Source organism: Toxotes jaculatrix, chromosome 9, assembly GCF_017976425.1.
Source record: "Toxotes jaculatrix isolate fToxJac2 chromosome 9, fToxJac2.pri, whole genome shotgun sequence".
NCBI classification, from domain to species: Eukaryota; Metazoa; Chordata; class Actinopteri; family Toxotidae; genus Toxotes; species Toxotes jaculatrix.
This window is the reverse complement of record NC_054402.1, coordinates 5,475,570-5,720,135: the sequence shown is the minus strand read 5'-3', so window position 1 is coordinate 5,720,135 and position 244,566 is coordinate 5,475,570. Positions and strand designations below refer to the sequence as shown.

General features: G+C 40.1%; 37 protein-coding genes and 1 pseudogene across 43 annotated transcripts; 31 read left to right on the top strand and 7 right to left on the bottom strand.

Moving 5' to 3' along the window:
- Positions 1–16,533: 16,533 nt before the first annotated feature.
- nectin3a (nectin cell adhesion molecule 3a) lies at positions 16,534–45,509 on the bottom strand. 2 transcript variants are annotated; one of them, XM_041047176.1, is made up of 6 exons: positions 45,340–45,509; positions 31,395–31,745; positions 26,735–27,034; positions 24,490–24,607; positions 22,988–23,139; positions 16,534–20,866 (listed from the first exon to the last, which is right to left on the bottom strand). In XM_041047176.1, exons 1-6 carry the CDS (start codon positions 45,425–45,427, stop codon positions 20,214–20,216), a joined length of 1,662 nt encoding a protein of 553 aa, XP_040903110.1. In that variant the 5' UTR covers positions 45,428–45,509; the 3' UTR covers positions 16,534–20,213. The 2 variants fall into 2 exon arrangements, with proteins under 2 accessions (XP_040903110.1, XP_040903111.1); XM_041047177.1 differs by having other exon boundaries at positions 31,395–31,742.
- Positions 45,510–50,170: 4,661 nt separating this feature from the next.
- On the bottom strand, positions 50,171–54,968 carry LOC121187822 (diablo homolog, mitochondrial-like). Of its 2 annotated transcripts, none has more exons than XM_041047270.1 (6): positions 54,865–54,968; positions 53,963–54,095; positions 53,086–53,208; positions 52,438–52,548; positions 52,176–52,272; positions 50,171–51,829 (listed from the first exon to the last, which is right to left on the bottom strand). In XM_041047270.1, the coding sequence occupies exons 1-6, from the start codon at positions 54,906–54,908 to the stop codon at positions 51,636–51,638; spliced, it is 702 nt and encodes a 233-aa protein (XP_040903204.1). In that variant the 5' UTR covers positions 54,909–54,968; the 3' UTR covers positions 50,171–51,635. The 2 variants fall into 2 exon arrangements, with proteins under 2 accessions (XP_040903204.1, XP_040903205.1); XM_041047271.1 differs by having other exon boundaries at positions 53,161–53,208.
- A 9,550-nt stretch (positions 54,969–64,518) lies between these two features.
- Positions 64,519–65,448, top strand: LOC121187313 (odorant receptor 131-2-like). Its single transcript, XM_041046496.1, has one exon. The coding sequence runs from the start codon at positions 64,519–64,521 to the stop codon at positions 65,446–65,448; it is 930 nt and encodes a 309-aa protein (XP_040902430.1).
- A 2,173-nt stretch (positions 65,449–67,621) lies between these two features.
- LOC121187311 (odorant receptor 131-2-like) lies at positions 67,622–68,554 on the top strand. Its single transcript, XM_041046494.1, has one exon. It carries the CDS (start codon positions 67,622–67,624, stop codon positions 68,552–68,554), a length of 933 nt encoding a protein of 310 aa, XP_040902428.1.
- A 1,903-nt stretch (positions 68,555–70,457) lies between these two features.
- Positions 70,458–71,402, top strand: LOC121187310 (odorant receptor 131-2-like). The gene has a single exon (XM_041046493.1). It carries the CDS (start codon positions 70,458–70,460, stop codon positions 71,400–71,402), a length of 945 nt encoding a protein of 314 aa, XP_040902427.1.
- A 1,275-nt stretch (positions 71,403–72,677) lies between these two features.
- LOC121187309 (odorant receptor 131-2-like) lies at positions 72,678–73,951 on the top strand. The gene is made up of 2 exons (XM_041046492.1): positions 72,678–72,704; positions 73,100–73,951. The coding sequence occupies exons 1-2, from the start codon at positions 72,678–72,680 to the stop codon at positions 73,949–73,951; spliced, it is 879 nt and encodes a 292-aa protein (XP_040902426.1).
- Positions 73,952–78,184: 4,233 nt separating this feature from the next.
- Positions 78,185–79,105, top strand: LOC121187305 (odorant receptor 131-2-like). Its single transcript, XM_041046489.1, has one exon. The coding sequence runs from the start codon at positions 78,185–78,187 to the stop codon at positions 79,103–79,105; it is 921 nt and encodes a 306-aa protein (XP_040902423.1).
- Positions 79,106–80,929: 1,824 nt separating this feature from the next.
- On the top strand, positions 80,930–81,841 carry LOC121187304 (odorant receptor 131-2-like). The gene has a single exon (XM_041046488.1). The coding sequence runs from the start codon at positions 80,930–80,932 to the stop codon at positions 81,839–81,841; it is 912 nt and encodes a 303-aa protein (XP_040902422.1).
- Positions 81,842–84,675: 2,834 nt separating this feature from the next.
- On the top strand, positions 84,676–85,596 carry LOC121187303 (odorant receptor 131-2-like). Its single transcript, XM_041046487.1, has one exon. It carries the CDS (start codon positions 84,676–84,678, stop codon positions 85,594–85,596), a length of 921 nt encoding a protein of 306 aa, XP_040902421.1.
- Positions 85,597–88,660: 3,064 nt separating this feature from the next.
- Positions 88,661–89,581, top strand: LOC121187302 (odorant receptor 131-2-like). Its single transcript, XM_041046486.1, has one exon. It carries the CDS (start codon positions 88,661–88,663, stop codon positions 89,579–89,581), a length of 921 nt encoding a protein of 306 aa, XP_040902420.1.
- A 1,369-nt stretch (positions 89,582–90,950) lies between these two features.
- On the top strand, positions 90,951–93,384 carry LOC121187300 (odorant receptor 131-2-like). Its single transcript, XM_041046484.1, has 2 exons — positions 90,951–91,185; positions 92,699–93,384. Exons 1-2 carry the CDS (start codon positions 90,951–90,953, stop codon positions 93,382–93,384), a joined length of 921 nt encoding a protein of 306 aa, XP_040902418.1.
- A 1,604-nt stretch (positions 93,385–94,988) lies between these two features.
- On the top strand, positions 94,989–95,909 carry LOC121187299 (odorant receptor 131-2-like). Its single transcript, XM_041046482.1, has one exon. The coding sequence runs from the start codon at positions 94,989–94,991 to the stop codon at positions 95,907–95,909; it is 921 nt and encodes a 306-aa protein (XP_040902416.1).
- Positions 95,910–97,005: 1,096 nt separating this feature from the next.
- On the top strand, positions 97,006–97,926 carry LOC121187298 (odorant receptor 131-2-like). Its single transcript, XM_041046481.1, has one exon. The coding sequence runs from the start codon at positions 97,006–97,008 to the stop codon at positions 97,924–97,926; it is 921 nt and encodes a 306-aa protein (XP_040902415.1).
- Positions 97,927–99,022: 1,096 nt separating this feature from the next.
- LOC121187297 (odorant receptor 131-2-like) lies at positions 99,023–99,943 on the top strand. Its single transcript, XM_041046480.1, has one exon. The coding sequence runs from the start codon at positions 99,023–99,025 to the stop codon at positions 99,941–99,943; it is 921 nt and encodes a 306-aa protein (XP_040902414.1).
- A 1,088-nt stretch (positions 99,944–101,031) lies between these two features.
- LOC121187295 (odorant receptor 131-2-like) lies at positions 101,032–101,952 on the top strand. Its single transcript, XM_041046479.1, has one exon. It carries the CDS (start codon positions 101,032–101,034, stop codon positions 101,950–101,952), a length of 921 nt encoding a protein of 306 aa, XP_040902413.1.
- Positions 101,953–103,407: 1,455 nt separating this feature from the next.
- Positions 103,408–104,328, top strand: LOC121187294 (odorant receptor 131-2-like). Its single transcript, XM_041046478.1, has one exon. It carries the CDS (start codon positions 103,408–103,410, stop codon positions 104,326–104,328), a length of 921 nt encoding a protein of 306 aa, XP_040902412.1.
- A 2,339-nt stretch (positions 104,329–106,667) lies between these two features.
- LOC121187293 (odorant receptor 131-2-like) lies at positions 106,668–107,588 on the top strand. Its single transcript, XM_041046477.1, has one exon. The coding sequence runs from the start codon at positions 106,668–106,670 to the stop codon at positions 107,586–107,588; it is 921 nt and encodes a 306-aa protein (XP_040902411.1).
- A 1,866-nt stretch (positions 107,589–109,454) lies between these two features.
- On the top strand, positions 109,455–110,375 carry LOC121187292 (odorant receptor 131-2-like). The gene has a single exon (XM_041046476.1). The coding sequence runs from the start codon at positions 109,455–109,457 to the stop codon at positions 110,373–110,375; it is 921 nt and encodes a 306-aa protein (XP_040902410.1).
- A 2,310-nt stretch (positions 110,376–112,685) lies between these two features.
- LOC121187539 (odorant receptor 131-2-like) lies at positions 112,686–113,603 on the top strand. The gene has a single exon (XM_041046819.1). It carries the CDS (start codon positions 112,686–112,688, stop codon positions 113,601–113,603), a length of 918 nt encoding a protein of 305 aa, XP_040902753.1.
- A 1,235-nt stretch (positions 113,604–114,838) lies between these two features.
- LOC121187535 (odorant receptor 131-2-like) lies at positions 114,839–115,756 on the top strand. The gene has a single exon (XM_041046813.1). It carries the CDS (start codon positions 114,839–114,841, stop codon positions 115,754–115,756), a length of 918 nt encoding a protein of 305 aa, XP_040902747.1.
- A 1,716-nt stretch (positions 115,757–117,472) lies between these two features.
- On the top strand, positions 117,473–118,390 carry LOC121187544 (odorant receptor 131-2-like). Its single transcript, XM_041046822.1, has one exon. The coding sequence runs from the start codon at positions 117,473–117,475 to the stop codon at positions 118,388–118,390; it is 918 nt and encodes a 305-aa protein (XP_040902756.1).
- Positions 118,391–119,282: 892 nt separating this feature from the next.
- Positions 119,283–120,206, top strand: LOC121187538 (odorant receptor 131-2-like). Its single transcript, XM_041046818.1, has one exon. It carries the CDS (start codon positions 119,283–119,285, stop codon positions 120,204–120,206), a length of 924 nt encoding a protein of 307 aa, XP_040902752.1.
- Positions 120,207–122,266: 2,060 nt separating this feature from the next.
- Positions 122,267–123,190, top strand: LOC121187545 (odorant receptor 131-2-like). The gene has a single exon (XM_041046824.1). The coding sequence runs from the start codon at positions 122,267–122,269 to the stop codon at positions 123,188–123,190; it is 924 nt and encodes a 307-aa protein (XP_040902758.1).
- Positions 123,191–125,439: 2,249 nt separating this feature from the next.
- On the top strand, positions 125,440–126,363 carry LOC121187534 (odorant receptor 131-2-like). The gene has a single exon (XM_041046811.1). It carries the CDS (start codon positions 125,440–125,442, stop codon positions 126,361–126,363), a length of 924 nt encoding a protein of 307 aa, XP_040902745.1.
- A 1,197-nt stretch (positions 126,364–127,560) lies between these two features.
- diabloa (diablo, IAP-binding mitochondrial protein a) lies at positions 127,561–129,996 on the bottom strand. 2 transcript variants are annotated; one of them, XM_041046354.1, is made up of 6 exons: positions 129,675–129,996; positions 129,265–129,397; positions 128,996–129,121; positions 128,482–128,592; positions 128,225–128,321; positions 127,561–127,925 (listed from the first exon to the last, which is right to left on the bottom strand). In XM_041046354.1, exons 1-6 carry the CDS (start codon positions 129,809–129,811, stop codon positions 127,720–127,722), a joined length of 810 nt encoding a protein of 269 aa, XP_040902288.1. In that variant the 5' UTR covers positions 129,812–129,996; the 3' UTR covers positions 127,561–127,719. The 2 variants fall into 2 exon arrangements, with proteins under 2 accessions (XP_040902288.1, XP_040902289.1); XM_041046355.1 differs by having other exon boundaries at positions 129,265–129,394.
- Positions 129,997–131,761: 1,765 nt separating this feature from the next.
- LOC121187290 lies at positions 131,762–132,710 on the top strand (annotated as a pseudogene).
- A 2,797-nt stretch (positions 132,711–135,507) lies between these two features.
- On the top strand, positions 135,508–136,482 carry or95a1 (odorant receptor, family 95, subfamily A, member 1). The gene has a single exon (XM_041046474.1). It carries the CDS (start codon positions 135,517–135,519, stop codon positions 136,480–136,482), a length of 966 nt encoding a protein of 321 aa, XP_040902408.1. The 5' UTR covers positions 135,508–135,516.
- A 1,554-nt stretch (positions 136,483–138,036) lies between these two features.
- p4ha3 (prolyl 4-hydroxylase, alpha polypeptide III) lies at positions 138,037–150,069 on the top strand. Its single transcript, XM_041046498.1, has 13 exons — positions 138,037–138,284; positions 139,595–139,749; positions 139,863–140,086; positions 141,626–141,775; positions 141,857–141,908; positions 142,047–142,204; positions 143,305–143,481; positions 145,504–145,568; positions 145,775–145,934; positions 146,067–146,129; positions 146,614–146,682; positions 147,348–147,444; positions 148,264–150,069. The coding sequence occupies exons 1-13, from the start codon at positions 138,097–138,099 to the stop codon at positions 148,332–148,334; spliced, it is 1,629 nt and encodes a 542-aa protein (XP_040902432.1). The 5' UTR covers positions 138,037–138,096; the 3' UTR covers positions 148,335–150,069.
- A 702-nt stretch (positions 150,070–150,771) lies between these two features.
- Positions 150,772–166,595, top strand: c2cd3 (C2 domain containing 3 centriole elongation regulator). Of its 2 annotated transcripts, XM_041045657.1 has the most exons (34): positions 150,772–150,960; positions 151,531–151,800; positions 151,887–152,044; positions 153,167–153,345; positions 153,478–153,638; positions 153,736–153,868; positions 153,981–154,133; positions 154,229–154,376; positions 154,498–154,607; positions 154,684–154,887; positions 154,992–155,107; positions 155,232–155,350; positions 155,564–155,695; positions 155,789–156,244; positions 156,363–156,514; positions 156,834–157,077; positions 157,558–157,741; positions 157,838–158,021; positions 158,257–158,429; positions 158,522–158,657; positions 158,926–159,194; positions 159,480–159,560; positions 159,645–160,259; positions 160,367–160,708; positions 160,787–160,925; positions 161,020–161,084; positions 161,172–161,377; positions 161,490–161,620; positions 161,709–161,858; positions 161,954–162,144; positions 162,896–163,673; positions 164,187–164,283; positions 165,591–165,727; positions 166,441–166,595. In XM_041045657.1, coding segments are annotated over exons 1-34 (6,666 nt in total). In that variant the 5' UTR covers positions 150,772–150,908; the 3' UTR covers positions 166,442–166,595. The 2 variants fall into 2 exon arrangements, with proteins under 2 accessions (XP_040901591.1, XP_040901590.1); XM_041045656.1 differs by lacking the exon at positions 166,441–166,595 and having other exon boundaries at positions 165,591–165,868.
- A 152-nt stretch (positions 166,596–166,747) lies between these two features.
- Positions 166,748–171,226, top strand: LOC121186836 (mitochondrial uncoupling protein 2-like). The gene is made up of 6 exons (XM_041045658.1): positions 166,748–167,261; positions 167,892–168,099; positions 168,972–169,175; positions 169,462–169,563; positions 169,827–170,007; positions 170,124–171,226. The coding sequence occupies exons 1-6, from the start codon at positions 167,136–167,138 to the stop codon at positions 170,245–170,247; spliced, it is 945 nt and encodes a 314-aa protein (XP_040901592.1). The 5' UTR covers positions 166,748–167,135; the 3' UTR covers positions 170,248–171,226.
- Positions 171,227–171,350: 124 nt separating this feature from the next.
- Positions 171,351–182,626, top strand: camkk1b (calcium/calmodulin-dependent protein kinase kinase 1, alpha b). The gene is made up of 18 exons (XM_041045659.1): positions 171,351–173,296; positions 174,461–175,706; positions 176,700–177,032; positions 177,121–177,168; positions 177,262–177,315; positions 177,407–177,458; positions 177,554–177,690; positions 177,948–177,984; positions 178,089–178,110; positions 178,254–178,342; positions 178,509–178,708; positions 178,910–178,963; positions 179,061–179,134; positions 179,433–179,520; positions 179,610–179,738; positions 180,220–180,323; positions 181,772–181,822; positions 182,198–182,626. Exons 3-18 carry the CDS (start codon positions 176,778–176,780, stop codon positions 182,277–182,279), a joined length of 1,476 nt encoding a protein of 491 aa, XP_040901593.1. The 5' UTR covers positions 171,351–173,296; positions 174,461–175,706; positions 176,700–176,777; the 3' UTR covers positions 182,280–182,626.
- A 7,122-nt stretch (positions 182,627–189,748) lies between these two features.
- On the bottom strand, positions 189,749–196,963 carry ywhag2 (3-monooxygenase/tryptophan 5-monooxygenase activation protein, gamma polypeptide 2). The gene is made up of 2 exons (XM_041046374.1): positions 196,721–196,963; positions 189,749–193,086 (listed from the first exon to the last, which is right to left on the bottom strand). The coding sequence occupies exons 1-2, from the start codon at positions 196,805–196,807 to the stop codon at positions 192,430–192,432; spliced, it is 744 nt and encodes a 247-aa protein (XP_040902308.1). The 5' UTR covers positions 196,808–196,963; the 3' UTR covers positions 189,749–192,429.
- Positions 196,964–200,643: 3,680 nt separating this feature from the next.
- Positions 200,644–205,454, top strand: si:ch211-105f12.2 (RIMS-binding protein 2-like). Its single transcript, XM_041045570.1, has 6 exons — positions 200,644–200,655; positions 202,036–202,217; positions 202,615–202,771; positions 204,294–204,415; positions 204,497–204,568; positions 204,673–205,454. Exons 2-6 carry the CDS (start codon positions 202,155–202,157, stop codon positions 204,736–204,738), a joined length of 480 nt encoding a protein of 159 aa, XP_040901504.1. The 5' UTR covers positions 200,644–200,655; positions 202,036–202,154; the 3' UTR covers positions 204,739–205,454.
- Positions 205,455–208,985: 3,531 nt separating this feature from the next.
- On the bottom strand, positions 208,986–212,112 carry ca4b (carbonic anhydrase IV b). Its single transcript, XM_041046804.1, has 8 exons — positions 212,022–212,112; positions 211,822–211,866; positions 211,562–211,726; positions 211,090–211,235; positions 210,876–210,968; positions 210,036–210,102; positions 209,618–209,781; positions 208,986–209,254 (listed from the first exon to the last, which is right to left on the bottom strand). The coding sequence occupies exons 1-8, from the start codon at positions 212,110–212,112 to the stop codon at positions 209,069–209,071; spliced, it is 957 nt and encodes a 318-aa protein (XP_040902738.1). The 3' UTR covers positions 208,986–209,068.
- A 1,138-nt stretch (positions 212,113–213,250) lies between these two features.
- On the top strand, positions 213,251–217,681 carry LOC121187204 (dehydrogenase/reductase SDR family member 11-like). Its single transcript, XM_041046362.1, has 7 exons — positions 213,251–213,541; positions 215,156–215,365; positions 215,572–215,666; positions 216,141–216,270; positions 217,102–217,194; positions 217,291–217,356; positions 217,472–217,681. Exons 1-7 carry the CDS (start codon positions 213,410–213,412, stop codon positions 217,511–217,513), a joined length of 768 nt encoding a protein of 255 aa, XP_040902296.1. The 5' UTR covers positions 213,251–213,409; the 3' UTR covers positions 217,514–217,681.
- A 214-nt stretch (positions 217,682–217,895) lies between these two features.
- zgc:174895 (uncharacterized protein LOC100126024 homolog) lies at positions 217,896–231,701 on the top strand. Of its 2 annotated transcripts, XM_041046896.1 has the most exons (11): positions 217,896–218,000; positions 218,345–218,581; positions 219,564–219,644; positions 219,809–219,945; positions 227,848–227,948; positions 228,737–228,998; positions 229,411–229,533; positions 229,716–229,809; positions 230,078–230,224; positions 231,376–231,471; positions 231,559–231,701. In XM_041046896.1, the coding sequence occupies exons 6-11, from the start codon at positions 228,846–228,848 to the stop codon at positions 231,699–231,701; spliced, it is 756 nt and encodes a 251-aa protein (XP_040902830.1). In that variant the 5' UTR covers positions 217,896–218,000; positions 218,345–218,581; positions 219,564–219,644; positions 219,809–219,945; positions 227,848–227,948; positions 228,737–228,845. The 2 variants fall into 2 exon arrangements, with proteins under 2 accessions (XP_040902830.1, XP_040902829.1); XM_041046895.1 differs by lacking the exon at positions 217,896–218,000 and having other exon boundaries at positions 218,323–218,581.
- A 42-nt stretch (positions 231,702–231,743) lies between these two features.
- On the bottom strand, positions 231,744–236,372 carry rab34a (RAB34, member RAS oncogene family a). Of its 2 annotated transcripts, none has more exons than XM_041046893.1 (11): positions 236,105–236,372; positions 235,323–235,437; positions 235,151–235,242; positions 234,990–235,058; positions 234,645–234,746; positions 234,500–234,564; positions 234,279–234,330; positions 234,105–234,186; positions 233,567–233,657; positions 232,727–232,834; positions 231,744–232,646 (listed from the first exon to the last, which is right to left on the bottom strand). In XM_041046893.1, the coding sequence occupies exons 2-11, from the start codon at positions 235,395–235,397 to the stop codon at positions 232,579–232,581; spliced, it is 804 nt and encodes a 267-aa protein (XP_040902827.1). In that variant the 5' UTR covers positions 235,398–235,437; positions 236,105–236,372; the 3' UTR covers positions 231,744–232,578. The 2 variants fall into 2 exon arrangements, with proteins under 2 accessions (XP_040902827.1, XP_040902828.1); XM_041046894.1 differs by having other exon boundaries at positions 234,990–235,055; positions 236,105–236,369.
- A 2,462-nt stretch (positions 236,373–238,834) lies between these two features.
- On the bottom strand, positions 238,835–244,332 carry tlcd1 (TLC domain containing 1). Its single transcript, XM_041046423.1, has 4 exons — positions 243,649–244,332; positions 242,522–242,604; positions 240,353–240,435; positions 238,835–239,373 (listed from the first exon to the last, which is right to left on the bottom strand). The coding sequence occupies exons 1-4, from the start codon at positions 243,852–243,854 to the stop codon at positions 238,969–238,971; spliced, it is 777 nt and encodes a 258-aa protein (XP_040902357.1). The 5' UTR covers positions 243,855–244,332; the 3' UTR covers positions 238,835–238,968.
- Between the last annotated feature and the right edge of the window lie 234 nt (positions 244,333–244,566).

Below are 244,566 nucleotides of genomic sequence, written 5' to 3'. Positions count from 1 at the left end.
ATGCTGTCAACACATTTTGATAGTGTGTGGTTTGTAACGGTTTTCCGTATTGTCTGTTATGAAACTGGTAGTGAGACACTTCGAAGCCTGAGAAAGTTGGTTTTACAACAAAGGAAAGATTTGTTTCATTCTCTGTATCAAACACACTCACACACTCAGCAGAATCAATCTTCAGGACGAGCTACAGGGGACAAATACTCATTAAAAGGCCTCAACTGTCTTTTTTCATCCACACACCTCCTTCAAACTGCAGAATATAAAGCCTCAATCGAGTCTTTCTTAGCATTCTAAGATGCCAGGGCTCTTAAATATACCTTAAATTCAGGAGTAAGACTCCTGAATCATTAATGAAAGAGCCCAGGAAGGAGCACAGGCAACATTCAGTGCCTACTATTGTCTGTTCAGGATCAAATTCAGATGTTTAATTCCTTAAAGTTACTTATTCCGTGCACTTTTCAGCTTAATCTTCATTTGAGAGTCCTTCAAAGAGTTTTAAGTCATTGGTATCCCAGTGTTAATCAAGCCAAAGTATCGTATCTTGGTTTCTTATTAAGTTTCTCTTGAGGTATTTAGTTTTAAAAGGCCGAGAGAAAAGCAGATGAAAGGAAAGCAATTTACGATATTTTGAATCTATTTTTACAATTCATAGAAATCAGCTTCTGAGCCGCACCAACAGATGAGAGAGGTTTTGTCTGGCTGATCTAAGCAAGATTAAAGCTCTTATTTCTTCCAGTCTTGCTCTCCGACTTGATACTGACCATGGATGATCGTATCTCCGGAAGGTAAAACACAGTTCACTCTTTTACTGAAATTACACGCAACATTTGAATGTGAGGGCAAACACTCGATACAGAGTTGATCTATCTCTTAAAACCCGGTGTAATCACATGAACATGGAGCTGGAGGTAATTTTTCCTGCTAATTAAATTACCTGAAGTGGTTATTCCCTGAAGGTAGGCGGAGATGGAGTGCAGTTTGGAATAGGAGTCTGGAATATTTCAGTCTTTTCCGGGTGTGCCCGACTGTCTGCGAGCTAATGTATTTTTCTGACGATGAATTGTTAACATTTCACAGACAAGGTAATTATAGATTTCACAGATGTACAACTGGCATCCTTTTCACTGCCCTGTCTTTCTCTTTATCACTCCATCTGTGGACATGTGGAAATTTAGCTGGAAAAAGGTAGTTGGTAATCAGCCAGTAATAATGTGTGTGCAGTGAAACACCAGCAAACCTGTCTGCGAAGGATTGTGTGTTAACCTATTTAAATCTGTGGGACCTTATCATCACTTTCTGCAAAGGAGGAAAATCACTGGTCATCTGCACCATCTCTTCCTGCTGGTATTCATTCACAGGCTAAATTATCACCAAACCCTCCAGCCCCCCCCCCCCCCACACACACGCACACACAGAAAGGCTTTGACTTGAACAGATTCCACACTATCACAAAACTTGATTGATATGCCACTATCAGTATGAGTCACATACCAGTATTGGCCTGTGACACTGCAGGCATTTGTGATTGAAGCAGAGGGGATTCCAGGATTTTTTTTTTTTTAATGGCGTGGCACAGGCCAATGGGAGATCAGAAAATTTTTACCAAGAATAAATATAGGTTTTGAAAGCACTGACCACGATTTTCAGGCTCTTGCATAGTTCCCTGTGCCCCTAGATGAGCAGTCTCGGACTCACAATATCAAATGTAAACAGTCATCATGACTGAACATGAGAAACTTGCCTTCTTACGGCAGCCAATATCTGTAGCATCAGCAGAGTTTCATTATATACATCACCGATCATATATCATATTTTATTAACTGAACAGTAAAACTTAATTTGCAAAGAAACAAGTCAGAAATATACTGGAGTAAAAAGGTAAAGGTATAAAAAAGGTTTATGAGAGGTGGTTTGCAAAGCTTTGATCAATTTATGGGCTGAAAATACTTTCTGCAAACAAACAAGAGCACACCAGTGCTGAGGAGGTGCTGACCACAGAGAAGCAGCTGCAAACTCATAACCACCAAAACAGTAAACAATAAACACATTTAATGCAGAATAAGAGCCACACTTTCAACACCACCTTCATTAGTCTATATTTTAAACATAAGTTCTACAGTGCATATAAGGGCACTCACAACTTAAATTCATTCACAATACATCCTGACCTTGCCTTTAAGAGCACACAATGGTTACTGATGCATTTTACCAGCTCCTATAAAACATTATACATCCATAATGAATCATAATCATCTCATGAATATTAATGACTTGTTGTCTGACAGCCTCCTAAAGTCACATTACTTTTAATGCCTTTCAGATCCATCATTCAACAGTGCGACATTACCCAGAAATGGACACTTGAAATTTCCCTCAGCACACACAGTGATACACACAGTGATACACACAGTGATACACACAGAAATACGTTGTGGTTCTTTATGAATCAAAGTTTTCTGTATGTGTTTTATTGTGTGTTTGTAGCGTGTAGGTGACTCATACTGAAATATTGGTTTCTTATCATGTCTTACAACTGTCTGGAAGTGTTTGAAGAAACTTAGAGTAGAGCTAAGTTTAATGCACTTTATGTGAGTAAAAATTTAATAAATGCTCCTTTTTCATGATGCAAAGCGTTCAAATGACAGAAACGACTGCTACTACAGCTTCTTTGTAAATTTTTCCATACGAGTCATAACATCTCTGATCAATCTCTTTAACCTCTAACGTTTTAACGGTTGAAGAGGCCAGGATGCTGAGTGCTTAATGGTTATTTAGTTGGAGGAAATTACTCAAACAGTGATGTGGCAGTCCTGAAGATGATGCATCTGATATTCAGGTCATGAGCCATTTATGTAGTTCAACAGTTGAGGATGTACTGCTGAGTGCTTAATGGTTATTTAGTTGATGGAAATTACTCAAACACACTCAAGAAGAGTGGAGAGGAAAATCTGGTCATTACAGTAAGTAGTGGATTGAGCATGTGGGAGGGTTTGGGATAAATGATACTGCTCTGAAAGACTTTTCAGATAAGTATAGTCCTTTGTTTTCCAAGACAAAAATCAGAAGAGTAACCATGGTGTCCTGCCAGCTGAACCCGAAACCTTGGTGGCTCATGTGTGGATGGGAGGATTAGTCTCTTTCCAGGGGTGAAAAGCGAGCTGCTGGCAGAGCATCAAGTGAAAATGTAAGTGAAATAGACAGCAGATGGTTCTGGTTCGTGCACCGGTTGTTTGGGACATGCTGAGCATGGCTGGGCCTGTGCACCCCTCCAGACCTGGCACCCGTCCTGGCTTCCACCACCACCACAGGACTCTTCAACCAGGAGGCTCTGAGTCTGTGCTAAAGCAACCTGTACATCTCCCAATAGGGGAAGAGGCGAGTTACTGTGGTTCATCTAAGGAAATGAGGCCATTTATACTGAGAAAAAAAGAAAAAAAGGTCTTCATGAAGCCCAAAATCAAGACCTCTTGTGCCTGACGTTTGGGCTCATTTTTCTGTCACACAACCAATTAAGGGAGTAACATTTGAATCTTGTGTACTTGCTTTGTTTATGTACACAAACCACAAAGAGTTGTTGTTGCAGAACCATTAGGCCACACCTCAGTAACCACTTCCAGAGGTAGCCATGACAAAAGGTTGATCAGCGGTCGCATCGCAGGGTGTTGACGGCAACTTGGACTTCAAAATCTTGAACTTTGGTTTGACATTCAAGACCTCGTTTGGTGGAACTCAGCAGCTCCATACTGACGTGTTCAGGGAAATATGAGACATTCGCAGATTTTAAAGTGAAAAATGAAAGCACACCAACGTAACTGTCCATGACAGAGAAAGGGTGGGATGTAAAGTCTTGATTCTAGATTGGACTGAGGCACAGTGCGTTAAAAACATGTCAATGAAACTATGATAGGTTCTGTAGTTTCAAAGTCACACTGGTTTAAGAGTCACACTCTGGTTTAAGACTTAGCCGCAACCTCCCTGGATCAAATCTAGCAGGAAACCTTTGTTGCATTTGATCCCTCTCTCGCAAGTTTTCTGTATGCCTCCTCTCCACTGTACATCACTGAATTAGGGCAGACATGCTCAAAATATAATCTTAACACTGTATTGATCAACATTTTATATTTGAGGACAAACAGCCATTTTTTTATCAGAGTACTTTAAACTGTCTCATGTTAAATGAGACCCTGATTTTCTGTGAGATTTGTGGGCTACAGATGTGTTCGTGACAAAGTTACACATACTCTACTGTGGAAGATGAAATATTGCCTATTGCCTTTTGGAGATGCCTACTGTAGGAGGTACTAAATGAGTTAAAGATGTTGCTTTCGTTGACAGCAAGCTCTTAATTAAAGCAGTGTGGGATAATGAGAGTTCACCTCCTCTCAAGCATGCACTGCACTAAACTCAGCTGACACAACAGAAAATTCACATGCAACCTTAGACCCAGGGGACAAATTACTCTGGCACCCGCCAGGCAGGGACTGTGCAGGAAGGCAAGCAGAGAATCAATACAGCTTTATAGACCTGAATCATACCTAAATGTACCTTCTTTGCTCTGCTACCTTCATTCATCTTTCTGTCTTATGGTTGTTCAGGAGAGGAGACAGGCGACACATACACACATATTGTGATGGGGATGATTATGTTTTCCCTCTCCATTAGTCTGATTTTATAGCTGGTATGAGTCCATTTTACATTCCACTGTGGAGTTTCAGGTAACAAATGCATAAGACAAAAAGTGCTTGATGCAAAGTTTGTGCAACAGGACTGAGTTTCGGATTCCAGCTAAACAAAATCATGGCTGCCACCTATGGGCAGAAATGATAACTGATAAGAGTTTTGATGCAAATAACAGTATGACTAGTCTAAATATGCATCTATATAAAACAGATATAAAACATTCCGAATAAATGTTTACATTCCAGTTACATAGTAAGTATATAGTGATTTCTGCATCGTGAGTACTTTTAATTTTGGCACTTACATTCTTGCTACTGATACTTTTGTACTTCTACTCAAGAAACATTCTGTCTGTACAACTTTTACTTCTAACAGAGCATTGTTGTACTGCTGTATTGGTGCTTTTACCTAAAAGAAAAACATGAATGGTTCCTCCATCAATAACTGGACAAGCTCCAGCTGCCACACGCATGTAAAGAATATTCTGGAGGGCAGTGTTACCTCGATTTTTCCCTCTCTCCAGAGTTGACATTGTTGGTGTCATTGATCAGATCAAATCAGATTAATCTCAAATTAGAAACCTAGAGGATTTAGGATTTAGACAATGTCCCCTGTAAGGTCACAGGTTCACTGTTGGTGAATGTGTAATGACAGCGAGGACCATTGTTCGATAGGTAAGCAAGCACGCACAGAGCGAGGACAGGGGCCCTCAGAAATCCCTGTGGCGCCTCTTGTGTACGCAATGACTGCTCAACCGGTGCATTCCTGCAGCACACTGTACTCTGTAGGTCTTCCCATGTTAACGCAACTTTCAACACAATGACAACAGACAACAAAAAGGGCATTCGCACACTTTTGGCTTCTAAAATGAAAAAACGGAGTTATCAACAAACACTGTATCAGGAGGTGTCCTCTGTGTCCCTGAGTGACTGCTCCCTCTGCCTCTGCCAGTAACACACGATCTGACCTTCATCCTACCTACACTGACTCAGCATTTGCTACTTAATGTTAAGTGATTATGCTGCTGGTGATGCCCAGTGGGTGTGAGAGACATTTGTCAAGGATCAGTCCAGCATCCACTTCACCACCTTTTTAAAGCTTGCAGACCGAGGCCATAAATCCCAACTGTCTGGACTCACTGATCAGAGGATAATTGATTCCTGTATTGGATCAAAGTTAATGATGAGCAATAAGTTTTGCCATATATGTTTCTTGTGAAACATCCAAATCCATTTGTATTGTTTATCCTTGGATTAATACATTTTCATTGAATTTAGCTGTTTTAAAAGTTCCTCTTCTGCTCTTTTTCACTCAGAAACAAACTTCTGAAATTTTGATTCCTGAGAAAATCAGATGGACGCACCCTGAATATGTGTCAAGCATAAAGGACATTGTTCTAAAATAAAGTAAGATTAATAACTCATTGAGATGTCACTAAAAACATGCTGTGTGCATCAGTAATAAGAAGCGGTACAATCATAGACACTAACACCTTACATGGAATCACTCTCCTCAGTTGCATAGTCTAATACATTACACCGTCAGTTTACCTCACAGGACCCTCTGTTTTTGCTTATAATTAGATTTTGTTCATGTCATGATGAGAGAGTCATTTTGAGCTCAGAAACCTACAGTGAATATGTGATACAGGAGGTAAGGTTAATACATGAGGGTTGTGTTTCAGTGACTCAGACTGCCGTGTATGAAATGGATCTGTATTGAGGACACTGAAATCATCAATAGGTTTCACATTTTCTGTATTGATGGCAGCATTGAGTTTTGAGACACTCTGTCACTGCTGCACAGATTCAAATGGGAATTCAAGTTGAGTTTTGTTTTATTAGGCTAATATGAAAAGTTATACTATTCATATACAGCTTCGTCATAATGAGAAAAAACAAGGATTTTTTTTTCCCCCATGGTAGAGGAATGGCTTCAACTTTGGCCCAAAATGAAATCTCAACTATTGGATAAATTGCAATGAAATCTTGTGCTGAAATGAAATTCATGGTACCCAGATGATGAATATGACTGGCTTTGGAGCTCCTCTGACTTTTCCTCTAGCACCACCATGAGGTCAATCTTATATCCAGCAACTGTTGGATGAATGTGGCATTGATACAGAGGCCATGAACGAGCATGTCGCCCAGTGCAACAGTGAGGCTCAGTGGGATGTGGTTTTAATAGTTTTTGGACAACAGTGGAGTTCTATGGCACAGATAAGACACACCAGGCTTTGGCTACACGGATGTTCAAAGAATAAATTCGTTGTTCTATTTTATTTATAAAATAGTGAGTTTCAACTCATTGTTTAGCTTTTCTGTCCCAGAACTTTTCTCCTTTGGTTCACACCCGAGGTTTCCCTCAGGAGGTGGTAAAGACCAGAATAGAGCTAAAAGAGAGTGAATATTTGACTTGCATTCCCCTAGGTGGCCAGAAACACAACTTTAAATGAATGATAATGCTGTTCTGTAACTGCTGGATGTGTAAGTAAGCAACTGTTTCTCAAACAAGTTCACTGTACCAGCTTAAAAGCTTAATTCTCTGTCAAGCAACACTGTGTTTTACAGCTTGCCTCTGATGCCCCAACTGACCAAAAGAATCATCTACAGCGGATTTCCAGTAGATAGTAGATGGTGGAGGACAGTACACAGGGCACTTGTTTGTTTTGAAACGTTGACCAAAACCAACTGTGAGATAATGTCTAAACCCAGAGACACACTTTCTGCACAAAGCTGCAACTCCTTCGCCAACATAAACACAGCCTGACCAGACTGCAGTGACCTCTGTCCCAGCTGGTGTCTTGCTTTGGTCGAGATGCATCCCTTCATTATGACACATTTGACTCTCTCCCTGTATATAATTACTGACTCTCTCCTGACCAATAGCTGTTTAATGACATCTCAAATTTTGGAAGAGAAAAAGGCTCTAAGCTTCTATTTTGAGATTTACATTCCACTTAATAATATTGGGGGAGGGCTGGGACATTTTTGTGAGTTAGTTGGTCTGACTGGAGCCAGACGCAGGGGCCTAGACAGTTTTATTGCATTGTGGGATTACTAGCTTGCTGAAATGAAAGTGTATTGTCACGGCTAGCAGACCCCTGATCCTCACGGCTGCTGGAGGGCCAATGCATGACCTCTAAAGGTAGTACACCCCAGGGTGAGTTCCATACAAGAACAAACATGTATCTCAGCCAAAAGAGGAATGCACTGTGACATTTGTTCTGATATCACCACAGGAGACGCCCGGATATTCAGCTAATTAGAAAAGAAAAGAGCTCTGACCGTGCAGAATGATGTGAAGCTCAAATCAGTTGAGATTTTGTTTATTTACAATGAAACTATTCTATTAAAACTGCTCTAGTAATAAATAATAATAACAAATAATAAAAAAAAAAGTTAGTGTTATTTATTTAACCTTTATGTAACCAGGACATCTCTTGAGATACATGATCTATTTTACAAGTGAGACATGGCCAAAACGGCAGCATTGAAAATTTAATACACATTCTCACAGTTCATTTTCAACATTCACATAAAATGAGACCTGAGAGCCATGAAATAGAGAAGTCTGACTATTTAAAACAGAAGCACTACTCATGAATCATTGTTTGAATGTTTGATATGCGGTGGCGTGGGAACTACTCAGATTCGTAAGAATCAGAACCAATACCATACTGTAAAAATACTCCATTACAAGTAAAACTCCAGGATTTAAAAAACAGATAAGCAAAATACATAGCAGCATTTTACCATTATAGTGCTTGGAGGTGGAGCTCATTTTAATCTACTTTATATACTGTAGGTTAGTTCAATTTTATATGATGTGCTATATTTTATGAACAGATCATATATTTTGTGTGTGAAATCTTAATTTGCAAAGTAACTATAGCTGTCAAATAAATACAGTGGAGCAAAAAGTACAACATATCACAGTGTTGACAGTATGTCAGCAGTAGCCTAAAGTTGAAATACTTCAAAATTGTACTTGAGTACAGTACTTGACTAAACATACTTTTTAGTATATAGATTTTATTGGCCCAAATATGGTTAACATTTAAATTGCTGTGTCTAAAAATAATAGAGCCCATTGTACAATATACTGTATTGTTAAAAGTAGGTTGTGTGTAAAAGAAGACAACCTCAGCATCATTATAGCTATGTCCCATGCATGTACATACACAGTGTCACTGTAATCTAAAACTGAATGTGAACTTTTTTCTTGCAGCAAAAGGTAAGAATTTCTAAGAATAACAATAAAAACCGAATTTTTTTAAGGTTGTCATCCAACAAATTCCAATATATTTAACTGACTTGACTTTTTCTTCAGTGTTTCAATAGTATCTACATTTTGTGCTGAATGGACAATAAATTCCGAAGGTTACATACCTGGTTTTAGCATTTAAGGTTAACCAGTAATAGCTTGGTTTAGACAGGGTGACAATATAGATAAGAGCATCATCTTCATAGAAATTAATATTTGCTGAATTTCCCTATATTGCTTGTAAAATAGAACCTGGTGGTACTCCTTTTATGACTTTTAGGACTTCAGACAGGAATGAAAAATAATAGTATAGAATAATAATACTTTGCTTTGTTGGCTATTATTAAATAAGATTCCGTCCAAATTTTCCGCCAAACTGTTACCTGAGGCTGAACACATCTCAGGAGGAAGGAAAGATCAGAAGTCAGGACATATCCTTATTCTCATTCACACCATCACACCTTCTTACTAAAGAAACCGGAGCTTCTCACCACCTCTGGTCCTTTTCCAAGAAACTGACCCAACCCTCCCTTCATCTGAACAGCAAGCATTAACATGTGATTGGTCAGCGGGGAGCAACTGGGGATCATTACTGCCAATAAACCGGAGTGTGCATGAAGGTTCAATCTGACAGGAGGGATAAAAGGTGAAAAAAAAGTGTTATTTGCTGGAAATCCACCTCATCCCAACACCAACTGGAGAACAGGATGAGGCCTTGCCTGCTTTTATCTAACAATCCAGAAATTAAATTTAATCAACCTTTATTTTCCCTCCTGCTGGCAGAGACAGTGGAAATGTTCTGTTTTGTCTTTAGTTCTCGGTCTTTTCTCCTTCCTCTGAAGCCACGGGGGCAGCAGCCTCCAACTCCTGACCGTCGCAGCGTGAGCTCAGCGCTGGCCAGTGTTAAGTCTCAGTAATTAAGACTTCACGCTGTTCTACTTTAAAAGCTCCTAAATGGGCGTCCCACAGGCCCCTGACCCTCCCTGGTAAAAGTAATTTATTCGATTTGACATGAGTTGTGCTTCACCTCATCCTCGCCTCTCCTGCGACACACGCCTGTGTTGTGGTGGAACAATGGAGTTCCTCTTGTCCTTTTGTCTCTATTTGCTTTTGTCATCTCTGCCTCTGTATATGATCATGGTGGTGTTTAATTAAGCCAAAAGTGCCTCCATTTAAGGGCGAGCTCAGATGATTAGGAAGTCAAGTGGTCGGGAGACTACAGTAAAGAGAGAAAACAAGACAAAGACAAAGAAAGGGAACGATACTGTCGCTGCCTTACAGTACTTTTCTCCTGTTGTCCTGATCTTTGAAGATTATTGTTTTTCAGTCCTTTATACACAAACTGACTTAAAATGTCACAAGACAATCAATAAATACACACTTATTTCACATATTACAGTGTAATGTATACTGTAAAGCTCAGTGAATAAAAAAGATTAAAGTACAATAAAATAAGATAAAAATAGAAAAGAATCTTCAAGAAGAAGAAACAATAAAATGAAGTTTATAAAAGGAAAAAAGTAATAGATATGATCAACGCATTAAAAGTAAAATGTGCTAACATGAGTCATGAAATTAACATGGCTGAACTTATTATGATGCAGGTCTCTATCTGCTTGAGATATGTGAAAGCTGTCTGCTGTAAGTCAGAGCTGTAAATCAGATATGTTAAGGTCGCGCTGATGTTGTAACAAAAAGGCACATGTCCTGACTGCAAGCCTGAGCCCTAGTTATACATCATCCAGGCAAACAGCTGAGTGTGACAGGCTCATCTGTCCCAGTCAGGAGAGGTCTCCCCGTTAGATAAAAGACTGAAGAGGAAGGCTGGAAAACAAAGGCAGCCGACACAAATCAGAGCTAAACAGATGATAAAACATTATAAAACACAAACGAGCTGACTGATTTGTAATCAGCTGGGTTTGCGGGGGGTTTAATGTGAGGTGAAGTTTTACGACCACTCATCTGCTCTAAGGAGTTGGAACTAACAACAACAGCCCTTCGGTGGTGGTCTGCTGAGCTGCTGAGCTCTGACACCGAGGCAGGCAGCAGTCACATGACAGGCACCGTCACATGCACAAATGCACACAGTTGGTGGTAGCAGAGCAGAGAGCGGACGGCCGATCCGGCTGTCAGACTGCATCCACACCAATAGGTCCAACTGTTCACAGGAAGCATGCAGAGGGAGTGCTGGGTGCCTGGTCAGTCGGATTAGATGCCACTTCTTCGGCCTTGTAGAAGTCGCAGACTGACAGATGCAGGCAGGTGAAGGAAACATAGCTTTAACTCTAAAAATAACAACAGGGGACGCAGACAACAGCAGACACGCAGACAGACAGACAGCACGCAGACGTCCCTGAAAGTGATAGATAGAGGAATCCTTAAGTCAATTTTAAGGCTTTTTCAGCCATGATAATGGCTTGGCTCTAGGGATGGCAATGCCAGCTCGTCAGTCTCCCACTTCAAATCAGACTAAAATATTTCAACAGCTATTTGATGGATTGCCATGAAATTGTGTAGAGACATTTATGTTCCCCAGAGTATGAATCCTAATGACTTTGGTGATCCCCAGACCTTTTCTGTAGCAGAAAGCTAAATTCAGTTTTCACAGTGAAATATCTCAACATCTACTAAATGGACTGGCAAATCTTGGACAGACACTCGTGGTTCCCAGATGATGCTAATGGCTTTTCGTGATCCTTTGAATTCAGCAACACTGTGTCTGCTGTGGACATGCAATATCAGCTCCATTATCAAAAAGGCTCCCCAGGGGATGTACTTTGGCCACCAAACAGGACTAGAACAGATTACACTGCACAGCGTTAGAACAAACTGTGTTACTACACCTTGTGATGCATTATTAGGACAATTCTGAAATATAGGAAGTAGGACTGTATGTGCCTCTCAGAATGGTGAGAGCAAAGACAGACAGACTGGTTGTTTAGGGGTTCACCCTCCAGCAAGATAATGACCCAAAGCATTTGAAGAAGAAAAAAAAAAACTAGGCAGTGGCTTCACCTGATGGAAAACCAGTGCATTACTGAAACATGACTTAAACCCCATTGAGGTGGTTTGGGATCAACTGGCCAGAAAGTGAAAGCAAAGCAACCAACAATTGCAACATATTCTCAGGAACTTATGCAAAAGTGTTGGGGCAAACTTTCCAAACAATGTTTCACTTCCACTGAAAGAATATCACGAGTCACGTGTGTTTGGCTGCTGATCTTTTGTTCCTTTTCTTTTGACTGGTCATGTACATTAAGAGCCACAAAGTCAAAGACCTGGTAGATGTGGCCTACACATACTTGGACAATAAAGCTGATTCTGATTCAGCTATTAAATGGAGAGAGCATGACTGTAGACTCTTAGTCTAGCAGAATGTAAACTTCCTCCACACTTTACATATTTTTCTAGCATACTATATAAAGATGCAGGTCCTGTCCAGCCTTAGCTGTGCTTTAGTCTGTTCCATTCAATTGTGAGTTGTTATTTCCTTTTATATACCCTATGGACATTTCCCAGGGAACATTGCATTGTTTTGCAGGGATTAAAATTCACTGAAGATTATATCTGCTTCAGCACTGCAGAACAATGCGGGGGGATGTGGGGGTCTCCCTGTCACGACCCAGTAAAATGGCTGCCCACCCATTCTGATCAGAGCCTGTGGCATGCCATGAGCCCAATTAGAGGCTGATCCATAAGAAAAACTCTGAGCCTCATATGTAAAACCATGTAACTGTCTACCCCATGTGTGTGATTTTGTTTTTAAAGGTGCTTGTTACAACAGTGGGCGGCAGAGCTGGTCAGTCTCTCAGCTGGTCAGTCTGCCAAAAGGAAGAATGATCCTATGGATATTTTCTTACCATCCACAGTACCCAATCTGTATGTTTATACCTTATTTATTAGGCCCCAGAGAAAACCACTCTATCATCCCAGTTTAATTTCATATTGTGCAATAAGATATGCTGCTCTCAGTACTTTTCTTTAAACTGTCTCTGGAAAACTTTCTGAGTCAGCAGAGAGAAACGCAGCCGCACAGCGCTTCAGACCAGCAAGCTTTTCCACCGCGGCAGAGCGGGCTGGGAACAGCACACGGGATCTGATCTGTGAATGGCCCTCAGTGCAATCTAGAGTAACAATGTGGCTCATCGATGAAAACCTTCATTGTCTTTGCTCTCAGTCTCAGAGGAGTTGCTGCACAAAGGGGGTTTGTCATGGTGCCCAACCTCTCTTCTTTGTCGGAAGTACACCCATTTATACTGCAAGCAAGTCAATTTTACTACTAGAAGGTGATATGATATGTGATGTTAAAGCCATTAATAAAAACCTTTTCTCTCTCTCTCTCTTTTTTTATCAGAAAAAAAAAAGTAAATTCTTTGCTTTCTGCCTGTGATGGAAAAAAAATCTACAGGAAGGGTTTTTAGAGATCAACACTGCAGCACAAAGCAGATAGCAGTAGGGACTGCTTACATTATAACTGTCATGTTGGTGATATACTGCTTCATTTAAATGCTCCATTGTACATCACAATGAAAACCTACACTTGTGGCCTGTAACTCACAAAAGGCTGAGTGAAACAGTAGAAGTCTACAAACAGACAGAGCAGAGGCCACAGGCTTTTTCCAGCTTTATGCTGCAATGTTTCTTATAAAGTACTTTTTTTCCTGTCATTTGCTTTTGTTTGTATTGTTTGGAGTTGTATTTCAAGTTAATCACTGGTTGCGTAAAGAGTTCTTTCATTTACGTCTTTACTTGCTAATTTGTTTTAGGATTCATTCGGAAAAAAATGAACAGCGAGCAAATATAATGTCCTTTTAGCTCCGTTTTGGTCTCCACTAACTCCTGAGGGATATATCTGGCTCTCTGGTTGTGAAATGCTCTACCATGTTCACCAGGTGCTAGACGCGTAGTGTAAACATGGGTTTTAGAGTGTTCTTTGCTGAAAACAGCTGCTTGCCGCAGCCAAAAACGACTCTCAGAACGTTGAGAGTGAACAAAAACAATAGAATAGCAGGCTGGAAACCAAAACGATGAGCTGAATCTCACTAAGAAGCGCAGAGTCTGGTGATAATTCTCTGTGGGTTCGTCACTACATGCGTCACCTTTCACATACAAGTAGCAATCAATCCATTGTTGGTATAGAGATATTGATTACATAGAAAATGAGAAAATGAGCTTCTTGTACTGGCATCAACAACTGCTCATGCCGAAAAGAGACAAACAGATTTTTTTTTTTTTTTTATAATCATTGTCTCAGCCACAGGTGGCTGCTGCCCTGAAGCCTCACACACTTCACACCAAGAAGAGGGCCAGAGAGACCGCAGGCCATGTGACAACATTTTTGTTGTAACTGCTCCGCACTCTCCCACCCTCTGCACCATTTCATTATTTCCAAACCCATGAGCTCAAACAATTTGTCTGTTCAGCTCAGTCAGCTGTGGCCTTTGATGTGAGCTCCCTGGTGCTGCGGTCGTGTTCATTAGCTAACAATCAGTGTTTTTGGAGAGGAGTAGGAGGGTAGGAGCACAAAATGGAAGTGGCCACCCCTGTTTTCATCAGTCTGAATTAATAAATCATGACAAACAACAAGAGGAAACAGAACTGCTGATACACTGGCACGGAGAAGAAAACAGGCATTTTTACGAGAATAGTTTCTAAAGGTTAAAGTTTGATGCTGAAATCCATCTTGATGTTAACTTCTTTGGGTGGGGTCTTTAAAGAATGCTGAAAGGAGCCGCTGCTGTTTTACGAGGTAACAAAACAAAACACATTTGCTGACGGATTCATTAAGTGTGAAAAAATGCCCCTTGCAGCCATCTGCCAAAAACTCAAGAAAGAAAAAAGGAGAGGTAACCCAAGCCCACCAACACAGAGTTATTTACCCACACCGCCTGCACAAACATGCAGATGGTAGCAGTGATGGATTAGGCTGAGGTTATCCCAGTCAGGCAACGCCGTGATAATAGAGTGAGTGCTTTTGGGCTGGGAGGACATGGACGCTGAAGTGATGAAAGTGAAGTCCAAGAAGGGAGATTTCTCTCCAACATACCACAGAGGATTAAGTATCTAGTTTCTCCTCCTGCTCTTAATCTGGACCAGAGGGGACGATTGTCCCTTTGCTAAACAACACATATTGATAGTGTTGGTGCCACCTGCAAAGCCGGGTTAACACTGGGAATTAAACACAGGCACTTAGAGTGGGAGGGGCCTGGATTAGGGATGACATTGTAAATTCCTTTGTAAATGTTTTGAGGGCACAATTTCACTTGGGGAAGTTCACAATATTTAATTAGACATCTTACTCTCTGAGGACGGACGGGTGACAGGAGGTGGTTGTGGGTGGTCAGTAACCTTCCATATCGACGCAGGTGCGACAAAAACCCAGCAGCGTCGATCGCTTCACTCTGTGAACCTGTGATGAAGAGGGTGCTGAGTTAGACGGGAAGGAGAGCTCTGTGAAATGGGTCATTTAGTTACTATCACAGGTGTGGACAGTGGAAGAGGCTGAAGGTGACAGAGACTGATGGTCATTGGCCTATATCACTTCTTTACTTCGTGTGGTGGAGAAACAGCAGTCTGTCTATCTGTCTATCTATCTATCTATCTTGTAGCTCTGTAAGTTGCCATATGTCATCTTAAAAACTGGTGAGTGCTAAACAGGCACATCACATCAACAGATTAATCATTCAGTCTATAAATGTCAAAAAGTGCCCATCTCAACTCTCCAGGTCACATGATGATGTATTTAGTTTGCTTATTATTCAAATTAGGGTAAAAAAAAAAAAAAACAATCTCACAAATTGTGGTATTATTTATCAGATAAAATAAGATTATTACAAGATATTGAAGTATGGGATCCTTTATGTGTTACTTTAAGAGGGCATTATGAAATTACTTTTTCTGTTTAGTAAGAGACTGAAAGCAAAACCCTGTGGAGGAGGACATGAAATTGAGAACAAAAAAACACTAGCAGGCCAAAATATTCTCACGCTGCCCATGTTCATGAAGGACACCTATAAAATAACATAAAGCTTTGAGGATCCTCCTTGACCTTGGAAACAGTCGTCTGACAAAAATTCTTAAATCAAACAGCGTTCTGATGGCCATCGTAATCCTGACTGTAAAATAATGTAACATTTGTTCTCAATAATCTCACCTCAGGGTCCGTCAATAGTTGTGCTGGTGCTTTCGACTGTGTCACCAGAACAGTTGGTGACTCAATTCTGTAATGCAGCAAGAGGAAATGTTTTTAAGAAAAAAACATGAGTAACAGCAAAGAGGAACATGAAGAGTCCAACGCTGACTGAAAGATAAAACAGTTTCTTCAATAACAAAGTAAAAATCTGACATTCCTCAGATAATTGTGGAATTGTGGGTATTTTCTGCAGGGGTTTTGTAGCATTCTATAAGCTGTGTTTGTACTTTTGTCATTTGCTGTAGCTACTCAGTAAGCTCTAATTGGAAATTAGAAAACCTGTGATGAACAAAGTATTTATTAACTTAAAAATACACTAATGCAATTAAAAGAACATAAAGTAAATAAAAGAAAAACTCTGAAAGCAGAATCCCAGGACTCATTTGAGTGCAATAATGGTGGTCTTTTATTGCAAACAAAGGAACAAAACACAATCTGCCGCACTTTCACCTCTGATTCCTGTGAGACGTCAATCATTCAAAGAACAACATACAAAATAATTGGTCAGAAACTCTCGAGAACAAATACAAAAACGCAGTGAAAACAGGATCGCCCTCTACGTTATCATGAGACGAGCTCCACGGACGCTCGTAAGATAAACTAATACTCTGTGAAAATTACAGACCTCATACAAAAAATAAGATTTTTTTTTTCAATAATAATAAAAAAAACAGCCAGCATATTTACAGGACGATAATATTTTCTATGAATCTGGCTTGCCTCAATTCCCAGTGAAACTATACTTATTACAATTTTCTCAGTAACCAACTTGTTACATGTGTCCTTTCAAAGTGTATAAGGCATGACAATCAACCTTTTGTCTATTCTGATATTTTGAACAGTAAATCTTAAATATCAAGACGGAAGACATTAAAGGACCAGTCAGCCCTCCTCTTTATTGATATTTATATCCTTTCTATAAATCCTTTCAGTAATTGTCATTTTTTTTAAAGTTTCTGTGCATTGCTCAGCCCTTCTAAGGCACCAACTATTCAGTAGGGGAGTCCAGAACAAACTGTACATGAACATATGAATCAAACTGAGAGAACAGGTAATCCTACGCTAACCTATTATACCATTATGTACATGTATATAAACATTACTGATGAGAAATAATGAGCATAGTTGGCAGCAAATAACTTAATTTACATGCAACCAGTTGACCAAAACTGATCCAAAAGGATACAAAAAACATTCATCACTTCAGCTCATTTTGCTTTTGTCAAACAGTCTTTAGAGATGAGGCAGAAACTTATGAAAAGATCAAAGACAGCAGTTTGTGTGGATCAACTTTACAGAATAAGAAACAAGCGGCCAGATAGGAATCAGCCGTTTAAAAAATGCGTGCATGCAGACATGGATGTGCTATTTACCGTATCGCCGAGTTCGAGCACTTCGGTTGCCAAGTGCAACGAGGAAAAAAAAAAAAAAAAGAAAGAAGAAAAAGTTAATTAAAAAGCTGATGGTTTGAGGTGAGGACTGCTCTTTGAATGTGGGCAGCAGTGGCAGATGTGTGGTGGCCGGGTGTGCGCGTGCGACGATGAGAGTGAGAGCGAGCTAAAGAGATTAAAGCAGTTTATTCTCAGACATCTAAACCTTCGACCAAAGCCCTGGCATGGGAAACCTAGGGTGGAGAAGGGTTAAAAAAAAAAAAAAGAAAAAAGAAAAAAAAAAAAACGAACGAGAAAATGTGCACCCACAATCTATAAAACCCCAATAAGAAAGAGGGAGACCTCAAAATATACCCAACCCCGCTGTCCTGATCTCACTGTGATACACATATATGGTTCCTTCTTCTAACAAACACCCTGATTGACTAAACGGGGATCTTTCCAAAAAGGGTATGTTTTCCCTTTCATGTGAGGCTTTGCAGAGGCCACTTTGATCCATGTATCATTCCTGAGGAAACAAAAAAAAAAGCAGCACTAAGTGGAAAAGTCTAAGGTCAAATCAACCAGTGAGAGATGAGATCATTGATGATGTCAACTCCTTTGTTTCATCTTAATGTCAATGGGTTTGTTGTTTGTAGGAAAAGAAAAAAATATATATAAATCCCTTGGGGAGCCATTACAGAGACAGCTCTAACCTAGATGGTTCTTAAACCAGTTTTTTTCACTTGTGGATTAAGTTTCTAGTTTCCATGATCGCTGCATATCCTCAGAGGAGCTGCTGAGGAGCCAAACCCCAACATTATAGCCTGTTCTGTGATCAGCAGTGATGTCAGACGCTCGCAATGTCTCCAAGGTATTTGAATAATCAGACTTTTAACACATGCAAACTGAAGGATCAGTTTATCTTTGCTCAGTGTCTGTTTTCTTCCCCAATGAGTGTTTTGCTTATTTACCATCATGAATCATGACTGAGGAGTGTCGACCAGGAGCAGTGAAACTGTTGGTGGTTTATGGAGCCACATAATGTCAGATGATGACAGCTGTTATAGTCACATCTGGTATTTATAACACATTGCTTTGATCCCATGTTTAAATAAAAAACTATAATGACCAATTGGTGTTAGTCTCGCAGACAGAAACCAGAGGATAAGGAGGAGGGAAAATGGCAAAGACAGCGATGAAGCCTGTTATCATGGCTAAGTGGAGAAGGCCAAGGCCCGGTTGGCTTCCTTTGATGTTTGCTGACAAACGTAATAAAAGTTGTGCTATTTCACTGCAAGAAAGTGACTGCATTAAGACATTTCAATACTGATAATAGTGTATTTGATAAAAGTGGTAAATTCATAGGATTTTCAGTAATCAATACAAATTTGATACTGTTTATGGTTGACACTTTTTCCGTAGTAGCCATTTCATGTGTTTACATTCAGTAATTATCTCTATATAGTAGTTTTTGTAGGCGGTGGTAGAGTTCGCCGTTCCTGCACTGGATTCAGCTCAGCTACCTAAGCACAAGGGATTCACAGAAAAAATGATGCATGCTCTTATTGTGAAACAGCCACAGGAAACTCATCAAACTCAGTAAGCAACTCATCAAAAGTGTGTCTACACAATGAGACAACAATAATTATTGGCATTTTTTTTCACCGGCAGACGATTTTTAATTTTTGGAAGGAAGTAACAAATCAAGAAGGAGCAGGTGACAGGCTGCACACCTCCAACTCCTTAGTGAGGTAACTGAACTTAACTTTGTCCTGCTGTCGTGTGGAAAACTACCTGTGCCTTGTGCAGCATGCAATCAGGTCACGGCTGCATTTACTTCTCAAGGAGTTATTTATCAAAACAACATGAGCTTGTCTGGTTAAGCTGAACTGAAGCTCTGAGTAAAATTTCTTCCACAGGGAGTCACCTCTTTCTCTGTCAGGTGACAGGTTGCCATTTTGTGAATAATTCACAGAAGATACTCAAAGTTTGCAAAAGCTACAGAATAACTTCTCTAAAGTTTTTACAAGGGGCAGTGTTTTTTTTTGGAACCGTATTGCTGTAGCATCAGTCAACTCTCTTTTCCCTCAGTACAATGTCTGTGTAATTCTCCCTTTTAACCATGTGACTTTCCCTTTGACGCGATGATACATTTTGTTTTTAAAAAAAATCATGCAATACAATTTGCTTTAAATACTGGTTGCAGCCATGTTAAACATATCACCTGTATGAAAATGCTGTAAGCAATCTGGGGCCACTTTCAAAATACCACAGAAGTTGTGAGGTTTTATGGGAGCAGATCTAACTTCATTAACGAGGGTCCGAACACCTGACCGGTCACCTGTTTTAAAGACAGGTGCAAACACGAAACAAGCAGAATACAAAACCTCATTCATATCATGAAAAGTCATTGTATGCCAAAGCCTCTTAAGCCTACACAGATAATATCACTGAGGCCATCCAGCGTATTTGTAGCTCCTTGAAATGCTACAAAAGTGTAGTACAATCCACAAACACGTCCTTAAGGTTAAGTGGTTACAATCAAGGCAGAGCAGTACTGTTCAAAGAGCTCACTGTGAAACTGAGCTGAGAAACTGTATTCATCCTTTAACTGAAATGACGCAACCTTTAATGATATTTATATCTGTCACTTGTTAAATTATTCTCAGTCAGTCATTTGTCTGTTTTTTCTTTCACTCTTTTCCTCAAACATACCACTCCCTGCGTGAGATCACAGATCCGTCCATGTGGGACACATAGTCGCTGTCTGTGCCATTGTCATAGCAGTCCTCTGGGAGGTAGGGGGATCCGTTGTTCACTATGGGGCTGTGCACGGGAGGCCCACAGGGGTGCATGTTTTGGGTGTTGTAGTGATCAGGGTAGTAATTTCCCTCCTTGAGGCCCCTGTGGGCGTCCCCCCTGTCGGCCCAGTCGTCCCTATCCTTGCGTTCGGGCGTGTAGTCGGGGTAAATGATGTCTCCCCCCAGTTTGGGTTTTAGGTCCTGGCTGCCTTTGCTCGTCTTGTCCCCGTAGACCTCCTGCAGCTCATGTGGCTGCAGCACGTCAAGCTGAGACTCCTTCTGCATGTCAGAGGGTCCCAGGTACTGTTTGGTGTAGTAGTCGCCCCTGAAGGTTCTCCGCTGGCGCATAAAGCACACCCCACCCAGGATCAGCAAGAGGATCAGGAAGAGAACTCCACCCACCGCCCCGCCAACTATAGTACCCAGGCTGCTGTCAGCTAAGGGAGCCAAAGTTGGGGATGTGAACAGGGATTTCGGCTGGTCCACAGTGCCAGTTCCAGAGGTGTCATGGTGAAGGGATGCAGTGGTGCTGGGGGCTGCAGTGGTGGGGGGAGGATCTACAGAGTGAACATGTGATGAAAAGATTTAAATCAGAGAGGAAAGACGAGAGGAGTAAGACTGCACTTTATGTTCTGTAACGACTGACAAAGCAAGTGTAAATGGTTTTTAGATTAATTTATAACACTGTGCAGTGTCAGGGCAGAGACATGGCTCTCCTGAGAGGAGAGGAAAGAATCTGTTGAAAGCTGTGCTGTAGAGAAAAAAGGGGGAAATGAGAGGATCAGAAAGAGGTTACGTGCTGAATGTCATTGTGTGTGTGAGCATGAGAGAGAGAGAGAGAGACAGAGAGGCATAGGAGGACAGAGGACATGCACTCATGAGCATCCGAGTGAGTGTGATTCCCCGCCCTCCCTTCTTTCTTTCTAAACCCTGCTGTGGGGAAGTCATGTGAGAAGATGAAACACTGTGTGATCGATGTGAGGTTCCTGCATCTGATTTGTCCTCCGGTGGCCGGCGTTTGTGATAGCAGCCAGAGACGGAGAGAGAAAAGAGCTCAAGGTCAGGACAAGTGTCTCCATTCTGACCTCCCGCCTCTGGGGCTAAGAGCTGCCTGATACCACTAGTCGATCTCTGCACAGGCACATCAAAGGCCTGACTACAAAGCAGTATGACTCGCATTAATAGAGGTCTGCATCTCCAGGAGGTTTTCAGGTACTAGTTATCAAAACCAGAATCCCTGTAGAGCTATAATGATTTCCACAATTTGTGTAACTGAGTAAGAATCTAATTACCTGCAATTATGCACTGTGTGTGAGCTTGAAGGATCAGGGGCAAAAAGCATGAGAGAGGATAATGGAGATAGATCAAGGTCAGTGAACTGATATACTGGTAATCGTCTCCTTCATCAGTCACCATAAATCCCACCCTGCAGCAGGGCATTTTAAACTCATGTAGCCTATGAGCATCTGCAACCACGTAGCTGATCATCTGAAAGACGCAAAGCCAAAAACCACAAGGCTGCAGAGACAACTGGGAATGTGAAACAGCTACACCAAGCAGCCATGGAGGGGGGGAGGGAACATAACTGAGCTCAACCTGGCTATCTCCACGGGGGAGGGAGGCGAGAGGCCGTGTGCCCAAGTCTTAATATTTGACAAGAGAAGCAAGATAATTGCTCAGTGCAGTGCAGTCCATCCTAGACAGGATGTCAGCTGTGCTTTCGTTTGGAGCAGGACTCCAAACCGGGCCTGTACACAGATGGAGCCTGACAGCATTTTTTGGGGCTTCTCCAGCTCTTTCCTCTCGACAGTGAGAAACCAAAAGCACTGTGTGTGTTAGCGGAGTACGTGTCCAAAAGCAGCAGTTGCTTTGTTTGGAAAATGATTAAAAGGAGCAGAGGAGAAATGAAAATAAAAAGAGATGCAGAGTTCTCAGGATCCACGCCCTGACTTTACAGTAATGAACTGTAAGTAGTAAACCATGGACAGAGAGGAGGCAGACGGGAGTAGTTTAGTATGCTGCGACTTTTCTGACAAGGATTTATGTTAATGAATCAACAGCATTTCATAAAGCCAAATGCAGGGAAACCCCTTTCGATGATTTAGGGAAGTCCCTTTTCTTGCTGTTAGTTTTAATCTATGAAGTGTTGAATTAAACTAAATCACTTGATCGCATTTCACAAAGAAGTGCTTTAAGAGTACAATACACCACTGAATAACATATTTCATGGGGTACATGCGCATTCATCTGTGTACTACAAATCTGTGAACACAGTTCATCGTGTCCCGCTGTGAAACCTGACCTTAAATAAAACAAAGAAAAAGGCTACGTGGGTGCATAGTTTGCCGAATCAGCAGGGGTAAACACCCTCTACCTTATCTGAGAAATCTAATGTTGCCAAAACCACAACAGTGGAAATGTTTGGTACCAATACTCTTTATCTGCACTTTGTGGTCCTCTGTTGCCAGGAATGTGTGAAAGTAGATCTGGGCAGGGACATGTATATGGAGGCTTAGCTCTGCTAGAAGTGTTGAACTGAGCGCTGATCAGACTGAGAGGGTAATCTTACATCAGAAGGGCAAGACGAATGTCAAAAGGCATGGATTTCTCCGTTATTAAAGGTAATTAATTTAAGTGAGCAGACAGTTAGAAAAAAAAAATCTAACTTCAAAACATACCTTGTACCCAGAGGTTTACATTCTGACTGCGGAGACCTATGTCATTCATCACTTCACAGCGATATACTCCAGAGTCATTGCGCTCCAACGGGCGAGTGAAAGCAAAGGTATTGTTTGAGATCTCAACACCCTCTGGCATCAATCCATCCAACCTGTGCAATGATGAAACATTAAACATATTTCACTGTACATAAACATGTATGGGCTTAAACTTTATACACTGTTATTACTGTATGTTTAAGAGACATCACTTTCAAACTATAATTGAAAAACCTATCCATGACTGGCCATGACATCACTGCTGTGTTGGTTCAGTTTGGCCTGCTGCAACAATTATACGATCACATGACTGCGATAATTTGAGCTGAGAGTACTTCCATCAGTCGAGGGGAAAGATTTCTACATGAACAAAAGGCTGAACAAAAAAAAGAAGGAAAAAAAGAAAATAAAGAGCTTGGCTGTCTAGACTTCACTGGTACTGTCAGCCCAAATGAGACCATATTTCTTGTTTTCAAAGCAAGATGATGACAAAGAGCTGCCAATAGACCAGTGTTGCTCTGATGCATGAACCGTTTGGAATCTTTTATTTATAGCAGGCAGTCTTCCCGATGGGTGCAGCAGTGCATCTGACAGCTCCAGTGTCCAGGCTCCAAACTTATGCTGGAAGTAATTTAGAGACAGGAGCTTCTGCACTGTTTAATTTGTTTACAGTTAAAACCTATTATCAGCTGATCTGTCATGTAGAATTTGCCATAACATTAGCTGCTTGGTTACAAACATGTCTCTTCTGCCTGTTTGCTGCTTGACTGTTGATCAACAAAACAAATATCCCAAAAATTAAAACTCATCAGCATTAATTTAAGCAACTTTCTTTCATTTTGTTTTGTCAAAATTTGTTGTTGCGGCCAACAAAAGGCTAAAAACTGCTGGTAAATTTTACCTGTTTAACTAAAACAGCTGTCTGACCCAGTCTGGCCTACATACTATAACATACTATAACATCTGGACTGATTACATCTGTTATCCTCCTTTTCTGTGTGCATGCCAGAATTGGTCAAGATGTGGAAGTAGCATCTGACAATCATGCTGTATATGCGCACCACACTCAGGCCGTGGAACTGGGCGTATACTGGGCCATAAGAAAAAAAGTATGAGGCCCAAGAATGGGCCGGAATTATTTTGCTTTCTTACAATTAAAGCAACAATAAACAAATTGGAGTGTAAAAATATGAGAAAAAGAAAATGAGTTATTTTGATTTTGGAATTAAAAAAGTGACTTTCTGTTTCCAGTGACTAGTAAGGGTTTTCTGCTTCACTTCCATACAGTGAGGTGGTTTTTTCAGAGCCAGCACTGAGTCACCATTAGAATAACTGTATTTTAAGGGAGTACTGCAATAGCCCCAGCATTTATCCATAGAGGTTGATGCTTACTCTCACCAGAGAACGAATGTATGTTTTTATATTTAGCTTTTCACGAGAAGGCATATTTTGGGGATACTGACCTGATCCATGTGAAGTGACGGGCAGGTGGGTTAGCTTTGGCACTACAGGTGAACTTCACATTCTCTTGACCCACATACCAGTTTTTGGTAAGTCCAATTACTGAAACCACTGGCGCAACTGTAAAACAGAATAAGAAAAAAGATTATGATGTTAAAAATTAGCGTTAATTACAATGAACAGAATTTTTATAATATATTTTATCCTTCAGGCTGTGGTATTTTTTTTAACATCCTACACACTAAGGTTGGTCTTGATTGCTTAAAATAGTGAGGGCCATGCAGACCAAAATGTATTTTATTTTTTTCAAAAGGTAAAAGAGTACGAGTTAATAATCAGTCATTGTGATCCCAGCAGCCTGATGACAAACGAGCTTTCCCAGAAGGAACAAAGCATGCATTATAAGCACAGTAGCGAGCAGTGACAAAAACAAAGGCTGTGCAGGACTGTAGCAGGGTACAGGACCTGCTGCTGAACACGAGCCAAGAGAACGAACAAATGACCCTGGGCTAGTGGAAAGTTAGAAAATGACAGACTCACTCAGACAGCAGATGTACTGCAGCTCATAACAAACTCTACTGCCTACCATGACAAAGAAAAAAAACAAAAAAAACAAAGGAAGGCAGGAGGATGCCTAAATGAAGCCCAGCTCATGCCACTGTAATAAAACATGGCAAACACTGACTTGGATATCCAATTGTTCATTTTGATTTCCCTGGAGGACAAATGAGGAACTCATTACAGCACACAGGAAGATGTCTCGGCTCACTGTGTCCACTGACCCTTTTCACGCAGTTCAACGTTGAAATTGTGCTTCTTTTGCACTTAAAATCCCTTGCCTCTGCATTTGACATGATTTATTGAGGTGGAAAGCCTCTTTCTTCCTGTATTAACCTTGGTTTTTCTGCGTCTTCGTCCTCTGCCCACAGCAGCCTCCTGCTACTTGCGTTCCTGCTGAGGCCTGATCAATATTTCATAAAATACCTTCATTAGCCTGCACTCACACAGTCCAAACACAGAGTAACCCTTGGTACTGCTCGCCAAGGCACTAAGCATCAATGATTATAACATTAAGATGACTCTTAAATGGCTCCTTTATGGGCAAAGAAGGAAAGGTAGTGAGCAGGCTATTCATAAATCACGCTATCAGCATGGGTTAATATCATTAAGATATACTGTACCTCTACAACTGGGTTACACAATTAGAGGTATAACAGTAATAATAATTGTTTTGTTATACATTGTGATCATGATTATTAACCATAGTTGTTTCACAAACAAGTTTATTTTGTTTTATTTTTGACTAACAGTGTACATTCGAAATGAGATTAAAATGTAATTCAATGTCAGTCACAAAATCTCAATGCACTGTACAACTCACAATTTACTGATAAACCCTTCTACTTAACCTAATTCAAAGCATTCAATTTCAAAGTAATTTAGTGCAGGGGCTAAAAGTTGAAGTTATACCACAAAACCATTCAGACAAAAATGTGATTTGATTTTTGTCTCTCTGTGGTAAGTAGTTTTTGAAGGGTTTGTTGCCATTTTTCTATCAACAAACACCATGAAATGACCAAAACCAACACTGCCTTTGTCTGATTCTCAATACTTTCCGGCTTTCCAAGCATATTTGTGGCTTTCAGCTCCAAGCCCCATTCATTCCTACTGAAGACTTAATTTTTAAAAATCGTCATGAATATATATGTTCATTGTTTTGGTTGACCTTTTCAAAAAAGATTTAATGTGCTTGTGAGTGTTTACAGCAGTAAGCTGGCGTATGCTACAGAATCCATTTTCAAAGTAACAAAGGAATATGTTAACCAGTGTAATTGTGTTTTGTTTTTGTACAATCAACACAAAAACCTTCTTGTCCAGAATCTCCCAAAAAAAAAAAAAACTAACTGTAATTTCATTAAGTGGTTGTTTCCATTTTATTACACTGGTAAAAGTATTTTTGAGCAAAACACTTTGTTCTATACCTGAAAAACAGCTAATTTGGGCTTGAAATGTACTTTAAAGACTTCACAGAGCTTCACTTGTTTTTGGTGGAGGTCTATGGCCCAGAGGAGCAAATTACATCAGGCTTTGGATACACAGTCAACACTCAGGAGAAGTAGTGTGACCAATTCATTGATCATGAGATTTGCTGGCAATAGGAAATACTTGAATATAACCAGATTTGTCATGTAAAATGTATGACAAGACAGCACAGGAATTAAGGAGGTCATATTATTCACCACTTACACTGAATATTGAGTTTGTATGGTATGCGGAACTCTGTTTGCAGGGCTGGGTGGCGCACCACACAGGTGAGCGTCTTCCCCTGGGCGTAGCTCTGCGGCTGCCACATGTATTGCACATGTATGGTGGTGGTGCTGTTGGGCTCATCATGACTTTGCTTCTCACTTCGCCCATATAGCTCCGTCTCCCAGAAAACCTCAGCAGGGGGACGGCCACGCTCTGCTATGCAGGTGGCCACCAGCGACTCGTTCCCGCCATCCAGAAGAGCTGTGGGGCCGGCTGACACATACACCTTTGGCTCCACTGTGAAGAGGAGAGTAAAGCGGACAAGGAGGGGAGGAAATGACAGAAAGGAAAAAAGATTACAAAATGAATATTGATCTTTTCGTGTGTGTGTATATGAATAAATAATGTCCATCATATGCTATATGAACAGAGGGAAGTGGCTTCAGTATACTCAGCTGCTAAAGAGCACAGATTGACTTCTTCCATTTCACATATTTGCATTAAAAAATGATGAACCACGCTATTCAATCATGTGAAGACAGCCGTCTTTATTGTTGTGTGTCACACATATTAATACACAATAGTAGCATGTAATTCATAATTTGAAAAAAAACAAAAAAAACACTAGTACCTGAAGTATGCATATGACCCATAATATTTCAGAATACGAGGCTACTGACAGTCAACACTGTAGTGTGTTTATATTTGACAGTGTAGTACTGGAAGATGAGGAGCTAACTTAATGTGTTCTCGGTGCTTTAGGGCTGGGGTAATGTTACACCAGCTTCCTGAGAATAACTAGAGGTTTAGACGTAACAAGGATTTTCGCAGAGAAGCAAAACAGATCCATGCAAGAGAGATGTGACCAGAATAACGCAATCCTCTACCTATTGTACAACAGTTTGTCTTGTGCCGCACTGGCCTAAAATAAACATATGGGGCCCTGCTTAATAATCGCAAAGTGTCAGAAATGACACTAGAGAAAGTTCAGCAAGACAAAGGAGGACAAAGGACTAAGTCCAAACACAAAAGAAAGTCTGTGGAGGGAGGGGGAGGACAAAACGGAGAGGTAGTGAAGTAAACTGGCTACACGGGTTAAAGAAGGCTACACTTTCATACACCATCACTATTACCAGTTAGATTAGTTTCTTCTTCTTTGTCCCGCAGTGCACCGCCTCCTCCATCTCTGTCCCTGTTAAAAGAGCCTCAACAGCTGTTCTGCTTACTGCAATGGTGACAGTTTTAAAGGCGGCACGTGGGGGCACACACCAGCCTAATCCATAAGACAAGGCCATCACCTTTAAGACATCTGCCACCCTCCTCCACCCCGGCCGTGCAGGAGGTCCGACAACAAATTCAAATAACTCCTGACAGCCCCCTTTTTCCAAAAATAACCTGGCGTCTCCTGTACCCAGTGCAGGGGCGGGGTTGCTGTTCTCAGTCATCCACCTCACATTCTTCACTCACTTCTCCCTGCCCCTCCTCAAAGGCCTCTGACTATAAACAGTAGTTGCTCTATGTTCGGAGGCAGGCTGAAGCTTCAGAATAACTAAATCAGAAAGACGTGTTAATTTGGACTTGCTGTCAGGAAGGGAGGGGAATGCTTTGGATGAGTGCAAATGCTTGGGGAGAAAACGATTTCCCTTCAGCAAACTGGCTGCATGGGCCGTTTCTCGCCCACGTTCCCACTGATCCACATATGCACACTGAACACTGACGTCAGAGCGGGAACCCCAATAAATAAGGATTTTAACTGGATGTTCAATGGTTATGCATCACGTCTGGACATTTTTACAGTAAGATTTAGCATCAAAAACCTATAAAACTGGCATTTTTACTATTAAAGCCAGTTAGCTTGGTATCATGATCTACAGCGGGTCTGAAATCAGCAGCTATCACTTTTGTTTTAAATTCTGCATCCTGTCATCCATAGAGAAAATCAAGCGAAAGTGAAGCCACACCTGGCAAGCAGATAAGGTCAATGAAATTATCTGCAAGAACGCTGCTGGTTGCAGCTGGCTTCATTGGCTGGTAGTTCTGAGAACAAGAGAAGACATGGGGTGTACTGAATAGCAGCATGCAAATTATAGCTTTATGACGCATACTACATAGACACTGGAGGAAGTCCAGTATTAGATTAGTATTAGTATCCAGTATAGACTGAAAGGAGAAATGAAACACTTTTCACAAGAGAGAAACTATGACACTCTTCAGATTTTTTACTCCTATCAGTAAGCAACTTTAACCGTCTCTCTGTGGGGTTGATCTCTCAGTTTTAAAACTCAGCAAAAAAAGAGGTGCATTACTGGCCACATGAATGAACAGACAACTTTAGAACAAAAAAAAAGAATGTGAATTATATTTCGCAGATAAAATTCAAATACTATGGAGCTACTCTGGAGCTTGTGTAGTTGAAGAATTATGACATCTTGCCAGCTTAATGTGAGTGAATGTCGTGTTTTTAAGAAAGTCGATTGTTGTCCAGTAGATTTCCCACTGACCCGTCAGCAGTTTAAAACAAAGGGTCATTCCAATTCATTGAATATATTTTCCTTCTCTTGTTCCTTCTTACTGCTTACTGGTGGGGACTTTTGGCTCATGTACTGCAACACAGTTCCGCTGAACTGGTCCTGAAATCCTTGAGCCTTTCCTATGAGTGGTTGTGGACACAAAGATGAATAAGAAAGTAAGACAATACTGGGCCAATACAAACACTGTGTGTTGAGTGATACTGACAGAATGCAAAACAAGGGTTGTACCAAGAGTGAGACTTTTGAAATTAAGTCAATGTCCACTGCACCTGTTAATCATTATGATATGTGTCGTGACTCTGGTCTATTATTCATGGGTTTGAGCCTTTTCACTGACACTTACTTTAGTTCATTTGAAAGGAATGAAAATGAAGTCAAGTGCTCTCTCATAAACCTCAAAGTATAAACATGAATCAAAACTGAGATCTTTGAGTTGAGTTTAAATTGAAACAAATACAACACACACTGTACAACCAATATTTTTCAGAGATGCAGTTGTTGGCCTGCAGCCACGTGGTTCCTTCTGAAAACAGTGTTGTAAAAAAGGTACAAGTCAACCCAAAACAAGGCAGCGATGAAGAAGCGACTCTTCATCGCTGCCTTGGGAACTTGAGTCTGCTGACTTTAGGGCTTGTAATTGTAATGTGCTCTTTCTAACAAAAATACCCTGTGGGATAAACTAATTCCCACATGACATATATCAAATTGCAAAGAACATATATTTCCACCATAATCACACCCTATGTGCGGCCTATGAATTGTAAAGTAGACCCTGGCATGTGTTTGTGTATGGGTACGTATGTATGTATTTGTGTGAACCGAAAAAAATGAAAATAAAAAAAACACGCCTGAGAAACTGCTCAGAGAGGAGAGCAAGGTGTAATTGAACTCTGTGAGGTCCCAGACACTGTGGCTGTCACTGCACCACTTAATGTACCATTCATTAGTCATCAGAGTCTCCTTCAGTCTCTGGAGGGAGACGAGAAACTACTGCCTACAGTGCAATATCCTACTCTCTGCTCTGCCAGAGAGCAATCCAACCACCCATTTAAGGTACCAAACATATGCTGACCACAGAGAGAGTTCAACGTTCAAGCTCCTCAGAGAGGAAGGGTTATTGTGTCCATAGGGTGTGATCATGCATGTGCACATGAGTGCAGACAAATATAGTGTATGACATACTTGGGGAGAACAAAAAAATTGAAAAGGAGAAGCCTCATTACAAATTTATATTTTTTGCATTTATATAAGTAGCAATAAATAAATAAAGAGGTATTTGTATAGTGTGTGTTAGATGCTGCTCTGTACATTTCTTATTTTTTGGTAATTCAAAAAGGTGAAAAGTCTCAACATACATAATAATATTTATCAGCAACAACAGAATAAATCAGTGAAAAGTAGAAAACAGAAAAGATTTTTACACTGCAGACTGCCAAGTTTATCATCTGCTTCTTCGGTGCCTGTGAGAGCTTCACAAATACCAATTACTCAGTCTGAGGTATGATTTCATAATTAGTGACAAAGGGTAAAGAGGGCAGAACTAACAAGAAAAATTCTCACTGGGAAACAGCTGCACATTGTAGTTTCAAGACCAGTGCTATGCTGGAAATTTTGTTCATGCAGCTTGGTTAAATGCAACTTAATATCACGAGAGCCACTCTGCATCACACCCTGCAATTAACTTGTTGTTGCATGCAACTAAGTTGCATCAAGTTGGGACAGTTTGACCTTTCAGCATTCTGTTTACTACATGAGGAGACACTCTTTGTCTTCCAAGTGTTTACACTGTATGTGTGTCTTGCACATAGTATGTAAGGGGACTGAACTTGACGTAGCACTTTTTCCACAGCAAGTGACACTGCAATGACTGAGATGAGTGGGATCACACCACTGCAGCCTCTGCACCGCAGCATATTCCTGCAGGAATATGAATGTACATTACCTCTGTCCAGGAAATCATTTAAAAAAGTTAAATGGCCTTGGGGAGAAATTTATTCCTCCAGGGCAAACATTTAGTGCTTACTAAGCTTAGCAAACAACAATTCTTTGCTTTGAAAAGTGATTTAAGAGCAGCATGAAGAAGCACTCAACACAATGAAGATGAAAATGAGAGAGATCCACTTTACCTAGTACATTGACGAAGGTTGATGCTTGTGTATTGCCCAGAGGAAATGTTGCCACTTTGCAGGTGTAGGACCCAATATCTGCAAACCCAACTTCTTTAAGGGTAACGGTCGCATCTTGTATTGAAGGGGAAACAAATGAGATACGCTGGGCATATTCTTGAGAGAAGGAGGTTCCATACTTAGGGTTGAACACTGCCAAGGTAATGGTGCCTGACGGAAGACGACGTTCCCAGGAGATCTGTGTGAGGCTGAGGTTGGAGCCCACCTCTATTCTGCAGCCCAGTGTGATGTTCTTCCCCAGCACTGCATCGACTTTCTCAGGAACAAACACGTGGTTACTGCTCACACCTGCTGAGAGAAAAGGACATTTAAGATAAGATTCAGAAAAACAGCAACACATTGTTGTTGCAGCTATAATCAATGGTCACATTAAGAGCCATCATTTGTTTCAGGCATGTTTTTCCTGGGGCTGGAAAAGATACCAGACTTCATCTGGGTTACTCTAAGCGCTCTGCTTTCCCTCTTAATAAGCAACACACTTTCACAGCAGGACACTCAGACTGTCCCTCTTGCTAATTATCAGAGCACCTTTTAAGCAGGATAGAAAAAAAAAACTCTGGAAGGAGATGAAACAAAACAAGCAATTTAATGGTCTTATTCCCTCTTTTTATGAGACAATTAATTTGAGTTGAAGCCCACCACAGTTTAAAAATGTTTTTTTTTAAACAAATGCAACATGTAAGCTTTGTTTTGAGCATTAATGGCCATTTTGAACGCTATAATTCACTGAGGTTCCACAAGTGAAGACAAGATGAGCAACAAAAAGTGTTTTTTTAAAATCATACTTTAACTTATAAAAAAGAAACTGTATGGACGGTAATCTGCATGTCACAGTTGATAGACGTGGTACTGGGCTGTAAAAAAACAAAACAAAAACAACCAGCTCAGTGGGAATGAATGCAGTATCTTGGAAAACTAACCTGAAATAAATCCTAAATTAAAGGTTATGGATACTGTTCTGAATGAAAAAAAAACTATCCTAGCCTCAGTATTTTTTCTCACAAATGAGTCACTAATAGAAACATGTATCCTTAAACATTTTTAAGAGGCTGTACAATGATTTACTTAATTGTGGAGTAGATCCACATTAAATTTTGTGAAAATGTTTGTTTTATAGATAACAAGTTAAAAGGTTGATTTCATTCAAAATATGCAAAACAGTACATCCAAGTTTTCTTGACAGTTTTCTTGACATCGTTACCTTAGAGTAAGCTATATTTGGGAGCCATAAATTTCCACTTTGTACGCAGTCTCGGATGTGTATGGAGTAAAGCTTATAAAAGTGGTCCACTGGCTGGTATTTTCAGTCTTTGGCATGAATGTGAGTGGTAAGCCACAGCAATGCTATCTTGGTTTGTGAGGAATATAGCCAAGGAGGCTGAGGCTCCCTGTGCTCCATTACGTCCCCTGTAATTTTAGTGATTACACATACACACACACACACACACACACACACAGAGTTTCTCTCTTCCAAAATAAGGAATAAGTGTGAGACCATGTGTGTAAGAGTCAGGCATTTTGTTTGAATGGCTGCTGTGTCTTAAATGTATGTTGCATTGTGTTGTGAAGTTTCATGCAGTGCTATAATACTTGGGCTTTCCTGCTTGTTTTTTTCTCTGCTGACCCACATTTTCAAAATATTTTTCTTGTGTTTCTTTCTTTGCTGTGTAAACTAATCTAGCACAGCTTTAAACTGTATTTAGGCTTTTAACCTATTAACCTAAAACATTTAAGTCAGGCTGCCTTATTTGTCATCCACTTGGAAAGACATTTGGGAAAGTCACCTTGGGTTATTTTTTCATTTCTACACAATAATTCAGAGGTCCATTTACATCTCTTTCCCACCCCTGAATCATGGCCCGGTCTAAAAAAAGCCCACACTGCTATAATGTGCTTTGCACTGCATGTGTTGCCCTGTGTTTGCATTGCGTCTGCTCGAGTCCTCTGGGTGCACTGCTGTGGGGGAGAATCAGGGTCAGAGCCGTGTGGGTTTTGCATTCTCCACTCTACGGTCATCTGAGCTGACACGACAGCTGTTTGTTGTCACCTTACTAGTGCAACTCAGTCATTTTGCTCATCACAATATAACAAAATCACACTGCACTGACAAAAGCTTGACAGTCAGATGAATACTTAAAAATATATATCTATAAATGGTACAAGAATATAGATGGCAGACTGATTAAAATCATCCTGCAGCATTGGTTGTCTAAGTAGTAAACTAACATGCTTGGCATGCGTGACATTGCGTTGATGCACGCAGACACGTGTCTCAGGCCAGGCTTCTCTCTAACATGCTCGACATACTGCAGCTACCTGACACGACACTCCAACTGCTACCGTACGTAGTTTGTCTGTCTCAGTGTGTCAGCTTTCAGGCCTGTCAAAGCATACAAAGAAACTAGACTCCATCCATACTATGTTCTGTTTGTTTTACAGTAAGCATTTGGGCGTAAGTAGGAAAGGGGGGAGAGAAAGGGGGGATGTGTTTAAAGAGGACTCCACCCTTACCATTAGGGGAGGAGACACAGATGGCCTCTGCATGGGATACCTACAGCCAGGAGGAGAGTGGGGAAACTTGGCACTGCTAGCTGCGACCATGAACAACACAGCCTGGGCTTGCAAACTAGAGCACCGTGAAATATTACCTAAAATACTGCAGGCAAATGAAATGTAAGCAGTGCGTTAAACAAAGCTGTCATGCTGTTTCATCAAGGAAACAGGCGTACTGCTGCAGAACTGAGGCACAGCTCAGGACTGTCACTAGCTTCATTGCTGGCTATCTTGTACAGTAAACAAATATGGATCAGATTTTTAACAGGATCCACGAGGAAAATTACAACTCTGATGGCCATCTTTATGCAGTGTCACTGGTTTCATGCTTTGCAACCCATTTAGTCAACTCTAAATGTGACACCCTGCCCCAGAGAACAGGAAGAACCCTGGCCTGCAAAACCGCAGAGAAATAGGCTGCACTTTTGCCCCTTTTTCCTTGAGAAACCCAAGGAAAGAATGAACTCATGGGAATGATATGCTTGCCCTTTGAAGAAATGCTTCATATTTGTTTCTTTCCCTCCTGACATCACTAATTGCGACAAGCTGCTGGAAAGACGCAATGTTAAATCAAAACCTTCCTTTTTGCCTGGTAACCGGCTCAAACATTCCACGTCAGCGATTTGATGAGCCAAAATCTCCACCTACTCAGACCTGACCTAGCTTCAGCCCTGACCTCCCCAGGGGAGGCATACGCCTGGCTAGAGAAATCCTTGCAATGAAGCCCGCAGTGTCAGAGCCACGTGAGAAAAGAGTGATCCGTGGCCAGAAACATTCAGCTGCAACAAAATAGACAATATGTCATGTTTGTGTAGACAAACTCCATGCATAGATTATCATGTCAAACAGCACTCATGAGGGACTGATCTGAAGACCTCACAGGAGAAGAATGCAGACAAGAGATCTGTGCAGGAGGGAGTGTGGTTTAGGACTAAAGCAAGAGGAAACTCAGTTGTGCAGAGGATGAATAAAGACACAGAACAAGAAATAGATGAGAAATGAGTTGGACAAAAGAAAAGATTTCAACAAGAGTGTGAAGTGTGTAAGAACATACTGTAACAGGGCTGAGCCAATACTTTTTACTAACTCACATTAGTACATGACAGGCAGTGACAGTCGACCAAAGGGGGCAAAATGTTTATGCGAACTCTATTTTAAAAAAAAAAAATGTTTACACCTGAAACTGAAGAATCCCTGTCATTCTCCTCTCCAAGATGTTATCAAGCAACCTGGGGTACATCAGACCTAATGTAGTCCTCAAACTCTTCCCTGCTTTGGGCACACGCTGAAGAGCAGTGTTTCATGCTGTTTAACGAGCACAGTAACTCATACCCCTTCCAGCCACTGAAGCCCCTTAGTCTGTTACAAGCCAATGGCAACATTAGCCGACTATTAAACTTCCATCTGATTATCAAGGTCACATTTAAAAAGCGTTCACTAACATGCATTTGAAAACTGCATTGACAAACCCTGCTAACCTCACACGAAACAGCAGCCAATGACTAAAAGATCCTGTCATAAAATAATTATTCAGTAATGTCTCCCATTCAACCATTCCCAACTCGATCCAAACCCTTTAACTGGACAAGGGGAAAAAAACGTAATACAAAGAAATAAATGGAAGAAAAGTGATTTAAAGACAATGGAAAAGACAAAGAAAATACAACTTGGGAATTTTACAGAAACTGAGAGTCATCTGTGCCTTTAAGCTGAAAACTCAGTTAAGTCAACAGGCAGCCTCTTAGTACAATACCAAAGAAGTGGCTCCCACTTCTTTGGTATTGTACTTTTTAAAGAGGTGACGAGGAAAAAAAAAAAAAACAACAATCAGACAATGCCTATATGCTTAACACAGGCCTCTAGACCTTTTCTTTATTTTTGCAAAGCCTATAACTCAGTCTCAATCAGTTAGACAGGACAGGCCAAGTGGTGAATTGCCTGTTTTATAGCATGTCTTTATCGTAAGAAATATTTGTGCAGTGTGAAGAGAACATTAGTCCCTACACCAGCTCTAATCTACCCCCTTCCTTCCTCGCATTGTATCCTGTGAGGGTGTGAGGCTTTTTCAGTGGGCTAATTCATGGTGGAAACAAACATAGGTTGACAGGCCTTTAAAAAGGGGCAGGGGGGCCTCTTTCACATGTCACTGTCCTCTTCAAAACCTTTTTCTCTTTGCTCCCCCATAGCGATGTGGACTTCTATACCCTTCTTCACCCAGTCACATTTGATTAAAGATCAGTGCTTAAAAGAAAAAGATCAATAGTGTTGACATACATAGTGTCAGGATAGGTTGCAACCTCTAATCAGAGTCAACTATAGCTATGTTGTAGGACTTGTGAAGGACAATGTCTGCCACTGTGTACCAAAGCAACACAAACATTCCTACAGTGCCCTGACTTATTGTGTGGGATTTGTTATTGTTTGTTGTGGGGGATTGTGGTATTTTAGTATGTGCACACATCTGCCCATCTGGGCTATGGACACAGATGGGCAGCGACTTTATTTTTCAGCGCAGTTAGAAACTGTATAACAAAATGTACAGTTTTAAAATGACAATCTGCAAAAGCTACGGCCACACAAGACAAGGAAAGGAATTTTTCAATCTGCTGTGTGAATAAGTAACTTGGTGTTCAAGGTTTTCTTTTTTGAGGGGAGAAAGAACAACAGGAGTCAATCAGGGTCTCAATTAGAGCTTAAGTGTATGGCATCCCTAACATGTATATGCTAACTGACTGACTGCCCTCCGCTCATCATTATTGCCAAATAGTGTTGAAAATTGCACTGGGGTAGAAATGTCATTTAAGTCACGCTCATCACGTGCAACCCTACTGATCCTGTCCTTTTTCAGACAGCTGAGAGTTCTCAAAAAAACCTTGTTTCAGAAGTTGACAGCCATATATTGTTCATACATTTACTATATAAAACTATTAGTCAGACATCACGCAAAGATGTGTCTATACTTTCAGAACAAGTGGTGTTTTGTGGTCAGCCTAGTATCGGTTTAATTGATTTCAGTAAATTATTCACAGCATCCACTAAAATCAAGCCAAACAAAGACAGCATAGACAAGCTACCCAGTGATAACTGGAAGTCCATCCCCTCCACATTAGCCTCAGTGATAATAAAAGATTAATTGTTGGGCCCATATATTAAAAACTGGCATTTGCTCAACTTTGCCTCACTGTTGTTGTATCCATGGGCTGCCATACCTACTGTAAAATCCCCAGAATGTTCAACACAACTGTGCTCCTGAACTGCTGGATGAAAAGAAGAGAAATCCTTTTTCTCATTGCAGTCTCTTTAACAATACTCAAGTGCATAACCAGTAATGAACCATAAAGACATGGATTTGGAAAGATTACACTAAAGAGCCTACCATTCAACAATTATGCATTATTTTTACACACGTTTTCACCACATTTACCTGTCACTGTCCTTTGTAAAATACTCTAATTTCCTGATGAAAAATCTATTATAACCAAGCTCGATTTTTATTCATTAGGACCGAAACAGATCAGGTCCTTGTTGGGTGATGGTGTGGGGGGTGGAGTTTTTGCAGAGAGAAGAGAATGGGTTCTCTACTAATCACAGATTCCACTGCCCTTGACTGAGTCTAAATGGGCTACTGTACTTTCATTAGGCCGATCTAACATAATAGAAACATAGTTTTCCACATGCCACAGAGTCCCAAGAGGGAATTAGACTGTTTTCTTTTAAACTTATTTCCATGTTTGTCCAATTTTAGATTTCTTGTTTGATGTCTATTTCTGCCAACAATAAGCGACAACATTTTTATAAGGGATCTACATGATGTTAGTGAATGTCACATGTAGACTACGCACACTGGGCTTGTATTATATGTGTACAAAGTTTTGTATTATGTGTTAGTGTAACAGAGAAAGAGATAATTATACTGCCCCTGGGCAGAAACAGTTCACTGCAATATTTTATATTTAACCATATTTTTATTCTGTTGGATGAATACAACAGGTAGGAAATAAGCTGTCTTTAGTTTAGTTTCTATTTAGGGCTTTCAATGAGACCTGGAAGCTGTGCAAGATTATTGGCAATTTAATAATTTAACTAATCATTAAAGTAACATATTTGTGTTTATCAAAAATTCTACACAAAATGCAGTAGTTAAAAGGGTCTTTTTTTCTGGTTCTTGACATTTTCTAAATTATTCGGGTTTGTTGTTGTTCCCCATGAGAGCTTTCCAGTTGTTCTGTTTTGTTTTTTGAGTTCACAAACCTTGTTGAAGGTGACTGCAGCCCCATTCATTAATTTTTTATTGTCTCTAGAGAAGTATGGCTGTTGATGGGGGAAGCTGCTTTGGACTATCTTGAGCAACCTGCGTCACTGCACATGTCAGCAATCACCACATCGCAACAGAGGAGGAAGTTAAAGCAGTCCAACAAAAATCTGTCTCTGTACTGTACTTTTGCATCCGGTGGTCAATAAAAACAGTAAGTAGCTTGGTCAGTGTGGCATTTCACCAGCATTATCCTGGTCAGAGGGAGTTCATTTTCCCGGCACACCCACTCTTCCCAGCATATACTCTCACCCTGTTTCTGCAACAGATTAAAGTGGTACTGATTTAGACTTACCACCCACTTTGAACAGTGAGAACAAAGAGATTTAGGAGCCTAGGTCACTTGTGACATGGGGCAAAAAAAAAAAAAAAAAAATCACAACTGACTAAATTGTATCTATAGTGACCTCACAGTGGGGCATTAAAACATATTTGACAACATGCCACGAGAAACCCTGAGCACACTCTCCCATCTACTACGCCTACAATGCCGTTTTTCTGATCTACATTCCATACACCTACCTCTAGAATTTATTCAAAGAGAAATGTTGACAAAATCCAACTTTGCAAAGTATCAGGTCCACCCCCTCATACATGTGTAAAGTTCATAGAGATTAAATTTAAAGGCTAAAAAAAGTCAGTAAGACAACATCCAAGTGTATTTTTTCCGAGACTCAGATTACATGTCTGGTTTGACATAGTCTCCCCATAATATACAGCTCACTTGGATGTAAAAGAAATATTGAGAACATAAAGGCAGTAGTACCCCGTTTGTTGCCATGCTAACAGCTCTGGGTTGTAGTGTAAGTATACTTTTCAAATGTAATGCAATATGTGGATTATATGATCTAACATTGTTTTTAAGACCTAAATAGAACTGGCCGCTTATATTGTTGTGATCACTTTCGCAACGCAAGTAGTTGCGAAAAATAGAAACCACATTGAGCACTCATGTTTGTCAGAAGTGAGCAGTGATTTATGACTTTTCGTATATTAATGAGAAGCTAAGATCATGAAAAAAAGACAGTGTACACATATGTTCCACTTTCCTTAATAAACAGTAACTAAACCTGAAGTCTATGATCCTCTTTGCTAAAGCTTAAATCAAAGAGAGGAACTGTATTCAGCTTTGCACTCTGAAAATCAACATCGGCAACAAAAATAGAAGCATGGAAACTTAAGAATAAGGGTGTAAGGTGGAAATGGGCGGTATAGCGGGGATGGCAGGGGAATACAGAGTTATTTGGCTGAATACCAGCAGGGATTCGGTTGTGCCAAATCCTATTCAAGCCATTACTGCAACATATCTGCATCAAGGACCAGGGCTGTTCAGCTGCTGAGCAAGGGTACAGGCCTTTCTTTCCCTGGGTGTGATGTTATCAGAGACACAGTGAGGGAAGAAGGTGGGTGCTGAAACCTTGGAAGTACTGATAAAATAGTAAAAACATATCTGAGTAAATTTGTCACAGGAAACGAGTCTACTTCAAATGGTGTGTGTTTTCCTGACTTAAATGCAGTAATGTTGTTACAAGAAACAATTTTGGACTGTCACTCATGGCAAGCCCATTATTGTAAATAATGCATGCAGTGAACATTTCCTGCTCACTTATGGTTTTGGACCTGTGATCCTGGGATAGTAATACAATCCAATACATTGTGTCACAGCCATATGGTTCAGATAATCAGTATTTGTTGATAAGTCATAACAGAGGCTTCACTTCACAGGTAGAGAAGAAAAGATCAGCTTTGCAGGAGGAGAACTGATACTGTTTTCTACAAAAGCCAGAACCGCGGTTGACTGATTTTGCTGAAATTGCCCAGATAACTTGAGCCAAGTGTCTATTTCCATTCTCAATGCATATCGCAGGTTTGGACACTAGATAAACACTGTGCTAAAGAGCTCAGAACTGGGAAGCAGGAGGGTGTAATACTACGTTTACAGAGGGCAGATGAGGGATCCAAGCAGCAGGTGTGGCAAAAACACTGGTGGAAAAACAAAAGATTCTTTTCATCTAGCTTCAGTATACTTTATGTCACCATTCTTTGTGTACTACCAGATGAGACAACAGTACAGACAGTTTACTCACTACAGTCAGCACGGCCCAGTATTTGACTGGTGGGTGTTAATAATCTCCCACCTGGGTGGTAGGGGGTGTGTCGGTGAATACAACTGACTGTGTGCTCATCCCAAACATTATAACCACCCGACAGCTGAATGGGTGAAACAAATAAGACTGAGCGGTGAAAAGCAGCCACACCTGTTTCCCATAACCCCAGTGCTCCTTTCCTGGGGGATTCAACTGCTGAGTGTGCACATCCTGCGTGTATACCTCTTTAATATGGACTGTGAAGGCACAGTGTATCCAAGTGACCCTAACCTCAGTCACATACTGTGATCTGCTCTTTCAGGGAAAACCCCCTGAAAACAGCAGGCAAAAAAGGGTTTAAAATGTTTCTCTCTGTTCATTCACAATAGGTAATTAACCATGGAAATATCTGGAAGCCATTTATACAGCGCAGTTTCCTATGACTCAGTGAGTGAAACAGTCGATTCCTGTCTATCCAAGATTTATTCAGTCGACAAGACATACTAGCTAAAACAAAGTGAAAAATATCCCTGCTAATATTAGCATTTTCTATGTATTTTTCTGCATTTTCCCTTTTTCCTCCCAATTTTGAATGGCTAATTACCAATGTACTGTGGTCCTAATGACTGGTAACTCCCCATGTTGGTCTGGGGGAAAAGTAGTCGCAAAACAATAAATGCCACCAGAAGAATTGTGATTGGCTCACGAAACCAGGCAGTCAGGTTAAAGGCCAATGCTATATTTGTGTCATTCGTGCCCCTGGAAAGTCCAGATTCAACAATGTGTTAGTCTCCTTCTCAATGCCTTTCAACTTCCCTACCCTGTCTGTGGCATTCAGCCCCAGGCCCATTCATTCCACAGAAGCAGTGAATGTTCAAAAGTTGGCTCACAGACATTGTTTCACAAAAAATATATACATATATTAAACAGATGGACACTATAGCTTTTAGGAAAAAGTTAGTCACTTACACATTTAGTGAGCAAGCTAAGATTTATGGCTCTAGCATTGTGTATGAGGGGCTAACTCAAAATAATTTACAATGACCATGTCCATAGAAATGTAGGTGCATGTCACCCAGTGCAATGGTGCGGCTCACTTTATGTACATTTTTGGACAACAATGGAGGAATAAGCCGTATCAGGTTTTGGCTACACAGACAATGTTTGTTTACAGGATCAGTTCATTGTTTTGTTAGAAACATACATAATATCATCAGCCTTATCTCTCTAAGCTTAAGATTATAAATGGCTATGTCGAGGTACATGGCATTATGCCAGAGATGTCCGTCTAATATCGCTGAAAGGACACATTAACTGCAAAGAGGGTCAGTCACTACTAGTATTGTGAATTTTTAAACTCTAATGGCATTTATGTTCATTTATTAATGTAAGGAACTCTTTATCACTTCACACAGACATGGTGCTTTTGTCTGCTGCTATTTTGTCACTTCAGTGAAAGCTTCAGTGGACATCGAAGTCTCATGCTTCATGTGTGTCATGACTGTTTCCATTGAACTTTGTCGCATTTTGTTTTATCAACACACCAAATGCACAAACTGAAAATGCACATAAAAACAGGTGGATGGAAACACATCTATATACAGTAGCTTTAGTCAGGCTAATTCAGGTCAGTGCTAAATGTCCATCCTATTGGAAGCAGCTGGCTTAAAGTAATCAACAACTGACTGCAGCGTCCTAGACATTGTTGTCTTTTTATTTATCCTGGTTACAGACAAGTCCGGGGGTAAGCTAAAACTGGAGGTCACAGCTCTGAATTTACTAATGGACCACCAGGGAGCAACTTGCCATTCAGAGCCTCTGACAGTCAGTCACATCTGTCGGGGGAAGAGGAAGCAAAGGGTGGAGTCAACAGAAGCTAGTGACCACAGCCTGCTCCCCGAACCCCCCACACACACAGCCTCCGTGTCCCACAATAAAGCAGCACACTCATCTGCTGATGGCCTTCCTTCAAAAAGAAAACACTGCATGCATTTAATGTGATTAGGAGTTGCCAGTCTGCTGCTTCACAACTGAGATTTAACATCAAATGAAAGGTTCAGATGGATGCAACAGCTGCGACTCACAGATGTTCATCCAAATGCTAAAACTTACTTTAAATCCCTTTCTTGCATTTATTTCCAATTGCACATAACCAGTGTGGATAATTAACAGCAGTCAACAGTGAAATTTTGGCATCTGTGGATATATTTAGTCAGTGGATCACAAGTCTGTCCACTTTACAAAGTCTATGGATGGCCAACCACCCTTTGGAGAAGACTGACTGGAAAAATGGTCAAAGTATCAAGTGAACAAGTACAATTCATTATGACTGCAGATTTTTTAGCTTGATAAAACATTATAATAGGTTCGCATGTAACTGTATCTCTGCATCTATAACCTGAATTTCCATTAAGCATCAAGTTATCCAACCACCACCCCCAAACAGAAGGTCCCAAAAAATTATGTTGTGACCTGATCTGCCCTGTGCCATATGGTGGCAAAGCTGTAGCCATGTGAATTACGTTTTCAATGACAAACCTACTTTCTTGGCCACATCTTGCTGTCATCTATTAACCAATGAAGCACATTAACATCTAAGGAGGCTGAGGACCAAATCTGCTCAGTCAGTGAACTGCTTTTTCAAATCTATTTCTGTTTTGAGTCTGTAATTTCAGTGGCTCCATTACTACATTATTTATTTAGATTGTGAATCATGCGGCTCCAAGAGGAGAAACCACAAAACTACGGTCTTCAATTACAGACCTCACAGCCTGTAGCCACGCCTTGAATGAATCCCCCCCTCACAACCCCATCAAAACTACAGGGAATCTGATAATGACACAGTCAAGGAAACTGATATCAACACTGTTTGTGTCGCAAAGTCCACCCGCACACTTGCACTTTTCTAAAAACACAACAGTATGCCTACACCACTCTGGCCCTAACCATATGTTACTGAGAGTGAAAAAGCCACTTCTGTTCCGAATACAACAACAGCACCAAAAGTAACCTTGGCTGATTTGTCCTCAGTGTTAATAATCAGCTAATTTGGCTGTCAAGATGACTAGCTAGTCTGAAAACCCACATGCACGTAGCACCAAGAAGCACATGTTTGGAGGCTAATCAGCTTAGTGTGCAGCAGAGGGTTGTTTATCAGTTCCCTGTGTTGATTTATGAACCAGTGTTTTGTGGGTACAGACAGAAAAAGTATGGTATGAAGAAGACTCTGTAAAAGTATGTGTTGCAAGAGTGTGAGTGTAAGCAAGACAGACATGACACTAGTGGCAGCAGCAGAGACACTCATACTAGAGCCTAACTGATGAATCTGCCAGACTAAGAAATCAGCCAAAATTATGTTGTCGCTGATATACCCTATCTGAAAAGGTGTTGACTGATAAGTAACAGGAAATTTCAATACATAAATGCCAAAGATAGGTTTGAGGTCATTTATAAAGTATCTCACATACTTCATCACAGTTTCAAAAAGATCTGCTCAGTGCACATTCTGATCACAGCTGATTAAAAAAAATACTTTCAGTGATGTTTATCGGTTCCGCTTTACCACATTACAAAAAAGTTTAATAAAGAGTTTCAAAGATTAGTAGATCAACATGAAGACATTACCTTTGGCTCTAGGAAACTGGAGAGGACATTTTTCCACCATTGATGTTTTATAGACCAAGCAATTAAGCCATTAATAAAGAGAATGATCTGCTGATTATAAATATAACCACTGGTTGCAGCTCTCTACAAAAGGTATTGGCTGATGACATTTGTGGAGGGACCCTGTCATGTATTACAATTTGTCATGTAGGAGCAGTTTTTCTTTCTTACGTATTTAGAAACTATTAAACATGGCATACTTGCAAAGCTTTTAATGAACTTTCATTCAGGAAAACAAACAAAAACAAATGGTGCATTCCTGTACAGTATTTACTTTGGTATCCATCTGTGTTTGCCTGCTCTTTTGTCTTTGCAGGCCATGTGTTGTAATCCCAGCTCAGGACTGGGACATAGACAAACTCTCCAGCTTCACGACACGGAACGGTATTGTGACTGGAGGGTGCTCTGTCTGGCATGGAGCCCAACTGCAGGTCAATACTTCGAGAGACTCTGCGACTGCAGTGCCTCTCTTGAAATATGTCTTCATTTCCCCTGCCACCCCTCACGCCCAGAGTGGAGGAGTCTGCGCTGCCTCTCCTCTCCAGTATCACATAACGTTTTATCCCCCCCATCTGTATCCAACCACTTGGCAAACTTTTCACAAAGGAGCTCCTCTTTACTCACCATAAGTGACACCCAGAATATTTCATTTCGTTTCTATTTTTGGATACCACGAACAACTGCTGTCTCTCAATGACTTTCTAGCCGTTAGAGTGGGAGAGAAACCAGCCGGTATTCCCTCCACATTCCCTGAGTAATGTTAGCTAAGTCATGATGTGACATACTGGAAGTAAAAATTTTTTCATACTGGAAGAACACTAACGAGAAATTATGCGCATAATTACCAACAAATACTGCGCCTAAAGTTGTCTCCTGTCCCGAGTGGAGTTATTTGGGTTGCAAATCTAATTGAATTAGCTTGTGTGTAATTAGCAGTCGTTGTGCGGTGTATAAGTTCATTGTTAGAAACGTAGTTGCACCCAAATGGGCAAAGCAAACGAGGTTTAGCTAACGGTGAACCGACGCCAGAAGCAGCTACTTTCCGACCGACGTAATGTTAGGGTGACTGTCCACAGACAAGGACCGTTAGCTTAAATAAAGCTAGCAGGCTTTGAACGGAACACAGCCCACTTCAACACAACGAGGACTAGCCGGTTTTGGCGTTTTGAATCGGCGACTAGCGACACACACTCCGGGCAGTCCCGCTGCAACTTCTTTCAATGGCCTGAAAAGTAACACGAACAATATGACAAAGAAGCTGTTAACTCACAGGTAAGTCCGTATAAGGTGAGAAGTGATGTGAAAAGTCGCAGTCTGTTAGATGGCAAAGTCCTTCTGAGCGGTGATGTTTTCTCCATGATTCCTGTGAATCTGTGCGCTCTCTGCGCTCTGGCTGCTCCGACCTCCTCCTCGCTCCTCGTTCGTCCCAGCTCGCTCTGGCTGGCTCACGCTCTTGGGGATCTGCTCTCCATAGCGACCGACCCGCGTGGGCTGTACCGTTTTCTGCAGGACAACAGGCACAAACACACGTTCCCTACGCACGCACGCACGCACGCACGCACGCATTCACGCACACGGCCCTAGTCATCCCCATTTGGTTTGATTTGTATTCAGGTTTCCTCGGATTAACATGAAAACAAATGACAACAAATGAGTGAACTACACCTGAATACAATCATCATACTTGGTAAACTTTATTTACACAAGACAAGAAAAATGAGTACGTTCATTCATCCCTAAAAGAATCATACCCCCCGACACACACCTTTTTTTTTTTTTTTTTTGCCTCTGTCTTTATTTTTATTTGTATTTAACTAATTTTACTGAACTTTTATTCAGCTCTGCCTGGTGTTTACAAATCGGTACTCTTACCATGCCATATTGGTTGTAAATGGTTATGTTCAGATAATGTAAATGGTTATATTCAAAGTAAAGCTTTAAAAAACAGACTGCATGTTTGCAGTCGTTTTGTATCTCTTTGTTGTTTTTTGTCTTTTTGTATTCATTTTGTTTTACTCTTGGTTATTTGTGTTAATTGTGGTTGTTTATATCTCATATTAGTCATTTTTCATTTATTTGTGCTTATTTTGTATCATTTTATGGACATGTTGTGTCTCTGTAGTTGTTTTGTGTCCCTGTGTAGTCATTTGTTGTCTATTTATAGTCATTGTGAGTCTCTTTGTAGGTGTTTTGTGCCACTCTGTGTGTTTTTGTGGTCATAATGTGTCTCTTTGTGGTCATTTGATTGACTTTCAGTCACCTCTATTTGATTTGTCCTCAATGGTGCAAAGTAACTAAGTACTTTTACTCAAGTACTGTACTTAAGTACAGTTTTGAGGCACTTGCACTTTACTTGAGTATTTCCTTTGTCTGCTGTTATACTTCTACTCCCCCATCATAACCAGAATAACCTCCTATGGGGCCCTGGGGCAAAAATTTGTTGTTGGGTCCCTATTGACCCCCACTGTACTTGGCAGTTATTTCCCCAGGGACCCAGAAAACAACCAGAGCTCTAAGCACTGAAATTATTAGATAATTAATCAAATAGAAAAGCTGTTGCTGGTCAAATTGAGGCTATTCATAACAATGTTACACAATTGAGAAAATTAGTAACTGTAGTTATCACATGAATTTCATGGAGTAAAACATTTTTTTTTAAATTAAGTATTTTTCTATGAATGGCAAAAGTATAAAGTTACATCAGATGGAACTCATATAAAATGCTAAAGTAAAACACGTGTAAATGTACTTAGCTACATTCAACCAGTGGTAGTGTTCGTTCCATCAGTGGTAGTAGTAAGAATAATATAGTGATAATAACAGAAGTAGGCCAGTAGTAGTAGTAGCAACAGTAGATGTTGATGTTGTTGTAGTTTTTCTTAAATCAAATTGGATGAAATAGATTTATTTGCAACCAGCCCCTCATTTACAAGACATTTTAAAAACACTTACTTGTGCTGTATGGGACAAGGTTGGATTACCTACTGGGCAAAAGGAGCAGCTGTTCTAAGGCCCCAAAACCTCATGGGGCCCGAAGGCTCACCATGTGGCAATTAGTTTTTGGAAATCTGATTAACTGAACGTTTGTTTGGTAATACCATTTGCAGCACTAAAGCACAAGATAAACTGAAACGATTACAGCGTTAAGCTGACACCTACATTGTTATATAATCTTGATGTGAGGCCCTTCTAGTAGATGGGCCTCAAATCTAGTTTTAAAGGCGTTTATTATCCCAGTTTATATTGCAGATTATGCTCATTCCTTAAAATGTGCTTAATCAAGTTACCATAAAATAATTGCTCATTTCTAAATAATGCATACACAATTCACAGAAAGTGGGAGAAACAGGGTTGGAAAGGGTGATTAGGGGGCCCTTAGAGGATTATTCTGACCCTGGATGGGACTGGATTGGAGGACATGAGTGGAAACTACAAAAAGTGGATGACTGTTTAACTTTTGCATGGGGATTTAATTTTTTCTTTTTGGACAATTTGCATCTCTGTAGTTGTTAAAAAGAATGAAATGAAAGTGAAACTGTTTAGATCAGTAGGTAAACCCCTTTCTTCCCAAGGCACACTGGGGAAAAACTGGCGTTACGCACCCTAAACTGCAGCTGAGGAAGCCAATAAATGCACAGATGACCATCTGCTTTTTATGTATAATTATCTTCTTCACATTGTCTTGTTCATTGTCTTGCTCAAGGAGACACTGTACCTTTATCTGTTTCAACAGCTCCCATGGGTGTTGTGGGGATCACACTTGCAACCATCAAGGTTCTATGTACAGGTTTCAAATTGTAAGCTGATATAAATCTTGTTTTCATTTGACACATTTGTAAGGGCTCTTGGACTCCTAAAACAGATTCAATCAATCAGTCAAAATATGGGTGACACATGTTTATACAGAATAAGCTTTCTTTACACTCGCAAAGGCCACAACTGTATTCACTATGTTCATTCTGTCTCCTAGATGAAATGAAAATATAGAGGTCTATACATTTTGAGCCCAATACGATTGTCACCTTTACCACAGTTTATTTCACATATTGTAAATTAGAAGAAACTTTTGTATCGCTAACCAGGCCTAAGTTGGCAGGAATATTGCATCTAAATGTTTAAATAGCCTCCTGACTTGATGGTAACAGTCAGTGACTGTTGTGTTGGAGGTTGCTGAGGTACATCTAAGCAATGTGTAACTAATGTTATAAAACTATTCTAAAAGTCTGGGGTAAAATGAGGAAGTGAAAAGTTAATATAAACCCCAGAAGATCATCAGCTGAAGGTCAAAGTAGGCACATGCAAATAAAGCCCTTGACTGATTCCTTTTTCTGAAGAAATGTGTTCTCACCAGCTTCAGCACAGGCACTCTGTGACTACTCTGTCCTAAAACAAAGTGGTAATGAAACACTTTCTTTCATTGTTCTTTTCTTTGAGATAATTACAGCTTTTACACATTCAGGAATCCAGCGTTGTGTGCAGCACAGTGTTATTATCATGCACTGTAGCTTGAACTGATAAACCTGCTCCCTCAGCATTTTTAGGCGGACATCATATTTATTCACTGAAGATAAGCAAAAACGCTTGCTTCAATGTGGTTCCCTTATGTTGAGGTACCAATGGCGTCTTCACGGCCTGTATTAGCTCGGAGTCCTCATCAGGGGATGTGAACTCTGCAGGGAGCCTCCATCTCCTGCAAAATTTAACCTGCTCACTCTCCCAGCGCTACAGTTCAGCTTCACTGTGATTAAAGCATGACCCATGATGTGTCACCACACTATACCCCCTGCCTTTATACCCTCTGGTGGTTTATTTATATCCTCAAAGGGCTATAAATCCCCAGGTGAAAGTATTGCCCTTTTCACCAATCAATCTCCCCTCCTGGGCCACTTTGCATTGGAACTGTAAAGTCAGTGCAGTGAGGGGGCTTGTGTCTTTAAGAGATGATAAATCACGTCTTATTTTCTTCCACAAAACATTTAATGTGTTAATGATATCACCAATTTGGGTGAAATAGTTTCAGTGAGGCTTATTTCACACCACTGGCATAACTTGTGCTGCGTAAATGCTCAAACCCTCTCAGTAGCACTAAATAGTTTATGAGCATTTATGGCCCATGACCTTTGTAATTGTGGTTACCTCATTTAGGTTTTATGCTGCAAAAATACTTTTCAGTAAGCACTATTACACTTTCTTCCAGGCAGGCAAAGCTGCACTGGCACCACCTCTCCTGTGACCAAGTGGGTGCACATCTACACAGACTGTCTGGGACATTTGGTTTTACAGTCTGTGAAAACAGCCTTTGTTAAACACAACATTCCTCACTAGTCACATTGGTGAGCCGGTCCTTGCACACCTCAAAACCTCCCACCCCAACCCCCCTCTATAGCCACACTCATGGTCCCATCCGCTGCCAAGGTTTGACCATCTAGAGCGGGGAGAGGTCACCTCACTGCTGACGCTACAGACTTGTGCTTGCAGCTCCACATAGGTGTTCCCCATAATGAGCTCCCTCTGAAATGACCCTCTACAGCACACAGTGACCTTTGGAAGGCATACGTGAAGACAATTAAGAGAGCGTACCTGTTATAGAGCATATTCACATGAGGCTTCTACAATAAGCATATTTGGTAATTAACATGCAGGTTACATGCATATTTTAAAGTGAAATTTAACTTTCACTGACATTTAAAATATATAGACATGCACATAAGTAGAGCAAATGCTGATATATGAACCACGGTATTTAGAATATTCACATTACAGCTTCTCCAACGATCTGGGGCTTCTGTTTAACCCTGTGAGCCCGTACGTATCATATATGATACCCACATTTCTGGGACTCATTGCATCACCATCAAGCATAAACTTTGCATTTAACCCTTTTAGATGAACTCTTATGCTCGTATACTGACTCCTGGTGGACCCCCCTCACTTTTCCAAATGTTTTGACATGTGTGATACAAACAAAAAATATAATTAGAATTTTTTTTTTTAATTTTTTTTTTTTTACATTTTGTCAAAGGGACAAATAAAGAGTTCATATTTGAAAAATTAGAATTTTCTGACCATTCTTTCATAGTTCAGGTCTCACAGGGTTAATGGTGAAACATGAAATGTATTACAGTGGATTTAGATCGCCATCTGCTGGAATTAAAGGATAGGTTCACTGACACGGGTTTTGCTTGCTGCAGTCATTATGCCTTTTCATGCTGGCAATTAGGAGATCCTGTCTTAATGTAAGCCTAATGTAAGTTCAGTTAATACAGGATATTGGCACAAAGTGCAGACAAGTTGCAGCCTGTGAAGTTCTGTCATTATGCAAATGAAGTCAGTCTGTGATCACCTCATTTACAAGTGTTACTACCTTCCCACAGCCTAAATCTTTTTTAGTGAACTTACATTATTAATGCTTTTCACTTTAAAAGTGCTCAGTTTTTAAATGTTGGCCTGAAGTAGGCCAGTTTGTTTTCTGTTCTGTGACAGTGTGGAAAGAGACAACGCTGTAGATGGGGTGATGACAGTGCGAAGTTGAGAAACAGTCTAAAAGCTTTACAGGAGAAAGACAGGACATGGGTAATTTGCAGTGAAGGTAGACCTGCTGAGTGAAAAAGAGAGATACAAATAACAAGTGAAGCAAAACTACCTTTAAAGAAGATGTTTTCAACGTGGGAATCAGTGGGAAATTCAATTGCACCGACAAAACTTCACATTAATGTGCAAGAAATAGGTTACTTCTCCTACTGGGTGGTGTCTCTGGGTTTTGCTGTGTTTACAAAGTGGCTTCTGTCATTTTAGAAAACACAGTATTTCCAAAGATGACCACAGGAGATCCTGTTCACATAGTTGGCAGAGACATCTCTCATGTGTAACATCCATTCACACTAACACTTAAGTCAGAACAAATCTGGCAAATGTTGTTTCAAAGCACTCCCATCCTTTCGTAACCATATGAGGTTGTTTTCCCTCCATTTTTAGCACTGGTTAAATGTTTTTCTGTCATTTGGATCAATGCAGTGTTACAAAAAGAACAAAAACAAATGCTAACTACACAATAATTAAACTAAACCACTTGTCATGTAAGTAAAAAAAAAAAAAAGAAGAATCTCTAGTAAACACGTAATGAAATGCTACACTTCATTTTCTGATGCTACTGCAGTGAAAACCAAAAATAAAGTTTTATGTTTTTATACCATGTCTTGTCTTTATTACAATGAATTCTGACAAAAAATCTGCATCAGATAAAAAATCTGATGCAGGTCAAATCACAACACAATAAAGAGTGGAGAGAAAACATTACCCCTCAATAATGCAGAAATAGGTGATAAACGCTGATCAAATACATAGGTGATAATCAAACCCTTAATGCAGAGATGTTTTTCCTCATTTTGTGTGATTCGTTTTTTCAGTTCATGAGGAAATTTGAGCAGATACATTTGAGCACAATCTATAAAGAATTAGACATTGAAAATCACAGTGCGCAATACACACTCAAAATGAAAAAAAAAAAACGTTTTACTTTGAAAGTGTATCAAACTTTCTGTTTTCTGATAGCTCTGGGTATTTATTTCAGTCTTCTCTCAGATAAGCCTCAGGCACCTCTTCCTCATCATTATTATTCTGTTGTACCATCCTTTCAATCTCCATTACTTTAGTCTCTGTCAACTTCTTATCTGCGTCCACTGACAGTTTCCGTGCCTCCTCTACCTGCGACTGGGCCATCTGAATATTTGTTCTCACCGTGATGCACGCATGCTCAGCTCCTGGAAACACACAGATCAAGGACATAACACCACCTCAAGTTCAGACATTAGGTGTGGTCATTAAGAAGGCACTCCTGTCCATCATCTCCATTCTGTTTAACACAAGGCCCTGCTGAGCGACAACAAATGATCCGCACGCTGTCCAAAGTGTAACACTGACAGCAGCTGAATAGGAACAGGCACAAACAGTCATATACAAGGCTTTAAGAAGATGATTCACAGCTTAACACATTTATTCACCACAACAAGAGCCCTCAGAAAACCTGCCTCGACATTGCAACCATAACATCCCAACCATTCAGTTACACAGCCATATAACCACCCACAGACATTTTGTTTTACACACCTGATGTGTACGCTGCCTCAGCTGCCGTTTCACACATCTTGACTGCGCTGACCCACGTTGACTCAAAACGCCTGCATTCATCTTGTCTGTCATTAACCTGTCAGGACAGAGAGAATTATAAAAACCCAAGTCGGACTCAAACAGTTTTACAACTTCCTTTTTATAGAGTTGTCTGTTGTTGTACTTACAATGTGGCTATCAATAAATGAACAGAAAAACAACAACTTTGTTTTGACATCCAGAGTGGACCACATAAACTAACCTCTGCACGCTGGCCAATGATCACCTGCCAGATTGAATCCTCTTCTGCTGGACTCAGCTTTCCCAGTGAGGCCAGATATCTTCTTTGGAGAGCAACGAGTGTGTGCACAGCCTGTTAGCAAACATAGGAAGAACATAAACAGCTTACATTTAAAATCAAAGGCCAACTATGGAGACGGAGTAGCACACAGGAAAGTTTTCAGGAGTATGGACGCTTTTCAAATTACAGCTGATAAATTCAGACAAAAACAAGTCTGTTGATTATCCCTATCAGCCAGGACAGTGTTTCTGGACAAAAATGTATTTTTATGCGTTTGAGTACCACAAATGAAATGTCTTTCACCTCTGTTATACTGGAGTGTCACAGGGATCTTGAACTCCAGATCAAACCAAAACTGTTTGCATGTTTATCACAAAGGCCGATGCGAAATTACATGATTTTGGGTGCATTTTTTACATCCATAATTGCTCAGTTTCATTGCATTACACCACACTGTGTGAGGTATAATAAAAATATAAGAAGCACAGGTTGCCAGTTGTTTCTTATTATGTACTTATGGCGACAAGTGCACTAAGACACATATATGTAAATATGAACTTGACTATCCAAGGATTGAGGAAAAATGATTACCACAAAATCAAGACTCACTTTAGAGTATTCTGTGATGGCATCTATGAGAGCCAAGGTGGTCTGTGAGAGAAAAGTGCTTGAACTATCTGTTACCAGAGACGCTGCTCGTTTGATCAGGGAGTCATGAGTGAGGTTTTCAACCTGCAGCACAGACACAGAGGGGAACATGGAGCACAGTAAGAACAAACCGGTGGTGGAAGAAGCAGTAAGATCCTGTACTTAAGTAAAAGTAGAAATACAGCTCTGTGAAAAATACTCCATTACTAGTGAAGGTCCTACATTCAATTAAAATCCCTTAAGTACTGTCAGAAAATACAGTATCAAAAAGTGCACGTTATGCAGATAAAAATGAAGATCAGTTGTTTTATTTTGTATTATATTGTACATACATGTATATTATCTCTTAAGATAAGTTTTGTAAGTAGCCTTTTAACATTGTAGCTGTTTGTGGTTGAGCAAATTTCAAGTTTTTACTTTTAAAGAAATCAATGTTTAATTATGCCCTGAAAAGAAGAGTCTCTAGCTTGACAAGAAGACAGAATGAGGGTAGAATATTCTTAATGTGTTAACAGATGATTTTTCTCACTTTTCTTGCAGAGCAAGAAGTAGATCAGGTATATTGTGTGAAAAATCTCCTACTGCAAAGTAACTAGTAACTGTAGCTGCCAAATAAATGGAGAAAAAAAGCACAATATTTCCCTCTGAAATGTAGTGAATGAGTGGATACCTCAAATGAGTGAATACCTCAAAATTCTACTTAAGTACGGTACTTCCATTACTTTTCACCACTGTAACAAACACACAAGTGCACACTGTACTGTAAGTTATATTCTTAAAATCATACTTATATACTATAGGTGACTGCTGTAATTTTTACACGCAGTGACAGACTCACCTGTTTGAAAGGTACAGCACACAGCCCAGCGCCGACAGTTAAAGATGCTATACTTGTGTAAAGAACATTTGTCCATTTCCCCAGTTTATGCACTGCAGGTTTTCTACAGCTGAGCAGGATACGAGCAGAATTCCTGAACAAAACAAACATTTTAAGTTCAAAACAGTCATGTCCCGCTAAGTCCAGAAATCTTACATATACGTTCTGATGCAGCCTGTGATTTAGAGTGTAATTTTGTTTTATGAATAAAAATACTGGGGACTTCATATGAATTCATATAAATACTGGGAACCTATGGGGCACAGTACAGTACAGGAAACAGTGTTAACAATCTTGTTCTTATTGTGTGAGAACGGCCTCACATTATACTACAACCTATGTATATTATTCTTACTGTGTAATGTTTAAAGCACATCGTTTTTTAACTACCTGCTATTCTTTCCCACAACCCAAGATGATGTCTTCAAATTGTTCGCTTTATACGTTTACGTGACTTATATCAGGACATTACACTGCACATCGCTGACTTTTATAAAATGTTTCCGGAAACACTGTCGTTTTATGATGAGCGATCCAAACTGAAGCTACTCTGAAATCATAATAACCACAATCATAATCATAACACTACGGTTATTTACTCTTTATTACTTCCGAGTGATTCTGTACACATTAAAAAACACAATAAAGCCAATTTGGGCGCCGACAAACAGGTTTAAGGTGTGAACTGACAAATTCCCGTTGACGTTGAAGGCGCTGTTATCAAACAAAACATTCTCATTTTCCCATATTAAAGCCGACAGCAGCCTTTTATTTTTAAGAGGCGGTTAGTTTAGTGTAGCGTGTAGAGAGTAAATGATAACTTTTACTTGAACAATATTATCTACCTGTGATTAACACCCTACCTGAGGAAACTGAGGTAGACTACCCCCCTTTTGAGTGCGGCCATCTTGGTCCGACACAATAAAATGTCCGTGTCGCTGAGCAAAGGTTCCCCCTGCTGTACTGATGGTAAAGCAGTCTATGTGGTAAAGACGGAGCACTGTTGCCCTCTCCTGGTGAAAACAGCAACATAATCCTGCGCTCAACAACGAGCTGGCATGTCCAGATGAGAGTTTTTACTTGTCCTGAACTGCCTGGTATGCAGTCCAGGATGAATGAGGGGCACAAACTGCTGAAACAAGAACCATTGTGATCTTGAGGCTCTGTTCTGACTGCTTATTTGAGAGCAGCTCTTCACTCATACTGGGTATTTTCCTTTATAACCATTAGAAAGGTAATTTAGCTGTTAAGAGATATCATTGCTCATATTCAGTTCCCTCTAAATATCAAAATATGGTAATTTCTGACCATTTCCTGACACTGAGCCTGACACTTGACCTTGAAAACAGCAGTTAAGTGTTTAATGTCAGTGGATATTTACGTGTCACTGAATTAAAACAAATTGCACCACACAAAAAGGTTTTTACATGGACATTTGTTGTAACTAAATACAAGTTACAGTAACTGCCAGATGTAACTAACCATTAGCTTGCTGAACGAGCGAGGAGTAAATGATAGAGACTCCCCAGCCACGCAGCCACCCTCTTGGCCCGCGGTTTCAGTTATACATGTCCAGAAATGAACAGGGATGCATGATGGGAGCTGGACCGGCTCCCCAGCCACCCAGCCACACCCTTGGCCCGCGGTTTCATTTATCCTCCTGAGACCTGGCAATTCATTTTTGTCCTCTGTGGGGGACAGGAATCTGAGACCAATCATACTGTCTTTTTAAGTGGACATCCTAGGCTTTCTTGTGATGCCTCAGTTGTGGGGTTGTGGCCAACACAGCAAATGCACTGTCTTTTCAAAGTGGCGAGAATTCCCACTCACACATTTTATGGCAACAAGAGAGATAAGTCATTGATGTTTTGCAGATATCATGTTTCTGTTGCTAAAAAACAAGCTTTTTCTTTAATATCAAATCTTGACTTGAATTTAATAAGATCTTTTTAAAGGCACAATAATTTGAACCCGTTCAAAACACATTTTTGATTCAATGTCCTTTGTAGTAGACATCAGGACTTACTAAAACCAATTTCAATACATTAGGGAGCAGAGGGCTAAGTGAGGCAGAGATGATTTTGCAAAGAATTGTGGAGTGAGATTGTGTAGAAAGGGAAATCAAAGCAGTTTTAATTCACTGTTAACATTGTTGATCAAACACACACACACACACACAGAGGCAGAGTACAAAATCATTTAAAAGTTTGATTTGGAAAACTACTTACCCCGTTGATTTACATATATCTGCTAAAAATGGATTAAACTTATGTCTCCTTGCTTTATCACTTAAGTTTTAGAACTCATCAAAATTGGAAGCCCTCTGACTACTTCCAACAGTACATCGCTGAAAGTCTATTTGAGTGTTCAGACATTCTTGGGCGTTCTGCTAAGTTTAAATTCTGGGCTTTGGCACCATGTTTAACTACCTCATTTGGACTGAATAGTTTCAATGAATTTTGTTACATAAAAAAACAAAAAACAAAAAACATGTTCTCTCCTTTGGGATTACATTGGAGCCCTGATTTACTAGCTGGCATCTTTCATCTTTGCACACAAGCCGACTCAAGGAAATCCATACAGAAATGATTTCAGTATCATAACATTACATCATTACATTATGTATCAAGCAAGACCCGATGTCCACTACAAGGGACAGCTGATAAAAAATAAATAATGTGTTTGAAAAAAAAAATTGCAAAAACAGCACCCTGAGTGAAAGGGATGTTCCTCATAAATGGTAGGGATGTTCCTCTAGTGATGGCTGATCGAGGCTTTGTGAAGCTTCAACACCTGATTCAAAACAATGATTCGTTACCTGAGGCTTCAATGACACAGTGCTCCAGTAGGACGTCTAGTGGTCAATAAAATGAAGTGCAATGAGGATATGTCATTTATTGGTTCATGGATTGTTTGGGATTTGATTCGCTATGCACATTCTTGTTCGACTACACTACAAGTCTGTATGGTTTCAAACTGACACAATAATTAAATATATATATATATATATATATATATATATATATATATATATATATATATATATATATATATATTAAATACATAGGCTATATTATTTTACACGTCTGGTTGTTGTAGGAAACAGCGATATACTTGGCCTTATATTTTGTGTTATGAATCGTAAGCTATCCTAAAACAAGTCTAAACAGTCCATAGCTTAAAAGATGATGAATACTGGCTGTTCAGTCCCCAGATGGCAAATGTGATCTCATTCCAAATGTCTAATTCATGAGCTAAATAACACGCAGCTCTGACGGGAATCGAACCCACGCTACATTGTTGCAGGACAACTAAACCAATGACAGGGTGAAGTGGTTCATACGTCATAAATCATGTGATTTTTCTTAACCAAAACACACACGTCTGACTCCATGCCGTCAGGCTACCAGGCTACCAGGCCACCATGCCCCCAGGGTCACGGGGCCGCTCTGGACAGTAATGTCCAATAGGCCACCATGCCCCCAGGGTCACGGGGCCGCTCTGGACAGTAATGTCCAATAGGCCACCATGCCCCCAGGGTCACGGGGCCGCTCTGGACAGTAATGTCCAATAGGCCACCATGCCCCCAGGGTCACGGGGCCGCTCTGGACAGTAATGTCCAATAGGCCACCATGCCCCCAGGGTCACGGGGCCGCTCTGGACAGTAATGTCCAATAGGCCACCATGCCCCCAGGGTCACGGGGCCGCTCTGGACAGTAATGTCCAATAGGCCACCATGCCCCCAGGGTCACGGGGCCGCTCTGGACAGTAATGTCCAATAGGCCACCATGCCCCCAGGGTCACGGGGCCGCTCTGGACAGTAATGTCCAATAGGCCACCATGCCCCCAGGGTCACGGGGCCGCTCTGGACAGTAATGTCCAATAGGCCACCATGCCCCCAGGGTCACGGGGCCGCTCTGGACAGTAATGTCCAATAGGCCACCATGCCCCCAGGGTCACGGGGCCGCTCTGGACAGTAATGTCCAATAGGCCACCATGCCCCCAGGGTCACGGGGCCGCTCTGGACAGTAATGTCCAATAGGCCACCATGCCCCCAGGGTCACGGGGCCGCTCTGGACAGTAATGTCCAATAGGCCACCATGCCCCCAGGGTCACGGGGCCGCTCTGGACAGTAATGTCCAATAGGCCACCATGCCCCCAGGGTCACGGGGCCGCTCTGGACAGTAATGTCCAATAGGCCACCATGCCCCCAGGGTCACGGGGCCGCTCTGGACAGTAATGTCCAATAGGCCACCATGCCCCCAGGGTCACGGGGCCGCTCTGGACAGTAATGTCCAATAGGCCACCATGCCCCCAGGGTCACGGGGCCGCTCTGGACAGTAATGTCCAATAGGCCACCATGCCCCCAGGGTCACGGGGCCGCTCTGGACAGTAATGTCCAATAGGCCACCATGCCCCCAGGGTCACGGGGCCGCTCTGGACAGTAATGTCCAATAGGCCACCATGCCCCCAGGGTCACGGGGCCGCTCTGGACAGTAATGTCCAATAGGCCACCATGCCCCCCTGTCGCGGTTAGAAATCACCAAATCACCAGACCACCCATTTTCTGCATGTATGGACTTTTGGAGAGAAGAGAAACACCTCTCTCACAGAAAAGACACAATGGAGCCTGCTGCTGGGGCATGCTGGGAGATGGGGACAGCTCCCAGCATAGGAACAGTTCCTCATAAATGGTCTTTCGTCTTTGCACACAAGCCGACTCAAGGAAATCCATATAGAAATGATTTCATCATAACATTACATCATTACGTTATGTATCAAAGCAGTTTTATTTTATTGCTCACACTGTTGATCAAACACACACAGGCACAGTACAAAATAATTTAAAAGCTTGATTTGGAAAACTACTTAGCCTGTTGATTTACATATATCAGCTAAAAATGGATTAAACTTACATGTCTCCTTGCTTTATCACTTAAGTTTTAGAACTCATGAAAATTACAAAAAACTACATCGCTGAAAGTCTATTTGAGTGTTTTGACATTCTTGGGCGTTCTGCTAAGTTTAAATTCTGGGCTTTGGCGCCATGTTTAACTACCTCATTTAGACTGAATAGTTTCAATGAATTTTGTTACATAAAAAAAAACCAAAAAGCATGTTCTCTCCTTTGGGATTACATTGGAGCATTGTGCCGCCTGTCCCTTCTGCCACGGTCTTGCTTTATACACACATATCCTGCTGGGGCATGCTGGGAGATGGGGATGGCTCCCACACTCTCCATAAAGCCAGCCACGACCCTGAGTTATGGTGCCGTCTATACATGCAAGATGGGGAGTCTGACTGTCATGGAGCTAGATAAATAGTACTTTTCTGTTTGACTGCATGAGATGATAATGTGGTTTCAAGTGGATTAATAATAATAATAATAATAATAATAATAATAATAATAATAATAATAATAATAATAATAATAATAATAATAATAATAATAGAAGACCATGTTTGTTATTTTGCTTGGCTGAAAATATAAGTGAAGATTATGTAGGGATACCTACATAATCTATCTATCTATCTATCGGCGCCAGTTTTCCCACACAGTACTACGATAGATAATAAAAAACAGCTTAGCGGCGCAGACGATTTTTTTTTCACGTGGTTGTGCCGCCCCCCATGTGATGCCGCCCCGGGCGGCTGTCCGGTTCGCCCGTGCCAAATACCGCCACTGCCGCACGGCGCACGCTCCCGCTGTCGTGGTGTTTTCTCTTATGCTGACACTGAGCTCTGCTCATCTGCTCAACAGGCGGCCATAATGGGAGGACGGTCGTGGTGGGAGGCCAGTGGTAGTTTTTTTTTTTTTTTGTAAATTCACTGTTTTCCAGCTGTTGATGTAGATGTAGTCATTAAGAGCCAACATCAAAAGAAGATTCTTTAAATAATTAATGAAGTCATTAACCATCACTCTTAATTAGTTTCACTGGAGTTTATAGTTACACACAGGAATACAAATAGCTGGCTTATTACCATCATCACTATGTAAACATTATCTGATGAAAAACAGGCCACGACTTCAGGCTATCAGTGTAACATTCCCCCATGGTATCTGAAAGTAAACTATCAGAAGTTGACTGTTGACTGAACAGGCCGCATACTTTCAGCAGTTGTGCAACTAAATGTCAACAAGCATTATGAAAACAAGAAATAAAACAAAAATACTCAGTTATCCATTTACATTATATACTTTTTCCTGATGTGTTTGTGATTGAGTACATGCTGTACACACAGGTCTGTATGCAATGTATCATGCACAAAGACACTGAATACGAGTGCATTTATCATATTTCAAGTGGTGGAGAATGAGTCACTGAATCACAGACTCACAGAACAAGACAGAGTCAGAGTCACAGGACCCAGAGTCCAACAGCTGTCACTCCTGATCCCAGGTGAGATCTGCAGGGTGTTAGAATGACCTCCCGTTGCAGATTGCTTTAACATAATGTCAAATGATTGTTCAGTGCTTTGCACAGCTAATCACATTGTCAAAAGATCCATAATGCAGATATGGCATTTTTTGGGTCTTTATATTATTTTTGTTTGTTTTGATACTAAATGATCATTCAGAGCTTTGCATCTCTAAACACAAAAAGTGCACTGCACTAGCTGGATTAAGAGCAGCTAGTGCAGTGTTTCTAGTACATTTTTTTTAGCTCTATGCCATTGTTTACAGTTTACAGGTACTGAAAAGAAACATGACGGGCAAGAAAAGTGAAAAGTGTGTGACAGGGATTTGAGAAAGGTGCCCCAAACAAACTGGGGATGTTGGAATTACATGGTATACATGTTAGATTAGATTAGATAAATTAGAAGGCCCTCAGACCACCACCGTGTTTTAATGCATGTCACATCCTGCCACTGTTTGTTGCTATAAGCACATAAAGATCATGTATTATCTTCTATCTTATTTGACAGTCAAGCAATTTTGGAAATAGTTTATAGGAAAGAGGAGTATGTTGCATGGTGTTTTAAATAAGGTGTTATTTTTGTGCTGGTTGCGCATTTAACCCTCCTGTCGTGTTCGGGTCAAATCTGACCGATTTACAACTTAAAACACTCATAAATATTGTGTTTTACATCTGATTGCCTCAAGGCCTTATGATATCCTCCACACTATGCACTTGAACATATAAAAGTGATGATCACCTCTTTCATTGAATTTTTAGTGTTTTAATCAACCTTGTTACACCTGTGGTGTTCCCGGTCAAAAGTGACCGCCATAGGAAATGAATGGGTATCCAGACTATATTCATCCATCAGACAGAAAACATCCCCATACACACTACCCCAACTCACTCACTCACTCACTCACTCACTCACACACTCACACACACACACACATTTCAGACTGAACAATGTCTTTTGCGGGTACACATCTCTTTCCCGCGCTTATGTGCCGATCCTCCCACGTGAACCAACCTCCTGATGAAACAATGGATCATATCTTCACACAGACTAGACAGGTGTCTGTTATGTGAACCGATCTCTTTCCCACGCTTTTGTGCCTATCCCCCACGTGAACCACACCTTCCGGACTAATCAATGTACTTCTTTAACTCTGAGCACAATGAGTAGGCGACTGACCAAGCAGTTCTCTGTCGAAGAGGTTCTGGTCCAGGTTTTTGGACATGATGAAGAGGGCACTGAAATTGAACCAGAGATAGAGGAGGATGCCTCGGAAGTGGAAGACAACACAGATTTTGATCCAGACTGACCAGTCAACAGATGGAAAGGTAGAGACACCTGAAGAACAGGCACCTGAGGAGACATTCCAGTCCAAGAGTGGACACTTGCTCTGGTCTTCATCCCCCCCAGGACCGAGGAAGTAGAACAAGAGTGGAAAACATCATAAAGATGATGCCGGGGCCAACACGGTATAGAATAGAAGAATAGAATAGAATGCCTTTTATTGTCATTGGACATCTTTTACATGTACAACGAGATGGATGACATCTCGTGTGGATGACATCAAGTCCAGCTTCCAACTCTTTTTCCCATTGAGGGAATTATACTGGAGTTGACAAACCTGGAGGGGAAGCGTGTGTTTGGGGACACCTGGAGAGAAATCCTTGATGTGTCTGCTTTCAACGCGTATGTGGTGTGGACAGCCATCGACTCAACCTGGAATCAGGGGAAGAGTTTCAAGAGGAGACTTTTCCTAGCAGAGCTGGGGAAAGCTTTGGTGACTCCTCTTATTCAACGGCGCCAGCACATTGTGATGCCTATGTTTGCAAGGCCCACTCTGACCTGAGTGTCACATGCCACTCATGTGCATGAATTCAGATGCACACACACACACACACACACACACACACACACACACACACACACACACACACACACACACACACACACACACACACACAAACTTCATGTTGAGTTTGGTCTTTGGTTTTCCATTTATTTTACATTACATGTTCATTTTGTAATATATTTTCAGTGCCTATTTGTATTTTTACTGCAGTTATTTTATGTCTAATTCTATAAATTCATGTTAAGCACTACTTTGAGACACCATTCACAGCTAAAGAATGTTGAACAAAAATTTGGTGGTGAAAAATGGTTTTTGTGCTAATTTAAGAGCAGTTAAAACAGACCGGTCAATTTTGACCGGGAACACTAAAGTAAGGGGCGGGAGGTGAACACGACAGGAGGGTTAAGTTTAATTTCATCTTTCAACGTCAAATAAATAATTTAATACATGCATCAACATGCAGGTCCATCCAGTTGTTAAAACTTTTGTCATCCATCTTCACTTAAAGCTAAAACCAACAGTGGATAGTTTGAATAATTAATGAACCAATTAATTTAATGAGTTTCACAGGAACTTATTTGCCATAGGAAAATAGCAATGATCAGCTCATTAACACTGCTGTTCTGTTTGGAGTCTAAATCCTCATGGAGAAAAATCATCATCAGTGCAATTCCCTCATGATACCTCTGTGTCACCCGATGCAGGTTGTTGAGAGCACAAACCAGATGATGACAACAAACAAGTTTCAAAGCAATGCCAACTCTTACTTTCAAGTACATCAGTACGTGGCTTAAAGAATTTGACTAAACTAGGAGCATGTTTACAACTGATTGGGTTCATTGTCCTGTTAAACGATGTTCGCCTCCCCGGCTAGTGATATGTGAGCATGACTTAAGGAAAAATCTCTTACACTATAAAACATATAAAGGATGTCAAAGATAATAAGATGAGTGTAAAACACAAAGCATTTCAATTACATTATCTCTCCCAAAATCGAAACCAAACGGTATTAATCCTATTTCACACGCTGGACAAGAACTAGTTTGCACAATGTGTCGTTGCAATGTGTCAGAATTGCAGAACTGCAGTTCAGAATGGCTGCATTTGAAGGTGGAGTAAAAAGCTGACCATGGAGCTGAGGAGCTGTGGAGACATACACCGTGAACACACACTGCACTGATTACGTGCAAAGTTGCAAATTTTCACTGAACTGTGGGAAAATGGTATTGTTCTCCCAATTAAAAGTCAGTGTCAAAATCAAAATGATTTGGAAGCTGTTACTTTAAGGTAAAATAGTTGAAAAATTTTGCCTTAAGTAAAGCAGTGCTGATGAGAAGGTATACCATGCTCACCATTTTCTTTAGTATTAGCACTAATTTTAGTTAGCATGCTAATACTTCTACTATACGTCTCACTAAACACTGAGGCTGGTGAACAATGCCATCAGTTTAGTAAGTATTCAGTCATGAACCAAGGTGTTGGGCCCATCGAGATTTTGACCTGCTCATGGCACTAAATGGAAACTCAAGGGTTCACCAAAATCACTGCTCATCCCGAGGGCGGCATGAATGCTAAATTTCATTGCAGTCCTTCACACTTTTAAGTCCATCAGACGTTTAACTCAAAACCACAGATTTCAACATCATGATGCAACTAAAGGAAAAATCAGTGGATCACCAGGGTCATCAGGATCCATCCTGTGGAGGGCAATGAGTGTCTGTCATGGCAGTCCATGCAATAGTTGTTGTTTACTTGTAAATCTGTCAGAAAAGTTATATGGAAGAGCCTACTATTAAGGACACACAAAAAAAATCTTTCCAACACATGATGTAATTACAATGGCATATGAAATGCATTAGCAGTAACTGGCGACACAGTGGTAAGTAAACATTCATCTGACGTTCCCCTTGTGTTGGAGTTGTCCCTATAAAGTATTCATGCACAGCCCTTGCTCAGAAGGCTGCACAGAGCTCAGCAGAGGATATTCATCAGTGTACCACCCTGTCATGTTACACCAGGGACGGTTTAGTAAAATGAAAGATTCTATAACATTTGATCTGTTGATACATTTTTGTCAATCTGTTATATGTCGTATGCTCCTGGTGCGAATTGTTTGTTTTGGTCAATGAAAATTCTAGTGGTTGCAGCTTGGAGGTCCTGCATATTGAACTTATTTCACCTAATCAAAACAGGAAAGGCAGGTGTCAGTGTCATTTAAAATCTTGTGAATTTGCTTACAACTGAGAAATATATGGCTTACAACATCTCTTTGACAGGCGGTGAACTCTTAATGCGAAGCATTAACTACCGGCTAATTTTAGTTCAGGTTTTTGTAGCAATTTTCCTTTGCATCAACATTTTCCTGATCACAACCTTTTTTAGGAAGGATTTCTTCTACACAACCATGCGTTACATATTATTTGCCATTACATTACTCTCTGATTGTCTGATTTTACTTGCAACAAATTCCTTGCTCATCTTTAGCTATTTCAGTTTGACCATGAAAATGTGGTTATGTCTCATTTTCTACATTTTGACATCTGTATACACGTTTGTAACACCAGTTACTCTGACAGCAATGACCTTGGAGCGCTATGTGGCCATTTGCATGCCCCTGCGCCATGGAGAGCTGTGCTCCACACGCAATACTATGCGCAGTATCCTCATCATTCATGGCCTCAGCTCCGTGCCCTGCATTGTTTTTCTCTGCACCTTATTGGCATCAACATCCCTTAGCTTCTACATCCAATACAAGGTGTGCTCTGTGGAGATGTTCGTCCTTCACAACTGGCAGGCTCATATTAGGTCGGCTATAAGTGAGTTCTACTTCTTGATCATGTGTTTCACCATTGTGTTCTCATATGTTAAAATTATGAAAGTGGCCAGAGCTGCATCAGGAGAGGATAAAAAGTCAACATGGAAAGGCCTCAGAACAGTTCTTCTTCATGGTTTCCAGCTGCTCCTCTGTCTCATCCAGCTGTGGTGTCCATTCATAGAAGCTGCTGTACTTCAGATTAATTTCATGTTATTCATTAATGTCAGGTACTTTAACTATGTAACTTTTATTCTTGCCCCAAGATGTCTGAGTCCTCTCATTTATGGCCTCAGGGATGAAAAGTTTTTTCTTGCACTGAAATACTATGCTCTCTGTGGCTTGTATAAGAAACATATTTTCACATGACGAGTTAGAGCCCTACTTTTGCCTCAGAAATGAAGCTACCTTCATCCACATGGTATATGGGAAATGCTGTCTTGACCTCTTTATGTAGGCCTGGTGTTACATTGTTGATTCTTTTAGTAATTTCACCATGTAATGCCTGTTTCTCTTTTTATGTTTCACTCACAAAAATTCTAATAACCTTTCACCTTTTTGAAAAAGTGTAATGTTTGTTATATCTGTCATAACTTGTATTATTTGCTTGTTGGATCTGTTACACGGTTCAGTAAAAAAAAACGTTAGATAGAGAAAAAGAGAATACTAGAAGAGATACTCTCTTTTCTTGTATTGATGCATCTCTGAGAAGACTGCATTTACAAAGTTTTTGCTTGCATCTGTACCATGTTGATTATATTTGATTTCTGTGACGTTAAAACTTAGTAACAAATCATATTGTGTCATTATAGTGTATGTCCTCCCTGACCCTCTTCAACACAGCTTCAATTGCTATCCACACTAGTTACTTCTGTCCTCATTTGTTGACTGGCTCTTGTCACTAAATGAATGGTAAATCAAATCTTCTGCTTTTAGCTGAGACGTTGTGTGTAATTATATCACTTTATCTTACACATAGGAGAATGGCCTTATTCAATTCTAAGTAGTGTTCACTTGCTGAAAATAAGAGCACTGGTTTTGGATCTGCTCATTGTATTTACCAATGTCATGGCCATAAACCTGACTATAATCAATACTTTACACTAAAACAGCCTTATAATGACCCTTAAAGGGGTCACTTGTTGTAATAACCCCACAAAGAATTACCACTTAAATCTGCAGCTCCCCACAGCTCAAAATAGCTCCATAGTGAGTTTCAGCTCATTATTTAACCATTTGGCCATTACTTTACTGTTGTGGTTCACTCTCACATCCTTTACAATTTGTTTCTGCTGTGCCCAAGAGGCCAAAAAAAAAAAAAAAAAAAATCAGCACTATTTGTAAAATTGTATGTTTTCCCACATGAAAACTACCAGGCCCCATAAAAAGATTAAAAAGTCATACATGCTGTCAGGATTCTTCAAACACGAGATGAACAAGCCTTTACGAAGCTGAATCAGGAGAGAGAAAAATGACAGAATGGAAAGGGTTCAGAGGAGTTTCTCCAGCTGCGCCTCTGTGCCATCCAGATGTGGTGTTACCATTTCTAAAGGCTGTTGTGCTGTTTAATTGCTCAGAAACAAATACTGTTATTATTAAGCGGTATTCAGTTATATACTATCATTGAGTGACAGAGTCTTATCAAATTAGTCTAAAGGCAGCAGCATACATCAATATAGTTCTTGCTCATATGTTAATGTTGGGCTTCTGTAAATAATATTATATATTACATATTATATACTTCCAAAACAATCCTACAGTCATCCCAACTTTACACAGTGATTGGCCAGGATTGTGGCAGTTGATAGGGTTTTAACTTCTCTCTCTACCTCTCTTTCTTCATTCTTTGCACACATCTTTTTGTCACTTTTGATGTGAACACTTTTCATGTGTGCAGTGCTATGAAGGTCTTCCAGCAGAGAATATGCACCGCTTTCCCCAAATATTAATTATTGCATCTCTGCCCCCTCTTGAAGGCTGGATTTTTACCCGACCTTGGTATGTGGCAGCTCAGAACATCTATTAACTCAAAGTGAGTAACTATTGTCACTGTTGCGTGTGTTAGTGATGACGACATTGTGATGGACACATTTATTTGATGTCCCCCTGGTGTTAGAATTGTCCCTATAAAGTCTTCATACCCAGCCCTTGCTCAGAAGGCTGCACAGAGCTCAGCAGAGGATTTTTCGTTAATGGAACTGAATGCCAAGTTACTCCACGGATGGTTTAGTAAACTGACTGTTACGTCCTTTGGGTTGTTGATATATTCCTAAGTTACTGTAAGTACATGCGATACTATAATGATGTTTATTGTGCTTGCTTTTGTCAACACCAATTCCTTCCATTGATTAAAATTGAAACTATTTTAGCCTTATGCCACAGAAAATCTGGGGATCTGGTTTATACAAATATTTTGGATTATATTTCCAGATGCGGTTTAGTTGCAGCTGAGTTCTTGAGTTCTTGACATCTGTCTTTAAAGGTAAATGAACTGGCGTAGTATCTAATAACTTTGTAAATTTGTTTATAACAGAAACAGTACATGGCAACCAATAACTCTTCAGTATACAAGATCAATGATCGGGTCATTTTAGTTCAGGTGCTGGTGTCACTTTTCCTGTGCATCAACTTTTTGCTAATGACAACTTTTTTAATGAGGGATTTCTTCTACACAACTATGCGTTACATTTTATTTGCTATTACACTACTGTCTGATAGTGTATTTTTACTCATGACTGATATCCTGCTCATTTTGAGCTACTTTCATTTTACAATACAAATGTGGCTGTGCCTTATTATGTATATTGTCTTGTCTCTGTACACCTTTGTAACACCAGTTACTCTGACAGCAATGACCCTGGAGCGCTACGTGGCCATTTGCATGCCACTGCGCCACGGAGAGCTGTGCTCCACACGCAGTGCTCTGCATGGCATTCTCATCATTCATGGCCTCAGCTCTGTGCCCTGCATTGTTGTTCTCTCCATCTTCTTTGCATCTGCGACCCACAGCTTCTACACCAAGAGTGGAATATGCTCTGTGGAGATGTTCATCCTTCACACTTGGCAGGGTCATATTAGGTCAGCTATAAGTGAGTTCTACTTCTTGATCATGTGTATCACCATTGTGTTCTCATATGTTAAAATTATGAAAGTGGCCAGAGCTGCATCAGGAGAGAGTAAAAAGTCAACATGGAAAGGGCTCAGAACAGTTCTTCTTCATGGTTTCCAGCTGCTCCTCTGTCTCATCCAGCTTTGGTGTCCATTCATAGAAGCTGCTGTACTTCAGACTAATTTCATGTTATTCATTAATGTCAGGTACTTTAACTATGTAACTTTTATTCTTGCTCCAAGATGTCTGAGTCCTCTCATTTATGGTCTCAGGGATGAAATCTTTTTCCATGCACTGAAATACTATGCTCTCTGTGGCTTGTATAAGAAATATCAGAGTTCTTTTCATGACAAATTTAAGTCATGATGTTACGCTACTAAAATAATATGTTTTCCATGGGCCTTACTTATCTTGTTATTATATTACAGAAAAATGCAGCTGAAATGATTCCGTTGATCCTTTTGCAATAACAACAAAACTGCTAAAATATCATAAATGTGTCTGGGGTTGTTGACATTATCTTAGAACGTGTGTGATTACATTGCACTAATGAATATCCCACCCCACTCCCTGTACATTTGTTTACAATATATTAAACTCAGTTCTCAATTCGCATTGCCAACAAACTTCATCACGTTTGTGTCAAGTCATGTGTTAAAATAGCCTTTGCTATACTAAATGTCATGTGATTGTACTAACGTTTAAAACCGCTTCCAAAAAATATCATTTATTTTGACAGTGATAACTATCTTCAAACTAAATGCTGATATGCACCATACTCTGGATTTGTGGCTGTGCAATGAAAGTTAAAGGCCAGAAAGTGCTATTACAGTTTCTCCCAGGGACTACTGCACTACTGGCACCACCTTTCAACTGACTGTGAAGGCATTTTAAAAGAACCTTTGTTACATAACATTTTTCACCCAGCCCATTACTGAGCCAATTCTTGTACACTTTAACCCCCTGATGCAACTCAGCTGTTTTTGCCATGGTCTTCTCCTGAAATGACCCTCTGCAGTGGGACCTTTGAGCAGTGTGTTAAATACAGTTTGCATAGCTGTTACACAGCACATTCTAGCTATCATTAACACGTTTTACCATTTTCTACACAATGCAGTGGCAGAGAAAGTGTAGGCACAGAAATAGAAGAGTTAAGCATGTTAACATTGTCACTGGGAGTGTGTTAGCATTAAGCTCACAGCTGTGTACAGCCTCACAGAGTTGCTGCTGTTGTATTGCTCTTAGTCTTGTTTTGACCATGCAGACCTAAAATGACTCTCAACCCAATGCAGTCTGCCTCAGTGTGCAATGAAGGTTACAGCCAAAAAATAATCACATCTGGACAAGAACATGCATAAAATCCTGAGGCAACAAAAAGTAGACTCTCCACTCTTGGCAGCTTGAGATTGTCTCTCAGTGATTCTTTATACTCTCTCTTTGCAGTGGAGCTGTGAATGTACACATGACTCCCAGCACAAAGATGCCTACTGGATTTGGGAAGCTTAGACTGTTGAAACCCTATATTAGCTGCAAATGAACTTAAAGCATGACACAAACTTTAGCAAGAAATCCTGCCACCAACACATGACTATGTATTCTATGTATACTATGTATATAAAATTATAAACCTAGAAAATTGCCACTTTATGCCAGTTTTTGGCATGAAAAGATATGGGTCTTTTTAAATTTACAAAAAAAAAAAAAAGTTAACATGCATGTCTGTGATAGGACATAAGGGTCAGAGGTGCTACATACCCATCCACCCATCTGACCTTCACACATGCATGGACAACTTAATAATAAAAACAAAACAAAACAAAAAAAAAAAACTCTTACACTTTAACTCTGTGTGAAAACGTATTTGGTAGACCTGCTGAGATCACTCTAGAGACTCCATAGGACTCACTGTATCTAACATCCAACTATAAATATTCAGCGAGGGACAAGCCCAGTTAAAGAGCAGTGACTACAATGTGGTGAGCTTGGTGGTTTCATTTGGTGTTACTCTGGGATGCTCTAGTCACACTTATAAAGACATGCACAATCCTCTCTCAGAAGGCTGCAATGAGCTCAGGAGAGCCAAATAATGTGCCACAATATGACACTACTGCAGAGTTGTAGACTGGGTAAATAGCTGTATTTGAAGTTATTATTGCTGAAAATAAGCTTGACACTGGACTTGGCTAAGACTGACATCTTACTGTGTGTTGATATTAGAAGGTATATCAGCTGACTTTTAGTAGTATCTAAAACATTTTCTATATATAGTATGGCAGATAACGACTCGGCTGCTGGTGGCGAGTCCTTGCGGTGGCAGTTCAGTGACCGGGTTCTTATAGTGCAGTTTCTGGTAATGATTTTCCTTTGCATCAACTTCTTGCTCATTGTGACCATTTTTTCAAAGGTGTATTTCTACACAACAATGCGCTACATCTTATTTGCTGTTACACTACTGTCTGATAGCCTGATACTACTCATGTCTGATAGCCTTCTCATCTTGAGCTATTTTGGTTTCACTATGCAAATTGGCTTGTGTGTCATTATCTATATTATTTTAGTTCTATTCACTTTTGTAACACCAGTTACTCTGACAGCAATGACTGTGGAGCGCTATGTGGCCATTTGCATGCCCCTGCGCCATGGAGAGCTGTGCTCCACACATAGCACTTTGCACTGTATCCTCATCATTCATGGCCTCAGCTCTGTACCAATCATTGTCATTCTCTCTGTCTTCTTTGCATCAGCCCCACAGAGCTTGTTTACCCAATACAGCATATGCTCCATGGACAAGTTTGTCTTTCTCCGATGGCAGGATAATGTTAAATTAGGTGTGTATCAGTGCTACTTCCTAATCATGTCTGCCACCATCATTTTTGCCTACATTGAAATAATGAAAGTGGCCAAAGATGCGTCAAGAGAGGATAAAAAGTCAACATGGAAAGGGCTCAGAACAGTTCTTCTTCATGGTTTCCAGTTGCTTCTCTGTCTCATCCAGCTGTGGTGTCCATTCATAGAAACTGCTGTACTTAGGATTAACTTCAGGTTATTCATTGATGTCAGGTACTTTAATTACATAATGTTTTTTCTTTCTCCAAGATGTCTGAGTCCTCTCATATATGGGCTCAGAGATGAAAAGTTTGTTCTTGCATTGAAACACAATGTCCCTTTTGGATTTCACTGCGTAAAAAATAATGTGCAGATTTCTTTTGTTTGATAAATTGGTGTCATGACCTGTTGCTCTTGTTCTTAATTAAATACTAATGTTTATTGCTGTTCTTATGTCATTCAAACATTAACGTATATTACCTTCAACCTTCATCCTTCACTTGTTACTTATTGTACATTACAATATATTTGCCTTTTTCTGAACAAGTCAGACCCAATTTACAGATTTTGATTTTGAATGTTATATAGCTATAGTGAACACCTGCTGCAGTATTCATGGGTAATATATGATCAAGAAAATCAAATTTGGGTGAAATTTTAAAGTACATACATTTTTACCCTGAGTCTTCCAACATCATCAGTGGCATCTTCACTACTGTAATTCATATGTGGGTGATTTTTAGAGAAACTGCACCATTCAACAAATCCACATGAATGGCCTTGTATTGATTATGTGAAAATATTATAAATAACGTCCTCTGTAACTATTATCCACCGGTGAGGATGTGAACTTTTTATTGTGACAACTTTAGCCTCAGTCTGTTTTATTTCATCACATGGTGGTGCACTAGCATGATATCACATACATAGCCATCAAATGCACATTTAGGACCCCTCTGCAGGCTTCTCCTTTTCAAATGTAAACATTAAATTAGGCTGAGACATGGTTTCCTATCCATACTTGGAGTTGAAGTTTATCAAATGGCTTGCTACAGATGAAAAATCTGATATCTGAAGTTTAAGTTTGAGAAAATGAGAGTCGGTCTAGAAGTTTTTGATTAAAAAATGACTTTACTTCAGAGTGGCAAATTATACAGAGTCTTGCCACCTGCGAAAGGCGGGTGGCCTACACACAATATTGTACCCAAACATATCCTCTGTAGAGGCCTGAAGCTGCTGCAGCTCTGCTAACATGCTGCTCTCACCACACAACCTTTGTAATCTTAAGGAGGCACTCTCTCAAGGCACAGCCGGAGAGAGGAGAGTGTCCAGTTTGGGGACCTCAGAATCACTGTTATTGTGCTTCTGCTGACTTCACCAGACCCTAACCTTCAGCATGAGCCAGCGCAGTTTTCAGGCAGCCAGGATGAGAATCAACACCTTTAGTTGTGGCTCTTAGCTGGAGAATGGTGGACTGCACTCTTAGGGTGAGTTCCTACAACTCTGTTCAAGTAGTTCCAGTTCATGAGTGAGGCTAAAAATGAGCGCTGTGCTCGACTGGTGTGGTGAAGATGGAGTTTAGCCTGAAGGTGAAGCTCGTGATTTACAAGTCAATACATGATCCAACCCTAACCTATGGTCATGAGCTTTGAGTAGTCAGCAAATGAATGACATCGTGGACACGAGTCAAGTGGCCATGACAGCACTGACGTGAGCAAAGTTTCATTCTGTGTTATTTTTGGATGTTATAGTCTTTAAAGTCATCATGCACAGCCCTCTCTCAGAGAGCTGCACAGAGCTCAGCAGAAGACGTTACCCTTGAAACAGCATGGAGAGTTTGGTAAACAGCTGTCTTTAAACCAGCTTCTGAGCAATTCAGAGGAACATAACTCTGATAATTTTGTCAGAATAATCTAATTTCTATTGACAATAGAAATCAGTTACAAAGTGACACCACAAAATTTTTGGCAGTGCCTTAAACGTGTGTGTTTGCTTAGAGAACCAATATCAGGACACATGGCTGCTAACAACTCCCTAGCTGATGATGATCTCTTGAACCGAAATATCAGGTTCTTTTCTCTGCAGGTCCTGGTGATGCTTTTTCTTTCCATCAACTTGTTGCTCATCGTAACGTTTTTTCAAAAGGAATATTTCTACACAACTGCTCGCTACATATTATTTGCTGTTACATTACTGTCTGATAGCTTGTTATTATTTGTGACTGATATCCTTCTCGTTTTCATCTATTTTCATGTGAACATTCAAGTTTGGTTATGTATCATTATATGTGTTGTGCCACTTTTGTCTCTTACTGTAACACCAGTTACTCTGACAGCAATGACCCTGGAGCGCTATGTGGCCATTTGCATGCCCCTGCGCCATGGAGAGCTGTGCTCCACACGCAATACTATGCACGGCATTCTCATCATTCACGGTCTCAGCTCTGTGCCCTGCATTGCAATCCTTTCCACCATCTTTGTATCAGCATCCCTTAGCTTCTACACAAAATACTGGGTGTGTTTAGTGGAGTTGGTTTTATTACAGGCATGGCAGCATCATCTTAGATCAGCTGTATATCAATTCCAGTTTTTAATTTTGTGCATAATGATTCTTTTCTCCTATATTAAAATAATGAAAGTAGCCAGAGCTGCATCAGGAGAGGATAAAAAATCAACACAGAAAGGGCTCAGAACAGTTCTTCTTCATGGTTTTCAGCTGCTGCTCTGTCTCATCCAGATGTGGTGCCCATTCATAGATGCTGCTGTGCTTCAGGTCAATTATACTTTATATGAAATTGTCAGGTACTTAAACTTTGTAGTGTTTTATCTTGCACCAAGATGTCTGAGTCTTCTCATTTATGGCCTCAGAGATGAAGTTTTTTTTCAGGCACTGAAAAACGTTGCCTACCTTGGCTTGTACAAAAGAAACATTATGTGACTAATTAGATTAACAGCTATTTACTTCCTGTGTGCAATGTTTTTTCTGTGACTGCTGTGGATGTTGAACTGGCCTTAATGTGATGGTGCTCATGGATAATGACCCAGCAGGCCTCTGGGTGGTTTTATAGAAAGCCACAGTATAACTGCTGATGAAAACCTGCATAACATTATAATGATACTGAGTGAGGTGCTTGGTAGCTGCCAGTCATAAAGTTTATGTACATAGTGCAGCACATTTGTGGCTTTGGATGGAAATTGTAGCATGTTATTACTTTCTCTTCACTGTTTATGTTGTTGAGTGCATATTGCTGATTAGACTGACAGATCATTTCACTGTCAGACAAACAGGGACACATATGTTAATAATTTGCTAGTGAAATTTAAAAAAAATGAAAGTCTCCCAAGCTGCATCAGAATAGAATAAAAAGGCAACATGATGAGAACACAGAACAGTGGTTCTGCATGCTTTCCAGCTGCTGCTCTGTCTCATCCAGCTGTGGTGGTCATTCATAGAAGCTGCTCTACTTCAGATTTATTTCAACTGATTTAATATTTATTCATTAATGTCATTCAGGTTATTAAAGTCATGTACTTAAACTCCATAATGTTAATGTTTTTGAGTTGCATCATTTATGGCCTTTTTTTCTTAAGATGAAAAGCTAGAACTTATTTCCCCTAAAGTTTAAGTAAACCTTAAAATATGCAAATAAATCAGTTTCCCACATATAAATCAATTTCTGTTCAACTTCGTTATTGACTTGAATTTATTAAAATATATCTGAAATTAGGGCGGCACGGTGGTGCAGTGGTTAGCACTGTCGCCTCATAGCAAGAGGGTTCCAGGTTCGAACCCCTTCTGTGTGGAGTTTGCATGTTCTCCTGGTATCATCATATTCTCCCATTTTAAAGTAATAAAGGAGAGCAGAGACACATCAGTACAATAATGACAGTGACCAACGTTGCATCAGGAGAGGAAAACAGTCGACATGGGATGGACTCAGAATAGTGGCTCTTCATGCTTTCCAGCTGATGATTCTGTTTCATCCAGCTGTGGTGCCCAATCATAGAAACTGCTGCATTGTAATTAGATTTAGATTAGATTAAATTCAACTTTATTGTCGTTACACATGTACAAGGGCAGATTAACGAAATGCAGTTTAGCATCTAACCAGAAGTGCAAAAGCAGCAAGTGCAGGATATACAGTATCTACAGTATGTATAACTTACAGTGGCCAAACTGTACAGTTAAATAGGTATTATGAACATACTATACAGGTGAATACTATACAGATGCATTGTGCCTCTAAATGTATGTACAGGTATACAGGTAGATAGGAAAAATGAACATACTATACAGGTAAGTTTGTAGTACTTTACACCTGGTTTGTACCCCTAAATATACAGTGGGTACGGAAAGTATTCAGACCCCCTTAAATTTTTCATTCTTTGTTATATTGCAGCCATTTGCTAAAATCATTTAAGTTCATTTTTTTCCTCATTAATATACACACAGCACCCCACATTGACAGAGAAACACAAAATTGTTGAAATTTTTTCAGATTTATTAAAAAAGAAAAACTGAAATATCACACGGCCATAAGTATTTAGACCCTTTGCTGTGACCCTCATATATTTAATTCGGGTGCTGTCCATTTCTTCTGATCATCCTTGAGATGGTTCTACACCTTCACTGGAGTCCAGCTGTGTTTGATTATACTGATTGGACTTGATTAGGAACGCCACACACCTGTCTATATAAGACCTTACAGCTCACAATGCATGTCAGAGTAAATGAGAATCATGAGGTCAAAGGACCTGCCTGAAGAGCTCAGAGACAGAATTGTGACAAGGCACAGATCTGGCCAAGGTTACAAAAAAATTTCTGCTGCACTTAAGGTTCCTAAGAGCACAGTGGCCTCCATAATCCTTAAATGGAAGACATTTGCGACGACCAGAACCCTTCCTACAGCTGGCTGTCCGGCCAAACTGAGCAAACGGGGGAGCCTCTCCTCAGTGCAAGACACATGAAAGCCCGGCACTGCTCATCACCTGTCCAATACAGTCCCAACAGTGAAGCATGGTGGTGGCAGCATCATGCTGTGAGGGTGTTTTTCAGCTGCAGGGACAGGACGACTGGTTGCAATTGAAGAAAAAATGAATGCGGCCAAGTACAGGGATATCCTGGACGAAACCTTTCCTAGAGTGCTCAGGACCTCAGACTGGGCCGAAGGTTCACCTTCCAACAAGACAATGATCCTAAGCACACAGCTAAAATAATGGAGTGGCTTCAGGACCACTCTGTGACTGTTCTTGAATGGCCCAGCCAGAGCCCTGACTTAAACCTAATTGAGCATCTCTGGAGAGACCTGAAAATGCTGTCCACCAATGTTCACCATCCAACCTGACAGAACTGGAGAGGATCTGCAACAAGGAATGGCCTTCATCCCCAAATCCAGCGGCCATTGTGATTACGAAGGGAGCAAAAGAGGAAGTAAGGTGATGTATTATACGTAGAGACTGTCATGTCTAGCCCTTGATTCAAGTTATGTCTTTTTGTTGTGTTCCTGTTTTATTTTGTAGCTCTAACCCTCTGTCTCTTTTCAGCTTTACTTCCTGCCCTCCTGTGTTTCCTGCCTGTTTGATTACCTGGCTCCACCCTAATGTGTTGCACCTGTTTCTTATTGTCTCTCCACCCCCTCATGTATTTAAGTTGTGTCTTCCCCTTTGTTCTTTGCCAGTTTGTCTTCATCCTTTGACTCAAGCGTTCCAGCAGTTTTCCTAGTGTGTTTTCCCTGTGATTATTGATCTAGCTTTTCCCTTGTGTTTTCTCGAGTTAGCCTATCAATGTGGATACCTTTGCCTGATTCTACTGACTACCGTGTAACGACCCTTGCCTGCCTATACTCATCTGAGTCTGCGTTGAGTTGTGCCTTTGAGTCCCTGGTCCGAGCCTGGCCTGATAGAGACAAAATCTGTTTTAGGAGGAGTTAGTTGGTGGATCGATGAGACATAAAAACACATGACTTTGACACAGAAGACCGCTGTTCTTTTCCTCTGTGACTCTAATAGTCAGCGCTGTGTGTTTTAGCCATGACCGTTTCATGTCCTTAATTTCATGATTATTATTGGGGCCATAATGGCAAAGGTCCTCCAACCTGAAGGAAGAACTTATTTTAACCCCAGCCATGGTCTTTTTCTAAACCTGACCAAGTAGTTCTTTGTTGCCTAAACTTAACTAAAAGTTGATTTTTAGTTTGCATGAGCTTTACGTCTCATGCTAATGAGATGCTTATGTTTATTATTGTAACCATGACAACAAAGGTCCAGTACACCTTAGGCGTGCAATTTCAGGAGATGATGCTATGTGTCTTATCAGTAGGTAGAGACAAATATAGTCATTCTGGTTGGAGGAAACACGGGTCATTGCTATGAGCCATCCGGTCTGTATAAGACCAGAATAAGAGCTCTGTCTGTATCCTCAAACTGAAATCAACATGTTTTCAGTGAGTCTTGGCCTCCGCCAAGATTGTACCTTGTCACCAGTTGTGATTATCATGGAAACAAGGTACAGGTGGGTGGAGGGGAGTGTCCATTTTGGGGACCTCAGAATCGCAGTTCATGTGGTTCTACTGACTTTACCAGGCCAGGCAACCTCAGCAGTAATATTGGACATTGTGCTGAACTGATTTACTAGTCAATCCATGTTCCAACACTAACCTATGGTCATGAGCTTTGAATAGTTACCAAATGAATGACACTGTGAATACAAGTGACCAAAATGAGTGTCCTCTGTGTGGTGGCTGGGCTCTGGCTTAGAGATAGGATAAGATGAATTCATAGTTCCTTCCTGTCGAAAGGAGCCACTTGAGGTCATTTGGGGATCTGATTAGGTGACATCAGCCATTGATAGGATGAGTCAAGTGGCCATGACAGCACTGACGTGAGCAAAGTTTCATTCTGTTATTTTTGGATGTTATAGTCTTTAAAGTCATCATGCACAGCCCTCTCTCAGAGAGCTGCACAGAGCTCAGCAGAAGACGTTACCCTTGAAACAGCATGGAGAGTTTGGTAAACAGCTGTCTTTAAACCAGCATCTGAACGTAACTCTGATCATTTTGTCAGAATAATCTCATTTTCTATTGACAGAGACATAACATAATGACAGTTTACAGAATTTTTGGCAGTGCCTCAAACATATGTGTGTTTTCTTAGAAAAGAGATATCAGGTAACATGGCTGCTAACAATTCACTGATTGATTATGATCGCTTAAGCCGACATATCAGATTTGTTCTTCTGCAGGTCCTGGTGATGCTTTTTCTTTCCATCAACTCATTGCTCATGATAACCTTTTTTCAAAAGGAATATTTCTACACATCTGCTCGCTACATCTTATTTGCTGTTACATTATTGTCTGATAGTTTGATGTTAATTGTGACAAATATCCTTCTCATCTTCGTCCATTTTAAAATTGACATTCAAGGTTGGTTATGTATCATTGTATGCTTTGTGCCACTTCTGTATCTTACTGTAACACCAGTTACTCTGACAGCAATGACCTTGGAGCGCTATGTGGCCATCTGCATGCCCCTGCGCCATGGAGACCTGTGCTCCACACGCAATACTATGCACGGCATTCTCATCATTCATGGTCTCAGCTCTGTTCCCTGCCTTATTATCCTCTCTACCATCTTTGTATCAGCATCCCTTAGCTTCTACACAAAATATTGGCGGTGCTTAATAGAGTTGATTTTATTTCAGGCATGGCAACATCATCTTAGATCAGCTGTATATCAATTCCAGTTTTTAATTTTGTGCATAATCATTGTTTTCTCCTACATTAAAATAATGAAAGTGGCAAAAGCTGCATCAGGAGAGGATAAAAAATCAACACAGAAAGGGCTCAGAACAGTTCTTCTTCATGGCTTTCAGCTGCTGCTCTGTCTTATCCAGATGTGGTGTCCATTCATAGATGCTGCTGTGCTTCAGGTCAATTATAGTTTATATGAAATTGTCAGGTACTTAAACTTTGTAGTGTTTTATCTTGCACCAAGATGTCTAAGTCCTCTCATTTATGGCCTCAGAGATGAAGTTTTCTATCATGCACTGAAAAACGTTGCCTACCTTGGCTTGTACAAAAGAAACATTATGTGACTAATTAGATTAACAGCTATTCACTTCCTGTGTGAAATGTTTTTTCTGTAACAGCTGTGGATGTTGAACTGGCCTTAATGTGATGGTGCTCATGGATAATGACCCAGCAGGCCTCTGGGTGGTTTTATACAAGGCCACAGTATCATTGCTCAGGAATACGTATCAGGTCCTGCTTAACATTATAATGATATTGAGTGATGTGCTTGGTAGCTGTCAGTCATAAAGTTTATGTACACAGTTCAGCACATTTATGGCTTTGGATGGAAATTGTAGCATGTTATTACTTTCTCTAGTACACGTCACTGTGTTCATGTTGCTGATAAGACTGAGAAGCTCGATCATTTCACTGTCAGTCAAACAGTGACACATATGTTCATAATATGGATATTTGCTTGTGAACTTTTAAAATAATGAAAGTCTCCCAAGCTACAGCAGAAAAGAATAAAAAGGCAACATGAAGAGAACACAGAACAGTGGTTCTGCATGCTTTCCAGCTGCTGCTCCGTCTCACCCAGCTGTGGCGGTCAGTCATAGAAGCTGCTCTACTTCAGATTAATTTCTGCTGATTTCATGTTATTTGTTAATGTCATTCAGGTTATTAAAATAATGTACTTAAACTCTGTAATGTCAAGCCTCTGTCTGAGAGTTCTGAGTTGCATCATTTTTGGCCTCAATGATGATTTTTTTTTCTTGAGATGAAAAGCTAGAACTTATTTCCCTTATTCACAAATAAAGTTAAAGTAAACCTTAAAATATGCAAATAAATCAGATTCCCACATATAAATCAATTTCCGTTCAACTTTGTTATTGACTTGAATTTATTAAAATATATCTAAAATATATCTGAAATTAATGTTATATATTTTAACGTGAATTCAATTTATTACTTCACAGCATGCCCTGTCTGAGAGTGGTGAAAGACTGTGGCCAAGGCTTTCACAAAATACAACTTAGACTTAAGACCAGAATGAGAGCTGTCTGTATCCTCAACAGGAAATCAACATGTTTTCAGAGAGTCTTGACCTCCGCCAAGACTGTACCTTGTCACCATCACAGAAAGGATCTCAAGGCACAGGTGGGCGGAGGGGAGTGTCCACTTTGGGGACCTAGTAATCACAGTTAATGTGGTTCTACTGACTTCACCAGACCACAGCCTTCAGCATGAACCAGGGGGGTTTGCAGTCAAGTGTGAAGCAGCTGGGATAAAAAATTAGCAACTGTAAGTCTGAGGCCATTGTTCTTAATTAGAAAATGGTGGACTGCTTTGTTATGCTGGCGAAGTTCAAGTCGCTGTAGTTCAAGAGAAAGTGTAAAATGGAGTGTAAGATAAATACTTGGATTAGTACAACCTCACTAGTATAATGCAGACACTGTGCTGAACTGATTTACTAGTCAATCCATGTTCCAACCCTAACCTATGGTCATGACTTTGAGTAGTCTCTGGTAGGCTCTGGCTTAGAGATAGGATAAGATGAGGAGCTCACAGTTCCTTCCTGTTGAAAGGAGCCAGTTGAGGTCATGTGGGGATCTGTTTAGATGACATCAGCCATTGATAGGATGAGTAAGTTATAGTCTTTAAAGTCATCATGCACAGCCCTCTGTCAGAGAGCTGCACAGAGCTCAGCAGAAGACTTTACCCTTGAAACAGCATGGAGAGTTTGGTAAACAGCTGTCTTTAAACCAGCATCTGAACTTAACTCTGATCATTTTGTAAGAATAATCTGATTTCTATTGACAATAGAAATCAATCACAAAGTGATACCACAAAATTTTTGCCCGTGCCTTAAACGCATGTGTTTGCTTAGAAAACAGAAATCAAGATATATGGCTGCTAACAATTCGCTGGCTGGTGATGATTTCTTAAACCGAAATATCAGGTTCTTTTCTCTGCAGTTCCTGGTGATGCTTTTTCTTTCCATCAACTTGTTGCTCATCGTAACCTTTTTCCAAAAGGAATATTTCTATACAACTGCTCGCTACATATTATTTGGTGTTACGTTACTGTCTGATAGCTTGTTATTATTTGTGACCGATATCCTTCTCGTTTTCATATATTTTCATATAAACATTCAAGTTTGGTTATGTATCATTATCTGTGTTGTGCCATTTCTGTATCTTACTGTAACACCAGTTACTCTGACAGCAATGACCCTGGAGCGCTATGTGGCCATTTGCATGCCCCTGCGCCATGGAGACCTGTGCTCCACACGCAATACTATGCACGGCATTCTCATCATTCATGGTCTCAGCTCTGTGCCCTGCATTGTGATTCTTTCCACCATCTTTGTATCAGCATCCCTTAGCTTCTACACAAAATACTGGGTGTGTTTAGTGGAGTTAGTTTTATTACAGGCATGGCAGCATCATCTTAGATCAGCTGTATATCAATTCCAGTTTCTAATTTTGTGCATAATGATTGTTTTCTCCTACATTAAAATAATGAAAGTGGCAAAAGCTGCATCAGGAGAGGATAAAAAATCATCAAGGAAAGGGCTCAGAACCGTTCTTCTTCATGGTTTTCAGCTGCTGCTCTGTTTCATCCAGATGTGGTGTCCATTCATAGATGCTGCTGTGCTTCAGGTCAATTATAGTTTATATGAAATTGTAAGGTACTTAAACTTTGTAGTGTTTTATCTTGCACCAAGATGTCTAAGTCCTCTCATTTATGGCCTCAGAGATGAAGTTTTTTATCATGCACTGAAAAACGTTGCCTTGTACAAAAGAAACAATATGTGACTAATTAGATTAACAGTTACTCACTTTCTGTGTGCAATGTTTTTTCTGTGAAAGCTGTGGATGTTGAACTGACCTTGATGTGACAGTGCTTACGGATAATGACCCAGCAGGCCTCTGGGTGTTTTTCTACAAAATCACAGTATAACTACTGATGAATACGTATCAGGTCCTGCATAACATTATAATGATACTGAGTGAGGTGCTTGGTAGCTGTCAGTCATAAAGTTTATGTACATAGTGCAGCACATTTATGGCTTTGGATGGAAATTGTAGCATGTTATTAATTTCTCTAGTACACGTCACTGTGTTCACGCTGCATATTAGACTGAGAAGCTAGATCATTTCACTGTCAAACAGTGACACATATGTTCATAATATGGATATTTGCTAATGAACTTTTAAAATTATTAAAGTCTCCCAAGCTACAGCAGAAAAGAATAAAAAGGCAACAGAACAATGGTTCTTCATGGTTTCCAGCTGCTGCTCTGTCTCATCCAGCTGTGGTGGCCAGTCATAGAAGCTGCTCTACTTCAGATTCATTTCAACTATATTCATTAATGTCATTCACATTATTAAAGTCATTTACTTAAACTCCATAATGTTGAGCCTCTGCCTGAGAGTTTTGAGTTGTATCATTTGTGGCCTCAATGATGTTTTTTTTTTCTTGAGATGAAAAGCTAGCACTTATTTTCCTTGTTCACAAATAAAGTTAAAGTAAACCGTAAAAAATGCAAGTAAATCAGTTTCCCACATATAAATCAATTTCTGTTCAACTTCGTTATTGACTTGAATTTATTAATATATATCTGAAATGACAGAGCATGTCTGCAGCACTGTCACTTTGTAATGAATATTTTAATATAAATTCATATTGTAACTTCACAACATGCCCCACCTCAGAGTGTTTGGTGAAAGACTGTGGCCAAGGTTTACACAAAATGCAACGTAAAAGCAAATAAAACAAATGCTTTCTATAGAATAATACATTAACTGTTCTCCAGATTAAAAATAGGGTTGGAGATTATTATCAGCAATATGTGGCTGTCATGTTTGGTCAAATATGAATCAGTTGTAGTTTTACTTCTTAATTTTGTTTGGCATCATAATATTCTCCCATTTTAAAGTAATAAAGGAGAGCAAAGACACATCAGTAAAATAATGAAAGTGACCAACATTGCATCAGGAGAGGACAGTCGACATGGGAAGGACTCAGAATACTGGTTCTTCATGCTTTCCAGTTGATGATCTGTCTCATCCAGCTGTGGTGCCCATTCATGGAGACTGCTGTATTGCAATGCAACTGCCCTCCTGTAGAACACAAGCACATAGGTTGTGTGAGCAGCTTATTGTAACCCCTAAATGCATTTTTTTGTTAGGTGACCTCTAGCGGCCATAGTGATTACAATGGGAGCAAAAGAGGAAGTAAGGTGATGTATTATAAAGAGAGACAAAATCTGTGTTAGGAGGAGTTAGTTGGTGGATGGATCAGACATCAAAACACATGACATTGACACAGAAGACCGCTGTTTTTTTTCCTCTGTGACTCTAATAGTCAGCGTTGTGTGTTTTAGCCATGACCGTTCCACGTCCTTAATTGCGTGATTATTATTGGGCCTTAAGGGCAAAGGTCCTCCAACCTGAAGGAAGAAGTTATGTCAACCCCAACCATGGTCTTTTTCTAAACCTGACCAAACAGTCTTTGTTGCCTAAACTTAACTAAAATGTGATTGTAGCATGAGCTTTATGCCATCTTTATTATTTCAACCATGACAACAAAGGTCCAGTACCCCTACCACCTTAGGCGTGCTATTTCAGGAGATGGTGCTATGTGACATGTCAGTAGGTAGAGACAAATGACTAATATAGTCATTCTGGTTGGAGGAAACACAGGTCATTGCTATGAGCCATCCGGTCTGTATAAGACCAGAATGAGAGCTCTGTCTTTTTCCTCAACAGGAAATCAACATGTTTTCAGTGAGTCTTGGCCTCCACCAAGATTGTACCTTGTCACCAATTGTGATTTTCATTGAAAGATTCTCAAGGCACAGGTGGGTGGAGGGGAGTGTCCATTTTGGGGACCTAGGAATTGCAGTTGATGTGGTTCTGCTGATTTCACCAGACCATCACCTTCAGCATGTACAGGGGGGTTTGCAGTCAAATGTGAAGCAGCTGGGATGAAAATTAGCACCTGTTAGTCTGAGGCCATTGTTCTTAATTAGAAAATGATGGACTACTCTGCTGAATAAGTTCAAGTCACTGTAGTTCAAGAGAAAGTGCAAAATGGAGTGTAACATCAGCATTTGGATTTGTACAACCTCACTAGAACAATGCAGACATTGTGCTGAACTGATCTAATAGTTAATCCATGTTCCAAACCTAACCTATGGTCATGAGCTTTGAGTAGTCACCAAATTAGAGATAGGATAAGATGAGGAGCTCAAAGTTCCTTCCTGTTGAAAGGAGCCAGGTGAGGTCATTTGGGGATCTGATTAGATGACATCAGCCACTGATAGGACGAGTCAAGTGGCCATGACAGCACTGACGTGAGCAAAGTTTCATTCTGTGTTATTTTTGGATGTTATAGTCTTTAAAGTCATCATGCACAGCCCTCTCTCAGAGAGCTGCACAGAGCTCAGCAGAAGACTTTACCCTTGAAACAGCATGGAGAGTTTGGTAAACAGCTGTCTTTAAACCAGCATCTGAGCTTAACTCTGATCATTTTGTAAGAATAATCTCATTTTCTGTTGAGACGCATAACATAATGACAGTTTACAGAATTTTTGGCAGTGCCTCAAACACATGTGTGTTTGCTTAGAAAACAGATATCAGGTAATATGGCTGCTAACAACTCACTGGCTGATGATGATCTCTTAAAGCGAAATATCAGGTTCCTTGTTCTGCAGGTCCTGGTGATGCTTTTTCTTTTCATCAACTTATTGCTCATCGTAACCTTTTTTCAAAAGGAATATTTCTACACATCTGCTCGCTATATCTTATTTGCTATTACATTATTGTCTGATAGTTTGATGTTAATCGTGTCTAACATCCTTCTCATCTTCACCCATTTTCGAATTGACATTCAAGGTTGGTTATGTATCATTATCTGTGTTGTGCCACTTTGGTATCTTACTGTAACACCAGTTACTCTGACAGCAATGACCTTGGAGCGCTATGTGGCCATCTGCATGCCCCTGCGCCATGGAGACCTGTGCTCCACACGCAATACTATGCACGGCATTCTCATCATTCATGGTCTCAGCTCTGTGCCCTGCCTTATTATCCTCACTACCATCTTTGTATCAGCATCCCTTAGCTTCTACACAACATATTGGCGGTGTTTAATAGAGTTGGTTTTATTACAGGCATGGCAGCATCATCTTAGATCAGCTGTATATCAATTCCAGTTTTTGATTTTGTGCATAGTGATTCTTTTCTCCTACATTAAAATAATGAAAGTGGCAAAAGCTGCATCAGGAGAGGATAAAAAATCAACACAAAAAGGGCTCAGAACAGTTCTTCTTCATGGCTTTCAGCTGCTGCTCTGTTTCATCCAGATGTGGTGTCCATTCATAGATGCTGCTGTGCTTCAGATCAATTATGGTTTATATGAAATTGTCAGGTACTTAAACTTTGTAGTGTTTTATCTTGCACCAAGATGTCTTAGTCCTCTCATTTATGGCCTCAGAGATGAAGTTTTTTATCATGCACTGAAAAACGTTGCCTACCTTGGCTTGTACAAAAGAAACATTATGTGACTAATTAGATTAACAGCTATTCACTTCCTGTGTGCAATATTTTTTCTGTAACAGCTGTGGATGTTGAACTGGCCTTAATGTGATGGTGCTCACAGATAATGACCCAGCAGGCCTCTGGGTGGTTTTCTACAAAGCCACAGTATCATTGCTCAGGAATACGTATCAGGTTCTGCATAACATTATAATGATATTGAGTGATGTTCTTGGTAGCTGTCAGTCATAAAGTTTATGTACATAGTGCAGCACATTCATGGCTTTGGATGGAAATTGTAGCATGTCATTAATTTCTCTAGTACGCGTCACTGTGTTCATGTTGCTGACTAGACTGTCAAACTGGATCATTTCACTGTCAGTCAAACAGTGACACATATGTTCATAATATGGATATTTGCTTGTGAACTTTTAAAATAATGAAAGTTTCCCAAGCTACAGCAGAAAACATGAAGAGAACACAGACCAGTGGTTCTGCATGGTTTCCAGCTGCTGTTCTGTCTCATTCAGCTGGTGGCCAGCCATATAATCTGCTCTACTTCAGAATTTTTTTCAACTATATTCATTAATGTCATTCAGGTTATTAAAGTCATGTACTTAAACTGCATAATGTTGAGCCTCTGTCTGGTTTTCCTTCCTTTTGTGATTGTCTGCCCCGCCCTAATTGGTGTTACCTGTTACTCATTGCCTTGTGTATTCAAGTCTCGTTATTTCCCTGTGTTATTGTCAGTTTGTCTGTGTCCATACCTGAGTCTGCCTGTGTCTTCACCTGTGTTCGTTCCCCGTGTTGATTCCCGTGCGTGCTTCTGCCTTGCCTCCCCTACCTTGTCAAGTCCCTGTGCTTGTTCTTGCACCTATACACTTGCGTCTCCCCGCTCATGGACTTACCTTGGTTGCCTTTTGTTTTCTGGTAAGGACTTTTGGAGGTTTTTTTTTGTGTTCTATGTTTCCAGCCTTTTTTCTTCCTGTGTGTTTTTAGTTGTTTAAGTTTTGTTCTCTGGCCCTGGACAGAGTTCCTGTGATTTTGAGTTAATTAAAAGACTTTTTAGTCACTAATCTGCCTGTCTTGGGGATTTTTGGGTCCTCTCTTCCCTGAACTTCCCCGCCAGTATCCCCCGCCAGCATCTCTGGCCTCCTGGTCCAGCGTCTTCGATAGGGCTGATCGAAAGTGCCCACTACAGTACAAAACCAGTGTTCCCTGTTCATGACACTGACCAGACAAAATGACCAGATATGCACCCAGCAGACTCCATTTGTGAGGCTAACTTTGAGCTCAAGCGCTCGCTCCTTTTCCAAGACCAAGTAGACATGCAAGCTCTCACGAAGGAGCTTTCTAAAGTCACTCCTATGGAAATATATCCACAGCTAGCTGTACCGGTGGGTTTTATGAAGAAACTAAGCACACTCTCTAAGAAGCCATTGTTTGCAGTTCCCTTCCCAAAGGGCTCAAGTGCTTTGAGGATAATGCTAGCCTCCAGCTAGCCTCCCAGTCTGCTAGCATCCGGCCTGCTAGCCTCCAGCCAGTCTCCCATGTCCCAGCATCGGGGATCCTGGCCGACGTTCTGCCTGCTCCTGAGCCTCCTGCCTCATCCTGGCTGATGCTCCACGTCTACAGTCGGCGGTCTGGCCAACACCTGCCCCTCGTGTCCAGTCCGAGGCCCGGCCGACACCAATTCCTGCTCTTCAGTCAGCGGTCTGGCCGACACCTACCCTTCATGTCCAGTAGCCGGTCCGGCTGACACCTGCCCCGCTCCTCCAGTCGGCACCTTAGCCAACATCTGCCCCTCACGTCCAGTCGGCGGTCCGTCTGACACCAGCCCTTCGTCTCCAGTCGGTGCCTCGGGCGACACCTGCTCCATGTCTCCGTTCACTGGGCCATCCGACACCTGCCCTTCGTCTCCAGGCGGCAGTCTGGCCGACACCTGATCCTGCCCCTCCATCGGCAGCCTCCTCATCTCTGGGCTCGTCTTTACCCCTGTCGCCCTCCAGCTTCGACTCCAGTAGTGGCTCGCCTTCTACTGTCGCCCTACTGGTTGGCTATCTGACCATTTCCATCTGTCTGGTAAGGCCCCTAAGTGTCTTCACCAGTCTTGTTGGTCTCCCAAGCGCCTTCACCTGTCTGGTCGGCCTCCCAAGCTGCTCTGTCTGCCTAGTCGGCCCCCTGAACTTAACCGCCAGTATCTCTGGCCTCCTGGTCCAGCGTCTTTGACAGGGCTGATCCAAACAAAGTGTCCAAACCAGTCCAAAACAAGTTCAAAAGACATCATAAGATACAGGCTATAAAGAATGTGTTCGAAAACATTCCAAAAGAGTTCACAATAGCTCCCGTTAGGGGCTGATCATAACAAGTGTCCACTTTGGGGACCTCAGAATTGCATTTTATGTGATTATGCTCACTTCTACAGACAATATCCTTCAGCATGAACCATGGTGGTTTACACTCAAGTGGGAAGCAGCTGGATTAAAAATCAACAACTGTAAGTCTGAGGCCATGACGAGTCGCTGTAGTTCAAGAGAAAGTGTAAAATGGAGTGTAAAATCAACACTTGGGTTAGTACAACCTCACTAGTAATGCGGACATTGTACTGAACTGATTTACTTGTCAATCCATGTTCCAACCCTAATCTATGGTCATGAGCTCGAAATGAATGACATTGGGAATACAAGTCACATAAATGAGTGTCCTCTGTGTGGTGGCTGGGCTTTGGCTTAGAGATAGGATAAGATGAGGAGCTCACAGTTCCTTCCTGTCGAAAGGAGCCAGTTGAGGTCATTTGGGGATCTGATTAGATGACATCAGCCATAGATAGGACGAGTCAAGTGGCCATGACAGCACTGACGTGAGCAAAGTTTCATTCTGTGTTATTTTTGGATGTTATAGTCTTTAAAGTCATCATGCACAGCCCTCTCTCAGAGAGCTGCACAGAGCCAGCATCTGAACTTAACTCTGATCATTTTGTCAGAATAATCTCATTTTCTGTTGACAATAGAATTGTCAATTAAAAAGTGACACCATAGAATTTTTGCCAGTCCCTCAAACACGTGATTGCTTAGAAAATAGATATCAGGATATATGGCTGCTAATAACTCACTGGCTGGTGATGATTTCTTAGATCGAAAGATCAAGTTCTTTATTCTGCAGGTCCTGGTGATGCCTTTCCTTTCCGTCAACTTGTTGCTCATCGTAACCTTTTTTCAAAAGGAATATTTCTACACAACTGCTCGCTACATATTATTTGCTGTTACGTTACTGTCTGATAGCTTGTTGTTAATCGTTTCTAACATCCTTCTCATCTTCACCCATTTTCGTATTAACATTCAAGGTTGGTTATGTATCATTATCTGTGCTGTGCCACTTCTGTATCTTACTGTAACACCAGTTACTCTGACAGCAATGACCTTGGAGCGCTATGTGGCCATTTGCATGCCCCTGCGTCATGGAGAGCTGTGCTCCACACGCAATACTATGCACGCCATTCTCATCATTCATGGTCTCAGCTCTGTGCCCTGCATTGCAATCCTTTCCACCATCTTTGTATCAGCATCCCTTAGCTTCTACACAAAATATTGGATGTGTTTAATAGAGCTAGTTTTATTACAGGCATGGCAGCATCATCTTAGATCAGCTGTATATCAATTCCAGTTTTTAATTTTGTGCATAATGATTATTTTCTCCTACACTAAAATAATGAAAGTGGCAAAAGCTGCATCAGGAGAGGATAAAAAATCAACACAAAAAGGGCTCAGAACAGTTCTTCTTCATGGTTTTCAGCTGCTGCTCTGTTTCATCCAGATGTGGTGTCCATTCATAGATGCTGCTGTGCTTCATGTCAATTATAGTTTATATGAAATTGTAAGGTACTTAAACTTTGTAGTGTTTTATCTTGCACCAAGATGTCTGAGTCCTCTCATTTATGGCCTCAGAGATGAAGTTTTCTTTCATGCACTGAAAAACGTTGCCTGCTTTGCCTTGTACAAAAGAAACATTATGTGACTAATTAGATTAACAGCTATTCACTTCCTGTGTGCAATATTTTTTCTGTGACAGCTGTGGATGTTGAACTGGCCTTAGTATGATGGTGCTCATAGAGAATGAGCTAGCAGGCATCTGGGTTGTTTTATAAAAATAACACAGGCTTCTAACAACTCACTGGCTGGTGATGATTTCTTAGACCGAAACATCAAGTTCTTTATTCTGCAGGTCCTGGTGATGCGTTTTCTTTCCGTCAACTTGTTGCTCATCGTAACCTTTTTTAAAAAGTGTACGGCTTTCCTTTCCTGTATTTTATTTTACATATGTAGAAATTGACAGTTTTTTTGGAAAACTTTCCAAATAAATTCAATCCACCTGTTTTGTGTTGTTTCTTGTATGGTTTACTAAAACTCTGCACATATGACACAGAGGAGCAGAGCAGTACACTGGTCCCCAACTGCTGGTGAGTTGGACCAGGTGTTCAACTAAGCTGATCCTATCCGTGAGGCATGATTTTATTTCTGCATCATCAGGTATAATGGGACATGGAGTCTCAGTGTGCAACTCAAAGCCTCCATTGCTGAGGCGATTGCAAAGAACTGTGGCCTAAAAGTCATTGGTTACTGCTGTGGCAGCTTATGGTGAAATCATCTAAGATCATCTGTATATCAATTGCGATTCTTGATTATGTGCATCAACACTGTTTTCTTCTATGTTCAAAAAATGAAAGTCTCCCAAGCTGCATCAGAAAAGAATAAAAAGTCAACATGGAGAGAACACAGAACAGTGGTTCTGCATGGTTTTCAGTTGCTGCTCTGTCTCATCCAGATGTGGTGCCCAGTCATAGAAGCTGCCCTGTTTCAGATTAATTTCAAGTGATTTCATGTTATACATCATTAATGTCATTAATGTCATTAATACATTAATGTCATCCATTGTCATGCATTGTCATGTATGACATTGTGGATAAAAGTGACCAAAAAAGGACAGGACAGGGTGAGGAGCTCACAGTTCCTTCCTGTCGAAACGAGCCAGTTGAGGTCATTTGGGGATCTGATTAGATGACATCAGCCATTGATAGGACGAGTCAAGTGGCCATGACAGCACTCACGTGAGCAAAGTTTCATTCTGTGTTATTTTTGGATGTTATAGTCTTTAAAGTCATCATGCACAGCCCTCTCTCAGAGAGCTGCACAGAGCTCAGCAGAAGACATTTCCCTTGAAACAGCATGGAGAGTTTGGTAAACAGCTGTCTTTAATCCAGCATCTGAACTTAACTCTGATCATTTTGTAAAAATAATCTGATTTCTATTGACAGATAAATTACAAAGTGACACCACAGAATTTCTGTCAGTGCCTCAAGCACTTTTGAAAACAGATATCAGGATATATGGCTGCTATCAACTCACTGGCTGGTGATAATTTCTTAGACCGAAAGATCAGGTTCATTACTCTGCAGGTCCTGATGATGCTTTTTCTTTCCATCAACTTTTTGCTCATCGTAACCTTTTTTCAAAAGGAGTATTTCCACACAACTGCTCGCTATATCTTATTCGGTGTTACATTACTGTCTGATAGTTTTATGCTATTCATGACTAACATCCTTCTCATTTTCATCCATTTTGATATTAACATTCAATAAGATAAGATAAGATAAAAATACTTTATTGATCCCAAACTGGGAAATTCAACTGTTATAGCAGCCGTGTACAGGTAATAAACACAATAGTACAATGGTAACAAGTACAAAAAATAAGGAGATTTGCCCTACATAAATCTGCAGTAAAAAAGCTAAATAAAGCTAAGTATAAGTAACAGTCAGCGGTAACAATAAGTTAAGTTTGTGAAACCAGAGTACAAATGTACAAAGTAGTACAATGAATTCTCCAGAATGTGCATAGTAGCAAGTCAGTGCACCAAAACAGTCGAGTAGTATGGATGTGCAAATATAAGAAGAATAAGAGTGCAGGATGAATAAGTATATAAACAACAATGAAACAATAAAAACTATACCACTGTAATATGAATGTGCAATATGAGAGGAATAAGAGTGCAGAATGAAATATTCTTATAAACAGCTATGGAACTATAAGAACTGTAAAAACTATAGAACAGTAATATGAATGTGCAAAATAAGATGAATAGGAGTGCAAGATAAAAAATTGTTATAAATAACTATGAAAACTATTAAGACTGTAAAACTGTAGGACAGTAATATGAATGTGCAAGAATAAAAATGAATAAGAGTGCAGGATGAAATACAGTTGTAAACAAGGTTAAGGTGCATAATCATCATAACAGCAATAACACAGGTTATCTCTGGCACAGGGGTGATGAGTTATACAGTCCTATAGCATGTGGCAGGAATGATTTCCTGTAGCGGTTCCTATGACAGCGAAGCTGTCTGAGCCTTTTGGAGAAGGCGCTCCGCTGTCCGTCCAGTACAAGATGGAGAGGGTGGTCAGGGTTATCCATGATGGATAACAGTTTGTTCAGAGTCCTCCTCTCCATCACTGCTTCAAAAGAGTCCTGTTTGCAGCCAATGACAGAGCCAGCCTTCCTGATCAGTTTGTTCAGTCTGTTGGTGTCATTGGCTGAGATGCTGCCCCCCCAGCAGACCACAGAGGAGAACAGAGTACTGGCCACAACAGACTGGTAAAAGATTTCCAGCATCTTGCTGCACACGTTGAACGACCTCAGCTTCCTCAGGAAGTAGAGTCTGCTGCAGGCCTTCTTGTACACAGCTGTGCTGTTGGTCTTCCAGTTCAGTCCGTTGTCGATGGTCACTCCCAGGTACTTGTACTCCTCCACAGCAGCTACGTCTCTGCCCTGGATGCTGAGGGGCTGAGGAGCTGATCCCTTCCTTCTGAAGTCTATCACCATCTCCTTGGTCTTGTCCACATTCAGCAGCAGGTGATTCACTCCCGCCCACTCTACAAATCCGTCCACCAGCCGCCTGTACTCCCCCTCCTGTCCGTCCCTTATACACCCGACAACAGCAGAGTCATCAGAGAATTTCTGAAGATGGCACGACTCTGAGTTGTACTGAAAGTCACTGGTGTATAAGGTGAACAGGAAAGGAGAGAGCACAGTGCCCTGAGGGGCTCCCACACCACTCACCACCACATCAGACAGGACACTGCCCAGCCCAAGGTTGGTTATGTATCATTATCTGTGTTGTGATACTTCTGTATGTTACTGTAACACCTGTTACTCTGACAGCAATGACGCTGGAGCGCTATGTGGCTGTTTGCATGCCCCTGCGTCATGGAGAGCTGTGCTCCACACGCAATACTATGCACGGCATTCTCATCATTCATGGTCTCAGCTCTGTGCCCTGCATTGCAATCTTTTCCGCTATCTTTGTATCAGCATCCCTTAGCTTCTACACAAAATACTGGGTGTGTTTACTGGAGTTAATTTTATTACAGGCATGGCAGCATCATCTTAGATCAGCTGTATATCAATTCTTGTTTTTAATTATGTGCATAGTGATTCTTTTCTCCTACACTAAAGTAATGAAAGTGGCCAGAGCTGCATCAGGAGAGGATAAAAAATCAACACAAAAAGGGCTCAGAACAGTTCTTCTTCATGGTTTTCAGCTGCTGCTCTGTTTCATCCAGATGTGGTGTCCATTCATAGATGCTGCTGTGCTTCATGTCAATTATAGTTTATATGAAATTGTCAGGTTCTTAAACTTTGTACTGTTTATTCTTGCACCAAGATGTTTGAGTCCTCTCATTTATGGCCTCAGAGATGAAGTTTTTTTTCATGCACTGAAAAATGTTGCCTACTTTGCCTTGTACAAAAGAAACATCATGTGACTATTTAGAGTAACAGTTACTCACTTCCTGTATGCAATGTTTTTCCTGTGAAAGCAGTGGAAGTTGAACCATCCTTAGTATGATGGTGCTTACTGTCATACCTTGTGAAATTATGTCAAGTTATGCCTTTGTCTCGCGTCTATGTTGTCACGTGGTTTCCTGTTTTATTTTGAAATCATTGCCCTTGTGTTTCTTGTCTCATTTTACTTCCTGCCTTTGTGATTGTCTTCCCTGCCCTAATTGTTTCCACCTGTTTCCCCTTACCTGTTGTGTATATACAGTCTGCGTCTCCCCTTTTTTGTTGAGTGAACCAGCGCCTATTCCTTGTGATTAATCTCCATGTCAGGTTTTTGTGTTCTTTTGTACTTTGGTCGTTCTCTTTATTGCCTTGTTGCGTTGCCTTGCCTTTCCTTTGATTGGAGTTTGTGTTTTTTCCTCGTAAGAGTGATTTTGTGTTCTTTTTTGATACTTTGTTTCCTTGCATTTTTTCCCCTATTGGGTGATTATTATTTGTTACTTTGTTAAATAAAGACATTATTTTTGATCTTACTCGTTTGAGTTGTGCTTTTGGGTTCAACCCTGTTCAGTTGTGACACTTACAGATAATGAGCAAATGGGCATTTTATCCAAAGCCACATTATCATTGTTCATGGATAAGTATCAGGTCCTGCTTAACATTATAATGATATTGAGTGAGGTGATTGGTAGCTGTCAGTCATAACATTTATGTACATAGTGCAGCACATGTACGGCTTTCTTTTCCTCTGTATTATATTTTACATATGTAGAAATTGATATTTTTTTGGAAAACTTTCCAAATAAATTCAATCCACCTGTTTTGTATTGTTTCTTGTATGGTTTACTAAAACTCTGCACATATGACACAGAGGAGCAGAGCAGTACACTGGTCACCAACTGCTGGTGAGTTGGACCAGGTGTTTAACTAAGCTGATCCTATCCGTGAGGCATGATTTTATTTCTGCATCATCAGGTATGGTGGGGACATGGAGTCTCAGTGTGCAACTCAAAGCCTCCATTGCTGAGGCGACTGCAAACTGGTGCCTGGTGCCCAGTCATAGAAGCTGCCCTGTTTCAGATTAATTTCAAGTGACTTCATGTTAGACATCATTAATGTCATTAAAACATTAATGTCATGCATTGGCATGTATGACATTGTGGATAAAAGTGACCAAAAGAGGATAGGACGGGGTGAGGAGCTCACAGTTCCTTCCTGTCGAAAGGAGCCAGTTGAGGTCATTTGGGGATCTGATTAGATGACATCAGCCATAGATAGGACGAGTCAAGTGGCCATGACAGCACTGACGTGAGCAAAGTTTCATTCTGTGTTATTTTTGGATGTTATAGTCTTTAAAGTCATCATGCACAGCCCTCTCTCAGAGAGCTGCACAGAGCTCAGCAGAAGACGTTACCTTTGGAACAGCATGGAGAGTTTGGTAAACAGCTGTCTTTTAACCAGCATCTGAACATAACTCTGTTCATTTTGTAAAAATAATCTGATTTCCTATTGACAGATAAATTACAAAGTGACACCACAGAATTTCTGTCAGTGCCTCAAGCACTTTTGAAAACAGATATCAGGATATATGGCTGCTAACAACTCACTGGCTGGTGATAATTTCTTAGACCGAAAGATCAGGTTCATTATTCTGCAGGTCCTGGTGATGCTTTTTCTTTCCATCAACTTTTTGCTCATCATAACCTTTTTTCAAAAGGAATATTTCTACACAACTGCTCGCTATATCTTATTTGCTGTTACATTACTGTCTGATAGTTTGATGTTATTCATGACTAACATCCTTCTCATTTTCCTCCATTTTGATATTAACATTCAAGGGTGGTTATGCATCACTATCTGTTCTGTGCCACTTTTGTATCTTACTGTAACACCAGTTACTCTGACAGCAATGACCTTGGAGCGCTATGTGGCCGTTTGCATGCCCCTGCGCCATGGAGAGCTGTGCTCCACACGCAATACTATGCACGGCATTCTCATCATTCACGGTCTCAGCTCTGTGCCCTGCATTGCAATCCTTTCCACCATCTTTGTATCAGCATCCCTTAGCTTCTACACAAAATACTGGGTGTGTTTAGTGGAGTTAGTTTTATTACAGGCATGGCAGCATCATCTTAGATCAGCTGTATATCAATTCCAGTTTTTAATTTCGTGCATAGTGATTCTTTTCTCCTATATTAAAATAATGAAAGTAGCCAGAGCTGCATCAGGAGAGGATAAAAAATCAACACAAAAAGGGCTCAGAACAGTTCTTCTTCATGGTTTTCAGCTGCTGCTCTGTCTCATCCAGATGTGGTGTCCATTCATAGATGCTGCTGTGCTTCAGGTCAATTATAGTTTATATGAAATTGTCAGGTTCTTAAACTTTGTAGTGTTTTATCTTGCACCAAGATGTTTGAGTCCTCTCATTTATGGCCTCAGAGATGAATTTTTTTTTCATGCACTGAAAAATGTTGCCTACTTTGCCTTGTACAAAAGAAACATCATGTGACTATTTAGAGTAACAGTTACTCACTTCCTGTATGCAATGTATTTCCTGTGAAAGCAGTGGAAGTTGAACCATCCTTAGTATGATGGTGCTTACAGATAATGAGCGAGTGGGCATTTTATCCAAAACCACAGTATCATTGCTTATGGATAAGTATCAGGTCCTGTATAACATTATAATGATATTGAGTGAGGTGCTTGGTAGCTGTCAGTCATAACATTTATGTACATAGTGCAGCACATGTACGGCTTTCTTTTCCTCTGTATTATATTTTACAAATGTAGAAATTGATTTTTTTGGGAAAACTTTCCAAATAAATTCAATTCACCTGCTTTGTGTTGTTTCTTGTATGGTTTACTAAAACTCTGCACATATGACACAGAGGAGCAGAGCAGTACACTGGTCACCAACTGCTTGTGAGTTGGACCAGGTGTTTAACTAAGCTGATCCTATCCGTGAGGCATGATTTTATTTCTGCATCATCAGGTATGGTGGGGACATGGAGTCTCAGTGTGCAACTCAAAGCCTCCATTGCTGAGGCGACTGCAAACTGGTGCCTGGTGCCCAGTCATAGAAGCTGCCCTGTTTCAGATTAATTTCAAGTGACTTCATGTTAGACATCATTAATGTCATTAAAACATTAATGTCATGCATTGGCATGTATGACATTGTGGATAAAAGTGACCAAAAGAGGATAGGACAGGGTGAGGAGCTCACAGTTCCTTCCTGTCGAAAGGAGCCAGTTGAGGTCATTTGGGGATCTGATTAGATGACATCAGCCATAGATAGGACGAGTCAAGTGGCCATGACAGCACTGACGTGAGCAAAGTTTCATTCTGTGTTATTTTTGGATGTTATAGTCTTTAAAGTCATCATGCACAGCCCTCTCTCAGAGAGCTGCACAGAGCTCAGCAGAAGACGTTACCTTTGGAACAGCATGGAGAGTTTGGTAAACAGCTGTCTTTAAACCAGCATCTGAACATAACTCTGTTCATTTTGTAAAAATAATCTGATTTCCTATTGACAGATAAATTACAAAGTGACACCACAGAATTTCTGTCAGTGCCTCAAGCACTTTTGAAAACAGATATCAGGATATATGGCTGCTAACAACTCACTGGCTGTTGATAATTTCTTAGATCGAAAGATCAGGTTCATTATTCTGCAGGTCCTGGTGATGCTTTTTCTTTCCATCAACTTTTTGCTCATCATAACCTTTTTTCAAAAGGAATATTTCTACACAACTGCTCGCTATATCTTATTTGCTGTTACATTACTGTCTGATAGTTTGATGTTATTCATGACTAACATCCTTCTCATTTTCCTCCATTTTGATATTAACATTCAAGGGTGGTTATGCATCACTATCTGTTCTGTGCCACTTTTGTATCTTACTGTAACACCAGTTACTCTGACAGCAATGACCTTGGAGCGCTATGTGGCCGTTTGCATGCCCCTGCGCCATGGAGAGCTGTGCTCCACACGCAATACTATGCACGGCATTCTCATCATTCACGGTCTCAGCTCTGTGCCCTGCATTGCAATCCTTTCCACCATCTTTGTATCAGCATCCCTTAGCTTCTACACAAAATACTGGGTGTGTTTAGTGGAGTTAGTTTTATTACAGGCATGGCAGCATCATCTTAGATCAGCTGTATATCAATTCCAGTTTTTAATTTCGTGCATAGTGATTCTTTTCTCCTATATTAAAATAATGAAAGTAGCCAGAGCTGCATCAGGAGAGGATAAAAAATCAACACAAAAAGGGCTCAGAACAGTTCTTCTTCATGGTTTTCAGCTGCTGCTCTGTCTCATCCAGATGTGGTGTCCATTCATAGATGCTGCTGTGCTTCAGGTCAATTATAGTTTATATGAAATTGTCAGGTTCTTAAACTTTGTAGTGTTTTATCTTGCACCAAGATGTTTGAGTCCTCTCATTTATGGCCTCAGAGATGAATTTTTTTTTCATGCACTGAAAAATGTTGCCTACTTTGCCTTGTACAAAAGAAACATCATGTGACTATTTAGAGTAACAGTTACTCACTTCCTGTATGCAATGTATTTCCTGTGAAAGCAGTGGAAGTTGAACCATCCTTAGTATGATGGTGCTTACAGATAATGAGCGAGTGGGCATTTTATCCAAAACCACAGTATCATTGCTTATGGATAAGTATCAGGTCCTGTATAACATTATAATGATATTGAGTGAGGTGCTTGGTAGCTGTCAGTCATAACATTTATGTACATAGTGCAGCACATGTACGGCTTTCTTTTCCTCTGTATTATATTTTACAAATGTAGAAATTGATTTTTTTGGGAAAACTTTCCAAATAAATTCAATTCACCTGCTTTGTGTTGTTTCTTGTATGGTTTACTAAAACTCTGCACATATGACACAGAGGAGCAGAGCAGTACACTGGTCACCAACTGCTTGTGAGTTGGACCAGGTGTTTAACTAAGCTGATCCTATCCGTGAGGCATGATTTTATTTCTGCATCATCAGGTATGGTGGGGACATGGAGTCTCAGTGTGCAACTCAAAGCCTCCATTGCTGAGGCGACTGCAAACTGGTGCCTGGTGCCCAGTCATAGAAGCTGCCCTGTTTCAGATTAATTTCAAGTGACTTCATGTTAGACATCATTAATGTCATTAAAACATTAATGTCATGCATTGGCATGTATGACATTGTGGATAAAAGTGACCAAAAGAGGATAGGACAGGGTGAGGAGCTCACAGTTCCTTCCTGTCGAAAGGAGCCAGTTGAGGTCATTTGGGGATCTGATTAGATGACATCAGCCATAGATAGGACGAGTCAAGTGGCCATGACAGCACTGACGTGAGCAAAGTTTCATTCTGTGTTATTTTTGGATGTTATAGTCTTTAAAGTCATCATGCACAGCCCTCTCTCAGAGAGCTGCACAGAGCTCAGCAGAAGACGTTACCTTTGGAACAGCATGGAGAGTTTGGTAAACAGCTGTCTTTAAACCAGCATCTGAACATAACTCTGTTCATTTTGTAAAAATAATCTGATTTCCTATTGACAGATAAATTACAAAGTGACACCACAGAATTTCTGTCAGTGCCTCAAGCACTTTTGAAAACAGATATCAGGATATATGGCTGCTAACAACTCACTGGCTGTTGATAATTTCTTAGATCGAAAGATCAGGTTCATTATTCTGCAGGTCCTGGTGATGCTTTTTCTTTCCATCAACTTTTTGCTCATCATAACCTTTTTTCAAAAGGAATATTTCTACACAACTGCTCGCTATATCTTATTTGCTGTTACATTACTGTCTGATAGTTTGATGTTATTCATGACTAACATCCTTCTCATTTTCCTCCATTTTGATATTAACATTCAAGGGTGGTTATGCATCACTATCTGTTCTGTGCCACTTTTGTATCTTACTGTAACACCAGTTACTCTGACAGCAATGACCTTGGAGCGCTATGTGGCCGTTTGCATGCCCCTGCGCCATGGAGAGCTGTGCTCCACACGCAATACTATGCACGGCATTCTCATCATTCACGGTCTCAGCTCTGTGCCCTGCATTGCAATCCTTTCCACCATCTTTGTATCAGCATCCCTTAGCTTCTACACAAAATACTGGGTGTGTTTAGTGGAGTTAGTTTTATTACAGGCATGGCAGCATCATCTTAGATCAGCTGTATATCAATTCCAGTTTTTAATTTCGTGCATAGTGATTCTTTTCTCCTATATTAAAATAATGAAAGTAGCCAGAGCTGCATCAGGAGAGGATAAAAAATCAACACAAAAAGGGCTCAGAACAGTTCTTCTTCATGGTTTTCAGCTGCTGCTCTGTCTCATCCAGATGTGGTGTCCATTCATAGATGCTGCTGTGCTTCAGGTCAATTATAGTTTATATGAAATTGTCAGGTTCTTAAACTTTGTAGTGTTTTATCTTGCACCAAGATGTTTGAGTCCTCTCATTTATGGCCTCAGAGATGAATTTTTTTTTCATGCACTGAAAAATGTTGCCTACTTTGCCTTGTACAAAAGAAACATCATGTGACTATTTAGAGTAACAGTTACTCACTTCCTGTATGCAATGTATTTCCTGTGAAAGCAGTGGAAGTTGAACCATCCTTAGTATGATGGTGCTTACAGATAATGAGCGAGTGGGCATTTTATCCAAAACCACAGTATCATTGCTTATGGATAAGTATCAGGTCCTGTATAACATTATAATGATATTGAGTGAGGTGCTTGGTAGCTGTCAGTCATAACATTTATGTACATAGTGCAGCACATGTACGGCTTTCTTTTCCTCTGTATTATATTTTACAAATGTAGAAATTGATTTTTTTTGGAAAACTTTCCAAATAAATTCAATTCACCTGCTTTGTGTTGTTTCTTGTATGGTTTACTAAAACTCTGCACATATGATACAGAGGAGCAGAGCAGTACACTGGTCACCAACTGCTTGTGAGTTGGACCAGGTGTTTAACTAAGCTGATCCTATCCGTGAGGCATGATTTTATTTCTGCATCATCAGGTATGGTGGGGACATGGAGTCTCAGTGTGCAACTCAAAGCCTCCATTGCTGAGGCGACTGCAAACTGGTGCCTGGTGCCCAGTCATAGAAGCTGCCCTGTTTCAGATTAATTTCAAGTGATTTCATGTTAGACATCATTAATGTCATTAATGTCATGCATTGTCATGTATGACATTGTGGATAAAAGTGACCAAAAGAGGATAGGACAGGGTGAGGAGCTCACAGTTCCTTCCTGTCAAAAGGAGCCAGTCGAGGTCATTTGGGGATCTGATTAGATGACATCAGCCATAGATAGGACGAGTCAAGTGGCCATGACAGCACTGACGTGAGCAAAGTTTCATTCTGTGTTATTTTTGGATGTTATAGTCTTTAAAGTCAACATGCACAGCCCTCTCTCAGAGAGCTGCACAGAGCTCAGCAGAAGACATTTCCCTTGAAACAGCATGGAGAGATTGGTAAGCAGTTGTCTTTAATCCAGCATCTGAACTTAACTCTGATCATTTTGTAAAAATAATCTGATTTCCTATTGACAGATAAATTACAAAGTGACACCACAGAATTTCTGTCAGTGCCTCAAGCACTTTTGAAAACAGATATCAGGACATATGGCTGCTAACAACTCACTGGCTGGTGATAATTTCTTAGACCGAAAGATCAGGTTCATTACTCTGCAGGTCCTGATGATGCTTTTTCTTTCCATCAACTTTTTGCTCATCATAACCTTTTTTCAAAAGGAGTATTTCCACACAACTGCTCGCTATATCTTATTCGGTGTTACATTACTGTCTGATAGTTTTATGCTATTCATGACTAACATCCTTCTCATTTTCATCCATTTTGATATTAACATTCAAGGTTGGTTATGTATCATTATCTGTGTTGTGACACTTCTGTATGTTACTGTAACACCAATTACTCTGACAGCAATGACGCTGGAGCGCTATGTGGCCGTTTGCATGCCCCTGCGCCATGGAGAGCTGTGCTCCACACGCAATACTATGCACGGCATTCTCATCATTCATGGTCTCAGCTCTGTGCCCTGCATTGCAATCCTTTCCGCCATCTTTGTATCAGCATCCCTTAGCTTCTACACAAAATACTGGGTGTGTTTAGTGGAGTTAATTTTATTACAGGCATGGCAGCATCATCTTAGATCAGCTGTATATCAATTCCTGTTTTTAATTTTGTGCATAGTGATTCTTTTCGCCTACACTAAAATAATGCAAGTGGCCAGAGCTGCATCAGGAGAGGATAAAAAATCAACACAAAAAGGGCTCAGAACAGTTCTTCTTCATGGTTTTCAGCTGCTGCTCTGTTTCATCCAGATGTGGTGTCCATTCATAGATGCTGCTGTGCTTCATGTCAATTATGGTTTATATGAAATTGTCAGGTTCTTAAACTTTGTACTGTTTATTCTTGCACCAAGATGTTTGAGTCCTCTCATTTATGGCCTCAGAGATGAATTTTTTTTTCATGCACTGAAAAATGTTGCCTACTTTGCCTTGTACAAAAGAAACATCATGTGACTATTTAGAGTAACAGTTACTCACTTCCTGTATGCAATGTATTTCCTGTGAAAGCAGTGGAAGTTGAACCATCCTTAGTATGATGGTGCTTACAGATAATGAGCGAGTGGGCATTTTATCCAAAACCACAGTATCATTGCTCATGGATAAGTATCAGGTCCTGTATAACATTATAATGATATTGAGTGAGGTGATTGGTAGCTGTCAGTCATAACATTTATGTACATAGTGTAGCACATGTACGGCTTTCTTTTCCTCTGTATTATATTTTACATATGTAGAAATTGATATTTTTTTGGAAAACTTTCCAAATAAATTCAATCCACCTGCTTTGTATTGTTTCTTGTATGGTTTACTAAAACTCTGCACATATGACACAGAGGAGCAGAGCAGTACACTGGTCATCAAATGCTGGTGAGTTGGACCAGGTGTTTAACTAAGCTGATCCTATCCGTGAGGCATGATTTTATTTCTGCATCATCAGGTATGGTGGGGACATGGAGTCTCAGTGTGCAACTCAAAGCCTCCATTGCCGAGGCAAAGAACTGTGGCCTAAAGGTCATTGGTCACTGCTGTGGCAGTTTAAAAACATGTTTTGGTCAATCAAGCTGCCAAACTACACAAGACCTGCAGTTTCTTCTCCATAAAACTAAATCTTAGTTGTAGGAGGACTTTACTGCAACTTTACTATCATCATTTACATTCATTCATGGCCTCACTGTTTTAGGGCATCAGCATCCTCCTTTAGTTTCTACAAACAACATCAGAAATTTTCAGTGGAGAATTATACTTAGGTGTTTTTATTTCACTTATGGTAAGATTATCTGAATCAATTCCAGCTCTTGATAATGTTCATCAAGACTATTTTCTTCTATGTTAAAATAATGAAAGTCTCTCAAGCTGCATCAGAAAAGGATAAAAAGTCAACATGGAGAGAACACAGAACAGTGGTTCTGCGTGGTTTCCAGCTGCTGCTCTGTCTCATCCAGATGTGGTGCCCAGTCATAGAAGCTGCTCTACTTCAGATTAATTTCAAGTGATTTCATGTTATACATTAATGTCATGCATTGTCATTCATGACATTGTGCATACAAGTGACCAAAAAAGGACAGGACAGGGTGAGGAGCTCACAGTTCCTTCCTGTCGAAAGGAGCCAGTTGAGGTCATTTGGGGATCTGATTAGATGACATCAGCCATAGATAGGACAAATCAGGTGGCCATGACAGCACTGACGTGAGCAAAGTTTCATTCTGTGTTATTTTTGGATGTTATAGTCTTTAAAGTCATCATGCACAGCCCTCTCTCAGAGAGCTGCACAGAGCTCAGCAGAAGACGTTACCCTTGAAACAGCATGGAGAGTTTGGTAAACAGCTGTCTTTAAACCAGCATCTGAACTTAACTCTGTTCATTTTGTAAAAACACGTGTGTTTGCTTAGAAAACAGATATCAGGATATATGGCTGTGAACAACTCACTGGCTGGTGATGATTTCTTAGATCGAAAGATGAAGTTCTTTATTCTGCAGGTCCTGGTGATGCTTTTTCTTTCAATCAACTTTTTGCTCATTGTAACCTTTTTTCAAAAGGAATATTTCTACACATCTGCTCGCTACATATTATTTGCTGTCACATTACTTTCTGATAGCTTGTTATTATTCATGACTAACATCCTTCTCATTTTCATCCATTTTCATATTAACATTCAAGTTTGGTTATGTATCATTATCTGTGTTGTGGTACTTCTGTATATTACTGTAACACCAGTTACTCTGACAGCAATGACCTTGGAGCGCTATGTGGCCATTTGCATGCCCCTGCGCCATGGAGACCTGTGCTCCACACGCAATACTATGCACGGCATTCTCATCATTCACGGCCTCAGCTCTGTGCCCTGCATTCTTATCCTTTCCACCATCTTTGTATCAGCATCCCTTAGCTTCTACACAAAATACTGGGTGTGTTTAGTGGAGATGATTTTATTACACACATGGCAGCATCATCTTAGATCAGCTGTATATCAATTCCAGTTTTTAATCATGTGCATTGTTATTTTTTTCTCCTACATTAAAATAATGAAAGTGGCAAAAGCTGCATCAGGAGACGATAAAAAATCAACACAAAAAGGGCTCAGAACCGTTCTTCTTCATGGTTTTCAGCTGCTGCTCTGTCTCATCCAGATGTGGTGCCCATTCATAGATGCTGCTGTGCTTCAGGTCAATTATAGTTTATATGAAACTGTCAGGTACTTAAACTTTGTACTGTTTTATGTTGCACCAAGATGTCTGAGTCCTCTCGTTTATGGCCTCAGAGATGAAGTTTTTTTTCATGCACTGAAAAACGTTGCCTACCTTGGCTTGTACAAAAGAAACATTATGTGAAACATTATGAGGCCTTTGGGTGTTTTTCTACAAAACCACAGTATAACTGCTGATGAATACGTATCAGGTCCTGCATAACATTATAATGATATTGAGTGAGGTGCTTTGTAGCTGTCAGTCATAAAGTTTATGTATATAGTGCAGCACATTTATGGCTTTGGATGGAAAGTTCCGCATGTTATTACTTTTTCTAGTACATATCACTGTGTTTATGTTGTTGAGTGCATATTGCTGATTAGACTGTCAAACTGGACAATTTAACTGTCAGTCAAACAGTGACACATATGTTTATAATATGGATATTTGTTTGTGAACGTTTTCTTTGTGCACAGCGCTCAGAAATCTTCAAGCAAGAATCTAATTACGCTGGAGGTATTAAGGGTCCTCTGTGTTTGCTTTTACTCAGTGGTGTGCTTATTTGCTTCATGGTGTAAATGGTCAGCTCTGAGAAATCAGATGCTGTCCAGTTTTTTTCCTCTGTATTATATTTTACATATGTAGAAATTGAGACTTTTTTGGTAAACTTTCCAAATAAATTCAGTCCACCTGTTTTGTGTTGTTTCTTGTATGGTTTACTAAAAATCTGCACATATGACACAGAGGAGCAGAGCAGTACACTAGTCACCAACTGCTGCTGAGTTGGACCAGGTGTTAAACTAAACTGTGAGGCACGATTTTATTTCTGCATCATCAGGTATGGTGGGGTCATGGAGTCTCAGTGTGCAACTCAAAGCCTCCATTGCTGAGGCGACTGCAAAGAATTGTGGCCTAAAGGTCATTCGTCACTGTGTGGCAGTTTAAAAACATGATGTTGTGGTGAATCAAGCTACTCAAGACCTGCAGTTTCTTCTCCATAAAACAAAATCATTGTTGTGGGAGGACTTTACTGAACCTTTACTATCATCATGTACATTCATTCATGGCCTCACTGTGTTAGGGCATCAGCATCCCTTAGTTTCAACAAACAATATCAGAAATGTTTAGTGGAGAATTATATTTATGAGAGTAGTGGTTCTTCATGCTTTCCAGATGATGATCTGTCTCATCCCATTCATAGAAACTAATATATTTTAATCCAACTGTCCTCCTGTGGAAAAGAAGCACATAGGTTGTGCAAGCAGCTTCTTGTGACCCCTAAATGCGTTTTATTGTTAGGTGACCTCTAGTGGCCATAGTGATTATGACAGGAGCAAAGGACAAAGTAAGGTGATGTATTATGAAGAGAGACAAAATCTGTTAGGAGGAGTTAGTTGGTGGATGGATGAGACCACATGAAAACATGTGATTTTGCCAAAGAAGACTGCTGTTCTTTTCCTCTGTGACTAGTCTGTAGTCAGCATTGTGTGTTTTAGCCATGACTGTTCCATGTCTTTAATTGATTGTTATTGGAGCCATAATAGCAAAGGTCCTCCAACCAGAAGGAAGAACTTATTTTAACCCCACCGATGGTTTTATCCTAAACCTAACCAAGCAGTCTTTGTTCCCCAAACTTAACCAGAACACGACTGTAACATGAGCTTAACCTCATGTTTATTGTTGTAACCATGACAGAAAGAGGGGCCATTGCTATGAGCCATCCAGTCTGTATAAGACCAGAATGAGAGCTCTGTCTGTTTCCTCAACAGGAAATCAACATGTTTTCAGTGAGTCTTGGCCTCCACCAAGATTGTGCCATGTCACCAGTTGTGATTTTCATGGAGAGGATCTCAAGGCACAGGTGGGCGGAGGGGAGTGTCCACTTTGTGGATCTCAGAATCACAGTTGATGTGTTTCTGCTGACTTCACCAGGCCACAACCTTCAGCATGAACCAGGGTGGTTTGCATGGTCATGAGCTTTGAGTAGTCACCAAATGAATGACACTGTGAATACAAGTGACCAAAATGAGTGTCCTCTGTCTGGTGGCTGGGCTCTGGCTTAGAGATAGGACAGGGTGAGGAGCTCACAGTTCCTTCCTGTTGAAAGGAGCCAGTTGAGGTCATTTGGGGATCTGATTCGATGACATCAGCCATAGATAGGACAAATCAGGTGGCCATGACAGCACTGACGTGAGCAAAGTTTCATTCTGTGTTATTTTTGGATGTTATAGTCTTTAAAGTCATCATGCACAGCCCTCTCTCAGAGAGCTGCACAGAGCTCAGCAGAAGACGTTACCCTTGAAACAGCATGGAGAGTTTGGTAAACAGCTGTCTTTAAACCAGCATCTGAACTTAACTCTGTTCATTTTGTCGGAATAATATCATTTTCTATTGACAGACACATAACATAGTGACAGTTTACAGAATTTTTGGCAGTGCCTCAAACATATGTGTGTTTTCTTAGAAAACAGATATCAGGATATATGGCTGCTAACAACTCACTGGCTGATGATGATCTCTTAAACCGACATATCAGGTTCTTTTCTCTGCAGTTCCTGGTGACGATTTTTCTTTCCGTCAACTTGTTGCTCATCGTAACCTTTTTTCAAAAGGAATATTTCTACACAACTGCCCGCTACATATTATTTGCTGTTATGTTACTGTCTGATAGCTTGTTGTTAATCGTTTCTAACATCCTTCTCATCTTCACCCATTTTCGTATTAACATTCAAGTTTGGTTATGTATCATTATCTGTGTTGTGCCACTTCTGTATCTTACTGTAACACCAGTTACTCTGACAGCAATGACCCTGGAGCGCTATGTGGCCATCTGCATGCCCCTGCGCCATGGAGAGCTGTGCTCCACACGCAATACTATGCACGGCATTCTCATCATTCACGGTCTCAGCTCTGTGCCCTGCATTGCAATCCTTTCCACCATCTTTGTATCAGCATCCCTTAGCTTCTACACAAAATATTGGATGTGTTTAGTGGAGTTAGTTTTATTACAGGCATGGCAGCATCATCTTAGATCAGCTGTATATCAATTCCAGTTTTTAGTTTTGTGCATAATGATTGTTTTCTCCTACATTAAAATAATGAAAGTAGCCAGAGCTGCATCAGGAGAGGATAAAAAATCAACAAAAAAAGGGCTCAGAACAGTTCTTCTTCATGGTTTTCAGCTGCTGCTCTGTTTCATCCAGATGTGGTGTCCATTCATAGATGCTGCTGTACTTCAGGTCAATTATGGTTTATATGAAATTGTCAGGTACTTAAACTTTGTATTTTTTTATCTTGCACCAAGATGTCTGAGTCCTCTCATTTATGGCCTCAGAGATGAAGTTTTTTATCATGCACTGAAAAACGTTGCCTACCTTGGCTTGTACAAAAGAAACAATATGTGACAAATTAGATTAACAGTTACTCACTTTCTGCTCGCAATGTTTTTTCTGTGACAGCTGTGGATGTTGAACTGGCTTTAATGTGACGGCGCTTACAGATAATGACCCTTTGGGTGTTTTTCTACAAAACCACAGTATCATAGCTGATGGATACGTATCAGGTCCTGCATAACATTATAATGATATTGAGTGAGGTGCTTGGTAGCATCCCTTAGATTCAACAAACAATATCAGAAATGTTTAGTGGAGAATTATACTTAGGTGTGTTTATTTCACTTATGGTAAAATCATCTAAGATTAGAACTGTAGCCAAAAGGTCATTGGTCACTGGTGTGGCAGCTTATGGTAAGATCATCTAAGATCATCTGTATATCAATTGCAATTCTTGATTATGTGCATCAACACTGTTTTCTTCTATGTTCAAATAATGAAAGTCCCCCAAGCTGCATCAGAAAAGAATAAAAAGTCAACATGGAGAGAACACAGAACAGTGGTTCTTCACAGTTTCCAACTGCTGCTCTGTCTCATCCAGATGTGGTTTCCCATTCATAGAAGCTGCTCTACTTCAGATTAATTTCAGGTAATTGATTAAGGTCATTCAGATTATTAAAGTCATGTATGTAATGTTGAACCTTTGTCTGAGATTTCACGTTGCATCATTTATGGCCTCAGTGTTAAAAGCTACAACTTGTTTACTTCGTTCACAAATAAAGTTAAAGTAAACCTTAAATATGAAAATAAATCAGTGAAAAAATGTGATCTGAACTCATTTTATTACTTCACAGCATTCCTTGTCTGAGAGTGCTCAGTGAAAAACTGGTGCCGAGGTTTACACAAAATGCAACTTACAAGAAATAAAACAGATTGAACCAAATGTGATCGTAGCATGACCTTAACCTCATGTTTACAGTTGGGACCATGACGAAAGTCCAGTACTCCTGCCACCTTAAGTGTGCTATTTCAGGAGATGCTGCTATGTGTATCAATGGGTAGAGACAAATGACCAATACGGTCATTCAGGTTGAAAGAAAAAGGGGTCACTGCTTCAAGCCATCTGGTATGTATATGACCAGAATGAGAGCTCTGTCTGTATCCTCAACAAGAAAATCAACATGTTTTCAGTGGGTCTTGGCCTCCACCAAGATTGTACCTTGTCACCAATTGTGATTTTCATGGAAAGATTCTCAAGGCACAGGTGGATGGAGGGGAGTGTCCAGTTTGGGGACCTCAGAATAGCGGTTGATGTGGCTCTACTGACTTAACCAGACCACAACCTTCAGCATGAACCAGGGTGGTTTGGAGTCAGGTGTGAAGCAGCTGGGATAAAAATTAGCACCTGTAAGTCTGAGGCCATGGTTCTTAATTAGAAAATGGTGGACTGCTCTGTTATGCTCTTTTATGCCCCAAATGGTGTGTAAGATCAAGACTTGGATAAGTGCAACCTCAGCAGTAATGCAGACATTGTGCTAAGCTGATTTACAGGTTAATCCATGTTCCAACCCTAATCTATGGTCATGACCTTAGTAGTGAATGACATCAGCCACTGATAGGACGAGTCAAGTGGCCATGACAGCACTGACGTGAGCAAAGTTTCATTCTGTGTTATTTTTGGATGTTATAGTCTTTAAAGTCATCATGCACAGCCCTCTGTCAGAGAGCTGCACAGAGCTCAGCAGAAGACGTTACCCTTGAAACAGCATGGAGAGTTTGGTAAACAGCTGTCTTTAAACCAGCATCTGAGCTTAACTCTGTTCATTTTGTCAGAATAATCTCATTTTCTATTGACAGATTACACAATGACAGTTTACAGAATTTTTGGCAGTGCCTTAAACACATGTGTGTTTGCTTAGAAAACAGAAATCAAGATATATGGCTGCTAACAACTCACTGGCTGGTGATGATCTCTTAAACCGAAAGATCGGGTTCCTTACTCTGCAGGTCCTGGTGATGCTTTTTCTTTCCATCAACTTGTTGCTCATCATAACCTTTTTTCAAAAGGAATATTTCTACACATCTGCTCGCTACATATTATTTGCTGTTACATTACTGTCTGATAGCTTGTTATTATTCATGACTGATTTCCTTCTCGTTTTCGCCCATTTTCATATAAACATTCAAGGTTGGTTATGTATCATTATATGTGCTGTGATATTTTTGTATCTTACTGTAACACCAGTTACTCTGACAGCAATGACCCTGGAGCGCTATGTGGCCATCTGCATGCCCCTGCGCCATGGAGAGCTGTGCTCCACACGCAGCATTATGCACAGCATTCTCATCATTCATGTCCTCAGCTCTGTGCCCTGCATTGTTGTTCTCTCCACCTTCTTTGTTTTGGCATCCCTTAGCTTCTACAAAGAGCAACATATATGTTTAGTGGAGGTCTTTTTGTTTCACATATGGCAGCATCATCTTAGATCAGCTGTATATCAATTCCAGTTTTTAATTTTGTGCATCATCATTGTTTTCTCCTATGTTAAAATAATGAAAGTGGCCAGAGCTGCATCAGGAGACGATAAAAAATCAACACAAAAAGGGCTCAGAACAGTTCTTCTTCATGGTTTTCAGCTGCTCCTCTGTTTCATCCAGATGTGGTGTCCATTCATAGAATCTTCATTATTTCAGATTAATTTTACTTTATTCGAAAGTATCAGGTACTTTAACTTCCTAATGTTTTATCTTGCACCAAGATGTCTGAGTCCTCTCATTTATGGCCTCAGAGATGAAGTCTTTTTTCATGCACTGAAAAACATTGTCTACCTTGGTTTGAATAAAAGAAATATCACTTGACTAACTAGATTTGAACACATTTTTTCTTTGGCAGCTGTGGGTGTTGAACTGGTCTACATAGGCTAGATATGTTTCAAAAAAATCTCTGTATCATTGCTGGTGGATATATATCAGGTCCTTCATTTTAATAATAGTCAAATGAGCTGATGTCCATTTTTTTTCTTCCACTTGGTGTTTCTAACAAATGCCCTAGCACTTGACCACGCATACAATGACTGAGAAGAAAGGAAATATAATGGATAGATCCATGTTATGTTTCCCAGTATCTACATTTTGTCCTGATTATATCTTTTATGACTTCTTAATGATTAACAAATATTAAATGCTTAGGGTTTTACATTTTGTAAATAGAAACTAAATAGATTGCCCTAAATGAAAAAAGTAAATCTGTGTTAACATGCAAATGTTTGTACAAATGTGCTAGTTGCATTTTTTGGAATACTTGTAAACTTTCCAGAAGAAAGTAATTCACCCATTTTCTATTGTTATCTCTGCCAGTGAGGGATGAACCCATCAAATGTTGGTGCAGATATGATTAAAGGGGCGGATCCAGGCCTTTTTGTACAGCTTTCCCTAAGACTTCGAGATACTGAGTGACATTCTAGTTTTTTGTATGTTGTTGTAAGGGGCAATGTGTAAGAACGTGAAGTAAAGAATTGCTGTCAGATCAGGCGTCAGATCAGGCATCAGGTGTTTTAGTGGAGATTGGCAGTACACCTTGGGTGTGACTGTCTGTTATCTTGGACCTCAGAATAACTGTCGCAAATTTCCCTCTCAAAGTCGAAGCTTCACAGTGATTTCACATGTACATACATTTGCAACAAAATCCCATCTTTCCATGACCAGCCCCTAAGGGGGCTGTTTTCGGAACCCTTGTTTTGTTTTGAACTCCTTTGTGGACATTTGGACCATTTTGGACTCTTGTTTAGTTTCTTACGTTTTGTTAGTAGTTCCTGTTTTATTTTGAATTCACAGCCCTTGTATATCTTATCTTGTTCTACTTCCTCTCTTTGTCTGGTTTTCCCTCCTTTTGTGATTATCTGCCCCGCCCTAATTGGTGTCACCTGTTGCCCATTGCCTTGTTTATTTAAGTCTTGTTGTTTCCCCGACCTGTGTTGTTCTGGGTGTGTGCTTCTGCCTTGCCTCCCCTGCCTTGTCAAGTCCACGTGTTCCAGTACCAGTGCCTTTGCATTTTTCTTCACCTCATGGACTTACCTTGGTTACCTGTTGATTTCAAGTAAGGACTTTTCACTTTTGTGTTTTATGTTTCCAGCCTTTTTCCCTCCTGTGTGGATGATTTTTAATTGTTTTAGTTTTGTTCTCTGGCTCTGGACTCCAAGTGATTTTGAGTTAATTAAAAGACTTTTTAGTTTACTCATCTGCTTGTCTTGGGGGTTTTTGCATTTGAGTCCTCTCTTCCCTCGTGTTCCCGGTTGCCTCGGTTCCCTTCATGTGTTCAGATGGACAGTGTAATCAGCTAAAAAGACTAGGTTGGCCAACAATTCAGAGGTCTCCAGTTGAATAAGGCTATGACTGTTTCAGACAATTTCAAATCTCAGAAAATGGGGGGTTGTCTGACAGCTAAGCCAACATTTGAGTGTTATATTATGTCCCTATACTGCACATCGATTTCCAACAGAAACACCAGAAATCCTGGTGATTAGGTTTCTTGCCAAATGAGACTAATAATTTTCACATCACCAGCTCACAGGCTGTGCCCTGTGACCTCTATGCCTGTGACTAATATTTCCATATTGTGATAGTGATGCCCAGTGTTGACAACAGGAACTGCATTTTAATAGTAGTGGGCTAAAAATATAGTTTTTAAATAAATTATGGGCCATTACAAATAAAGCTACTGGCCCCACATGGCCTGCGAGCTGGGCACCTCATGGTCTGTACACTTTGGATAAACAGGACCTGTGGAATAACAATATGTTATTGGAATCAAATTTGAAAGAACAAAACTTATGCGGTCACTTTCGAGTCTCTCCAGCTGTTCATGTATCTTGCTATGACACTGATGAGCAAAGATTCACTCAGTGTTATTTTTAGATGTTATGCTAATTAGTCATCATGCACAGCCCTCCCTCAGAAGGCTGCACAGAGCAGAGGACACCACTCTTTAAACAATGTGGAGGTCTTGGTAAACAGCTGTTTTTAAACCAGCGTCTGAGCAATTCAGGGCAGGCTGACACTGGACTTGAGCTTTTATCATTTTGTCATTTTGACACACATAATGACACTTATGGATTTTTGGCTGTGCCTCAAACATTTGTGTGTTTCTTGAGAAAACAGATTTAAAGACAAATGGCCTCAAACAGCTCACTGGTTGGCAGTGATCTCATGCAGCAACAGATTAAGGCCATTATTGTGCAGATGCTGGTGATGATTTTTCTTTGCATCAACTTGCTGCTCATCATAACCTTTTATACTAAGGAGTGCTTTTACACCACTCCACGCTACATCTTATTTGCAGTAACCTTACTATCTGATAGCTTGTTGTTATTCATGTCTGATGTCCTTCTCATGTTTACCTATTTTTATTTAACCATGCAAGTGTGGCTGTGTATCATCATCTCCTTTCCTGTCCTTCTGTACCTTGTAGTCACACCAGTTACTCTGACAGCAATGACCCTGGAGCGCTATGTGGCCATTTTCATGCCCCTGCGCCATGGAGAGCTGTGCTCCACACGCAATACTATGTACTGTATCCTCATCATTCATGGCCTCAGCTCTGTGCCCTGCATTGTTGTTCTCTGCACCTTGTTTGCATCAGCATCTCTTAGTTTTTACAACCAGTACAGGTTATGCTCTGTGGAGATATTCATTTTGCACAGGTGGCAGGATCACGTCAGGTCAGCTGTGCATCAGTTTTACTTTTTGATTATGTGTATCATCATTATTTTCTCCTATGTTAAAATCATGAAAGTGGCCAGAGCTGCAGCAGGAGAGGATAAAAAGTCAACGTGGAAAGGGCTCAGAACAGTTCTTCTTCATGGTTTCCAGCTGCTGCTCTGTCTCATCCAGCTGTGGTGTCCATTCATAGAAGCTGCTGTACTTCAGATTAATTTCAGGATATTTCTTGATGTCAGGTACTTTAACTACATAATGTTTAGTCTTGCTCCAAGATGTCTGAGTCCTCTCATTTATGGCCTCAGAGATGAAGCATTTTTTCATGCATTGAAAAACTATGTATCCTTTGGCCGGTATAAAAGAAATATTTGAAGAGGAGGATGTCTGCATTTCACTTTTACATAAAAATGTTTTAAGAATGTTTTTAACTAGTTTAAAGTAACTAGTTTGTTATAAGCATGACTGTGATTAAATTATTTAAGCTGCAATTCAATCTCAACACTGTTTTTGAGTTTGTGCATCATTGTTCATTTAAGGTGACTGCATATTTTTAGGTTTTTGCCTCCATGTTAAGTTATACTGTATTACATTCATTATAGACTCTTTGGTATTTAAACATATTTATGATAATATGACTTAAAAGGGGACTAAAGATTATCATTATTAGTCTGAACCACGTTTATTCAACTACCTTACTCAAACTTTTATAAACTGTATCATATATGACAGTTTCTTCATCCTCTCTTGATATAGTATCAACTATGTTTTTACTGAAAGTAATCTTTTGGCCTCTTTTTGCTTTTTGTTTTTAACAGGTCCTTTTCAAATGGCTGTGTCCCTAATTGTTTTGAAACTGCTTGTGTGAGCCTATCATGAATAAAATCTGGGCATGGTCCCTTCTTCCCTCAAAGCTAAAGACCAATTTCCATGTTGCTTTTTAGATCAACATTTTGGAAATGACAGTGTCCAAACAAATTCTATCCGCACTGGAAAACTTTTTAAAAATAGTTTCAATCTGGTTTTGCAGAAGTATCACAGCTCTGAGTTTTCACCTCACCTGTCAAATAGGAGATTTTGTGTCACTGTGAAAAATTATATCAAGATAGTGTTAAACATATAGGCAGGCCCTCTGTAATGCCAGAGCAGCCTATTACTCATCATTACTGGAGGGGGGAAAAAAGACCTGAACTGGTTAATAACCTGACCCATTACTATCACTCCCTGTGATGACTGACTTTGGAAAAACAATACCTATGGAATAGTAATATGTTGCTAGGCACAACTAATGAGGAGGATGAACAGAAGTTGTAATGATGACGCTGTGATGACTAAGCAAAATTTCATTCTGGGTTATTTTTGGATGTTATAGTCCTTAAAGTCATCATGCACAGCCGTCTCTCAGAGAGCTGCACAGAGCTCAGCAGAAGACACTACACTTAAACAGCATGGAGGGCTGTCTTTAACCAGCATCTGAATAATTCAAGGAAGGCTGACACTGGACTTGAACTTTTATCATTTTGGCGTAAATCTTACATAATGACACATTAATGGATTTTTGGCTGTGCCTCAAACATTTGTGTTTCTTTAGAAAACAGATTTAAAGACAAATGGCCTCAAACAGCTCACTGGTTGGCAGTGATCTCATGCAGCAACAGATTAAGGCCATTATTGTGCAGATCCTGGTGATGATTTTTCTTTGCATCAACTTGCTGCTCATCATAACCTTTTATACTAAGGAGTGCTTTTACACCACTCCACGCTACATCTTATTTGCAGTAACCTTACTATCTGATAGTTTGTTGTTATTCATGTCTGATGTCCTTCTCATCTTTACCTATTTTTATGTAACCATGCAAGTGTGGCTGTGTATCATCATCTCCTTTCCTGTCCATCTGTGCCTTGTAGTCACACCAGTTACTCTGACAGCAATGACCCTGGAGCGCTATGTGGCCATTTTCATGCCCCTGCGCCATGGAGAGCTGTGCTCCACACGCAATACTATGTACTGTATCCTCATCATTCATGGCCTCAGCTCTGTGCCCTTCATTGTTATTCTCTCCACCTTGTTTGCATCAGCATCTCTTAGATTTTACAACCAGTACAGGTTATGCTCTGTGGAGATATTAATTTTGCACAGGTGGCAGGATCACGTCAGGTCAGCTGTGCATCAGTTTTACTTTTTGATTATGTGTATCATCATTGTTTACTCCTATGTTAAAATCATGAAAGTGGCCAGAGCTGCATCAGGAGAGGATAAAAAGTCAACAAGGAAAGGGCTCAGAACAGTTCTTCTTCATGGTTTCCAGCTGCTGCTCTGTCTCATCCAGCTGTGGTGTCCATTCATAGAAGCTGCTGTACTTCAGATTGATTTCAGGATATTTCTTGATGTCAGGTACTTTAACTACATAATGTTTCGTCTTGCTCCAAGATGTCTGAGTCCTCTCATTTATGGCCTCAGAGATGAAACATTTTTTCATGCATTAAAAACCTATGTATCCTTTAGAAGGTATAAAAGAAATATTTGAAGAGGAGGATGTCTGCATTTCACTTTTACATAAAAATGTTTTAAGTATGTTTTTAACTAGTTTAAAGTAATTAGTTTATTGCTATAAGAATGACTGTGATTAAATTATTTATGCTGCAATTCAATCTCAACACTGTTTTTGTGCATCATTGATCTTTTAAGGTGACTGCATATTGTAGCTTTTTACCTCCATGATAAGTTATATTACATTCATCATAGACCCTTTGGCATTTAAACATACTTATGCTAATAATACTTAAAAAAGGGACTAAAGATTATTATTATTATTATTATTATTATCATTATTATTTAGTTATTATTGTCTTTCTGAGAAATCATTTCTTCCCATCAACACAAACCTAGATTTTTATTTAATACTGTTGATCACCTGGTGAACCTTGCCCCTGTTAAAAGTGATGCTGACTGTGAAATAGTTTTATCCTATTTTACTGATGAAGTGGAGTCAAGTAGACTCTCTGTCACCTACAGTTCTAATTACAGTAATGTGTCACCTACAACAAGAGAGTCTGAACCACGTTTATCCAACTACCTTACTCAAACTTTTATAAACCTTATCATATATGAGAGTTTCTTCATCCTCTCTTAATATATTATCAACAATGTTTTTACTAAAAGTAAAGTAATCTTTTGGCCTCTTTTTGCTTTTTGTTTTTAACAGGTCCTTTTCAAATGGCTGTGTCCCTAATTATTTTAAAACTGCTTGTGTGAGCCTATCATGAATAAAATCTGGGCATGGTCCCTTCTTCCCTCAAAGCTAAAGACCAATTTCCAGTTGCTTTTTATATCAACATTTTAGAAATGATGGTGTCCAAACAAATTCTATCCGCACTGGAAAACTTTTTTAAAAAGTTTCAATCTGGTTTTGCAGAAGTATCACAGCTCTGAGTCTGCCCTGCTCATGGTTACCAGTGACATTTCAGTGACTGCTAATGATAGCATATGCTTAGTCCTTGTAATCTTGGACCTTAGTGCAGCCTTTAACAAGATCAATCCCAGCATCTTGTTAGACTGAGGCCCTGGGTCAGGACATCTGGTACAGCCTTGGGATGGTTTTCACCTCACCTGTCAAATAGGAGATTTTGTGTCACTGTGAAAAATTATAACAAGATAGTGTTAAACATATAGGCAGGCCCTCTGTAATGCCAGAGCAGCCTATTACTCATCATTACTGGAGGGGGGAAAAAAAGACCTGAACTGGTTAATAACCTGACCCATTACTATCATTCCCTGTGGTGACTGACTTTGGAAAAACAATACCTATGGAATAGGTTACTGGCCCAACCTATGAGATCACTTTCAAGTCTCTGCAGTACTTCATCTGTCCAGCTAGGGACAACTAATGAGGAGGATGAACAGAAGTTGTAATGATGACGCTGTGATGACTAAGCAAAATTTCATTCTGGGTTATTTTTGGATGTTATAGTCCTTAAAGTCATCATGCACAGCCGTCTCTCAGAGAGCTGCACAGAGCTCAGCAGAAGACACTACACGTAACAGCATGGAGGTCTTGGCAAACGGCTGTCCTTAACCAGCATCTGAATAATTCAAGAAAGGCTGACACTGGACTTGAACTTTTATCATTTTGTCATTTTGGCGTAAATCTTACATAATGACACTTTAATGGATTTTTGGCTGTGCCTCAAACATTTGTGTGTTTCTTCAGAAAATAGATATGACCTCAAATGACAAATGACAAATGACCTCAAACAGCTCACTGGTTGGCAGTGATCTCATGCAGCAACAGATTAAGGCCATTATTGTGCAGATCCTGGTGATGATTTTTCTTTGCATCAACTTGCTGCTCATCATAACCTTTTATACTAAGGAGTGCTTTTACACCACTCCACGCTACATCTTATTTGCTGTAACCTTACTATCTGATAGCTTGTTGTTATTCATGTCTGATGTCCTTCTCATCTTTACCTATTTTTATTTAACCATGCAAGTGTGGCTGTGTATCATTATCTCCATTCCTATTCTTCTGTACCTTGTAGTCACACCAGTTACTCTGACAGCAATGACCCTGGAGCGCTATGTGGCCATTTGCGTGCCCCTGCGCCATGGAGAGCTGTGCTCCACACGCAATACAATGCGCAGTATCCTCATTATTCATGGTCTCAGCTCTGTGCCCTGCATTGTTGTTCTCTGCACCTTATTTGCATCAGCATCTCTTAGTTTTTACAAGCAGCACAGTTTATGCTTTGTTGAGATATTCTTTTTGTACAGGTGGCAGGATCACGTCAGGTCAGCCATGTATCAGTTTTACTTTTTGATAATGTGCATCATCATTGTTTTCTCCTATGTTACGATAATGAAAGTGGCCAGAGCTGCATCAGGAGAGGATAAAAAGTCAACAAGGAAAGGGCTCAGAACAGTTCTTCTTCATGGTTTCCAGCTGCTGCTCTGTCTCATCCAGCTGTGGTGTCCATTCATAGAAACTGCTGTACTTCAGATTGATTTCAGGTTATTTATAAATGTCAGGTACTTTAACTACATAATGTTTCGTCTTGCTCCCAGATGTCTGAGTCCTCTTATTTATGGTCTCAGAGATGAAACATTTTTTCATGCGCTGAAAAACAATGTCTTCTTTTGCTTCTTTAAAAGAAACGTGTGACAAAGAAAATTCATAAGTTTCTAACAGAAAAACTGCAAAATACAAAAATAAAAAAACTGAAATATTTTTTAAAACTGGTTTATTATTATAAGCATGTTGCTATTAAAGTGACAATGCATACTCAACATTGTTTTTTGTATTTGTGCATCTCTGTTCAGTTGCGGAGACTATGTTTTTCAGGCTGTTAATGCCCTTCATGTTACATTACACATAATATTGATTATAGACCGTTGTAGCATTTACATGTATCAATAAATAGTTGCTCCAAAGCCAAACTAAATTAAGGCTGTAGAAGACTGCTCTCTACAGAAAGACAGAGGCAATAAGCTTTTTCTTGGTCTTGTAGGTTTATATAGAAGCCTCTTCCCCTCATTTGGAAGAAAAAAACAAAAACAAAAAATGCAGCTCCCCTACCTGCCCTAACTGGTAGAATCAAGAAAAAGCTCCTGTCAGGGATTTTTTCGAAAACTGAAAGCTGAAATTTCTTGGAAACAGGGCTTAAAACGTGAAATCCTTCACAAATCCTTATGGTGTTTACATCCGCTTTCAAACTGTAGTCATCTACAGATAGCTCCTGGGGGAGACAAGCAGAAAATAGCAATAACAAACAGGTGAAGTGTGGTGAGCAAAGTTTCATTGCTGTTACTCTCCTTGTATTTCAGTCACTCCTATAAAGTCTCCATGCACAGCCCTCTCTCAGAGCACTACGAAGATCTCCACAGACAACAGCTAGATAATCTGCCACAATGTTTTGCCAATGCAGGGAGGGTTTAGTCAACTTCTGTACATAAACAATTTTCTTAGCACCACCTTAACTTTTATCATTTTGTGAAAAGAATCTCATTTTTCTCTGACAGACACATTTAATGATGATAATGGAATGTTTGATGTGATGGCAAACAACAGCTCATTGGTTGGTGGTGGGTTCTTGCCGCGACAGATCAATGACAGGGTCATTATTGTGCAGATTCTGGTGATGATTTTTCTTTCAATCAACTTGTTGCTGGTCATGACCTTTTTTAAAAAGGAGTGCTTCTACACAAGTGCTCGCTACATCTTATTTGCTGTTACTCTACTGTCTGATAGCTTGTTGTTGTTCATGTCTGATATCCTGCTCATCTTTACCTATTTTGAGTTTACCCTGCAAGTTTGGTTGTGTGTCATTGTCTGTGTTGTGCCACTTCTGTACATTGTAGTCACACCAGTTACTCTGACAGCAATGACCCTGGAGCGCTATGTGGCCATCTGCATGCCCCTGCGCCATGGAGAGCTGTGCTCCACACGCAATACTATGCACAGTATCCTCATCATTCATGGCCTCAGCTCTGTGCCCTGCATTGTTGTTCTCTGCACCTTGTTTGCATCAGCATCTCTTAGTTTTTACAAGCAGCACAATGTATGCTCTGTGGAGATATTCTCTTTGTACAGGTGGCAGGATCACATCAGGTCAGCTGTGCATCAGCTTTACTTTTTGATTATGTGCATCATCATTGTTTTCTCCTATGTTAAAATCATGAAAGTGGCCAGAGCTGCATCAGGAGAGGATAAAAATTCAACATGGAAAGGGCTCAGAACAGTTCTTCTTCATGGTTTCCAGCTGCTGCTCTGTCTCATCCAGCTGTGGTGTCCATTCATAGAAGCTGCTGTACGTCAGATTGATTTCATGTTGTTCGTTCAAGTTAAGTACTTTAACTACATAATGTTTAGTCTTGCTCCAAGATGTCTGAGTCCTCTCATTTATGGCCTCAGAGATGAAACATTTTTTCATGCATTGAAAAACTATGTATCCTTTGGCTGGTATAAAAGAAATATTTGACAGGAAAGATACAGAACTTTCCAACAGAAAGGACTTAATGGAAAGAGCATATAAAAATGATTGTTATTAATATAATTTATTATTATAATTATCAAATCAATAATAATCTGAAATTATTTAGAATTATAAGCTTGAATGTGATTATATTGCTATTTAAGCGACAATTCAAATTGAACACTCTTTTGTGTATTTTTTCCACAGTGTTCATTTAAAGTGACTGTTTATCAGGCTGTTATTGCTCTTCATGTTACATTATATCTAATATTAATTACTGACCATTGTAGCATTTCCATGTATCAACAAATACTTCAACAAATATTTCATACTTGTTAAAAGATGGACTGTAATAGGATTAATGTACAATAGTAACTCCTATGCCATACCTTTCACCAACAAGAATGATTTTTATTTTGCAAGTGAGCTAAGATTAAAGAAGCTAGAGGTGATAGCTGCAGCTGATTTATGTATCAATTTTTAAACCAGATGCAAGATTTCTTGCATGTGAGTTAACATTCAATGAAAGAGGCCCAGAGGTACTGATAAGGTAGTGGATTAGTCTCTAGGGTTGAAGGTTTGGATCTCAGACTTATTCTTGTTTTTATTAAAGATTATAGACAGAATAAGTTGTCGTCTACTTTTTCAGTAACAGACATCTTGTAAAGGAGGCAGGATCAGGAAAGGTGAGATCTGGAACACACAGTGATAGCAAGGCCTTTTAATAAGGCCCTCTGACGAAGCCAGGCTCTATGTCTGTCCCAAATAGTGTTTTGTTATTGAAGTTCTGTGCTATTTGTGGATTGTTCAGAATGATTAGGCTGTGCATTGTGCATTCCTTTTTTTCTGTAATTACACAGCATGTCATTAATTATGCTTTATGCAAAATCAAATATCTATCAACCTGATTGATTTTAGGTTATTTATAAATGTCAGGTACTTTAACTACATAATGTTTCGTCTTGCTCCCAGATTTCTGAGTCCTCTCATTTATGGCCTCAGAGATGAAACATTTTGTCATGCACTGAAAAACAATGTCTTCTTTTGCTTGTTTAAAAGAAATACGTAACAGGGAAGATTCATAAGTTTCTAACAGAAAAACTGCAAAATACAAAAATAAACAACTGAAATACTTTTTAAAAAACTGGTTTATTATTATAAGCATGAATGTGATTACGTTGCTATTGAAGTGATAATGCAGACTCAACACTGTTTTGTGTATTTGTTCAAAGATTCAAAGATTCTTTATTGTCAGTTCACTATATGTGCAGAACATACAAGCAAATCGAAATACTGTTTCTCCTTCACCAAGTGAGAGCTGCATGCATCTCTGTTCAATTGTGGTGACTATGTTTTTCAGGCTGTTAATGCCCTTCATGTTACATTACACATAATATTGATTATAGAACATTGTGGTATTTACATGTATCAACAAATAGTTGCTCCAAAGCCAAACTAAATTAAGGCTGTAGAAGACTGCCCTCTACAGAAAGACAGAGGCATTAAGCTTTTCTTAGGCTTGTAGGTTTTTATAGAAGCCTCATCCCCTCGTTTGGGAAAAAAAAAACAAAAAATGCAGCTCCCCTACCTGCCCTAACTGGTAGAATCAAGAAAAAGCTCCTGTCAGGGATTTTTTCGAAAACTGAAAGCTGAAATTTCTTGGTAAACTGGCTTAAAACGTGAAATCCTTCACAAATCCTTATGGTGTTTACATCCGCTTTCAACCTGTAGTCATCTACAGATAGCTCCTGGGGGAGACAAGCAGAAAATAGCAATAACAAACAGGTGAACTGTGGTGAGCAAAGTTTCATTGATGTTACTCCCCCTGTATTTCAGTCACTCCTATAAAGTCTCCATGCACAGCCCTCTCTCAGAGCACTACGAAGATCTCCACAGACAACAGCTAGAAAATCTGCCACAATGTTTTGCCAATGCAGGGAGGGTTTAGTCAACTTCTGTACATAAACTATTTTCTTAGCACCACCTTAACTTTTATCATTTTGTGAAAAGAATCTCATTTTTCTCTGGCAGACACATTTAATGATGATAATGGAATGTTTGATGTGATGGCAAACAACAGCTCATTGGTTGGTAGAGGGTTCTTGCCGCGACAGATCAATGACAGGGTCATTATTGTGCAGATTCTGGTGATGATTTTTCTTTCAATCAACTTGTTGCTGGTCATGACCTTTTTTAAAAAGGAGTGCTTCTACACAAGTGCTCGCTACATCTTATTTGCTGTTACTCTACTGTCTGATAGCTTGTTGTTGTTCATGTCTGATATCCTGCTCATCTTTACCTATTTTGAGTTTACCCTGCAAGTTTGGTTGTGTGTCATTGTCTGTGTTGTGCCACTTCTGTACCTTGTAGTCACACCAGTTACTCTGACAGCAATGACCCTGGAGCGCTATGTGGCCATCTGCATGCCCCTGCGCCATGGAGAGCTGTGCTCCACACGCAATACTATGCACGGTATCCTCATCATTCATGGCCTCAGCTCTGTGCCCTGCATTGTTGTTCTATGCACCTTTTTTGCATCAGCATCTCTTAGTTTTTACAAGCAGCACAATGTATGCTCTGTGGAGATATTCTCTTTGTACAGGTGGCAGGATCACATCAGGTCAGCTGTGTATCAGTTTTACTTTTTGATTATGTGCATCATCATTGTTTTCTCCTATGTTAAAATCATGAAAGTGGCCAGAGCTGCATCAGGAGAGAATAAAAAGTCAACAAGGAAAGGGCTCAGAACAGTTCTTCTTCATGGTTTCCAGCTGCTGCTCTGTCTCATCCAGCTGTGGTGTCCATTCATAGAAACTGCTGTACTTCAAATTAATTTCAGGTTATTTATAAATGTTAGGTACTTTAACTACATAATGTTTCGTCTCGCGCCAAGATGTCTGAGTCCTCTCATTTATGGCCTCAGAGATGAAACATTTTTTCATGCATTGAAAAACTATGTATCCTTTGGCTGGTATAAAAGAAATATTTGACAGGGAAGATACAAAACTTTCCAACAGAAAGGACTGAATGGAAAGAGCATATAAAAATGATTGTTATTAATATAATTTATTATTATAATTATCAAATCAATAATAATCTGAAATTATTTAGAATTATAAGCTTGAATGTGATTATATTGCTATTTAAGCAACAATTCAAATTGAACACTCTTTTGTGTATTTTTTCCACAGTGTTCATTTGAAGTGACTGTTTATCAGGCTGTTATTGCTCTTCATGTTACATTATATCTAATATTAATTACTGACCATTGTAGCATTTCCATGTATCAACAAATACTTCAACAAATATTTCATACTTGTTAAAAGATGGACTGTAATAGGATTAATGTACAATAGTAACTCCTAACCAACTAACCAACTAATCGACTAACCAACTAATCGACTAACCAACTATCCCTGGAACATTCACTCAATGTCGTTTGTCACTGAGTGATATGTGCCTACACTTTATATTGATATTATATATCATAAATATTTGTATCACCATGCAATATTTGTATCAGTTTGCACTACTCATGCACATATTATAATTATCGTTGCTATTACTCTTACTGTGTTTATTATCTATTATCATAATTATAATATACCATTGCCACAATGTGTGCTAGACATAGAATGCTATACTATAATTATTACAATAATTATCGTAATGTATATTATATTATTATTATTATTATTATTACTGCTCCTACTATATCCTACTATATATATACTACTTGCACTATATACTGTTATTATGTTATTATATTATGTTATTGCACTATATACTGTTATTATGTCATTACATTGTGCTATTTTCAGTAACATTACACTACCATCAGCCTTAAACACCATCCTTCCACTGCACCTTACTCACAGCACCTTCCTATGTATATACCATATGTTCTAACACCTCGTTATTTCTATTGTATTAGATTTTTATTTTTCATTTTTATTTCTTGTTATTTCTATTTATCTCTATTTTTATCTATACATATTTTTAGTACTGGAGTTCTTGTTTGTATATCTCATATTGTTTTATCCTATTTTATCTACTCTTCACGGTCTACTGGAACAACCTAATTTCCCTTTGGGGATTAATAAAGTTTTCTGTCTGTCTGTCTGTCTGTCTGTCTATGCCATACCTTTCATCAACAAGAATGATTTTTATTTTGCAAGTGAGCTAAGATTAAAGAAGCTAGAGGTGATAGCTGCAGCTGATTTATATATCAATTTTTATACCAGATGCAAGATTTCTTGCATGTGAGTTAACATTCAATGAAAGAGGCCCAGAGGTACTGATAAGGTAGTGGAGTAGCCTCTAGGGTTGAAGGTTTGGATCTCAGACTTATTCTTGTTTTTATTAAAGATTATAGACAGAATAAGTTGTCGTCTACTTTTTCAGTAACAGACATCTTATAAAGGAGGCAGGATCAGGAAAGGTGAGATCTGGAACACACAGTGATAGCAAGGCCTTTTAATAAGGCCCTCTGACGAAGCCAGGCTCTATGTCTGTCCCAAATAGTGTTTTGTTATTGAAGTTCTGTGCTATTTGTGGATTGTTCAGAATGATTAGGCTGTGTATTGTGCATTCTTTTTTTCTGTAATTACACAGCATGTCATTAATTATGCTTTATGCAAAATCAAATATCTATCAACCTGATTGATTTTAGGTTATTTATAAATGTTAGGTACTTTAACTACATAATGTTTCGTCTTGCTCCCAGATTTCTGAATCCTCTTATTTATGACCTCAGAGATGAAACATTTTGTCATGCACTGAAAAACAATGTCTTCTTTTGCTTGTTTAAAAGAAATATGTAACAGGGAAGATTCATAAGTTTCTAACAGAAAAACTGCAAAATACAAAAATAAACAACTGAAATACTTTTTAAAAAACTGGTTTATTATTATAAGCATGAATGTGATTACGTTGCTGAAAATAGCAATAACAAACAGGTGAAGTGTGGTGAACAAAGTTTCATTGCTGTTACTCTCCTTGTATTTCAGTCACTCCTATAAAGTCTCCATGCACAGCCCTCTCTCAGAGCACTACGAAGATCTCCACAGACAACAGCTAGATAATCTGCCACAATGTTTTGCCAATGCAGGGAGGGTTTGGTCAACTTCTGTACATAAACAATTTTCTTAGCACCACCTTAACTTTTATCATTTTGTGAAAAGAATCTCATTTTTCTCTGACAGACACATTTAATGATGATAATGGAATGTTTGATGTGATGGCAAACAACAGCTCATTGGTTGGTGGTGGGTTCTTGCCGCGACAGATCAATGACAGCGTCATTATTGTGCAGATTCTGGTGATGGTTTTTCTTTCAATCAACTTGTTGCTGGTCATGACCTTTTTTAAAAAGGAGTGCTTCTACACAAGTGCTCGCTACATCTTATTTGCTGTTACTCTACTGTCTGATAGCTTGTTGTTGTTCATGTCTGATATCCTGCTCATCTTTACCTATTTTGAGTTTACCCTGCAAGTTTGGTTGTGTGTCATTGTCTGTGTTGTGCCACTTCTGTACATTGTAGTCACACCAGTTACTCTGACAGCAATGACCCTGGAGCGCTATGTGGCCATCTGCATGCCCCTGCGCCATGGAGAGCTGTGCTCCACACGCAATACTATGCACAGTATCCTCATCATTCATGGCCTCAGCTCTGTGCCCTGCATTGTTGTTCTCTGCACCTTGTTTGCATCAGCATCTCTTAGTTTTTACAAGCAGCACAATGTATGCTCTGTGGAGATATTCTCTTTGTACAGGTGGCAGGATCACATCAGGTCAGCTGTGCATCAGCTTTACTTTTTGATTATGTGCATCATCATTATTTTCTCCTATGTTAAAATCATGAAAGTGGCCAGAGCTGCATCAGGAGAGGATAAAAAGTCAACATGGAAAGGGCTCAGAACAGTTCTTCTTCATGGTTTCCAGCTGCTGCTCTGTCTCATCCAGCTGTGGTGTCCATTCATAGAAACCGCTGTACTTCAGATTGATTTCATGTTGTTCGTTCAAGTTAGGTACTTTAACTACATAATGTTTAGTCTTGCTCCAAGATGTCTGAGTCCTCTCATTTATGGCCTCAGAGATGAAGCATTTTTTCATGCATTGAAAAACTATGTATCCTTTGGCTGGTATAAAAGAAATATTTGACAGGGAAGATACAGAACTTTCCAACAGAAAGAACTGAATGGAAAGAGCATATAAAAATGATTATTAATAATATACTTTTTATTATTATAATTATCAAATCAATAATAATCTGAAATTATAATTAGAATTATAAGCATGAATGTGATTATATTGCTATTTAAGTGACAATTCAAACTGAACACTCTTTTGTGTATTTGTTCCACAGTGTTCATTTGAACATTTCAAATGTTTTTCAGGCTATAATAGGATTAATGTACAATAAGTAACTCCTATGCCATACCTTTCACCAACAAGAATGATTTTTATTTTATAAGTGAGCTAAGATTAAAGAAGCTAGGGGTGATAGCTGCAGCTGATTTATAGATCAATTTTTAAACCAGATGCAAGATTTCTTGCATGTGAGTTAACATTCAATGAAAGAGTCCCAGAGGTATTGACTGTGGTAGTGGACTAGTCTCTAGGGTTGAAAATTTGGGCCTCAAACTTATTCTTGTTTTTATTAAAGATTACAGACAGAATAAGTTGTCGTCTACTTTTTCAGTAACAGACATCTTGTAAAGGAGGCAGGATGAGGAAAGGTGAGATCTGGAACACACAGTGATTGCAAGGCCTTTTAATAAGGCCCTCTGACGAAACCAGGCTCTATGTCCGTCACAAATAGTGTTTTGTTATTGAAGTTCTGTGCTATTTGTGGATTGTTCAGAATGATTAGGCTGTGCATTGTGCATTCCTTTTTTTCTGTAATTGCACAGCTTGTCATTAATTATGCTTTATGCAAAATCAAATATCAATCTATAAATCAATTGATGCCACTTTCACACAAGTTATTCATCTTTAGGAGTGAGTCATGTCACAGTAATTTTGGATTAAATGATATGTCAACAAATAAAGACCCATCAGCATATTTATTACATTAAAAACATATAGATTCACTTTATTTTTTATTACATGAACAGTGAAAAAACATTGATGCAAACAATATTTTTATAAAAAAGAATGTCTTTGTTACAGCAAAATATTAAATAAACATTTTGTTCCAATGTTGGATAAGCCCCACTACCTTACAATATATACTGAAGATTTCATAATCATTCTCCAGAAGCTACAAAACCACCTAACACTCATTAATCAAATAAATAGTCTTAAATAATGATTTATTCAGTGGTAACGAATGACTTGTTTTCAGTTTATTTTTTTCCCTACTTAAAATTTGATTTTCTTTGTCAACAACATCTTATGGGCTCAAAAAAGTATAGAGAGATAATAGGATACTGAAATGTAGAAAGATCAAAGCTTTTGAAGTCGCAGTATGAAATTAACATATTTTTCCTGTTTTCCAACATCTGCCTATTTCTCTTAGTCCTCTCGTAGATAAGCTTCATGCACCTCATGCTCCTCACTATCATCTAAGGAGGCGGCATATTCGGCCATCCTTTGGATCTCTTCTACTTTAGTCTCGGCCAACTTCTTATCTGCATCCACTGACAGTTTCTGTGCCTCTGCCACCTGCGACTGGGCCACCTGAATGTTCGTCCTCACTGTGATGGACGCCTGTTCAGCTCCTGGAAAGACACAGATGCAAACATGCATTTTGTCAAACTGCTGAGAAAGTTCAGAGGTTGTCATGGCACCAGCCTAATTTAAAGAATTAGATGTGGATCTTAAGAAGGAACTCCTGTCCTCTAGCTCAGTTTTGTTTAAAATAAAGCTCTGCAGAGTGACAATATCTGATCTGGGCACTTTCTGAAGTGCAAAGCGGACATAAGATTAATACGATTTTAAATCCTTTCATTATTCCACCATTATAAATACAGCAGTATTCAACATTGCATCAGGCCTTAAGAAATCCGGCTGTACTCACCTGAAGTGTATGCTGCCTCCGCTGCCATTTTGCACAAGTTGACAGCATTGATCCAGGATGACTCAAAACGTTTGCATTCATCTAGTCTGATGCTAACCTGTCAGGTGAAAGAGATGAGACAAACTCAATATCAGAGATGTATCTGATTTTGTTGTTGTCCTAAGGACTAATAATTCTGGTATGAAAAACTGAGTATTTTAAGTACATTTAGTTTTGTTTTCAGCAATGTTTCTCTAAAGAGGACAACACAAGCTAACCTCTGCACGCTGGCCATTGATCGCCTGCAGGAGCGAATCCTCCTCTGCTGGGGTCAGTTTTCCCAGTGAGGCCAAATACCTTCTTTGGAGAGCAATGCGTGTGTGCACAGCCTGTTAGCAAACAGAGGTGGGGCAGACAGTCAGGAACAACACAGAGTAAGTTTTAAAATAATGACTTTACAGTATTTTTGTCTATCTGACACAATGTCATTGAAACACGGTTCATGTCATGTCATCAGACAAAGGTTATACATGTTACAGCACTGAGCAGATTTAGTTTTTTACTCCTAAGACTGAAACTCAAGGTCTTAATTTGTAAACACATACGCCTCTTATCAAATGCGAAAAGATCCTTACTATAAAATTATGTATGGATGTTTAAATCACAATGATTGCACCAGGTCTATGCCCATGTGATGTTTTTTTTTCTTTCCCAATGATGAATTAAACTCTCAGATTGAGGCCAGCAGTCATATGATGTGCATAAAATGTTTAACATATGATGAAAACCTACCTTTGAATAATCTGTAAGGGCATCTATGAGAGCCAAGGTGGTCTGGGAGAGGAAAGTACATGAACCGTCTGTAATCACTGATGCTGCTCTTCTGATCAGGGAGTCATGAGAAAGGTTTTCCACTTGCTACAAACACAAGGTAGAAATAGGGGGTGAATTCAGTATATTAACTCCTTCCTTCATTTTCTGCATGTACCAAATATGAAAAAACATTTTCCAAAGGGACACAAGTCATGTACTATGTTATCTCTGGTAGGAGACTCACCCACCTGTGTAAAAGGAACAGCACAAAGCCCACGTGCAACACTTAAAGATGCTACACTCATGTGTGCAGTGTTTGTCCATTCCCCTGACACTTGGACTCCTGGCTTCCTGCTGCTTAACAGGACATTCTCACAGCTGCTGCGGGGAAATTAGGAAATGATATAAAGGGGGTTTTTCACAGTCATGACCAGGGTTATTTCAGCCAAAGTTTTGTGCTGTGAGTTATAATCTTAAGCCCAAATCTTCGGGCGACATTTAAGAAGTTAAATCTAAAAAATGCATCTTTAAACACAAAGGGAAAAAGATCAGTATCTAAGCTGTTGAACCTTAATCTTCAACAGGAAGCACTTGTCAGCAAAGATCTAGACTGTGTTCTTACTGCATACAGTGACATTGTCTATTATTCATAACCAACCTTAGGACGCGGATGCAGGATGCTCCTCTTCTGAGCACACTCTTGTTGGTCTGCAGCAATGAAATGTCTGTGTGATTTCGCAGAAATCCTCCAGCAGCACGGCGGGCACACACTGAACACTGATGAACAGCTTGCATTTTTGCAGGTTAATGAAATCTCCTGCACTTGAAGAACGTCTCTGATATGATCTCTGTAAAAGGAGTTGCTGACTACAGGCTTTCTACTTTCTGCAGTTCAAACTAATCTGCTGTCAACTCACCGTTGTCTTGACTTTGTAAAATCAGAGTAATAAATTTAGCTTGCTGCTAGAAATCGTTCGGTCTGCTCGATGACAACTGTCATGTGCAGTGGGTATTTGTAAGGCCCCAGTGCTATTCCATTGCGTAAAAGGCATTGATCTGTTGACCCTGCCAGCAAATGTGCGTATTTGGTGTTATCTGCAAAAGCTCACAGAGACAGATATTACGTGCAGGTTGCAGAACCTGATGTGTTAGTTACTCTCTCTCTCCCTCTCAATTGTGTGTGTGTGTGTGTGTGTGAGAGAGAGAGAGAGAGAGAGAGAGAGAGAGAGAGAGAGAGAGAGAGAGAGAGAGAGAGAAAGAGGACCGGCTGGAAGTCAGGAAAGAAGAAAACTTGGAGTAATTTATACTATTTTTTTAGACCTTAATCAGAAATACAATATTAGAAAATAATAAAAAATAATAATAATCCAAGATGATAATGGTATAATTGTGACTATGCCAATTTTATTTTCTTCACTGCATGGACTAAAAATGGCCATAACCATTTTGTGGCATAAAAACTAACACTTGCCACCCGAGGGTACATTGAATGCACAAAATGCCACATTCCACTTATTCTTCAGTCAAAAATCAGACGCATGTTAAATGCGTCAGGGCTGATGATGCAAATAACATGTAAAACAGCTGAAGAACTGCAGCAGACAACATGGGTGTGCAGTATTTGATTACAGTATAGTCTCAATTTTTAAGTTTACAGGTGTTTACCTCCATATAAAATGAACCACGTGGGAACTGTGGCACTTGTTCAGCATAGTTACCCAATTTTAGTGACCCAAAATGGATTTGACTAAGTAATGTAAACTTAAATATAGCCATCACATTTCATATTGGGCTGCAGATTTGTTGCAGTCTGAAGTCTATAACACTTGTGCTCTTCCCTAATGCTACTCTGCCAGGCCTGTGCTGCAGCTATTGACACTTCTTTCTTGTCCTGGAGCATTTTTGTCTTCAGCCTGGTCTTACACTGGGGAGAGCACATGGCCCTTTGCATTAAAGACAGTGAAGTCAAGAATGAGTTGCTGTTTAGCCCTGAACAAGACTAAAAGTCTTGAAAACACATATTCCATGTTTGAATAGTTGCTTCAAATGAATAAAACACATTTGCACTTCGCAGATTTTCAAAAATTATTTTGATTTTTAGTTTATTCTGATTGCCATGATTCCAATATTGTTGAGTATTTTGGCTTTACACCTGTTCTTTGTAAGTATGAACTATTAAGACACAAGAAGCAAGTAAACAGCTATTTTTTTCTGAGTAAATTGATTAATAACTAAAATGACACAATGATGATCAGCATAGTAATTATTACTCATCTAACAGTTTCTTTTCTGGAACGTTTGCATTTTTAAGAAGCAGTACTCTTCTTTTTTTTATAACAACACAATACAACACTAGGCCTTTAGTAAAGACTTGACATGACCTGATATGACATACCCTGAAATTGTCACTAACATGGCACATACATGGCCTATGAGGGGGACAAGCAGTAAGAGGAAATGACGACAGTGTAGCGAGCAAGGTTTTATTTGGTGTTATTATGGGATGTTCTAGTCTTTAAAGTCTTCATGCACAGCTCTCTCTCAGAAGGCTGCACAGAGCTCAGCTGAAGACACAGCTCTTTGGAATAACATGGAGGGTTTGGTGAACGGCTGCATTTACCACAGAATCTTAGCTCTTCAGAGAAGCTTCATGTTGGACTTAATTTTCATCATTTTGTAACAATAATCTAATTTTCTTTTGAGAGGTGCATCACTGAATGATACTTGTGTCTGCTTAGAAAATATATGGCCGCTAACAACTCAGTGGTTGGTGCTGAGTCTTTGCATCGACAGATCAATGACCGGGTCATTATAGTGCAGCTCCTGGTGATGATTTTTCTTTGCATCAACTTGTTGCTCATCATGACCTTTTTCAAAAGGGAGTGCTTCTACACAACAACACGTTACATCTTGTTTGCCGTTATGTTAGTGTCTGACAGCATAATATTGTTAGTGACTGATATTCTGCTCGTCTTGAGCTTTCTCTTCACAATGAGAGTAGGGATCTGTATCATTTTGTGTTTCACCTCATATCTTTTCTGTACAGTCACACCAGTTACTCTGACAGCAATGACCCTGGAGCGCTACGTGGCCATTTGCATGCCCCTGCGCCATGGAGAGCTGTGCTCTACACGCAATACTATGCACGGTATCCTCATCATTCATGGTCTGAGCTTTATAGCCCTGTATTATTATTTTCTCCATTTTTCTTGCCTCAGTCTCCCTTAACGTATACACACAATACAAAATATGCTCTGTGGAGATATTCTTGGTTCACCAATGGCAGGATCATCTTAGGTCAGCTATAAACCAATTTTACTTCTTGATCATGTGTTTCACCATTGTGTTCTCCTATGTTAAAATCATGAAAGTGGCCAGAGCTGCATCAGGAGAGGATAAAAAGTCAACATGGAAAGGGCTCAGAACAGTTCTTCTTCATGGTTTCCAGCTGCTGCTCTGTCTCATCCAGCTGTGGTGTCCATTCATAGAAACTGCTGTACTTCAGACTGATTTGAGATTATTTATAAATGTTAGGTACTTTAACTACATAATTTTTAACCTTGCTCCAAGATGTCTGAGTCCTCTCATTTATGGTCTAAGGGATGAAAAATTTTTTCTTGAACTGAAAAGCTATTCTTTCTTCCATTTGTTTAAAAAAAAATCACTGAGGATGGCCTCACTTAATAAGAGTTAAGATTTGGAGGCATGTTTTAACTATGTTCTGCTTCTGCTTATATTTCTGTTTTTCTATATTTTCACATTTCTGAGCATGTAAGCATAACAGTGATTACATCACAATGTAAACTACTAACCCCAAATGCAATATAAAGTCTGATAGACTGGATTTAACCAGTCTTTGCCACTTAAATGCTCCTAATCTATGCAGCAAATAACAGAGTTACAAAGTAATGTAAAGCATGTGATGAAACAATAAATACTTATAGTTCATATTTGTTATCTTAGCGTACGCTATTAAAGTGGCGCCTCACTCATTGAATCCCCTTTACAGTTACTCAGTTTCTCACATTTTGATTTGTGTGACTCCTTCTGTGAGTTTTTCTAAACATGTACAAAAATAACCATGCTTGGTCTGTTCTTCCTCTCCATCATGTTTCCCACCAATTGAAATTAAACAGTCTTATGTTTTATGTATATTTATCCATCCATGCATGTCCCGTTCAAGGCTGTAGGGGGTTTCTATGAGTGGAGCCAGCCATTTTTCTGACTACAAGTTTAGTACCTGGGTTAACCCAAGCTGGAACACTCACAAGTTGGATTAACAGTTTTTTTTCTTCTTCCCAATCTACCAGTATTGCATGAATGCTGCATTGCATTATATCCATACTTTTTTCATTTCACTTAAAATAGCCAAAATTCTTTGACATATCTACATGTAGTTTGTTTAATATTTCACTAAAACTCTTGTTGCCAAAAGTTTGGCAATGCCATTCATCCAGAAAATAAGTTATTTGCTGAGGTAGCATCCGCTGGGGTTCAGAAGCAGAGAGTTTGTTTTGGACACAGATTTTGGTCCAATCCTCTGCAGTCCTGATTACTGACGCAAAACTTGCGTAAAGAGCTGACAAGCCCCAGCGGGCTGCTCCCAGTAGAGTCAACTTGTTTGCCAAACAAATGAAAACTTCAGGTTGCACAATTAGACTCAGGAGCTGTATGTTAATAATCAGCTAGTCTGTTAATTACTAAACAGGGGACATGGGACATGCTCTCTAATCGTGCCCTGGAGATACAGTGCAGTACAGTATCTCACTTCGGTGCTGCGCCTGAAAGTCATTCAAACTATGGAAACATCTCTTTAAGTGTTTCATCATCTTCTTGAAAAACAATACTGATATTATATCACTATGATGTGACGATGTTTTCACTGTGATTACTGACATCAATAATGTTGTGTAAGAGTGTGACATTGGAACATTGTCAAAAAAAGGATTAAATAGCGCATGTTGTTTGTGCAAAATGCCACCAGGATTGTGACAGATCAGTGTTTTTCGGGGGGTCTGTTTATCTTTTGCGCTACAGTTCACAAACACAGGAGCAGCCTTACAAGTAGTTTACAGTATGTAAACCTGAAACCCATGGCTGCAGTATTACATTGATGGCAAATAGTAAAAGCATTATCTACTGTATTATACTATGTATAGCACACAGTTTTCCTCTTTTTTCTTGTTGTTTTGTGTGTTTTGTGGGACTTGGCCAAACTTGGCAGTTCCGTAATTAGGCCCCTCTTTTGGTAATACTGCAGTGATGAACTCATCTCGAAAGCGACTTAACTTTACTAACAGCGACATCTACAGCTCACAAATCCCAAATGACTTCTACAATGTAAACTGAAGTGAAAAGCACTGAGGGTTGCTGCCAAAACACTTTGCTCAACAGTTCACAAACTGCATTAGACAAGTTTCAAGCGGAGCGACTGACCCAGCTCACTTAAAAGTGTCCGCTCAGCAGAATCATCTTAGTGCCAACAATCAATATGAGAGCTCCCCCCTCCAACTGGAAAAGGCCCAGATGCCAGGTGCCAGCAGTACATAAGAAAAAAAAATCTTAAAAGGAAAATTTTTGAGACCTTTTAAATAGCACACTTCTTGTTGTTCCACTTTCAGCAGTTCCCCGTCAGGGACTTGCCGCAGCGAATCATCTGAGCGTGATAATTCTCATATTTGTCACGTTAATTATGCCTGATGATCTTCCTGACATGGGGAGAACACACAAACTCCACACAGAATTGCCTTGGCTGGGGCTTGAACCCATAACCCTCTTGCCATGAGGTGCCAGTGCCAACCACTGTGCTTCCCCCTTTTAAAAACAGTAGGAATGACCCTACAATGATTTAACAAGTGAAAGTTCAGTGAAACATCACTTGTGACTTCTTTGTTAGGATTTTTGTGACATTAAGGGAGGATTTGCTAAACAGTTATGTGTCACATTAACGGATATAGAGCTTCCTTCCACAAATCCCATCATACAAGACTATCAGCCCGTCAGCCTGCCTCCCCACTGAAATCTATTGATTATGAGAAACACAATGCTTATTGGTGATAACATGACAGTAATGTATCCCTGGAGGAATCAGGAGTGAGTCAAACATATCTGAGGGAGGCCAAACGCACAAGATAAGGGACAGTATGCCTCAGAGATGTTGTTCATTGAACACACGTTTTATGATACGAAGCATGGAAATCTGAACACCTCTGACTGACAAAGATATTCTTAGGTGAGTGAAATGCTCTTTTATTCTGAATGTTGAATGTGTATTCAGTTACAGTACAAATGTGTTTTTGTTAGTTTGTTTTAAAGACAAAGCAGCTTTTATTTTTCTTACAATGTTGGGACAATTGGCATGCAGCTACAATTTTGTTCTAATCCTAATTCCACTTAGATATTTAATATGCATGTTTTATGTATTTATTTTATTTCTCAGTATGTACATGGGCCTTTAATGCATGTTTTCCTTTCACAGGTGAGCAGTGTACAGCTGCAAAATGCAGAATCTGACTGAACTTACAGCCAATGCAACATCCCACAAAAGCCTGTCTGTGATCATCAAGGTGTGTGTGGTTATCCCCTTCTTCTGTGTCTTCCTGTGCTGCATTGCTGTCATGCTGCACATCTTTGCGTCTCACAGGCAGTTTCTGGACACATCTCGTTACATCCTGTTTGCCTACATGCTGATCAATGACACCCTCCAGCTCTTGTCCTCTGTGCTGCTCTTCCTCTTTGTCATGGGTCAGGTGAAATTTGCTGTTGTATACTGTGTTCCTCTGCTTTTCATATCCACTGCCACTTTCCAGAACACACCCTTAATCCTGGCCACCATGTCACTGGAGCGTTATGTTGCCATCTTCTATCCCCTGCAGCGCCCGGCCACCTGGCGCTCAGACCGTATCTGGATCATCATTCTGTCTCTCTGGGTCATCAGCTGTATCTTCCCTATCATTGACTACTCCATCGGGAAACATGACCCTGCTGTGGATGCCCTCTCTACCCCTGTGCTTTGCAAAACTGTCATTATCAACTCATCTCCAATCCAGACATTGTTCAGAGCTGCTATAAGCGTGCTGTTCTTCGCAGTAGTGGCTGTGATCATCCTCTTCACATATGTGAGAATCCTGCTGGAAACCAGAAAGCTGAGACAGGACAGAGCATCTGTGAGCAAAGCCATGCACACTGTGCTGCTACACGGCTTTCAGCTGTTGCTGTGCATGCTGGCTTTCACTCACCCCATCACTGAAACTCTGATAGTGCTGCATGCTAACTGGCTACCAGAAGACATTGCCTTTTTCAATTACTTCTGTTTCATCCTAATCCCACGCTTTCTCAGCCCCCTCATCTATGGCTTTAGAGATCAGAGTCTCAGGGGCTACATCGGGAAAAGATTCCTCTGCTGCTCAAACAAAATCAGACCACGACTCAGAGGCAAACTGCAAGACATCTTGTTCGCTTCTTGAACAGGCTGATTTAGTTTTGACCAACCTCTCATACATAACGCACAAATGTCATAAGATGTATTTGTGAGGGTACAGATCTTAAAAAGTCTTAAAGGGTAGGGTTTCAATTTTTCATTGTGCTGCAGGAGGCTGGTTCAATCTATAATTTTTCCTTGTTTAATTCATCCGTCCATTTTATTCTGCTTATCTGGATCCAGTTCAAATTAATTGTATCAGTAGAAACTGGTGTTATGTAATGATGGGAGGCACTGAAATAAATGTTATATAATCATAAGTTACTTCAGGTCATATCTTCCCATCATACTGTCATACTTAGTGGAAACTAATATTATATTGTTCTAATTCAAAGATGTACAGACTATTAAAACATTTGTGATACTAAGAGAACAGCCATATCTGAGTTCAGAACAAGAATCAATCAGAAACTGATTAAACCTCCTGTGCCCTCCAATGCCCTATGAAAGCTTTCACGGCACCGCTTTTTGGGTCAACACCTTTATAGATCCACCGCTGTTAAATATAAACCAAGCAGTGCCAGTAAATATGTGCCAGCAGCATCAATAAAGGTTACTCAGCTGTGTGAGTGAGCTTCAGGTGTCATACGTTTAGTCTGGCAATTGCTCTGGGATTCACCCTCTCATTCTCACATTGAGCATACAGTGTTCTAAAACCTAAAATGACAAAATATTACTTGTATAGGATACTTGTATAGTTGCAACAACATACATCTTCAAATAAACAGTAATACAGAACGCAACCCTTCAAGCCACTGTCTCCTTCAGGGACCCAGAATTAGAAGTATGTGTAAAAGGAAAATCAGTTTTTGTACTGGTTTAATATTTGCACTATCAATAAGAGGACCACGTAAATGACTTACGCTTTTCTTTCTTTGCTGATTTGTGTGAACTCCTATCAGAAAGTTCTTTATAAAAGTTTTTGGGGGAAATATTAAAGTTACTACCTAAAAAATCCCTTGTATACAGATTGTTTTTGTTACTCTACAGCACAAAGCAGCATGATGCAACGAGTGGTTTCATCTTACATGAAATAATACTCTTCAGTTTAAAAGTCTTCACTGTGGAGCTTCTTTATTAAAACTTGATTGTTGTACTTGCTGTCGCCTGCGGGTGTCGCTGTGACTCCAAATTCAATACCCGTCTTCACAATGACCTACCCTCAGAGCATTAAAATTAAATAAAGATATATAATAAAGGTAGTAAACAAATAATATCCCACCATGGCATAATTTATTTGCATGCAACCAGGCTCAAACTGAATGGGCAGTTTATTTAACCAGAAACAGAAATTGTTGACGCTGGATCCAAAATCCATTAGGTTTTGTAAATTGATGTTGTTATTATAGAGCAAATAAATCTTCCAGATGAATGCAGCGATGACAGAGATGAGCTCGCCCTGATTGAGTTCAGGCGGCAGGCCTGAAAGCTGATCCCAGATCTGAGGGTGATCACAGTGCGGACTGTAGAGGCACGTTTGATTCCCAGAGAGAAAGAGCCAGGAGAGAGTCCTGGAGATCCTCAGTGCTGTTCAGGAAAAGTGTGGAGCTGCTACAGAAGAAAGGGAACAATTCAAAGCCGATGTTTTGTTCAACTGGAGATGAATTATCGTACATGTGTTTACTTGAGTTGGGGTCTCCTGACTGTAGCTGTGATCCCCGTGTCTTTAGGAGAAATGTACACATCGCTGCTGAACGTAAAGCAGGCGATCAGTGTTGAGCGGAAGCTGATCGATTACTTGAGGACTTACATTGACCACGAGTTGGAGAGGCTGACGGACATTAAACGGTGAGTGACATGCATGGTGGTGACTCACATGCTTCAGAGAGATGAGCACTTTTCCATTGGCATGTTAGAAATGAAATAATTCATTGATACATTCAGAGTTCAGAGGCTGCAAAAAGTCTGGGAGGCAGGACAACACCTCTAATGTTTGTTTGTGGAGAATTAATTCACAGCTCTGTTTTAGTTTGACTGTGGTGATGATATCATCCTGGAACTGCTCCACACAGTGAATAGTAATGGATCGAGTCTTTGGACATGATGATGAGAGCACATGTGTAGAGGTTTTACTGGGATATGGTGGTAATTTCAGATACACAGTTGGGAATCATCCTGCGTTTAAACTTAATTTCTTGGTGACCTGTTTTTCAACTCAAAATATCTGACTTCAGTGTTCTGGGAAAGCACGGTGAAATTCCTGTTTTAGGGTTTTTCTTTACCAGAAAACAATTACATCAATAACCTGAATCCATAAATTGTGAAGGGAAAAGGGAGGGAAAGAGGATGACTGATGGGGAACAGGACTTATTAAGTCACTTCCCACTAATGTACGTTTATGATTTAATAGTTTCTCTGTGGAACTGACTGCCACAAATTTTATGGAGGTGCCATTTTGACCATGAAACCTAAACTAGTCGCTTAAATTGTGGTGGCTTTTTTGTGGCGTGGGGTTGGAAAATCAGCCATGTCATGCAACAGCTTCATTGATCTGTTGTGGCATGATGATAATGGAAATGTGACCAAGATTCAAATTTCGCTTTTATTAGTCATTCTTCTGTACTTTCATCAGAACAAAATTCTGTTTCCTCCTAGTCCCACAGTGCACATGCAGATATTAGATAGATAGATAGAGATACTTTATTAATCCCCGTCGGGAAATTTGTTTATTTCGTTTAATTCGTTATTAATAAGGTTGCTATGATTATAAGAGAATAACGTAAGGATATAAAAACAAATAAAGTGATTAAAAAACAAATAAAGAAATAGTTATGAGTAGTTTAATTAATATATATATGTGTGAGTAGATGCAGGTTTCAATCATTCCGGTCTGAAAATCCAGATACTGAACAGTCCATCTGACTTGGTGGCCCTTTGAAAAAAACAGCTGCAAAGGGAAACCTATTGTATTTTTAATTTAATTTAAATTTAATTCCTCCTTCTTAATTGTGCTAATCTTGGGGACTGCAGCATACTGTCATATGATTTCTGACATTTTTCAAGAGCATGGTAAGGTTCCCAGGGCTTACTTGTAAAACTCACTTGGTGCTTTGCCTCTTCTTTCTTTTTGTAACCACAGTCTGTGATGTTTCACACAGCTTTTATGCCAGAGTGTCTGACCTGCACGCAAAACTTTACGAAGGCCCAGGGACTGCGATGGCAAACCCACTGGTAGCATTCACCCTGATCAAGAGGCTGCATTCAGAGTGGCTGAATGTCGTCTACAGCAACGAAGCCTTGGAGAACGCACAAGGTTGGCTCGCTGCCTTCTTCACAGACACATCTGGTGGTGATAACTAAACTCCCTCCTCTTCCATGTGTCACCACCCAACCCCCCAGTTCACCTTTTGCCCTTCTGCTGTCCAGCCCTCAGGTCCAGTTACGAGGAGGAAGAGGCCGATCTGCCCAAACTGGAAGACCTACAGGGGGCCGCTAAAGGACTGATGAGGCTGCAGGATGTGTATGCTCTCCAAGTTGCGAGCCTCGTAAGGGGTCGTTTCCAGAGAATCACTAATGGCAAGCCAGCTGATATCTACATGCCTGCAGTTTCTGTCCCACTGTCTGGCGATGACTGCTTTCTGGTTGGAAAGGTATACAATCCATTATTTTCCATTATGGCTTCCTCCCATTGTTTTTAACCTATTTGTAATGATATCTATCTAAACTATGTAAAAATACTCCATTTGAAGTAAAGTTCCTGCATTCAAATGTAAAGAACAAAAGTATTATCAGCAAAATGTACTTATAGTATCAAAGGTACAAGTATAAACTGTAAACTTTAAAATATGTATTATATACACAGTATATATTACATTATTAGATTTGTACTGATGCATCAATCTACTGCTGTCACCTCTGCATTTCCTAAATATAGCAAAAGACATATGTGCTGGAACATATGCCATCCTTGTGGGTCACATTTCTGAGTTAAATAAGCTCCAAATGCTCGTGTAAGCTAATGAAAAGAAGAGAGATGTTGGAAGATGTTGCTGTGAAAATTTCCTCTCCCTGATTAACACCCCTTTCCAAAAGGCCTGTCCGTTATTGAGTGGTGGGAATCCACACTGTCAGGCTGGAAAAAGTGGAATTCTTCCCATTGCGTGTCTGGGAATCCATTTCATGTGAAGATGAATGTACTATTCTACAAGTATGAAGGGGAAAAAAATGGTTTCCGCACAGTAGATTCCACTGTTTATGTACAGTGCTGATGTGTAAGGGCAGGGCACTGTGTGGGAGAAACATCCTCTTGTATGGAAAAGACATTATCTCACACAGCAGACGTTAAGAAGTGTTTGGACTGAGGAGCAGAGCTTGCCTTCACTTGCACTGAGGCTGAGATTATCTGAGACAATCTTTAAACAGAGATGCTTAGCTTTAGGGTGTTGTCTGTAAAAGAGCTCCCTGCTTTTATATGGCTGTTCAACTGCTCTTTAAAACCAGCAGAGTGTGTTAACTGAAACTTGTAGCTTGTCTGTTTCATTGGGAAAAATTTAAAACAGATTGAAGCTTCACTCAGACAATGAGAAGATATGCAGAATATGAAGTGTTTTTAAAAAATTCACTAGTTCTTTGCTGTAGAGACCAACAGCTCCCAAATTAAGGGGTGTGTAATGTTGTGAAATGGCAGGGTGGATAAGTCTGTGTATTTGATTAGTTGACTGGTGAGTTTGTGTGTGTGTTTGGGGGGTTAAATGCTACACTGGAATTTTTGTTTGTGTGCTGTCTGGAGGTGTTGTGGATATAATCTGTGATGGGAGGAGCCACGCGCCACCCTTTCTGTGTGGGGGCTGTCAGGCCTTTATTCAGCACCTACTTAATAAAGTCAAGTCAGCGCCAAATGGGATGTGAAACCCATAAAAAGCAGACTGCTGCCAGTGTTCCTGAATTTAGAGAAGTAAAAACACTGCTTAAGGTGTTCCTTGATCAGACAGACACGTATCTTCATCCACAGTGTATCTGTCTGATGAGCCAACTGTGCCTCACCAATTTAGTACTGTACTCTTACATCATTGTGTCTCTTATAATATAAAAAAGATAAACGGTGATACAGCAAAACCACAGATGCTTGAATGAATTCTTCCTTCTGGTACCTGCCATGTGATGCACTTTACTTACGCTACTGCACACAGGTGGCCTATGAGCAGGAAGACTACTACCACTCAGTGCAGTGGTTGGAGGAGTCGGTGCGTCTCTTCAGAGGAACAGGAGGCGAGTGGAGCCCTGAGAATGAAGGGACTTTAGAGGATGCTCTGGATCACCTGGCCTTCTCTCACTTTAAAGTAGGTAGAAGGACGCTTAAAATGCACATTTGTTAGATGATTGATGAATTGAACTGTTCTGAATTCCTATTGTTGTTCCAGACTGGAAATGTCTCCTACGCGTTGAGTCTATCTCAGGAGTTACTGCATTATGGTAAATCTTCTTTGCTCTGTCCTTTGCTCTTAATCCTTCCTGTGCTGCATATACAGTCCCCGAGAAATCATCTGTACAGGTTGTAGCTTTGCCTCAGAGAACAGCGTGGCCTGTCACTCTACATGTGTTTCTTTTCAGATCCCATGAATGGAAGAGTTTTGCAGAATGTTGAGAAATATGAGAAGCTGCTGGTTGCTGCTAGTCCACCCAGAGGCAATGGGCTGAGGAGACCCCCATCCAATCATTTAAGAACCAGAGACACTTATGAGAGACTCTGCCAGACCCAAGGCTCTCAGGTATTTATCACAGTTAAACATTCTGGACACATACTGTGTATTAGAAAAATATATGGAAGAGAACAGGGTTAAGTTAATACCACAACCAGTGGGCATGCAGTTGTATGCAAGAGTTTGGGCACAGCTGATTCCCATAGTCCTAATGGACTATTATTATTTGTTTCATGAACTTAAAAAAATAGAAGAAAATTAAACAGGATTTGGAGCATATTCAAAGGTTTTGGTACCACAAATTCAGCTCTTAGTAATTCCACCCAGTATCTGTTTGCTGCAGGGTGTGTATTTACTTCTTTTCACTTAAAAAACAACAAAATGTGTAACTTTCCCAAAGTTTTGCATACAACTGTACCAATGAATCCACTTTTCCAGCTGTTGTTTATTTGCCATTGTAGCTGAGTCTATGTTTATACAGCCAGCAGGGAGTTATACGCTTGTGAGGTACAACTTAAATGTATAGCTGAGGCTGATGGGAATATTTAGCAGATATTTGGTCACACACCAAACTATTAGACAAATTAAATCTCTGATCTCAGGATGGGGTTAGAAGAAAAGTTAAGAGACCACTAGATTAATTAGGATTAATTCTTTCTGGACCAACTTTCATGGCAGTTCATTCAAAATAGTTGTTAAGACATTTCACTAAAAAACCAAAATGTCAGTGGTGCTAGAGGAAAAGTCAGGGGATCACCAAAGTCAGTATGATTCATCCCCTGGGTACCACGAATGTATGTACAAAAAGGTATGTACAAATCCATCCTGTAGTTGTTGGGAAAGTGGTGCACTGGCATTGCCATCCAAAAACATTTAAAAATCCACAAAAAAGATTTTTTAATTGTCTTTTAACCTTCTCCAAGTAGTTACTCAAAGACTTGACATAATTCTCATGTTTCATCCTTTATCCCAGAATTAATCAAGATCCAAGTTTGTAATGGGAGTTTAATTGGCCATAAAAAGGCTGTAATTATTCTGAAGTCATGTTTGCTTTCAAGCATGTGTGGGGACAGAACAATGCTAAGAGTAACTGTTTTATGGATTAAAAAGAAGTACAATTCTTGGTTTGATCTTGTTAATGGACTTCAGATGCCTGTTTCTCCTGACAGCCAATGCATTTTGAAAACCCCAGACTATTCTGCGACTACTTCACCAACGACAATCCTGGGCTGCTATTGCTCCCGGTGAGACGTGAAGTGCTGAGCCTGCAGCCATATGTGGTCCTGTACCACAACTTCATCACTGACACAGAGGCTGAAGACATCAAGAGTCTCGCCCAGCCTGGAGTAAGTGCCAGCACTGTGCATTCTCCGTCAACTTGTGGAGGAAAGAAGAAAAAACATATGTGTCCAATATGTCAGCTTTTTAGGAATTAAGAAAAAAGAGCCTGTCTTTACAATTAGCATCATGCATTTTGTTGTTAATCCAATTAGGCTTTCAAATGCTTTTGTAATCCCATGTTTTATAGAGATTTCCCAACAAGCAGGAAACATGCTGTTTATTCCACATGGGACTCACAAACAGTGAAGCTGCAAAGTCTTCTATTGGCAACAGCACGAGTTCAAAAAGAGTCCGTTAAGTTTGTTGAAATCAACAAACATTTTTGCTGTTGCCATGTGAACTGTACCTTAGTCTCACACTACAGAATCAGGTATGTGAAGCTGTTTTTTTCCACAGACAACCAATACTAGGGTTACTGTTTTTCATTGGTCCATGTTCATATTTTTTGTTTACAATCCATTGTGTCTTTGCTGCTTCTCATAAGGAAACTACTAGTTCTACTGCACTACAGTATTTTATGTGCATTTTGCACCTTAAATCTTCCTTTGTAATGTGCATTGACAAGGAAAGTTAACTTGAAGTTGAAAATGTCTTATTGTGTCAAAACAAGGAATATCTATCAAAAGGTTGTTTTTTTTTAAATATTACTTTTGCATATATTTCCTCATAATGCTCTCTGCCGTGGGGCTCTCTCTAGACTGGGGTCTAAGCCAATCGTATACCTTTCCCTACTGGAAAGATCCCAGAAAGACCCTATGGAGGAAGAGTTGGTCTGCTTCCAAACATCTAGCACAGCTTAAAGGAATGAGGGATACATTACTATGAAAACTTGGCTGAGAGTTTTAGACTGTCCAAATTACCCCGCTGGGCTCCACTGGTAAATATTCAGTTCACTATCAATGAGCTTCAGCATCTATCTAAACACAACTTTCTAAAAATTAAAATCTAATGAAAGTTACAGTGCTCCTTCCTAATAGCTTCTCTCAGTGCGCTGACTCGGTTACTTTAAGGAATATTTGGTGGGCTAACACAACTGCTGCCCTATAGTTTCTGTGAGGTTTTGGCATTGTTCAATGAGTTTTCCATCCTTTGCTCAGATTGAAACCCCTGTACTTATTTCATCATTATGTCAGCTAGTGGGTTGATTGAAAACAGGCCCATGGTATGGTATTAGTTTGGAGGAGTGGGCAGCATTTGTTAACCATGATCGTGGTTTACACTTTGTTCATGCTGGATCCAGAGTCCTGGGAACCAGAACGCAGGTCTGTTTTGAATCAACAGATATGCCATTGTGTCGTCGTTTATGATTAATTGATGTGTGACATCAGTAGTTGACTTAGTTTTTTAGTATTTTATCTCTTTTGAAATGGTTTAAGCCCTTTTGAGTTGAATAAAGTAATGTCTCTGGAGGATCATAAGATGCCAGGATGTTAGAAGGAGTTTGATCTCCAAAATGAATTCGATTTTTGTAACCAATTTTTGGCATAGAACATTGTACCAGTTTATGTGCCTGCTGCAGATTGGAAAACATGTATGACATCAGTGAGTGTGATGATTCTGCTGTCCTTGGTAAATCACAGAGGCTCAATTTTAAGAGGGGAATATTTGGTCCAAAACATCTGGACTTCCACAGACTCACTTCCAGAGTCAGACTTTAAGATCCACTTTGACAAGCTGTTTAGTAAAACAAAATGAAACTTGAAACTGTTATCTGTGGGGAAAGTGGTGTTTCTGCACATTGGTGAAATCAGCAAGTCTGTAAACTTTTCCATCCTTCCTGTTGATTTTTTCAGTCAAGGATGATCATTTATCATCCAGAGCACATGAGAAGATTAATCCAAGTCCATTGTCATGGCAGTTTTGGATTATTCTCTCTTATCTGTTCTCAGTTTTCCTTTTGTACACGTCATTGGAGCATATTTTCATGCTATTACTCATATCTTGTCAGGGCTTGCAGCTGGACATCAAAGCTTGGCTCCTGTAAGAATCCCAAACATAAGATGCTGCTTTCTGTCTTTGCTAACAAGTTGAGCAGGTCTGTGGTGGCAGCTGGGGAGAAACAAGCAACAGCAGACTATCGCATCAGCAAGAGGTACAAATTACTTAGATACTCATAACAGTTTAGAATGTTTATTATGTTGTTTATTATCAGCTATCTAATTCATGTTAGCATGTCTAGAGGGTTAGGCATGGTACAAATTCAGTTACACGCATTTGCAGGGGTAATAACTTTGAAATCAGAAAAGAAAATCGAGCATGCAGATAACAGATATCTTTATAAATATGTCTTATTTCTAGTGCATGGCTGAAGGGCTCCGCACACTCCATTGTTGGGAAGCTGGACCAGAGGATCTCCATGGTGACAGGTCTGAATGTGAACCACCCATATGGCGAGTACCTCCAAGTGGTGAATTATGGGATTGGTGGCCATTATGAGCCTCATTTTGACCATGCTACAGTAAGTTAGTTGTTAGACATGCATGACAAGTTTCAACATTTTTCATAGTGCTATAGACTTTGTCGTCTGTTATTACATTTATAATGACTTACAGCTGCTTTCTAATGTCTGTTTACATTTCCATGCAACCAGTCACCTTCAAGTCCTGTGTTCAAGCTAAAAACTGGGAATCGAGTGGCAACTTTTATGATATATGTGAGTGAAGTCTTACTCTGACCCTGTATGTCCCAGACAGCAGTCAGAGGTTCTTGGGCAGGTGCCTGTTGGCTGATCCAAAGTCTAAATTAAAAACAAAGAGGTCAGCCTTTTGCCACAAGTGCTGCAAGACTTCGGAACAACCTGCCTGAGAAACTCAGACTAGATCTGACCTCAATGCCTAAATTACACTTTTATAGATGTTCTGTAATGCAGCAAAGGTAATTTTTGTCTCTGACCTCCATTATACAGTCTACTTCTATAATTTTGCTTTGCAGTCTACTTCTATAATTTTACATTTATTTGTTCTTTTATGTATTTTTATCACTTAGACTGAAGCTGAATAAGAGTAAAGTTGGATAGTGATAACAAAAATAATGGCTATGTGAGGCTTAAAAAGAAAGTGCAGCAGACAGAGTGGCTTTTCATAACATGAGCACATAAAAAACAAGACACAACTCTGAAGGAATGTCCTTTTCCACAGCTCAGCTCTGTTGAGGCAGGTGGGTCCACAGCCTTCATCTACGCCAACTTCAGTGCTCCTGTCGTGGAGGTAAACAAACTGTGTCTGTCTAAGATGAAATAAAAGCAGTCTCTTTTGTCTTCAGTGTCATTTTTGCCTCAAGCTGTTTTAGTTTCACCTCATTCACTTTCTCTGGTGCAGCTGTCAAAATGTTAAAAGGTCAGATCATTGCAGCATCAGCCATGAGAGTTTTTTTAACGACAGTACTGCTGTTGTATAGTTGAGCCTCAGTGGAGCTTTTTTGGGGGTTGACAAACGAGCTGCAGTGGATGGTTTAACAGGCCATCCCTGGGGTTTAACCTTTCACCTTTCATTTTACTGACATCTCATTTCCTGACTGTTTATACAGAAAATAACCAAAGCTCATTAACTGATAAAATAATAAAATAGCTTCTCTCATGCTTAAAATTCAGCTCTGTCTGAGATTAGCAGACTAAAGTTAAAGTAGTAATCCACAGAAAAATAATCGTTACACTTGTACCTCTCAGTGAAATAAATCTTGGGCTTTAAGGAACTGTGATGGGCATTTTTCACTACTTTCCAATGTTTTATAGACTAAGGGATTAATTGATTAACCAGGAAAATAATTGTGACCTTAATTGGTAATGAAAATAATTGTTAGTTGTAACCTTTGTTTATACCAAAAGACTTTTCTAACTTCTTTTCTGTTTCTTTATGTCTTTTTCACATCACAGAAAGCTGCCATCTTCTGGTGGAACCTCCATAGAAATGGTCAAGGAGATGTAGACACCCTGCATGCTGGCTGCCCTGTGCTTATTGGTGACAAATGGGGTAAGACTCAGTAGATTCAGGGTATGATGTGATGATGCTATCACAGTGAGCCAAAGAAGTGATGTAATTATGGAAAAAAGCAAGTCACCGAAATTTGTGAGACCTCTTGTTGTCTATTAAACACATTGAGCTTGTTTGCATTAACATCACGCTCTATTTTCCAATGTTTCTGTAATACAGGAGCTAATCTACAACAGCAAGGCCACATCTGTGCAGCATTATGCATTTAGAGATGTTACAGAGTGCAGTTCTGACACTGAGGGATCATCTTGGAAGCTAAACATCTGCTGCCGGTTGGAACTCCCAACGCAGAAACGTGTGTTAGGGACCCAGTTAAACTGACAGAAGGACATTAATCGTCACAAAGCAGCTGCAGAATCATTTGGTGGCTGTGTTGTTTTAGTAACCATATGTATTATCAGAAATTAATATTAAGGCTTTACTAGTGGTGGGAGAAGTATTCTGACTATAGGTAAAAGTAACAATACCACAATTTAATAATACTCTGTAACAAGTAAAAGTTACACTGTTAGAGAGTTTAATCTATAAAAATGCATCATATTTAATGGCATGGTAGAAGGTTTTGTATGCACAGTCTTTATCTGCAGAGAAACTAGTAACCACAGCTGTTAAATAAATGTTGTAGGGTAAAAAGTACATTTCCTTCTGAAAAGAAAAGAAAATACTCAAGTTAACATGTTGTACTTGCTTACAAGTTAAATTTGTAGATCTTAAAAGCTGCAAGGGCAAGAAAACTTTAATCTTTTTTCTGTCTTAAAATATATTTTAACATAGTTTGGATCTGTCTGTATCTTCCAGTGGCAAACAAATGGATCCATGAGCATGGCCAAGAGTTCCAACATCGCTGCAGTCTGAATCCTGAAGAGTGAGAGGGCTGGAGCATTAGCTGGGCCCCTTGGAGTACAAGAGCCAGTCTCTACAATTGAGAGGCACACTTGCAGGAGAAGAGAGGGAGGCAGCCAAAAAGTGAACACACAGGCAGGGGAGGTGAGAGCTGTGAAGGGGCAGCCTGCATCTGTGATTGGAGCCCCGGGCCCCAGGGAGCCTGGAGTGTACAGCAGACACTGCTGCAATGGATATGGATAGCACAACGCCAAGAGGCGGGGTGGAAGAGGAGTGGGGTAGTTGGCAATCAACCCCCAGAGGCCAAATGCTCTCTTGCTCCTACTGGCCAGATCCTGCAGATGGAGAGAGGCCTCTGCCCTCTCACACTGTGCTGGTTTCAGTTAACTGTGCAGGGCTGTTTACCTCCTGTTGGCTTTAAAACTTATGCAGCTCTTTTCCTATGCTGGGCCCACTCAAGGGTCTGTCATTACAAATCAACACAGCTGAACTTTGTGCAGACTCTAAGAAGTTTATATGTGTATGTGCCAAATGTATAAAGATACTCGCTATGGCAGGATGATTGTGTATAAAGTGATGCACAAGACATCTAAAAATATCCATTAGGTGTGATGGTGTCGACAAAAATCTTTTCTGGGTTAGAAAATTTGTTACTGTATGAGTGACAATTCCTTCACTGAAATGCTGGCACAAGCAGATAGAGAAGATGTGTTCTACAAGGTCGAAAAAAGTACTTTATGACTTATCTACAGAGGTTTTGGTTGAAGTTTTTCTGTGTTTGGTCATCTCAGACCTCAGGACAACAGTTAAGATGGTGCTATGAGTCAAAGGAGCCAGTCATTGTGAGTATGCCTGTTAATTCCCAGCTGACTGAACGATGTGGTCATCACTGTCTGTGGGAGACTCTCTCCATTTGATCTGATGTAACTAACTGTCTAATGGAACGAATGAACCAGATCTGTCAGCCTCTTGTTGAGCTTCAGAGGCTGGTCGTCATTAATCACGTTCAGATGCACGCCCAGTGATTGTGAACCCGTCTGCTCCAGATTTCTAGTCTCACTCACACAACTCACAGAACTCACACAACCAACGCTGTCTGCATACCACTCAGATATCTCAGATATCTGCGTCTAAGTAGGTCATAACCCATCTTAAAACAAAGTGAGATGGGACATTTGAAGTATTGAAAGTATTGAAATTCACTGTGTGAGCCGGACTGAACAGCGGGTTTCTCTATATGCAGGGATTAGTGAAAGTGGAAAAGAAGGGGAAGGCATAATACCTCTGCTTGCCCACAGAAACACAAGCTTTCTTTCCAGGTCACAGTGCACGGAAACACTCTTAACACACACACTAATACACACAAAATATAAGCACAGGCCGTATACTGGATACATATTGCAGATTCCTGGGTGCACAGCAGGACTTGATTATTTTCCCTGTGAAGTGATGGATCTGAATCACTTTCCAATCTGTTTGACAGCTGCTGTTAATGTGAAATTTGTACGTGTACAAAACACTGTTTTAGCTACATTCAGACTCAAAATGTTAAGCAACTGGGACCAGAAGCTTATTTAATTATAGAACTGGACACAACATTGTCAACAAAATATTTGCAACTACTTTGGCTATATTGACAGAAACAGATTGTAGCTACTTGTCTGAGTGACTTATCTTTTCACAGGACCATAGAACCTGACACCTCACTTTTACCAGAATTCAAAGGGCTTCCTATGCACCCTCAGTGGCCTTCACTGTTACCATGATCACCAAAACAAACATGGCTGCAGAGGGACTTGTTGCTTAGCAAGAACGTAGTCCACACTACATAAAGCAGGCATGACAAGGTCACAGGTCAGCATGAGCACATTGTCAAATACATTCAGTAATTTTGCACATTAAAAGACTCATTTCTTTTTTTTTAACACTGAAACTCTGACAGCCAAACTGCCCAACAATAGAGGAAATAAATAAAGTAGGAATACAACAGGATCAGAGAAAATCACTCCATGGTCCTGTCAGGAAGCAGCTTTCTTGCAGTAATGGAAAGATCAGTGCTTCCCTCTGCTGGTGATGTTAAAGAAGGCTACATGGTGTCAGTGAAATGTATTTTTTTTTTCCACTCTATTAAACAATGTATGGTGCTTTTATTGTAAGTAAACTTTAGCAACACTTTATTTAGTTTTATCTATTTGAGTTTATTTTATTGGTCATTACACAATCTGAGCAACTGTAACAATGACATTTTTAAATACATTTTTTTAAACTCAGCTGTTTTATTTTATTGCGTAATTATTTCCCTTTTCCAGAAACTTTATAAAGTTTCTTTAAAATAAAACAATGAACTCCGTTTCCCAGAATGCCTCTGTGAAAGGTAGCGGCAGAGGAGGCGGGACAAAAGTTATCGGTCGGACTTTGTTGCTCGGAAACAGTTTTGCGCGCTGCCGTTTGTATGTGTCTAGTCTGTACGTGTGTATGCAGCCCAGGCGGCTCTGTTAAACGGATTATTAGTCAGCCGGAGTGTGATAAAAATCATGCCTGCTAACGGTTCAGACACTGTTTTGGTCAGGCCGTCCTTCACCACTCGTATTTACTGAGGGATGAAGAGCAGAAAACAGAGGGCGGTCAAAGCTGGAAGCAGCAAGAGGAAAGGTAAACTAATGTTAGCTCTGCTAGCCGCTAATGCTAATGTTGTTGAGTAGCTGTCAGTTTCACATTAGCCTCGTATGTTAGCTCACCTGTTAATGTTATGTTCAGTAAATTTGCTTTCTCTCGGTTTGTGTTTTTGCATGTTGTTAACGTTGTTAATGTGTCTCGTTTTAATAACGTTCGCGTTTTAGAGCAGTTTGTGGTTTTGCCGAATGATGCTAAACAAACTGACGTATAACACTTTTTGTCTCGCAGGAAATTACTCTTAAAAAGATTACCTCGGCCTAGAAACCAGACTTTTGGTGATAAGGCTTAACCAAAAGTTTTGGTGAGGAATTTATAAAGATTAAACTCCCAGAACGACTGCAGTAGGTTACGGGTTCACACAAATTAATTAATGTCATTGCGAGACACAAACTCTCTAATAGCTGGGGTTTAATTAGAGTCTAGCGTTGAGGTTTTATTTTAGTGTTAGTTGTTTTGATTCATTTCCGTCACTGCGGTGAAGTGTTGTGTCGACAAAATAGTGCATTTGTCTTGCTTTTGCTGTAATCCAAAGTAACTCTTTTGCAGTCTCCAGCGATGTGTCCCCCTCCACCAGCCTCCCTCCTCTGGTCGAGGGCCAGCTGAGATGCTTCCTGCGGGTGACAGTAAGCCGGGTGTTATGGACAGTCCACAAGCCTCCGTCTACAACGTTCGTCAGGCTTCGCTGGTGGGGAGAGTCGTCCAACGGGACGCACTTCTTTCCAAGGGATGGATCTCAGCTCTCACAGAAGACCATCAAGACCACAGCTCGCTTTGCCATCCGCTGTGGGCCAAAGCAGTTCACCTCATATCTAACGGGTAACTAAGAGGACTAAGATATGTTTTCAGCTGGCTATGCTGCAAACATATATTTTTATTTGTACTAACCTGCCATTCATGAACAGATATGGGCTCACTGGTGCTGGAAGTTCTGACAAAAGCGGATCATTTGCCAATCGCACGGGCTCAGGTCGCTGGGATCTCCCGTCTCTCCCTGTCACACCCCATTGGTGGATTTTACACCCTTGTATCTCCTACATCTGAAAAGCTGGGAGAGCTACAGGTGAGTGGAAACTGCATGTAAACTGTTTTTGTGGAATAGCACCTGCAAGTGATGTTTGGTATACTGACATTTATCATTGTATAGTGACTTTATGACTACAGGACAGATGAGGAGCTCTACTGAGGAAACTCCTCGAGCACATTATGTTTTCTCCACTTAAACTGGACAAAACTTTAAAATTTCCCCTTTTGACAGTGTTCTGCAACCACCACATAATGCAGCCAGTACAAAATACCCACCCTATTCAAACACAAGATGGCAGTATAGGCTACAAACATGGAACCTACCCTAACTGAATGTGGTGTTGCCTTTCTTGGCCTGCTATCAGAGAACCCCAATGGGAAAAGCACTGATGGACAGGTATATGAATAGTGGCCTGGTGTAAATTAAATTAAAAATTACGTATATACACACTACTCTGAACAATAAACATGCAACTTTTTTTCATGGTTATGAGCTTTTACTAAATTCCTTACCACTGAGTTAAAGGAGAGGAAACTACCTCCAATCTGGCAACACTGAGGAACAGCAGATACGAGCGGTAGTGTATCACAAAAATCTGAGCCCCATACATATCTGTTTTCAATGGGCCCCCTTAACTGTTTAATAATCCATTGCCCCACCTGTTCAAATGACTAAATCAAGTGTAAGCCCATGCATTTGTAGTGGTTATCACTGAAATCAGTATTTACATTTTTTTAAACGGATTTAAGAAAGTGTGCAAAACCTCAAACCTCAGCGCATATCAGCCTCTTTTCTCACCATGCTGTCATTACTGTGTGAAGACACTGGATGTGACACTGGATCTGTTATGCCTTTGATAACCTTTCAAGCTTATAAACATTTATGTATCCATGATTATATCTGTAAAGAGTTTAGGCATTCAGTAATTTAGGATTTATCAGCATTTGTTATCATTTACATCTGGACCTTATCATTTAAAGTTGTGGCACTGATGAACAAATCATTGAAACTCCCATAGACAGACGTTGTCAAGGTGTTATAATTTTGCACCAGCAATAGTAAATAACATGAACATGCATAGAACTGTACTGTCATTACCAGTTGTGCTGGCACTCTGGGGACCATCCACACTTTAACTTTTTCTTTTATTATCCCCAGGTTTCACTTAATTTGGAGCCTCTGACTGAAGCCTATGACAGCAGCAGCTCAGGTCCCACCACAGACATCAGTGCTGAAGGACCACAAGTCACCACACTGCCTGTGCCCTCGCAGCCCAGATCACTCTCCGCTGGCAGCGGGAAAGAATCAGTGGGGAGCAGCAGTGGAAACACACCAAGGTTTGAAATAGTTGACTAGATGTTGTCGGTAGTCATAATCAGATGTCTGTGTCTTGCTGTAAGAGCCCACAGGTTGTAAATTTGAATGTAAGCATAATGATCTCATTCCATCTTTGGCTGTAATATTTTCAGAGGGAAAGACCACTTATATTTCCAAAATACCCAGAAAAACAGCAAAGAACAACCACAGGAGAATCAGGCGCCGTTAGCAAACAGACCTCAGAACAGTCAAACAGCTGTGAATGCTTCAAGTCAGGAAACCTGTGGACAAACAACCAATGATGTCCTCTCAGGTTAGTAGCAGAATTACAGCTCATTGGATGTACTTAACTACAGATGGACAAATGTAATTGTTTCTGAACAAATTTTCGACATCTTTTTTCATCTCAGTTATTTTAGAGCGTGGCAACAAGCTTAGAAACGCTATGGTTTTATCAGCTTTGACATGTGACATGGATTCTGCCACAGCTCTGAAAGATGCCCCTCTGCCTCTTCCAAAGGACAATATCCTACCACCTTCCAAGTTAGTGTTTCAAAAATTTGTAAAAAAAAAAAAAAACATAAAACAAACAAACAGCATTTTAACATTTAACTTTATAATGCAGTTTATACTACTTAAATTTCTCTCACTGCAGGCCTGTTACTTTTCCTTCTGGGACTTTTCTTGAAAATATTCTGCATTCTGACTCAACTCACAAACACTCCGACGATGTTGCTGTCGTCTCAGACTGCAGCTTAGACTGTGCTGCAGACATGGACAACAGAGCTGTGGACCTTCTCCTTGGCAGGTACCTATGTATGCATTTACTTCCAAATATGACAGAAATGTTATCCTTTTCTTTCCCCCAAGATTTTTGCACTTCTCTTGTTTTTTCTTTTGTAGCTTAAACACCTCTCCTCAGCCTCTCTTGGATGGAGAGAGCTTTTCTGCTGAATCTCTGTCTGGCCACAGCAGTGTTTGTGGGGATAGTGAGCTCAATGATCCACAATATGATCAGAGCTTACTGGAAAATTTATTTTACAAAACCCCTGTAAGTAGAAGATTTTCTGATGATTTTTAAGGGAAAATGTATGCTTTATGTGTGATATTGGTGTCAGCTTACCCAGTTTTCCAGCAAAGGGTTCTTTAAAGTCCTTCTTGACTTCTTTCAGATGTCAGATAGCCGACCAGATGACACAGAGACAACGGGTCAAGGAACAATGTCCTCGGGTAAAAATCAGCCAAAACAGCTGACACAGTCGGGACCCAAGATTAGTGGAGGGTAAGGGCCTTTATGTGCGTCTTAAGTCATGCTGTACCTTCAAGAAAATTATTCACGGTATTTTCACTTTGTCCAGTTCAAATTCAGAGGCTCAGCGGGCTCCAGATGCTGGTAGTATTATTCCTGGCCTGAGTGCTGGACAGTTAACTTTGCTGAGTTCGATCCAAGTGGCAAGAGTGACCATTGAATCCCTGACTGTACCTACAAGCAGTACGACCGCCACACCTAGAAAGACTTCTAACAAGGGGAAACCTCCTCGACCATTACCCAGCAAAAAATGGTGGGCAAAACATATAGCATTATGTTATTATTATTATTATTTTACAAAAATTATTTTGACAAAAATCTGTGACATCTTGCTTCTCTGTTTGTCTTTTTTTTCAGCACTTATTTTGTTGAGTATGTGTTCCCAATGGCATCCACTTCCAGTCGACGTGATCGTGGTAAAGCTGGAGATGGGGAGGTGACCAGAGTTGCTTCCAGTAAAGTCACAGGAGGAGGTATTACCTGCTAGGATCTGCTTTTTTGAAATTCACCTGAGTGAAAAACGTTTGTCTCTCCTTGTCAGTCTGTGGTACATGGTTTGTGACTGTATCCAACATATATTTGTTTTTTGTTTTAAAGCTGTGAAGTTCCTCCAACCCTCTGTGTTTCCTGTGCGCTTCAGCACAGCAGCAGTTAAACAATGGTTGCAAACTGATCTGGTTTTCAAGATTTACTCACGAAAGAGTGACCAAAAGAAAGTAAGTAGCTTTGGATGTTACTCATTTGATAGGTTAGAAATGAGTCATTTAGCTCTGCTAAAAAATAAAACTGCTTTTGATGTGATTGTTGTGTGACATAGAGCTTCCATAAATTCCAAATAAACAATTTCCTTATTCTTTTAAATGCTTAGAAACACAGATCTGCATTCAATAAAATCCATCACGACGTGAACATGCCTTCTCTTCTTGCAGCCTGTTCTCATCGGTAAAGCAATCCACCCACTGCGCTGTCTGCTGCAGAGCAAGCAGCTGAGTGAATCTGTCGTCTTACCTGTACAGAGCCTGGAAGGAAAGAGTGAAACGCAGGGGATTGGACCTCTTGTGGTAATATGCTGTTCTTTTCCCAGGAATGAATGTTTACAAACCTGATACTTGTGACCGACTTGACTGTGATAGAAGTAATATCATTTTTTTCAGGTGTCACTAGAACTTGAAACAGACAGCAAAGATTTCTCCTCTGGACACAGCAAAGGCAAGCTGGCTTGGAGAGACACGTCACCTTCACAAACTGCACACAGTCCACAGAGAGAGACCAGCCCCAGACCTCAGCATGTTCAAACTGGCAAAGAGGAATTACCAGTTCACTCTTTAGAAGACTCCAGGCTAAATGTTTGGAGTCCTCAGAAACCACGGAAGGAACCCTCGCCTCATCCTGGCCTCCACACATCTCCTTGTAAATCACGGCAGCAGGTGGAGGAGGACCCAGAGGTTCTACTGCATACCTTGCTCATGGTGCCAGATGGAAAGAACTTCATCTGTGGGCCCATGCAGGCTCCAAATGTTTACTTGAACTGTAAACTCTTTTGGTGTGATGAGATGGCGAGGTCTGCCGTCAGCTGGGGTCAGGCAAACCCTTCTTTCAACTTTGCTCAGGTTAGTCCAAGAGAGAGTCTTCTAACCATATCTAAAGGTTGAAATTAAGCTACATAAAGCCAGTGTGAATACAGGATCACACTGACCCTCAAGACCTTTTCTCCATCCTCTGTGACAGGTGACCCCGGTTGCCTTAACAACTAAGCTTTTGGAGCGGATGAAGAACAATGTGATGGTAATCGAGCTGTGGCAGAAAATGGGAAGCTCAGGGCAAGATCGACTCCTGGGCCTTGTTAAATTACCTCTTCACCAGTTCTATATGTCATTCAGGTAAGTCAGGGAAAGACAATACAGTTTCAGTTTAAGAAAGGTGGTATTGGTAACTGTATAAGAACAAGCTATTGTCTATTAAGCTAATTTTATTTTGCGCTTTTTGGAAATAAGGAGTTAAAAGTATTGGAGACTGGTTGCATAAACTACTGCCAGAATCCCCCTAGCTGTGATTTTAAAGTGTCTTCTACCACCAGAAATATCCAAACAAACTAAGCTACAAATTAAATTACACATTGTAAATGTGGACTAAAATACAGCTGTCACAGAGAGGCTGCATGTGAAACCAGTAACTCTCCTCTGTTTTTTTCCCCTCCAGAGATCCAAAGATCACCCACCTTCTTCTCCAGGCACAGTACCCTGTTTTAGGGGTGGACTGCTACATGCCAGTCATTGATGTGTTCTCAGGAAGTTGTAAAGGAAACCTCAGGGTTGTTTTGGCTATGGGAGGATCAGAGCAGATAGTTGCCCTCCAGCGCACAAGAGATGAGGAATATAACTATTTGTCTCATCTTGTGAAACCAGTTCATCTGCTTGATCACCAGCCACATTTACAAACAAAGGTCAGTGTTGATTTTGGCCACAAAATGCTTGCAGCAGTTTTTGTGTGTTCTTGTCAGTCAGATAATTGCAGGTATATGGCAACCTCCCTGCTGTTAACAGAAAAGTGCCAGGGGAACTCTACTGAAAGATGTTTGCTGATGCACAATAACATGTTCAGACTGTAAACAATAAAATCTGCACAATTATTACTAATGAATTAGTATTTGTAAAGACCTTAGTGTGTTTGAGTCTGTCTCTTCTCATACTAATGTCATCTGAATAGGTTCATACCCAATGCCTCACCCTCCTCTTATGCTACTCATTTTATATAACAGCATGTATATGTTTGCAAATATGTCAACAAAGGAATGTTGCACCTTTCAACCAGTGCATATTCTTTTTTTTTTGGCATGGAGAAGCATACGCACTGACTGTGCTGACAAGATGATAAACATAATAACAAGTCCCTTTCACCCCCTTTAATACTGTTTCTTCCTCAGGGGATGGCAGCTCAAGAGGAAGCTATGAGAGAACATCTGTTTGTGATAAGAGTGGAGAAGGTCAGCGGGCTGACACCTCTGCAGTCCACAGTTTGGGGTGAAGCTGACTGTTACATCCAGTACAGTTTTCCATGTCAGGATGTTGACCCTGCTGCAACAGTGGATCAAAACCTCATAGAGAGTAGTAAGGCCGTTTTAGTTTACAAAATCTTGATAAGTCATCACCTGAGAAGTCTTTCTGTTCTTGGCATTTCTCTAACCTTTATCTCATCTCCAACAGCTGTGAACCTGAAGCCGTTTCGTACCACCACCACTCTCTGTGTGCCTGACCCGGCGTTTGGCCACACTGAGACTCATGTGCTTCTGGCTCCTGAAGGAGTGCCTGTCCAAAGGTTGCTGCTCAGCTCTCTTGCAAGTCAAGGCCTCAGCAGTGGAGGAGGCATCCAGTTTGAAGTGTGGTGCAGGTTTGTGGTTGTTACTTTCTTATCCATCTTAATAAAATTTCCTTCTGTATCTATAACAAAAATGTTGATTATAACTCTGACATTTACCCTGAAATTTCTCTTTCCAAGGGACAGTGTGTCTGATAAGTGCTGAATTGTGTTTCAAAGTGTTCCAACACATTTAATTTTGATTGTAATTTCATAGCTTACAATCTTGAAATATTCGGGTATTTGAAATATTAATATATCTCTGCAGATATTATTATCCAAATGTCAGAGATCAGCTTGTGGCCAAAGGACTGCTTCCACTGTCCAAGCTGTGTGCAATGGTCACCATGCAGAGACAACATCGTAATGAGGCCCAAATGTTCTCCCTGCCCCTGATTCCCAGGACAGATAGTCCCACAGGACATCAACCCCAGCCCTCAGGTATACAGACATACAGAGCAAAGGCATTATAATACTTTATGCACACTTATTTAACATCTTCAGTTTTGTGACTGGTCTGTGTTGTTTCTCAGGCCTGCTGGATGTGTGCATTCAGTACAAGCACCGGGCTGTGAGGCCTAATGGACAGACTGGTAGAGGAGCTGCCTCTCGTGTTGTGACCCTTGTGGTTCAAGTGCACAGAGCATCAGGTCTGCAGGCAGCAGCAAGGTGCTTCATTACGGTTGTATTTTGTGTTTGGTTTGGTTTTTTAAAACTCCCCTTAGCACTGTTATTAGGTACAGGTTTTAATTTTTTTATAGTTCTGCTGACACAACTGTCACATCTGTAACCGTGTGTTAGTTTCATCCGAAAGCTCTGAGATTAAAAAGGGAAATAACATTCAGCTTCGTTATTTGGTCTGAAAGCAAGCGGCACAGCAACGGAGATAACAAATCTCACTGCATCAAACTGGAATTATTTGCATCTTCTGTTGCAGGTTAATATCAGAACAAGATGAAAGGTTCAGCTATTTTGCTGGTGTGGGTGTGAACACATACGTCACAGTGCAGCTCTCCTTCTTGCCTGAGAGTGAGAGGAGGTGTACCCGCATCGCTGCCAGGACCTTCTGCCCCGAGTTTGACCACCACACGGAGGTGTCCTGTGATCTGCTGGTTTCCAGGAGCAGTGGAGAGACCTGCAGCCTGGCTGAGCAGCTGGAAGAGGCTTCGGCTGTCTTCACTGTGTGGAACAAAGACAATCGCAGAGGTTTGAGAGAACTTATTATGCCTTATTCAGCACTTTCACAAACCAATGAAAATGTTGAAAATAATATTATTTAATGCTTAATTTAAATTTTTGACAGCCAGTTGTATTTTTCTTGTTCCTATTTAGAAAGACCCGAGACTTTAAGTTGATTGGTTGCTGGACAGAAAATCAGTCATCAGCAAATCTCATAATCAGTTCATTCATAATCATGTCATTGTAGCATCCATCAGTAGTGTCTAGTATCTATGTGTAATACTCAAATTGATTTTGTGCTCTTTGCTGCAGCAGTGAATGTTTCCAAGCCTAAAGATGTGATGTTGGGCACAGTGAAAATACCAATGTCTGATCTCATCCATAAAAGAACAGGTATGTTGTGCTCTTAGATACTGCTGGACCATGTTCGTTTTCTGATGAACACAGTTATTGTTTTAATCTTTTCCAAACTTAAAGGTATTTCCGGCTGGTTTGGAGTGTATATGCCTCAGGAAACAAGTTCTTCTCAGCACCAGCACGTCTTGGTCGGAGGTCTAGAGATCTCCGTCAACTTTGCCCACCACTCGGACAGAGAAAGAGTCATTAAAGCTGCTCAGGCTTTGGGCTGGGTAATGGCCCAGAGTGACTATGAAAAGCAGGATGATGATGAAGCCTGGGAAGAAAGCATGAAGAAACTCTCTCTGACTTTTTCGATGCCTAGAGCGTGGATACCAGTCCACTGTTTGCTTCTGCCAGGGCACAGTGAGCTTCAGCGCTCCACCTATTGCTACTTCAGGTACAAGTTTTATGACCAGGAGGCCTTCTGTTCTCATATGAAACACCCGTCCGTTGAAGAGGGTGGGAGGGACGGCCAGGCCACTGTGAGTTTTGAAGGAAGTAGGACTGTGGAGCTAAGGAGGACTCAACCTTTAATCTGGTATCTACAAGAGGAGAGGCTAGAGGTGCAGGTGTGGGTTGCCTTTAAGAAGGAAAAAACCAGAAGACCCACTGACACAGACCGGCTGGTTGGCTCAGCATTTGTCGATCTGTCCTCTCTTACAAAGACGCACAAACAGAAGCTGACTCTCAGTGGTAAGAAATTTTTCATTGTGTTAGAATTTAACTAATGCTTACTACTGTAGTAAGTATTTGCTTTAGGCTGTATTTCGCTGTGTAGTCATGGTTTTGTGGTTTCACAGGCGTGTACCCGCTGTTCAGGCGCTCTGCAGCAGATCTACAAGGGGCAGCTCTCAGAGTGCACATCACCCTGACAGCAGGTTCTGTCCCCAGGGAGGTATCTGTTGGAGCTGACACTCAGGTGGACTCTGACAGCCTAGAGGAACTCTTATCAGAAGAGGTGGAAACAGCAGATCGCCCCCCCTCGCCCACCACCCCCAAAAAATGTACACAAAACAGACATAAGAACAAATCCTCCAGAACCACTCCAGATATCTCATGTGTGCAGCATACAGAGATGAGCATGGATGAATCTTTCCCTGTGACTGTCACGGTGGACCGGGCCATGCACCTGAATCTGAAAGGTGAGCCTGTGAACAACAATTCATTTTTCTTTTCCTTTTTCTTATTTACGTGAAGTAAAACACACCCCTCTCTGGCAGGCTGTCCTCTGGCAGAGCGCAGTGAAGGGACACCATGCTGCTGTGTTTCATATGTCACTGCTGACTCTGCCGAACCAGTGTCCACAACTGTCATAGCCAACACTGACTCCCCCGTGTGGGACCATCAGCACGAGTGCAGGTCGAGTTATATAACACACATCAACTTAAATTGTTGAAGGTATGGTGATTATACTAAAACAATATCGGTCTGATGTTTTATTTCAAATTTCCAGGCTTTCAAAGCAGCTACTGGTTGATCCAGAACAATCTCTCGTGTTCAAAGTCTGGCACAAAGGAGGTACAGGGGGAAGTTTTTATTTCTCATTAATGTGACATTGATCTGTTTGATATGTTAATTCACTCTTGGGTTGTTTTGCTTCCATAGAAATGGAAAGGGTGCTTGGCTTTGCCTCTGTAGACCTGTCCCCTTTACTCTGTGGTTTCCAGTCAGTGTGTGGTTGGTACAACATCACAGACTTCAGTGGTCAGTGTCATGGCCAACTCAAAGTGTCCATCACTCCGCTAAAGGGGGTCCACGACCTCAGAGGACAGAGAAAAACTGTGAATGAAGAAGCTGCCAAAAACTCGTCGGTGAGAGGAATTATTCACACATAACAGAAAACCCTTCAGGAAAAAAAAAACTTATCACAAAAAAGTGTCTGATTATTAAAGATTAGTAATGATGAATGTGTTTGATTAACAGGCTTTATTTCAGGCCCTTCCTCTCAGCTATCGTACCACAGCCACCTATAGTAGCTTCCCCTCTCACATCAGCCGCTACCCCGAGCAGAAGATCTCGTCACCTGACCACACGGACAAGCTGTTCTCTCAAAGGTCACTTTTCAATTCAACGGTCATTTAAAAATGCATCCGCACATGCTGTCCACCGCTTTATTTATTTGTTTTCTTTACTGCTGCTCAGGTCCAATGACAGTGACCGTCATTTTGAGCACATGGACAAAGTACGTCTTTACCATCAGGGTCTGCAGGAACAAACAGCAGCTCACTCTGTCTGCAGCAGCGGTGCAGGTGACATCAATCCCTCCAGCTCACTCCTGTTTTCAGCACTCAGGTATCAGTCCTCAGACAGACGGACGGACGTCGCTGCTTTGTAGATTATTTGCATTTTTATTTTTATCTGAGCTTTGACTATTTGTTTTTTAACAGGAAAAAACTGAGCGAGCTCGACAACATCCAGAGATATTTCACTCGTAAACTTTCCACTCCCACCTTCTCGTCTGTGACTGAGCATGACTGTCACCCTGAGCACCAGGAACAGAGGGAGTCAGAGACAGACACAAGTCAGCTTCTTCTCAAGTCCAACCAGTTAGTTGGAGAAGTCAACAATATCATTAGTGGTGAGGGGAATTACCAGCCAGAAAATGTCAAATGAAAAAACATTTTTACATCACTAGTCTATAATGAATACAACGTTTGAGCATTTAAAATTGGTATCATGGATGGTATATGTGTTTTCATTTGCCATTAATCATTTTACCATGTAAGGATCATTCTTGGCAGGTAAAACTTGTTCTAATATACTCAGCCTTGGCAGTTGACCCAGAGTTCATTGTGGACACAGTCTACTGTGTAGTTTGAACACTCCTGCCATAAAAGGAGGTATCACTAACTTCTTCAGTCTTCTGACGTAGGTGCTGAAATGTCAGCTAATGGAATAAAGTCACTGCTGCAGTGGTGTCACTCTAATAGTGCATGATTATTCTAGTTATTTTTTTAAGTAAACAACATATGTTGATGTTTTTCTTTGTCACATGATAGTAAACTGAACATCTTTGAATTTTGGACTGTGGATCTGACCAAAAAAAAAAAAATTTAAGATATCACCTTGGTCTGTGGAAAATTGTAACGGGCATTTTCCACTTTTTACTGTCATGAGAATTTTGGACACAGACAAAAATTGGTTTATGATAACCTCAATAACTGGTTTCAGATATTACCTGCATTTAGAACAGGAAAAAAGTTCATAAGAAGTATAAGCTTGAATGCTGGAAGAGAAAAACACAGTTTTTACTGACATTATAACTGACAAAGATTATAAAATAAAAAAACAAAGGCCTGATATAAGTCTTCACTGTTCTACTCACACAGGTCTACGAGGACGACACCACCTGGAAGTGATTCCCTCCAACCCCCAGAGCAGTTCAACAACTTCCCCTGTTGGAGATGACAACCCTCAAACTATCCCTGAGAGTATCTCCAGTCTACGCAGAGCTTTGAATTCTTCCCAAGAAGATATTTCTCCTCTGCCGTCACCTCTTTCAAAGATGTCCCAAGACCATACGGACTCTGAGGGTGACGAAGAGAAGAATAGACAAAGCTACAAAGTTATTGTGTCCGAGGATGAAAACGGAGAAAGAACTGATGAAGATGAAGATGGGACGGACGGCAGATGGAACGAGGAAGCTAATGATGAAGAAGGGGAAGATGAAGAATACGATGAGGTTGTGGTAAAGCCAAGGCATCTAAATGAGGTCACCTCTTTAACAGACAAAACCAGTCCTTGGACCAGCATCCTGTCAGAGCCCGACATGGTGTCTTTGGAGAGCTTGGAGGCACCCGAGGAGCCGGGCCTGGGCCAAGACGAGGATGAGAAGAGGCAGATGATAAATCTGGAAACCCATGACTCAAGTGACAAACATCAATGTCCAAGACTAGAAGAAAGTGACAGTTGTAATGGATCAGCAGGAGACGCTTCAGACACAGAGGGAGATGATGAAAGGACACTGCCAACTTTAGATGAGAGACAAGCAAAGATTCCCCACAGCCCCAACGAGGGGTCAGGTGGCATAGGTCCATCCGCCACCATACAGCACACCTCAGATACCCCTGATGCTTCCCTGGACAATCAAGATTCACAGGTCCAACCGTATCCTTGATCGGTGTCTTTCTGCCCCTCACATTACTGTTGCTTTTGCTGTAATTTGTTTTAGAAGGTGAGGCCAGATCAAAGTTTCGCAACAGAAATAGTTCAGTGTGTGAATTATCCCTTGGGCGTCCCAGTCTTGGGTTAAAATGGAGTTTGTGGTGCTGCTGAATTGTGTTTTGTAAACCTCATTTATATCAATGAGGCTAAATAACAGAAACACCACTTCTCTTTTCTACTCTTGTGCACAGCTTTTCAAGGTACCTGGCAGGTAGGTTCTTTGAATTTAGGACCGATTAGACACTTCACTGATGGTACCGTGTGATGGAAAAGAATCTAAACATCTAAAGTGCCTAACACTTTTCCACTGCACTGTATTCTGAAACTATACAGTGTAACTGTGGGGTCAGACAGAATATGAGGCAAAGCTTTTTTGCTTTTACCAGTTTCTTCTCATGAATCCTTTACCTTCATGCTTTCAATATATGTTTTTCTCTTTAACTTTTTTACATTAAGCTCAGTACCTAATTTCTTCCTCCCTTCTCACCAACTGGAGGAATCTATGAGAGCCATACAGTTAGCTCCTTCCTTCTCCCAGTTGTCCAGTGACCACGTGAGTATTTGTCACCAGCTCTACTTCTGGCATTCACACTCGCTCTCTGTTTCTCTCCACCCCTTTGACTTTTCACTCCTCTCTCACTACATATCTAAACATCTTGGTATTAACTCTAACTTAAATAACAAATAAATTTTATGCATTTCTGTTTGAAGAACTTTACTTACACTTATTTCTCAGACAAATTGACAAATTTGTTGTCAGTTAACATGTTGCCCAACTGCTTTGCAAAATCATTGTTATTAATAAATCACATTTCATACGATGCATTCTGACCAGAGAGGCCAGTCAAGAATAGTGACAGTGTGTACCAACTTAAGTTCACTGTAATTTAACTCTCATTTGTACAGCATTAACAGGTTGAGGTCCACTCAGTGTTATATAATCTGACTTATGAAGAAAATCCATTTGTGACAGTAAATTTTAAAAACTGGTTAAAAAACAAAAAACAGTAGCAGTAAGCACTTTTCTTTTTTTGGTAAAATATATCTTCAGCTGTCTCTGAAACCTGAGGATGTTTGTGATGACTGAAATGACTAATTGATCAATAAGTGTAGCTCTAGTTTTCTTAAACATTCATTTAAATTTCTGCATCCTTACATTTTTTATTATTACACTATTACAGTTCACTCATCTTACACTTTAGCACAGAAAAGGAAACTTTATGGTATCAAAATCCATCATTTGTGGCTTGTCCACATTCTGCTTAAGTAAAAAAAGCACAGTATCATATGCACACAGTCTTTGCCCACAGGCGTCTGTAATGTGTGCGTCAGACAGGTCAGCCGGGTGACTCCCAGTCAGCTGTAGAGATAGAAAGTTATTTCTGCGTCATGCAAGTGTTAATTATGGATCCTGTTTCGAGGAGGATGTGGAGCGAGCTCCACTAGCTAGGTGTTGCACTTTGAGGTGGGAGGTGAGGTGGGAATGGCCTTTTAATGAGTCCGTTCGAGCTAGTTACTTGTTAATGAGCTGCAGCCTGTACACCATGTACTACAAACGGACACACCTGACGAGCCTGTTTGACAATCTGCCCATTAACATGAATGATACCTAAAGAAAGTTTTGTGTGTGAATGTTTGAGTAGTGCCTCTTGCATGTGTTATTATTCTTTGAATGATTAGTGTGGTTGTTTGTTTTGAGTCACACCTTGTAAGTTTGTTATTCGGTACATCCGTTATTCATTTATTTATCTCAAGTTCTCTATGTTAAGTACATTAGAAAGTAGTATTCTTAGGCTCATATTTCTGTTTGCTGCAACGCTTACTCTTCATTTTCTTTTTTTTCTGTTTTCAACTTTCCAGGGACAGATCTCTCCAGTTCAGTGCTTTCCTCATCGCAGAGGTCCTCCACGGCGTCCCAACATGTCGCCATCATCCTTGAAGAAAGAGACTGAGAGAATAGCAAAAATCTTTGCAGCTCGCTTTGATGAAAATCATTAGTATGTGGTGGTGTTGTTTGATAAAAACCTGTTTTCTACTCAGTTGTTTCAGACTGTGAAAATATCATGTAAATTAAATGTAATATTTGTATTTTTATAAATAAATATGAACAGTTTTAAACACTGTTTCCTGGAACATGCCTCAGGTAGTGTTCAGATTTACTTTATGTCCTGAATGTCTGAACCTGTGCTTCATTTGGCTGATCCACGCTTTTGTCTGGAAGCTCAGACATACAGGACACTGACATCTGAGGTCAAGTCATTTCAAACAAAACTTTCATGTTGAAACATGAGTGTGTTAACAGCTTGTGTGTGGAATTTGTTGTGCTGTCCTGTTGTACAAAGAGCTTAGTAACTGGATTTGGTGGTAGAATGAGCTGCAGGTATTTAGGGTGTTGCAGGTGCATTCCTGAACAATACAAATAGTACTCTTAAAAATGTTTAATTAGTAAAGGCTGTATTTTTCAATGGAACAGCAAAGATGTAGTCTTTGAGCTCAAGTTGGAGACTGAGACAAAGCTTTGTAACTATGACAAGATGACAAGTAAAATGTGTATAAATATGGTCGCAGAATTATATAAGTAAATGCACTGCTACAGAAAATTTGTCCAAAATAACCTGATTTTTCTTTTCTCCCTCTCTCTCTTTCTTTTTCTTTTTTCTTTTTTTTTTTTTTTTTTTTTTTTGTACTTCATTTTAATTTTTATTCACAGAACAAGCGCCTTGAACATCAGCGCAGCATAGTAACCAGTCTAAACCGCAAACAAGACACCAGGGTGTTTGTTAATGTGCCTGGTGCCTGATGACACTGTTGCTGGCTGTTGTTGTGCTGTGGCTTCAAAACAAGGTGAATCATGAGCCAGAAAACATTCCTGCTGGTAGTTTAGGAGCCTTTGGCATCCCAGAGCTGTGGAGCCACCCATTTGCATGTCGTGTGTTTGGTTTTCGTGCGGGGCGGTGCAACAGCAGTCAACACCGTTTAAAGACAGAGTCAATAACCGCGCAGAGGAGGCTGAAGTCGCTTATGCTGCGGTCAGGTGTTTGTGTTATCGGTGGAAGCCGGATCTTGTAGTCTATTTTTTCTTTCTTTCTTTAAATTCAACCTTTTAAAGTGGCATGGTAGTTTGGAGCGTTTTTATGACTAATGGCGAAAGAAGAGGACTCAGTTTTCAAAAGACAAACTTTTCATTACCTGAAACCTGAAGTTGGTAGCAGTAGTTAGCCCACCTGGATCTGATCCCGGGCTTAAACTCCCGGCATATGACTCGGTTATGCAAATATAAATGTTGTAGGATATAATGCTTCAATGAGAACAGAAGCTGCTTTGTCTAAATTTTTATGGACTCGCTGCGCTTTGTGTTTTTCTGAGTAAGACTTGTTGTGGATCCTCTGAGCTCAAGCGTTGATCATGGTTGGTGGAGGGTCCGCTGATCTGTCCCTTACAGCCGCTGCCAAGGTGTTTTCAGCTGGAGCAGCTGGCTGTGTGGCCGACCTGGTCACTTTCCCCCTGGACACAGCCAAAGTCAGACTGCAGGTGAGGGTACGCTCCTTATTGTCAGGTTATCAATCCTCCAACCACTCCAAATCATTTTAGACACAAATCTAATTTAGGTATTCATTTGCATGATACTCTAGATTCTGTCAAAGCACTTAAAACAGTGCCAGGATCTAATTCTCTGCAAAGAAAAAAAAAACAAATCACTGAAACCCTTTACTTTCCTTTATTTTGTGACCTAAAAAGCCAAATCTATGGCTCTATGTACCAGAATAAGCATTTTAAAAACTCTCCATGTTTATGTCTTGTGTTTTTATAGAATGTAAACACCTCCTCAGGTTGTTATTACCCCTCAAATTCCTAGAAACAAGATGCCCTCAGTGTTATCAGTGGTATTTACAGCCCTGGTGTGAGAATATCTGTACACAACCTTTTGCTACGTGTCAAATCAAGGATGTGACACTTAACAATCAATGAAAAGGAAACTTATAACAGGCGTGTAAACTTAGAGGACACTAATAAAAACTGAAATAGTAAATGCAGTCTATTATACAGTATATGATTTGATTGTAGAAGCCATAATTCTCCCAGCAGACAGCTGAAAAACAGCCTGGGTTGAGGAATGTAACTCTTTAACAGATTTTGTTGTTCATTTTATGTTTGCTCCAGATTCAAGGTGAATCTAAACCATTGCTGGAAGGCCAAAGCACAAGATACAGAGGTGTGTTTGGCACCCTCTTTACCATGGTGAAAACTGAGGGCCCGAGGAGTCTATACAGTGGACTGGTGGCGGGGCTGCAGAGACAGATGAGCTTCGCCTCAGTCCGCATCGGCCTTTACGACACTACGAAGCAGGTCTACAGCAGGGGATCAGAAAGTATGTCATTACAGTATAACAATACTCATAAAAATAAATATACTTTTAAAATATACCTATATCTTTGTCTGCTCCAACGACATCCAGTCAGGTCGATTTATACTGAGCTCAGTGAAGGAGACTGATACTGTTCAAACACTGCCCCCCAAATGTAAGAAAATATTGCCCACACTGTAGGAAAAAAAAGGCCAATCAAATAACTATTTACAGACTATAGCTGACTATATAGATGCATAAAAAGCCTGACATTTGTGTTTAAAACAGAAAGAGCTATGTGGTACAAACTCGTTTTGCAGAAAACAGCTGCGGGATATAGGACACAGGGCAGATTCCTCTATGAAGGAACTCATCTGTGTTTATGCTGGAGGCCTTTCCTGGTTCACCTCCATCATTTCAACAAGTCAAGTCAAATCAATATTATTTATATAGTGCCAAATCGTACCAGAAATTGTGACAGAGGACTTTTCTTATGCAGCAGGTTTAGACCATACTCCTTATAATATTATTTACAGAGACCCAACATTTCCGATGAGCAAGACCCTCTTGACTCCAGCGAGGAAAAACTCTCCTTTTACCGGGAAAAAACCTTGAGCAGAGCTGGGCTCTGGGTGTGCAGCCATCTGCCTCGGCCAGACCAGCATTATTAACTTTTAACAATGTTTTAAAATGACTTTCGCCTTTTCATTCTGCACGTCTGCAGATAACAAACCAGTTTAAACCAGTTGGAATGTTAAAGCAGAGTGCTCTGCCTGAAGCTTTGTAGTGTCTGTGTCCTCAAAGTAAACAATGCTCTTCTGTCCTGCTGCAGTCTTTCACCATTGATTGCTGGATTTTTCAAAATTAATGTCTAATACAATCTCCTTGTATGACAGATGTAGGAATCGGGACTCGGCTGCTGGCAGGCTGCACCACAGGGGCGATGGCGGTGGCCTTCGCTCAGCCCACTGATGTGGTCAAAGTCAGGTTCCAAGCTCAGGTCCGCCTTCCTGAGAATGGCTCTGTGAAGAGATACAGCAGCACCATTGATGCCTACAAGACCATTGCCAGGGATGAAGGCGTTAAAGGGCTCTGGAAAGGTAAACTGGGGGAATAAAGATACAACTTTGTAATTACACAGTGGTATTATCTAAATGGTGAGCAACACTGTAGTGATTTTTACTATCTAAGTTATAGACATCTGAATCTGAACCAAACTGCTGGCTGTTAGAGTTACACTGCGGGTAAAGTAGGCTCCAGGTTTTGACAGTAAAACCGTCCATCTGAATCTGAACATTATAGGAACTTGTGCAAATTGGTGGACTTTCCTGTTAAGTTTGTCCAGGTTGAATTTTGTTGTTTAAAATGTTGAACTGTTTGCTTCAGGTTGTCTGCCAAATATAACTCGTAACGCCATCGTAAACTGCTCCGAGCTGGTGACCTATGACATCATTAAAGAGCTCATTCTGAAGTACAACCTGATGACAGGTGAGTTGAGTCGCCTCAGGTGAAATCCTCAACATTGCAGATGCCTCGTTTCGCCTCATTGTTTCTTTGTACAGTTCAGAGTGTTTTACATAAGACAAAAAAGGCCTTAAGAAAAACACAAGGCAGTAAAAAAAAAAAAAAAGACATTTAAAAAATAAAATAGAACAAAAATAAGATAAAATATAATAACACAATAGCAAATAAAAATTAGGGTGAAGTTACAGTGCAAATGTATTCTACACCATCTATTTTGATTTCCACAGACAACATGCCGTGTCACTTCACATCAGCCTTCGCAGCAGGTTTCTGCACCACAATCGTAGCATCTCCAGTTGATGTGGTAAAAACACGCTTCATGAACTCAGTGCCCGGGCAGTACAGCGGGGCTATTAACTGTGCCTTAACCATGCTCATTAAAGAGGGACCCACAGCTTTCTATAAGGGGTATGTACTACCACATGTCAGAATCCATAGTGCAAAAGTTTGTTTAACAAACAAAAAATAAATGAAAATTTCCATTTTTCTTAATTCACCTGATTTATTTATTTATTTATTTTTAGATTTATGCCCTCGTTTCTTCGTCTGGGTTCCTGGAACATTGTGATGTTTGTGAGCTATGAGCAGATTAAGAGAGCTGTGAAAAGGTTTCAGCAGCCTAGCGGTTCAGCAGAGTCTACGTTCTAGCCCGTCTGACAGCTGGTTTGGCAGTGAAGTAGTGCAACTGTTGTGGCAAAGCCAGGACTGCCTGTATGAAGCAAGACATCATCAAGAGAGACAGTCTGGTCCAGACCTGTCCTCCCTCAGGGATAAAACTGTGCAGCTTATTAAAGAGGCTGTACTCGGAAGAGAAACAGCAAGGATGAGTCATGTTGAAGTTTCGCTGACTTGCGCACAATCTTGTACATGTTTTCTAATGTTGTTAACAGGCCTTTTCACAGAATACTTTTTTATATGTCACCATAGGAAAAGCACAGGAGTAAATAATAAAATTAATGATGGTTGAATTTAATTTAGCTACTTCAGTTTCAGGGTCCTGATATTGCTCATGCTGGCTTACACTGCACTGATTCAGCTTGATATAAGCCCTAAAACGGTTGCCCCAGCCCGATTTTAGAGTCAGGCTGAACTCACTGGAGAACAAACAGACATTTGCATCCTGCAGCTGCTGGAGGATGCATTGTTGTTGTATTTTTTTTTTTTTCATCTCCAGTGTTTTTCCTACTGTGACGAGTCAAAACGCCTGCTGTAAAAAAGGCCTGTTTACTGAGTATAATCTGGTGTGGATGGGGATGCAGGGCTTCCTCCTGTCAGTCATTGTCTCGGTTGGGATTTTGTATCTACTAATGTGTGGTTTCAGGTGAAATTCATTCTTTCATATTTCTATTTATGAATTAGGTTTGCAGCAAATGGTTCTTTTCATGAGATTTATCTGCAAAATATTTTTACAGTTAATCACTTAGTCTTTTGGCATTATTTGATTGTGAACAATGCGTATCATGTCATCATAATGTCAAGCGACTAACTGACAGTGTTTCATCTCTATTATGAATGAGCCAAGGCTATGCAGTCTGCCAAAGTAAATTTTAGTTTGTTTTTTTTATGAAAATAATAATTTTAACTCCAAAGTTTCTATGAATAATGAATAATACATGATATATATGTATTATTATAGTATGAGTCTTTATTATTATAGTATTTGTCTAGGTGTATCATACAATTAAAGCAGGATGCTGGAAGCACACCCACAAGACACATTTCACAAATTAAATAAAGTATGAATGGAATAATTCAAATATATCCATTAATGGTTTTGTCTGTTTGACCAACCAACCAAACACTGACCCACATTTGTAAACAATGAACCCCACTAAGCATCACTCCATACCTGCTCTACTATCAAATACTGTCATAGATACTCTACCGTATAATCCCCTTTACACGAAACCTTTCAGGGGACCAGTGCGAAGATAAAATAACTGTGAGATGACAGCCAACAACATTCAGGCTAAATTTTTGTAGCAGCTGTGTTTACATCAAGAATACGGCCCAATATGTGTGGCCACATTTTTAGGACATGGTCTTTTGTCAGAATAGCTTTGTTGTAGCATTTTAATAACTTAGCATCATTAAATAGTGTGTATACCAACTCATTAAAAAAGGTCTCCACCTGTTTCTGTGCAAAAATAGCCAATGCAAAGACATGGAGGTGAATGAGGTGAGAGGCACAAAACAATCAGCTGACAGACAAGAAAATTGCCCAATTTGAGTCTTGTGGGACAAAAGAGGCTGCTGACAAAGATGTAACTTAAGTCTGTGGTGTAACAAAAGCTTTTGAACACATTCCACCTTGCTAATTATCTCCTGTCGTACCAGTGAGGTTTGTCCATGGTTGAATTGTTTGGAAAGTTTTTCTGGGCCATATGGCACTCTGGCTAACCTTCATGAGTGCCCAGGTGAGTCTATGTGGAGGGAAAATTCAATGATACTGAACAAATGATGGGTTTTGAAAGTTTACCATCTGACTTTTGTTGAACGATGTACCAGTAAATATAAGGATGAACAGTGTTAATGGTGAGTTTTATGGTCCTTTGCTGACCTTGGCAGGAGTCTCCCCACACTGATGATCAAAGATATCAAGTGTCTGTGAACAGTTCAGGTTCACTGAACCAATGGTGTTCTGTTCAGAATTTTTTCTAACACAAGGAAACACAAATATGTTCTCACCAGACATGATCGTGCACATGTTTTCTGTTTGTGCACTCAGCCGTTTACAATCCGTGTAACTGTCAGTTGCTGCAGTCATCAGGCAGAACCAGTTCTCTCAGGGACAAACCTCGGCTAAACATATGATCTGCGCAGAGTATTTCACAAGGTCCAGTCTATGTGGTTTTATGTATATGTTGTATTTATATTAATATTTACTGTAAATAAATTAAAAACAATATAAGTTTTGAGTGCTACTAAACTGAAATTTTCAGCTTTCACCAAGTGGCAAAATAGTTTTCTCGGAGGACTAGATCTGGCCCTTTGCCTACCACTGGCGTTGAGATTTGATCGGTGCTGCTGCCACAGTCTTACAGTTAATGATAGCCCCAATAAAACAAGGCGAGTTTTAAAAGTTCCAGCATTTCTAGACTTGTTCCTGGAGTGGTTTTGAACTTCTGATTGATAATAATAATATATGACAGTCACGGGGTGAACTTTTTCTTGAGATACTGCCAATCTTTGAAACTTTGTTAAACAAAACTTGCTTACTGAGGCTGGATTAGGCTTCACTGTGGCGCCTGTTGATGCCTCCTTCGCTGCACCTTCAGTGGCTGAAGACGGACAGGTGTTGTTGGCCATTTGGGGCCTCGTCCACACACTCCTGGACGAAGACACTTATCGTAATCAAAACAAAAGGGTAAATGTGCTAGATATTGGGCAGTGTTTCCATGGTCACCAAAGGGCAGGAATGGAGGGTGGCAGCAGGACGGTAAGACAAGAGCTGTAGTTAGACTGTAGATGGGGTGGCAGGGATTATGGATCTGCTCAGGTAAACCCACTGAGAAATCCTGAGCTTCAGGGTGAATCTCACTGTGTCTTTGTCGTGTTTTCTCTCTGTGTCGAATGATTTCCTGCAGTTTCTTCACCAGGATCAACCTGATGTGGTGGAGTTTCCGTGAGCTGAGAAAAGAATCCAAGAAATTTGCCAGTGGCGTTTTCCCCTCTGTAAACCTCTGAAAAAGCAGCTGTAAGGAGAAATATTTCATTACTTCCCAACATCAGGTCAGACCTCTCCTTTGCTTCTGAAAGTCTGATGTGATCGGCTTTCTTAAGTTGAAAAGTTGAAATTTGAAAATCTAATCTAGTCATGTTTTATTTATCTGCTTAACTCTCCTGTCACCTGTGCATTTCTGTTTTCTGTCCTCCAAGCCTTTTTCATAAGAGGGGTGGTAGTTTTTCACTGCTTTGCCAGAGAGTGTAAAACTATATGTAGTACCTGAAAACAGCCAGGTTACGTCAATTTTATATGGTAAATGAAGGGACATATTAGTTTGCACAATGACCTTTCTAATAGGACCACTGATGTTATTAGCTGCAGATCTTCTTGATGTATTACAAAAAAACAGTCTTTGGGATCATTTGTTAAACACCATCTCATAATCTACTGTGTATTGACAAATTATTCATAAGGTAACTGAATATATGCTGTTCTGTAACACTAAATATTAAAGAAAATACATCACAGACCAGTGTTCTGACAATAGAGATTTAAAAAAGTGCATCCTTACCTCACAGTCCTCCTCTGCATGATTTACCTTTTTCAGGAGACACAACTGTGCATAATGAATGCTGTATTTTTCTGCTACAAATGGGGGTGAAAAAAACATTTTTTCAGGATTTTAATTAAACAAAATTATCAAGACAAGTAGGACACAATATATCAGTATGTATTTGAAAAAACTCACCAAGTAGTTCTTGTTTGGCCTGAATGATGCTTCTAAGTTTTTCCAGTTCCTTGTATTTCATTGCAAGTAGCAACTTAGCATCTCTAAATTTTGTTTTTTGAGAAAGATTTACTTTTGCCAGTCTTTGATTTGAAACCAGCATCTTCTCTGCAGCCCTCTGTAGTCCCCGAAACTGGAAATGACCACAGAGTTTAACCCTCCTAAATTTGTTGTAATTTAAAACAAAGCCTGCAAAAAAGTTTGTGTGTTAATCTATGCCATGAAGAATTAAGGCAGTTCTGAAGGCACCTTGCTAGTACCTTTATTAGGTACTGGCAGGGTGTACCTAATAAAGTGGCCAGTCAGTGTGTACCTCCATATATTAGGCTACACAAGAATTAATGCTGTCAAATACTCACCTTCTCACTACGCATGATGATGTTATTTATTTTGTCTTCATCTTCCAGGAGCTCTCGCAGCTCATTGGTCCTAAAAACTCCAAAGTGAAAAACCTGCATCGACAGAGACATGATGACCCTCCGCTCTGGGTGCTCCCCGGCTCATCAAAGTTTGGTACCTGATGCATCCTGCTGGGACACAAGGTGAGCTGCTGCTGGTGCATTCATGGACTGTCGGATAACTCGCTATTATCCTTCTGGAGAGCACAATGTATGGCCTTGTCTCTTAGGTTTCATATTTTCAGTATGTTTCTTAACTGTCACTTCTACAGAGGCTGCAGCCCAGGGGCCCCCTGACCTCTTGTTGGCCTTGTGTTGTATAATTTCTCCTTTACAAACTTTAGTTTTGTCATGTATGTTTGCTTATGTATTTTGTTGTACTATAGGCTTTATAACTAGTATGTACATTCTCAGAATTCCAAAATAATCTGAAAACCTCCTTGGATTGTAGTGATGTCTGCTGTACCCACACCTTTGCTGTCTAAAAATAAATTATGATATAATGTAATTTTCTCTTAAATGGATCGATGAAGTGATTCATTTCAAGTTTCAGTCACAGATAAGGTCATAGCTAGGCTTTGCTTTAAACCTTTAAGTCAACCGAGGACACAGGTAATGGAACTGTTAAACAAGCCACAAATAGTGAGGGAAAAAAGTGTTTTAAATAACAATGCAGATATGTGAATATGAAACAAGGGATGAAAAGTCTGTAGATAAACATGTCAGCCTTGCATAATGAAAAATGTAACAATACTTATAGTGTACCAATTATTATTATTGCTTGTATATTCAAAAGTACACTATTGTCTTTAAATGAAAAGGAAAGAACAATGGTATGTGCATTTCATAAAACATACATTTTTCTGTTTACAGTAAAACTAAAGTGTGTTGTTGACAACTTGTTGACAGACTCTCCTAGATTTATGACCCTGGCTTTGTGCCCACGTGTGTCTCCTAATGTCCTGCTCTGTCCTGTGAGTGTTTGTCCTGCGTGGACCTGGGTGGAGCCTGCTGGAGTCAACACAGCCTACTATGCAGGTGATGGCTGCCGGCCTCCCTCAGAATAACTCTGCCTGTCTGGCTATATGTAGCCTCAGTTAATCCTTAAGACGAGCGCTGCTGAGGTCCCTCCCTGCACGTCGGTGAAAGTCCTGCACTGAGACATAAAGGAGTTTCCCCTCCTGAGAGCAGCAAGACAACATGCAGATTAACTACAATTGCCCTCAACACAGGACACCTCCACTTTGTAAGTACAGTCAACAATTTACCTCACATTTTATCTTGCACAGTATTTTGTTTGTGTGATATGTTACAGGGGATTCAGGTAAATAGCAGGCTCTTGCTGCTGTTTATCATTTTTAATTTACCATTTTTATACCTTTACATATTCTTGAGGCTTTTTTTAAAATATGTGTATACACTGTGTCAGTGTTGTGTATTGTGTAAGTATTGTGAGTTTACTTGCCTGTTGAAGCTTTCTACTTTGTTACATAAGAAGCTTTTCAGTTCTCCGTACTGTATTTTAGGCAACAGTGAGTCGTGCTCATAAGGAGCTGGCTGTCATCTGCAGACAGGCTGTTGTCAGAGGATGAGATTTCTTGTGTCTTTGTTTTTATTTCTTTTCACCTGAATTATTATCTGAGACTTGTGCCATCTGTTAAAGAATTCAGGACAAAACAACAAACAGTTTTGAAGCTATTTGCAGTTTAGTAGCCAAGACACTGAATAAAACAAAACAGTATATAAGTGAGTTCTATTACTATCAAGTACAAATTTTAAATTTAAACTCAAGTCAATGTTGTATTTATAGTCCAAAATCATACATTTTGCCTTATGTTTAGATGCTCAGACCATTAACAGAACTGAAAATGAGGGATTAACAGGGTTTCCTTGTTAACACTTGGCACATACATTACCCACAGTGCAACTCTCACTGCGACAGTTCAGTAGGAAATTTCTTGTTTCAAACTTCTCGTCCTCCGCCCCATCTGTTGCTGATTTAAGCAACATCACTTGAGGCAGTTTATCAAACATCCTGCAGCCTCTAGTGGAGCCACAAAAGGCTTTATAAAACTTTCACTTATTCAGTTGTATTCCCCAAAACCTGTAAACAGATTCCCCATATTCCAGCCAGCCAGTGATTTTAACTCCTCCAGTACTGTTTGGAGATGTGCTTGCACAGCAGAAACTTGCTTGAAAGATAGTGTGTGAGTTCATGTATTTACATTTCTGCTTCCACACCTTACAGGGCAGTGATGCATCCTCTGGTACTTCTACCAAGCCACCTCTGGAGCGTTCAGCTGTGATTGAACAACAGCAAACCACCATGAGCGCAGACACTGCCTGCAGGGCAGAGCTGGACTCGGAGCACCACGGCGAGCTGGCCGACTTGGTGGCGGCCATGAATGTGACCGCCAACCGTATGACCCCGCCCAGCGGCTCCAGGTCTGGTGCTCTGAGGACCACCAGTTCTCACAGAGCTCGACTCTCGGACAGAAAATTGTCTCTGCAGGAGAGAGGGAGCCGCATGGCGCGACAGCCCACCATTGAGACCAAACGTGTTTCCATCACAGATGCTGATGTGAGGACTCCTGATCTGACAGAAGCATGATTCAACATGTTGCCCATAAGATGTTTCACTGATTGAATTCTCCCTTCAATTTCTGTAGGACTGTGTCCAGCTCAACCAGTATAAGCTGAAGAAAGAGATCGGAAAGGTGATTAATAAACATGTAAAAATCCAGATGACACAAAGCTGATGATCTTAGATTTTAATCAAGTTACTCACATTTATTGTTTGTACTCCCCAGGGTTCATATGGAGTGGTGAAGTTAGCTTATAATGAAGATTCTGAAGAGTACTATGTAAGTTGAAGCTCATAAATTGTGAATTTATGGCCAAAATATTTCCATGTGAATTGATCCAACCGTTATTTGCTTTATCGTATTTATCCAGGCAATGAAAGTTGTTTCAAAGAAGAAGCTGATGAGGCAGTGTGGATTTTTGCGTGAGTGGAAATCTCCATCTCTAAGAGCCATTTTAAAAGTCTAATGGGTTAGGGTTGCTCCGGTGATACTGTGTGTTTTTGTGTTCTACTTTCAGGCCGCATGCCTCCTCAAGGATCAAACTCGCAGCAGCAGGATCTGTTCCCTAAAGCCATGTTGCCTCTGGAAAGAGTGTACAAGGAGATCGCCATCCTGAAGAAACTGGACCATCATAATGTTGTTAAACTAGTGGAGGTCAGTAAGATGCCCTACATGTTTATCTAACATGTTTAATTTAAATGATTTCCATGAGAAATCTGTGCAGCAGAAGCAGGAGAATACAACCAGAGAGACGTGAAAATAAAATGAATTAAAGTTCCTGCAGAGAAAAAAAAGCAGGTGGTTTCTCTTATATCTTTATCTTTTCTTATTATTCCTATTTTACAAATAAATCGCTGGATTTATGTAAAATAGGGCAGAATGTGAGACCCCTGAATCAACATGTCTTGCAGGTGCTTGATGACCCTGACGATGATGGACTTCATATGGGTATGGACTCATTCATCCATTTTGCAGTTACTGAATTTTGAGCCTAATGTATAGTATCAGTACAAAGGAAAGAAGTCATTAAAATCTCATTATTTATCCTCAAGCCTTCGAATTGATGACAAAAGGGTATGTTTTTGTGAATTTGTGTATTTTGTTAAAAGTCCAAGTGGAGATTGGCTGGACATATGAAGAGTTGGTAATACTACCATGAGACACAGTATAAATATTTAATTACTTTTCTGCCGTTCTCCACCTCTCATGTTGATCAGCCCGGTGATGGAGGTGCCTACAGACGACCCTTTCACGGAGGAGCAGGCTCGCTTTTACTTCAGAGACGTTGTCCTGGGAATTGAGTACTGTACGTTTAGAGTTAGGATTTAACTATAAATATCACACAGTAATAACAGCACCACTATCACTTTCAACCAGCTGAAAGTGAATTAAACATTGAGATGAATCATGGGTACTGTCATAAGTTCATGAAAAATTAATTTGCTACTATTGAGCTGAAATCTTCTGTTCAGTGCACTACCACAAGATCATCCACAGAGACATTAAACCCTCCAACCTGCTGCTGGGGGACGACGGCCATGTCAAGATAGCAGATTTTGGTGTGAGCAACGAGTTTGAAGGGACAGACGCCCTCCTGTCGAGCACGGTGGGGACACCGGCCTTCATGGCCCCCGAGATGATGACTGAACACGAGCAGAGCTTCAGTGGAAAGGTGAGACAAAATTACTTCTGCAGGTCAGCTGGAGAACAGACGGTGATAGTCACTGAATTAAATACAGTATGTTTTGGCTGTGACTCCTCATATCAGACTTTGTGTAATTGTGAGGAATTATCAAGAAATGCTGTTCAGCCGCCCACTAAGGGCTTTTCAGTAATGACACATCCCTGATAATTAGTGTTGTTTGTTTACCAGGCATTAGACGTGTGGGCAATGGGAGTCACACTGTACTGTTTTGTCTTTGGGAAGGTAAGCACATTCACAGCACACTGCATGCGGAATAAAAATCCAGTCCAACATTTAATTTGAACATTTCCATCATTTGATTTTGTTTGTCCTGTTCCAGTGCCCTTTCTATGATGAATACATTGTGTCTCTGCACAACAAAATCAAAAACAAACCTGTGGACTTTCCAGAGACGTGAGTAAACATCTTATGTAACAGGATGTAGCATCAACAATATCAGTTTGGGTTCAAATCAAACAGTCTAAGAGTTAAGTTTTTCTCCAGAGGACAAGTGACAACATCTGGCACATGGTGACTTTGTAAAGGTGTTACAGTAGATGTGAATATTACAAAATTCTTAACAGACTAGCAGACATAAAAAGCTTTTTCTTAATTTCAAAGGAACTCAGCTAGTTCAGTTTGTGCTTCTGACTGTATGAAGATTCAGTTTGGTGAATCTATTCTTTGCCTTGACTATTACTTTTTTTCACAGGCCAGTGATTAGTAATGAATTAAAGGAGCTCATTAAAGGGATGTTGGATAAAAACCCTGAAACAAGAATCACCATCCCTGAAATCAAGGTCACAAAAAAGAAAAATCACTACATCAGATAAATAGCATACTGTGCTAGTTTTTCATAATGAAGGTGTTTTTATGTGTGTTGTCACAGCTACATCCGTGGGTGACAGAGAATGGCACAAATCCTCTCCCTCTAGAGGAGGAGCACTGCAAGGCAGTGGAGGTCACTGAGGAGGAGGTGCAGAACAGCATCAAACTCATCCCCAGCCTTTCTGCTGTGGTAAGTCCAAACGCGTTAATAATTTAACACCTTAAAGACAACACTCCCCAAAACTGGCTGCGTATTCCCATGGAAATATCTCAGATGCAGTTTTTTTCTTGAAAGGTTTCCCTTAAAATCCCTTTTCCTGATGAAACTTGTCAGGCAGGGCAAAAACACGTGGAAAGACGCAGAGTGCTTCATCGAGCGCACAAAAACTATAATTTTGCTCATCATGTCACAAATTTGCAATATTTATATGACGGGATAGATGAAGGGAACATGAATAAACAATCTGTGATCTGTGATATCATTTCATTAAAAACTATGAAGAGCAGCCAATCAAAAGAAACTGAAATCAATCTGATTTTTAATGGGATTTCATATTTAAAAAAAATAATAAAATACAAACTTGACATTTAAAAGAGCACATTTTGGTCTGGAGACTTAACTGGCATAACGAAAATATCTTTTCACTGAGACTCTGTGATGTCCACTGCAGATTCTGGTGAAGTCCATGCTGAGGAAGCGGTCTTTCAGTAATCCCTTTGAGTGTCAGGGCAGACGGGCAGAAAGGTCCATGTCTGCCCCTGGAGGTCTTCTTACGTAAGTAGCCTACTCTGCAAATCCTGCCTGCTCTGCTCTGCCAGCTCTGCGATTAGGCCTCTAACAAAACAAAGCAGCCAGCAGATGCTTGGATAAAAATAGATCAGTCAGTTACAAACTTTAAATGTGCAGTGTATCTCTTACTTGCTAAACATATTAAATCGACCATCACATGTAGAACATTTCTCTTCGAATACTGAAAACTAGCTCTCATACTGTATTTGTTTTGTTTTGATCCTTATATTAGTGGCACACTCAGGCAGATAAAAGCATTTTGTCCTCTCCTGATAAGCTAAATCGAAGCCCCTGCGGCAGCTGTAATAATGGCTGTGCTGCTTTTGTTTTCCATTAACAAGCCAATCCTGTCTGTGGTGGCACTGCTAATTACACCTCCATGTGAAGAGATGTGGAGCTGCGGTTACATCCTCCTCCACACAGACACACACCACCAGTACACAGCGCAGCAGTCTCCCACACGCTGAAATGTGTGGAGATCAGGCTGTCTGTCCATCTGACATGTGATACTGTATGTAAATGGTGAAATCTTGGACGACAGCAGGTAGGACTGAGAAAACTTTAGCTGATAATGGGCATGTTGAAGTTGTGTTCAAGTGCTTAAGGAAATGTTAAACATAAATATTTTACAATTTGAAAAGCGTAGTTTGGTGCTACAGCTGGCTTGAAGAAGAAGATCAAAATGTTTAGATTTGATCTTCTTGGAGGGATGATGTATTGTGGCATTGCGGTCCAGTGACTGAGTACAACACTTTTCTGCCTAGAGTAGGAGGGACAGTTTAATTCAAGATTAGATTTTATATTAAAATCTAATCTCTGGTCTGATTCTGACAGAAGCTGTTGTTCTGTATGGAGACCCAAAATGTCCAATGAATAAATAAATATGACAATATGAAATAAGGTGAACGTGAATAAATAGAGACAAAATATTTATTTATTTAAAATCAAGAACTTTGGCTCTCTGTATGTTATCTGGAGCATAAGCACAGTGAAGGCACAGGCACAGTTGGCCTGACGGGGGCACTAAAATAAAATGTACAGATTTCCTGATGGAGGCGCCATTGTTAAAGTTTAAAATTTCAAATGCTGAGGCTTAAAGGAACTGACACTTTGGGAAGTATGTTTACTGGCTTTCTTGCTGAGACATGGATGAGAAGATTGAAACCATTTTCACATCTGCTCAGTAAATATGAAGCTATAGTCTGTAGCTTTGCATAAGGTCTGGAAACAAGAGGAAACAGTGAGCCTGACTTACTTCTAAGGCAACAAAACTGCCTGTCAGCACCTCTAAAGCTAGCTAATTAAAATGTTTTACCTTGTTCAATCTTGTAAACAAGTGAGATATAGCCTTTAGTGTTAATCTGTGGGCTTTAGAGTGTGCAAGCTAACAGAGTATAAGTTCTGGCCTCTTAAATCACATCCTCTTCTTGCAGTGGTTTTTGGGGCGTACTGGGGTCTTCGCCTCAGCTTCATCCTTCCTTGAGGTAAATTTTTCACAAGCATTTAGGTTGAGCTCACACGCTCCGCACACAGTACAGCTCATCAGTTGTTTGCCGAACCTTAAGAGGATTTAAGAGAGACAAGACAACGCAAAGCTCTCAACAACACGCTGCACCTAAAATAAATGGACAAGCACAGGGTTGTTGCTGAGTACTTTGTCTTTCCTGCTTCTCTTGTGTCCTCTTGAGGTCGATGTGGATAAAAAGTGATGAGCTGTGCTGTGGAGGACATGTACTCTATGACATTTATCAGTCTAGTGTTACCGCCCTGGCCCTCCCATCCCTTTTCCTCCTCCTCCTCCTCATCTGCAGTCTCACTTCCCACCTTCCACAACATGATTGAGCATTTGTCGCCCACAGGAAAGTCAGCAACGAGGGGAGCAGAGAGGGAGAGTTGGAGGACTTGTATGAAGTCGACACATTTACAGAGTGCACAGATTAAATTCCCACATGCATTGACACACATGTTTTTGCGTCATGCTTCCTGTGCTCTCATGCTTACAGTTTTTTCTCACTCCTAGTGCAAGAAACAGTTCTGTGATATGTTGAATATTGAATAGATGGGTAGATACATAAAATCACAGCAAGTAAGATTAGATTTGACTCTGTCCGCTCTGCTTGTTTACTGTTCTGTTAATATTTAAATTACAGATGGCACAGTTGCCAGTGACATATGTTGCTCATGGATGTTATATGATTTATTTACTTTGGATTGTTCTTAAAAATGTAAATATGCTCCATAAAGAAGATATTTTTACATTTTCCTACAGCTGTTAAAATAATAAAAGATCTAATTTTAAATGCGACTGATGTTTTTGTGGAATTGCCATTCTTATTACGTACAGCAGAATAGGAGTATTGCTGACACTAGAGGGCAGCCTTGTGACAACCTTTGTATCATTTAATCTTTGCTCTGTCCTTGGATTGACTCATTATTAGCTACTCATCTCTGCTATGTTTTCCAGGAGCTTCATATCATTTTACCATCAGTAGCATTTGAATTGTTCTTGAAGATGCTTTTTAGATTCCTCACCCCTACATAACCATGCATTCTTCTCAAACCTCCAAAAATGCTCAGTGGCCACACCACAAGGATCTCACATCCCTATACACACTCTGAAACTCTGAACCAGTGGCCTGATTTTAATTTTTAAGACTTGTTTTCAAAGCCTCCCTCAGTGTCAAATGCACTTCATTCTCCAGACCAATAGAGGGCGGCATTGTGTTGCAAGTAAAGAGATCAGCCATAAACCAGGATGCCCTGAGTTTGAGCCCGTTAGCAGCAATCTGACAAATTTCCCCTTTCCAGCTGTTAAGAAATGTTCAAGAACAGCATCCAAAAATTACACACTGTTAAATTCGATTTCCCCCTTTAATTTATGATGAAATTCAGACACATAAACATCATTATGCAACATGTGCCTGCATTATTGGTCCAGTTAATAATATTTTACAGTTTAATGTTGCTACAGCTGCAATTTTGTGTGATTTGTCAACATAGAAAATATCAACAACCATTTTTCTGTGCATCTGTGCAAGTATCACATTAGTCATGCAGCTGGAAAAGGTGTGGCTAATTTTAATCTATAATACGTCAGAATTTACTGTTGAGTATATTTTGCATTAATACTCTGAATCTGCAAAGTACCTACTACACGTGTCAGATAAATGTAACAGAGCATAAAGTAACTTAGACTGGAAATCTTGTAAGTACCAATAGATATTTTATTCAAATACATCTCTACACTGCTGTCTTCTCTGCTTTGATTGTGCTGCAAAAATAGATATTTCAGTTCAAAGGATGAGGAGGAGGCATGATGCTGCAAAATGTAAAATCTCTGAGCAAGAGTAGTGCCACTGCCAGTCACCATCAAAGCTTTACTGTCCGCGAAGTGTCCCGATCAGCACAAATTTCAGGTTTATCGGGTTGAGCTGTGGATACACCATTGGTTTTGGAGAGGCGGGCTTTACTGAGGTAGAGTGGGCCTGAAGGTTCCTCCGGAGGTGTGTGTAGTAGGTGGAACAATCTCTGATGGTCTGAGGCAACAGTACAATATGGAAAAGAAACAACAGCAACAAGCATTGAGTACATGAATGTGTTCTTTTTGCAGATAGAGCTGAATGATAGATGTTTGATTGTTGCCTGTCCTTTGATGGATTTGGGTGATAGTTGGTAATCATGTGTTCCAAGAGAGTGATTTGCTGACTCTCAATTTGACTTTTCATCCAAGTGACAGGAATAGTATCATAGCATTACAGAAAGGAAAGCTGGACTCAAGGTTTGATATATGTCTTTCAGGGCTGGAATTACCCTTATGATCATATACTGTCCGATAAAGGCAAAATGCAGTAACTACATATTCGATCAAAGTTGAGTTAAGACCAGAATCTGACTTTCTGACACTGCCTAATGTTGTGGTCTTACCGATTATGCTGAGCATCTGTTATACTGTTTGACTAAGAGCCTTCAAACCCTTTTCCTCCACTTCACTGTTATTGCTCTTGGCTTTGTCAGGCAGGCAAGCTGTGGTGTGACAGATTTTCTATCACAGATAATTATCTGACATTTAACTATCCTGCGGTGGCCTATAGATTGTGATACAGTGCAGTCCCAAAACAAAAAGCTTTAAATTATGAAATTCAGTGAGCTACGTTGAACACTCACGTTAGGTTTTATGTGTTAGCTGCTTTGTAAATGTGTTAAAATAAAAACAACTCTTTAGTCCCTGCAATCTAAAAGTGTTCATGAGACCATTTGTATTCCTGCAGTCAGCCCATTTTTCTGCTCGTTGCAGTTATGTGAAAACCAAAGAGGAGTGTTTCTGAGCAAAGATTTCTGTGGAAACTGTTGCCATGCAACAGCACAATACTGCGCTCATACAGAGTAGTAACTTCACTGTATGACTGCTCTTTTTCCTCAGCTCACGCTGTCTGAGTAGTAATGCAATGTCCTCTTCTGTTCTATTCTACTCTATTTTCTTTATGTTCAAATGCAGAATAAGATCTTTCTTCTTGGTCTGGTAACTGTGGTGTCGTTGTTTCAGCGATGGGCAGGGGAAACTCTGCCTCAGCGTCTGGTTCCACACCCAGACACCCTTCAGTTTCCACATCCAGAGCCAGCTGCAGTTCAGCCTCAACCATTTAGCTAAACATTGACCCTTGGATCTCACTGTTACCTCTCTATTCCTGTCACCATGCCACGTTTCACCCCGGCTCCACGTCACCGTCGCCCCTCTCTGTCTCTTTTCACCATGACTGACCCTGCCGATCCACTGTCAACTGAACTGTACATCCCCTCCAGGCTGCAAAGTGGAGGACGGCTTTTCTTTTTTTCTTTTCCTTCTTCTTCTTCTTCTTCTTCCCTGCACTGTTAGGAATCCCCTGTGCCCACATACATAATGAGTCACCAGCTCCGACGTCAGGCAGACCCACAAACACTGGGAGGTATAATTTGTCAGCCAGTTGGCACCTGAGGAGCTAGCTGTAAAACAAAGCATGACTGGCTAGACATTGTTAAGGTTAAAGAATACACAGTCACCTCACAATAAGGGGCAGAAACACACAATACAGACCGGTGACTCTTCCAGGAGTCAATACACTGGAAATAAAGAGCAAGAAAGTCAGTCAGAAAAGAAAGTCTTTTATCAAATCCAGCATTAACAGATAGCAGAAAATACCAAAAGTCTTCATATAACATCTCATTCATTCAGGTGATGTCATTTCATTCTTACTTTATTTTTTATCCTTTGTAAAAATATCTATGCCAAGCTTGACGATGAGCAAAAGCTTGAGAAAAACACATCGGCTGAAAAGAAAAAAGATCTCTTTCTGATGGACACAGCTAAATTTAGCACAACATTATAGCTGTTTGACTGTGTGAGGCCTCCTCGCTGCAGACGCTCAGCGCTCTGTCAGAGGAGGTCACACGGATAGGTCACGTCCTCTGACAGTGAGCTGACTGCGGAGGGTCCTCCGACTGTATGACTGTCGAGGGAAGTTTTGGACGCTTTATGATGGGCTCAAAGAAGTCACTTACCCAACATCATTAATGTTAGAACAACAGAGGAGCAGGTTTTTTTAAAAATCTAAAAAAAGAAAACAAAAAAAAACTGTGACCATTAATATGTTAAATTCTTTTCTATCTTTTCTTTTGTCTTTTTTCTGGGTTTTTTTGGTCTGTCCTGCAGCTGTTCTCTGTTACGTCGTCAAGCCACTGAGTCAGTGGCTGAAGTGAATTTTTTTTCTCAACAGTGGGACTGAAGATGAACCTACTTTTCAGTCAGCTAAACAATGAAAAAGCAAAAAGAAAATGAAAAGTATTTTTATCAAGGGTTTTATTATACAGTGAAGATTGTTAGTGTAGTCACCAAAAACTGTTTGATTTGATCTGCTCTGCGTTCATGTCAGGTATGTTACAAAACTATCCCTGTCCCTGCCTTTAACTTTCTTTCTTTTTTTTGTTCCAAGTTATCTTCCACATTCTGTGCTTGCTTATCAATGAGCAGGTAGATCTTTAACATAAATAAGTATAACAGGAGAATGAATGGAGTTTGAGCAAACTTGTGTGATTTTGCCAGGGAATGTGGTGTGACTGTGATTCTCCAGCAATGGGAGGCCTTGCAAGTACATGTGACGTAACTGTGAGATAGAGGTGGGGGGGGGGGGGGGTGGGGGGGGGGGGGGGGGGACTTAATTTTAGACTCACCTTTTACAAAGTTCTGTTCATCACATGAGCCTCTGTAGTTATGAATACTCACCTACAGTATGTAAGTAGCAAAACACGCATAACCACATAATTAAATGAAAAGACAGCAATGTTGTATGTCGCAGCCAGATGGAGAGCTTTTCTATCACAAGCAATGTATCCTATGATGTTTTGGGCCAAGTGCTCCCTAAAATAGTCTCTTAAAACCTTCAGCTGAACGTTGTGGCACTTTTTGATAAATAATACAAAGTCTAAATGTTAGCCTGAATAATTCATTTTGCAGTAGTCATGCGTAACAGCTGTCTTTGTGCCTGAAAGAGTCAGCAGTGCTCTTTGTCTTATCATAACTTAATGCTGCGAGAAAAAGAAAGGAAACAGCCGATATCAGAGTTGATTATTTGTATAATCTGCATAATTTCACGTCATTTTGTGCGTTTGCCCAACTGGAGGTTAAACTGATGAATCGGACTCTCTTAAATGAGGATATGAAAACTCACAGTCCATACAGAAGCAGATAGTCTCTATAGTGGAGAGGCTGTCACATTGATGTCTCTGGTCTACTCACTGTCTACTCACAGGCTGCAGGGGGGCCTATTTATAGATCTGTCTCTGTTCTCTGCTTCTACATCGGTCCCCTCTTTCTCTCCATCTCTCTTTTCTCCCACTTTCCCTCCCTCTAATGGGTTGATATTTCTGGATCTGCACAGCTATTATCTTCTTTGCATCTTTGAGTTTCAGATCACGTTGAGTTGGATCTTAAACTTTTCAAAAAACTGAAGTGTCTGTCTGTTTTAGCAGTATATGTGTGGCGTGCTGTGTAGAAATATAATCTCATTATGTCTAGTCTCATTCCTGAAGGATAGTGATTGGTCGGGAGCTGCTATGTTTCACCTCCAGACTTTCAAGCGCACTTGGCGATCAATCTTTATCCACCCTGTTTCAAAATTAGACAGAAAAGTGTGAAGTCAAACTTCAGTCTCTTTGCTCTCATGTTGCTGCCATCCAGTGTCCAGTCCGTACAGCTGCCACTTTTGCCCCAGAGCCACAAAACTAGCCACAACAGCCGTGAGGTTTGGCTGATGATGAGTGGGTCAGCAATCAGTGTGAGGAGCATGAGCCACAGACATGGTCGGATTAATCTCTCAGGGGCCAAAAATTTGTTGCTGGGCCCCTATTGACCCCCAGTACATGGCAGCTCCAGGCACCCAGAAACCAAACAGGACAGAATATTTCACTATTTTCACCAAACAATTGATTGTTAAGGAAAACAACTGTCAGACATATTGATAAAGAAAAGCTTTGCCTTACAGTACTTCTATGATGGAATTATACTACCTTGCCTCAATTTTTCTGTGTGTTAATCACTTGTCACAGAGGAAATTTGATAAAACACAAGACTGTTGTTGATCTTCTCATAGAAGTCTCAGCAAGTAAGGAAAAAAAGCACATTTCACAAAATGTCTGACTACTTCCTTGAATGTAGTGCGTATAGATTTCATTTTCCTTTCAGTGAATCTGTTATCCTCTACCTGACCTAAAAAGAGAAGGGAATGTGTACGCAACTATCCTTCTACAAACTTGAAAGAGCTCATGAAATTCAGAGCGGACAAAAATAACTTCCCTGTATCATCTGCAAGACATAATTGGCTTCCACTGTTTATTTTTAATAGTTTCTTTCATAGGATCAGGACTTTTTCAACAAGGCACTGTTGAAAAGTGTCATCAGAATGGCTGTCCACTGATGCTAATGAGGAATTCGGTGCAGTGATTTAGAGGGCATTCGCCTTTGGGTGACATTATGGCTCAATGATCACTTGTGCCTTGTCATCCTGGCCTCCCCTTAAGGAAATAATGCTTCATGTGATGAAAATGGTCAGACAGAGAAGTTATTGTACAAGTGGAAGTGAAGCATGGCAGAGCAATATTATGTTTCCTACATATCCTGTAGACGTGACCCTTATGACATCATCTTCTCCAGGGATGTAGGTTACATCCATTAAATAAACTGGTTTGACTGGATGTATGTTTAATGTAAACAGCATGAATTGTACATCATTTCATGAGAAATATCTCTTTAGTTTTACTTGACTTTGACATGAAAAGTGCTAAATTGAATTTGTAGCTGCCGGAGATTCAATTATATGTCCATCAGTAGGCCCCGCTGTGTTTCGGGATGTGTAATGTCACCAACATTTACCAATAAAGACGACACCGATGTCCCTGAAAGTGTAGCGGTGCATTAAAACACAGGCTGGAAGATAGGTTGGTGCTGAATCCTAATGCCTCTTGTGTGCTTTGAGCTTTCATTTTTTACAGGATGCAATAGGTGTCTGAGCAGTGCAGCAAGGAGCTGGGCTAATAGTGGGATACTTATTATAGCCCTAGCAACAGGAACGGGATTGGTGGCTGCGGTGAGTGTGCCTGTCAGCAATTGGCTGGCAAGGAGGACCGTTCAAAGCACAGAATTTCATCTCATGAAACGTTCAGTGCAGCAAGCTGCAGCAAGAGGCTGCAGTCTGAAGGTGGGCGATCCAGCAGCTTGGCACTTCAGCTTATCAATCAGTCTGAGGGCTCAGCTGCCAGTTTGAAACACCCAGATATGCATAATTACCCCGATAAACTCTTTTACACTTTGGGTGTAAAAACAATACGTGAATGTGAATTTAAATACTGAAAAGATGTTGTTTCTCCTTCCATCGTCCATCATGAGATTCAGGATTTTATTTTATTGAAGCCCTCCTCTGATCATAAAATCTGTTGTCTTTTGAAGCAACATTCTTTGATCTATGCCCTAATTTAGTTAATGATTAGCAAAGCGGCCTTAAAAAGAGCCTCATTCAAGACAGACTATAGTTGTTGTGTGAGCTGGCAGTGTCTCTGCACTGCAGCTAATACAGACTCCATCTCATATGTTCACCCACAGTCACTCACCACATGCAATGGTGCAGGCATACACAGGACCCATGTTCCCATCCAGATATGGATGCAAACACTCACACATACCACACACACCAGTTATGTGCCCCCCCAAAGGGTTACATAAGGTCATATTGACTTCCTGTATTAATGTGTAGGTTGCAAAACTCAACAGAAATGTTGAAAATCTTTTCAGTCATGAACTTACAGAATGAAAAGGAATGAGCTGTGGTGTTTCTGGTATGGTTATAAATGGCTACATTACAGAAAGAAATGAAAATATAGAATAATACAGATAAACAAATAACTTTAATGGGCAACAGATGGCAACCAAAACGTCCTCAGAGCATACAGTTTGTATCCCATTTTCAGCTATCGTCTCCCGTCTTGCTAATTTCCAGTAGGTCAGCTCTTCTTTAATCTAACTCTAATTCTTTTCTCCTCAGATCTCGTATTTGTATGTTTTCATGTCACAGAAACAAGGATCAACATCTAAAATAATGAAAAAACAAAACACAAACCACAGAGAAAAAAAAATTAAAAAGGAACACAATGCATGTATTATTGGCAAATGAGTGAAAGTCTCCTGACATGGTTTTTCAAAAATATATTCCAACAAAAAAGTGAGAGAAATATTCAGTTTCCACTCGTTTTAACACACATAACTTAAAGTGTAGGATTCAACTCCATTCTAATATTTATAAGCTGTGTGAGCAGTTGTGCAGATTGGCATTAGGATTTCATGCATTTTGTCTGGCGAGCCTTCAAGACCATCAACCTTATACTACGTTAAAAATAAATCAAAGCAGCTGTGACAGAGTGTGAGCTCATGGAGGCTGACTCATGATGGTGACATAATTGGCATACATGAATAAGGGTGTGTGACTGACCTTAAGGCTTTTGGTTTCTCTCTTAAGCCATCACATCTGAAATAAAAAATAAAATCTGTCCCCCCAAAAAACTGCCATCTATTAGGAAAAATAAACTGCCATCTGTATGAATATATTACTGTAATAATCTATAGAACTAGCAGCATTTTGAAGATAAATCAGTTCAGCAGCTTTCTGTGCTCTTAAGCAGCTTCCTAGTGTCTAAAGTTTGTTCTGAAGACGTGAATTCTCACATTTTGCTAATCAATAACCAATTCTAGTGAACAGCCTATGCTTTTTTCCCTGTGACTGTATTTGTGCATTGGTGTTGAATATTCATATCTATGTGCTGTACAGAGAGCAGACACATGTAAAAGTGAGGAACCATTGAAGGGAAAATGTTACATCTTGCACACATGCTTGCAGGAACTTAAAAATACTGGCAGATAGATCCTTTTTTCTGTAAAGGTTAACTTGCAAATGAGGCATATTAAATAATGATACAGGCACCAAATGAAAGCACATACTGTACCCAGGGCACAAAACAAAGCATTAAAACGTTTTTTCTATGAAATGGTTTTTCCTTAAAACCAATTTTCTTACGGGTGACAATACAACAATACACTAGACCACCACGGAAATGGTGCAAGTATAATTTAGTCATATTCTTTTTTATTATCATAGCTATTATTTCGGTTCTTGTGCAACTGCTACATAATGACTCACATTCAAGATATTTTGTCACTCAGGAACAGCTAAAAGGTATAAAAACAAACAAACAAAATAAATGTATACTGTCAGAAATAAAATATGGTCCATGTTTGTGAATCATAACAGAAACATTGAGCCTGAAAACTTCACCATTATTAAAACTGGATAGCATGACAGAAAAAAGTACTTAAATACTGTTCAAAGAACAAAATATACCATAATCATACTTCAATGTGACAAACACCAGCTGGTAAGATTAAGTGATCACTGGTGGGTTTTTATCTTCCTTTTTTTTCTTTCATTAACAAATTAAATACACATATTGCATGTCACTATAGCAACGCCCATTACAGGTCAATTTTTACGATCACCATTTTGGTATAGCAAATCAAAAACCATAACAAAACGAAATAAATTAGAAATTAGAAATCAACATCAGACAAAGCCTGTTTTTCTCAATCATATGAATACTTAACACCCACAGTATAAGTTAATAAAGTCAAGCTACTGTATATAAATACATCACCAGCATGCACAATATTGAATAATCGATATTATTGTTGTCATCATCTTACACTGAAGAAACAGTATAGTAGGCAAGTGCATTTAATAAAACAAACACAGAAGTAAACCACAAACTCTGAAGCTGCTTTTATTTTATTTTTTTTATTTTTTTTTTTTTTTGTTTTATATCGTTAAGTCTCTGCCTTTATTAATCTTCACCTCCAAAAGAATCTATGGTTCCAGTGACAAAACAGACAAATCTGTGAGATGCCAAATACACTTCAAACAGAAGGAGGGGAAAAATTTTTGACTAAACAGTCCTCATTTTTGCTTTTGTGTAATTTATCCTTTAAAATTTGGGGGATTTTATCAGTCTAGAACTTTCTCTTTTCTCGTTGTTAGTGTGAGTTTAACATCCATGGCTTTCAGGGCCCTTTCTCATATACAGGCTACTGCTGGAACCAATGCAAACTAGTTTTGTGAGGCATTCCCATTCAAGCATTTTCTCTCTCAAGTGACTCAAATGCATCTCTATCACGCAAAAACCTAACTAAGCAGCTTATCTTGACAGAACAAGATCAGTTCCTATGCCAGTGTGAGGCTGCCATTTCAATCCAACAACAACCACTTCAGGCTGATTGACTGACATATCAGTGGTTTTGGCAAATGTCAAAGAGAAAATCAAGAAGACGGAGGCCCCTTTCAACTGTATATATATTTCTATATATATTTAAACTAAGATTTAACCTCCACTCTCACCTCTCTTTTGATTCTTTTCTTTTAACACATGGAAAAATAAAGAACTGCTGCTGCGGTAGTATCATCGGCAAAAGCGGCTGCCAAAGTCCACCGGCCCTTCATATTTTTTTTCGAAGTGTGGTTTCTCTTTAATTGTTGCCCTCCCCTCCCTCGTCATCCTGCTGGTCACTTGTCCACAGTGTCAAGTTGTCTCGGAGCAGCTGCATGATGAGAGTGGAGTCTTTGTAGGAGTCCTCGTTGAGGGTGTCGAGCTCGGCGATGGCGTCATCAAAGGCGGTCTTGGCCAGATGACAGGCCTGCTCCGGGGCATTCTGGATCTCGTAGTAAAACACAGAGTAGTTGAGAGCTAAGCCCAGGCGGATGGGGTGGGTGGGCTGCATGTGCTCCTTGCTGATCTCGTGGGCTTCGTTGTAGGCCTTCTCCGATGACTCCACCACGGTAGCTCTTTTCTCTCCCGTGGCAACCTCAGCCAGGTATCGGTAGTAGTCGCCCTTCATCTTCAGGTAGAACACTTTGCTCTCGTGCTGCGTGTCGCTGCAGTTCTTGATCAGGAAGTTGTCCAGGAGGTTGAGCACGTCCTGGCACACAGCCTCCAGCTCCTTCTCAATCTTCTCCCGGTAGGCTCTGACCATCTCAATCTTTTTCTCATTGCCGTCGGCTGAGGTCTTCTGCTCAATGCTGGAGATCACCCTCCAGGAGGAGCGGCGAGCCCCAACCACGTTCTTGTAGGCCACAGACAAGAGGTTCCTCTCCTCGTTGGACAGGGCCTCGTTCAGCTCTGTTACCTGGACAAAGGAGAAAATGGAAAATTTAGTCACAAGTTAAGAGCACAAGCTGTGACTAACAGCACCAAACTGTATATGCATTATACAAAACTGAATGCCAGAACATATCATCTGAGAAAAGCGTTATAATTGTTTAAACAATTAGTCAATTAGTCAATTCACAGCTATTTAAGCCAAAATGCAAAACATTTATGGTTCCAGCTTTGGATTGCTTTCTCTGCTTTATATCACTGTAAATTGAATATCTTTCAATTTTGGACCCAAAAAGCAATTCTGAGATGTCCCTGTGGCTTGCAGGTTAATACGCTAACCATCAACTGTATCATCCCCAGACAGAGTCTGTCCAGAGACCTCTGTTAAATCTCTTGTCCTTGTTCCCTGTTATCTTCCATTTACTGTCTGTGATAAAGGCATAAAAATTCCAAGAAAATGTACTTGGAAAAAAAGTCACCTTGGGCTCTGGGACATTGTAACGGGCACTTTTCTTACAAAAGGAATGATTAATCAACTAATCAAGAAAATTATTGACAGATGATGAAAATAATCATTAGTTGCAGCCCTAATTATTACAAAACACTGTCTTTTTACATGAAAGAATCTGGACTAACAGTACAGTCCACAGCACAGAAGATGAGCAATATTTCACTTGTCATGTGCAATTCCCAGTTTCCATGGCAATCCATTCATTTAGTGCACCAGTAGCTCCAGCTGTCACATGGACAGCTAATGGTAGTTAGTGAGAAACGATATTCAAGATAGTCAGTGGCAGTGGGGGTGGGGGAGGGGGGGGGTTGGGATAGGAGATGGGAAGGCAGGAAGGGAGGGGGGTGAAAGGAGGGCTGGAGATGGCTAAAATGTTCCCACGAGCACTTGGGGGCAGCTGCACTGTAAATGAAAACCATCACTGCACAGGCGGTTCACGTGTCCCAGTGACCTTCTCTCTGGCTGAAACTGACCTTTTTACCTGTCTAAAACACCATGTTGTGACATCACTCTGAGTTTGATTGTTAAATTTAGATTTTGATGGATCAGGATGATGGTGAGGTAGGTGTTACACACTGTGCTACTATAAAGAGGCTGTATTACTTTTTGGAAAAGCAACCTTGTGTTGGAATGAGGCTTCTGTCAGATCAATAACTTCACAGGGCCTGAAATATACAGATACAAAGAAAGAAAGCTTAGGCTTCACAAAACCTTTAACCTTGAGTTTTTTAATCTAAAAGTCTCCTCCTTGATGTCCTAGCATTTCTCATTTCTCTGTTTTCACATTCTCTGCTCAGGCAGAGGAGCACAAAGATGGCCCAGGATCGCCGACGTCACACAGCTGAGAGGACAGAGAGGGGGGCTCAACCTGTAGAGATGGAGTGACCTTTATCTTTGTTTCCAAACCTGTAACATAAACCTAATGATCTCATTTGACTGCCAACAATAAGCCATTTACACAGTGGCATTTACAGTCAAACAAAGCTGATTTCTATTAATTTAATGACTCAGCTTTTGTTGAGTTTTGTTTTTTTTTGTTGTTGAGTTTTTTGTTTGTTTTTGTTTTTTTGAAGGAAACAAATAGGTCATCACTTTAAGTATAATGAAATGATGATTGGGAAGTTTACTACTGTGCCAATTGGATTATATATATATATATAATGCATCAGACTGACACAAATAACTCATTGCTCAATCATATATTCTGTGGGCTGCACTGGCATTAATTATAATACATGACAATAACGACCAACATCCTAATTTAGAGCTAAAAAAACAACATGCAAAAATATGGAACTAGATGACTGGAAGGTACGCAGCAACTAATCTGATCATCAGAATCAATCGTTATACTTTTTTTTGTGGTGGAGAGGAGGGGCAAAAAAGCTGGATTTAAGTCACTAATGTGAATATCTTCTGGTTTTCTTATTCTTCCATGATAGCAAATTGAATATCTTTGGGTATTGAACCACTGGTCAAACAAATCAAGACCTAAATAATTAAAAAGGAAAATAATCTTTAGTTGTAGCCCCGGGGACATCCATAAAAATTCTGTCTGAAAAGCTGCACAAAAGGCTGTTAACATGAACTTAATCCTAATATATTTTTCATGAGGAACACGAAGGTGATGGCCTATCTTTGTCATTTCTGGCTGCAATGGCAAGGGATTCCCTTTGATTAGAGAGTGAGAGTACACACCCCTGCAAAAGGGCCTAGTTTGGACCGCACTGACATGGCAGATTGTTTAAACGGAAAGGAATCCCTCCCTGCACACACATCATCCCACCTCCTGCAACCAGAAACCCTCGATGACAAACGATCCACAGGGGTTTGCTTATCCTCTCCTGAGGAACATAAGACAAAATGTTCCTCGTTTAAAGCAAGTATGATGATTTTGATCTATATGTGAGCTCATTAGGGTCCCGGCAAAGACTCCCTGGGTGCTATTGGTTCCAGTATAAGCTGGTGTGACACAGCAGTTTTTTTTTTTTTTAACCCACTGGTGAATCCAGTTCCCAGAATTTCTTAAGGGGACACACAGAGAGGCAAAGAAAAAAGAAGAAGAAGAAGACGAAGAAGCAGACAATGGCTATGTTCTCAACACTGGCCAGTAGGAGCTGAGAAAGCTCCTGTGAGGCAGGCCACCCATGTCACCCTCTTTTGCATCACATATTACACTAGTTAATCGGGCTCATTAGCCCAAAATGACTTCAAATTGCTGCCGGATATCAGGAGGAATCTGCCCTGACACGGAAACAGCACATGCACAAGATTGAGACATGAGCCATTATTAGGAATAAAGTGGACAAGAGAGGCGAAAACAAAGCCTACAATCAAATCTGACCATATTGACTCACTGCAATATGACAAAGAATATTCTAGAGAGATTCTACTGCCTCCTACGTTTGTTTAGAGGAAAGAGCAGTTTAAAGGCTCCCTTTGGATGATCCTTATAATGCAAGCATGCTCAAAAAATGCGTCTGTTGTATACAAGAGAGAAAAATAAGCAGATGTTGATAATGTGTATCATTTTAATTAATGTGACAAAGAGAGGAGGAGGAAGAAGAAGAGGGGAAGGAGGAGGGGGCAGCAGCAGTTGATAGGCTTTTTCCGAGCAACCTCACATGGCTCCCAGCAGCAGAAGCTCTTATAAATTCGGTATAATGGAGGGAGGGGAGGTGGGGTGGTAAAAGGGAAGAGAGGGGGGGGGGGGGGGGGGGGGAGCAGCAAATGCAATAGAGCAGAGCCATTATATGATATGAGCTCCTTATTAACTGAGGGATCAAGCTCGGGCCTATATGCATTTCATTGTAATATCCCTTCATTGAGCGGCACTGCCGACAGAAAGGCACCGCCCAAGGAGCAGACGATTTGGACTCGACTGGCATCAAAAAAAAAAAAAAGAAAGAAAGAAAGAAAGAAAGAAAAAGGCAAAGGGCAGTCGATGATTTGGCGACAAGACAATAAAGAGATTAAATAGTTTACTGTGATGCCTGGTTGTAGTGCAGTAATATCAAGTGTAACACCCCCCCAACATTTACAGCCAGCGTAATCAAGATTACGGGACGAGCCTTTACGCAAACTGAGCAGTGACAGAACATTACTCGCATACATCTAAGTCATAATTATTATCTTTTCTGAATGAACTTACCGATTTCATAGCGGCTGCCATATCATCATATCTCTCAGCCTGTTCAGCCAGCCTGGCTTTCTGCACCAGCTGCTCGCGATCAACCATGTTTTAGATGATGTTTGGTTGCTTTGTCGAGCTGCTCTACTTGGGTTTTGCGGATGAAATCTTTGATATTTTCAATCGCAATGCAGTGAAATCCTACGCGAGCCTAATGCTGCAGCTGTTCCCTGCTGTCTGTCTATGCTCCGTGCAGACGGGACACCCTCTCCTCTCTCATCTCCCTCCCTCCCTCACCTCCTCCTCACACACTCTCCCTGGGCTGCGTCATCACTCAGAAAGGAGGGGTGTCTGTGCCAATGATGTAACACTCCATACATGGGAACCAGAGGGCCCGGCGTAAAGGGACGGACAGATGCATGGGAGCAACCCTGGGCTAAAGGCCCTGTGGGAAATGGAGTCCTGTGTTGGGTGGCTGCTCTCTGGAGCCAGGAGCGTGTCCAAACCGACAGCTCATAGGGTGGGGAGGGGTCTTGTTGGAGTCTACACTCACCAAGCACATTATTAGGAACACCATACTAATCCTGTGTGGCACGGGTTCCACCGGATGTTGGAAACAGTCCTCTGAGATTCTGGTCCATGCTGACATGACTGCATCACATCATTTCTGCAGATTTGTCAGCTGCACATTTATGCTGCCAATCACCCAAAGGTGACCACATCCCAAAGGTGTTCTACTGGATTCATATCTGGTGACTGGGGAGGCCACTGAAGTACACTGAACTCCCTGTCATGTTCATGAAAGCAGTTTGAGATGAGTTTTGCTTTGCGACATGGTGCATTATTATGCTGGAGGTATAGCCACAAGGAGCTGTCAACAAACCCCATGAAAAGACCAAGACTGAATGTATCCTTCTAAGTATTGTGAGTGAATTCAGAACCTGATTTAGCCTGTTCTCCTGTGCCATAGACCTCCATTATTGTCCAAAAACTATTTGAAACACACCAGTGAGCCACACTGTTCTACTGTGGGGCATGTTTCAAAACAGCTCCCCAGATTAATAATGACGATCACTTTAACAGTCTCTGGAGAATAGTGCCTGTAAGGCAAAGGCAGAGGCCACTGCACATGCTGCGCAGCATGGTTTTGTATTGTAAACAATCGCCATTTTTTTTCTGTGCCTTTTCAACCTGTACAAACTTTGCTTTCGAAGATGAGGTGCTCTGTGGCTGGTTGTAGGAATGTCTCGACCATATCACTGATACTGAAAATAATTGTTGGTTGCTGCGTTACTCTTCTGTTACGGAATCATACAATCTTCTTTGAGGTTTTCTGTGTGTTAATTACTTGACACAGAAAAAGCTGGAAGCACTTTGATAGAACAAAACTTTTAAAACAAAGGGCCTAAACTAAAAGAAAAGGGGATTTTCACAGCTTCTGTCTTCAAGAGATGGCTCACAAGATGGAGAACAGTCCTGTATTCAAAATTTTACTCAAAGTTAAAAAAGTATTAGCATCAAAACATACTTAAAGTACCAAAAGTGAGATTCATCATGAAAAAAATGACCCATTTCAGAATAATAAATATGTTATAATCACTGAGCATTAATGTGTTCATCACCTCAGTGTCGCAGCTGGTTAAGGTGGAGCTAATTTTAACTACTTTCTGTGCTGCTGTGAGGCGTGTGAAATCCACCTGGGGAAGTTTCTCATCTTGACCTGTAATAAAATACTATAATTTATTTGTTCATTATAGTTTGTAATATCACTCTGTCAAATTACTCCATCCTAAAATTCTTGTATCAAAAATGTTGAAAGGCTGTTTTCATTATGAATTAATCTGTTGATTATTTTCTCCGTTAATCGACTGATTGTTTGGTTTGTAAAAGTTATGAAAATAGTGCGAAAGCTCACGATTACTTCTGTCTCAACATTTTTTTTTTACCACTGCCCCTGTCTCCTGCCACAGCCTTGGACTTTCCTCCCTGTCTCAGTCACCTGACTCCCCACACCCACCTGCTCACCTGTTTCTCATTCCCTAATCAGCCAGTGCTGACTGCCACACCCACCTCACCTGCTTTCCACTCCCCAATCAGCTAGCAGCAGTTAAATACCAGCCATCTTTCCCCCATATTGTTGTGTCATTCATGTTTTGCATGTTGTAACTTTTTCTTTGTTTGTAAGCTTTTTTTTTTATCACTATCTCTGCTAATACAATTACTGAACTGTTCTAGCCTGCATGATCTGTGCCTTAGTTGGGTCCTCCTCCTTTGTCAAATCCTGGCAGAAAAATGCTTTTCACAGTTACTGACAGCCCACGTTACAAATTCACAATGTTTGTTTAATCTAGCCAACAATCCAAACTCAGAATTGTCTAAAAATAAATGAAACTGATTTTTTTTTTAAAGTGTTTTCCTTGTAATTAGTGTTACTGACCAACAGCGCTGCATCCCACACCTTGACTTTTAAATATTCATTATTCTTTTTGAATCATGATATATTTTTTTGCAGGGCAGGCCACAGGACGTCCATGAACTGTAATCTGAGAACACTGCATTTCCTGTCAAGGCTGCAAGTGACTGAAGGATGCAAAGAGCAAGCTCTGCTGGTGAGGTTGAACTTGTGCAGTTATTTTACAAATACACTGAGAGCAGAACATACTAATCAAAGGCAGTGATGTATGATTTAATTTCATGACACTCGATGCTTCCACTCTGCTGCTCCTCAGAGGGAAACATTGTACTTTTTACCCCATTTATCTGACAGCTATAAACAAAACCTGTGAAGAACTTATGAACTTAAGAAAATATGGTGCACTGCAAGAAATTAAACTACTTAATGGTATATGACATATAGTTTATAGTTTAAACCACTTGTCGATCAATTGATTGGTTGGTTTAATAACCGATTGATTTTTTTTCTTGCATATATTTTATGATTTCAACTTCTCAAATATAACAATTTTGATGCTTTTCCTTACATTACAACATAATTTGTATCTGTACATAGTATACACACAGACGGGGCCATTTCTTTTACTTTTGATACTTTAAGAACATTTCTATCATAGCATCTTAAATTCAGCAGTGCACTCTTAAAGTCATTTAAATGCTTAAAATTATTTTATCCTGCATGTGAGCTACTTAAAGTAGATGGGGATACAGCGTCTCACAGCTCCCTCTTCTGGAGACACATGGAAATGAACGTATCTGAGGATGAGATACCATGTTCCTACAGTGGTTAGTGTGAAAGTAAGAGATTTTCTTACTGGCTTGACAAATATTCTGAAACCACAGGACCGTCTTTTGAAACCTGCAAGAACGACATAATTCTTAGGTCAGCAGTTTACAAAGGCTCACTGACCCAGTAAAACCAGTGAGTAGCAGGAAACAACACATTACAATTCAACTTTATTTATTCCTCTAGGGACAATTGCCCACATCAACAAACCCAGTGGATATACTAAGAAAAACAAAAAGTGTTAATCACAAAACTAACGGCCACAAAAAGATAAAACTATAAAAAAAAAAAATACAGAGGAAGAAAAGTAGCAGTTAAAATGGAAAAAAAAGCCCACACCAACTAGTTTTTTGGTTATTTTTTTTTTATTTTTTTTGAGTCTGAACCAAAAACCCGCTTTCAGTGCCCATGCAATGCTGTCAGATGTCTCCACACCCCATCGTCCCTAATTTCCACCTTTCTGTGTTTTTTCTCGCTCCGTCTCACAGTCAAACACAAAAACCAGCACACAGAGATTTATTCAACCTTTCTCTTCCGCAGCAGCAGCAGGAGATTATCACCTGCTGACCTGGCCAGAGGTCAAGAGAGGAAGTGTTGACTTTCAGTGACGCATAAACTGGGTCAGGCCAAAATAGATTACAAAAACAAACAAACAAAAAAAAAAAAACACAAAAAAAAACCACACTGCTGCTTCACACTCAACCAAGGCTTGATGGTAAAATGCAAATGAATGTTGTACTTATGACTTGGACTATGGAAGGACATTGAGTTTTAGTTATATTTTGATAGAATAGAATAACCTTTATTGTCATTGAACAATGTCCAATGAAATTACAGTTGGGCAGTTGGACATTTGATTATAACAAATGTTGTTTCTTGGCCATTTTATATCTTAGCAAGTAGATTAAATCAGCAGGTAAATTAAATCACTGCAAGAACACCTACATAACTTCAACTTAATTGTTTAGGTCACCATCTCTTATCTCTACTTTTCTATTCCAGGCCTGGGAATAATACATTCCTGCAATAATACATTTCTGCTTTTGCAGTAGGCCTATGTATTGTACAACCTAATATTTGACTGACACCCGAAGGGCAGGATCACCAACCAGGCAAAGTGGGCCACTGACCAAAGACTGGAGCACAGGTTCATCCATCTTTGCAGGTGTAGGCAAATTCATTAGTTACAGTTGTGTCAAGGTTTGTGTGCCACTAAATGTGGGTCCTGCATTATTAGCTAATCATCTGGCCCTGTCTTGTGGAGGGTATCACACTCTAACTTTGTGACCTTTATTATGTTTTAGTCTATATTTTCCTTATGTGTAGAATATTAAGAAAATAAAGCTGTGTTTAACCCGTTACCCTAATTGTTGTACTGAAGCCCAAAAAGAATGTACCCAAAAATGAATAGCTTTCTCCTTCTCAACACTGTTTTATCACAGTCACAACCAGTATGAGAGATACTGAACCAAAGTTACAGATGCACAAACGTGGTAAAGTTTTTCAACTTTTTGTTTTAAACTTTTGGCATAAAAAAGGAGATATAAGGCCTGTAGTAGGACCTTTTGTGTGGAAAACGCTTTAGATCTATAGCCACAAACCTTAATCAAATCACCACAAACTAGGACAAATAAAGTCTTGCTTCAGTGAAGCACAGCTGGTTGCAGGAGTCAGTGGGAGTTTTGAGGCAGCAGAATATTCAGAGGGGGGTTTCAAAGGGGTCCCCCAGACACCTCTTAACAGGTGAATCTAGCCATGGGGATGACTTCTCTGGTGCTACATATCAGTTAAAAGCAGCCTGAAATAACTACACACCATTATTGGTTTCTTTAGCAACTTTTTAAAAAGCCATTGCTTCCATTTCCTTGCATGTAGAGTCTTACAGTGCAGCAGGCAGTGCTGAACTAATGAATCTATCCACTTGCTTCAAAGAGGATTACTGCTCCTTCTGCTTAGCTTAGTTACTTCAAATTAGGATAAGGGTAAGGAGAGGTCTGCTGTCTACAGCAGCCATCTGTCTGCCAGGAAGACAGTTGAGCGCTCACACTGGTGTAAATGGAGACAAGTCTGGAGCTGGATGTTTTGATATACCCAGATGAAGTGAGGTTTGCTTCTCCTGACGATCTCAGAGAATGGGAACTTGAGACCGCGAGCCAGGTGTCCTTACCCACTGTCCGAGTCTTTGTGGCACTTTACCCATACAACCCTGCTGCAATGTCTCCCAACCATGAGACAGCTGCTGAGGAGCTGCCATTTGTACCAGGCCAGATAATCAAGGTAAAAACTATGTGACACCTCTTACTTTTGTAACATCATGTACAGTAAAAGGGTCACACTTCAGGGCTCATAGTATACAGTTTAGTGTACAGTATACAAGGATATTTCATGTGTTTGAGTTGAATTTCCTCACTGCATGAGTTGAAAAGCTTCTTTGAAAAAAACGCGATAGTGTTTCCTGTTTGTGCTAGATTCAGGCCAGGTGAAAGTGTGCAAAGATATGAGTCTTTTTTCTGTTTCCTGTCACCATTTTCAACCGATTGATGTGATTTGCCGCCCTTTAACTGCATCTTACTGCTGCTGCAGCTAGCACTTACACACACATACTCTTCTTTTTTTTTTTTTCAATCCAAAGCCTAAGTAAAATCACAGAACTACCTCTATCTGCATTTATTAGGTGTTTGGAGACAAAGACTCTGATGGTTTCTATCATGGTGAGTCCGGTGGTCTCTCTGGTTATGTGCCAAGTAACATGGTGGCTGAGATCCCAGTGGATGATGATTACCTGAAGCATCTACTCATGCAGCAGGGATTCCTCCCTGTGGACCACACAGGTATCAACCCTCTGCTTCTGCAGAACACTGTGCTGTAACACACTGGCAGAACAGCAGTGGTGGAAGAAATACTCAGAATTGTTACCTAACTAAAAATAGCAGTACCACGATGTAAATACTGCTCCATGTAAAAGTCCCGCATTCAAAATTGTTCTTCAGTAAAAGTGCATGAGTATTACCAACAAAATGTGCTTTAAGTATCCAAAGTGAAAGTACCCTTTTTGCAGAATTTTGCAAACGAGTGTTGAATTAATGACAATTATCTTGTGCACACATGACAAAATTTTATATACATAAGTTATTATCTTATAAAACAAGATCAAAAACATTTTCTCAGGACTTCAGGAACTCCTCTGCTTTGGTGGCAGGACAAGTTACAACTTACAACTGAATCCCAGCAGAGATTTAATATCCAATATTGAATTATATATCAAGTGATGTCTTCAGATTGTTTAATCTCAAATTCTACATACTTTTGGTAAGTAATTTTTTTTATTTCATTCAAATCAAACAAGAGTTCTTCTTCACAAGTTTTGTATGTAAAATCTTGATTTGTATGGTAACTAAACCTGTCACTTAAAGTACTAATTCCATCTGAAATGGAGTATAATCATGAGGTGAGGTAGCATCCATCATTGACATAACACAAACAGACATGTAAACAGACAAACAAAACACTTTAACCAGGACCTGACTTTTTTAGTAAACTGTTTAAAATCCTTAATCTGCTTTAAAGTTGGAGGTTGAGAATTCCTGAGGGTGGTGCTTTTAATTTAAAAAAAAGCAGTTTGTGCAAAAGAAGTCTTACAGTGTCTAATTCTGCAGTTTTGTTCTGATGTATTCCGGGTGTAAATGGTAGTGTGGTGGAGTCTAGTTATGAAAGTGTTGAAAATGGGTGGAGCTAGATGGTGGAGACACTTAAGTAAGTTTGAAGTTGGATTACTTTATGAAATCGACAAAACTGAGGAACTCTTTTGAAACATTGCAGCGATGAGATTTCAGTGGTTTCTTGCCCAGAACTTAATAAATTGATATGAAACGGAAATACTTAATCACAGATATCTCAAAATTGTACTTTAGTAAATGTACTTAGTTACTTTTCACCTCTGCAGAAACAATGATGTAGGTGTAATGCACAGAAGTTATCTCAGGGGGAAAAAAAACAAACAACTTTCCACAACTTTCGTTGAACAAGGTACAGAAGTCCCTAGGTGATTATCTGACAGCGGCTGTTTGTAGTGAGCTGCTGCCTGGTGTGAAAGTGTGCAACTGTAGGAAGTTACTAAAGCTAAAAAAAGATACTACAGCAAATAAGAAGAAGTAAAAGCAAAACAGAAATCTTGCGTGTAACTATATGTGTAGTCACTAGATCAGCCACTTAAATGATCAGTTTTAGTGCACATGCTCAAAGGCAGGTTAGCTCAGGTTTGATTCTTTCAGTGCTCTGTGTGCAAACTGATTTTCTACTTCAGCATTAATGTTGTGTGATATCAAAGCATTGCTTGTATATTGTGGCCCACAGGTATGTCTCCAACCCCAGAGCTGAGTGACATAGCCAGTATCCCTGATGATGTGGTTGTTCGACGAATGGTGGCCTTGTTTGACTATGATCCATGGGAAAGTTCTCCCAACATGGACAGTGAAGTGAGCACTAAAATCATACATGAGCTGTTAATCTGTTGTTTTTAAATACAAAAAATGTCTCAGACTTTTCCTCTCTTACAGGCTGAACTTGGCTTTCGTTCAGGAGATATCATATATGTGTTCGGTGACATGGATCAAGATGGATTTTACTCTGTGAGTGTCACCTCTTACACAAGTCACCAGTTACAACAAACTGACAGATGCTTAGTTCTTATGCTGACGTTAATACACAAGCTCAACTTTCATTCTAATTTTAGGGGGACCTGCATGGACGAAGAGGTTTAGTTCCATCCAACTTCCTGCAGCCGCTACCCTGGGATTAGGACGAAACGCCATGCTAGGATGTTTGCTACAAATGCCAAGTCTCAGACACAGTGAGAAATCAGTTTTTATAAAAAAAAAAAAAAAGAAAAAGAAAAATATTTTTTTCATTTTTATTATGCATATTATGGTACAACACTGCACCTGCTTTAGATGGCAAATCAATGAGGGTTTATGTAAATACGCAGTTAATTAAACTAATATTGATCATGATGCTGCAAAGTGAAAACTCTTCTCGTCATGCAGTTCTCAGTTAGTTCATTTATTGAAAATGTTTACAGAAAATTTACAATTAATACATATTTTAAAAATCCAAAACGTTTAAAAGTCACGTGGACTCACTTTTCACAAAAAGACCAACAAGAGCCAAAGACTGAATTTACTAAATGAAATTTCATACATGCTGTATGTCTGTAAATGTATTAATATGAACATATAGTATTTCAGTCATACCTGACGGCAAATGATAGATTATTTTAGCCTTAATAATACACTTATAGTCTCAATTTTGTGCAGACCAGAGTGTATTAATATAGTATGTCCGTATTTGCCTTACAGCCTGTTTATATATTTTCTATAATTGGCTTTTAGTCTTTTCATATGGAGTAATAAGAAGAAAATATTTTTCAGTTTCAGTTTTAAAGCAATTTTTAAGAAAAAAAAATACAACAGAAACTTTGTATGAAGAAAGAAATTAATGCTATATTGATGTTATCAATGCAAAAATTATAAAAAAAAAAGCCGAAAGTGAAAATAAACTCTTGAATTTGTACACTGCTCACCTGCTTTCTTTGGTTCATGATTTTACTACATTTTAAATTTAAATTTTCTTCTGTGACAGGTTTTCACATTCACCATTATCTTATCATTTTGTGATAAATGACCACAATAAAAAAATTTAATGACAAAAGCAACAAAGAAATTAAACAGGTTTTGGTTTCAGGCCTAAAAGTCATTAAAATCCTTCACACAGGTCGTTGATTTCTTCTTTTACATTCCTCTGCAGCCAACAGTATACTCATCCATAAAGTAGGAAACACTACACTGTGTAGTGAAGTTTAGTAGTGCTTTCTACTTTATGGGTGACAATACTGTACATCAGTAGCTCCTGGTCGCGCCACCGCAAACACTGAAGTCATGACGTGTTGAATAAAGGCAAGTTTTCATGAATTAAATATGACACAAAAACTTGATAAAACCCAGTTTCTTAACTGAGAAATAAGAAGGCAAATTGCCATGAGTTGCCCCCACAATATTTGACAGTAAAGTTGTCTAGAATTGTGCTGATACAAGACATTAACATCAGAATACAGTGTAATATAATACACATCAGAAAATATACAGTAGTATCTCCTGAATATTGTAGTGCATTTTCAATGGAAGGATACAACAAATAATTGCAGCGATCATTTGATTTTTTTGAACAAAGTCACTTGTTGTCAGGGTCTTACCAGTGTGGGTCTTACCAGTGTCTGGAGTCCACAGAAGAAAGAAAACCCAGAAGTGAACGTGATCTTTTTATTAACCCTGTCTGAGCCACGTGGTTAGCACAGGAAAAGCCCTAACAGTCACACACTCACACACACGTATGCGCAAGCACGCAAACTATTCATGCAGGGAAGTGCGTACACATGTACATACATTTATGCATACACCAGCGTGCACACACACACACACACACACGCGCACGCACGCACACACACACACACACACACACGCTGAAACATATGTAGGTGAACATGTTTAAGAGTTATTTGTTGTAAAATGTGTCCCACAATTTTCAGTACATATGTCAGAGCCTTTTATGCATCTTGTTATGTACAACCTTTTAGCCATCAGATAAATGTGGTACAGCTGAAAAGTTTCACAACCTAGAAATACTTAAAGAAACAGTACCTCAGAATTTAACTTAAATTTTAGGAAGTGTACTTAGTTACTTTCTACATCTACAGGCACACAAACACACGCACATACGCACACAGACAAACACACACGCGTTCAGATTCAAAGCCTACGCCCATTAAACCCGGGCAGACTGCACCACTGCTGCCAAGTGTGAGCTCATCCCTTTTAAGGACATAACAGTGCAGTTATGGGTCGACACCTGCTTTTAAAAAAAGAAGTCAGACTCTATAGCAGATAGATATTGATCCAAATAATAATTTATGTGGATGTGTACAAATTATCACACAACAAAATACACTTTACCGGCGCAGCATTGGGGCGTACTTTGACTGAAGTGGCAACACAATGATAAAAGATTAAAGTAGATCAAAGATTAAAGATTTAGCAGACTTATAGATTGGGTGAGCTCATTTTAGAGATGTTGGAGCTGTTAATTGTTTGTAAGCAAAGGGAGTAAGGAATATGTCGTTAAAAGCAGTGCAAGTCAAAAATCTTCTGTATAGATTACAGGAAAAGCTTCATATCTCACTTATATTTCTGAGAACTCATTCACGCCTGCTTGTTTCTGACAAGGTGTGGGTGGGGGATGGTGGTGCGAGGCTCTTCCCTATCCCAGCAGCAAATGTGCAATATGCTTGCAACAACAGAAACTTAGCAAATACAAGAGAGACAGGCCTGTGTCCTCTGTTGTCACGACAACCCAAACCTCAGAGTCACACCAAAAGAAATAAGAGGAAGTGGGGGGATGGGCGGCGTGCACAAACCAAGAAAAGATGTCCTTGTGAGAAAAAAAAGAAGAAAAGACTTGCAGACAGTAATGTAGTAGTTGATTAAAAAAAATAGGTTGCAAATGCAAGACTTGACAAAAAGTTTAATGTTCTGCAAAGCACCAGATAGTAAAAACCATATTCATGTCAAACAACACACACACACACAAATTTTGTATTTTTGAGGCTTTTCTTTTGTGTCTTGTTCAAGAAAATGAGGAATGAACCTCTGCAGCAGGCGAGCATGACTGTGCATCCTGCAGATTATCTCAGCACTGTTGCGCTACAGGCTGTGCTTGCATCAGACGTCTATTCCTGTGCAACATGGGATTATATCCAAAGTGATCTCCTTGGGTACTTAAGGTGATATAGATAGCGTCAGGTTGCCAAAAACAAGCGCAGCATCTAATGACACCAGTGGGTATTATCCTTCCAGGCCACTGCTAAGGACTGATTGAATTATGTTTTACCTATGATGATTGATCTCTTGACAGGAAGTCAGTCTTCTTTTGCTGTGGAAGTATTTTATTTGTTTTTTCAGTCAGTGTCATTAAGTTAAATGGAATATGTTTGAACAGTCATAATTATGGACAGCGCTTAGGAGCTCCGATTCCATGGACTGTATGCCTGCATGTTCTAATACAGTACAAAAAGTCATTGTTCCTGTTGCTGTCACCTCACACGTCAAACCTTCTCATTACATCATGGCTGTGGGTTTGTTAACAAGTCACACAATAAGAGATGAAACTTCCCCATGATTCCTAAAGATAGAAATGAAAAGTCTTAGACTTTTCAGGCATTGAATTCACACGAAGGTACAGTTGCAACTGCAACCTGAGCAACCATTTAGACTTTCCTCGGTGCTGCCACCTAGTGGTTGTTAGTGGAGGTGACACTGACTAAATTCATGAATTTCAAAATAAAACTGATAGTTTTACTATTGTGATTTTAAAGGTGTATCTTCTTTATCATTTATTTGGATCCTCTGACTCTTCCTGGAGTAGACACATACACACACACAAACAGCAACAACAATAAAACACATTTAAGATTACATTTATGAATGAAACAAGAAAAGGCTAAATGAGTCAAAATATAAAAATCAGCAAATAGGTGAAATAACTCTGAGAAAAGCTGATGAGTGAAAACTAAACTATTTTATTTTTTATTTTTTAACAGGACAGCATGAACATGTGTGCCATTATTCAGATGATTAACTGGCCAGAGCCTGAGCTGCGAGAAAAAGAAAAGGGACAGTTCAGAGTTCAGATGTTTTTAGAACAGGAAGGAAACACCTCAGTATCACAAGCAAATGTACTGTGATAACATATCACAAGAGACAGTATAACAATATCAGCAATTAGTCGCCCTACTCTGTAAATTTTCCCTGGTAACTTGGCAATAACATAGTAAAAACAATTGATCAATGCTAAATCTGCAATTTAAATATACAATTAATATTTGATGTACCTTATAGAAAAAAGACAGAAAATGCATATGACACTTTATACATAAACATAGCATCGCAGTGCATACAGTAGATTCCAACATATATAATTTAACCTTTAAATATACAGTACATTATGTTTCTTGGATTTGACCATCATCAGTGGATATAGCAGTATTTACTCATAAAGGCTGAGTTAATTAAACAGAGCTTTTATGCTGTAATGTGCAGGGGTAGTGCATTGGACACAAGCACTGACATGATGAGTGACACAGTGCTAACCAGAGCAACATGGCCTCCAGAATAATACACCTGCCTCCCATTCAAGGGCTGCACTGGTCTGTAGGTTCTGACCATTTGCTTTCCATCAGAAAACCGAAGCTGAGAGAATGCAGCAAGCTGAAACAAAGATGAAATCACAACAAGGACGTAAAAAAAAGTTGTGAAAACTAAAAACTCCTTATGCTTAACATGTGCTGGTACACCTTTGTGCATCAATAACTTACATTACCAAAAATTCAGATATGAAAATCCCCATGAAAATCATCCAGTGTTGGGATATTTTCATGCTTTCAGATTGGCTGAAGGACTGCATGCTGAGAAACTTTTAAATCTGAGTCTACACTGTGAAGTACAGCTGTCAGATATGTTTGTGGAGTGAAGTTTTCCAAAACCCAAACTCTTCAAGTAAAGTACCATCACCTCAGTGTAAGTGTGCTTTCCTCTTCTTTGTAGATGTTGCAGTATTTTAAAAACTATTACCTGTTTCCGGCTGAGAGGAATAGTGTTTTCAAACAGGCTCCAGATGACAGCTTCAGCACAGTCAGGTGTAGTGAGGGAGCCATCATAGCGAAAGTACTTGGTCCTGTTGCTCTGAGGAGGAATGAACATGTCCAGGGACACACCCCTCAGTGTGGTGCTGTTGGCTGGTTTTTATAAAAGATTAACAAGACAATAAATTAAGCAAGAAATCTAATATTAAACTGCAATTTAGTTCAAGGTGACATCTTCATTGTTTATTGTTCTAATCAATTTATTATTAGACTGTGAGAGAAGGTGTTTTATGACACTATGTTATCTCATAACAATTGCACTTTAGCCTGACATTCATTTAGGACATGTCACTGGAAGATAATGAAGCACAATCATCTTCTTTTCCATGTTAGTGGACATGACTTACAGGGTTGTGGGATATGTTTCAGAGCATTTATAAGAGGATCAAGTTTCTTATTTTCAGACACAGACTCCTGAAATGAAAGAATAAAATGTTCAAGTTACTTAGTGAGGTGCAATCACATTTTTGTAAAAATACTGATGATTTGGTTCAAAGAGATAGTTAAATTGTAAAGGGCTTTTCATTGTTGAACTGCTGATTGAAGGAGTGTTCAGTCCCTGGAAGGTTTTAGCTGGTAAACTGATGCATTGTGTGTCCTGACAACAGAGACAGTTCACAGAAACGCTCTGGAACAATAAAGTTTATTGAAGGATTTACATCCTAAACCTTCTGAACTTTTTATGCAATAAAACAGAACATACTGGATGTGGTTTTAAACACTAACCTTGTAAAAGTTTTATTGCTCTCTGTTCTAGAAATGTTTTGAGAATTGCTTTTCCAAAAAATTAATTCAGTTTTTCTCAATTATTACAATATTTAAACAGGCTGTTTAAAGTTACTTGTTAACTGGTGGCTGCAAATTCCATTGACAAAATGGTTTATGGCAGTTGTCCACAAATTCCGTTGTAAGTCCACTGCCTCCATTCAGAAAAACCCCATCTTAGAATTTACTAACTTACTAAGAAATGTACTAATTATTTTTAAATTTAACATATTGACATGATCCTCCATCTTTTCTTCATAAGTGTAAAGTCCTCTGTCCCAAAAGTCTGATGCCAGTTATCAAGTCTAACTGAAGCTTCCAAGATTCAGTGTGCATACCTTTAAATTCCCTTAAATTTATCTTCTTTCTTATATCAACATTTTTTTTTTGGTGGGGGAAATAAGATAATAGAGTAAAATTACCTGAAAGAAAAATCCAAGAACAGCCACACCTGTGCGGTCTCTAGAAGCCTGGGACAAAGACGTGTATTCTTCTTTTACGTGAACAATATGCATCTGTAGGTGGCATAAAATATTATGTTAATGTTACTTTTTTGAGGTTCAGTATTAATTTATCCTTATTTGTTCTGAATACAGAACACACAAAATGGCACAGTTCCATCCCCGTATTTCATACCTCCATTGGAAATTGTTCCCCATCAACCGTGTGCTCAGACCCTGGCCCTCCATCTTTGCCCCAGTGCAGGTGTAATTGAAGTGCCTTGTACGGTGCAGCCAGATTTCCTCCCTTGATCCTTATAGTGGAGGGCAAATCCAGTTGAACTAGAAAACAAACCATCACGGATAGCCCACTGTCAGTGATTATAAATATGGACAGATTCGGCAGACTTTTGCACATTTAATATTTTGGTTGGAGTTATTTGTAGGGCTACAGAACTTTTTTTGTTAGTTATTATTATGTATTTTTGTACTTCTTATAACATATAGGACCATTAACCCGGTGGTTTACAGCTGAGGTAATTGCCTTGTGTTTTACAGCCGGTTTACATTAATCCAGCTGATTCAAACACCTAAGAAGCACGGTGACTTACTGTCTTTTTACCAAATCATCTTTATCAATTAAAACCTCTAAAATCACAGAGACATACCTGTGTGACCATTGTTTATGAGGCGACCATGAAAAGTCTCTTGATAGCCAATGAAATGAAAAGGAGTGAGACGTTCATCTGGTAGTAGTCTCCTCGTAACAATGTTAACAGGAGACTGAGATCTGCTGCTGCAGTGCTGAGAAACCACTCCCCATTTGTCTGGACCTGTGAAGGCAGGAGGATGGAAAAAATACAGTAACTCCACAACTACATATTTACTGCATTTATTTTAACTGTTATTGGCTTGTCTTGAGGTTTACCTGTGCAGGTGTGATTGCATGTAACTTGGGACTGATAGCACCAATCTAGAACATCAGCAGATTATGAGAAAGAACATTGGACAACTCCCAAACTTTTTTCCCATAATGTGAATCATATTTGATATTATTCAACTAAATCACAAACAAAACACCCCAGAATAGAATTTTAATCTATTGTTTTTATTCCTCAGAGAACCTACCTGCCCCCGAGGCAATCCTCATGGAAGATGAAAACAAAAAAAAAACAGGTGCAAGCAGCATTGCAAATGTTCCGAATCTGCCCAAGTCCATTTGCACTGAACGTTTTGGAAGATGATGCCAGAAACAGAGTTCAACCAGCCAGTTATAAGACAGGTGGGCCAACCTTTCAATCCCGCCCACAACGCATGCTTTGGTTTTATGACTCCTGATTTCTGTGACCACTGATACATAGTAAACACTGATATATGATGACTGATACCCTCAAGATAATGAATGGACTCTTATTCACAGAGTTTGACCTGAAAACACACAGCCTGAATGATGCAGTTTAGACAGAAAAATCACAACCAGATTAGATCCTGTAAAATGATTCAGGTGCAAAATGGATTTCATGATTTTATAGGAGGCAGAGTAATCAATCAGTGTAATCAGTAAAAGTATTGTTACTGCTGCTGCTTTTACTACAGGCATACTTAAATACTGATAGGGCATGTATATCTAACTCCTTCATTAATGTTGCTTCAACTGTGTTTTTCTTTTGCATTAAGCATATGCATTTGTGATGTTGCATGGATGGTGGATGAACTGGCAATAGTTGTGTAATTTTCTTATTCTTTTGACAGAGAATGTGATGCTCTGTGTGTCCATTCAACTTGTCAGTCACTGGTTTGATTTCTGTGGTCGTCTGATTGGTTGTCATATGTGTGTATATTTGAAAGTGTTGTGATACGTCCCAGATATCAGATGAAGGCACAGTTGGATCACTGAACCAGCCAATCAAGCGCAGGCCCAGAGGCCCAAGAGGTCAGAGGAGCCCTGGGCCAGAACCTCTGTCTAAAGTGGCTGTTATTATTTCTTGTTTGTAAGTCTTAGAGCTCACTTAAAACAAATCAAACTACCACAAAAAGGCACATAATGATTACAAAGATACACAAAACAAGTACATTACATAAAGAGACACAAAAAGACTCAAAACCACTACAGAGACATCCAAAATGGCAGCAGAGATGGAAAATGACCATAAAGAAACACAAAAAGACCAAAAAGACATAAAATGATTAAAAAGAGCATCCAGGGGTAAAGGAATAAATATTACAGCAGTAAGCGCGACCGTTTGTGAGAGCTTCATATTGCAACAACCTGCAGAGCGAACTACTCCTCTTCAAACTACGCGCTGGTGCGAAATCCTACAGTTCGCCGTTGTCGTGAATGCAGCACAGTGACGTATTGCACTTCGCGGTCGAACCGCCTCCGCCGTGCAGCGTTCATGGTATCCCGAGTGTAGGTGGTCGAGATTGTGGCTGTGCTGCCAAACTCTTTGCAACTCTTCTCGTTATAGCGAGGGTTTTGCATTTTAAAGCAGGTTACCGGTGTGTTGTCGGCCGTGATGGACCGCTGGAGAGGCAGAGTGGCTCTGGTGACCGGAGCCTCGGTCGGGATTGGGGCGGCTATAGCCAAGGAGCTGGTCCGACATGGCATGAAGGTGGTGGGCTGTGCAAGGGACGTCGAAAAAATACAGGTTTGCCTTGAAATAAAAACTTAATTTGTGCACTTTGAGGGATTTAATGAGTAACATTCGATCTTTCGCACAAATCGACAGCTGTAACTCAGCTAAATAAATGTACAAATCAAAGTCTTTTGTCACTGGAAAACCGCAAAGTGAAAATAAGTTTACGTAAAAGTAAGTGTTGCAAGAGTTATTTGCTGCAGCATTAAAGAAACGAAAATGCACTTTTACTCAAGTACTGAACTTATGAAACGATTAGAGGAAAATTAAGCTCCAGTCAGCTCCAGTAAAATGCAGCTTAGACACTAAGAATCTAATCTAATGATAAGATAATATAGCAGTGACATGGGCCCCTTTAGGACCACACTTAAATAACATTTTTAATGGAGACTTTTACTTGCAATGGACTATCTTTACAGTGTGGTAATAGTATTTCTACTTAACGATCTGGATACTCCTTCCACTGTTCTTTGGAGGCCGCAAAAACAAATGAAATACTGATAGTTGTCCTTTTTTTTTTGTCTCATGACCACTGGTTAAATCATGAGGAACCAAACCAAAAAAGTGACCTCTTTGGATTTCCTGTATCTCATGTGTCAAACTTGTGACAAGTTATTTACTTGTCATAATGACTAAGGTATTTTTTTCTACTGATAAGCCACACTTAACCCAACACTTAATTCAGGGTTTGATGCAGTGTTTTACAGCAGACATGGGCCACCTTGCCTGAAACAAAGGCCACCTCCACTGACGTCATAAAATTTTAATGAAATAAAACATTAACCTTTGAAAGCAAAGAGGCAGGGATGATATTCTACACAGAAAATGCCATAAATTGAATGAATGTGGCCATTGTTCTGGCTCTTTTTCTAACTAAAGAGATCAAGAGATGATGTGCATCAATACCTGAGTGGCTTACCACCTCAGGTGTATGATTTCCTGGGATTTATCCTGTATTAAAAGCAGCAGAGTCAACCCAGGAGTTCCTGACGTCAAAAGTTTACTGTCATAAAATATTTCATATTCCTTTTAAATGTCTGGAGAAAAAGCAATAATTAGTTTATCTCCCAGATCAAGAACTCTAAAGAGACGGATTAAAATGACTCCCCCGCTTATCCAGATGTGTAAATACTCAGCACTGTATTGCACAAAACTTTCTTTAGATTTTGTGCAAAGGCTTTCCCTAATCTACAGATTTACAGTATTTTTGTTCATGTCAAAATAAAACCCCTGAATGGAAATGCAAGGTGGGGTGGCTTTTGTGAACAAATGAATATAACTTTGTTTAACCTGTTTAGAGCAGAGCTGTGATGTTTAGTCAATTAATCAATAAGTTGAGTGTCTGAAAAATAATTGGGGACTATTTTGATAATCAAGTAATTGTTTAGAATTGTTCATTCATAAAATGCTTTTAAAATGCTGCTTTCAGCCTCTGAAATATGAAGAATTTCGCTTTTCTTTGTTTTATCTTTGTGAACTGATTATCTTTGGATTATAAACTGTTATTCAGACAAAGCAAGACTTCTAAAGTCGTCTCCTTGAACTCAGAGATTAATTGACAGTGGACCCACTTCACAAAGTTGATAATAAAACTGATTGTCTGACATCCTTTTCGTTTTGTTTCAGAAACTGGCTGCTGAGTGTCAAGCTGCAAGCCACAGTGGTGTTTTGCTGCCTCTCAAGTGTGATTTGAACAGTGAGGAGGAGATTCTGTCAATGTTCTCTGTTATCAAAGCGCAGCACAAAGGTGTGGACGTGTGCATCAACAATGCTGGCCTGGCTAATCCAGAGTCGCTGTTAAATGGCAAAACCAGTGGCTGGAAGAACATGCTGGATGTAAGAACTTAGTGTTTTTATTTTAGAAATTAAACGTAATGCATATGGTTAAGGCTTCAGTTCACCAGGTACATCCAGAGAAAACAAATCACACACAATAAGAACATAGAGCAAATTGGTCAAGATAATCTTAAGGCCGTTATCTGAAAGTTATTAATGCAACACTTTTTTCTTAACTTCTGTCTTTTCTGCTTGGTGTCTTGCAGGTGAACGTTCTTGCATTGTCTATATGCACACGTGAAGCATATCAGTCAATGAAAGAAAGAAATGTTGACGATGGGCACATCATAAACATAAACAGGTACCGTTTAGTTTACTGATGATGTACGATGATGGTTGTGCTTGTGAAGTTCCGTTGTTTTTAATATTCAGAGCCCACAATTAGTTTACAAAAAGTGCTGTTGTGGTCTGTTGGCATTGTTGTTACTCATTGATCTGCCATTTATTTTCTCAATTAATCATTTTGTTAATCAAGAATCCAAAACCTACTTTTTCTAGTGTGCACTTTGATGTTAATGTTAGAAGTTTATATTTTTTGTTGCACCATGGGTTTGAGAGTAATGCAGTTTCAATCCTCTGTATGTGCTGTACATATGGCAGAATTGACAATAAAGCAGTCTATGACTTTTGATATTCAGTTAACTATCAAATAAGATAAATGAAAGCTGCAAATCCTGTCAGTCCAGGTGCTAGATTGAAGAAATGTTGGACATTTACTGTAGGTGAATGCGGGTGCTGACCTGGTTTCCTACAACTCATACTTCTTCTGTTGCAGCATGAGTGGACATCGTGTCATTCCCAGTGCTGATGTGCATTTCTACAGCGCCACCAAGTACGCTGTGACGGCCCTGACCGAGGGCCTGAGACAGGAGCTGCGTGAAGCAAACACCCACATCAGAGCCACAGTAAGGCCTCATCACTGCCTGTCTACATTAAAAAAAACAACTCTGCATTGTGCTCTGTTAAACAATTCACATGTCTAAAGCCAAGCTGAACCTCAAATCTACCACAAACCTTCACCAGCTCCATTAACACCATTATTAAGCAAGTGATTAGTGCTATTATAAGGCGGGGAGAGTTTATCTGTGTGATACCTTTCAACATTAAGGCAATTCAAAGTCCTGTCCAGGACATTTTCGTTGACTTAAGGCTGGTGTGTCAGATGTGAATCACACCCTCAAACAATTAACTGTTTATCAAAGTAGTTCTTGACAAATTTTCTGTCTATCGCTTAATCTAGTAATTGCTGCAGTTATACGTTATTCTTTTTGAAGAGTAGCTTAATAACTGCAGTTTTCAGAGCCTGTGGCCTGAGACCACAAACATGTCCAATACTTGAAGAAGATCTGATGCTATGCAGTTAAGAATATTTTTGAAAAAGCCTGTGGGGAGAATGTCACGGCAACAGATGTTGCACAATTTTCTCCAAGGTTTCATAGTTGATGGGATCAAAGTGTCATGCTAACTGAATTGGTTTTGAGTGGATGTAATACAGGGCCGATACTGATATGGAGGAACTAATAGCTTAATTTTCTGTATTTCGTCAGTAAAGCATGAGTCATATTCAAGATTAGCTTTTTACCACGTGCTTTCAGCTTTTCAACACTTTTATACATTCTGACCAGCGTAGCATTTCTCTGTGGTGCTTTTCTCTTGCTAGATACTACCTTTACCAAATGGCATCAACAGTTGTTTTAGAACTGAAATTCACAGAGTTTGCTTCCTTCTTTTTGCAGTGTATTTCTCCTGGTGTAGTGGAGACAGAATTTGCTCTGCGCCTCCACAAAGACAATCCAGATAAAGCTGCTGCTTCATATTCAAGATTCAAGGTAAAAATATTATATTATCCCCAAAGTATTGTTGATCTAAATACTATAATAATAAATGCATGTATCCATATTATTTCACTTTTACTTCTCTTGTAGCCTTTGACAGCAATAGATGTTGCTGATGCTGTTACATATGTCCTCAGTGCCCCTCCCCACGTGCAGGTATGAATGCAGTGCTTTTTATAGTGACTCATCACACAAGACCTTTGCTCTTTTGCTGTTAAAATATCAGTAATTTCCACATAATGAGATAACCTCCATGTATCCCTTCTTCCAGATTGGAGACATTCAGATGCGACCTGTGGAACAGGTGTCGTAGTGTAGCGCCGTGTGACAGCTGATTTTATGGACTGACTCATTCTCCATCTCACTGGTTTATGACATTTGTGAAACTAATTACTTTATCTAATCATAGAATAAATTTGGTCTTAAAGTTCATGCTGAAATATTGCACTTCCAGAATAAAATGTCTGATCTGAAGATTAAATTTGTTGCTCTTCAGCTTTATTATTGCACAGAAGATAGTCTGACTTGTAGCCAGGTCGTAAACACATAAAACACGGGGGTGCGCCGATGACAATAAACAACAATGGTCAATAACGTACATGCAAATCAACCATAAAAATACATAAATATGAAGAATTATTAAGACAATATATTTTTAAAACATCACCAAAATTTTATTAGTAAAATATCTGGAAAAAAAAGTCAAACAAAAATTAAATCTTGGAAATGTTGTGGAGGACAAGGGCGGGAGGGTGCTGAAGAAGAGTCCTGGGATGATCACATGAAGAGGGAGGTCAGAGGTGAGCCACTGATTTCCTGTCCCAGAGGAATTAATGAACTGTTACTATACTCACTATTTACTTGTAGTGACTCATCACATGTAAGAGAAATGTCAATGTTTTGGGAAGCTGAGTTAGAAGTGTATGCAGCTGAGAATCAAATGAGATTAAATTAGAGTAAGCAAGTGATTTAGTTAAACTCCTTCACTGTATTTTAACTGTGGTGAAAGCATGTGAAACTGTCCCAGTTAAATGTAATTAACAGGAGTGGTCAAATCACACAGAAACTGTCCTTTGATGTCCACTAGATGTCACTGAAATAGCTCTGATAAATTTCAATATGTGAAGTGTTCTCTGTGTTTCAGATCCTGAACCTCATTTATTTACCATGAAGAGTACCTGTAACATTGACACCAACATGGAGGCTCTGGATGGTCCGTAAATTCACCCAAAGTCCTGAGAGTGACGCACAAGATGGTTATTGATGCTTTGAAGTGTGCAAAGGCAGCGGATGCACAAAGGCGTGGGACCTTTCCTGAGGAGCTGGAGAGGAGCAGAGACCATGAGAAAATGGCATCCGTCAGTGACATTGTGTTAACAGGGTAACACACCTGGATACACATTTACATGCTGAAGACACTGTTGGTTAATGCTGCTGTGAGGCATAAAGCCTCACGCAGCAGCTAGCATGGCTGAAAACTCGTTTCTATTCATATTTTAGATTGTCCTCACAAATGTTTTCAAAAATGTACTGGTTGTGACAGAAAGGGACAAATGTATTGACATTATGCACCATTTGCAGCATAAAGAAGACCTACTTTCATCTCTCTCTGTGCTTCTGCCTGTAGAGAGCTGCCAGGGAAGTTCCTGCTCAGAGGAAAGCCAAGGATAGCTAGGCACTGCCAACTGTCAACCACCACCCACTGTCTTTCAGATGTTAATGAACGCCTATTTACACAGAGTCTACATTTGTATACATATACAAATGTTGGTAAAGCGCTTCGCTCAGTGTTTTTGGCCACACGCACTGAACATTGTGAAGAATCTCCTCTTGTGCCAGGCTGCAGCACCTCACACCCAAACAGAAAATGTGTGTCAGAGAAATGGGGGTAGTCTCAGCCATGGTCAACGGCCAAAATTAAAATACGATTACTGGGCTTCTGTTGAGGCAGAGAAAGACGTGTTGCTGTCCCATATTCAGGGGACAGAGGGGTGACCAGACCCCCCCACCCCCCCATCTTTTTTTTTTTTCAGAGTCAGAAGGTGAAAGGAGGTTTGCTTGTTAGTGTTAGGGATGAATTAGTAAGCGCTTTCAGGCCCCGGTCCCTGGACCAGAGGCAGTGGTCCAGTCAATCAAACAACCGAAAAATAACCACAATAAGACACGAAACGCTCACAAAGAGAGTTCATTTAAATCTTTAATCAAATGCTTTTTATTGTATGTTTTGTTGCTATGAAACATTTGTAGGCCTGCTTTCTATGCAACATACTTTCTACAGACGACGTGCTCTATATAATCTATATAGTCAAATTGGAGAGCCGGGATTGTCTGTATTTGATGAGCTGTCTTGCTTCTAATTTCAGAAACAAGGGTTGCTTTAAGCAGAGGCAGAACACGCACTTCCTCATCCATCAGTGCCACAGGAGCCGATTTAACCGCTGCAGGTTAGTTTTCCTCAATCAATAAATTCTCTTCTGTGTTGGCGAATATAATGGATTATTGGATTCTTCATCTAATAGGATGCCACAGAGCGTAAGTCCTCTCATTACCACGTCCTCCTTTATACCACGGATCATGTATTCCTTTGTGTGTTTTTCTGCCTGACCAGAACAGTCACCCCACTCTCCGATATTCAAAGCCATCGCCGCTGTAACGAGCTGGGGTCAAAACCCTAACACGCACCCTGCCCGGTAGGCATCCAGGCAGTACACTGGGGAGGAGGTACCAGCCACACCCATCACCCAGGTTTGAGAAATCTTACATTTTCAGTATAATTTCATTTTTTAACTGCGTTTTTTTTTCATTGGTAGAAGGTAACTAAATATATTTACTCAAGCGCTGTAGAGTTTTGAGGAACTCGTACTTTACTTGAGTCTTTAGATTTTATGCTACTTGCTGCATTTCAGAGGGAAATATTGTACTTTTTACTCCACACCAGTTATTTTTGGCTTCCTGTCACTAGCAGTTTCACTAAAGAACGTTTCCCCTCTAAACTCTGATTCACAAACATCAGCAAAGACATAAGAAAAGTCTGAAAAATGAATACAAATTTGTGTATCAGAACTTTGTTTTTTTTATTAATTGCTCTCCCATTAATCATCTTAAGGCCCCTCAGATCTATCTTGCGACCCTTTGAGGGGGTCTGATCCTCGGTTTGAAACCACTGGACTACACTAGCCAGATTAAACTGGTTGCACCTCAAGCAGCTACAGCAGTAAAATGTGATGTCACCTCTGTAAGGCCTTCCCCAGAATGGCTGTAACAAAGCTGGAAGCTGTTGTCTAAAATATGACTGTATGTTGTAGCACTAATATTTTCCTTAATTGGAATAAAGGAGCCAAAACCAATATATATGTCCATATACTTTTGGACACATACTTTATACCTAATATTTAGATAATATTTAGAAGCCTACAGAGGTGAAATTACCCCATAATTCTCAGGAAAAGAAGCAAAGATTAGCAGAATGTCTGGAAACAGAGACATTTTTTGTTGTAAAAATGTCTTTTTCTTCTTTCTTCTCTCAGTCAGATCTGTTAATAATCTCACGACCCTTTAAATTTATTTCACGACCCCTTGGTGGAGGTCCCATCACCGCAACAGCTGGTTCAAAGGGAATAGAAAGCTTTTGCTTGCCAACGTGGTTATGTGAAACCGAGACCCCAACGAGAAGAGAAATTTGAACTTAGTTTTAAGTAGAAATATCTTGCAACTCCCATTCATTGTTAATTCTCCCCTTTTACCCTAATTGCTCTTGATTGTTGTGTTAAATACAACTGTATTAAGATCGTGTGAATTTACTGATATATTTACACATTTCATGAACAATTCTGTGAACATGAAATTATTGTGGACATTTCTCAGTTCTCCACTTGTAATAAACTATTAAGCTGTGTGTGTGTGTGTGTGTGTGTGTGTGTGTGTGTGTGTGTGTGTGTGTGTGTGTGTGTGTGTGTGTGTGTGTGTGTGTGTGTGTGTGTGTGAAATTCCTTCCACTTTTTATTTCCTGTGAGAAATGGTTTTATCACACATCCCAACTCTGAGAGTCCCTTTGCCATTGCAGCTTATGATTGTGTCTGAATGCCAAGCTCCTTTGAATGTTTGGGTGTCTTCCAAAAAATCTGTGAACTTGAGCTGTAGAATGAAAGTCTCTATTGTTCCATCATCCCCACTGTTTGCAAGACTTAGGATATAATCTGATGTCTGTGGTAGATCTGCGAATCTTTCCTCAAAATGCTGAAATGCATTTTATGTGTGTCTGTTTTGTACATCTCACCCTTTCAGACTCATCCAGATAAATTCATCTTATGCGAGCATGTGAGAATCAGCTGACCTGCAGGATTTCAGCCTCTGCACTGGGTGTTACAACCCTCATTGGTGAGAGGTGAAAGTATAATGTGCAAAGTGAGCACCTAATCTGTGGGTAGAATGTGACCCCGCATTAAACCACCTAGGCAGGGGGCAGCTATAAGACCAAAGTCCTCAGTCCCCTAGAACAAAAGAACACAGTACATAAACTTTCAGCGTTTTCTTGGCATAGTTTCTGTGAACAGTATGGAAAGAAAGGTTCACAAAAAATTGAGGCTATGTGTTAAGCCTCTGAGTTTTGGATTTGCAATGTTGATTAAATAATTCCAGCTGAGATAACAGGGCATGTGCACACAAAATAATTTTTAGATGATATCTAGAAGTTCTGTGTATCATAGCGAACTCCCATATCTTATTTCAACGTGTGATTTCAGATGTCTACAAAGATGTTTAGAGAAACAGTTCAACATTTTGGGAGAAACGCTTATTTGCCTTCATGTTGGGAGTTAGATGATAAAATGAATACTACTCTCATGCCTGAATTCTAAATATGAAGCTACCACTAGCTTAAAGACTGGAAACAGGGGGAAACAGCTAGGCTGGCTTTGTCCTAAAGACCCAAAACGACCTATCAGCACATCTAAAGCTCATTCATCAACACATCAGATCTCTTTTGTGTAGTTCATGCAAAACTCAAAGTGGAAAAATCAATGTGTTTCATTTTGTGTGGTAACTTCATGTTTTAGTGCACAGGTTTGAAAGGAGCATCGATCTTCTAACACTCGGCAAGAAAACGAATAACCGTATTTCCCAAATAATAAATGGAGGCACGGTGAGATGCATTCATAATCATTTGGAAACTTTATTATAGACATACAGAATAAAGTATTACAAAACATGATTCTCACTTTACAATCGAATAAGATTTCTGTCCATTTTTGTGATTTAAACGCTGAACCAAAGAAGATTTACTGTAAATATTTTTAATGTATTAAGTCATCAAGAAGCAGGTTTATCTGATTGACAGGGACTAGCCTAGCCAGTTGCCTTGTTTTTTGAAGCCTATCCTGCTATGCTTGCACATGGCTCATTGTTGTCTGACAGACAGTGCTGCTTTCCTCCTCTTCTTCCTGGTGAATTGTGCTTTTGCTCTCTCAATAGATAACTGAATGGGGCTCATGACAGGAGCAGCTGAGGTGGTCACGCAGGGCTTTTCAGATCTCTGCAGGCTGAGCTCATCAGCTGTGGTGGCTTTGGATGGCGTGGTTGTAAATGTCATTGGTGCATGTTCAGTTTGTTCAGCGACAGAAACTCTGTCGCTGAGGGCAGCAGGCGCGGCTTTCTTTCTTGGTTTTCTCTGCTGTCTGATTGTCTGCCTGTGTCGTTTTGTGCTGACAGTAGGGGCGGCTGTTGTAAAAATCCTCCATTCACTGTGAGTTTCTAGCGTTTTCGTAGACCTACTATTTGCAGTAGTGGTTGCAGGGCTGTTCAGTGCACTGCTTGTGTCTGGAGTTGTGAAAAGAGGGAGTGGATTTTCAGAGATGTTGTGATAAAGCAGATTTTTACTTAAAAGAGGCAAAGCTGTTTTCCTCCTTCTCAGTCTTCTCTCTTTTGATCTTTGCCTTTTCAAAACACTAAAGGAAGAGTTCAGAGATGCAACGTGGATGGCTGTTTTCCCTCCATGAATGTCTGGCCTGTGAGAGACGTGCTGCTCTGTGGTAGGGACCGGTGTTATGGTGGGAGCCCCGTTGAGAGGGATCATTTTCAGATTGTCCACAGAGGAATTTTCGTGGGCAGCAGCCACAATGGGAGAGGCTGAGCTGACTTTCTTCCTTTTTTTCCTCCCCTCTCTGTCTCCTCTCTCCTTTGACCTGTTCCTTTTGACTTTGGGGATTACAATGGGGGTACTGGCAGTGCTGACGACCGGTCGCTTTTCAGTGTGGCTCTCTAAGCTTTGTTGCTCCGGCTGTGCCGTTGGGGTTATGGTAATGATGGTGGGGACAGAAGCGCCACTTAAGTGGTCTGCTGTGTTTGTTACAAGCTCCTCAGAAGAAGGAAGAGAAACTTTCTTGCTCTTCTTTCTCCTTCCCTTTCTTAGCCCTCTGTTTTTTACCTTATTTGGAATAACAGTTTTTGTGCTTGTTGATTCAGAAAGAGTGATTTCGTCTGTCAGTGCATCAGTGTCGGACTCTGCTGGACTCTTCTGGACTATCGTAGATGACGTAATGGAAACAGTCTCCTTATCCCTCACTGGTTCATCTTTCATGACTTCATTTGAGGGCTCTTCTTTTCCTCCGAGCTCATATTCATTGTCACCAACTCTGTTTGTGTTTCTACTTGACTGGTCGTGTTTGTGTGACTCACTGATGAAGTTACTCAGGACGATGACTTCCCCTGCTTTGCTGCCAGAAGGTGAAACTGCAGCTCCTTCCTCTGTTTTAACACCTGTCTCTTCTTTCAGCTTTCTCTTCCTCCCCTTTCCTTTTCCTTTTTGCTTTTTGGTGGTTTTCTTCTTCTTTCCCGTGTTCTTCCTCTTCTTCTTCTCTGAGCTTTGCGTCTCACCTTTGTCAGAGTCGGTGGTGGAGCTTTGAGAGGTGGAGACAGTAGCGAGGACCTTGATGAAGTCCTCGGCGGCGGTGACAACGTTTGTGAGCGAAGGCTCTTCAGGGCCTGACACGGTAGACTGAGTTGTACTCTCCGGTTTCTCTTCTTCCTCGTTTTTCTTGGAACCTTTCCTCTTGGGTGGAGCCACCGTCAGCTCATCGATGACATCAATACCACCAAAGTCATACGGGACCGCTTCTTTCAGCACAGCAATGGGGAACTTCTCGTATCGTTTACACCTATGAGAGAGCGAATCAGAGGTTTTGTGTGGCGATTTCAAAGAGTAATACAGGTCAGTATGCTGCAAAGCTATTTCAAAGTTTAACTCCAGAGTCCCCTGATACTTACAGGCCATACCAGTGCCTCTCTGCACACTGTTCTTCATAGGCAAACTCAAAACAAGGAACACCAATAACATTGAAGAATGCCTGACCAACAACCCTGGAAGATGTGTCGTTGACTTTCCTCAAACAGTCTTTCAACCTGCAGAGAGTGATAGAGAAAACAAGGATTCAGTCTCAATTCACGAATCATTCAAATGTAGAGGGAGAGAAGGTGATGCAGTTTGACCCGTAAAAGTAGAGTAATTCCAAAAGATGTCCAAAACGTATGATTCTTTTACGAATATATATCCTCGTGCAGTCATTCTATTGAAATTCAAAAAGTAATACTGTATGCAATTATATATATGTATATGTATATTCCGCAAAAGATATCACAGGTGATTCAACAAATTCTAGCAACTGCCCAATAAACAGTGAAGTCCAGTGAGGAAAGAAAATGAGGAAACAATATTATTACATTATTATAAGTATTAAAAAAAAAGAGAGAGAGCTTTTACTCACGTATTGTCACAGTCGCAATGACAGATGGAGTGCCACTTGAAATTAGTGTAGCCATAATTTGAGGAAAAGGCGTGTATGACATGAGGGCAGTGGTCATGAGTCCGGCAGCAGCTGTCGGTCTCCGCAAAGTCTCCTGCGCAGAGGAGGTGCCCGTTATTAAACCGGGTAAATACTTGGCACGCACAAAAATTATTAACTTAATTTGTTTAAAAATACAGAGATCATATAACCTACCCAACTGGTTATAGTGATCAGCCATGTTACCGGCTCCACACCACAGGGTCCCAGGGTAAGTAAAGCCTCTCTTGGATCTTTTCAAACCCTTGTTCTGCAGCGCGGAGTTATCACTGTCATTTCCTTTCACCCTGCCGTTGCGCTCGTTCCTCTCTTTAAACTCCCGGCACATCAGTTTGGCTTCACTTACGCGCGCAAAACGCGTCTCCAGCTGCCGCCCGGCTCTCTGTTCTTTCAGCCCCAACCTGCACTCATGCATGAACGATTTCACCTGCATCTGGTTCACTATGACAGAGCAGTCCACGAGCTTCCCGGAGGGACTGACGACGGAGCGCACCACCTCGGCTCCGTCTGACACCTGGTAAAGGAAATTCTCCCCCACGGCTGACATTTTTGCGCACAAGGTGCCATTGAGCATGGAGAACATCTCTTTGCTTTCCTTCTCTGTGTCCAAAGCGTGGCTCAGAAAGTCGCCCTTGACGAAGTTTCTGTCCAGATAAGACAAAAAGACAAAGAAAACCGACCACATGATGCGGCGAGTGGCACATTCAGCACCACGCGTAACGGAGACAGCTCCTCGTGGTTTTCTGGCGCTCTCGAGCAAACCTCCCACTTTTAAGGCGAAGCCCAAGTGGTGTGATTATTAATACGATAAATGGCAACGCTGGGAGGAGTCAGGCGAATTAACCTCTTTAGATTTCCACCGTGGGTAGAGTATCTTTATCTATTACACGGAGCGCCAAAGCGCACTCAGAGTAAAGATTACCCACCAGCATATTACCTCAGTGAATTAAAACCTACAGAAGGACGGGAGAGGGTCAATTTGTGGGTGTGTAGCGCGTGAACCTCCAGCACCTTCCACTGCAGTGAGAGATGACCGCAAGTTACCTCCCAACCCCCCCTAGAAAGTGGAGATTTACTTTGGGAACACGCATGGAGGAGGTTCTAGTTTGCCCCGCTTTCCATGGTAACAGGCATGGGGTGATTGTACCAACCCAGGAGATTGGACATCTTTCAGAAGCCACAAAACAGGCACTGAATTGGTGATGACCTAAATCACAATGTAGGGACAAAACTCTTTCATTGTGGAATGTGGAGAAAGGTTGGCGCTGTCGCACGCGAACCTCACTCACTGACCGACTGAAAAGGCCTCAGCAGCCCACGAGACTGAGGCTGATACTAAAGTGATGGTCGGATTCAAACAAAGCTCATTAAAATAATGGAGGGATCAAGTGACTGCTTGGCATCTAGGTACCCTGAGTGCTTGGCACGGGCTATCTAGCAGCCGGGTTAGTCCAAAATTAGTGCTTGAAGTTGCGTCTAGGTGCTGTTGCCATGTTTTTTTTTTACCCTCTGCATCTGTTTTTGGTGTGTGTTATTAAAAATATTATTTGCATTATGGCTTTCATCATGGTAAAATGTGACATAAAACCTTTTATAAAACAATTTTATAATTATGTATTTAATATATCACACCGATCAAATACTAATGCCCTATGAGTCAAGTTGTTCCAATTAGGCTTTTTCCCTTACTGAATACTGAGTACTGAATATATATGCCTATTAAACAAAAGCATGATCCTATATCATATCTTTGATCTCACCCAAATAGAAGCAAAAGATCTTTGGTCCCACAGGTGAGACGTGATATTAAATGTACAATACACCGAGGTGTGTGAGCTGTCTAGGACAAGTGGAGAATGAGCCCTGTTTTCTTTAGCACTGTACATACTACTGCATCATGATTTAAGGGTGTCAATTTTCCATTAAATGTCTTTTCAAAACCCTGAAATATTCTGGTGTACAGATGATCAAAATCTGAAAATATTGTTCAGGTTTCATGTGTTTATGTTTTCATAACTCTGTCTTAAAAGCCTGGACAACAAGGCAAATTGACTATTAGTATTTTTACCCTGATTTCTTCACTTTTATATAGTTTTGTATTGTTTTGTTTTGCTATTGACATCGTCATTTAGGTAGATTTTTTGGATCTGGCCCACAGTACAGTATATATGTGGTGTCATGCACACCGGGCATGGTATGCATGACACAATAATGTATCAGCAGCTACATCAGCTCAGTGAGGAAACATGTTTTGTGCGTTGAAGTACTGTAGGTCAGTGTCTGATCAATACCTGATCTATGTGGGCTTATGTATGACTTATTTTGACAAATTATCATTATCGAAATCACATTTGAGTTTAAAAAATGATGCACAGTTCTGCATCTGAGAACAAGTGACTGTTCCCCGGAGAAAAGAAAAACCTCTGTCAGGTTGGGTTTCTAATCAGCCCAGTGTTTTGTCACATGGCTGGTCTTACATGGAGCTCTAGAGGCGGAGATCCAACCTACTCAAAGCACTGAAATCGGATTGTTGGAAGGCGGAGAGAAATGATGTAAAATCACCAGAGGCAACATTCGACCAGATCTTGAGTGAGGAGGAAAAAAACATTTTTTCACATGAATTAAAGTGCTCAGTGGAGGAGGGATTTAGAGAAGAAAAAAAAAAAGAAAAAGAAAATAATCCTGCTGTTCACCAGGAAATATCTGGAGTCAACTAACACTACACAGTGAAGCAGAAAGGTGATACTTAATGAAATATGTATTGTATTCATTCCTGCTTGCTAAGACGCCTTTTATTTACTGTCATCCACAGACAGGCCAGCAGCTGCAGAACAGCGCCCCCAGGATGAGCTGAGGAGTCGGTGTCCTTCCATGAGCTGATGCGTTTGCAAAGTGCAAAAATGATTCTTGCAAGTCAGTGAATGCAGTTACCTCTTCAATATGTAAATGCTGTTAATCTATATGAAATATGCTACAATGGGCAACACTTAAAGCAGTTATATTTAAGTCATTTTTAAAGCACCACTATGTTCACTATATTACATTGTAAATGTTGTATGTATGCAAATAATATACAAATGTGTAAAAGGCAGTATGTGAGCATTCCAGTGTAACGTGTACTGTTAGTTCACTGGGTTTAAGATACACATAAGTCAAAGCTGTGGGAAAGTACAGTCACTGTTGACAGAAAGGCGAACACCCAGTCTTGAGCTCTCTCAGCTTGAACTCTGTTGCACAAAACTGGGGTGAAATTTCAGATATCCGTTTATTTAATGACAGAAGATTGTGGATTTTGTGTCTCCTGCAGTGAACACGATCCCAGCCTGAGCTTATCTAGACACCAATCCCCTGGTAACTGTAAACATCTGAAGGCAAATGCCTGAAGACAGCAGCTCTGAGCAGCATTTAGAATAACAACCTGAGGCATGGAGGATAGAAAATATTAACATTTTTATTGGATCTTTAGTCATACTTCATTCAGTCCTGTGTTCAGGTGGTAGGGTCAGAATTCGAGGTAAGCAACATGATGCATGGATCCATCCTGCCTTGTATCAACGGTTCAGGCTGATGGTGGTGGTGTAATATTGTGGGGGATATTTTCTTGGTGCATTTTGGGGTCCTTAGTATGAATACCAATTGTTTAAATGCCACAGGCTACCTGAGTATTGTTGCTGACCATGTCCATTCCTTTATGACCACAGTGTACCCATCTTCTGATGACTGCCCATCTTCTGATAACGCACCATGCCACAAAGCTGAAATCATCTCAAACTGGTGTCTTGAACATGACAGTAAGCACACTGTACTCAAATGGCCTCGACAGTCACCAGGTCTCAATCCAATAGAGCACCTTTGGGATGTGGTGGAACGGGAGATTCCCATCATGGATGTGCAGCTGATGAATCTGCAGCAGCTGCGGGGGTCCAACCCAGTACTAGCAAAGTGTACCTAATAAAGTGGCCGGTGAGTGTATGTGGGTATTTTCATGTGCAAATCATATATTTGTATAGTAAATTTATGTACTTTTACTGTGCACACAAAGCAGCATTTCAGCAGCATATCACACACGACCATAAAACAAAGAAATGGAAAAAAAAAAATCTAAATTTCTGCACACTTATCTCTTTTGCAGCAAACCTTTCAGTCACAGTAACTGACACTGGTCATCAAATTATTACCTGACTTCATTTTGAATGAAAAATCCAGCAGGCTGACTGCAGGGAGAATAAATGACTAAGTTCAGTGTTAGTAACAGCCCCTTCCCACCCAGCATTCACCCCACTGGAATCTGATATGGGCAGCTCTCTCATTCACAGTTCAGTTCATTCACCCCGGTTACTCCTTCCAACAGCTCAGACAAGTGTTGTTTTTTCAGATGGACGTGTTGGCCGTGCCTACGGACAGGCATAAAGGATGGTACCTTTCTTTGATGGCTCCCAACACAAAAGGACCAACATTTGCCTGGCTGGATCCATCCAGACTCTACTGCAACTCCCAGGTATGATGAGAAAAAGGATTATATGTAGTTACTCAGAAGACTGTTGAGCTGTTGACACTGTTTCTGCTGTCTTAGCGCTCACTGAGCACAGCTCATTCATAACTGCAGAAATGCACATGTAGTGTGTATCATACATGCAGACTTTGCATTTTGTGCATTTACTCTCTTTGCACTGGATTCAGGCTCTTGCAGACTGTGTCAAAGATCTTCTCAGTCCATTCCACAGTGACACCATTGACCTGGTTGCTGGGATAGATGCAATGGGTTTCATTCTTGGTAAGAAAACAAACCAATTCATTCTAAGAAGGAAAATAAATAGTAGTTTCAGAGACACCAGTCACATGTGCTGTCTTGTACTAATTTTATTTTGAGAGGCAGCTCAGGAAACCTAACCCCTCTGGCAAAGATACTAAATTTAGATTTTCGGCTCCTCTGCACGCTGCCTTGTGGCAAAAGACATGACAATGTGTGAAAGCATTCTTCCTGGAGTTCAGAGATATCATTCTGTCAGTGTGCATGAATATTTTTGATGTATGTTTTCCAGGGGCATCTGTTGCCACCACTCTTGGAAAAGGTTTCCTGGCTGTCCGTAAAGCAGGACACCTGTGCGTCGCAACGCAAAGTCAAAACTACACCGACTACACAGGCAGAGAAAAGACATTGGAAGTAAGACTGGATGCCCTAAAGCCAGGTTAATCATGCTTTGCTTTTTACCCTGTTACCATGTCATATATTTCTCTTGAGCGGATGAATGTTTACCCAGCTGGTAACGTTTGGACACCTCAGGGTCAAGAGCTAGGCTGAAAAACCACATTTGATTTCAGTTGTTAGGGTGTCTTTGTGAGGGCTGACAAGTGCACCACCAAGTTCAGTCTAATGTTATTTGTTAGTTTTTGTAAATATTCAGTCTTTTAATTAGATTATTTCCATGCAGTGCCATGCACAATAATATAAAAAATAAGAAGAAGAATCTAACTACTTAAATTGAAGATTTGAAGAGGATTTTGAACATGTGATGATGTAAATATTACTAAAATGATGAATAATTGACACTAAAGTGGCACTTATGTTAGGAATTGCTAAAATCAGCCTAACCCTGAGCAATCTATTGCCCAAATGATTTATGGCTCAGGTTTCATTTAAGTTTATGTTCATTCATTCCCTGTCACACAGCACCCCCCAGTGTTAGTTGAAGCAAATGAATAAATGAACTGTGTGTACTATTTGTGAATTGAAGATCCAGTAGATGTTGCTCTAGGATTCAGTCTTTTTTGGTGAAGTATCTTTGGTATCAGATATTGTGAAGGCCAATTTGCTGTTAAACTCTCTTTTAATCATTTTTTTACACACCAAAGATTCAAGATCATCTTAGTCCAGTCCATAGACTGATATTCTGTGTCCTGCTGTCTTCTTTCTGTAAACAGTTTTTGGAAGATTATCATTAGAGAGAAGTTTTCTTTTGTTAATTAACCACAGCATCAAATCTTGCTTTTGTTTTACAGTTAGAACCAGTCCACAGATGTAGTATTAGTGTTAATTTTTTAAGGAAACCTCAGATTTATCTGGCAAAACTTTACAGGGGCCTCACCCCTGTACTGGGAACCACCAGACTAAATTACATAGCTACATATAAAGTAGTTAAAACTATCTCCACCTCGAGCAGCTGTTTAAATTCTGTTTAATTTGTTTCATCATTTGCATCCTTTAAAAAAAAAAAAGTTGCACCCTTTCAAATACTTCACATTGCTTGCCATGTGAACACTTAAGTTAAAAAAAATATTTAAATACAAAAATGCCCAACAGATATAAGGAAAGTATTGTTGACATCTCTCTGTCCTGCAGGTGTGAGAGTGTTGTTAGTGGACCAATGGATAGAGACCGGAGGCACAATGAAGGCTGCCATCCAGCTGGTAGAGAGGCTGGGAGCCACTGTTGTGGGTCAGTCAACATGTTAACAATATTATTAAGCCATAATTTAATGAACCTCAACACTTAAATGTAAATATCTCACTCTGTTTCCCGTAGGTGTAGCTGCTGTGGCCATTGAAAACACTGCAGGAGGAAAGTGGATTAAAGAAAATTACAAATTCTCTCACTGCATCCCAGAGGAGCTGCAGAGCCAAATTGATCGGAAGTATCTCGATTCTTTCAAAAGCTTTAACAGCTGAACAAGTAAACAGAACTTAATGAAGGAAAGGGGAAGACTGAGATGGTCAAGAAATGGTTTTATCTGTATAGACATGTTATATTTAACAAATAATTCAAAGCCTCTTTAACATTAGCTGTACTGTGATTTCACTAAATAGCTCTCCTCAAAATACATCTTTGTTAATTTCAAAATACTTTGATGATGACAAAATGATCTATTTTCCCTTTTTTTAATATCTTTATGACATGTAAACCACACAATGAGAAATTTTTAAAGAAAATAAAAGATCAAACATTAACATGTACCATTTCAGCATTTCTGAGAAAATGATTATCCACATTCAGTCACCGGTTTGATTGTAAACAAAAAGCAAAAAGTACCTATGAAGCGTTCCCTTTGAAAACTGCAATGCCTTACTGTTTGGAGAAAAGCTGGGAACCTCTAATCTACAATAGTATGAAAAGCCATTTGAAACGGAGAATTAAAGGTAAACCAGAGTATTACTGTGAGGAAAAATCTTGGTTGTAAAACAAACTACAGCAGATTTAACTGAAGCCCAAAGTAAATTAAGCATCCACACATAAACCATGTTAAAATCATCCAGTCATTCTTTGGCATTTCAGCAGAACCAGTCATTTTTGTGTCACTCTGTAACTCAAGACAAGTTAAACTGAGCAGCACCACAAGAATCCACATCCCATGTAGGAAAACTCAGCGTAGGCCAGGAAAAACTGAATTCAAACACGTCAGGAAGTGAAACTGTAGCGTCCCTCCTCCTCCTCCTTTAACCACAGAAATCCCTCCCGTGAACTGGAGAGCAGCCACAGTCTCTTTCCACCGTGAGAAATCCTCATTTTCAGTCCGTGCCCTTCTACTTTAAACTCCCGCTTCCGTCCTTACTGACAGCAGTTTGGCTGTTTCTTCTTCGATGTAGCGTACAGACTGTTTGAAGTGCTGTTGATCCCTGAAACAGATGCTGGGCGTTAAACTGTGTGACAAATGTCACTGCTTTCATGATTACAGAGAGATTGTTTGGATACTCACTGACGACATCTCCAATTTGCCTCGTTCCACTTTTCTCCAGCTCGGCAAGAACATTGGTCTCGAATGCCAGCGATGCAACTCGGAAGAAAAACTCTTTCACGTTTTCCCCTACAGCATGACAGAGATGGAAGATCAGTAATGGACTGTATGAACATTACTGGGGTGTGGAGGATGGCAGAGACTTATGTCTGACCTTTTAAAAAAGGAAGAACCTTCTCAAGGTTATTCCACTCAAGGTTAAACACCCTATTAAATCAGCAGGCGGCAGCTATGTGATCACTGAAGAGCTTGCACTGTAGTAGAACTGTAATATTTTAGTTCAGATTAAATAGGTTATATATGTTTTGTCCATCTATTGCCCAGCAGGCTACAGAATGTTTTATTGTTGGTGCAGGAAGTGGAAATAGGACTTTACATTACTTAAATCATTTTTCTTATTAATATAAATTTGAATTATTTTAGTTTCTATGGCTTTACATTTATATTGTCACATTGCTGCTGTTTCCACCCTGGGTGATTGATATATGGATTGCTTAATTGTTCATGCTGACATGCTGATTTTTGTGTCCTCTCTCTGTTAAGGTCTGTTCAGGTTGTCCGCGTTTTTGATGGGGTCTCATCATGCTCTGGTCTGGTCTCCAATCAGGTCTCTCTTTTTTGAAAAAATAATTCATGCACATCAGGTTTGGGTGGGTGTTTGGGTGAAAAAAAACACACAACCCTCCGCCTTTTCTGACCCCACTCCCCCAACTAATAATTTTCATACAGTCCCTAAGTCAATGGTGGCGTCAATGGCTGCTGGAAGTGATAGATTTACTATATTCAAATTGAAACACTCACCTGTGAGCGAGGAAACAGCCCAGTACTCTGCTCTGATCTCTTGTGCTAATTTGAGAGCATCTTGTTCGATCCGAGAATACTGAGCAGGAGACTGTCAGAGAAACCGGAGGCAACCAAGTTAGACAGGATTTAACAAAGTTAATCAAAAGAAATCTTTATACTAAGGTTGCTACTATTATTTTCATTATTGATCAATCTGACAATTATTTTCTTACTTAAAAAATAAATCACTTTTTTTTCCCCAGCTTCTCCAAAGTGAGGATTTCCTGTTATAAGTCTAAACAATTTAAATCACAGTTTCAACAAGCCCAACAATGAGCAAGTACAATTCTTACTTCCCACCACTGCTTAAATACAATTAGTAATGTCTGAGATGCTTTGGGGTCTACTGAAGGATGAGAAACCACATTCCTGAGGTTTGAGTCTGGACACAAACACTTTCTGCAGCTGGCAACAGTCCAAACTATTCACATTTGACTCCAGTAAAGACTCAGACGTGTTCACAGGCGTTGTCCATTTTAAACAGTAAAAGACGTACACTTAGGTCTTTCTTTGTGCCGACGAGGAACAGCTGGACAGCAGTGGGGTCATTCTCTTTCAAGGCGTCTTCGAGCCACTGCCTGTAGACAGAAAGAGACGAGTTTAAATCGTCCAGCTGGGACAAATAAAACTGTTAGAGTGCAAACAATCTGCTAATAATAAATAAGCTTACCTCACATGGCCCAAAGAGGCAACATCATTTACATCAAACACGATGATCACAACTGAAAGAAAAAGAAAACTTTGAAAAGGCTTTAACAGTTTTAACAGTGTTGTTTTAGCATGTTAGTGACACAAATTACAGTAACATATGCACGGCTTTATGTAGATGCAAAGAGGAAAGTCATTAGTGCATTTCTTATTTGTTTGCTGTCTGAAAAAACAATCTCTCACCCTGTGCTCCTCTGTAGTATGTAGAAGCAATGCACTTGAACCTCTCTTGGCCTGCAGTGTCCCACCTGTAACAGAACAACCCACTGGTGAGTCGTAGCATATTAATTCTGTTTTATGCATAAGTTTATGTTCATGTTATACTTACAGCTGTAGGCTGAAAGGAACACCCAACACCTCAAACCGCTCCATCTCAAAGTCAACACCAATCGTCGCTTTGTAGTTCTTATCAAAAGCATCTTTGCAAAATCTGAAACAAAGAAAAGCGAATGTCTTCAGAAAATCCAGATGATGAACAGGTAAAGCTGTTGTGGGTGAACATGCTGATGTTGCCTTTTTAATGGATATGTTAAAACCTGGACAAAGGAAACGGAAACCTTTTTTCTTGGGGGATGTAAATTCTTGTCTTAGCTCTTTCTTATTTAAGTCATTCATTTCCCAGAACTGCACTTCACCCTGCTTTCACTTAGTAAGTGACTGTGTTTGAGCTTACCTATTAATCAGACAGGTTTTCCCCACAGCCAGGTCACCCACGACAATGACCTTAGAGATTTTAAATCTGCTGAGAAGAATAAAAGAAGGAGCAACAAGTTAATAAGTGCCAGCAAAAAACACCACATCCAGTATCATCCGCCCTGTGGTTTGTGTACTCACCCCACGGTGCCGGTGCGCTGCTCCTGGCAGGCTGTCTTCACTTTATTGTTGAAATCGTCTTTCGTGTGGAGAGCAGCTTCTTTCTTGAAATACTGCAGGAGAGGAAGAAGAAGACTTTGTGAGTCTGTAGACTGTTTTACAGATGTGAGGCTTAAACAGAGAATGATTTTACCTGAGGGAGCTGAGCGATGATTCGGTCCCTTCGAACAGGAGGAAGGACACTCATGGCTGAAACTCGGACGGACATGAAGCCTCCAGGTAGATATTTAGCACAGGGACGTGGTGTGCTGGACGGAAAGAGAAGGACAGCAGCATTAACAATCTGCCATTTTAATTTGTTAAATCTGTTTATTCATAATATTAAGGCAGCGGTGAACATGAAGAGACAGAAAGAGGGGTGGGTGTGTGTGTAGGGGGGGGTCCAACAGGTCTAACATACTGATTAATCATTTAAGCTGTAGAGTACTGGTCAGTTCCTGGATGCCAGAGGAAATAATTACAGTGCCATGTACAGTGTGAGTGTGTGTGTCAGAAGCAGCCCATCTACAATGTTCTTATAGATGGGCACACACACATTTCCCCCACTGTCTGTTACAGTCTGGAGCAGAGACCCAAGTCAGACAATACGGTAATGAGAGAAAATGTTTGGAGCTACATGACTACATACAGAGCCAGACCAGACAACTGTAATCAGTGTTAAATCCACTTAGTGTGTGGATCTGTTTTAATCCTATTGTTCATCTGAGCTGAAGAAGAACAAGACTAATTTGGTAGATTTGCTTTGAGGCACCATAAAACTGAAACCAGGCCAGTGTTTCTACAAACTCGATGTGTATACATTCAAACTGCAGCTTAAGAGTTTTTTCATCTCGGTTAAAAACAAAATAGACTTATAGCCACATACATGTCCCGAATAAACTTTGTTTGAGCTGCAAAAATCTTTAGAGATGTTACCTCAGCGAGACAGGATGGTCCGCTCAAGTTTCCTCTTCTCTCTTCTGCTTTTTACGCCTGGTTTTCCTCCCACAGATGCCCCTTATTGAAAAGCAAACCCATTCAGGTTCACTGTTCAGTATTAAAGTGTTGACTTTGTGGCGAACAGAGCTGAAATCGATCCACGGAAGTTGAGGGGGGAAGCAGCGGACTGAGACCCGCTGCTGCTGCTGCTGACTCAGTTCCCTGGATTTTTTTTTCCTTTCCTCCCACATTTTCTCAGCTCGGTCCCCTGCTGGAGGAAATGAGGAATAATCGGAAATTAGGAAAGAAAAAAAAACTATCTATGTAAAGGACCTTTCATTGTTTCCTTTTCGTTTGTTATTTAATTTAATTAATCAGTTTTATTAATCCTATTTAATGCCTATTTGTATTTATTTAATTATTTATTCTCTTACCAACCATATTCATTATTTATTAGGCTATACTGCGTTCATGTTCATAACAAAGACTACTTAATACAGACCAAGTTATATAATATAGAGTAGTCTAGTCTGGTGTGTGCTGTTAAATGTACTTTTCTCTCTTAATTATTTTACTTTGCTCTATTTATCTGTACTTATTTCTGTTCTTGTGCTGTGAGGGGTCATGGATTTCTCTTCTAGGAATCAATGAAGGTTGATTTTTATCTTATATTATTCCTTTTTTCCTTTCCTTTTTGCCTCTTTACTTTGCCTTGTTTGTAAAGCAGTAGAGTAAAGGCTAGACTAGAGAGTAAGGCTTAGACAATTAGGTAATGTTGAGGAAAATATCTGTGAAATTGTCTGCAAAAATACTTTAACCCTCTTTCTTCTACATAACTCCGTGATGTTGTTTCTACAGCATCAATTAAATATATTGACAATAGGGGGCGCCATAACTCTGTTCTGACCATTCTGACTGATCTGCCCGTTTGATGTGTTTAATTATTATTAATCAATTAATCTCCCAGGAACATGTTTTTACGCAGAAAAGAAATGCGGATTTTGTCGTCTGCTTGAAAAAAAAATGGGGACCCATCCTTTGGTTTCCAAACAAAAAGGTTGGAAATTATTAAGTGGTTTCCAACCTTTTTTGTTTCTTCTGTCCCATCTGTTTATGAGTTGTTAGCAATTACTCCAAAGCAACATTTTCCCTTTAAACCTATGAGCTGTTTTTAATCTAATAAAAATTTTGTCCTCTGTCCTCTATCCTTAGGCGCCACTTTTCTGCAGAATGAGTATTTGAACATTTTGTTCATAATAGGTAAGTAGGATTTTGGATGCATACTTTTACTTGTAACAGAGTATTTTTTCATTGTTGTATTGGCACTTTTACTTAAGTAAATGATCTGACAAAACAGACGTTAATTTGAGTAACTATGGGAGTGTAAAACAATAAACATAAATACGTCAAACCTTCCCTTGCTGGTAGACTTCATCTTAGAAAAACACACATAAATACCCCTGTGATTTTAAATACTTTTTTAATTCATGGTATCACTCAACAATCCAAAATACAGGGCTCCTAAAAAAACAGTTGTCACTTTAATACAAGATACATGATACATTATTGTGGTCATGGTCAAATGAATTTAGTGTTAGTTTATCTCACAAACTTTCAGCTTTTACAAAAGCACATACAGATATTCTGTTCTTGGCCTATACTTTCTTATTTGTACATCATCTTTATCTCTGCTTTGTCCTTATGTTTGAAAAGGCACTGTGGTAAAGGCACTGTAGCACAGGTCAGACACATCTAAACTCCATCCCTGTCTGATTTTCTTGGTGTTGGCTGAAATAGAAAATGAAATGTACTGATCATTAGGTTTTTAAATGACACTGTCAGCACTTGTGATTTATGGCATGATTAAGAAATTAGCATTTAAAGTCCACTAATGGTCGACGGTGTGTACATGTATTATCCATTGAAATATATCAAAAGGGAATGCACACTTGAGGACATATTTACAAAATGCTGTATAGCCATTTTGAGGGCAGGCAGAGGAAGAGGAGACACATCTTCACCTGAATTTCGTCATTCAATATCTTAAAAAAGGGATCTACTCTGTCAAAAGTACTATTATTTTGCAAACAAGCAAATAAGATATACACTGTGACCCCACATCAAGTTTCAACATCAACTAGTCATGATGCAGTAATAAGTACTGATTGTGCTGCTGCCTGCTCATTATGAAGGGTTTCTCATGGTGCCCACTTCCTGATGAGCAAATTTATCAAACTGTTAACAGACAGGAAGATCCAGCTTCAGCTTCACTTGTGTCAAACACCAACAGATTTCATATGAGAACTACAAAAGGACCATAAATTGTCCTGCAGTGTTGTGAGTTATCAGTTCAGTTGGTCCTTTAGAACATTATGTACCATTTCAGTCACAGCCCAGAATCTCCTCAGCCATAAATGGCTTCATCGAGACAAAAAGGGAGGACGTACTCATATATACACATATTACTAAAATGTGAGTCTGCTGCTGCCAAAATTCAAAGTCCAGTGTCAGAAAATCCCACGTGGCTGGTCATTCAAACATACAGGGAAAGAAAACGGGTCGAGATTTAAATATTCCCTACATAAAAACACTGTTATCCATGCAAATGTTAAAGATATATGGTAACATATATCTAAGGCTTGTCAGCTGAGACTGTTAGCAAATGTTAAATGCAATTTCACATTTCAAATTTATGTGTTATTTGTCATTGGGGCGGGGGGAGGGGGATTCTTTGGCAGTGAGACACAACAAGGGAACCTGTCGTCACGAGGAATGCTGTCAGTTACGGCTTGAAAAAAGACAAAATGTGTAAACTCCCACCCTAAATAAAAACACAATAGAGTCCTGTAAACCTTCTCCAGTCAATCACTGAGAAACTTTTTGGAGTTGTTGTTATGCATCCCGTTCTGTCCCACATAGCTCTTACTACGGGGGAAGAAGTCAGCGCGGAGCAGACGGTAGAAATAAATCAGGATCATAATATTCATCACCATCATGGTGACGAGGAAGTATCCACCGTGGTCCAGCCAGGAATAATTGTGGACGATGTACCAGGTGAGGTAGAACTGGGTGCTCAGACGAAACGTGATGTAGGTGAAGAGGTTAGCGAGTTTGTTGATGTGGTACATGGAGGAGGACTGGTAGCCGGCCAGTTTCAGCATCAGCCTAAGGTGCAGTGTGACACTGTTGACCTCCACAAAGAGAGCGATTACAGCGCCGGCTACATACAGCTGGGTGTAGAGGGCGTACAGGAAACACCAGATCACCTGAGGAGGAGACGGACATGTTTATACAGCTAACAACTAAACTGCTACACAGTTTAACTTCATTCATCCCTTTTGTGTATCATATTATTTAAACGTCAGTTCACTGAGAGTAGAAAAAAACATATTAATATATTTACATAGTTACCTCTATTGAACAATTGAACACTTACTATGAGTGACTACTTTGGAGGAATTGTTGTAATATTATTTGAGAATGTGTGTGGAGAGTTGTGGAACTGTATCTCAGTCTGTGTGTCTATGCATCTGTCAGTTTTAACTCACAGATGTTAACCTTGAGTTCTAGTGAAGAAGCCAAAATTTCCAAAGATTATGTTTGGCTGACTTTGATTTGAGATGAGTATAAAAAGCAGTTTTGGTTTTAAAAATTTCAGTGGAAGAACATGGTTTTTCACCTTTAAAGATACTTAAAGAGGAAATTAAAGGAAACTAGTTGTTTCAGGGATAAACCCCTTAATAAAAATTCATTCTCAATGACACAAATCAGATAACACAAGTCTGCCAGTTAATCTCATGAGTCACAATGACTCCTGGCTCAGTGGCACCATGTGCTGCATTCAGCTCAACTCAGGCAGCACAAACAGGCTATGTTATTTCCTTGTAATTACGCTCTCCCTCTGGATTTGTTTGTGCACTTGATACTTTATTAATAATTAAACACTGCACACTAAGAATCAACAACATATACAACAAATCTTTAAGCCTTAACGTACAACACAGGGCAGTTAGCAGGTTGAGAGTTGGGCAATATTTCTTATAACATGACGGTTTTTACTTTCTTTTCTTCTCTCTCAGTCTGTCATACACACGCCAAACAGGTTATGTGTTCACCATGATAGCAACAGCCTTTTGTCACATTACTGAACATTGTGATTCCGATATCCTTTTGTCTGAACCAGAAATGCAACCTTGACGCAGTTAAAGAAAAAAAAACAACTTGGCCACAGGCATGCCGTCTTACCAGTGCATGATGGAGTAAGAATTCCCATGATCCTCTTGCATGTCCAGTCAGGATAATATCACCTGCATCTTGCACAAAGTATCCTAAGAGGAAAGAAAATAAGACTCTGTCTCTGCCACTGGAATTAGTCCTGTAGGGTTTGTTAGTGCTGATACTCAAGCTAGTGTCAAGTAACTGCTGCTAAAATGTACAGATTCACTGGTGAAAAAGCTTTCTATAGACATTCAGTGTGTGGGGTACAGGCTTTACACTGGTTTCGACCAGCTAGTGAACATGTAAACAATTAGGAAAATGACACTCTCCTTATTAAAAAAAAAAAAGGCCCATGTGAAAATCCAGTGAATGCCTGTGAATTCAAGCTCATGTGCTTTTGGAGAGGTGGAAAGAAAGTGGATGAGATTAAAAGTAAAATACATTTTGTATTTAACTCTCCATTTTATCATGATTTTTGGCTTAAGCCTTTCCTCAAAGTGTTGCCCAGACAGCTGCTCTGTCTGACATGACGAATACAGAACATTCACACAGCAAGGTGTTTAATCTACTGCATCTCAGTTTTTTTTAAGCATTATGTATTTAATCTGCTTAAGTTTTATAGCTTCAATAATTTATATTATAACCAGTTACACATTTTGGTCATTTTTCAAGCAAAAATGCAATTTACTCTCTGGTTCCAGCTTCTCAGATGGAGGATTTGATGCATTTCTTTGTCACATTTGATAGAAAATAGAATATATTTGAACTTGCTTAGTTTATATGTGATATATGTTTTGATGAATGAGGATATGGCAGCATGTGTTTGCTTACTGTCCTTTTGTTTTCTCTTTGTGAGCCCATGTAACCTGGGCATCTTTGCTTGTAGGAAACTCTAAAAGTATGAATTAATTCATTCATATGTGAACATTTTTTCTTACTATATTTTAACACCATGTGATTTTTCTCATATTATTTTTATTGTTTTGCATGTAAGAGCACCTTTTACGTTCAGTCTGAATGCATCCGTTAAAACTACAGAGTAAATGGAAAAGTAAAGATGACAGAGGAGCTTTTGTTGTGTCTGCGATGTTGTTTCTACGGCGGAAACAGCTGAGGAATTGATTAGTCAAGCCGCAAAGATTTTTTGAATCAGTTACAATTCCAATCATTTGCTCTCATCTTCTCCAATGTGAAGATTTTCTGTCTTTTTCTGTTTCAAGTGAAAATGTGTGGGATTTAGACTTAGATTTGGTAGGACAAAACAAGAAAGTAACCGATCAAATAAGTAACAGATGAATCAGTAATTATAATAATTGCTTGCAGCCCTAATTGTTTCATCTCATTGCAGCAAAAATGTTGTTGACCAACCAGGTAAAGTCATTGTAAATGTAATATTTTTTGTGGTGAATTTAGAAGGCAGTAACTGATGCTATACAACATGAGTGCATACAAGAGTCATCAGTTCTTTTGTTTACTTATTCCACAACACTACCAGTAACTACTTACAACGTGTACCTAAAGACCAACTTTTTACAAGGATATGATGAAAATATCTGTGACAGCAGAGTTAAATGTTTGTCTTCATCAATATTTTTCAGAAAATGTCAACCAAAGAATTTACTTAAATAGCCTTGGCTATTAAATTGTGTAGGCCTCATTCAGCTGGAGGTATTCAAGAGTCGATCTGTGCCTCGGTATGACTGGCACGCTGCTGCTAGAGAGACACACAACCAGCCCCTATGTTAAAGAACATGACCTCCAGCGTCTGGCATGGTGGGCCTCAGTGGAACTGATAGCTGTTTGCAGTTGTTAGGGCAGATCTCCACAGGGTTGTGTCTCCATGGTAACACAAAGATGCAGCCCCAACCAAATAGAGTACAGCTCAACCAGACCACTAGGGGCCCTAGGGAATTATCTTAGGTGTCCGTGGTGATTGAGAGGAAACGCCCATTCGTCTGTTCTGAGAATCAGGTGAGAAGGGAAGATCTTTTTGTTGTTTCTCTGGAAAGGTGGCAGTCTAATGCCCCCAGGATAGGAGGAGGAAGAGGTTCAGCTCAATTCAATTTGGCAACATTTGCTGTTTTCAGCCTTTCAGATATTTATTTGATCATTTACTACATTTAGATAAAAAAAACTCTGCAGTTGTTTTATTTTACCCTTGAGTGTTCTTTTCTTATCCACAATGCATTTACTGACCTGTTGAAACGCAGACAAGCAGGTAGGACAGAGAGGTGTGGTAAGAGTGGATGTTGCTCAGCGTCTCTGGCCAAACCACCACACTGGAGAGGGATACATGTTATGGATAGATGGGTCTGTATTCGCCTCACTGAGACATACATGGGCTCACTCCTGGAGAGAAAAGCCTGACTAAGCAGAGACATTAATATCAGGTATGATTGTTTTTTTAACCCCCTGAACAATAGATATCCTGCCTTTTAGTAGTTTTAATGTTTTATTATTCCATTTTAATACTTTCTATTGTCTAGTTCATACCCGAGCCTGTATACTTAATATGATATAGTTGTTTCTACTAGTCTGTTTTAAAATGACTCACTGTTTTTGCATTATTCTTTGTCACTTCTAATTACTGTCTGGCAAAAGGGGCACACCTCAAAAGGCATAGGTTTCTCTGTGTCCCCTCCTTTTATAAACACACCAAGACAGAATCAGTGTTAATAAATGACCTATACCTTATGTGACATGTAAAGCAATGCACGTTTTCTTGGTACAACTTTGAGTACACAAAAATCTCCTTTTGAATGTGAAAACGTCTCCTCCACAGAAGCTCTCATTGGTATTTCATACTGTCAGATAATAAATGTGTGAGAGCGCAGACAGCCCAATAAACTGCCCTTAGTCCCACTTCTTAATGTTAAAAGATGAGTCACAAGCATGGCTCCCACCCCAAAACATAGTTTCTCACAATGCTTTCACAATAATCGTTCAGCCAGCAGGTTTTTCCAGTTGATATATCTGCAGGGTGTTGTTTGAGTTACCCAGAAGGTTGGCTTAATGTGAGGTTGAAAAAATGTATTTCCTTTGAGCTGCACACAAATTCAACAGTGCAAACAAACAGCAATACCAGCTCTGTGTGGTTCATACTGTACAGTGGCATTTCCCTCCCCACTCAAAAAATGCCATTGTCTCCCCCGTCCCTCACCCTGCCTGAACATGCCCTTCTTCCCCTGACTGCCACAGACTGTTACTGCTGCACACACACCCCTACACATAACACATCATGTGGACTGTGAATAGACAATGGTGCCCCAGTGTGGATGGATGGAAGGATGGAGGGATGGATGGATGGATGGATGGAGACTTACCAGGTCAGGGCCCATGCCCCAGTCAGCAGGGAGTGCACCAGAGAGACGGAAAGGTTCCTCCACTTCCAGGAGCGGAGGTCATCTTGCTTCACCACCTTGGGCATGGGCAGCCTTTGCAGAAGCCGGTGGGCCACCCTGAAAAGCAGAGAGCACACCAGGACTGACGGTCCTGGGTGACTCTTTAGCACAGGAAGCAGGGCCTCCATCCTCTCCTCCCCAGTCCCGCTCTCCCTCTGTCTTTGGGCGCTTGCTTTAATCCTACACAGCTACCTCCCTTCGTCCTTTCCCTCTGTTGGATCTTTCACGCGCCTGTCACCGTCTCCTCGGCGCGGTGATGGACGAATATGCTCGGTATGAAATGGGAGTGTTCTCCAGGGCAGGGGTCTGCAGAAAGAGAAGAGGCAGCTCCAGCTGCAAGAGATGATCCTCTGTTGTTGTTTTTTTTTTATTTTTAATTTATTTTATTTTTTGTCTGGGCTCCTTTCCGCAAAGCTGGTGTCCGACTGATGCTGCAGCCCCTTTCTTTTTTTTCCTCACGTCTTCAGCCTGAATAAGAGGGGGGCTTGGAGGGGATTCCCGTGACAGCTCATTCCAGTGCGACGGTGTTTGTCTTCACGCTGCGCCTTGTAACGTTGTGTGCCTCCGCGCCGCTCAGCCCGCCTGTCTGAGCAGAATGAAGGGAAGAGTGGTGGAGAGGGAGCGGGGTGGGTGGTGCTGTTGCTGCTCCCTTTAACAAAAAAACAAAAAAAACAAGGAGGGGCAGAGACTGAGATCATGTTACGCAAGGAACAGAATCACATAGCACGGCTGCTGAAACGTGATTTTGTGGGTAAGCATGTCGAAAAGGGCCTGTAAAGAGGACTAAACACCCTCTTGAATTTTATTGCTACCAGCGCCATTCGCTCATACGCGCATGTA

Excerpts from the sequence above, each read along its gene's own strand:
- diabloa (XM_041046354.1), bottom strand. The coding sequence starts at position 129,811 with ATGCAAGCTGTTCATCAGTGTTCAGTGTGTGCCCGCCGTGCTGCTGGA. Across the intron at positions 129,398-129,674 it reads TCCTGCATCCGCGTCCTAAG|CAGCTGTGAGAATGTCCTGT; the intron begins GTTGGTTATGAA and ends ATTTCCCCGCAG. Across the intron at positions 128,593-128,995 it reads CCCTTACAGATTATTCAAAG|GCTGTGCACACACGCATTGC; the intron begins GTAGGTTTTCAT and ends GTTTGCTAACAG.
- LOC121187534 (XM_041046811.1), top strand. The coding sequence starts at position 125,440 with ATGGCAAACAACAGCTCATTGGTTGGTGGTGGGTTCTTGCCGCGACAG.
- LOC121187544 (XM_041046822.1), top strand. The coding sequence starts at position 117,473 with ATGACCTCAAACAGCTCACTGGTTGGCAGTGATCTCATGCAGCAACAG.
- LOC121187204 (XM_041046362.1), top strand. The coding sequence starts at position 213,410 with ATGGACCGCTGGAGAGGCAGAGTGGCTCTGGTGACCGGAGCCTCGGTC. Across the intron at positions 215,366-215,571 it reads GCTGGAAGAACATGCTGGAT|GTGAACGTTCTTGCATTGTC; the intron begins GTAAGAACTTAG and ends GGTGTCTTGCAG. Across the intron at positions 215,667-216,140 it reads CACATCATAAACATAAACAG|CATGAGTGGACATCGTGTCA; the intron begins GTACCGTTTAGT and ends CTTCTGTTGCAG.
- si:ch211-105f12.2 (XM_041045570.1), top strand. The coding sequence starts at position 202,155 with ATGTCTCCCAACCATGAGACAGCTGCTGAGGAGCTGCCATTTGTACCA. Across the intron at positions 202,218-202,614 it reads TACCAGGCCAGATAATCAAG|GTGTTTGGAGACAAAGACTC; the intron begins GTAAAAACTATG and ends TGCATTTATTAG. Across the intron at positions 204,569-204,672 it reads ATCAAGATGGATTTTACTCT|GGGGACCTGCATGGACGAAG; the intron begins GTGAGTGTCACC and ends TTCTAATTTTAG.
- LOC121187310 (XM_041046493.1), top strand. The coding sequence starts at position 70,458 with ATGGCAGATAACGACTCGGCTGCTGGTGGCGAGTCCTTGCGGTGGCAG.
- nectin3a (XM_041047176.1), bottom strand. The coding sequence starts at position 45,427 with ATGGAGAAAACATCACCGCTCAGAAGGACTTTGCCATCTAACAGACTG. Across the intron at positions 31,746-45,339 it reads CACCTTATACGGACTTACCT|CAGGTGTGAGCAGTAACCAC; the intron begins GTGAGTTAACAG and ends CTTTTCTCTCAG. Across the intron at positions 27,035-31,394 it reads AACCTTCGTCAATGTACTAG|TGGAGCCAAAGGTGTATGTG; the intron begins GTAAAGTGGATC and ends TCCTCTTCACAG.
- LOC121187293 (XM_041046477.1), top strand. The coding sequence starts at position 106,668 with ATGGCTGCTAACAACTCACTGGCTGATGATGATCTCTTAAACCGACAT.
- LOC121187297 (XM_041046480.1), top strand. The coding sequence starts at position 99,023 with ATGGCTGCTAACAACTCACTGGCTGTTGATAATTTCTTAGATCGAAAG.
- LOC121187300 (XM_041046484.1), top strand. The coding sequence starts at position 90,951 with ATGGCTGCTATCAACTCACTGGCTGGTGATAATTTCTTAGACCGAAAG. Across the intron at positions 91,186-92,698 it reads TCTCATTTTCATCCATTTTG|ACTGCCCAGCCCAAGGTTGG; the intron begins ATATTAACATTC and ends ATCAGACAGGAC.
- LOC121187294 (XM_041046478.1), top strand. The coding sequence starts at position 103,408 with ATGGCTGTGAACAACTCACTGGCTGGTGATGATTTCTTAGATCGAAAG.
- LOC121187303 (XM_041046487.1), top strand. The coding sequence starts at position 84,676 with ATGGCTGCTAACAACTCACTGGCTGATGATGATCTCTTAAAGCGAAAT.
- LOC121187545 (XM_041046824.1), top strand. The coding sequence starts at position 122,267 with ATGGCAAACAACAGCTCATTGGTTGGTAGAGGGTTCTTGCCGCGACAG.
- LOC121187304 (XM_041046488.1), top strand. The coding sequence starts at position 80,930 with ATGGCTGCTAACAATTCGCTGGCTGGTGATGATTTCTTAAACCGAAAT.
- ca4b (XM_041046804.1), bottom strand. The coding sequence starts at position 212,112 with ATGGACTTGGGCAGATTCGGAACATTTGCAATGCTGCTTGCACCTGTT. Across the intron at positions 211,236-211,561 it reads CATAAACAATGGTCACACAG|TTCAACTGGATTTGCCCTCC; the intron begins GTATGTCTCTGT and ends TTTGTTTTCTAG. Across the intron at positions 209,255-209,617 it reads TTCCTCTCAGCCGGAAACAG|CTTGCTGCATTCTCTCAGCT; the intron begins GTAATAGTTTTT and ends TCTTTGTTTCAG.
- tlcd1 (XM_041046423.1), bottom strand. The coding sequence starts at position 243,854 with ATGGAGGCCCTGCTTCCTGTGCTAAAGAGTCACCCAGGACCGTCAGTC. Across the intron at positions 242,605-243,648 it reads GGGGCATGGGCCCTGACCTG|TGTGGTGGTTTGGCCAGAGA; the intron begins GTAAGTCTCCAT and ends ATCCCTCTCCAG. Across the intron at positions 240,436-242,521 it reads GCTTGTCTGCGTTTCAACAG|GATACTTTGTGCAAGATGCA; the intron begins GTCAGTAAATGC and ends CTTTCCTCTTAG.
- LOC121187309 (XM_041046492.1), top strand. The coding sequence starts at position 72,678 with ATGAATGACATCGTGGACACGAGTCAA. Across the intron at positions 72,705-73,099 it reads ACATCGTGGACACGAGTCAA|GTCCTGGTGATGCTTTTTCT; the intron begins GTGGCCATGACA and ends TTTTCTCTGCAG.
- ywhag2 (XM_041046374.1), bottom strand. The coding sequence starts at position 196,807 with ATGGTTGATCGCGAGCAGCTGGTGCAGAAAGCCAGGCTGGCTGAACAG. Across the intron at positions 193,087-196,720 it reads TGGCAGCCGCTATGAAATCG|GTAACAGAGCTGAACGAGGC; the intron begins GTAAGTTCATTC and ends TCCTTTGTCCAG.
- LOC121187538 (XM_041046818.1), top strand. The coding sequence starts at position 119,283 with ATGGCAAACAACAGCTCATTGGTTGGTGGTGGGTTCTTGCCGCGACAG.
- LOC121187311 (XM_041046494.1), top strand. The coding sequence starts at position 67,622 with ATGGCAACCAATAACTCTTCAGTATACAAGATCAATGATCGGGTCATT.
- LOC121186836 (XM_041045658.1), top strand. The coding sequence starts at position 167,136 with ATGGTTGGTGGAGGGTCCGCTGATCTGTCCCTTACAGCCGCTGCCAAG. Across the intron at positions 167,262-167,891 it reads CAGCCAAAGTCAGACTGCAG|ATTCAAGGTGAATCTAAACC; the intron begins GTGAGGGTACGC and ends TGTTTGCTCCAG. Across the intron at positions 170,008-170,123 it reads CCCACAGCTTTCTATAAGGG|ATTTATGCCCTCGTTTCTTC; the intron begins GTATGTACTACC and ends ATTTATTTTTAG.
- zgc:174895 (XM_041046896.1), top strand. The coding sequence starts at position 228,846 with ATGGCCTCGACAGTCACCAGGTCTCAATCCAATAGAGCACCTTTGGGA. Across the intron at positions 229,810-230,077 it reads TGCAATGGGTTTCATTCTTG|GGGCATCTGTTGCCACCACT; the intron begins GTAAGAAAACAA and ends TATGTTTTCCAG. Across the intron at positions 230,225-231,375 it reads ACTGGATGCCCTAAAGCCAG|GTGTGAGAGTGTTGTTAGTG; the intron begins GTTAATCATGCT and ends TCTGTCCTGCAG.
- LOC121187313 (XM_041046496.1), top strand. The coding sequence starts at position 64,519 with ATGGCTTACAACATCTCTTTGACAGGCGGTGAACTCTTAATGCGAAGC.
- LOC121187299 (XM_041046482.1), top strand. The coding sequence starts at position 94,989 with ATGGCTGCTAACAACTCACTGGCTGGTGATAATTTCTTAGACCGAAAG.
- LOC121187822 (XM_041047270.1), bottom strand. The coding sequence starts at position 54,908 with ATGGCCGCACTCAAAAGGGGGGTAGTCTACCTCAGTTTCCTCAG. Across the intron at positions 52,273-52,437 it reads TCATTGGCCAGCGTGCAGAG|GTTAATGACAGACAAGATGA; the intron begins GTTAGTTTATGT and ends CTGTCCTGACAG. Across the intron at positions 51,830-52,175 it reads TGAGGCAGCGTACACATCAG|GAGCTGAGCATGCGTGCATC; the intron begins GTGTGTAAAACA and ends GTGTGTTTCCAG.
- c2cd3 (XM_041045657.1), top strand. The coding sequence starts at position 150,909 with ATGAAGAGCAGAAAACAGAGGGCGGTCAAAGCTGGAAGCAGCAAGAGG. Across the intron at positions 158,430-158,521 it reads ACATCAACCCCAGCCCTCAG|GCCTGCTGGATGTGTGCATT; the intron begins GTATACAGACAT and ends GTTGTTTCTCAG. Across the intron at positions 161,621-161,708 it reads GACAAGCTGTTCTCTCAAAG|GTCCAATGACAGTGACCGTC; the intron begins GTCACTTTTCAA and ends ACTGCTGCTCAG.
- LOC121187535 (XM_041046813.1), top strand. The coding sequence starts at position 114,839 with ATGGCCTCAAACAGCTCACTGGTTGGCAGTGATCTCATGCAGCAACAG.
- LOC121187292 (XM_041046476.1), top strand. The coding sequence starts at position 109,455 with ATGGCTGCTAACAACTCACTGGCTGGTGATGATCTCTTAAACCGAAAG.
- LOC121187298 (XM_041046481.1), top strand. The coding sequence starts at position 97,006 with ATGGCTGCTAACAACTCACTGGCTGTTGATAATTTCTTAGATCGAAAG.
- rab34a (XM_041046893.1), bottom strand. The coding sequence starts at position 235,397 with ATGTCCGTCCGAGTTTCAGCCATGAGTGTCCTTCCTCCTGTTCGAAGG. Across the intron at positions 235,243-235,322 it reads TCATCGCTCAGCTCCCTCAG|TATTTCAAGAAAGAAGCTGC; the intron begins GTAAAATCATTC and ends CCTCTCCTGCAG. Across the intron at positions 234,187-234,278 it reads GCCTCTTTGGGCCATGTGAG|GCAGTGGCTCGAAGACGCCT; the intron begins GTAAGCTTATTT and ends TTCTGTCTACAG.
- LOC121187295 (XM_041046479.1), top strand. The coding sequence starts at position 101,032 with ATGGCTGCTAACAACTCACTGGCTGGTGATAATTTCTTAGACCGAAAG.
- LOC121187302 (XM_041046486.1), top strand. The coding sequence starts at position 88,661 with ATGGCTGCTAATAACTCACTGGCTGGTGATGATTTCTTAGATCGAAAG.
- or95a1 (XM_041046474.1), top strand. The coding sequence starts at position 135,517 with ATGCAGAATCTGACTGAACTTACAGCCAATGCAACATCCCACAAAAGC.
- LOC121187539 (XM_041046819.1), top strand. The coding sequence starts at position 112,686 with ATGGCCTCAAACAGCTCACTGGTTGGCAGTGATCTCATGCAGCAACAG.
- camkk1b (XM_041045659.1), top strand. The coding sequence starts at position 176,778 with ATGAGCGCAGACACTGCCTGCAGGGCAGAGCTGGACTCGGAGCACCAC. Across the intron at positions 177,169-177,261 it reads TGAAGAAAGAGATCGGAAAG|GGTTCATATGGAGTGGTGAA; the intron begins GTGATTAATAAA and ends TGTACTCCCCAG. Across the intron at positions 177,316-177,406 it reads AAGATTCTGAAGAGTACTAT|GCAATGAAAGTTGTTTCAAA; the intron begins GTAAGTTGAAGC and ends GTATTTATCCAG.
- p4ha3 (XM_041046498.1), top strand. The coding sequence starts at position 138,097 with ATGAATTATCGTACATGTGTTTACTTGAGTTGGGGTCTCCTGACTGTA. Across the intron at positions 142,205-143,304 it reads GCCAGACCCAAGGCTCTCAG|CCAATGCATTTTGAAAACCC; the intron begins GTATTTATCACA and ends TTCTCCTGACAG. Across the intron at positions 147,445-148,263 it reads GCTTATTGGTGACAAATGGG|TGGCAAACAAATGGATCCAT; the intron begins GTAAGACTCAGT and ends TGTATCTTCCAG.
- LOC121187305 (XM_041046489.1), top strand. The coding sequence starts at position 78,185 with ATGGCTGCTAACAATTCACTGATTGATTATGATCGCTTAAGCCGACAT.